This window comes from Chaetodon trifascialis, chromosome 12 (assembly GCF_039877785.1).
Source record: "Chaetodon trifascialis isolate fChaTrf1 chromosome 12, fChaTrf1.hap1, whole genome shotgun sequence".
Taxonomy (NCBI): Eukaryota; Metazoa; Chordata; class Actinopteri; order Chaetodontiformes; family Chaetodontidae; genus Chaetodon; species Chaetodon trifascialis.
Window position 1 is genome coordinate 15,048,577 of NC_092067.1, and position 268,265 is coordinate 15,316,841.

At 40.9% G+C, this 268,265-nt stretch overlaps 9 protein-coding genes across 17 annotated transcripts; 4 read left to right on the forward strand and 5 right to left on the reverse strand.

The window, feature by feature from the left end:
• Nucleotides 1-552: 552 nt before the first annotated feature.
• b3galt1b (UDP-Gal:betaGlcNAc beta 1,3-galactosyltransferase, polypeptide 1b) lies at nucleotides 553-48,868 on the reverse strand. Of its 2 annotated transcripts, XM_070975952.1 has the most exons (4): nucleotides 48,788-48,868; nucleotides 37,289-37,786; nucleotides 36,682-36,894; nucleotides 553-3,168 (listed from the first exon to the last, which is right to left on the reverse strand). In XM_070975952.1, exon 4 carries the CDS (start codon nucleotides 2,931-2,933, stop codon nucleotides 1,947-1,949), a length of 987 nt encoding a protein of 328 aa, XP_070832053.1. In that variant the 5' UTR covers nucleotides 2,934-3,168; nucleotides 36,682-36,894; nucleotides 37,289-37,786; nucleotides 48,788-48,868; the 3' UTR covers nucleotides 553-1,946. The 2 variants fall into 2 exon arrangements, with proteins under 2 accessions (XP_070832053.1, XP_070832051.1); XM_070975950.1 differs by lacking the exons at nucleotides 36,682-36,894; nucleotides 37,289-37,786.
• A 2,028-nt stretch (nucleotides 48,869-50,896) lies between these two features.
• Nucleotides 50,897-65,634, reverse strand: xirp2b (xin actin binding repeat containing 2b). The gene is made up of 11 exons (XM_070976163.1): nucleotides 65,539-65,634; nucleotides 64,757-64,885; nucleotides 63,999-64,088; nucleotides 63,643-63,700; nucleotides 63,438-63,526; nucleotides 56,191-62,631; nucleotides 55,940-56,151; nucleotides 53,100-55,822; nucleotides 52,855-52,857; nucleotides 51,874-52,004; nucleotides 50,897-51,720 (listed from the first exon to the last, which is right to left on the reverse strand). Exons 1-10 carry the CDS (start codon nucleotides 65,587-65,589, stop codon nucleotides 51,913-51,915), a joined length of 9,888 nt encoding a protein of 3,295 aa, XP_070832264.1. The 5' UTR covers nucleotides 65,590-65,634; the 3' UTR covers nucleotides 50,897-51,720; nucleotides 51,874-51,912.
• Nucleotides 65,635-88,698: 23,064 nt separating this feature from the next.
• Nucleotides 88,699-113,493, forward strand: csrnp3 (cysteine-serine-rich nuclear protein 3). Of its 2 annotated transcripts, XM_070975975.1 has the most exons (6): nucleotides 88,699-89,037; nucleotides 89,947-89,987; nucleotides 104,452-104,620; nucleotides 107,520-107,779; nucleotides 107,972-108,268; nucleotides 108,459-113,493. In XM_070975975.1, exons 3-6 carry the CDS (start codon nucleotides 104,458-104,460, stop codon nucleotides 109,608-109,610), a joined length of 1,872 nt encoding a protein of 623 aa, XP_070832076.1. In that variant the 5' UTR covers nucleotides 88,699-89,037; nucleotides 89,947-89,987; nucleotides 104,452-104,457; the 3' UTR covers nucleotides 109,611-113,493. The 2 variants fall into 2 exon arrangements, with proteins under 2 accessions (XP_070832076.1, XP_070832077.1); XM_070975976.1 differs by lacking the exons at nucleotides 88,699-89,037; nucleotides 89,947-89,987 and adding an exon at nucleotides 101,212-101,629.
• On the reverse strand, nucleotides 113,191-120,308 carry galnt3 (UDP-N-acetyl-alpha-D-galactosamine:polypeptide N-acetylgalactosaminyltransferase 3 (GalNAc-T3)). 2 transcript variants are annotated; one of them, XM_070975973.1, is made up of 12 exons: nucleotides 120,017-120,308; nucleotides 119,246-119,516; nucleotides 118,422-118,948; nucleotides 117,474-117,646; nucleotides 116,768-116,917; nucleotides 116,334-116,568; nucleotides 116,138-116,255; nucleotides 115,784-115,984; nucleotides 114,386-114,517; nucleotides 114,056-114,157; nucleotides 113,801-113,953; nucleotides 113,191-113,700 (listed from the first exon to the last, which is right to left on the reverse strand). In XM_070975973.1, the coding sequence occupies exons 3-12, from the start codon at nucleotides 118,916-118,918 to the stop codon at nucleotides 113,587-113,589; spliced, it is 1,875 nt and encodes a 624-aa protein (XP_070832074.1). In that variant the 5' UTR covers nucleotides 118,919-118,948; nucleotides 119,246-119,516; nucleotides 120,017-120,308; the 3' UTR covers nucleotides 113,191-113,586. The 2 variants fall into 2 exon arrangements, with proteins under 2 accessions (XP_070832074.1, XP_070832075.1); XM_070975974.1 differs by lacking the exon at nucleotides 120,017-120,308 and adding an exon at nucleotides 119,668-119,883.
• Nucleotides 120,309-120,428: 120 nt separating this feature from the next.
• Nucleotides 120,429-132,186, reverse strand: ttc21b (tetratricopeptide repeat domain 21B). The gene is made up of 29 exons (XM_070975972.1): nucleotides 132,010-132,186; nucleotides 131,458-131,587; nucleotides 131,240-131,350; nucleotides 130,981-131,147; nucleotides 130,699-130,821; nucleotides 130,197-130,354; nucleotides 129,204-129,288; nucleotides 128,947-129,045; nucleotides 128,624-128,816; nucleotides 128,419-128,516; nucleotides 127,898-128,098; nucleotides 127,545-127,674; nucleotides 127,308-127,465; nucleotides 126,887-127,111; nucleotides 126,196-126,434; nucleotides 125,644-125,716; nucleotides 124,490-124,600; nucleotides 124,266-124,404; nucleotides 123,527-123,633; nucleotides 123,214-123,402; nucleotides 122,887-122,997; nucleotides 122,715-122,796; nucleotides 122,444-122,594; nucleotides 122,202-122,363; nucleotides 121,898-122,093; nucleotides 121,563-121,787; nucleotides 121,275-121,395; nucleotides 121,117-121,184; nucleotides 120,429-121,032 (listed from the first exon to the last, which is right to left on the reverse strand). The coding sequence occupies exons 1-29, from the start codon at nucleotides 132,031-132,033 to the stop codon at nucleotides 120,955-120,957; spliced, it is 3,954 nt and encodes a 1,317-aa protein (XP_070832073.1). The 5' UTR covers nucleotides 132,034-132,186; the 3' UTR covers nucleotides 120,429-120,954.
• Nucleotides 132,187-136,438: 4,252 nt separating this feature from the next.
• scn1laa (sodium channel, voltage-gated, type I-like, alpha) lies at nucleotides 136,439-158,213 on the reverse strand. The gene is made up of 26 exons (XM_070975977.1): nucleotides 157,909-158,213; nucleotides 157,368-157,486; nucleotides 157,083-157,172; nucleotides 156,862-156,990; nucleotides 155,403-155,494; nucleotides 154,026-154,265; nucleotides 153,172-153,253; nucleotides 152,885-153,026; nucleotides 151,200-151,406; nucleotides 150,500-150,769; nucleotides 148,304-148,642; nucleotides 147,859-147,991; nucleotides 147,500-147,738; nucleotides 147,232-147,405; nucleotides 146,787-147,143; nucleotides 146,162-146,635; nucleotides 144,084-144,216; nucleotides 143,844-143,998; nucleotides 143,021-143,194; nucleotides 142,722-142,844; nucleotides 141,068-141,343; nucleotides 140,837-140,893; nucleotides 140,527-140,668; nucleotides 140,269-140,369; nucleotides 139,892-140,162; nucleotides 136,439-139,786 (listed from the first exon to the last, which is right to left on the reverse strand). Exons 1-26 carry the CDS (start codon nucleotides 158,170-158,172, stop codon nucleotides 138,612-138,614), a joined length of 5,958 nt encoding a protein of 1,985 aa, XP_070832078.1. The 5' UTR covers nucleotides 158,173-158,213; the 3' UTR covers nucleotides 136,439-138,611.
• A 6,759-nt stretch (nucleotides 158,214-164,972) lies between these two features.
• slc38a11 (solute carrier family 38 member 11) lies at nucleotides 164,973-169,358 on the forward strand. The gene is made up of 12 exons (XM_070976193.1): nucleotides 164,973-165,072; nucleotides 165,164-165,284; nucleotides 165,964-166,038; nucleotides 166,122-166,256; nucleotides 166,453-166,518; nucleotides 166,609-166,715; nucleotides 166,796-166,875; nucleotides 167,040-167,110; nucleotides 167,882-168,043; nucleotides 168,136-168,248; nucleotides 168,565-168,696; nucleotides 168,809-169,358. Exons 1-12 carry the CDS (start codon nucleotides 165,052-165,054, stop codon nucleotides 169,046-169,048), a joined length of 1,323 nt encoding a protein of 440 aa, XP_070832294.1. The 5' UTR covers nucleotides 164,973-165,051; the 3' UTR covers nucleotides 169,049-169,358.
• A 176-nt stretch (nucleotides 169,359-169,534) lies between these two features.
• cobll1b (cordon-bleu WH2 repeat protein-like 1b) lies at nucleotides 169,535-194,125 on the forward strand. Of its 6 annotated transcripts, none has more exons than XM_070976444.1 (14): nucleotides 169,535-169,900; nucleotides 170,146-170,229; nucleotides 185,619-185,807; nucleotides 187,282-187,486; nucleotides 187,593-187,818; nucleotides 187,941-187,985; nucleotides 188,061-188,155; nucleotides 188,326-188,562; nucleotides 188,699-188,828; nucleotides 190,124-190,346; nucleotides 190,442-190,530; nucleotides 190,740-192,154; nucleotides 193,361-193,515; nucleotides 193,601-194,125. In XM_070976444.1, the coding sequence occupies exons 1-13, from the start codon at nucleotides 169,860-169,862 to the stop codon at nucleotides 193,472-193,474; spliced, it is 3,093 nt and encodes a 1,030-aa protein (XP_070832545.1). In that variant the 5' UTR covers nucleotides 169,535-169,859; the 3' UTR covers nucleotides 193,475-193,515; nucleotides 193,601-194,125. The 6 variants fall into 6 exon arrangements, with proteins under 6 accessions (XP_070832545.1, XP_070832547.1, XP_070832548.1 ...); XM_070976450.1 differs by lacking the exon at nucleotides 169,535-169,900 and adding an exon at nucleotides 170,514-170,602 and having other exon boundaries at nucleotides 170,145-170,229; XM_070976446.1 differs by lacking the exon at nucleotides 187,941-187,985.
• A 212-nt stretch (nucleotides 194,126-194,337) lies between these two features.
• grb14 (growth factor receptor-bound protein 14) lies at nucleotides 194,338-225,543 on the forward strand. Its single transcript, XM_070975797.1, has 15 exons — nucleotides 194,338-194,398; nucleotides 199,001-199,215; nucleotides 201,410-201,539; nucleotides 216,902-217,058; nucleotides 218,811-218,932; nucleotides 219,096-219,170; nucleotides 219,290-219,427; nucleotides 220,643-220,753; nucleotides 220,859-220,954; nucleotides 221,309-221,371; nucleotides 222,877-222,993; nucleotides 223,339-223,408; nucleotides 223,501-223,588; nucleotides 223,993-224,086; nucleotides 224,234-225,543. Exons 2-15 carry the CDS (start codon nucleotides 199,028-199,030, stop codon nucleotides 224,378-224,380), a joined length of 1,596 nt encoding a protein of 531 aa, XP_070831898.1. The 5' UTR covers nucleotides 194,338-194,398; nucleotides 199,001-199,027; the 3' UTR covers nucleotides 224,381-225,543.
• Nucleotides 225,544-268,265: the final 42,722 nt, after the last annotated feature.

Here is a 268,265-nt window from a genome sequence, read left to right on the forward strand (position 1 = left end):
TGCAACATGTTTTACTCTGCTGTAAAAAAATAAAAAACGAGCCATAAAGGGAGAGCAGCTTTTGGGTAAGTCTGGTGACATTGTCAAAAGGAAACTTGGACTGTGTTTATTGTTACTGAAATGACTGTATAAGCTTTGAAAGAGGGAATGTCACATTTTTCCTCCCACAAATGGAAAGTTGAATCCATGAGAAGTAAAATACACAGTTGCTCAAATCAATACACTCAATACGCTTTTGTTGCTGCGACCTTAGTCTGATGTGACCAGCAGCTTAGAGTAGCAACTATTATCCAATGTTAGCAAACTTCAGATCATTAAAGCTGTGTCATTTACAGCAGGGTCGCTCACTCTGTGACTCTACACTTGTACCACTGTCAAACTATGTTTCAGCTTTTATACTTGTCCTGTAATATGACAATTGTGGCCAAATCTCTTGGTGTACACAAAGTAAAACAACCTGCTCTTTGATCACAGATATGACACCATTAAAAAAAAGCTTCAGTAAGTGAAAAGCAACCCTCTGCAAACGGGAACTCAAAACAAGCAATAAGGAAAAGCAGTAATATTACTTTAATTATTCAAGTGTTTGTTTTTTAATATAAAAAACAGACAATATATGACAACAACCCCTTGCGGGATAGATGCTTTCACAGTAAATGTCACATTAGCTTATAATACTACAAAAACTTTGAAAAAGAAAAAAGGAAATTTGACAATGAAAGCCACGTTTTATGAAAAACCAAAACTTTCCATGATGTCAGTAGCAGTGCGTCAGTAATCACTGATATGCCAGATACACATGATAATACAACCAGTCTATAATGGTCTTAGGTACAGCTGAACTCATACTTGCACAACATGATACTGTTTTTCTGTTGATGTGCGGAGGAGTTGATGAACTGCTGACATACAGCATACATAACCAAGAGCAGCAGCGGGAGTAGTGAGGAGCTGGTAGCTGAAAAACACAATTATATAAAAAAAATGAAGAGGGGGAAAAATGCATCTAAAAAAATAAAATATGCACTGCGTCTGACTTATTCAGAGAGAAGAGGCAGTGAAATTGTGACAATATGTAAACAAAAACATCAGATTCCTCAAAAAAAGAAAAAGCATCAAGTGAATTCAGCTAAAAGGTTTCATTAATACCAATGTGAAAGAAAAAAATGCCAATCTTTGTCTGCCTGGAGACTGATTGGATACTTAAGCTTTATATCCGATGGTGTTCATGACGAAGATGAAAAAAGGGGACAGCAGCATGAGTCTAGATGCAGTTTCACCTCAAAAGACGACCTGGTTTGTTGTCAGATGAGACTAATACTTGCATTGTCATTGTTCTGGAACTCTTTCAGGTGTAAATAATACCTTTAAAATGCATAATATTCTAGAAGTAAAATAGTAATTGAATCCTTTATAGATTCCTGCACAGAAATTCTTTTGGCTTGCACTCCTGCAGGACGATCAGGGTGCTGAGTCAGCAGCCATGCAGCTGGTAGAGATTCAGTGTCTTGCTCAAGGACACTTTAACAGGGCAGAAAGTTGTCAGTGTGAGGGCTTGAACTAACATCATCTGGTTGAAAGACAGCCTCTACCCATTAGGCCACACTATTTAATGCTTAATGCTGATTGATTTAATGCTTATAAAAAATAGTCTGCTTTAATTGGACCAGGAATACATGAACTAAATTACTTTGAGTAACAACACCACATTTTAATTATGCATGAGAATACGCGCTTTACAAGCCTCATGCATTCATTAACAATCGTGAGGTGTAATCAGCAGAAATAGACATAGAAGGGTATTAATGAAAACATCTGTCATGAAATGTATACTTGCAGCAGCCCTCCATGTTTTTACATTACTTGGTGTGATGAATTTTGAAAAGGAGGAAAAAGGCAAAAAAGAGAAAAACACTTAAGTTGATGTTCAGTGCTCCTCATGTCCCCTAACATCTCAGGTGCTTCTTGCTTGACATGTCGTTCCAAATGCGGTGCATCTCCTCCGGGGAGATCTGGTGCACAGTGATAACCCGTCTGTACCTGCACAGACTGTAGGCCATTTTCCAGTGATTAAAACCACTGTTCTGATATGGGTGTATACCCAGCTTACGCAAACACAGTCCCACATACACATCCTCCAGGTGCAGCAGTCTTGTATGTAATGAAGTCTTGTAGATGAGCTCAGCCACGTCTGCTGAGAACACGTAGCCGGTGCCCGAGCAGAAAGGTGGGTATTTACTGTCAGGATACAAGTCCCGGGACATGTACCACTTACTGCGCATATCCCTTATGGGACCACCGTTTATAACATAGCCAGTGAAGTATCTCCTCCTTGGCTTGGTGGTGGGCTTCAGGAGCTTGTAGATCAGATTGTCCATGTTGACAAAGATGTCGCTGTCTGTCTTCATGACATACTGTGCTTTGGGGCAGAAGGTAGCCACCCAGCGCATGCCCATCAAGGTCTTGAGGGTGAGGTTGTGGTAGGAATCAATAAAGTTCTCCACTACGATGTCGTGGAAGATCTGGCTCTCCTGCTCCACCATCTGGTTCAGGACGGCGTCCGTGTTCCTGCCCAGCAGAAAGATGGTGAGGATGCGGATGTCGCTGAAGGTGCTCTCATCCCCCCAGGTTTCCCGGATGGCCTGCCGCGCGTCAAACTCCTTGTGTGTGGTGCTAATGAGGATGACCAGGAAGGGAGTGACGCTTTCGCACTTCTTGGGCTCATTAATGACGAATTCAAAGGCATGTGGGTTAAGGGGGCGGGTGCGGATGTTGGTGAAGGTGATGTTTTTGGGGGATTTCACAGTCTTACGTATAGGCACAGACATGTGGCCGACATAAGAGGATGTTGGGCGAGATATACTCAAGTACCACAGAGCGCTCGCCCAGCAGACCACTGTCAACAGGTATAAACATGACACTTTTGAAGGCATTATGCTGCATTTAGGTGTATTCTGATGAGCTGGATCTTATAAGGCTTTCTTTCCATTAGCAATGCTTCACCCAGCGAGGCAGCATGAAGCTGCTCCAGCGTGCAGTTTGACATTAATTGTCAGTAATGGATTACTTTAGAGGGAAGTGATGCTGTTTGCGTTTTAATGCGGAGCACTTTAAAATCATATGGACGTCCAATTTCTCTTGGTGACACTTCTGCTTCTCCATTTACATCTGAAAGAGACAGAGAGAAATGGTACATTAATGTAAAAAAATACATGTATCAGACAGGCCCTAAAAATAAGTTTTTGAATAAATCATGAGAGAGACCACAGCAGTTTTCTTTTTTAAATCCAATAAGCTCAGCAGTGGCCACTCAAATATGAATAACAGACACTCCGTATCACTTTGAGATCAGCAAATGCTGCAAGTCAAACAAATAAGGAAATGCTGTTGAGCCTCATGCTATATTTATACATTAAATAGCCTCATTTATTTGTAGAAAGGCTGCAGAGAAACTTGATATACCAATCTCTTCATTTGGGTGCTGGAGTTAGAAATCACCACAACAAAATTCTGAAAATTAATTAGCTACCTTGGAGTCAATCTTATTAGAAGAACAAAGAGAAGGAAAGCAATATTTAATCAATTACAGAAGCGGTTGTAACACACGTGGGAAAGATTGCGCTGTCGTCGATCAAAAGTGAAGCATCATCAGACACATTAATATTATTCATTGTTGAAGTTCAGTCAGTATTCAGTGACAGCACAGTTTGTGATGTGTGGATTTTCTGCATACTGTGTCACAGCTGGGCCAAATTCACCCTGTGATAATATGACTACGATGCTGATTTTCAATTTCATTTTGTTCTCACATTCCATTACAAACAACACAGAGTACTTGATGGTTATGAACACGTAATAATGAAGCAGATTTTGGTAAAGGGCAAGGGAAGCACAGTCACACACAATGACATTTTGCCGACATTAGAGTGTTAGAAAGTGCTCAAACTGCAACGTATTTTCATGGCAATTTCATTTTGTTCATTGGTCGAGTAAGTTCTGCGTTCAATGTTGCAAAAGGTACAGAAGTGTTGCCAAACTGGACCCTGTGAGTTTATCATTAGATTATTATAACTCATACATTCAGGTGTAAATAGTATTTCACTGTTGTAGTAGGTAGAGATAGAGTTCATTTAATAATAACAGTGGTTCATGTTTTCATCATATGTTCTGCATGAAAAATCTCAATTAAGTAAGCACTAATTACATCTGTCAAATAAGTGTTTATGAAGAAAAGAAAACCACACTATTTCCCTTTGATTTGAAGTAGAACACAAGTATAAACAGGAATGAAAAGGAAAGAGTCAAATACCTAAAAGTATGTACTGTATTTGTAATAACTGATGGACATGTCTTCTCAGTCGCTTATTTACATATCCAGTAGATACAGACTACAACTATTGTTCATTTGGAGTCGTATTTGTGGTAAAATCCAATATTTGCTGTCTTTTAGCTCTGTTTTTGGTCTCTACTCCTGAGGGAAATATCTGTCTTTTTAGCTGATAAATGCTCCACTATGTTCACCAGCTAGTCTCCAGCTCTACCTGTCTTCCATTGGGTGCTGAGCAGGTAGCGTACAGTAGGTTTATGGAGCTTTTTTGGTTTTCTTTTACATTAACATCAGGTGAAACCACCAATAACATCACTTTTCAAATACTTAATCATTATCAACTGAATTCCACACTCATACTTGTATGAAAATGAGTTATAGATCTAACTTGCATCAGAACTTAACATAAGATGTGACGACATTTTCAACATTCAATACGTGAGCCTGGTGCACAGGTTGACATTTCACAAGAGAAGACAAACGCCCTTTTAAACTCCAACCAAAAGAAAAAAAAAAAAAGCCTTACAAGCTGTGTTGTTCGGTGGCTCAAAAGAGCTGTGGGGTTGGCAGCATTCTGCATGACAGTGTGATATGGTGGCACAAAGGGAACACCGTGCCATGATAAGCCTTTCCCCTGGGGTGACTTTTTTCTCCCAGTTTGTTCAATGCTGCACTGCTATACTGTCTGCCTGCTACTGAGCTGACAGGATTTTGGCATGCCTATTTTTTCAGTAGTCATTATGCAGCGTGGACACCGAAATGGCTTGTTTGTGCCCTTGCGCAGGTGGCTGAGGAGCTACAGTATATGGTAGCATGTTGATCATGCATTCTGGCCTTTGAAGCCAGCTGTGACTTTTCTTTTCATTCGGCGAAGGCCGATCAGACGATGTGCTTCACAGGAGGAAAGGCCATCATGCAGCACAATTCCATCTCTATTTCCATCTGCAAAGCTGGAGGGCAGCAGAACCTGGTCTGAGCATACAAATGTAACCATGATGACATGGTTTGAAGGACCGCAATTACCTGCAGTCTATACTGATATTGTACACACAGGTAACAAAGGACACTACATGCTTTGAAAACAATGCCTTCCTCTTTGTAGAAGGTAACCACTCACATTGATTAGTGCTGCACTTTTATGCCCATGTACTATGAGAAATATACCTTCTTTTCTTGCACTGTCTACATCTATACTGTTATTTGGTGTTGGTTTGAGAATACATGTTAGAGCAGTAGATTATCAGTCTTACAAATTCTGTTACTTCTCAGTTTATTTTGTACTGAACCCTCTTCTCTAGAGTCTTTCAGCAAAACTCAGATGTTGAGAGTATTTGCTCACAATATCACTTCTCCTCCTCTTGTGAAATTACTGTCAGATCTCAGAGGATTTAGAGAAGCAAACAATTGTTCCCTTTAACAGCAGTTTACTCAGACGCGAGAAAACAGAGACGCCAATATTTTCTAATACCAGAGGAGGGGAGAGGGTCAGGTAGAGTGAAGACAGAATAACGGGGGTGGATGAAGCAGTGAGTGTTTGCTCTGAGGTTAATAACGCAGCGAAAACAGAAATCTACAAAAAACAACACAAGGCACATACTGGATGTACATTTAAACATTCAAAATACACAATAAACAAGGCCAGCTGCTAGCAAGCAGTCACTGTGTCCCTCATTGTCACTTTGAAATCCCACTTTCAAAACTGAAGCAAAACATTTATGAGACAGAGCTGTGGCAGTGTTTATGTGACAGCTCATTCAGCTGCCAGTCTGTAAAACACAACCTCCAGCGGCTTTTCAGAACAAACATGTCTAAGATGGTCTTGGGCTCTTGTGTGCATACACACCGCCAGATTAAATGGACCCCTCAATCTGTGCATGATTCAGAGTGATGCAGGAGAAAATACGTTTTACTGCCTGTGAATGTCTGTCATTAATTAGTCCAGAATGATTTGAAGATGCTCTATGACTGAAGTGAGACGAATGACAGAACGTGTGTGCCAACAACCGGTGGCTAAAACAAATGGCTGAGTGGCAGCTCGGCACAGTCACGTATTCTTACTGTCACCCAATCAAACCAGATGATGAGCCACTAGTCTGCGTGATTATAACGATCATGATGATTGTGTATCATTCAGTGCATCACTTTAGACTCAATGTCAGACTTTTGTGTGTGGTTTATGGTGCGGGTGAGACAGAGGGATATAAATGGGTTTATTTGCTGTGGAATTGGGTGGCAGCATACAGCCCATCAGTCTTAAGACAGTGAAATATGAGTGAGATGTACGTGGGAGATGGGCTATAGGAGGGAGAGAGATCCTGGTTATGGATGTATCATCCATGTAGCAATCACCTAAGAGACCCAGCATCATTATGCCTTCTGCTCTGCTGCCACTTTACTGAACAACCATTTCTAAAGAAACAGGTTACATGGCAACATTAAGGTTTTCTATGAAAATTCAATTCAATGCTTATTTAACAGAAAAAGAGAGTAATGGATTTATCGATGCTAAGTGCACCAGTGGTATTTGCTATCAGCATTGTGGCAGAGAACTACTTCACGTTGGTGCTGTTTATCATATTCACAAATCACCCTATGGCTAAGAGTAGATCCTATCTGACCGAGTGAAGAGATGCTTCCAAAAATAAGGGGCTTGTCAGTGCTAAATTGATGCCTGCTGAACAGTGTTGCCAGATTGGGCGGTTCTGGGATGCACTGTGTGGGGTAAAATGGGTTTGGTAGGTGGACAAGCTTTGGGCTGGTTTGCCATGAGTTAGGCTAAATACATTAAAATGACTAAAACAATATTCAGATATTGTATTCCTTAGTTATGGAAACACATCCATTCACTTCACGCAACTTTGAAATGACATAATTTTTATTCATGCTGAGAGGAGAGATAAGTTATCATCACTGCCACCTACATGCAGCTTCTCCTACAAACCCACAGGAGCTGCAGTGTTTCTGCCAATCTGGATTTCCATTATAACACAAACCTCTGTGCTTGAAACATTACATCATTATTTGTTTGGCTTTTTGATAGCATGGGATTGCGTGTACTTCTCTTTCTTCCTTCTTCTCTCTCCTTGTCTCTTTCCCTCTTTGTGTGTGTGTGTGTGTGTGTGTGTGTGTGTGTGGGAGGGGAGTGTTGGGGTGTGTGTGTGTGTGTGTGTGGGGGTGTACACTTTAAGCTGGCAGACTGTCAACTCCTGTTGCAGTTCACAATCATTTTCTTTTGTTTGAGCTTTCTCTTTAGTTTTTCTTCATTTTTAAGGCAGCAGGCAGAAATGGTAAGTTGTTTTATACTTGCATTGTACAACGTAGACTCCTAGCACACTTGTGAACATTTTAATTATTCTTTTGTGATCATGTCATTGAAAAATTGTGACGAACCACAATACTGTTTCCATTTGTATTGTTCATTACAGATCACATATGGGTGTTTTTTTTTTAATCATTTTGGGTGGATTCTGGGCAATTATTGGGTTGAAAAACATCAAACCAATCTGGCAACACTGCTGCTGAGTTTTTAGTTCTATAGATGGCAGGGCCACTTGCTTTGTCCACCACTTTGGTTCAGGCTGACATGTTTTTACAACAATTATGATGGATTACCGTAAAATCTCATGCAGTCATTCATGGCGGCGAGGCAATGAATCCCACTGACTTTGGTGGTCCTATCTGTCCTTCTAGCACCACCGTAAAGTTCACATTTCAGTGATTTCAGTCGGATCAATTGACATTAAATGTGGTAAAAAGATTCATGCATCCCAGGTGTTTTAACTTTGGTGATCTAAGGCTCAAAGGTCAAATTTTCACTTTTTCCAATACTTTGATTTATGACTAAAAACCTGCCAAACTAATCACATTCCCATCAGTCTAAGCTATTTTTTTTATTGCTAATTAGCATAATAACTTGCTAAACTAAGGCGGTGAACACAGTCTACAATAAATCTGCTTTATCAGCACGTAGCATTGCCACTGTGAGCATGTTAGCATACTAACGTTAGCATGTAGCGTTGCGCCTACGTACAGTCTTGCACAGCTGGCGTGTTGGTCTAATTGTACATCACAAAACATTTTAGTGTTAAAACTTTTTTATTAGTCTGTGAGAAGTTAGAGAATTAACCTGCTCACAGTCAGTCAGCTGCTGCATGTAATGGACCTTGCTGCTTCAGTCTTATGCAGCTATAAAATGATAATGAACTTTTAAAAGCATATTTTGGATGCAGGTAAGCTGCCTCTTAGCTGAGGAGTCCCTCAGTCCCTCAGCAAAAGCTGGTTTCAGCAGCTCTTAAGAGGAAACTCTGAGATAGGAACTTTTAGAGGCATTTAACGCCACTCTTGGTGGTAAGATAAGAAACTAAGTGATTTGTTACAGAGGCCTTTCAGGTTCAGTCTCTCCTTGTCTGCACGTGTGGATGTGGCTTGTGTTTAGATTTCTGGAGCATGGAGAAGAGCCCACAGGCAGGCTGCCAGAGCTTCGCAGAGCTATTATTCCAATCAGTCTCCATAATACTAGATGTCACACAGAGAGTCAGTCATCCTCTCTGCCACTCTGTGTGACCAGATTGGGCCGGTGACTGGCAGAAAGGTTAGGAAAACATAAAACCATCTACACAGGGAAGAACGTGGTCGCAGTAAACACTGGACCTTCAGGACATGAAATGTCCTCAAGAACACAACAGAGAGGGGAATGAAACAAGGAAATGATTAGCCCATGCTACCAAACAGAGATCTAATTTATCATGATTTATTATGTAGCAAGAGGTAAACTTGTATGGGGAGCACAGTGCAAAGACAGCCATTCATCAAGGCATGACGCTTCTTTCTCCAAGCCTCTGGGTCGACTGTTTGGTGGACTGGTTTCTGAGAAGGGCTATTACACTCTCCTCTGCACACGACAAAAACGCTTTGATTCATGGCCCCCTGACCGTCTATAGACAGGTCTCTAAAGTGTTTTTCCAATAACAACATCTCTGAGCTAATAGATTGCCAGATTGAATTAACTGGTTCATACGAAACTGGAGTATTGAGGAGGGCCTGTGCCCAAAATTTAAATTGATTACCATGGCTTTCATTTGACACTCTTTGAATATTGCTGGTTATACTTTTAATCACACAGCTCACTATTCGCAGAACTTTGGCGATAATAAGATTAATTTTAATAACACATGCTTTGCATTTTAATATCTTACTCACAGTGTATCTGCGTCGCGCTGTTTTAATACAAGCACCCCTGCTGTTTTATATTTAGTGTTCAGTATTATCTGAATGACATTATGAAGGTTGGATTCCTCCTTTTGTTCACTCTGCCCAGACTTTTAATTCTAAAGGTGGACTACAACCCTAGCATGGATTAAGCCTCTGTATAACTTCTACAGTTTCTACAGTACACAATTTCACAGTAACAAATAATTGAATGATATATGAAATACTGATGACAGGACCGCCTGATGGAGCAGAGATGTGTGAAAAATGATATGAAAATTGTGGCACAGCAAGCGGTGGAGTCTCAAACCTCGCTGGCAGCATTATGTTCCTGAAAGCCCACAGTTGTAAGCTTATAGCCGAGATTTCATCGACCTTGGAAAAGAAAGGAGAGTGACAGTGCGCACATTTTCAATGCCATTAAAGGGTGGTTTTCACAACATTTACTTGAACCTCTCTTCATTTTATGAGGCATTTCTTTCTGGCACTCTATTATGAAACACAAATCAAACAAAAACGCTAAGTTGAAGGGACAATTTTTCAACTATAGCACCACTCCCTTAAACAAGAATGAGCCTGTAAAACTTTTTCATCACCCTGTCTCTATAAAACAATATTCCAGAAAGACTGTTACTGTGTACTCCAGGATCTGAAACACAGATGGCTTCACTATATCAACTTAGAAAACACACTTCTAGATACCACGGCCCTGCTAGATAATCCATGTATGTAGTGACATAAATATCATTATTTATTTTTTCTGTCCTTTGCTCCTCTAAGTCTGTTTCTTCAAGTTGCTATGGTGACCCAAAGTGTTCAACATTGAATAAATTATTTGAATGAATCTCAGCTAATAAGCACAAACATGCTTTTTTTTTCCAAGTCTGTCTTTATTTCTTAATGGCATTCCTTAAATGTCTACTGAAGCAACAGCTATTCACGTAACTGGCCCTCAGCCTGCTGGACATGACTAGTAGACAAAGATTTTGTAATGAAAAGCACTCTTATAAATTAATAGTCTGACCTGTAACATTTCTGCCCAATGGATTTGCACTGAATTGATTCTCAATAATACAGAACATTGCATGTGCTGTATGAGTTCAACATGGCATATGTCTTTCAGTTTCCAATTAGGGGACGATTCCATATTTTATGGGACAGTTGACAACCCTGCAGTGGGAGATGAGATGTGATTTGAAACCGGCCAAACAAAAGAATTAGATTCTCTATTTTCCACAGACTCCTTTCTTTCTTATTGCTCCCTGGCTGAAACATTAGGGGAATATTGTCATTTACATATTTTATGCTTAGGGCTTTATGTAAATGTGTTCTGCTATAATAGCAAGCTAAACACTGGAGGAAAATCTATACTGGCAATTAAATGAGTGAAGCTACATTAAGTTGAATGAAACTGTTGATAGATTGAAAAACATAAAACTGGCATCACAGTTATTCCATTGGGGGAGCTGAAATCCCTCCAGTACTGTCACATCTTGAGGAAAATTAAAAAATTCAGTTCATGTTGATACTCTAACTGAATGTATCTCTAAAACACATATATGCATGGATGGATCAGAGACTGCTTTCTTCTGTACACATAAATCCATTAAAATGCTGGGTTGGCTTTATCAGCTCATTGCGGCAAGAACAACTGTTTTTTTCATGTGAATGCTCTGAATTCTGAATTCAAAACAGATCTACTCAGGCATTGTTGTTGATTGGTTGTTCAGGTTTCATGACACACAAAAACACGTTATGCTTTAAATCAAAAGGAAATAACAGTTTCTATTCATATACAGTAGTGCAGTAGGGCAGTACATGGTTAATTTAACTTAATGATTTGATTTTCTCATGCCTGAGGTTGCGGTAAAGTGTAGCTAGAATACATTGAGCATCTATTGTCCATAGCTTAGCAACCGGCACAGCAGGCCTGTCAAGCTTTAGATTTTTTTGAAATTTAAAGATTTGAAGGGTGATATCTTTCCAAAACCAAAAACACAAGTGCAAGAATGTAAGAAATAGATTAACAGTATTTGTTTGCTCTAATGTAGGATGCAATTGTTAGCATGTCCGGCTAACTTGCTTAGACTACTATCTACTGTAGCAACCTAGCCAAGGAACAAATCATGTAGAATAAAATCTAAGTCTAATCTTACATTTCTTCTTAACATGATTGTATTACTAGGACTGACTGACTCCACACTGTAAAACAATAATAATGCTCCTCTTTATTAACATTTATGTGTCTTCTACATGAATCATCAGCTTTTAAGGACAAAGACTTATAGAATGGGACCTGTAGTTGTAGCTGTCGTATCAGTGTTTTAGCACAATATCTAAAAGTAGTCATCAAGTGGATATTTTAGACTTTAAGGTTATGTTTAAGATTTAAAGTTTAAAATGAGCTAGCTGGAAACATTAAAAAGTTGACAAGACACCATATTTCCAGGTACTCATTGAGCTAATGTTAGCTTAATTGGCTAGCTAGCTACTGCTGGAATTTACCAGCCATTTCATATGGCAAAATCAATGGCTGCTGATTTGTAATGAGAAATCTGCTTTTGTTTTCCTCTGTGAAATCAAGTACCCATTACTGTATTTCAAAAATATCTTTTGATGGTAATCACTGTAGGCCGAATATGTGACAGGTGCAGCAACGGCAACCAGAGTCAGGCTTAGCCACTGCTCAGTTAACAATTCAAGAAGCAACCAAATCTCCTAGATCACATCAACAAACGAGTAATTTGCAACAGCGAATATGCTTTGAAAGAAATGTGTCATTTTATCATCATAATGGCAAAGATTTGAATTAATGTAACTGCCAAGGCACAAGATTCATATATATATCCAAAATGTTCAGTGACAACATATTTCCTTTGTTTTTCTGACAATATCTCATCTTCCAATACAATATCTGCACATAGATACTAAAGTTTGATTAAAGGTTTGTATGGTTATGTTTAGGAAATCACAGCCTTTAATGTTAGGGAAAGACAGTGGTCTTGAAGCTTGAGACAGGATGTGTCTGACAAATCCACAGATGCCTGACTCTGACCACAGATGCAAAAATCTCTACTGTCTAAGTTCTGTGTTTTGGATGTCATTCATCCTGACTACTCCACTATGAATTGTGTGCAGAAGGCTGCATAAAGAGGAGGCAGATAACAGAATCTCATAGGGAAAAACCACATTTATCAAGAAGAACAATGTGCCTGCTTTTAGCTGCTCCTCTGGAAGACATTTTGAAAAAAAAGTTGATGTTTACTAAATTCATTATTTGGTTATTATAATTTATGAATACATTTTTTTAAAAATGTCCCTGACTTATGAATTAATTCTGGAGCTGTTGTGCATGTGCAGCAAAACAAATTAAAAGTATATAAATGTAATTTGGTTGCAATATTCGTCCACAATTGTCACTGTGCTGGACAGTTTGTTGTGTTACAATCTGAAAGAGTTTATTTCCTGTTCCAGCGTATTTAATTGTTCATTATCATGATATAGCCTCATACTGTCCTCAGGAAACCTCACCTCCTGTACTTATTAACAAGCGAGAACACAGAGATTTTGAAGGGATACCACCTTCAGAGACTTGCTGGTTAAACGGTTGTTGCTAATTTTAAGCCTGTGCACAGCAGAGGCTGGTAAATAAATCATTAGCTGTGTCTGAAACAATAAGATTCATTTCCAGGTTTCAGATGACAGGCAGACAGGCAGTCGATGCCAGAGGAGTAATAACGGTGACAGTGGAACTAGAGGAGGGATAAAGAGCGGAGTCAAAGATCCTGACTCAGTGGTTGCCGCAGGGACTGCTTGCAACCTTTCTGCCATCAGGTATTGCTGAAAAATATTAGCAATGAGGCAGCCTGAGCTGAAGGTTTTCAAAGCAGAACTGCAGACAAGCTGAGAGCTGGCGTCCTGCTGGGATGATGCCAGCATTCTTTCTCCCTGAGCAGATGCTGCCAGTGTCCACCATCCTTTGATCCTTCTCCACACACAGGATGCACACAGAATAAAAATGCTCACCTTGATGCCAGAAAAGGACATGAAGTAGTGAAAAAAAAAAAAAGTTTTAAACCATCAACCACCAACTCAATTTCTAATGAGCTACTTTGGACACTTAGTGTAAACAATGGTGACTTGCAGAGAGCTACTCGGTTTGAAGCCTGTAAAACATCCCGAGGATGTGTCTTTTTTAAGCATAGCTGCCTCAATGGATATTTAATGCCACAGATGCACTGGATACTGTTGCTGAGGAAAATAAAACACTACCTTCCTTTTCATTACCAGCATCACACAGCAATAGTCTGACAGTGGTGGAATGTACAGCAACTAAATTCAATCACTGGAGTATTTCCATGTTATGCTACTTTATAACTCTACTACGTACTACTACTAATGTACTCATTAACAACATTAGTAACTTTCAGATTCTTAGTGCAACATATAAATCAATTAATAGATTTTGATAAATTATAATGGATTAAACTATTAAACTATCTGGCAGTATGTAAAGTTAATTAAATTAGCTCTACCTTTACCAGCTGCAACATTAGTGATGCTTACACTTTAATGTATCAATAATTTCAATCCATTCTCCAATCAATCCATTCTCTGTGTGATGAGTAGTTCTTCTTTTGGTACCTTAAGTATATTTTGATGCTAAGACTTCAGTACTTTTACTTCAGTAAGATTTTGAATGCAGGACCTTTACTCTTGAGTATTTGTACACTTGTATTCCATGACACTTTACTGATTCAGTAGCAGTACCTTATATATTATACTGCTACATTTAATTAACATGCTTCCATTTATTTTAATAGAAAGCCTCCTGAAATTGAACATCAATGGGGTCCACGGCTCTTCATCAATCAGATCAACTGCTCTGTGAACTAATGAACTAATGTTTTTCATTGTGTACAACTGAAAACAGCAAGTGGATGAATGTCTGTTCACAGGCTACTAATTTAACATTGTGATGGCCAATAACGTGAAATGAATCTGTAGCCAGATAGTACAGACACAATAATGAGCAATAAATAAATGAAATAAAGACAATAATAGTAAATAATGTGACTGTGGATTTGATTGTACTAATAGTTTCTGATTTGTTTACCGGTAGAAAAATGACATATGAGTAATGTAGTTGAAAGTCTGAATAAGTCAATAATTTATAAGCCTCTAGCAGTTCTTTCATTTGTAACTAAACTGCAGATAAAAAGACTGACCTCTCATTTTATTACTATTTATATATTTCTATGTCTATAATGAATTGATATCTTGTATTTCAGTGGCTTTGCAGCAAGCAACAGGGAAACAAGGTTAGGTTACTGATAAATAACAGTGGAAGGAAGAAGACTGTTGGTTCCTGGTGGACCAGATGTCAATCAGTGAGACACCTGCTATTTCATTTGTCACAGCCTGCTCCATACAAATGAAATTTGCACAAATTTGGTTTCTGAGTTTTGCTTTCGCACGTCTCTTTCACCGTTTTGCCTGAAACTTGTCATAATTGTCCATGAACTCTTGAGGCTTTCCTCCCAGAAATGAGTGACAGGCCTGATTTTCCACTTGAAGTTCCCCGTGGAGCTGATTTTCTGTTTGGACCAGAGGTATGGGTCTACATGCTGTCCGACAAATGATTCCCAGCAGCAAAAAACACTCCAGGGAGACACTTTGCGCTAAACTTAAATGTCTCCAGCAGAAAAAAATCAACAAACAGGCAAAACCCTGCTTGAACAACGTGATTTCTGAGCACAAATGTTAGATAGTGCTGATTCTGCTGTGTCTTGTTTTCTCCTGTGTTCTCTGGGTCGTGTCCTGACCTGTCCATTTCTGTATCTTGTCCAAAGTAATTCGATGTGAAGGACCCTCATTATTGAGGCCAGGACACTAAATGAAACAGGAGGCGACATTGCACTGAACAGCAGTCAAACTGCAACCCTCTGATGCCTCTTAAAACCAATGACTGACTTTCAAACAGAAGAAGTAAGTAATACGGATTCCATATCCTCTTTTAATGCATGATCTTTAAACTACAAACCTTTTCTTTACATGTTGTCAAAAATAGATGTTGATATGTGCAGAGAAATCCATGTTCTTTATTTAAACCCACCAGATACCATTATGATCAAGGTTTTGCTGACTCAAATTTTTTTAATTTTGAAAATTCACTCCATGAAATAACTGGTCATAAGTGTTTCAGGTGCTGCTAGAGGGAATGCTATGATGAGATTCATGAGATTCATCAGATTTATGGCTTTGAGCTCCATCTTTCTCCAACTTTCAGCTATGCGAGAACACCACAGGAATTAATATGTGAGTCTATAAGCTCTGGCTCTTTTCAGTAAAAACACTAGACGGCTTTAAGATGATCTGAGAATTTCTTTTACATCCTAAACACTGATTGCTTTGTTACCAAGGGACAGTGTTACCATAGTGAATCTGAAAGTACTTGTATTATATTAGAGAAGGAAGCCTTAAGGCAATTTGAATGTCACTGCAAGCCATTCAGCCATCTATTGTCTTTACTGTCGACTGCATAAATGCTGCATATTTAGGATTTGACAAACAATAAGGCAGCAGTATTCTTTCTTCTATACCCACCTCACATACAACACTTAATTCCTAACGATGTTTTGTCCTCTGTGCAGCTAAAGGCTGATTTAACTTATTCCTCTGTGCCATTGAGCTCCATTTTCATCCAAAAACTATTAAAAACACATCAGTAAGCCACACTGCTACACTGGGTGACATGTTCCATTGTTACTATGAACATGGACATAGTCGTTTATTTCATTATTGATTCAATCCCACCTATACCATCCTGCTGGCTTAAATACTCACTAGAGCACAAAATGTGTATTAATCTGCAACTGAAAACAGTCCCCAAGACACGCACAAGTACACAATAAGAAAAATCTAGCATAATGCCAATCTGCGACATACAGCAGAGTAGAGAGCAGGGCTCAAATGAAGATGTTTTGTAAGCCTACGTTATATATCCTAAACATGACTGACACCCTTTGATTAAGATTAGGTATTTACTCCATGTCGAAGGTAATGAAAATAATGACACAGACGAGGATTTTCACAGCTTCCAGCTAGACGTTATTATGCAGAAGATTATCTTACCCAAAATGCCAACTGCATATAAGAATCGGTTCTCAAATGTCAAGCAAGCACAGCTTTGAGTGATGTGTTCAATGTTACAGAGAGCGCTCTGGATTTCTGGCATTAACGCACAGCCAGGGGATAAATTGGGTGGGGGCTAGCCGGGCATCGGCCCTGGCACACAGGCTCTCTTCAGGTTCAGCTAAGCCCTGGCATATCCTCCATCAACAGCACACTTATTCACTCTTACTTTTCTGCTGTGGAAACAAAAGAAGCACCATTTACAAGCTCATCATTAAAATGACTAAAATTAGCGTGAAAAGACTGAGAGTCACCGCTAACCACCCACTGTCTGCCGTGTCAGCACTGACATGATTAATGTGTGCGGAAGCCAGTCAGTCACACGCTGTCAGTCATGCAGCTGAGGTAAACAACACAGGGGCAAGTCTAAATGATGTCTGATATTCTGATTTAACAATACATAACTCAGACTGTAGACTACACAGTTAACTGCTTCTCATTTAAACAATCAAACTTTACATTTAATTCTTTATGTCACCCGCAGCGACTCTGTAACCAGCATAGTTATCTTCCTGCTAGTGCTGGTCTGGTGGCTGCTGACAGTCCTGAGAATGTGTTTGTGTCCTCTATCGCAAGGCGTGGTAGTGGTACAGTACCAGACAGTTTGACAGGGATCTGCTTCCCGTCTGCATCTCTGGAGCTGACTGGATATATGAAATTAAGATATCAAAAGGGTGACTGAAAGCAGCAGCCTTAGAACCCAAAAGACATTCTCCATGGAGAATACTTTATTTTTTACTTTGAAAGTTATCTACATAAGCTCTTTGTGCTGCCTGCAAACTTAGTGTAAGAGAGTTATGCTTATTTCAACTTAACTATAAAGATTAGTTTAAGGGAATCTTATTTCTACCCAGTTTATATGCTTATATTGTGAGTCGGTCACAGGATTTTAAAAATCCTGGCGTAGATCATGACTCAGCTCCTCCAAATTTAGATGAGGGTTGTGGGACTACAGCATAGGGAGGTATTCCGGTTTTAACAAGCACATTGAGAACAAAGGAAGACGCTCTTCACTTTTTACAGTGTACATACTGAAATAAAATCATCACCTCCTTATATTTTTGCGTGTTTGGACAAGACACCAGCCTGATCGTGTGTCATCAGTTGTGCAGAGTTGGGTAGAAATGCAGAGACATAATGAGGGGATGTTTGCTATGGAGCCTCTCCAGCCAACCGTGTCACATCACAGAGCAACCAGGTAGTCATTAGAGGGACAGATGGTGCTGCGGCTGATTGGTCTCTCTGCTGACCTATTTGAAGGTGTTTTTCCTCCTCGCCGTGCCTCTTCTCAGAAGCAGTGAGGAATGTAGGAAATAGCAAGGTTCCAATGAAGACGGAAATGCAAAGTACACTTCAGTAACCTGCAGGAGGCCTATTGCAGCTTTGATGTGTGTTAGACTATAAGGGGCTAAATGAGCTTGTGAATTACTCATGAATAAAAGTGCAAAACATGTCTTCTTATTACAAGAAGCCATACTGTTAGATTAAAACATCGTAATGTTTCTGACAGAATTGAGCTTCTTCTAATATTCCTTGCATGGGTTTTGCATATAACCAAGAAGGGGAAACAAGGTGCAACGCATCAGTATGAGGATTGTGTCTTTGTGAGATTGACCATCAAAACACCTGTAAAGGCTGATGAGACTGTCGCAGGTAGGGCTACAAAAGACCCTGTTGTGCCTCATTTCCCTCCCTCAGAGAAGATTGGTTATTTGCATAGCTCACAGTTATATGGCTTCATGTTATAAGACGACATGTTCTGCACTTGTATTTATGTGTAACTCACAAACTCATGTAGCCTCTTATAGTTGGTCGTGCACCCAGTGCAACACATCAGTATGGGGAGACTACATCAAGCCCCCAAGAAGATCTTAAACGTTTACAGTGAAAAATGAAATACATTTTCCCATTAATTCTTGAAGAAATGTCAAAATATCCACCACAGAGCTCCTCTGATCGTGTTTGGATTTGGTGAAAAGGCGAGAAGCGTTTTTTTTTTCCCTATTGGACAATTCTACTTTGCGAATTAGCGTGCTAAACAAGCGAGCTGTTAGCAAGCTAATGCTAAAGAGGTGCAGTTGAAAATTAGTTTCGTGAGGATGCAATACCCAAACTGCAGACCTGTCAACCCTCCTGTTTTTCCTATTTTACCCTTCTCTCCCGCTGTCCTTCTGCTTATCTCCCGTCCATTTTCAGAACCATCCTCTCAGACCAATTGTCTCTCTTGCCAGTAGCCTCTCTCACCATCCATCCATCCATCCATCCATCCATCCATCCATCCATCCATCCATCCATCCATCCATCCATCCATCCATCCATCCATTGTCTATACCTGACTATCCCTTTTCGGGGTTGCGGGGGGGCTGGAGCCTATCCCAGCTGTCAATAGGCGAGAGGGTACACCCTGAACCGGTTGCCAGCTGATTGCAGGCCTCTCTCACCATCACAACTGAAGCATAATGTGTACGTGATGTGTACATATCCTTCAAATAATACATGTTTGAATTTATCTGCCTTTTGTGTTTTCCTTTATATAAAACAGGATGTTCACAGCATTTCAATTTTCACTTCATCTGATTCTGACCACCTAACTGTCGTCACTTTACCATCTTAAAATGTTCCTTTTGCACAAAAACCACCTGCAGCCAGGAACGTGAAATAGATAACATACAGAGTGAAAATGTCAAAGCTGGACTGCAGGAGAGACTAAAGATGATTTTATGCAGGTCTGTGCTGAATGAAGTTTCATGTAGGAAAAATATCAAACCACGCAAAGCCAGAAATCTCTCTTAAAGACACCTCTTATGCTCCGAATTCACATTTGAGGCCATGCATTTTTACTTGCACTAGAAATAACACAGCATCCAGCAGAGGAACAGACAGGACTTTCATGTTGCAGAATGCATATTGAGTTTCATTTTGCAACATTTCAGAGCAGGATGAAACAGGACGCAGCACCAATGCCAGGAATAATCAAGGCTATGATGGAGCAGACATGAATTATGGGTCACTTCTATGATGGCTGTCACTGCACGTCTGGCGTTGAAGGACAGAGCAAAGGGTGTGGAGGCACCATTCTCTGAAAGCCATGATCTTCTCAAATGGTGAATAAACTGAATGAAGGAATCTATAATTTTCACTGTCAGCTACAACAACACATAATAAACAACATCTTGTGAAGAAGGAAAACAAGGTCTTGCAGTGCTTGACAAGCAGCCAAATTAGTCATGGATGTTGCTTTCTACAGGATGCGTCTTGTCTGCAAGGTATCATATCTGGGGATTTCTAGAAATATATTTCAATGTTGTTGAATTTCTATAAAAGCCAACAAGACGAGTTATCCAGCAAGGTCTGAGTCTGCCAAGGTAACACACAGTGCAACTTTAAGAAGGCTGTGCTACTGTAACGTTTTTAATCAATGTGTCAGACTGCTACTGTAAGAAGAATTTGTGGTATAATGTTACCTTGAGGCAGTTCACTGTTCATATTGGAAATCAGCAAATTTAAAGCAGTTCTCTGCAGTGGGTGAAACAGAGGTTTGACTACAACATGCAGGGCGCATAATGCAGGATAAAAAATGTTTGTCTCTCTCTGGGAATTTCTTTCACTGCTCCTTAAGGATGGATCGAGGTGCTAAAAGTACTTATTTCTACTACACATGTATCAGTTCAAAAAGGTGCTGTTGATTCAAACAAAAAGACAAATTATACCATAAACAAACAACTAACACAAAGCACAACATGGATCAAAATGTCAACAGGTTGCATGCTGTACTTTCGCTTTCTTGCTGTTTTGCAGTAACAACAATGACTAACAACTGTGTGAGAGATCAAAACAAAGCAAAATCAATGTGTAATCTTTCAAAGGAACCTTTTCTGTATAAATGGAGTGAAGCCGTGGAGCTATTTGAGGCAAGCAGCTCCAGTGAGCTGTGATACTCACAGATGAACTACTTGCAATATGCCAATGTATTTAAGCTGTCAACACTTTTGTTGCCAGTGCTGCATGGATTTGGGTTCACTATGCCGTTACATTTCTGAGCAGCAAGCTATTTTTTCCATTAAGCAGTGGGGTAGTATAAAATAATGTGTGCATGTGTGAACTCGTTTTTCTGCTTTTTATTGGCATGTGTGTTGTGATGCCTTCATACTTCTTAATTTTGCTGCATTTCTCACAAGGTTGTTCTTGGAGGTTTGTCGAGTTGGTTCACTGCAGACCGGGTCTCTAGTAGGCAGTTGTATTATCTGCTGGTTTTAGGACTGTGTTTCTGCAGAGCTGGGTGGATGTCAGATCCTAGAAACCGAATGTACATACTCTGTATTCACGTATTAAAATCTGTTCCATGTGAGTTGACTGACTGAGGCTCTCTAACTCAGTGTCCTTTCAGATTAGTTTACGCTTGATAAATTCAGCTAGACACGGTGAAAGAAAAATACTTTTCTGAAGTATTACAGCATATATCTTTTAATGACTACATCCTCCAAAGAATCTTAACAATGTAATAAAATATATTATCACCATAGACAAGAAATTATGTTGCACAACAGTACTGCACCACTGCCTCTAATGGATGCCATCATTTCATTTCAATCAGTACTCTGACAACAAGGTTTTAACCATTTCTTGGAAGTTAGTGGCGTGGCTCTGCTCATGCGATGTTAAACGTGACATAGACTTTCTCTGACTTCCTAACTCAAACAAAGCCAGAGATAGACACCACTAAATGATCATGGACACATACTATAGAAATAAAACCTGAATGCTTCTGATGCAATGGGCTGGGGAGGTGGAGTTAACCTGCAAAGTAGCAGGTAGCGCAGGAGTGTCCAGGTGCAGTGTGAGCACTAGAGTATGCAGAATGAATAAATATGGACTGTCTTGTTGTTTATATTATTGCATGATACATGGAACAAGTCACTATAAATAGTGCCTTCCAGCACTTGCAGAAAGGCTCCATTGCGTCACCACACATCATGATAGCACTGTATGTGACCAAATGAAAGGCAAAAGTAGACATGAAAGTGGATTTGTGTGCATTATGATACATCTAGCTCTCTAATTTTATCTCAGCCACCATGACAATATCTAAATTATGAACAAAAAAAAATCTTATCTCAGCATTGAACATTACAAGATGAAATTTAGCCAGAAACACTGATGTCAATGTATTGATTGTGGATTGCATATCTTAGACAGTTGAATTGAGTGGAAAAGGCTCAGTTGTGTGAGGGAGCTTTCCAAAAATCCAAGTGGCAGTGCACATTCTGCTGAAAGAGCTAATCTGTCTGCAGTAAACACACACAAATGATAGATCTTAGTTAAATCAACAAAACCAAATGCTAAGTACATACACTATGGAGGAGTTTGGGGTAGTGGAGTGATCTGAGGCAAGTGTGGCAGGTTGCATGAGGCTTACATGAATCTGATTGGATGCTACTTGCCAGCTGGTAGCCAAGCAGCCAGTGATTGTGAAGCATGAATGAAGCAGCTGATGCCAATCAGCTAATGCAATCATAACATCAGGGTTCTGCCTGAGCTAATGCTGTCCTCCGCTGCTCTCTGCTCTTCGATGTGTTTAAATTGTTTGGCTTGAAAGCAGAACTGCTTCATCCCAACAGATGATACAAAACATTCTGCATTATCTTCTCTTCCCTACAGCAGTGCCAGGGTCAAACTACTCCAGTCGCATTCTGAAGCTGGAGGCTAAATGTACAACATGGCAAGAACTCCACCCTTCAGCTGCTCTCAGAGTCGTTGGGTCATCTGTCCAGATGGCCACTGAAACGCTGACCGACCTGCATCATCTCAGCTCAGGTGTGTATGAAATGGATGTGGGAGAATCAGCAACAAAACTCTGGAGGTGCCTGTGATTTCTGCAATCACACCTCCGCAGGGCAGATGCTCCCCGACATGGAGCGTGAACCCAGGCTGTCCAGCTGTTGCTTGTTTGGTAGTCAAATATATTGAAAGATTCGGTAACTTTAATGGAACGGAAATGGAAAATAAATGATAACAGTGAGCATTTATAGCACAAATGTTGCGTCATAGACTGTGAAGCAACAGTAAAGCATTACTTTTAGTGTGGAGCAACAGAATTGATAATGATAAGGTTAACCAGCACTACAGATGCTGTGCCTTGCCTGGCTGATTGTAAATCGTTTTATATGCTTATCACTGTAAAAGCAAAAGGTAATTTATTTAGTTGTGCAAATTGGTATACCAAACATGCTCCTAATGAGGTTCTCATCTGTAGGTTAATAGGGGTCTTTAAATGTGTGGTTTATGAAGCCAGGCATTGATGTATCGATAGAGTAAAAGCAACTGTGGGACCTGCACACGTGACAGGAAGTAATTAAGGTTCCATTACATGGAGTTGCTCATCTCTGCACACCATTAATGCTATTCAAAGATTTTCCTCTTGTGCACTCCAAATGCACCGTCACGGCTAATGTAAATAGCCGAGCGTGACCCTCCTGTCACCACAGCCTTTGCCTTCTATGGTAAGATCAGAATTAATGATGAATCATTATGCAGGGGAATCTGGCATTTTGGTGTCATTATCTGACAGGCTGCAGCTCCCCCGCCAACCCCAAACACACCTCTGTCTGAATCCCATTATCTCTCCACTCCCTCAGCATGGAGAGGACCACCAAACCTTCTAATAAAGCCCTTCATCATGACACATGTTGTTGACCACAGCTACACCTGTGATGTGCCGCGCTTGAGTCAGACAACTGAGATAAGAAATGCATTGTGAATACAGAATTTGATGTCATACTGTACACCCACGCAGGCACACACAGGCCACACTTAAGTGTTTGCATTATCATACGCACCCACACACAGACAGAATCACACAAGCACGCAAAATGCAAGACCGTTTTCTTTTGTGACAGCGCTGCTCTGTCTCTGTGTGTTACCTCTCAAAAAGCACAGGTTCTCTTCGATTCACCGCCCTTCCCTCTCCCTCACTCCCAAAGCTCTGTCATGAAATATGCATTCACATTCAATATGTTGGGATCCAGAGTCAACACAGAGAACCGAAGGAGGAACTATCACAGTAGCAAGACCTGCTCCCTTTAGCTTCCCGCCCCTTTTTCGCCAGTACAGTGCTGCGGATAATTAATGATACAAGTTAAAGCTGTGAGGCAAACACAATTACAGCTGGCCACCATGAGCCACTCTGTTACAGACTCAGACCTTTTATCTCTATTGATCATAAGATGAAGAAAAAGCACCCAGCCATTCTTGTTATTAAATTCAATCTCACACCGAAACAGGATTTCGTCAGCACTGAATGAATATTTGTCCTATATCATAACACAGTGACTGTTATACACGCATGTTACATATCTTCAAACTGCTGCAACATGGCTGGGCTGTGTGCTTGTGCAGGCATGAAGCAGAGAGACTCAGCAGGATGGAAAACAGGGCATGTGGTAGGAGGATGGGGAAACAAACGGCTCTAGGGCTCCTCTTACAGGTACAGGAAATAGAAAGATGACAGAAGACAAGTGTCTCTGGAGAAACTGTGTCCAAAAAACTTCAGCCTGCTCTGAAATAACACTGCAGTGAAACAGAGGTGAAAGAGAGACGATTATAAAGAAAGTACACGGACCTCTTTTAACTTTCCATAACGATGGAAGATTTGTCAAAAAACAACAAAACAGCTATTAGCCACGAAACAAAATCCACTCTTTATAAATGCAATTCATTGCAGAAACCTTATTAATAATGCTGCTCAGGAATACATCTCTTTACAAGCTGTAGCCACCGAGACAGATATGCTAATTCCAGCGCCGTCTCAGAAATACAAGAACTTTAAGCAGCTGGCTGTGTTTTCACACAGCACCCCTGCAGAGGCAAGAAAATAATGGACATCCAACAGGACATACTGACAAATGAATAATTACTGACATAAAACAGATATGATTTTGGATTTCTAGGTATGAGTGAAATGCAATATGTCTCCTCCATCATGAAAAGAAACAGCAAGATACACAATTTAAAAGAAAATCAATACTATTCTCATTCTCTTTGAAGCAACGACAAAGTGATTCATGTCCACATCATCAGAGCAAAAGCTTGCACCATCTGAAGTGTTGTTCAAGGCGATGTATCCAGTTCAATGGGCTCAGCAGCCTAAGATGATGAATGAAAAGAAAAGTGGAGGAAGGCATGGTAAATGTTGCACCGAATCAATGTGTTCTATTCTATTTTCCTTCACCTAAAATATCAAAGCACGACTGAGCGCAGAGCCTTCAACTCAGATTGAAAGTGACACAACCCATGAACAGATCTCAGTGATTTTTGTGCTTTTTGTTTGGATTTTCAGCCGAGTCGATATATATATAAACCCGCTGCCGCGACTCTTTGCCACTTTCGGTTATTATGGATTGCAGTTATTGTGCTTTAAGTCAAAAGTGAATAGACAGTAGAAGTATACACGTCCACTAAGCCATTTTAGCTGGGAGCCTCAGTCTGCTGAGTGGTGTGCAAATAGAGAAAGTAAATTACCATAATACCACATTTCTGGCAGTGGTAAAAGGCATCAAGGACATGGAAACGCCGCACAAAAATAAAAATACTCATGTGCTGAACCACCAGCTCTTCTCAAGTGTTGTTTACATTAAAATTATAAAAGGCCTGCAAGGACGTGACCTCTGGATGCTCATTTTGATAAACGCATCCTTTGACCCACCACCACCACCACACTAAGAGCCAAAAGGCAGCTAGTGTGTGGTTTTAACTGTTGAACTGTGATTGTGATGAATCCTCAGTATACGCCTCACAAATACCTAAGAGGAAGTAGGTGTAAATATTATTAAACATGCAATCAGAGACTTTTGGGGCCAAGCAGAAATCAAGCTGTGAACACAACACTGAGCTATCACCTTTTGAAATGCAGCCTAATGAATGTAAGCCCAACACTCATTTTTCTTTTTGCTCCGTTTTCAGTCACCGGCTAACCACCAGCTTGGAGATAGATGAGAAGATCAATACCACTCTCATGTCTAAAGGTAAGCTTAGCTCAGAAGCTTAGCTCAGAGCCCTGGCTCTCTTCCTCTTCAGCCTCTCCACTGCAGACTTTCACACATAATTCAGCTAACTGCCACCTGCAAAAGTTCTCTGACGACTGCTCGGCCTCACAGCAGCCGGAGAGGACAGGGAGTACAGAGAAGTCACCCAGGGATTTGTAAATTGGTGCCAGCAGAACTACCCTCAGATCAATGCAGGGAAAACCAGAGAGCTGGTGGTGGATTTCTGCAGATGCAAACACTCTCCTCTTACACTAGTGAACATCCAGGGAGCGAACACTGAAATGGTGGAATCTTACAAGCACCTGGATGTTCACCTGAATAATAAATCGGACTGGACTGACAATACAAATGCACTATATAAAAGAGGCCAGAGCAGACTGTATCTGCTGAGGAGTACAAGAGGTAGTCCTGAAGACCTTTTTTGACTCTGTGGTGGCACGAGTGGAGCGACATCTATACTGCTGACAGGAAGAGACTTACAGTAACAGACTGGTTAGGAAGGTCAGCTCTGTCCGGGGACGCCCCCCTCCCCCCATTGGAGCTGATGGAAGAAAGCAGGATGATAGCTAAGCAATCATCACTGATGGACAACATGTCCCACCCCATGCAGGGCACTTTGACAACGCTGGGCAGCTCCTTCAGCTGCAGGCTGCTTCACCTGCTGCGTGTGAAGGAGAGCTACCGCAGGTCCTTCCTTCCTGCTGCTGTCAGCCTCTAAAATCAACACTGCTCCCAGTACACCACACACACCCAAACTGACATATTCACTCATGCGCAATGCCAGTGCATGCTAAACTGGGCAATATCAATATTTTCCTGTATGAGTTTTCTGAATCATATCTTGCTTTTTTAAACAGATGCTTCTTACTATTATATGATCCCATTTGCTGCTGTAATACTGCAAATTTCCCTGCTATGGGATTGATATCTTATCGTATCTTATCTTATCTTAACACTGGAGACAGCTAGCCTAGCTCTGTGCAAATGTAAAAAAAGAAAAAGAATATCATGTTATGCCTTTTTTCTCTCCTGTTTGTTTTTGGACAGAGCAATGCGAGCTGTTTTCCCTGCTTCAGGTCTTTGTGTCAAGCTAAATTAACTCCTGGCTGCAGCTTCATACTTAACAGATGGACATTTGACCGGTAGCGATCTCATCTAGCTCTCTGGAAGAAAGTGAGTCCAGTTGCATTTCCCCAAATGTCAACTATTCCTTTAATGTGCACACCTATAAACAAATCTTTGAGATTTCTATATGCGAAAGGTTCAGAAATGTGGGTGTGATGGGTATCTGACTTGACAGAGAAAATCTATATCCATCACAGCAGGGCAAAACAAGTCTCATACTTTTCAAAATGGAGAGGCTACAGAACTACTGCCAAGAAGAACAACATGCAGAGCATAACAACAGCCTGCCATTCATCCAGCACCAAAGCTTCAGGTACAGAGAAATATGGTTTTATGTCAGCAATGAAAGACAATGCTGCAGGTTTGTGTGGCTTAAAGAAAGAGTCAATAACAGGTGCGCCAGTGTGCCCTCATTCGTTGTACAGAATCCAGACCCAGAATCTTAACCATGTGAGAGGTATTCCAACTGAAATTATTCACCTTAAGACACTTTCTAATCCTTTTCAACAGCCTGTGTGGACACCTTTCTGCTTCTCTGCATGGCTTTGTGCTGTTTGACCAATGCAACTGAAAGATCCTTTGTGCTTGAAAATCCACGCTGGCATTTGTTTTCATTTGGCAGCCTGGCTGCACATCTGAGCTTACCCACAGGAACAGCTAAAATGTACTTCTACTGAGCACAGAGAATTTAAGATCCTCCAGAGACACTGTGCCTCTGAGACTCGGCATATGGCGCATTATTTAGGGTATATTCAACTGATAATTATGAAACGCTGCTGTGTGTAGTTTTTCCCAACTTTAAATTGTAGCTTCAAAATTGGTGACTCCGCAATGATTAATTTCAGACAGATGCGACCAAATTACTCAGCGTCTTAATTTAGAGAATTAAACGGCACTAGTGAATCTAAAAGCTTAAAACACCGTAATATTTGTTGCCAAAGCAAATCATGCATGTGAAATCACCCAAAATGAAAACCACTATTTCATAGTAAGTATAAATTTGAGAATCTGCCTCCTAACTCCCATTATTACAAAGATTGTGTCAGACTAGTATGTTCTATCCTGTCATGATCACAGAAGGAACATCTAATGATCCTCCGAGAACAGAGGAAACAGCAGGTTTCCATAGCTGTTAGAATCACTGCTTCTGTTTATTCGGATTGTGTGCAGCAAAGAAGGAAGTGCTGCTGTGTTTCTACCTCTCCTTCACTCAAGATAGTCTGTGCTCCTGAGCAGCCAGCTCTGCCTGACTCCACATCCAGGCTGTGCTCACCGAGTGTGGACTGTTCTCCATTCAGGGTCAGTAACAATGACCATGCAATCTGCTGTCACGTGCTCTCTATTTCTGGCTAATTCTGTTTCTCACGTGCTTTGGATTTTTATGTAGATTTTCAGTGGTTGCAGTTGTTCTTACTGAGTGCAGACTGTGATGGACGTTCACTAATGCTTCATACAAATGGGCACAGACCCTTTTTTTAGTCCTGCATGGAATGGAAGCTTTGTTTTAGAACAAGAACTGATTTACACAATTGAGAAATTATGCATTTTCTATTAAAAATCTTTTATACATGAACCTCAAACTTTGCTACTATAAAAAGCAATTAGTTTCATAAAAAATGAAAAGCCATTAGAGTCTAGTACGAGTAGACTGTTAAAAGTTAATTGCTTGCTTCTCTGTCACTTCACACTCTTTTACTCTTATTTACCTTTTCCTGATGATCCTTCCCTTCAAGCAGTCTCACTTTCAATCTACTTTATTGGCTTTTTGTCTCGAGCTTAGTCACAGCCAGGTAGTTATCACCTATAGAAAAGAGCGTCTTCATCAGGGACAACACTATTTGTAATTTGTTTAAACGCTTAAAAAAAACGATGCTTACATTTTTCTCACAAGCAAAACAAACAATGCATAGTGTGCTGCTCTGTCCTGCTGCATGAAAACAACGGATAAAACAACTGGGCATTCAAAGAATGTGGATTTCAGCCTGGAGACCAATTTGTTTTAACATCTCTGTCCAGACAACGTTGGTCTCTATGAACCAGGCTAACATGCAACCTTAAGGCTGCTAGTTTTACAAGAACAATGTATCAAATGACAATCTGTCAGAGGGGTCCCTCATAGTAATGAACCTACAGAGAATCAGCCCAGTCCACAGGTCCACTCAGCTTCATGGAGCTTTACACAGAGTTTAACTTTACTGTTCTGCAACCGCTTTCAGTAAAAAGAGCTCTAAAATAGTGGAGCACTTAGCAATTAAAAAGTCAGATATTTCCCTCAGGAATTGGTAGAGACCGAAAACAGAGCAAAAAGAGTTGGATCAAGGTATACCATGTGTCCGTTTGCAGCAGCTGCTCTATGAAAAATCCTTCAGAGAAGAACGGTGGTTCATTGCTTTATGACAGGTTTATACATGAAACACCAATGTCCTCGAAATTAACAGGCCCCCAGCCATTGTGAGGGCCTGCTTATGTTTGATCATTACTGCAAATTGGACTGTGAGCACCCTGCTTATCTACGTGGACCTCCTGAACCAAGGAGAGCTCAGTAACTGTTGTGACCCTCATCTACTGGCCATTATCCACAGCTGCTGCTCATAACTGAAAATATATGGTCCATCTATTCCACTAGATGGTAACACTCAGAGGAGACAAATACAACCTGGGAAGGGAAGCTTTAAACCCTTTCAAGATCTGTTGTGGTAATATGTGGTGGTTGGATTGGCATCTCCCAAATTGGTGGTCATCTGCTATAAACAGTTGCATCAGATGGCTGTTTTTCAGATTGTCTATGTATCTGTCCATCAAATAAACCATAAATGAGTCTGCCAAGATTGCATATTGTCACACGTTTGTAGATGTAGTGTTGTTGCTTTCATTGAATTTGTTCTCTGTAAATGGGGAGGTTTACTGTGTTCGAAGTTTTATCAAACAAGGCAGAAACCATCAGGAAAAGGCAGATGGAGCTGTCAAAGGCAACGTCTTTACAAATGAATGTAGCAGCATTTTGTTTTAGTCAGAGAGATGGCTTAAAATTTCACTAACATATTAATATTCTCAGCGTAGGACGGCAGAGAAATGTATTATACACTTTGACCAGCACTAAGTCTCTGACCTGATCTCTAACCTTTTGTTTAGATTGCTATGAAAGTCTGAAGAGACATGACTTGACAAATGATGAAGTTACGATTCTGCATAATTTCTCTCAAGCGCAGCTATACATTGTCCAAGAACGTGTCTCATTATGCAGATAATAACTGGTGCTGACATTCTGTGATGAGTGAAATAGAACTGCTGAGTAATTACAGAAGTATATTCATCATAGTTACTGTCTGTAATTACATCTGGGCAGTTTTACTGTAATTCGGTGATGAGACAGATTGCAGAGTAGTGAATGTGAAAGGAGCTGCAGAAAGTGTCCAAAAAAGCACACTGTAAAATCTGAACACATACTGAGCTTGTGCAGCGTCATCATCCGAGGAGACTTCTATATGTAGCGTGAAAAATAGAAAATATAGGCATAGGCCCCTCTGTGTGTGCTGCAAGGTGTGAAATGGAGATTTATAGCAACAACCTTTTCTGGCACTTTTCAACATCAAAATCAGACTGATGACCGGCACATTCGCTTAAAGTCAGTTCTCTCAGTTTAGGATGCTTTTGCTGTATCTGCCTTTATCTCATTATGTTTTATTCCAAACTGTGTCCAGACAGTAAAAAAGAAGGGTGGGATAGCAGAATATAATGGCCAAATGCAATAGAGCAGCTTATGTTTTGCATGACTGTTTCTTCACGTTTCTTCGAGGCCAAACCGCTATTAAGACAAAAGCAGACTAAAAACAAACCCGCAAGCAAGAATAGCAGAGCCTTAAATCCCAGAAACACACAAACACACCGTGTACTACACAGTTCAGCTTTGTTTACCTCGGTTCTCTTGGTGTTGCAGGAAGTCACGTTGAGTCAGTTTTATTTATATATCCTCAAATCACAGTTTTGTCCCAGAGGACTTTTACTGCACATCTAACAGTAGGCTAGGAAGATAAGCAAAAACTCAGTGCAAAGTAATAAGAAAATAACCCTGCAGAGGTAAAGACATAACCAGTCTGGGGCCAGCTCAAATCCAGCCACCTTAGTTTATTAAAGTGTCTGCAAAGCCAGTGGTGGCGCAGCCTTGGGTGGTTCATCTCAGCTGCACAGTGTGGATGGGAGGCCTGATGCCGGCAGTGCTATTACACTTTCTACAATAAGGTTTTGAGATACAGGCTCGTGGCAAACTGAGCCAAACCACAAAAAAGTAAAAGAACATGCACATCTCAAAGACACTTTCTAAGCCACTGCTGAACTGGTGCTTTGAAGTGGACTCTTTATACTAACATTTAAGGAAAAACTTAAAACTTTAAACTTCAGTATAGAGGTGTTGAGTCAATGCATGACCAAATCTTTATCAACTAATCTTCAGTGTGGACTGACGATATTGAATCACCACCGTCACTGACCCGATCAGCAGCTTTTAGCAGCAGAGCTCCTCATTGGTGACCGAGGGTGCCTTTGACAGCACAGCCGTGACTCGCAGCACGCCACTTCCACGTTAAAAAGCATGTCCAGCCATGACAGCCACAGAAACAATCATGATTTGATATTGATATTGATTGATCGTAGTTGTATCTCAGCTGCTGAGCTATTAACCATAGTGGTGCTTGTTTTAGCTAAGTTTGTATTGAACTGAACGTGGGTGGTTGGACTCGCAACAGACTGAATGTACTATGATGTCAGAATCAGAGTTCAAGCTTATTTGAAGTGACGCGACTGCTTACCTTTGGAATAAAAGTAAACCAACCACAGCCCGTGACTGAACTGAACTTTGAACTGAACTGAACAAAATGATTTGGGATTCCCACATCTAATTCAGTACGTGCTCATTGTTTCCAGCTCAACTAAAACTAAGGATCTCATGAGAGGCATAGCATGATAGTAATAATTCAAAGAAAGGCATTATTGGTTGTATCGCCCTGCACATAATGCAAGAGGTAGAAACACATCTCATAAATGTCTGGAGCTCTGTGCGAGGCTATGATGGATTGTGCTGAGACACAATGAATGTCTCCCCAACAACAGGGATATTCTGTTATTGGACCGACAATCTAATTTTAACTTCTCACTGATAGTTGAGCTTGTCTCTGCATGTAACAAACTTAGTCCAGAGAGATGTATGTAGTGTTTGCTTTAGTAGATTTCAGCCTACGCTATTGCTCTATACAACCTTTCCCTTTGACAAAGTATGAATGCTCACGGAAAGCTTTTCAGTACCTTTACAATATTAATAGCACTGAATAGTTACTATACTTATTCAATCTCAGTCCTTTGCAAAATTATTGCACTCGAGAAAGTGAACATAAGCTTTGTGAACTGTTGTGCAACACTATTACACTGCCTCGTTGGTCTTACACGCTGCAGGTTTGGCAGAACTGTTTACAGCTGTATTGACTGATGAAATCATTAGTTGATTATTAATGGAATAGTCAGTCAACCGATGTTGTTTTTCTGACATTTTGTATCATTTCAAATTGAACACCTTTCCTTTTTTTAACTTTTCTCACACAACCAAGTTGATGCCATCACTTGTTATCTTGTAATGGGCAGTATTTGGGACATTTTGTATCCTACTTATTAATTGGTCAAACAAAAAAAAAAAAACTGCGGACAGCATCCAATCCTTAATAATAAGCTAGTAGTTGCAGCCCTAATTAGGACAGCTACTGAATGAGCATGAAATATTATGTGAAATCCTTGAGAGGAAATGGCTTTAATGCTGAGGCCATTACAAACACAACAAAATATCCTTTATCTATACTTTGTCCTGAAACATTGCCCTTCTACAAAGCAATTACAGAGGGGAAACGAGGAGCTGCAGGTACTCTTGTGGAATACAAAGGACGGCACAGCAGAAAGGATTTGGGTCTTTGAGCACTTGGACACAGAGTGATTAACCTTTATCTTTCAACCTGTCCCTGTCAGACATCATTAGTGAGAGGACACTCACAAGAAAAGATGGCATGAAACAACGAGGAACATTATGTATGTACACCCCGTTCCTTTTGTCACAGAGTTTTATTTTAAACAAAGTGACAGAATGTGCTTTGGCATGCTGCTATGTCAAGTAGCACTGCAGCATGCTGCTAAAAATACATGATAAACAAATGCACTCTAATTAAGTTGCATTCATTGCCACATTTTGTCGCCGTACATTTCTGGGCTGCTCATGACGCCACTTAAAAGTATATTTGCAGTGTTTTATTTGAGGTGTTTTATCAGTGCACTTATTGTTTTTCATTATTTTATCATTTCAACTGTCACTCCAACGAAAGCACAAAGCAGTTTAGGAACGCCTCAGCTTTCTCCCCACTTTTCCTTCTCTGGACCTTCACTGTATAGAAGCTCAGTTCAAAGTGACCACATGGGGATCATGGCATGACTTGCAGCACACTGTGACTCCATAACCTCATGGGCAGACAGAGTTGTGCTAATAAGGACGCTGGAGAAGGTGCATGCAGTTTTCTTTCCACCACATTATCCCCAGTGCTGTGCTCATTATAGCCAAGCTGAGCAAACGCCTACTAAAAGTATTCTACTCTTCCATGCAGGGGCATCATGCAAGCCAAACTTCCATTCCATTAGAGCGGAATTCAAAGACTTTGGGGGACTTTGTAGCTCAGTAATCTCCCACTTTATATTAGGCTGAATACTGTATATTTATTTAGAGACTTATGTGCCAATTATTGATGCTGTTATGGTTATTGACACTTATTCACTCACTTCTACACTAGCTTCTACATTCCCATAAAAAGAGCCACAAAGGAAATTAACTTAGAGAACATATATAATAAAGCCACGGATGAAAGGAAGCTGCCAACATGGTAATAGCTGCATTTTCAAACACAATGCAGGAAGCAGCATTAATACAGATGAGGCTGCGCTGACATTGTCTCATACCTGTGTCTGCTCCACTGCCAATAAAAGCTCAGACTGAGCAGTGACAGCCCTCTTTCCCACCTGCTCAACCTCCTTGAAAGATCCATCATCACCATTAGCTCAGGTACATGTAGCCTGTACCCACATCTACACACACCCTGATATAACATTAACTAGTGAGAGGCGAAGCAATAATAACCAAGTGTAGAGTTTTCATACCTACTGTAATGAGCAGCTGCAAGACTCTAAAAGAAATCCCTACCTCCAATAACACCAGGAAAGTGGGGTGTGTGACTTTTTGAGGCATGATCTATGACATAATTAGTTTGACTCATGATGCAAAATGACAACCAGGGCATATTCTAAACAATATAGAGATAAAATGTAAAATAAACTAAAAATATATGAAATCTGGATATGAAAAATCTGGTGGGGCACGTGCCTCCCCCAGCTTGAATGGGCATGACAGGTCTGATTCTATAACTCTTGTTACCTCTTATGTATACAACAGTGTCGTCAGTGCAGTCACAGTGCAGGGATATGCCTGGTTGATGCATAGTGCTGTTATTTAAGTGTCCTGCATCTCCTATAGATCTCATTTCTCCAGTGACAGAAACAGACTATTACACTAAGATCAAGCTGCATGTACATCAGCATGGTAACTGCACACCACATGACATTTCCCATTTATTGAAAATCAATGTTCAATAAAACCTCTCACTGCAGCCGTCCTTCTCCAAAGCACACACGAAGCAAAAGCAACTCCGGCAGACAGAAAACACTCCACACCAGAATATTCTGAAAGAAAAAAAAAAATCTATTTGAGTTAATTGAGATAATAGATGCTGAAATGGTGGAGCGAGTATTTGCAGCCTCGAAAAGGGAACTTCCACATTAAATCAGGCATTTAGTGTTTCTGCTTGTCTGAGGTACCATCATAACACATCACACAGATCAGCTCATCATGAGAATGAGGCTCCTCGCCAAAACCTGTAATCTGCAACTAAGGGAATAATCTAAACTCAACAAATGTAACATTGTGCAAAGATAGGTCATTTGTATTCTGCTGTGGATTTCATGTGCAACCAAAAGTGCTCTCCTCCGGGGGCTTGCACTCAGAGTTCAAATAAATTCAGCTGCTGACCTCTGGAGCTGTGACCAGAGGGAGAGCTGGTGATTTAGTGTGCGACGCTGATCAAAACATAAACAAAGGAATGGAGAGAAAACTCGCACTGTGTCTCTTAAAACGCAGACTTTAAGATCACACAGGAACCCATTCAGATGAATACAATAGACCTGTCACAGAGGCATAAAGATTACTGGATCCCCTTAAAGAACACTGTTGCTATGAATCTCTTTTTCAAGCACTTAAACTGCCTCACTGGAGTATTTCTTCTTGAACTGACTTGAGACAACTCTGGCCTGGTATTACATTTCTAAACAAATAGAAATTCAAAGTGACTAAGCACACATTTAATAGCAGAGCAGTAGGTTGCACTCTGCTGTATCTTGTCTGATCTTCTGCTTTACAGGAACACTGCTCTTGTTAAAAACACTCTCTTAATGTACGTTAGATGAGATTTCACATCTGTGTGCTCAATGAAGAAAGAGCTAGCCTAGCGATGTCAAAACCTGACATATTTGCGTTATATCTTCTGTATGTTACACACACACACACACACACACACACACACACACACACACACACACACACAATGAGGAAATGAGACACTGGCTTTCATGGAAGAACCACTCGGAAGAACAGATTTGTTCATAAGTGACACATACATGTGATTTAAGAGAAGATGTGGCAGAGATTTTGTTGCGTGTAATTTGAATTCATGAGTGGTCCAGACATGTTGTAAAAGTCATGCACAAGGGTAAGACACACTAATTTGATCTGAAATGTCTTAATAATGTTAGTTAACTAAAAGAAATAAAATTTTTCCAATGAAACTTTCCCACCTTACATGGCCTTACGTGGCAATTTTATGAGCATTGATGATGCTAACGATGAGATCTCACAAACGTGCACCCACTACCTCATGGACAAATAAAATTCATTGGGCTGAAATGAGTAATTTCCCACTTAAGAGAGTTTGATGAATCTGCATCCAATCCCGTCTCAATCTGAGAATACCCTTGCCTGAGGGCCGATGTGTTTTAGCAAGAAATTAGCTTACATTTTCTTCTTTTAGCTGCTCCACATTGGGGGTCGCCACTGTGGTTCTTTCTGTTCTCTGGCAGAGCAGGCCCACCCACCACATTTTTGATTTGGCATATACTTTTTATGCTGGATGCACTCCCTGATGCAACCCTCGTCAAGTAGGAATGCACTGGCTTGCACATCCCTGGTGGATGGGGAGCAGCATGCTGGAGCTATTTAGTGGTTCAGCAGCATGCAGCACATCATAAGTGATGAGCTTTGCTCACTCTCCTGACTATATCCCAGGTAATTCTTGGGTGTTTTGGTTGCTAGCTTACGAGCTCACAAGATAAATGTCACTCTTGCACAATTTTCTCTGGAGCTGTTGGAAAAGTGTATTTTTCCTCTGACAGTTTCCTCTTTTCCAAGAGTGCTAAGCTTGGCTAAATACATCCTGGAACAACCTCTCTACTGAACACACAGCAACGAACACCTGGTAAGACTGCTGACAAGCAGTTTTGTCTTTGAGACTTTGAATGTTGTTGAATGTCACAAAAAAGAGACTGAAAGATTCAGATCTTAAGGTTTGACCTGATGATGATCTGGTATAAACACTATTAATAACACTAAAGATTTGAAAAGAAAGTGTTTAAATGTTAAAAATAATTGTCAGAACTGACCTGAAAGACTCGCATACAGAGTCGCAATTTCCAGTCATTATTGTTATTTGGCACTGTTATCAGTTGTGACAGAAGCAGGATGTTACGAATGGAAAGGGCTGTATAATGTGACTGGTTTATGACCGTTGTGGCTCCCAGGGGGCACTGGTTCGAATGCATCCAGATGTTCCTTTAGTTGTTTATTGAAACTAGAATATCAGCAGGTTTGTGGCTCTTGAAAACAGAGAAATAATGAAATAATTAGCAACAACGTAATCTATGGACAACAATCTATAACACTTTCAGAGGTTAAACCAATTTTCTATTAGTCATGACCTAAACATAGTGTTAGAATAGATGCCCGATACAAAGCAAATGCAAGAACCAGGAATAAAATAATAACTTAGAAGCCAAACTTCTGTGATCTCTGTTTAAAGAAGAAATTAAATGCAACTATAAGGCATCATGCAAAATCAGCTGAATATCTTCTACATATAAATTATGGAGCACAACTCGTCTATGCAGCCAGACAAATATTACAATCAAATGTAGCATCGGAAGAAATGTTGCCTACACTGTGCAAAGAATAAAAAACTAATAATAAAACAAACAAATGAGAGGCACTTACGGCTTACAGAACAAGCAAAGCACCTCCATCAATATATATGCTGTAACAAATGCTTTTGGAGGCTACGATGCGCCGCCATTATCCAAACAACAACCAACAGGCAATAGATGATATTTTCTGGGCAAACAGACACAAAGCAAACATTATTATAAGATGAAACTAATTTCTGTGCTTAATACAAATTTTTGAGGAAACCCTCGCACAGACCAAAACTCTAACTTTAAATATATGATCTATTCACAAACACTAGCGCTCTCCTCCAAACACCTTAACAAGCAGGAGAGCGTCGAGCGGCACCTGATTGGCTACCTCTCGTTCAACCTGTCTGCTGAGGCTGTCCTCACTACCGCTGCATCTTCTGTGTGTGAATGACATTTTAGAGATAACATTAATACATTTAAAACGTGTGTTTTTATCTGTCCACTTATCTGAATGGTCCTGTCATTTTTGAGGGCATCCTGACATGAATTCTCCTGAGCTCCTGAGTGTAGAAAATACCTGAGAAGGAAACATAATGTGAAATGTTTCCATGACAATTTTTGGCTCTGGCGACTTTTTTGTTTTCCCAGTCAAACAGCTTTTAACATCATCTCCCCCAGTGGCCTTAGCTTTATGCATGCTTTTCCACATTTTAATGTGCCGAATATATTAATGAATAATTCTTTGATGTGTCAAAGTTATTTTTCTGCTGCCTACAGTAAATGACTGGCCTGTAGCAGTGTCTTTTTATACAACACTCCAGGCCGACCGGGCAATCATGCCCCGCAAAAGCTGCAAAGCTCGATTTGACTTAAAAAATATCCTGTTTACAAAAGATATTTTCATTTGGCTAAAACTCCCCTAAGATCGAAAAGAGCCACACTCTCCCTCTCTGTCTCAGATTCTTCCATCCAGCTCTGGCAAATATTACCCCAATTCAGCCTTCAGATGCCTTAAAGACAGGGTCTTTAATCTTGTGCTGATGTGTCTGCAAATGGACCAACGGAAACCACGTGCATTTATCTTCCTCTGTCAAATGCCAGCATCATCTCTTGTTAAAATCTTGTTCAGCGCCTATGTGTTTCTTTATCGCAATTAATTCATATAATTACTGGCTGACTGATTAAATACTCTGCAAAAAGATAGATACTACTTTGCATCAAATGGTCTAATTTAGTTCAACCCGCTGTTGCTTTCACACTGGAGCTCCAGCAAACAGTCGAGAGGACATGTCATTTTTCTCACACGCACGACGCTACAATTCTGTATTCCCCAAACAAATCACTTTTTCTCATCAAGCGTGTCTGACTGGAGAGCTCTTCCCTGAGAGACAAAACCGGTAGAGAACTGTCTGTGATCTCCCTCCTTTCATATCGCCCAACAGATGTTGCCTACCAAGTTGCAGAGGAGTTGACCTTTTCTCTCCTCCGACGCAGAATGCCTCCTGAATAACAAGTTGTGCTGCTGAAGAAAAAAAAATGCATAACCTAAAATTACTAATTTGATGAATTGGATATGAAGCAAAAGCAAAAGAAGAACAATATTACCTTCCCTCGAGCTCTCCACTGGCACGGGAGAATAACAAGTGAAGAAGAGCTCAAGGAAGCCTTCAGGGGATGATCGAATGGTTGGGTCTGCACGACTCCTTTGGCTGAAATGTTTCTATTTAACTCATGTTTCAATTAAAAGCTCTTTTCGAGCAGTCATTGCAGTGGGCAGCTCCAGTGCTTTAGGACACACTGCACAGATTCAGGACATTTATCCACTTGTACAAGAAAACACAAGTCAGAATTGATGTTGCGCTGAAAGCAGATCAAAATGTATGGTGTAGGACTGAAACACTTGTCACCCTGAGGTTTGCCTCATACGTTTTCTGCAGTCACCACCGAGGCTCCACTTCAGTAATTGGCTGGGGATTTTGAGGAATATCAATTCCAGGCAGGCTGTGCATTGCTTTGTGCAAGGTGCTGCTACAGTGTCACCTTCACAGGCTGTCCCGTTGCTCGGCCCCCCCTTTGAGAGAGGGGAATAGCACTTAGATCACAGGCATCTTCTCATATTTTTCTGAGGCAACTGCCCTGGATCAAGAGAAAGGGATTCATAAGACGTCTTTGACCTAGTCTGGCGATAGTGCAGGACACTGCAGTGAGGATTGGCTTAATAATGTTGACACGAGCATCATTATAAAGCCTGAAACATAGAGCAGACTGCCTCACACGCACGCAAAGAAAATGAATCTACTTTTTATTACCAGCAGAAAGCACTAATTCTCTCCCTGACAGGCTATACTCTATGTTCTTGTGGGCAGCTTTGTTTTGCCTACTTGCTATTTCGGTCTTTGATCACACAGCTATAAATATGGATAAAGCAAGGCACCTGCTCTCTCTTTCAATGCATGTTTTTTAAGCACAAACACTCTTGACCCAATAGATCTTTGTCACTTTGAACTACCAGTGCATGATGGATGTCTGGAACTGCATCAGTATGTTTTATCCTTCTCATGTGTTGTCCCTCAAATGAACTATCAAACGTTAACCAGCATATAGAGCATTAGAACATTTGCTCGGCTGCAAAGTCATCTACCATTTTGCCGTTGTTCATATTAGTGTGTCTGCATTATGCATGAGACGCCGTTACATTTTGTCGTGTCCCGCATGCGTCACTCCAGCATTGCTCACTGCCGATCAACTGATTTAGAGTCGTTTTGCACCTGTTTCATAATTGCCACATGCACAGTATAAGCACCTGTGATTTTCACACTTTTCAATGTTAGCACGTTTTGTCTTCACAGATGGCCACTCTCGCATTTGTCTAAATGTTGGAGGATTAAATAAAGGTAAAACATTATATCATCATCATGCATAGCATCTACAGCACATGGAAGAGATGCTCAAATACTTGTAGGTGATAACTGTGACCGTCAGTGACCCAAACAGGTTAGCACATAAAAGACTGCTTTCTATACAAGGTGGCTGGATGTGAAGGCTGGATTTCTGTTTTGATTTATTTTTCCTGAAATCATCTTTTTTTTGTGCACTCAAGGCCCATTCTGTTATGCAACATGCTGTTATACAAGCATCTCAAATACTGTTTGACTTAATATAACAATTTGTGTGCAATCTGCTTTTTTGTTTTTGCCTGTTAGCAAAAGCACAAAGCTGTGACAGTGGGAAGAGCTGATGTAGAATATTTTTGCTGAATTTTTGGAATGAATGAAACATTCAGTTTTCACCTCATACTATTAAAATACTTTTTGGTTAATTGGGGGACCGAATAACAGTGTTACTGTGTGGGAGCAAAGCTGATAAAACATGCTACAATGTGGAAACTGTCTTGGTTGTGTGATTGAAGTATTTTGTTATCCCCTCACACTTGAGAATCTGGTGCTACCCAATATTTGGAGCTTTGGCTTAATTAATGAAAGTGTTGTTAATAATTTCCTGTTGAATTGAGTGGCAGGCTGAACAGGCTTGTTATCTTTCATGTGGACACAAACGTGGCATCATTCTGCTCTGTAAAATGAACCAAACCCAGTGAGATCAGGATGAGCTTTAGACAGCAGGATGATCAGGGGACGATGCAATGAGTGAAAATGTTTAACTGGCTGATTTGGACACTAGTGTACCATATTGCATATTCAGCTGAGTACTGCGCGAGCCCTGAGAGTGTCCACAGCACTGGGACTTCAGTGGGAGTTTAAATGAGGGGACCCAGCTCCAGAGGGACTCTTTCCTGCTGGCAAACAGTGAGCTAATTTACTCCATGACTTAACAAATCACATACTGCATTAGATGAAAGTTTGCCTTTATGGCGCTCTAAACTAATAGAGGTCTTCTGTAATTATATCATTTCTAAACATTCAGTGTTCAATATGAGACAACAGGATCCACAACATCTACCTTTTACAATGGAGTGAGGAAGAGGAGGAGCTGAAATGTCCTGAGTCTCTGTGAGAACATGTGCAGCACGTGAGAATATACTTTAACTTACACCTGAATATGCTGCTGTCAAAATGCTAACTGAACCGTGCAGAAAATCTCTCATTGTCATATGTACAATAAGATATATGGTAGAAATATATATATATACTTGATATACATAGGATAGAACAACCCCATGGCAGACAAGGATGGTGTTATTGGGCAATTCTGTAAAACCCTGGATTACATTCAATTTCAGCTTTCTACCTCCAACTGCAATGTTTTTAAAATTCTTACTTTCTTCAATATCTAGCCATGGCAACTATGGTTAAACATCCCCTCCAGACATGTTTAAAAATACTCCTGTTGAATAATCATTTGGATCTGGCATGTTTTTTTCCCCCACAAAAGATCACCTTCTTAACAGTTCTTAAAATTAAGCTTACTTCTTCTCCCTCACTGAAAAAATCAGTCTATTATTACGCAAATATCGTTGATTTCAAAAGTTCAACTGCTGAAAACAAACTTCAGCGACTATTTCCCACAAAAAGTCACATTCTGGAACACAATTCGGTTCCAAATTAGTTGTGATGTTTCCCCCTTCAGCAGATGAATGTGGAAACAACCTTCCAGCATCAAACTCTGCATGTGCATCAGTCTGCACAGCGAGGGTCAAACATCCAAGCATTTATGAGTGGAAGAGGACTTTAAGGTTAGGAAAAAAATTGTGGCTACAGCAAATAAACTATGGTTAAGGTTTGAGAGAGATGGTGGTTTTGGTTCGTGAAAAGGTGAATTGTAGGTATTTAAAGGTTACTGACAGAAACTCGAACTGTTTCCTTCTTTAAGACATTGGACAGAAATTGTCCAATATGAACTTTCCCATGGAAAGTTTGACAGCATCGCAACACCTCTGTAAGAACGGCTGTGTGTCACATTTAATTCACTCAGGGGTCTCAGACGGCTCCAGACGGCAGCTTTCATACCTTCAAAGGTCATTTTGGATTGTTTGTGTGGAGATGGAGAAAATATTGTGCATAGATTTTTGTATTGGCCCATTTTTTCCCCCCAGGAGAGCAATTCGTTATCCCTGAATGTACAAGTCGGTCTTTGAGGCATTCAGAATAGTAGAAGCGTGAGTAAAATAAATCAGATTTGGGCTGAGCTCAAGGACTGTTTAAGACTATGAAGTTGCTCAGCTGACTGAGACAAGCTGCCAGTCAGAGAGCGTGTATGTTAAAGGATTACGACAGAGTGTCTCACTGTGTCTCCTGGAAAAATACGTACAGTAAGCAAGTCCTTCGAGCCAAAAATAGCTGCAGATGCAGAGTGAAAAGTCATTCACATTGATTAGATGATTTCTCGCGCTGTATCATTTTTACAGTAGCGATGGTCTTAGAATTAGTATTAGCATTACCCTGTATCATTATATTATTCTATTTTTAAAGCATTCATTAAAAATGTATTTTCTTAATTCAACAGAAATCTAATTGAAGTCTTTTTTAAAAAAAGAAAAGATAATATAATATGTCTTCTGTAACATCTTGAGGTCTTCTAACAAATGGATTTACTTGATTTAGTCTCTATTTCAAAGACAACCACCACACAAAATAACACATTACTCCACAAAGGATTCACACACATCATCTGTTATCTTGAAACCCAAAACAACAGACCTATAAACATAGCTCTGCTCTTCTCTTAGAACAAATGATGCTTGCTGCACACTTTATTTATTTAAATTACATGAGTTGAGATGCTGGCCCACGTCAGGAGCGGCACCATTGTCAAAGCTGCTTTGCCATGTGAGGGTCATGGCTCCTGCAGAACTTTTCCAGGGTCCTTTTTGCAACAGCAATAAAAATGCTTTGCTCTGCTGCTCACTGGGGAAATCAAGCCAAACTTCAACAGGCCCCAGTCCAGATTCATTCCTCTAATAAGGTAGCTAGAAACCAGTCATGGGCTCGAACCGTTCCTCAATGTCTCCCAGCAAAATGCATTTCTTCAGTCTACTATTTGTAGCCATGAAACAGATGGAATAGAGCTGAATGCTGCCGACCACTCGCTGTGCAATCACAATGTTTTTTCACATTAATTCTTGAACAAATCTGTCAATAGCTGCGGTATGCTTAACAACACACTGTATGTATAAACATGTACAGAACAACATTGCCAATACTGTCAGTAGACAAGCCAAACTCTGCTTATTTGAAACTGCAACTGAAGAGCAGGAGAGAATAATTTATTGTCTATCTATATCTAATATAAACCTTTGTTTGTTGACTACATAATTGCATTTAAAATTGTTTTATTTCTAACCTCAATTCTCAAACCTCAATTTCTAATCTATGTAACATCACAGACAGTTCTCACAGGTAAGTGAGAAGAATCTTATAAATGAAAAAAGGAAGAAAAGCTGGGAGGCAGCTCCAGAGTCTCGTTAAAATTTCAATACAAAAAGCAATTACAGTATGTGTGTGGGAGGATCATAATGATTAAAGCTGAGGACATATTTGGATGCTCACACAAACTAACAAGGCACTGAAAGCAGGTAAATGCTCTATGCAATAATAGAAATAAAACTGCAGTCCAGTCCAGAGGACCACGAAAACCTTTAATATTCAGATTTGACGAAGGCTTTTAATGATCTGCAGATGATCCTCAAAATGAAGGTAACTACTAAGGACTCATATTGCTACCCATGAAAATTACATGGGTATGTTGTACAACTACTGCACTCATCTTATAAACAAGACACAAGCCATAATTTCACATGAAGGGAATTACCTAAGCACAGTTTAGTTTTACTGGGCAGATCAGTAGTTTGAGGATACAAAATAAAAATGTTTTATTGCTGGAAAGCATGTTTAATTAGGTCCTGTGAATAGAAAGTGGAATGGAGGCTGTAATCGCCTGGGGTTCTTCAAAACACAGAAAAAGCACGATTTCATGCCAATTTTGAGGCGAAAGGGGGCTAATCATCACTTCTGGACAATTTTGGTGATTTTCCCAGGAGGAAAAGCTCTTAAGATGTTCCTCAATGTGTGAGCAATGAGCATGTAGTAAACAGCATTCAAAGATTTAATTCTACACGTAGACAGTCTTAAAAGCTGCATGTATATCTATTTATCTTTGACCGGCCTCGCCTCGCTTCTTATCGCCTGTCAAACCTACTGAAACCGAACCCATCCTCAACACACACTAGTCCCGCCTCCCTCCCTTCCCTTTCCTTTGTCCTCGCCCTTTTCCCCTTCATCCACCCCTCCTCTCATCCAGTCATCCTCTCATCTCTCCTTCCATCCACTCATCCTCCCTCAATCCTGTGCATCTCCCTTATACCACCACACAATCTCTCCTTCTTCCTGGCCTCATGTTTTTTTTTACATCTGTTCATCCAATACTATCTTTAAGGCATAATATGTAACATTTCCACATTAAAATGCCTCAACTAGACTTATGTTATTGAGCTGTGTACTTACATTATCCCAAATGTTTCCAACAATGTTCAGACCCTGAGAAATCTATATTTTTTTTCTGTAATTGGGTCACTTGTTAATGGCAACATATCCCCTTAACCCCCTCTGGTTTCTCTAGCAGGGAAACACCAGATGACACGTCAGAGAGCGATGAAGCAGTCAGCCATAGTGACTGAATGTAGCGCAAATAAAACTTTAATACATTACCTCATCCATAATTCCTGAGTCATGTCAGAGAGATTTCCATCGCAATGGTGGTTGTTTAACAAGGAAGACTACAACTCCCACGATCCCACGCGTCTTCACAACATCATCAAACTACATCTTTTGTTATTGTTTTGATTGAGAGACCCCTGGTGGCAGAAATCACATACTGTGCGTTTAAACCTCGTCGTCACACGAGGCCGCGGGGTCAGCAGGAGCGAAATTCGGTTTTGAATTTGTCCGTCAGCCACATTTCAAGATAAAAGGAAACAAACTTTGCAGAGTCTGCATGGGTCTCTCACCACACATTGTCTCATTCTCACTATCTGATAATCAATATAACAAGTACTCCACATGTCTCTGATAGCTGATAATGTTGCCCCTACACTCTGCTGATTGCACTTTTATTCAATACATGTAGAACAATCTAACAGTAGAGCATGAGCTATCTTTGAATGCAGACTTAAGCTGAAAGGATTGGTCAATCAATGTTTGATTTTGATCATCTTTTTTTTATATTACATAGCTCCTGCCTCTCACCTGTGTGGATTGTCTCCTTTTCATGGTGTTATCTGGTAGAAAACTGAATATTTTCAAGGTTTTGGACTGTTGGTCTAGAAAACAATGATGTGTTTTTACACAATTTCCTGACATAAAATAGACAGTATCAATGGAGAAATTAACCTGAAGATTAATTGATGGTGAAATAATTGTTGCAGTAGTTGCAATTAGAACATCCTGATGGAAAAAGTCACAATTATCCTTGAGTCATATGTTCCAGTGCCACTCATTGCACTCGAGATCAGGGAATTAGAGGATATAAGACCATTCAAACACAGGCAATGCTGCAATACGAAAATCACTAAATACATCGTGATACCAGTGTAAATGAAGAGGAAAATGTCTCACTATCAAGGCAAAGGTGGAGGACTGTAGTTACCCACTGTAATATGAAGAGCTTTTAGTTTTATATATTTTTATGTAGAGAGCTGAGGTGAAAGTGTGTACAAAGGAAATGAAGCACTTCTCCCTCAGAAACGCAACAGATAAAATTACAATAATGCTATAATAATATTGTATCACAAGAGATCAGCCCATAATCATTATTTAACTGAATAACCATCATTGTATGCACAAATGACCACCATTTCCCAAACAAACATCTTGTGGTTGCTGCCTGCCCTTCATTAAAAACGCCAGTTTATTTATAGTGAATAATCTATGCTCCCCGCCCAGTCAAATTTCAACAAGGCTAATAATTAAACTCAGACCAGTTTCACAGGAAATACACACAGGAAAAATGTACTGTACACACACACACACACACACACACACACACACACACACACACACACACACACACACACACACACACACACACACAAAATGCATAAAATTTGCATAAAATTTCAACATGCACAAAATTGTTCACTTTCTGAGGAACACACTACACAGCAGCGAGGCAGGAGCTGCACGCAACCCATCAACTCGCCTACAAGAGCATCTCATGTGCGAAGGTTAACACGAGGACCTACAGCTACTGTACTGTCACATGTGTTTTCAGTTATTTTTGGACAATCAGGCCGTTTATCAGGCTTCAATGACATCTCCTTCACTGTCTTATGTAAGTTTTGTTGCACTAAGAGTTGCATGAATAACACTTATTGATTCTTTCAAGCATGTAGAGTTGATTTATTTAGCTGTTTTGCAGCTTTGCTTCGTTTATCTTCAACCTGAAACCACATCTAATTAGCCTTAACAAGCATTGCACATATTATAGTTTGAGCTCAGTATATAGACTGTTTGAAGCTCATGTGGACTTTGAATAGTCTGACATGGTTTTCCATCATTGTCATAGTTTAGAAAAGGTACCCCGACTGGGTTGTTATTAAAATTATGGAGCAGTTTTGATATTTCCATCCAAGTCGTGTCCGTGCTAAAATTATCCATTGAATTTGCATATTAACAACAAGTTTTGTAAATAGGTGTATGAGGAATTAGGTCACATGGTGAGACTCAGCATATTTGGGCTAGTTGCTGCCTAGTAGCCACTGTGCTCTTTGCAGCCCACACAACAGAAGTGCTTTAAACCTGTTTGGTTTCAAGGAAAAGGCAAACCAGGATTCAGTGTTATGCATTGTAACATATAATTTCAGCTGTTTCTAATAGAATTCTGCTATAATTATTTATTGTGAAGCTGCCAAGGAAGGGCTGCATTATGTGTGTGTGCATGTGTGTGTGTGTGAGGGAGGGAGGAGAGGTTAAGTTTAATCTAAGTCGTTACTATTCGCACTGGCCCTCTGCACATTCTCCAACAGGTCAGAGATGTTACACATTAACAAAGAATGTGTCAAGCTGTGCTTTTAGGGAAGAGAACTAGCCAGCAAGAAGAGACGCCGCACACGTGTCGACCTGTTATTACAGCAGCAGGCCTATGTACGGGGAAATACTGCACCATTGTCTCCACTTCAGTAACCATCACAGACCTAAGGATGCATTAACATTATGCAAATATTTTAAAACCAACAATCTTCACTACCTCCACACAGACCTTAAACAAGTCATTTATTTCAAAGCTAAAAGCACTGCCAACGTCTACATCAATGCTGCTTATAAGCCCAGTGTAACAAGAGAAGCAACACTGACTAAGCAAAGTTACAGTACACTTAAACCAGGGATTAAGGCTTTAGACTAACTAGACTAATTACACCTTAAAGAAATGTGATTAGTGAGAGCGGTCACAGACACGTCGTTACAGCATGAAGACGAGCTCAGCAGCCAGCACAACAAGCAAAAAGATGCTTCTAGACGCACGGGTGGCCGGTCCGGCTCTGACCACTACTTACTGTACCAGCAGATGGACATGTAACGGAAACCATCATGTGGTTGAGTGAGAGAGAGAGCATTAGCATTTAATCCAGATAATGATCTAAAATGTCCCAGTAATGGCAGCGAGAGGAAACACAGCTCCTCCAGAGAGCTCGCTCGCTCTTCACTTTGAACTTCTAAAGCTATTCTGATTATTGTCATCACACTGTCTGGTGCAGAAGTGGCAAAGTGACATCTTGAAGAATGGTTGGAGTCAGAAATGGATAATAAGTGACATGAAGTTTCTCCAACTAAAATGAATAACATGATAAACAGCTGTTAGAATTACTTGACTAGAGGACTCTTCCTTGTGAGCTGAGGGCTATCATAATAAATATAAAGGTTAAATAAAAATAAATAATAATAATCATTTTCTCATTTTTAATCTTCCAGTGAGCCAATGTAACATCAAAGTGTGACTGAAGCAGCAGCATTCAATACTGACCAAAATAAATAATAATTACATTAAATGAATAATTATGTCAGCTGACTGCAGAACCTGAAGGACTTTAATTTCTCCACGACTCAATGATTCTCTCTCAAGTCGAATACGAGGCTGCATTTAAAATTGAAGCATTTCCTAAGATGTACAAGCACCGCGAGGGGAAAAATATCCCCATTAACATGCATAAATACATCTGTTTAAACTTTGATAAGATACTATATGTAACTTGGCCACCTGAATCTCCCATCGTCCTGGGCATCCTACGCATTTCGAAGTGCAGAGGTGACGGCCCTTGTGAAACAGGACTGGGATCAGTGTGTGCTCAGACGGGGACTGAGCCAAAGTAGCTGCATCACTGGAGACCCAACCGGGTTCAGCTGCAACGGACTGAGGCGCAGATCAAAGCCCTACAACACCCGAAAAGCTGCGGATGAGCGCATGGAAATGAGGGAGGACGGATTTTTATCTGCGATTACGCAAATCTACAAACAAAAATTATCAGAAAAGTAGAAGCATCACATCGTACTGCATCCCGCAACATAAAGAGACGCTCACCCCGCATTGCACGCACCATGTCGGGCAGAACAGACAGCCTTGTTGTGCCTACCTCACTCAGTCAGTCTCCATCCCACTCAGACTTGTGGTCCTGATGATACGCTACCGCTTTGCTCCAGCATCCTAAAGCACTGTTATTTCGACTGGGGGAAATGATGGTAGTGCAACTGGGATGACGTACCCGCCTGACGAGCCGGAGCTGACCAATCAGAGTGTAATCCGATAGACTCCTTACCAATCGGCTCAGAGGGGGAACCTGAGGACCGCACCTAGGCTGTAGTAGCAAGGTAGATTGACGCTGTGAGAGAATTTCCAGTCAGCTGCAAAGTGTTTTCACAGCAGACAGACACGTTTAGCTCCTGTCCGGACGGAATACGCGCGCGCGCGCACACGCACACACACACACACACACACACACACACACACACACACACACACACACACACACACACACACACACACACACACACACACAGAAGCGCACGCACGCACGCACACACGTACTATAGTGTGTGTGTAATGGGCCAAACAAGTCTGTGTTTTGTTGTTTGATTTATATTATAATTTATTCCAAAGAAAGCAGGTCCTCCTACAGCTTGTCGGCATTATCTCCACTTTTATTCAAAAGTTGATACTGTGCTAAAAATCTGATAACCCAAAATGAACAGTGAAAAAATAAGAGTAAAAATAAGGATTAGAGAAAGAAACATGACAAATCTAGAAATAAAAGTATGCAAATGCTAAATGATGCAGTGTACTGGAGTATGTATGGGGCAGAATGTACAGAATTTAATATGTGCATATGTTGCAGCTGCATTAGGAAAACTGCACACCACACAATGACCTGTTTATGTGTCCCTGCTTTAGATATTATCATATTCAGAGCCTTAATTTACATGTTATATACTTCTTTCCATGTTAAGCAACCAAGCCTTTAATATAAGTTAAAATATATCAGTGGTCTTACCATTTTATAGGTGGTCAAAGGCTGCAAACGGTATGCTGAGCACGTGGACGTCTACACTGAGCAGCAGTAAGAGGATGAGTAACCACATTTGGTCATAAGCTTATTTTAGCCCGGCTGTAAAATTCATCTAAGACATGTGCTGTATCCCCTGCTGCATGTGTTCAAGCTGTTCATCATCTGCCTTTTTTAAATATTCAACTTCCAATTTTTCCCTTCATGGATATAGTTTCCTAGTCGACACCTGCGGTTTGAGCTCCAAAATCCCCTCCAGGGTGGGGAAAGCTTCTGAAGGAGATTATACTGATGATGTGAAAGGGATCTGCTGACCTGCCCCTGTCTCCTGCAGGCTGCCTCAGCCAGACACACACCTGACAGGCTGTGTGACAGCGCCTCCTCATTGTGTCTGAGATGGTGAAACAAGTTTAACATATTTTCAAAGAGACAAATGAAACAATTCAACTCAGTATTTTATTGCTCTTAGATCAGCAATAAAGAAAGTGAACCAGCCTGACAGCATGACAGAATGAGGAATTCTCTTGTACAAAGCAAGGTATAACTGTCTAATCTAAAAAATAAAATTCTTCATCCAAAAATATTTCTTGTTCAAAATAGGTTACAAATGTCCAAAACAAACATGATTATCACCAGTTCACCTGTTTATATTATATACTTTCAATGTTATAAATAAAATCATTCCAAGATGCTTTTATGTAGAAGACGGCACACCAGGTGCTAAAAAAAGGCAAATGCAAAATTTTTTGTTATGTTGAAAGATAAACGCCCTGACAAAATAATACAACAGCAGAGTCCACAGACTTAAACTAGTTCCATGAACTGGCATACAGTAGCAAAAAATGGAGCGAATACAATAAACCGAGTAATTTTAGAATAAAACAAAAGGTGTGAAAATGGGGACAAATGACTATTTAAAATGACACTCATAGATTTTTATGGTATTATTTCCAAGAGCAGTGGGAATTGTGAGGCTTAGTCTAAACCTGACTAAACCCTACAAATTAATTACACCCAGAAATGTAAATCAAAACCAACATTGGGATCAATCTGCAGTCCCTATTTTATTTGATCTTAAATCTGTTGCGATGCTTTTCCGAGCTATCGTGTGTTTAATGTGTTGGCAAGACAAGGCAAACAACAGTTGTTAGAGCAATTAAAGCTGATCCCATTTTTGTAAAATCTAATTTAATCTTGATGTCAAGTGTTAAATGGTACATCAGTGTGAGTGCTGAACGTCAGGAAAAAACAAAACAAAAACAAAAACGAAATGCAGCAACTGCTTCATGTCCACGTCCTCTTTCCACTCTCTGTCTTCATCTCTCTACTGCCTACCTGCCTACTTACAGTTAATTACACTTACAACCTGCTTTCCCACTTGCACACCATTTACAAGTATATACACAACAAGTTTCCTCTCGTATTCCGACTTCTCATCTTCCCTTTTAAATCACTTAACTAAATGACCTTCAACCAAACACTTGCTTAAGTGCCAACAGGGCACTTCTTTCCTAGTATCTTCTAGTACCATCCCGCCTTTTGTGCTTCTTCTTTGTTTTTATGTGACTAAGCTGTGTAGTTGGGGGACTTCATTTCAAAGGACACTTCTGGGAACAGCCTTTCTGTGCTGGTGATTCTGTGACTTGGGGGAGTTGTCTGGAGGGGGCCACTGTGGTTTAGTAAGCTGAATGTCTTCCTCGATTTTAAAAGCTTTCTTTGGGGGATCGGCGTGTGGGGGCCAAACTACAGATATTTTATTGCAGTGTGGTTTGCTTTCATCACATGTTTTTGTCATTTCGTTCTCATCACTGTGTGTTTTTTCTACTGAACTTAGGCTGCTCATGGAATATCTATATTCAAGTTTCTCATCTGAGGGGATAGGTCCACCACTTCCTGTGGGAGGTTTCTGCCCAAGTCCATTATCGTAGCTCCCTTTGGACTTGAGGAGTTGTTTGTAATGGTGAAGACAGTAGAAATGTCCATGGAGAGAGACGTAATTTCCTAGGCTGCAAGAGGGAAGAAAATTCTTTCTTTTAGAGGCCAACCACATTAAAATCATAAAATAGTTTCTTCTATTTTTTGAATATGCTCTCATTAAAACAATGCATTGTTCAGTGGTGTCCATGGTGACCATTTATTTGAATAAATACTATATTTACCTTAATTTATTTCTGCAGTGCTCACAGCAGAAACAGGATTTATGGTACTTTTTTTTGTCCACTATCAGAGCATCCATCGGATAAGCTCTCCTCCGACATACCGTGCAGAGCTCCGACTTCGGAACTCGCGCCTGTTTGAAAGAGATAAAATGCAAATTATCTGACTCTGTTTTTTCCTCCTTTTTCCCAGGTGAAAAGCATTTCATTTGGGCTGCCTCACAATGCAACAACTGACACTTTTCTTTCATTCTTGGTAAGAATTTAATCTACAATGCAGTACATTAGGTTTGTATCCAGTAATGTATGTTTCATGCTCATTCATGCATTTAAATAAAACATTTACAGTGGTTATGAGAGCGAATGATTCAGCATATATTTCTTCAGGATTTTGTTTTACTCTCTCATCCACCTACACACATGCATGCACAGATATCCATGCATCTCTCAAGCACAATTTTGTGGTGTTTGTGAGCACTACAAATAAGCTGTCATTTGGTTCATTGGGAACCCTCAGCCAGCATATAGTGCAATTTTCCTGTTGGAAAGGTACATTAATGCTGGCTTTGTTCTGGTCAGCCAATGGACAGCCTCTTGAAAATATAGCATAGCTGCAGTGCTTATCATGACCAATTATGTTTAGAATGACATCATCCAAATCACATGCAATGTACAAAAAGTTCAACAAATTAATTTCATTCAAGGTCCACTTTTTTCCCCCAGAGCTTTCAAGTGAATGTCATGGCCTTCATTAGTGAATGAGTTGTTTGAGTTGCCATCACATGACATTTGGCTGTCATAAAAAGGAGGAAGTTCATTTTCTCTGTTGAAGGTTGGCATTGGATGTAAATGGTTTCTATTCAGCTTATTTGTCCAGTACTTTGGTTTATGACCAAACAACTGCAAACTAATTTCCATCAGCCTCAGCTGTACTTTGTGTTTAATGTTGATTAGTAAGTGTTACACTAAACCAAGAGGATTTACCTGCTAAACATCAGCATGTAGTTTAATCATTGTGAGCGTGTTAGCATGCTAACATCCACATTCAGCACAAAGCACTACTGTCCATACTGTAGCTAAGTAAAGTGTTGCAGAGCTGCTGGCATGGCTGCAGTCTTGTTGGTTATAGCCAACACTTTTTGCAAACACAACGCAGTAATTATAAATGCTGCATTCATTGATAGTCCACGCCATTAGTTTGTGCGGCTTCATGCTGTTTAGGTCTTTACCAGATAAGACAATCTTCGTTTGATGTGACACAACTTGTGATGTTGTCTCCTCAGAAACCGTGTAGCCAAGGCTCTTGAAAACTGTCTCGCTTTCTGTCCACGTTTTGTGGAAATTCCTCAGCAAACTCTCTGTCGCATCTTCATCGTAGGTCTGTGTCCGCCTCGCTGCCGCAGCTTTTCTTTTAACTGCATCAGCATAAGAAAAAGGAGCCTGCTGGGTTGACACACTCTCAGAGTGCTCAGTGACAGCTGTCCTTGTTCCAGTGACCTTGTTACCAAACTCATCAACATTTGAGAAATGTTCTGTGATTGAGTTGGTTTCAGAGAAGGCTGCCGGTTGTTCTGCTGCCACAGTTTCTACCTCGTTTTTCTGAGGAGGGAGGGGAGTGCTCTTCCGTGAGCCTCCCTTTGTCTCTTGAGGACTTTCCTGCTTTGAAGTGTCTGCTGTTGTTTCAGTCAGGCTTGACACAGGCTCCTCCTGATCCTTTTTCTCCTCTCTGAATGAGGAACTTTGCTCACCCAGTTCAAAAACATTTTTAATAGCCTGAATGTCAAAAGTTGGCATTTCCTGTTCCAGGATGTCTGCTTTCTCTTTGTCACAATCTGTGCTTTCAGAGTCATTGCGAAGCCTCTCTGTGAGTGGGATAAGCTCTTTTCTGAAATTTAATGTCTCTTCTGGTGATTCAAATTTGTTTACAAGACTCGACAAGTCCGCCTTGGGAAGCTCATCCTTTTCTTTGTTCTTATTTTCCTCCTCACACTCCTCCATGTCTGGGCCCAGTCGTTCGGGGATTGCAATGGGCTCCTTTCGCATATAGGTCTTATTAATTTCAGCCCTTTGAGCCTCTTCAAAAAATTCTCTTTTTTCTTTGACAGATGCAGATGATGGCTCTGAAATATCTGCTGCCTCAACAAGATCTGGGTCATTTTGACACAAAGGCATGTGGGTCTCTGACTTACTTTGTATTTCATTTGCATTCAAACCCTCTGAAATATTAACTTGATCTTCTTCTACATGTGGAGAATTTACATCAGCCTGCTGAGCATCCCCACATAAAGTCTTTTTGGGCTTTTCTGTAGCAGTCGATGTCACTGAGGCCTCCACAAGCTGGGACTCGATTTTAATCTGCCGATGGAATGACGCGGGCGATTCCACAATCTCCGATTTCTTCTCTGAGATTTGTTGGGACAATAGCGGTGGTGGAGTAACGCCGCGTGAGAGCTTGGCTGTTGTGTCTTTGAGTCTCGCCAGATTTTCTGCTCTGTCAAAAGTCGGGGAAGGTGTGATTCTCGTAAGGCGTGATGTTGGGGTGTCACACCTGCGTGGTGGCGGCGTGGGAGGTGTGGGTGGCCTGTGCAGCAGGGTGGGTGATGGAGTAACTCTCTGTGGGGAGTCAGTTCTTCGTGTGGATTCGATGGTGATAAACGTCGGCGAGGGAGAACGCATCCTTAGTGAGGGCGAGGGAGACCGAAGGTCGACAGACTTGCACTGACCCGCTTCTTCTTTCCTTCGTTCATGGGAGGTTTTTTTCTTTGTTTGGCTCTCAATTTTGGCAGAACCAATGCTGATCTTGGATATTCTCGGTGTTGCCCCACCGGAAGCAGACTTCTCACACACTGGCTCACATTCATGCTTCTCCAGCGTCTCATAATCCTCCATATCCACCAGTTTAGGCTCTGCCAGTTTCCTCATATGTGAAAGAATCTCAGAATTTGTCTGAGCGTCACTGTCCGCTGCAGATCCCTCCAGTTCACACTTTCTTTCTGGACTCATGAGCCAGTCTGGATCTGCACTGCACAGAATCTTCTCAGACGTAGTCTTTTCTGAAACACTTTGCTTCTCTGTGATGTGAGAGATTAATACTTGGACCTCTTGCCTCTGAGATTCCTCTGTTCTGCCTGTTGTGGACTTTACTAGTTCCTTTTGTTCTGACTCGCCTGTCACTGTAATTGGGACATCCCTACTTTCTTCTGGTGGTTCCTCTGCGCTCTGCTGAATAACTGTCACTCCTTTCTTCTTTTGAGCTCCCTTCACATGCTTTTGAACAGCTTCGTGTGGCTGGGAATTCTGATCATCTTTGCTTTCTGTGGTAATCACTTCTCTCTTCACTTGAATTTGCTCTTCTTTTACACTTTTGTGGATTTGGGCAACAGTTTCCTGAGTCTGGGGGGATTTTTCAGATGTTGCCGTCTTGGCTTCTATAACATCTGTGTTTGATTCGACAGAAATCTCTTTACCTTTACTGGGTTGTGCAACCCCTTTAGACTTTTTGGACCTCTTTTTCTTCTTTGCTGGAGATTCCGGTTGGCTGTCAGTTACGCTAACAGTAACAGCAGAGGCAGCAGCAGGAGAGGGAGTAACACTCTTACTCTTAATCCCCTGCTTTAACTCTGTCTTTACGTCTGTAGATTCACTGATCACTTTAACCTCAGCAGCTTCCTTCACTTCCACCTTGAAATCCTGTGAAACACTGTCTATCTCACTCTCATTGGAGGTTTTCGTCACTAATTGCTTTTCTTGCTTATTGTTCTTTTTCACCTTTTGGTTTGCTTTGCCCGTTTTTCCATTTGTATTGGCAGCTGCCTTTTCTGCTTGCATTGGCTGATCCAAAACTTTCTCTTGGCTCTTGGTAGGAGAACGATCAGTTTTCTTCTTGTTCCCACACTGTGGTGATTTGGACTTATTTTGGTCTGAGGTGACATTTTCTTTTTGGAAGGGCTGATTGCAAAGGTCAGCAGGTGCTTTCGGTGCTGTATTATCTTTTGTCTTCTTATTCTCAGAGGCAGGTTCAGGTTTTACTATTTTTACAGGGATTTTATCAAAATGCATTTCATCTTCCCTCTGATCTTCGGATTTGTAGGAGGCCGTTGTTTTCTGATTTTTGGAATCATTTTTCCTATCAGCCGCCATGTTTTCTGTTTTTGCGGCATCAGTGATTGACGTCTGGACTTTGTCAGCCATAATGGACTGAGCCGACTGCTTGGAGGAAACAGAAACAGTTTTCTGTGTACTCGTATGCATCTGCTGTCTAACAGCTGACACAGACGAGGTCTTTTGAACAGAGACAACCTTAGAAGTCTCATTAGAGACAATTTGCTGTTTAGCAGAGGATGTAATCATTGAATCTGTGAGGGCTTTCTCCTGACTACTGCTGACAGTGCTCTGGGTGGCATTTGAGACTACAACATGCTTGGAAAAATTACATGATCGGGAGTCTGAATGAACACTCATTGCCATCTTTTCAGCTGTCACCATTTCTGATGTGCTGTTATTTGACTGCTCTGTGTCAAAGGTGGAAAGCATTTGAAGAGCGGCAGTGACTGAGTCATGTATGTAAGTAGGTGTTGGAGTGGTTGGGGGGGTGTTTTCCTCCTTCAGCTTCCGATACTTTTCTTCTGCTTTTATCAATGGAGTATTAAATTTACTCACTGGCCCTCTCATTGAGGGTGGAGGAGAGGGTGGAGGGGTGAATTTCATGTAAGGCTTCTTTAACCGTTGTGGTGACTCAGGGGGTGGTGGGATTTCACATGGACCAGTTTTTGATGTAGTTTTCGACTGGTTCTGGCTCATTTCGACCACTTTCTCTGATGTAACCTCCACATGTTGTGTTTTTCCGATTTCCACTTTAGACTCCAGCTTCGGGACCGGGTGTAAAGCAGGACCTTTCACTTTTTTAACCGTCATCTTTTTTGCTTTTGCTGGTGAAGGATGAATTGCCTGTGCTGGCATGCTCTCCAGCTCCTGTTGAGATGGAGGAGGTGGGAGGAAGTCCTGCTCGCTGGTGAGAGGTGGTGGAGGAGGAGGAAGGTGATCAATGTCAGAATCAACAGAGGGAAGAGGGGGAGGAGGAAGGTCAATGTCTACTACTGGTGGAGGTGGAGGTGGAAGAGGCAGATCAGACTCTGGTACTTTTAGGATGTAAGTATCAGTTGCAACTTTGGTTTTATCTACTTTTATCATTCCCTTTGTGCTCGACTTTAGATTCCGAAACTCTGTCTTTAACGTTTTGATTCCGTGGTTTTGGGTAATCGTTTTATGCTTCACCACATTTGTTGATTGCTGAGCAGACTGCTCCACAGAGCTTGACCTTGTCTGAACTATTTCAGTTTCGTTAGAGACAGAATGATTTTCTTTTGATGTTTTAACTAAATTAGCAGTTTTTATCTTCTGTATGTTCCTCTGTGCATCAGCCGTTAGGTTTTTAACTGGAGGGCTCTGCTTGACTCTGACTCTTCTGTATGCTCCGAGTTTGACTTTGGGAGTTGCACGCTGTGCTGTTTGCAGCAAAGATTTAATAGTGCCTTTAACATCACCCTTTATCACTTCTTCTTTCTCCAGCTGGGTTTGCTCCTGCGTCTCATATAATGACTTAATTGACATCTTGACGTCACCCTTTACGTCCTCCTCGAGGCTTGGGCTCCTCTGCATCCTCGGTGAAGGTGGAGGCTCCATTAAGAGCTGAATTGTTCCTTTGACATCTCCCTGGACATCTGTCCCCTGCTGACACTTTCTCCTCTCGATGGAGGCATCATGTAGACTTTGCATTGCTATGCGAATATCACCCCTGACAATTTCTTCCTTTTCCACCTCCCTCATGGTTTGTTTTGCCAGCTCCAGAGATTTGAGTGTGGCCTTCACATCTCCAGAAACTAAATCCTCCACAACAGCTTCAGCTCTGGATGTTGCAGACTTCTCGAGAGATCTCAGAGCCCCTTTGATATTTCCTGGGATAATATCTGGCTTCTCCACCTCCTTATGCCGCTTTTGAGCCCTTTCCAGGCAACGCAGGGCTTTCGGTATGTTGCCTTTCACCACCTCCTCTTTCTCCACAACAACTGTCTGATTCGCTGATTCAGACAATGAATTCAAAGCAGCTCTCAAATCACCTTTGACTATGTCCTCCTTCTGGAGTCTTTCCAGTGAAACTGTTGGCTCTGACATGAAAACTTTCACTGTGTTGTGAACATCACCGGGTATAACGTCCTCCACCGTGCGCTCAATTTGCATTTGGTTACGACCAAGGATGAGTTTTGTGCCCTTGATGTCGCCTCCGACGATTTTCTCTTTTTCTGCTGTGTTTGGAGTCTCATCAGGTTCTAAATGGAGCTGTTTAAGATAGTCGAGAGATCCAGATTCAATGCATGTGGAGTAAAAGTTGACATTTCCTTTTTCAGTGGCATCTACCTTTATCTTCACTGCGTGATCTGCCTTGTCTGAGCTGGACAGTTTTTGAAGAGTACTCTTTATATCCCCTCGTACAATGTCCTCTTTTTCAACATTAACATTCTCTTGTTTATTGAGAAGGGCGTATAATGTCATCTGCACGTCTCCTTTCTCGTCCTCCTGGATGAGTATTCCGTGTTTTGCTGACTTGTCCTCATTGAAAAGATTGTTTATTGCTTCCCGGATGTCACCTGTTAATATTTCCTCCCTTTCAATACTGCTGTCTCTCTCCTGGTTGAATAGTTGCTGCACTGTTGAACTGATATTACCCTTCTCTTCTGAATCTATGACTATCTGATTCTCCTTTATTTCCTGTCTGTTCAGTAGGTTCATCATAATAGTCTGCAGATCCCCCCTAATGACTTCCTCTCGTTGTATCTCTGGAGCCTGCTTATTCATTAGCTGGTATTTTGCCATCCTAACATCACCAATTTCATCAGCTTCAATGAGTACTCCCTTTGACTTCACCATTTCCTGACTATAGAGTTCCTCCAGAGTTCCCTTGATGCTCTTGCCCAGGATTTCAGTCCTCTCTATTTTTGTCTCATTAAAGTTGTCAAATGGTGTCGTCTCAAAGAGCCACGTTGTAGTCTTTACATCCGCTCTGGAAATCTCCTCTTGAGTCACGGTCACATGATCTTGGTCCTCATTTATCTCTTTAATATGGTCAAGAGGATTTTTCTCAAAGAGCCAGACTGACTGTTTAACATCTCCCTTTGCGACTTCCTCCTTCTTAACTGTTTCAATGAGATTTTCTGAGCTCATGCTTCTTATTTTGTCAATGGACTGTGTTTCAAATCTCCATTTCGCAGACCTTACATCACCTTTCTGTATTTCACTCACACTGACCGTTCTAACAGATTCCTGTGACAGAGTGTCAGACTCGAAACGATCTTTGTTCATCCTCACGTTGCCTCCTTGAATATCATCCACAGTTTTTATTAAAGCTTTCTTTTCTTGAGCAATCCTGTCCAGAGGTTGTGTCTCAAATTTCCACTTGGCAGAGGTGACATCTCCTTTTTGCACGTCCTGCTGTGTGACAGATTTAATTACATAAACCTCATCTGTGTCCTTGATAGCGTCGAGGGGCTTAGTTTCAAACAGCCACCGGGCTCCAACGACATCTCCTCGTGTTACTTCTTCACTCGTGACAGTGGTGACCTCGTGGTAAAGGCCCTCTTTGTCCTGAATGGCATACAGGGGCTGACTTTCAAACATCATGGTGTAATTTCTCACATCGCCCTTCTCAACTTCATCCTGGACAATTTTTCGTGTTTTCATCAGTGTGTCTGCCTCAGAGGATGTCTCCTGAATTTTATCTAAGGAGTAGGTCTCAAAAATGAAACGGCCCTTATCTACATCTCCTCCTTGTACATCCTTCACTGTGCGGCTGCTCATAGATTCCTCATGGCTATCATGTATTGCGTCTATGGACTGGTTTTCAAAGAGCCATTTGCAGTTTACCACGTTTCCTTTTTGTATGTCCTCAGTCTGAACTCTCTTGAGGTTTTGCATAACTTCCTCAGACGTTGAAGTCATGATGTCGCATGTTTGGTTTTCAAAAATGTATTTCATTCGTGACACATCTCCAGATGCGATATCTATCTCAGTGACACGCTTAAAAGAGCCCGTCTCCTCCCCGGTGAGGTTCTCCAGTTTCTCTGTCTCGAAGAGAAAACAAGCCATTCTTACATCTTTTCCTCTGATGTCCTCTTGATTCACACTGCATGTTTTCAGAATGGTCTCTGTCTCGTCATGGATAGTATCAATTGCTTGTGTCTCAAAAAGCCACGTGCAGGTTTTGACGTCTCCCTTTTGCATTTCTTCAGATTCATTTTCACCCTTTAACTCCACTCTGTCATACAAGATATCCATTGGTTTTGTCTCAAAAAGCCACTTGCAGGTTTTCACGTCACCCTTCACAATTTCAAGATTTTTGCTTGACCCCACAACTTCTTCATCGTCAATATTGCTGAAGTACTTAATACCATCAAGGGGCTGTGTTTCAAACAACCACTTTGCAGTTTTAACATCACCAGACTCTATTTCTTGCTTGGATAAGCCTTTGATGATTTGGTATTTATCAATGCTTTCATCAAACTGGTCAATGGGTCTCGTTTCAAACATCCACTTGCATGTTGTTACATCTCCACTTACAACCTCTTCACGACGCACTGTTTTCACCTCGTGGAAGTGCCCTGAGCTGTCCTGCATGGCATACAGTGGAGTAGACTCAAAGAGGTTTTTATTTGATTTCACAGCACCGGATGTTACACCCTCTATGAGAATCTTTTGAGATTCATCCCTCCTGTTTAAATCTGTGCTCTCAAAGATTTGCTTGTAGTTTGAGACGTCCACTTTATCAATTTCTTCAAGGTCTATTGTTCTGACGATGTCCTTCTTTTCCTCTCTAATCTGCTCCAAGGGCTGGCTTTCAAATCGCCATTTCTGATGTCGAACATCACCCCTCTCCTCATTAAGTGCTCCTGTTTTTTTCAGTTTGCCAACCTCTGGAAGCTCTTTCAGCTCCTCAGTTGGAATCGTTTCAAAATAATGTCTGGCTGATCTCACGTTACCTGCAATAATTTCCTCCTTTGTCATGGGCAGACTATTTGAATCATCTTTTAAAGTATCCATTGGCTGGGTCTCAAACACCCAGCAGTTCTTGCGAACATCTGCCCTGCAGCTTGTGCCATCCTCCTGTGTGAGGTCGTCCTCAACATTCACAGTGCGAGTAACCTCTTTCTTCCCCTCTCTTATGTGCTCCAGAGGATGACTCTCAAAGCGCCACTTCTGGTGTCTCACATCCCCTTTCATTTCTCCATTCGCTGTTGCCTTTTGAAGTTTTCCGACCTCAGGGCCAGTCTTCCTCTCTGCTTGAGGACTGCTTTCAAAAAAGTGTCTTGCAGATCTAACATTACCCCCGATAATTTCTTCAATAGACTGGGATCTCGCATTGGAGTCATCCTTCAGAGAATCCATTGGCTGGGTTTCGAACACCAAGCAGTGCTTGCGCACATCAGCTCCAATGATCTCTTGATTCTCCATATTTGAGCTTTCCCACTCAGTTAGAGAATTTAATGTCTTTATCTCAAACAACCACCTGCCCCAGTCTCCCTTATTGCTGTCCTCCATGGAAAGACTACACACAAGTTTCAAAGATGTAGGTTCTGTGTTTGTCCTGTCCAGGGGTTGGGTATCAAAAAGCCAACGTGAAGCAATGGAGTTTTCTAATTCAGTCTCAATTTTACGCACAGACTTAATCTCCAGCATTTGGCTTGACTGTCCCATAATGATGCATTTAAACTGAGTATCAAAAGTGGTTGTAACAGTTTTCCTTTCACCATTAATTTCCTCTAACACTGACCTTAGGCTCAACAGGTGGCTCTCATCAATGGTCTCGGTGTGTCCGAGGCTTTCCATGTACTTATTGTCGATCATGTAAATGGTAGCATTCCCATCCTCCTCTGTGAACACAATCTCTTTTGTTAAATCCTCCTCCTTGTGCATTTTATTTAGAGTGTCCATTGCCTGGGTTTCAAAAAGCCAGGCTGCAGCACGGACATCCCCTTTATCAAACTTGTTGAATTTGTTTTTATAGTCTGTCGAGCTGATATTGTGTGAACTCAGCTCGTCCATTGGCTTGGTCTCAAACATCCAAGCTGTGCGTCTCACGTCTTTTCCAAGAATGATTTCCTTTTGAGTTATTTTGTTGTTGTCGTCCTCATCATTAGGAGCTTCATCTTTAATGGTGTCCAGTGGCTTATTTTCAAACATCCATCGCATTGTCTGCACCTCCCCGGGAAGAATCTCTTCCCATTCCCCGTATTCTTCGTCATTGATCTCATCGGGGCTACTGTCATCTTCCTCATACATGTACACTTGGCTCTCCAACTGGTTGTTCTCAGTTTCATTGTAATCACTGTAGTACTCCTTCTCGATATTCTTACGAACCTCAGGATGAATGTGCTTGTAAAGACGTTTCAGCTCGTACATGCTCCTCTGCTTGAAGTAAGCCTCTCTGTTGAGTGGGTATTTTGGGGGGTTTGCTGGTTCTCGGGGCTCAGGTGAGTATTGGCATGCTGGAATATTTTGACTGTCTGATGGCATTTGTAGTAAGTCTGGAGGTGGGGGTGGAAGATAGTCAGAATCCTCAGCTGGTGGGGGCGGAAAATCCTCATAATCCATCACTGCAGCCAGTGTGTCTTCTGTTGTCTCAGTCGCAGATGCTTCATACGCTTCACTAGTCACTGTGTTGTTTTGAGTCACATTTGAGGACCACTTAGATCGATTGATGTCACGTTCAATCTTTTTATGGAACAAAAATGATATTTGCGGGTAAATAACTATAAATCTGTCACATTATCCATACTTATATATACATTACATATGACCTCGTCGTAACACTTGCAGATAAAGTCGTAAAAATGAGACCATAAAACTCTTACATAGCAGTCAGTCCCAGGTTTATGGTACTGTGTGAATAAATTTCTTATTTTGCTATTTGCAGCCACAAATCAATAAATCACTCCAATGTGTTATATAAAGTTAGAATCCTTAAGATTTCCATGACATCAAGCCCTGTAGTTAATACTATTTATGGCTTGCACTTTTTAAGCAGTAGCAATTCAAAGTATTTACACCCTGATATTACCTCTCTAAATAGAAATGTCATTGTTAGTAGTGGAGTCAGCACAATGTTAAGTTACCACTAATGCAAACCAAAGAGTCCCATGGGAGGGCTTTTATTTTGAACTAGCCCTAAGAAACAGTGTATTTGTCACTCAAGTTAGCGCTGACAACGCAATTTTCTGTATTTTATTTTTTGTCACTTAGTTAAATGCTTTTTTTTAGTGACATCTTTATTAAAACCGTTTTTTTTAACTGCACTGTAACCAGAAATCCTGCACCAGTTGGTCTTTAGCTGTAGAGGAAGGTGCTCAAATAATGTTTGCTGAAGTAGTTAACTGCACTTGCTGTTATCACCATTAACCACAGATGTCGCCAAATCAACCAGGACTAAAATCTTATGGATTACAACTTGATATATATATATTTTATCTTTTCCTTCATATTTTCAATAATTTGGTCTGTCAGTGAAAGGAGATGCTTACCTTAATTGGTTTGTGTGGAGCAGCTTCTTCTATTGTTCTTTCAAAGTGATCCCTCAGTTCTTTTGTAGTGTACCTGGGAAAGTCCTCTTCTGAAAGCCAGCACAGATATAAGTATTATGTTATAAGTATTATGTTCAGGCCTTAAATTTGTCAGGCAGTGACAGTGTAAAATACAGAGAATAAAAATATCTAAATGACATCTTACCCGTTTCATTTTGATGGTTTTCATAACTTGATTCCAAGTTATTGTTGCTGTATGACACCTGTGTATTTAAAATGAAAAATGGCAAAAAGATGTTACTGATGAGAAAAACTGCTCAGAGAAGTACAGAAATTCAACCACTTTCCTATGAATGCTACACATTTTTCAATTGATTATAACATTTAAATCTCAGCCCAATCTGTCTACTACTAAGACTATTCAGCAAACCTTAATTACACAAATCAGATTGGAGTTAAAGTTTTATCTCAACAAGGGAATCAAAGAGTTTAGCTCATTAGAAAAGTTTCATCCAACTGTGTTGGACCTCAGCGACCTCAGTGACAGAGAGTGTTCAGTACCATTGTTTCTTGGTTGAAAAGTAGCTGCTGACTGCCTGGGACGACCTGCCTGCTGCTGCTTGACACTGTCACCTCTGAGTCTGACGTTTCCTGTGAAGATGGAGATAGTGGTTACCAAATGCAGGGAAATATGTGAGCATGCCACACAAACACGCATTCACACTGATGCTTTCTCTGTCTCATTTCACAGCATTGCTCGCCTTATCATATCTGCAGATGTGAACTTACTCCACTGCAATTTACTCCACCAGCCGAAGCTTAATAGCACACAACTGAATACCATGCAGAGAAGATGCTAGACCAGATTGCTGAGTGCAGTTTGAAATGACTAATCACAGATGGAGGCAAGATGACAAAGAATCTGTCAAGCTGTTCACTCACACTGTACCACTGCAAAATAAAGAATAGGACGAGTCTCTTCCATTGCTTTGCTAAGTTTCTATCAATCAAATAGAGCTGCAATTTAAGTGTTGCGAAAGCGCCCTGGAGGTTTTCATGAAAACTGTTAGAAATGTCAAGTTATGTCTGTAACTTTAAACCCGCACACTCTCCTCTGGTACTGGTGCAATAAGATGCAATAAGACCCTAAGTGTTAATATTCAGCTTAAATGTGCATACTCTCACTTGCAAAGTTCGCCATGCAGTGACGTGGATGGAAAGCTAAATGTAAGGATGCAAATATAAACATGCTCAGCTCGGAAGACCGCAGTCATCTCTCTCGTGCTCTCAGCCTGATGAACGTATACACTGTGTTCTACCTGCACAGCTCTGTGATGAAAATGGAACTGGGTTACATTGTGTGAGGTTGCAGTTTCCTGGGTCTCAAATTGTTTCCTCACACTGGCAAGTCCCCCAGGCAGGGAACAGACCTCCGACTCCTCCATGACCTAATGAAGCAGGAAATATCATTAGCTGCCTCCACTTCCTCACGACCTGAAGTCAAGCTGATGCTTAATAGGGATACTCTCTCCGCTATGCATGCAGTGCAGGCCGCTGTCAAAAGTGATGCAGATAATGCTTCGTGCTGTTTGTTTCCTCTCTCTACAGACACACACAAACTCTCACTGCATTTTGTTTTTGTTAATGGCTTAAAATTTACATGAGGAACTGTGAGAGCTCTTTCAAAGTGAAGCCAACAGTACTTTATGTTTTCTGCAACCTTCCTCTATATTCTGCTCTGTGCGGGGGGTCTCATGTTTCCCTTCTATTTATATATGCACTACATAAGCAAGACTGCTGACCCCCTTCCCCAGCTGCAGAACTGCCAACACCTCCAGTAACACTGCGTGACAACACCATCAATAATGGTGACAATACCAGCAGAGTACAGCTCAGCTACTGTGCAACCCTGGATGCTCCGAAGCAGCTAAAGATTTAACTATATAACACACAACAGGAAAGCAAGCAAACCAAAATAACTGATCACAGAAAGTTGGCTCCTAATTACATAAATGTTCCTCTCAATGCAGGCAGCTCTGCCAGATAGTGTAGCTACATGTTGTAGCTGACACAATACATGTCCGTGCACGAGCTAAAGTACCCCGCTGGGGATGGTGGTGTCTGCTCGCTTGGAGACAGCTGCCTGGTACATGGCCTCACAGTTGGTCAGTGGGATGACCTCTGAGTCCACAGAGTGAATCCGGTTCCTCTGGTTAAAACCTCTTTCAGGAAATCCTGCCCTGGTTCCAACCTGCACTGCCAGCAGCTACAGCACAAACAGCCAATTAACACAACTGTTCCAATGCTTCTTACCGTACATGTGTTATTTGGTGTCATCTAATTATTAAGAGGTAAAATGCAATACTTAACAGTGCAAACAGATGCAACTAAAGCACTGGCAAGGGTGTCAGAAGCTTTAATGTTTGTGTCGTAGTTTTGTTTTTAAAAACAGTACGGAGAAGGGACTTTAACAATATAAGCTTGATCTAACATGTTTCACTAAATTCCAAATAACATGGTTCATACGGTGATTATTCTACATTTGTATATGAATCATAAATTATTCAATGTAAATGCACATTAAAGCACCAGTCTGATAATGAAATGTTTAGATTTTTTTTAATCAAATTTGTCATATTTGAATTTCATGCATATATTGATTAAGACAATAAAATGTGAGCCATACCAATTTGAGATAATGCTTTAAAGGTGCTGTAAGTGTTAAATGATGCCTTGTAAGTGATATAAATGCAGCGATATTCCTTAAACCTGTTTTTTGTCTAATCTTTCGCGGTTTCAGCGATCTCCTTGGATTAACAGTGCACCCCAGGGGTTAGATGGGTCCATGAGATGGTCATTCACATCACATTGTGTTTTAAGGAGGGCCGTGACTTACATAAAAAGTCATTGTGCTACCACTTATATTTTATTAATAAAGGCTCTGGTGGTAGCCTATACTCCCAATCAACATAGAAATGTATCATGGGTTTTAAAGCTGCTCATCCAGGAAGTAGTTTTAGTCCTCATTAAGAATCTCCCTTTTCATTTTAGGCATAATTGGACTTTATTAGAGTTTATGTCTGAAATTGCATCAACCAGCAGTCCAGAGGCGAAGGAACATTACCGTTAACCTGCAGGGTATTGCAATGTGCTTAAAAGACAGTTAATAAGATAATTAACTCTTCCAACTGTAAACATCCACAGACTCCATATCCAGCCAGTTGCTGACACACCATTTTTGTCTGTTTGTGAAGTATTCACACCTCAGTTCTTGTGGATAGAAATGTGCTGATGCAAATAAGAGGAATGAAATATGAATACAGACTGTTTCAAAGTTTGTTCAGAGCAGCATCATAAGACTATGCATTACTCTGAAGACTAAATCTTCATCTCTGCTCTGCTCTGCTCTGCTCTGTGGTGAATTGGCACTACACTTGGAGCCATGTGTGTATGCGACTCATTGTAACATCAAGAATAATGTCAACAAAAGCTGCCAGACTGCCGATGTGAGATTATATTTCACATCTGTAATATTTTTTTCTGGCTGCACAGGACAGACTTAATCACAGTGCATCATGTTGAAAATATTGAAAACTCAGTGAAGTACAGAGTCAATGAAACACCAAATCAGATCCAAACACACCGGTTTTTACACCGTTGAGTTACAGATAGCTAAAGGTGATTAACTATTTAGAAATAAGCAGAATTGTGGGCTCTGGAACCTGAAACTTGTAACCCATTAATGACGCTCTCTAAATTTCATTGCAAAAAGACATTTTAGAACAACTACTGGTGCATTGCAGTGTTGTTACTGCTTTCCATTGGCATGTTTACTTACCATTTTTGACTTGTAGCCTACCAGTGTGGGATGATCTATTTTAGCCCTGGAGGGATGGTGGTTATGTTTGTGCAAACCAATCAGTCCATGAAGATAGATCATGGACATAATACACAAATCTTAAGAGTTTTAGTTTCTTACAGTACATACATCATTTAGCGCAAATCTTTATCAGTGGAAAATTCCAGGTAGTCACTGACTCATAGACTGTAAATTATTGTGGTAGGAAATAAAATTTGCAGCCAAAAAAAATCTGTCAACAGTCTGAGGCTATCTCATGACATGTTAGGCTGGGCTGAGAGCTCAAATAACAAGAAAGTGAAGTAATCTAGGCGCCATGTACTTGCAAAAATAAATCAAGCCTATTTTAAACTTAACCATGAAGGGTCGTGTTTCTCAGTGAGATGTAGAGGAAAGCTGTAGGTCAAGGTTTTCCTTTACCAAAGCTTTTAGATAGCCTGCATTGATAACCTTATGTTTGCGCCTTTATTTGTAATTACTCTTCAGTATTTCTCATTTCAGGGCTTGCCCAGCGATGAGGAAGTAGGGCGACAGAACACCTGGAGGTATGATCCTTGGTACAAATAACTCAGAACCATATATTTGGAATTAGTTAAAGAAAACCTAATCTCTCCTGAAGCTAAAAATCCAGAGTTGATTTAACGTTTTAGTCACAGTTTATTTTCCCACAGGTCTGACATAAGATTTAGATTTTGCCTCTGTATCCTGTATCATGAGTGGAAGTGCACTCAGCATGAGGACAATGTTGATGAATTTGAGAGTACAATCAAGAATTCAGTGACAGCCTTTCATGTGTTTCTCTGCTGACATCAAAAAGAGATTTTGGAATGTATTACATTTTATGCATGCAAAATTATTCACACAAAAAATCTGATTTAAAAAGCCAAAATCCTTCACATATTTCTACAAAATTCAGCTCAACACAAACACCGCTCTCAGAGTGCGCATCACCTACCAGGAAGGGAGGATGATGCGTTTGAAAAATATGAGCTCAACAGGTAGAAATCCCACACAAAGGCCTCTGCACCCCCGGCCTGCAGGGTCTCTCCAAGCCAATAGCAAATCCCAGTCCGTGTTGGAGACCAGCTCCAGTGCTATGTGTTCACCTCTGTCCAACGAGCAGACAGTGACAGCTGATTTTATTTTGGACCCTCCGCCCACTTGCAAAAGATGGGCCTTGGGTGTTTTTTTTTAGAGGGCGAGGCCCCGCATGTCAGGTCCCCAGAAAATCCATATGGAAGTACTTCCTGTGACTCCTCTGCAGACGTTTGTGTACTAATAAATCAGGTCACCCTGGTTTCATCATCACAGCTTCCATCAGAGTGCACCACATATTCCAGCAGCTGTTACCGCCTGTCATGATACGCCAAACTATGCACATACAAGGCACAACAAATATTCTGAGTATTTCTCTTGATTTGCTGCTTCTGTTTATGCCCAAGCATTGCAAAGTGGATGCTGGGCAGTTGCAAATTCAAGTGACAATAAATGGTGGTGAAATGTGTTGGCCATGAGCTGTGCTTTGCAGTCGGTCTGAAATGGGGTCAGTGATGTAATGCTATTTGTTGAAGAGAGGAGGGTTAAGGGGGCCGTAAATACGACAAGAGACACCTCTGAGTGTGGAGGAGCTAGCCAGCTCATCTTGTTTGGCTCAGCTGGAGACGGTGGCGCCAGCCTGACTCTGGTATCTCATGGAAGCAGGGCCAGTGTTTGGAGACCAGACATGTCTGCCAGGCATCTGCATGACCCCTTCATCCACAGTATGTGTAACTCATACCTGCGCTTCCACAGACCACCTGTTATAAAGAGACACTCTGGGTTTCCTAGTCCCGCCAAACCACACCAGACTGCAAAGCAAAAGATCCTGGGAGCCTGTTTTCCTGATCAATTAAAATGTAGGTTAATGTGATTCTGGCATTACTCTGGAGAGCAAAATGTTTGTTGTGAATACACTGAAGGAAAGTCACAATCACTTCTCTGACGAACCCGAACATGAACGAGAAAAAGAAGAAAATCTGAATATTTGTGTTTCGAGGTCTCATGTTCTTTTCATGTTGACCCTGCATTATTCAGCTCGAAGCCAGTCCTCTGTGATCCATAGCAGAGTTAAGCCAAGCAGGCAGGGTGAAAGGAAAGAAAAGCTGTTTAATTCACTTTCTCTCTTTCTCTCGCACACAGATACATGCACACACTGACAAGGAGCACTGCCAGCTCAGAACATAAGAAGAGATTTCCATCTGATACTATAGTCTTACATATTAGCAGCCACTTACACAAGAAGAAAAGTCCAGTCTGAGGAACATTAAGCTAAATATTTTAGTGACAGCATCTTTTGCCACATCTTCAGCCGAACTGGAGTTCAAATCTATTCAGGACGTGCTGAATGACAATCAGCATTTGTACAGTTCTGTGTTATAATAAGCCTTTTGGTCTATAAAGTCTAAAACGGAGGCAACATGATGTACAAAGAGAAAATTCAAGATAAAGCTTGTATGTGGAATGGCACATCACAGGATGCTGTTGTTCTGTATATTTGTATTCTGTGTTTTTCTTATTTTCAACAAATCTAACTATGAATTTATCTGACTGAGTAGTTTTTCCATATAAACTCAGTCTGGTTCATCAGTGTATTTGGACAGTTATATTTTGAGTCAATTTTGGCTACTTATTCCAGCACAGTGGATTCAAAATGAAACATCAGTTTAATGTGCTGTCTCGCAGTTGTGTTTGACAAAGGCTAATGCAGTAATTGTACACCAGCGGGGGAATCTTAGCCATTATTAGTACACGTGTTTTTGAAAAGTGATGCAGGAAAATGATGAGGCTACAAACACTGTTCCCCCCAGTAAGTCGGCACTGTAGCCTCTTCAAAGTAGGTATGTAATTTATAACATCAATACAAAGACGTGTCAGGAATGTGACAAAAGAATTACAATGAATAACAAGAAAAGAAGTTACAATGAATAATTTACAATGCATACAAAAAAAGAATAATCTGCAGAAAATAAAGAGAAGCTGGGAAATGCTCTTTGCTTTCTCAATAACTTTCCTCCACATGCCCTTGAGCAAGGCACTAATCCCCTGGCTGCTCCCTCCAGAGAAATGGCTCACTGCCAACCAACACGAGTGTTTGGTGGAGAGTCTTACACTGTGAATTTTAAACCTCGCTCCTCTTGCAACTACTCACCCTGCTGTAAATATCCTTGGGCTCTTTGTCACAGTGCCTGATTAAATAAGAGTGAAGCCCAGAGAAGAACCCTCTGAGCTATTTACATTACAACGTTTAATTAGATTTCTGCAGAAACTAAGGAAATATCACTTTCACAAAGGCTGACGGACATTTTTGCCTGACGCACCCAGTGAAAACAAACAAGGTATTGATGTCAGAAAAAAATCAAAAGATTAAAATGAAATAATATCACACCGTAAAGATAGCTCTCTACCTTTCTGAAAGATTTCAGTGCATCAAAGCCAGAATTATCCAATCAGAGTTTTTACCAGTAACAAAAGGTTCCACAAGGACCAGTTCTGGGCCCCGTCTTGTTTACAAGTTATAAGTCTCTCCTCTAACAGACTGTAATGTCCAACTTGCGGTTGAGAACCTTTCTTTAAATCTCGAACTAATGCAAGCAAAATAAAGTTAATGCTTTTTTCTAGAGCAAGATATATTAAAACATATTAATTTGAACAGTTTACATCTATCCACACTGAATATTAGCAATATTGAGTCACAGAGTACAGATATCCAGATAATTGGTTTTACATTTACATTTAAACATCATATTGAAAATCTGTCAGATTTTTGTACAGAAACAGATTCAGCTTCCCTTTCAGTTGTAGGAAACGTATAACTGAGGCTGTCTTTCTATCATATTGGCTCAGATATGTGTCTTTAAATGGCATTTTTATCCTGTGTTAGTACAAGCAATGAAATAAAACGTGATATTACTGAGTGTCTGAATAAGCAAACAATCATCAACTCAATGCAAACAGCAGCACACTGCTCCCTTTTCTTCATTCAAGAGACAATATTGTTTACAATACTGTAAATATGTTAACCTTAATTAACCATGTCACCATTTTTCCACACACAATTCTTTGTTTAATGAGTGTGCATGAATGCTGTTTCAGATTTAATGCTAATGCAATTAACTGCAATATAAACATTAGCCTCTACAGGTCTACAAAGTCCACCAGTCATCTTGGAAACGCTAATTTCTAAGATGCTAATTAAGAGCTCTGTTATCTGTATCACACATTCATGACAACAACGACTCTTATGAAATCTGCAATAACAGTGAATTATGAGTCGCAGGACGTCTCTTCCTGTTTTATCACCTCTCTTCTAAATAACTGCTGCTACATAAAGGGATTTTATGTGCTTTTCATCTGAACTGTAGGGTTTCATCCATAAACTGAGTAGCTTAGATAGCAAATATTTCACTATTTTTGTGAATTCTGTTGAAATATTGCCAACAGTGTTTTCATTTTGATCCTCTCCCCAGTAGAGGCTTGGTGTAGCTCACATAAGTGAGCACTGCATGCGGACCACAGGCAGATAGCACCATGGGGTGCATGACAATGAGCCACATCTCTGCCAGATGCCATTAGAAGTGAGGCTATGAATCACAAGGATTCTTGGACTCACACACTTGCACAGACAGGCTTTTCATTTTGGTTTTGTTCTTTCTTTCTCTTTGACTGGTTTCAGAGTGATGAATCGGAATATCTCAGAAAACACAGGAATTATGAACTGTTTTTACTGCAGCTATCCAGCTAAAAGTACACAAGCACACCTCTTTTCTTGTGATTTATTTCTCTCTGACATTTCTAAATAAATTTCTTATTGCTTTGGCTTTTGATCATCTCAAGTGTAGGAGTGTGATGTGTTATGTATGAAGTGAACGGAAGAGCGTAGATCTGCCATAAAGCCCAACAAGCCTAACAGATGATGTCAGGTGTGAGAGGCCAGTGATATGCTGTATTTTAAGAAGTGGCATGAAGCAGCTCCAAAGTGTCTGTACACTGTGGCGTCACACAGAGTAGCAGCAGCTTCTTTAAGCTCCACATAGTCGCTGCTCTGTATGTGGCAGTCACTGCTACACACAGCAAGTGTCACTTTGTGCTTTTGACCACAGGCCACCTGGTAGAACTGAAGGGAGCTGCACACACACACACACACACACACACACACACACACACACACACGCACACACACACACACACACACACACACAGCCATCAGAGGCATGCATGTGTACTCGCTAACAAATCTGAAATGTTTAGTTTGTATATGTTTATGACATGAAGTGAAGGAAGGAACCTGTGCTTTCAATCAGCAAATTTCAGTGTTGAACAAACCGAATGAAAACAGCTTAAGAGTGCGCAAAGGGGAAATAATGTGATGGTGTATGACGCTGATTGGTACCAACTCCATTACTGCAAAGAGAGAAAGCCAAACATGAGAGGAAGCTATTTGTATATTATCAGGAAGGCTATTATCTTTGACATGCTGGGTCTCCTGTGGTTCACAGAAATCACTGCGAGAACTAATTTATCGCAGGCACGCGGTACACCCACAAACCTCCCAGCCTGATAGTCACAGTTCCTTCTGTTTGTCCTCAGAGAAATGATGAAACACACAAACAGACAACTGAAACAACTGGAATTTAAGTTTCTAAGACCTGTTATATTATTTGTCACCTTTCACTGATGCAAGCTAACAGTCTACAGCCTTGCCGGCAGCCCTGCGAGGCTGTACCGAGCACTGCTTTGAGCTCAGTGTCACCATGCTAACCTGCCGGTCAAATGTTCACTATCGTAGTTTAGCGTGTTATGTGGACTGAGTTGACTTAATTAGGCCAACATCAGATCAGTTTATGTGAATATAAACTCGTGCATGTGGGCCAAATATAAAATTATATCCCCAGTGTACTACGACAGCACCTGTTACCTTACCACTGCCACTACAATGATCAACATGTGATATGAATCTGTGATATTTTCCATTGCTTTGGCTGCCAAAGAATCCTTCAGTAAACTACAAATGGTTTTCAAGTAACACACAAATTGAAAATGTCTACTCAAAGCTTCCATTTAGTGATATTGAATTTACAATGAAGATGCTAATTAATGAGCAGCAATGCATGAAATGCTCATGAGAAACAGTGAGTCAGAGTTTCAAATGATTTTTCTATAAAGAAAAATAGTATTTTCAATGCACAAAGTGCTGTGGAAGCTGCATCTCTCACCTGAGAGATTTGTAACTTTCATACCTGCAGGTTTATCTTGATCAGAGTTGCATATGTTACATAAAAGATGTGATGTGTTTTATCTCCTGCATTTTCATAATAAAGCTCTTCCAGAACATGAAAACATCCCTGGCAAGAGCAGAGCTTCCTAAGTGGCATGCACACATGAATGATACAGTACGATAGATAAGAATATGCATAGTTCTTTATCTTTATATATGCTCTCGGGGGCAGCAGAAAGACAGTGATGAGGATATACCACTTTGATCCTTATCAGCACCACAGGGCTCATAAACAAGCCCTCGAAGGTGCTTCTCCTGCTGCTTCTTTGGAAAGCTGGAAGCTGCAGAGGGGAACCCTCTCACAAAAACCTCAGCCCTCACATCAAAACACTTTACGGTCTGAAATCAAATTCTCGTACGAGAGAAAAATGCTAAAAAGGCATCTGAGAGACAAGAAACAAGAGATCCTCTGGAGGCTTCGTCTACCGGATCAAAATATGTCTTTCCTAAGTGTCTTCAAAATATCTACGCTCACTTTCAAACTGACACTGTGATCTCGTATCTCTCCCACTACCACACACAAAATAACACAGGTGTTGTTGCTCAGGGCGTGAGTATAGAAAATCTTTGCAAACTGTCATGCTAACGTGCTTATTTATTTATTTATTTTTGACATTTTAGTGCTGCGGTGCACAGATTAGATGTTCATTTTAGACCTGCGGTAGTTTACGGTATTTAGAAGGCAGTTAAAGCTTCCCAGACTCTATGTTTGTCCCTGATATATTTAGTGTGGTGTTGGGTCACTGGCTGCTGTAGAAAGGTGATTTCCAACATGATCACTGAATATTAACAGCACATGCTCGCACACACACAACTGAATGTAAAGCATGACAAAAACTGAAAGCATATGTGCAGTACATGTATATTCTTAACATCCACTGTAAGTACAGCAACACAATCACAGAATTTAAATAAAGTCGGTTAAATCATCTTAGTAATATCATTTATGTGTTGCAGTGACTGCCATGGAGGACATAAGGGTTAAAGCTATGAAATATTTCACAAGAAAAGCGGGAAAAACTGAGGATGAATCTGAAAAAACTATACAAAATGATACATTTGTATGGACAGATAAATTACAGCGAGAAGCAATAATCTAGTAAATTAGCTTCTCTCTGAGAGTGAGATGAGAGTTGATGAACTCTCATCTCGGCGTAGTATGTTGTCAAGGGGCTGATTAGCTTAGCTTTGCATAAAGACTGGAAGCAGGGGGAAACAGTTAGCCTGGCTCTGTCCAAAGCTAACAAAACCTACAACAGGGGTGGGCAACTTTTTTTCTTCTCAAGGGCCATTTCAATTTTTATAACATCCTGTAATATCTGCACCAAGCCCTACAGGCGTGTTGCATTCAGGGACCACCCTGAAGGACATGTTAGCTTACTATTAGGCCAGATATCCCACAACCTCAGGGTACCAGCACCTGTATAGCTTGCTAATGGACACAGAACTTTTCAGTCTGTAAAAAAACAAGCATTTGTAGTTTTAACAGGAGTCAGATAGTACAGATAATGCTGGACACAGGCTGTCGTGATTTTCTCAATATAACTCCTTGAAAGAAATCCAAAAGCATATTTGCACAAAAAAAAAATCCAACTAATCCTTTAAATATTCAGATCGTGTATCAGACAAAATTTCACCAGATGTCATCATTGTCGGCTTGCACGTGTTGTGTTATCAAAAAGAACTTAAGGCACCAAGAGTTTGCAGATTTGTCCCTACAGACTTGCAGTTATAACTTACTGTACATTCCAGAGCCAGACTGAGCCGTGAGTGATTGCGCCTCATAAGAGTCTGAAGACACAGGGATTTCTGTGAAAACTCCAATCTCTCGCTCCCAGCTGTCCAAAGCCGAGCTTTCAGAAAAGCCTCATTGGAGAATGCTGATGGACAGCATGGAAGCAGCTCATGTGTATCTGATTTATGTTGCATCTCTCTCCCCTCTGTCATGTACTCATCATTTCATGCTTAATTGGCTCTTCATGTATTCTTTGTGCATTTAGCTGTCTGTTTTCCTTTTGGTGTCCACCTCACTGCTTGAAATATCTGAAATTACAGAAAATTTTAATATTTCTCTGGCTACTGATTATAATGATGTTCAAACACACCAAATACAGTTAGTTACTGTCAGGTTAATGAGGTTTTTCTGCTGTACCATGAGGTAGATACAAGTCAACTCAACACTTAAACCACTCAATCTTATGCTATTTAAGAGTGTAATCCAAAAGCATAGCTGCATTGTACCTGAGGTGGCTGCTAAGGAGAAAAATCCACATTTACGTAACTCGCTCATCAAACTGCATAATGCTGCTGTTAGTCAGTCTGTCCAAACATTTCACATTGTCCAAACACAGTGAGAAATTCACAAATTCATTAAAAACACTGAAAAAAGCAGAATGTCTTTAAAATAATAAACAGACACTTTATTAGACTGAGGTCTTTGATGCACACAGGCAAATGTCCTCTGGAGCAAATTATCAATTCTTCCTGGCAATGGCACTGCCTACACACACACACACACACACACACACACACACACACACACACACACACACACACACACACACACACACACACACACACACACACACACACACACAGGTACATTGTTTCTTCAAGGTTTCAGCCAGCCGTCAGCGCTCCCACTACTGAGAACAAAAAGCACTTTGTTTCAGATGCTCAGTGGGGATGGACCAGCTCCTCCTCATCACACACTGTATGTTTGTGTGTGTATCAGTGTGTGTTGTTGTGTTGTTGCTTCCATAAGTGTTTGAGTGGCTGATCTTTCCTCATGATGTGTGTGTGTGTGTGTGTGTGTGTGTGTGTGTGTGTGTGCTTGTGTTTGTTGCAGTATAATCAACCCCCTTAAATCTTTCTCTGTGCTTCCTGTACCTCACTTTGACTGAAGTGAGGTACACACACACACACACACACACACACACACACACACACACACACACACACACACACACACACACACACACACACACACACACACACACACACCACCTCACTTAATGTAGTTTTGCAATTGTTCAAGATTTACTTTGGGGACTCCAGGCGGGTGCTGTAGGTTCTGTATTAGGCCTTTTGGTAACTGCCAAACAATATGACACTAGCTTTGGAAAAAATATCCATTAAGTGAGTAGCAGACCACTGAATACAGTCAAAAATAATCACTCAGTTGCATAGCAAAAGCAACACCTACACTAGCATCAATAGGTCTTCAGTGCTGCACAAAGATTTTTTCAGGTCTGTAGTAATGAGATTAAAAGGGCATTTTGCCCATGAGCAGTCAGCATGAAATGAATACAAATGATATCTTTCACTCAATTCTTACTTATTCATTCACAGAGAACGGCTGTAATTATTTCACATTCGCGTTATGCTGAAAAACATGAGCTGAATTCACAGCTCAGATGAAGGCAACAGACACATTTGAGTGAATTAGACATTCCTTGAATTTCCACTAAAGTGAATAATTAACAGTCATTATGAACATAATGGAGTCAGTCATGATATTTCACTTTGTTGAACATTTGCTTTGGTGTCAGGTTGCTTCACATACTCATTTCTCACAGATAAACTCTTAATACCGGTGCTTTGCCATGGTAACCAAATATCACTGAACAGAACACTTCTTTGAAGCTTAGAAAGCCTTGATCATGTGTCAACTTCCAATTAACATGTAAGATTTTAAAAAAACAGAGAAACACACACACTCACACAGCCAATCCATCAGCCTTGTGGTGAAAGGCTGACCCTCCCTCCCTGCTGAAGGTTATCATGTGACTGGAATGCATCGAGGCATTTTAAATATTTCAATATGGTGGCTGAATTGGGGCAATCAGATTGCAAAGCGATGACCTCTATCCATACACCAAAGAAAGCTCTCAATAACCTTTTCCTATTGGAAATAGAGTTATTTGCAATAAAGTCAGTCAAAATCTCAACCTGTCTATCTGTTCATGAGTGACACCAGATCACAACAAGCAAAAGAGGGAAATAAGTACAAACCAGTCCTCACCTTAATTAGATATGTGATATCCAGATGAGGAATATAGAGCATTAACTATTAAGAGTCCTGATTTCTTTGGAGGATTGCTCTTTAGAATTACTGGATGAATATAAAGAGGGATTTCTCTCACGTGCTGTTCTGCTCCACACACCCGGCCACAATTTGACACAACTTCACATAAAAATGTGCAGAAACAAATTCCTTCAACCCGGGTCATTCTTGCAGAGGAGGAACATCATTAAAATGAAATGGCAGGTATGTGTTTCCTATGATCATCATGTGCCTGTGTTGCAGATACTGTACACGGCTCCTAGCTGTCTCCACCCACCGCTGTCCGTCAATTAAGGTGTCAGGTTTCCGTGAAATAATCACACAACACTTTCACTCTGATCTGTAGAGCCAGCAAGCTGAAGAAAAGAAGGTACCCCGAAGATCTTGACATGTATTCGTGACAGACGCTGCCTGAGGGAGAAAACCATCAAGGCGTATAAATGTTGACACAGAGCGGTGACAGAGCTGAAAAGCGGTCACATAAATATCCCATTCCAGTCAGTTCACCTGTATGTGTTCGAATGCTTGTCATGAACAATATGTGGGAAGAAGGCTGCTGAGACAATGACACAATCAATATGCAAAAAACACACATCAGCAACATTCATAGCAACAGGGCATATATTTAGCCCCTGCTTGTCCTATGACATAGTCGTGCCTGACACCCAATCTCGGCACCAAAAGACACGACGGAAATTCAAAAAGAACCTAAAAATAACTGTCTCAAGTGACAAAAGACTAAGCACCATGACTCAAAGAAGGGTGACCTACATTACTGTCAATAAAACGTTCAGTATCATCAAGCACATATAGTGACAAATTTGACCTGATGAGTCTGAATAAGGACCAAGCAGATCCATTTATAAGTAATGTAAAACCCCATTGATTAAAACATGCATTGAAAATCCTACTTTAGTAAAAGGGTGTAGGTGTAATCAGGAAAATGTACTTAAAGTATAAAAATAAAAGCACTCAGTGCAGAAAAATGTCCCCCTGGCTGCAATACTACTACATTACATCCTTATATTATCACCGCTCATTCATGTAAAAACAGGATTTTGCTGTTGTCGCTGGCGGAGGTGGAGCTCATTTTAACCTATTTTGTGCAGGACCTTAATTACTCTTTTCATAATGGATTATTGTAATTATTTTTGCCATTAATCCACTGATGCTTTGCTTTGTGAAAAATCTGGAAATAGTGAGCAATGCTGTCAAAATGCTTGTTTTGTCTGACCAATAATACAAAATGCTAAATTCTTCAAAGTAAATTTAAGCGATTAAAATAATTTAAAGGAAAAGCAATTAGATACCAATTAATTTTGACGGATTAATCGACTAACCGTTTCAGCTGTACTTATATTTGCTTAGTCTTTATATGTTTTGTAAAGATATTATTAATTATTATTAATTTGTAAAGTAACTAAAGCTGTCAAATATTGGTGTATAATAAAAAGTACAAAATTAAAAGTATTTCCCTTCAAAATGTGGTGGAGTAGAAGTAAAAAAGTGGCATCAAGTACAACGTACGTAAGTACAGTTATTGAGTAAATCTACTTTACCTTTCTAAATTAAAGCTTTTATTATGCTTTTGAAATAATAAAAGTGTCATAAACACTTCTCATTAAATCTACAACAACCCGTCCCTCTTCTCACATCATGTGGACGGGAGGTGACAAGACTGGCTCTCTTTGTCAGTGATGAGCTCTATTCATCTTTCCTGCGTCCCACCTTTTCACACTCATCCGTCAAAAATCTATTTACACACCACTGTTTCATTCATTCTGGTCATTTCTCTGACGCGTGCCGAGCGAGGACGAGCAGCTCGACCTTCAGTTTGGTTAGTGTGTATGTTCAGCTGCACTTCAGTATTAGGGTGAAGCCTTCTCTGTTAGTCATGTTCTGGCTTAGTATGCTGATCCACGCTTACATTAAAGAACAGCAGCACGGACACTCTGACACTGTGTGTCTCCAAAACTTGTTGGCTAAAGCTGGAAGTGGCTTTATGTGGGGCAGTAAAACAGCCACAGAGGGCAGTGATGCTGTTATCTGAATATCTATCTTTGAGATGACATTTCCACAAGTACTCCCAAAGGCTTTCTGATGTCTCCTTAACAGTAGTTGTGTGATTAAAATGTTACTGTCAGGTTCATACAATAGGGCAGCTTTCTCACTTGAAACTGTACACATGGAAAGGAGTGTCTCTTTGCTTTTTCTTTCAGTGTCTCCCAATTTGTTACCGATGTAAATATTTTTTAAGATCTGTATCAAAGACCATTAAGTTGCAACCATGCTTGTAATTGACAGGTGCATATAGAGATTTTTCATAGAGGAAATCATAAAAAATATGATATTTTTTTTATTTATTAGAAATGATATAATCTCCAGATATAGGGTGCATTTCTTTAGCAGCTAAATGTGTACTAGTGCTGCAGTGATTCACAAAATTCATGGCTTAAGGTGGTACATGCCCGATAGGTATGAGCCCGGAAATTAAATTTGACTGAGTTTAAAGTACACAAAATATTATCTAAACTTTCTATGAAGGTTTATTTGGGAATGTGCTGTAATTCATGCTGGTCAGGAAAAGTCCTGATTGGGTCATTAAGGAGCTAAGATAAAGTAAAATAACTTTATTGACCCCACACTGGGGAAATTTTAAAAAAAACTATAGCTGCCTATTTGAACTGGGGATGAGCGACTCATCAGGGCTGTAAAGTGGTGACAAAAACAGCAATCTGTGATATTTATCCAGAAGTGTGGTGAATATTGAACACTAAAGACTGAATCAAGTGCCTTGTAATGAATGATACAGTAGAAAATGATACAGTATGATTGCAGACATTATGTTGTTAAGTCCATACTGTTGATAATGAAGTGTGTGTAGTCTCAGATGATGGCCTGTATGATTTAACACTGTGCTCCTCTGCTTGGTGCACAGTGTTAAATCATACAGGCCATCATCTGAGACTACACACACTTCATTAAACTGCGGTAAACTTGAGGTTCAGACGTATAAGGTTCAATTCAATAAATGCATTACAACTGATATACAACACTTTGGCTTGCATTAATTAAAAGGGCAGTCATGAGCAGGGGCGGACTGGGACAAAAAATCGGCCCTGGCATTTTGGACCATACCAGCCCACCACATTCGATAACGTACACCTTTTCAGTCTTTTCGGTCTCTTGAATGTGTCTACCAACTGTGCAACTCTTTAAAGCCACGTACCTTAAGCCATGCAATGAGTTAGCAGGAATCAGTGACAGTGGACACATTAAATACTTCCAAAAAGTGTAATTTATTAACACTACAAAAAAAAGTACACTCCATCACAGGAATGGATCTTTAAGCAGAATTCATCGTATTGGGTGTACCTATGTGTTTCAGGGAGGAACAAAAGAGAAAGAGAAAGAATAGAGATGAGAAATGATGGATCAGATGCTAACTCTTCCAAGAGTAGTACTCAATAAATTGTGAACTAACCCAGTCCAAAAGGTTGAATGTAGCTGAACTTTGAACTCTGTGTATGTATGTTTGAGAGAGAAAGAGAGAGAGATTTAATTATTGGTCAGTCTTCAAGGTAAAAACAGCAGTGTAGAAACTATTAGAGAGACAGACACACAGAGAGAGTGTGTTTCATGATATGATTGGGCGAGATGAGCCCTGTCAAGTGTCAGTGAATTTAATAACCTATGGGCCGCAGACCAGCGTGTGCCTAGGGCTGGTCGGTGGTGATGAACAAACTCTTGCGCTGACTTTTTATTAATTTATTTTTATTTTTTTTGCATTATGCCGGCTAGACCAAAGCGAAAGGGTTTGGTGTTTAACGATGTGACGGGGCCGCTGATCGACTGTCTGGTATTATGGGCTGCTCAGACAAATATTAAAAATAAATAAAAAGTGTCCGACTATCGGCCCAGATAGCACGTCGGCCCACCGGGAAATTGCCCGCTATGCCAGATGGTCATCCGCACAGAGAGACACACGCTAATGACGATAATATAATAATGATAACAACAGCAACCCGGGCCGGGATCCGACCAGAGATCTGACCCGGGACACAGACACACTAACATTAATTATATCAACAACCCGGCCGGGATCCGACCCGGGATCTGACCCGGGACACAGACACACTAACATTAATAACATCAACAACCCGGACTGGATCCGACCCGGGACACACACTGATGATAACAATAATGATGATAACAGCTGGGCCGAGTCAGCTTGAATTAAAGGCATGATCTGGGATCGGCGTCTGACCCGACACACACACACACACACACACACACACACACACACACACACACACACACACACACACACACACACACACACACACACACACACACACTAATGATAATAATAATAATAATAATAATAATAATAATAATAATAATAATAATAATAATAATAATGCTGGGATCCGACACGGTACCTACCCGGGTCCGGCCCGGAGCTTCCCCGGATCGGTCTAGAACTTACCCGGGTCGGTCCCGGCAATGTCCCGGGAAATTTCCGGGTCGGTCCCGGTAAAGTCCCGGGAAATTTCCGGGTCGGTCCCGGGTAAATTCCGGGTCGGTCCGGGTAAATTCCGGGTCGATCCCGGGTAAGTTATCCGGGTCCGACCCGAGACCAGACCCGGATCCGACCGGGACAAGCACATACTACTACTACTACTACTACTACTACTAATACTACTACTATCCGACCCGACACACACACACACACACACACACACACACACACACACACACACACAACAATAATATTAATGATAACAGAGAGAGAGAGAGAGAGAGAGAGAGAGAGAGAGAGAGAGAGAGAGAGAGAGAGTCAGCGTCGGAGTGTTGGAATGGTCATGGTCATGATCACTGGTCATGAGACACTCTAATTTAAAGTAGCATTAAACTGTGTTGACAGAGACATAATGGCACAGAGGTGGAGTAGTTGCACCCAGCAGACTGTGGAAAAGCTTTGGTCCTGCTCTGCCAAAATCAAAGATACCCACAAGACAGATTTTTCTCCCTACATCAATTAGCAGACTGCCCATATTTGGATGATTTATGTTAACTGAAACTGTTTACTCAACACAAGTGCACAAATGTATCATGCTTAATGAATCTTTGCTGCAGTGAGAGTGTCTTGCGGTGTAAGCGTATTCAATCATAAGTCGCATCAGTTTGAACTGAAGCTGAAACGTATCGTCACTGCAACCGTTTTGACTCACGACAGATTGATAATGCAGTCAGAATCCATGATGTTTTAGAAGAAGAGAACATGTTTATTTGATTCTGATACTTTTTAGTCAGCTGGTAGTAAGACCAATAAGTTGGAGAGGAGAATTTCGAGCATAAACAAGCAGTTTTTATGTTCCAGGATTTGAGGCATAATTCATTCTGTCCTTTGTATGAGAACTTGTTTGAGAGCCAGTCAATAAAACAGCCTTGAGAAACAATAGCGCGGTCTCTTCATGATTTCTGTGTGTACCTTTCAGCCATCTTGTGGTAAGATGGAGGTACTACAGCATTAGTTTGGTGCACATGATGGTTAGTAATGAAGTATAAGGAATTTATTAATTTCCTCTGCCAGTTTAATGCTTTTCAGGGTCTTGGGTATATGCCAATATACTGAATATACATTCAGTGTATATTTTGCACTGAATGCAAAGAGACAACTTGTAAGTGTATAAGAAGAATAACAGAGAGACAGGAAGTCTCTTTTCTTTCCTTTATTAATCACTGAGTCAGTTATTCTATTAACACTAAAGCCTAAACATAAACATCCTCTGGCTAATGTTCATCACGCAGCATCAGCCAAACATCAAGCTGCAGGTTTTGGGCTAAGTGGAAAAAGGTTTTCTGCTGCTGTGCTGGAAAGTCTGCGCATATATCAAGTGTAATATCTCATGCTTGTTGCTCCTACAATAGAGACTGAATGCAAATGAACCACATGCATAAAGCCTGCCAGCTTGCTGAAACAATAATTCACTGCTTCTAAGCCCCACACAGTGTAATGTTCATGCAGTGCCTCCGGTTTCATGATTTATGTAAAAGAAATACCGGCTGCGTACTGCGAGAAAGACTGAGAGATCTGAACAGTGTCAGTCCAGGAGGCTAACATGCTACATAGCCCATCTGACTTATATGCTGGTTTCTTTCAACCTAAATGAGGATTTACTATCCTGCACACACACCCATTTGTTACAGTTGTCATGGATACCCCGTCATTCAAATTCATCAGCGGTTCACAGTGCTGGAAAATGACATGATTGGCTACCACACACTGCTAATCATGCGTTTCTGCATGCTGCCAGATTGCCTTCTTCTATTAAAATCATTCATGTTGGACTGGTTATGCTCATTGTTCCTCTCCCTGTGTAAGATGTGAGAGAACAATAGCATCCACTGAGAAGTTCCAGCTTCTCACACTTTACAAAAATAATGCTAACGGTAGCATATTCATCAAACTCATCAGAGTGGATTCTGCATCAGTGCTGACTTACTGTAACAGACTCAAACTACCCCTACATTAATCATCAAACTCTGGTGAATAAAGACTATCACAAAGTTACAATGATTAACTCTGCCAGATGTCATTTTGGTCATGCACATGCGTAAGCTATGCGCTCCATTTTTCTTACTTTTTTACCAAGTGGATTTTGACAAAATCAAAGCAGTTAAAGCAGCATTAATTGTTTTTTACTCTGACATATTATTACCATTGTCTATTGACATTCAGCAGACACGGAAGAAACATCAGCCTTCATTTGCAGTCATATTCCTGCCCAATAGCCACTCTTCTTTTAGCTCTGTTTTGGTCTCCATTAACACCTGAGACCATCATTTGGCTCTATAGCTGCTAAATGCTCCACAGTGTTCATAAGGTAGATGCTAACTTTGCCTGTCTGCAGTCTGATGCTTGGCAGGCAGCATCCAGCAGCTTTTTCAATGTTTTTTTTTTTTAAATGAAAACTGCTGCCAGATGGAGTCAGGGTTGGTGAAAGTTGTGAGTGCAAACTGTGGGCCTTAAAACAAGGGGCTGAAAGATGCTCGTTCTCTGTGGCTATACCATCACAAGTGACCCCTTTTTAGTCATTTGACTAAATATATTGATTAGTGCAGCTTTGAAAGGAAAATGCACCATTTATTTTACAGCACATGCTTGTGCTGCTCGTGCATGTCTGTTTGGAGCAGAGTCACAGACAAACTGCACATATTATAGCTCAATGCCTGATTGAGCAAGGCATCAATCAGCAGATGGATGTTTCCTACTAATGGTTGAGCGTGGCAAATGAGTCCCACATTATATCTGTTTATCTATACTCTGCTACTAGTGTGGAGTGCCGTCACAGCTGTGAGCAGACTTCATACAGAGTGACTCTCTGCAGTGACGTGCTGGTGAGGATTGATCCCTTTGGAAAAGTGCAAGAAAATGGGAGGTAGTTTCTCATGAGGAAATGACAATATGTCTTTCAGTAACATACCAAACAGTTTAAAGACTAACATGGTGCTCTGTGTCACCTTTTAGCGCATTTCTTTAAGCTGCCTAAGAATATTGTTGCCTTTTTGCTTCCCACGTCAGCCAGTTTGTCAGTAAAACACCATTTAGACAGCATATTTCATAATGGGTACATGTCAGATTTTTCTGATATTGTCACAGTGTGGGACTGTATAGAGTAACAAAGCAATAGCATGTTGAGGTTAGCATTTCTCTGGCCAGCATACTTTACTTTGAGGGGATGGTGACGTTAATCACTGATGAAGTGCATGGTATTGGTTATGTTTCACTATATAAAGCTTTGACTGCAGGTGATAATTATTACATGTCTCCCATAAAGAGACCTGACTATTATCAGCTTCACTGCATTCACAAACATACACACACACACACACACACACACACACACACACACACACACACACACACACACACACACACACACACACACACACACACACACACACACACACAACCCTAAAGAGAAAAACAATCACACTTACATTTGGTGACAGTCAAGTTGATAATCTTCCCTCCAAGCCACCTTCCTGAACAGTGAAGTATCTTTAATCCAGATGTGTTTAAAGTTTCTCTTTAGATGAATTCATCAATAAGCGGGCCAGCAGGAGAGGGACAGGAGAGTGGTTGCTACTCGCCCCGGTCCATCTCTTGATTGAATTTCCATTGTGGTGCAATTGTATCACCGGGTACTCTGACTACAGGAGGGAGAGGATACAGGTCACTGCACTCGACAGGGTTCCACTTTCTTTGCAGCCACAGGGGCTCATGTAGAGGGAGAGAATTGACAGGTTGTGCACAAAAGGTCTCTAGAGCTTCCTAAAGAGAGACACACTTTAGTGATTCTGGTACTATGTATGGCAGAGGCCTTTCACACACATGCGAGCACCCCAACGAACACACACGTATTCACACATTGTAATAACACGGACGATATGTGAATAAGACAATATCAAGAGAATTTCTCTGAACTGACACATAGAAGCCTTTTCTTAACCAAAATGGGGGGAAAAAATCTATATATTCATGCTAGATCTGTCGACGGTGAAGTGTTAAATGAAGGACACCGGATATCCACTGTTCACCTGAGAGGAATGCATAATTCAGAAAGGGCAGAAAGGGGTATCACGTGGAGCCTGGTCCTTCATGCATTCACAGCCATCAGGTTACACTGATACAACAGACCACTTTCCTTCAACTTTTCAACAACATAGAGAGAGAGGAACAGTGAATGACACAATTTTGATTGAGACTGACCTCATGTGAAATGCATAAACACATCCCTCGTTATCTGTCATCTTCCATGTGCTAGGTGCTAATATAACAGGCCACATGGGAACACCAAAGCACTAATGAGGATACCAAAACAGAGTCACGCTGAAATTAAAGAGCATTTGGGAATAGAGAAGCATTAAAATACATCCGGATATTGAAGTGAAGGCACTTAATGTCACAACGGTTGGTGCACTGTCAAATCTCAGAATCCAATTTACTGTTTTTTTTCCTCCTGTAATGTAATAAAGGCTAACGCTTCAGAAATAATTGTGCTCTTTCTGGTGCAGCTCTGTAACAGCTTTCTGACTGTCTTGGCCCCTGAGCTCGGTTTATTTTCTAGGCCCTGTTAAATTATTTAGGATAATTAGAACTTTTTTTTTTTATAATTTGACATGAGAAATTAGCAGACTTTAGACAAAAAGAAAGAAAGAAGAAGCAGGCAATCATATGCGCTGATTCAACATTCAGTTCACAGTGCAGCAATGCACTGTGTGACTTTTAGCATAACCCAGTATTTGACTGGTCTAAAACCTGAGTTTCTACTGATGCCATATGTGTAAATACCTCTCTAAGTCCTCTGTTGCACTGGTTCATTTCCTCATACTTATTTTCTATTTAAATACTGTGTGCTTTGTGTCCTATCCCAATGAATGCCAAAGGTTGCACACGCTGCCTTCCATAATGTCTGTTAACTCCAGACAACAAGTGCTGCCTTCTTCACCCTCAGGATGCTTCTGTTTTTCATGCTCCTTAAACAAAGGTCAGGTTGAGCTATTGTTAAACACTTAACATACTCCTCGAAATTAGCATTGTCAACAGTGTGTCTCTGTTTCAACATCATGTGATCCCCCTGCTTCACACTGCAGCTGTATCTTTGCATGGCTGACACAGTGCCCTTCTGTTTACCTCCACCCTGTGTGTTCCCATGTAAAGACCTGTGGCTGGACTGCAAGGGTGTAGGATATTGCTGCATAAATGTTTTTTTTTAGAATGAGCTCTTTAGCATCACCTACTGCTCCTTGTGAGAAGCACAGGCAGCCTTCCTGTTAAACCACATCAGTGTCAAATTATTGGGAGGTTTGTGGCAATGTGACACCTAAGTGGATGTAATAAAGAGGCACGAAACTGCACATGTGAAAGTATCAGCAGGTGACTGCGTTTGCTGTGGGCAGCTTCGTGTATGAGTGCAGGCCTTTTTTACAGAAAACATTTTGACATGCCGCAGAGGGGAAATCACAGGTGTAAATAATAAATCAGTGATGGCTGAATTCCATTTAGCTGCTCCAGTTTCAGGGTATGTGCATGCTGGCTCACTGTCATGGCTTACTGGGACTCTAATTAGAAGAGAGATGTTGATAGTAAGACCTGTGTTATTCCTCATATCACAAGTCCAAATGCCTACTGTTAAAAAGGACTATGAAGGATTTAAGGGAAATAATAATGATTTTCTCTGGCTAAATAATGACTTGAAACAGGAACTATAATTCTGTTTGTTTGTTTTTTTCCCCCAAATGCTACACTTTCTCCTTCATGCGCAGTAATTAACGAGCACACTACAGTAAATCATATTAAATATGAGGAGAGTACATAACTTCCTCTCCTCTTAATCTTGGCAGACTCAGTACCAGCCGTACCCACCCACCCACACCTCTGGCTCTGCTTGGAAATGATCATGACAAGAGCGAGGGCCTGCAGAACACCTGCAGTTTGACACGGTGCCACAAGATGGTGCTGTGCTTCACTGATTTATTTTACCCCGAGAAGTGCTGGATGGAGACTTGGTGCTGAGACTTTTATTTCTACTAAAGGGACATAAAAGCTTCCCTGCTCTGACCTTTCACCTGCTCTGACACATAACCCTGTGGGTGTTTGCAAAAGCAGCTGTTTTCTTAATATAAACCTTGATCACACATTACCACGTGGGGCTTGCTTGAAAGCCATTAACTATTAAAGAGACCGTTAATGGAGCACATTGGAGAAGGATGTTATACATATGTTGCAGCAGTGGTACAAAGTTTCTAAAATAAGTTGTAGCCCAGCTGAGAGGAACATGCTCATGCAGAAGTCGAAATGACTTTATTTAATGATTAAGTCTTGTTTTATGCAATCTGTGACTCCACATTTTAAATGATTGCTGCTTGTCAAACACTCTAAAATCCCCATAAATACGTGTTGAAGTCCTGATGAAGCCCACCTTGTTTGGCAGCAGCCGGCGCACATGATGACACAGTGGGATTTGGAGCCGAAGCTGGGCAGGCGGCAGCGCGCTGCGGCTCATTCCTGCTTTATAAAACCACGATTGGACAGAGTGAGTCACGTTGTCCGTGGAGCTGTCAGTCTGATGCTGCACCATTGTTCCCCGAGCAGCCGGAAGGAGAGTCTGTTAAAGCGCTGTTATATGCGACAAATTGTGCCGGTTCGCCCTGCTCTGTTCCCGGCTCGGCTTTTTCTAATGATCCCGCAGCGGTGGCGGTGAACCGGGACATGGTTTAGGGAGGAATTTGAGAGAGGTCCATTGAAAGAGGGGCGTCATTGACTGGCTGGATGATAATAACGAAATGAATGGTGAGTATGACCAATCTTACATGTGATAGGCCAGTATTTTAACACATGGAAAAATACAGGCCTGTAATCTGTATTTCTAACGTATTGTCTCTGTTGCATGAATTCACTGGACGTTTGCCTGCTGTTTGGTTCCCTCGATCAGTTGGGACCCATCCCTGCATGGGTCCATTTGTCAAACTCTTTCTGGGCATCACACCTCAGTAGTCACTCTGCTCAAGACATCTGCTGCAACTAGATGGTCACTCAAATGTGAGAATTAACACTAATAGCCTGCCTCTAGACCACGTTTTCTTTGTTCCTCCTTATAGACCTTTTTATTGCACATGTCTGAAATAGACCCAGAGCCTGAGGGATGCTGTGTGTTAGAGCCCCAGTGCACTTTATTTTTGAGGTCGCACATGTGTCATACGGGGCCACAGCACTAGGAGCCAGCAGACTGGTGTATGGCCAACTGGCTGAGAGGCTCTCATGCAGACCGTAGGGACAAGAGAGTCTGGTTCCCTGCAGAGCCTCCTGCAGAACAGGCAGAGGAGGCAGAGAATCTGTTCGCCTCATGCCTCCCTGGGGAGACCCCCATCTCCCCTCCACAGCCTCACCCCCTCCTACCCTCAGCCATGAAAGGAAAGAATGGCTCACAAAGAGACTGAGATAAAGCTCTGTCAATCATCCAGACATCAGTGCTGAAATTGCAAAGTTTCCCTGACAAAACCTGCATGCCGCTGCTGTGATAACATGTGCATCACAAAATAAAGGCTTTGTGTTCATCTTGTTGTGGCACCTCGTGTTATAGCTGGCACAACATGAAACATCATTTAAAGTCACCTTTTACACGCAGCTCCTTAAAGTGATTACTATCCCTGTGGCTGCAGACTACATATCACTTACATTTCTCTCCTCTTTTCTTCGCAGAGCTGAGGCAGGTCGCTGCAGTGTAATACATTTTGCTAAAGGTAAGACCACGTCTCCCCCTCGCTGTCTGAAATATCATGCTGCCAGTCTTCACCACACATTAACATATTGAATTCATGCCTGCGAGATAGATGGTTCAAAGCTCGCACAACTGTTGCTACGCTGCCACAAAAGACCCTCTGATAACAAGATATGATGTGATGTTGATGCAAACAACAGTGTTTAGTCAATACAGACAGCTGCACAATTCTCACTGGATTATACCAGAGAGATGCCTCTGATATCAAAATGATGAAAAGAGGACATATTCTTTCTAGAGTATGCTGTCGTATGTGCTTGATTTTTTTATTTCTTTTTTTGTCTCAAACACGGGGAAATCACAGGCCTTAACATATTTCCAAGGCAGCAACAACTAATGGAGTTTATTTTTACCATTGCTTATGAAGCCACATCATTAGTCACATTAGTGGAATCAAAAGACGCAGTAACATCCTTGTGTGAACTGCATTTTTGCATATTAGGATTGAATATGGCAGCGGCAGTATCCTCCCCTGCCTCCTTCACTGCTCCTCCGCCAGCCTCCTTTGTCAGAAAGAAAAGGAAGCACCAAACAGTCCATCGTTATGTGCGAAAGCATGCGCTCCAACATGCGACCATGCACACACAATCACACAACCATTTCCATCTTTGTGATTGGGATCTGAAAGGTGAGGATGGGGAGGGGTGGACTGTGTGTGTGTGTGTGTGTGTGTGTGTGTGTGTGTGTGTGTGTGTGTGTGTCTTTGGGGAGTGGGGCCTCTCTTCTTGTGACTGTGCATCCCCCCACACCCCTCAATCCATCTGTTTCCTCAATCTATCAGCAGCCAGTCCTCAGAGGAGCAGAATTTAATTAGTACATGTGGCACTGAGTTAAAGGACACTGAAACATTAAGTAGATGTATTTACTTGTGAAAAGCAGTATCATTAAGCTGGCTTATTTGAATAAGTGATTCAGCCATGCTGCTATTACATACTGTAGCACAGATGGCTAACGCTTGATAACAGTCAATGTGGTCCATTAAAGATTCACAGGAAAGGTGTTATGGCTTAACAGCACTAAGGAGAGTCGCTCTGCAGGAGGCTGCTGTGGGTGAATTGTCGGCACACAAAGGTTCACATGCAAGGCCAAATCAATGTTGTTTCCTTTTATGTGGGAACAACAAGAATTCCCGGCTTTAAGCCTGACCTGGAGGTTCGGAGTCAGGTTTAAGGTCATATATTTCATCGAATATAAAGCGAGTGATTAAAGAAAGATTCCCTTGATTTGTCATTGTTGTTGTTCTCTGACAAATCCAGTGCGTTGTTGGCACCTCGCTTGACATTTGGATAAGGTAAATTTCCAAGTTCTACATGAAAAAGCATCCCAGTATATATGGAATAAAGCTGCATAGATTATTTTTGCCTTTTGAGAAAGACAGCCCTCCTTCGCTCTACAAGCTACAAACAGAGTACAAACAGAAGATAATTAGTCATATAATTAGAAATAACATGTTGATACAGCTCATTAAGAATATGACCATGAAGAATATGATATAAAAGGTGTCCATATTTACCAGATTTGACCCTTATTGTAGCTTTTGTTTTCAATAAAACATCACATCTTTGAAGTATTTTTCTGGTTAGTTCAGTTAAAGCGACGAGCTAACGGGCGGGTATCATTGTATGGTTGCAGAGCAGGCAGCATTGTCTGATTTCAGATGGTCAGTGGTTTTGATCAGTTGAAATGTTCACAATTCATGTTCTTACAAAACAGCCACTGTCTCTCTCTATGCACTCCTGTTTTTCAGTAATTGTCACTGATTTATTTGTCGGCTCTCTTCCCAAACGCAGAATTAAAATCCCAAGCATCGCTGACATCTGCAGTAGGTGTGCGGCGTGAACTAATATCAACCTTTTAGATTACAGAGCAGCTTTGTGTGCCTCAGCAGGGTTCAGGAGCTTTTGATGTGACTCTTTTTGTGTCCTTGGCTCCTTCCTGGCTGAGCTCTGGGCTTTCACCGTTCAGGATTGTGCTCTCTTGAGATGTTGCCATGACACCTATTTGGAATCTTTTGTCTGTTGCCAGCTAATTAAGCATTAAAAAAAGCCATTTTTTCCCTCTCATAATGAGTTTTATTTGTCATTGCATGGTTTGCCACTGCATAAGTGCTTAATACAGCCAATATTTATTTGCAAATATTCAGTAAAGATTATACATTTGCATTGATATTGCAAACAAGGAATTACTGGTTCAAGCTACTGTAAGGAAAGCTCTAATTAAGTAAAACAAGGTATTTAGGTGAAATCATTTGAGATAAAATGAGGTCATGTCCATTTATTTCTAGTGTTTAACAAATCAGAGATATGCATTCTGGGATTGTAATTGCTGCTTGTTGTTTGGATGAGAAATGTAATTTAAACTAACGTCTCACGCTCTGTTTTGTGGTGCTTTATGTAAATGTGAAATGGTCTTATGTGAGTGTGTGCTAACTAGTCTATGCTGCCATTGTGACCAGGTTTCATTTGTAAAAGAGATAATGTAGCTCAAGAGACTTCCTGCTTAAATAAGTAAAATAAATGAAGTGCATGCAGTGACGCTCTTATTTAATCTGTTAAAATCCAGAATAGAAGCCTTTTCTTTTTTCTCAATTAGCTCCCCTTCAATGAGTGAAAGAGTTTGAAAGGTTTAGGTTATTGCACTGGAGAGATTTCAGCATCTGTTTTTCTCCCCGTTCGTCTTCCTGGTTTGACGTGGACTCAGGACTCATTTGGAAAAACTTGATGCCACACTTAACAGCACTTGAATCAGATTCTGAGGACCGTTGGTGCGTTGTTTTTTCTTTTTAGCTGTTAAATTCTTAATTCATGATATCTACGATGTTTCGTCTTACTTTAAAAGTGATTGTTGCATATTTAATGATAAGTATTTAATGTTATAGAGAATTTAGGACAAAATTTTCAGTTCATTTTTCCTGTGTTTTACAACCAGGAAAAAAATGAATTAAAAAAGTAATTAGAGAGAGAAAAAAATCTATTAAATTCAACCTCATTTATGTTATTAAAGGATATCAACATAATATTTTAACATCATGAAAGAATTCTAAATTACAAATTTTTTCATCCTGAAGTGAGACTGCAGGTGAATCGCCGTGAAATTTCCCCAGCTGATAACTTGCATTAACACAAGAACTTTTTGTATTACAAGTTCTCTGAAATGTGAAGTTTAAATATGCAAATTATGCATTGTCTTGCTAAATATGCACACATTTGCATACTTTTCCAGAAGTGAAATCTGAACATCGAATAAAGCCACAGTCAGGTTTCGTTTTGTTGACATACAGTATTCAAGTCAAAGGTTTTTACAGAGGGAAGTTTGAATATCTCTCTTTATCATCACTCCATAAATCAGAAAATACTGTCAACAGCCATAAAATGTCCATTTTCAGCTATAAGTCATGATATATAAATTGAGTATGAGGAAAAAACTCCTTTTGAGAAAACAGCCTTTAAAGACATGTACAGTTAAGTTCCACACAACAGAACACACAGTACAGGAGAATAGAGTAAAAATAGAAAACACTGTGAAACTTCCAGCTGATTATGTTTTCGAAAATCTCAACTAAAATACACACCTAAATGTGTGTTTTGGACGTTTTCTTTCCAGTAGTCTGCAAGAAGATGCGTTATGGGAGCAAAATCGCCCCAAATCTCAAAATTGATCGGCGCATGAAATAGTAGTGTTTTCACCTGCAGTCTCTGTTTTTTTAGTGTATGTTTGAATTATGGTTGCTTAGAGTAATGAAGAAGCATAGCAACCCATCAGGAATGTGTCCATGCTCTACTGTATAGCTGAAAATTAACATAATATAATTATCATCATCATCTCAGAGTCTATCATGTATTTTTGCTTTAGAGTCCTGATCGTCACATAGTCAGAGTGTCAATTAAATCACTGAAACGCTGAACAATACCCATTAAATCAGGTGTGTATCCTGGATAACAATTCCTATCAATTTCTCTCAGGACGCATTTTGTGTCACTTTGTTTTTTTATATATATATCACTCTAATTCACCATATACTTTAATCACATGCAGAGCTGGCCTACTTCCCAAATTTTCTGAGATAACAGTGTGAATGTTTTGCATATAAAAAACTGATTCAAGATCTCAACATGATACTGGCTATATATAAATGATAAGGCTTGTCTGCAGAATATGAACCCCACATCCCACAGCTTTCCCAGCCTGTGTGAGAGATGAAAGCAGCCCTGTCTCTATGAAATGCTTTGGCAGCTCTGTTTCTGCCAGCGAACCGGCTTTTGCGAACTTTCAGGTGGCATGGGAAAATATAGTCATAAATAAAATATAGAGGCATGAATAATTTAGGGGAGCATTGTGATTGACATGAGGGTGAGAGCACCTGATTATGCCTCCGCACTGTGTGACTTGAATTACAGCAAATCAAAACATTAGCCTGAATGTGGAGCTCGCTCGTTCGCACTTGTCTGCTGCGACATATTTTGATCGCTGCTTGTAACAACAAAGACGAGAGAGATGCTGGATGAAATGTCTTCTCAGAGATTACACTTCAGTTTAAGCACGAGGCTCTGTTTAATTAAAACACTACAGACGCTGTTGGATGTGAAAAAAACAAACAAAACAAAACAAAACAGCATCACGTCAGGAGTCAAATGAGTTCACAAGCTTTCAACAAGAATATTCTCATTCAAGTCTTACAGTAGAGCACTGGCCCCTAATACAGGAAGTGACCTCCAACTCTTTATGCTTTAATATGTTAAAATCAAATGTGCAGCTAGATATGTATGGGAGCAGCGGCCACCTTTTGCTGTGGACCCACGTGGTTAATAAGGAGCCATGCTTCCTCTATTGTTCCATGAGGAGGAGGAAGAACAGATCAATGATTCCCAGCACTCGGCTGTACTGTAGCTGCAGGAGGGAGGCTGCAGCAGGCATCACCAGGCTGCAGCTCCTCCGTGTGCTGAGTGCTGAGCAGTGCCCCCCCCACCCCCACCCCCCCTTTTTCTCTATCCTGCCCCCTCCCCTCTTTCATGTGTGGAGCAGATCTGTCTGCAGCCTCAGGCAAGTGCAAGTTAACAAATGTACAGAGCGCATGTGAAGGCTCATTTGCATAAATCTGTAGATGTCGCTACATTTCCTTAAACGGATTCCTTTGTGTTTAATTGTTGAATGCTTTCTTTTTTTGCCTTTGTGCATGTGGAATTCTCTCCAAGCTCACTGAGTATGAAGATGGCTGTATTTATCAATTAATGTTATTTATTTGCATTATTTGACCATCTGAGCTATACTGCAGAACATGTGAGTCTTTTAGGTGCTTTTCTCACTGCTCTGTGTGACAAACGACAGGCCAGCTGCAAATTTGGCAAGATTTTTAGAATCTGTAGCTTACAGTAATTACAACGGCACAATTTTCATCTGTCAGGTTTTTAAACGCATGATTTTAACCATCCATTGCATGAATTTCTTTTTGGTGTGTGATCCCACGTGTTCTCTAGGGACAGGATGCAAATGACTGTTTATTGTGTTCTTCCTGAGCATGATGGCAGCACGTACAGATTGAAGTGCCCTTGCAAATGCGTTCTACTGTGGCCTTGTGTGTTTGTGCTCTCTCGGTGGCAGGGATCCTCCACTGACATCATCTGTAGCTGTATAATCATCCAGGCCACAGCCTCTCCTCAGGGGAGTCCAGATGAGACCAAGCCTCTCTCTCTCCATATCTACCTATTTATCTCCCTCTCTATCGGCCTAGCTTTTCCTCTCTCTGCCTCTCTCTCTCTCTCTCTCTCTCTCTCTCTCTCTCTCTCTCTTTCTCTCTCAAGGTTGCCATGTATGGCTGAGTGTGACAACAGTGATGGATGAGTTTGAGCACAACCTCAGACTGGCTGCATGGCCGAGGATCTTTTGTGGTTTCGGGGCTTGTCTTTGCTCTGCGATCCCATCAGTTGGTTCCACTGGAATACACCCTCAGTCACTCGAACAGGGTCAATGAAAAAATGTTTCTCACATTTAAAAAAAAAAAAAGAGAAAGAATTAATAAAAAGATCTGCCAAGCCATCTGGGCTGTATAAATGTGCGCTTCATCACTGTGGAAACACTAGTAGTCTGTGAGGCGACCAGCCATATTGAATGGCATAGGCATTTGGCAGACGCAGATACAGACGAAGGAAGCAAATTTGCAATCTATATGAATCTATACCCACCCAACCGCACCCCTGCCCCCCCCCCCCCCCCACACACACACATTTGGCAGTCGTTCCAAGAGTCTAATGATCCTCCTGGAGGAACTGCATCGCCTAAAAATTATATTTATATGCAAATAAGTAGTGTATACATATGTACATATGTAACAAACTAATTAGTGATTTATGTATATTCACCTGCAACATGTCATATCAATGCAGATGGAAGGTGAGAGTATGCAGGGTGTTTTACTTTCACACTGACTTTGATCATGATGGATATCAGTGTTGCTATTTGAAACATTTAAAGCTGCTGTGAGCAATTTTTGACCACTAGGGGGCAGGATTAAATGCAGCTGAAGCACGGCTGCCAGTACTATCGGCTAGCTTATTTGATATAGCTAATGTGTCAGCAAACACTTATCCTGATTTAAGTCCTATGTTCACCCACTCTTGAGTAAACATCTGGGTCTCTAGCTTGCTAAATGCTGAGTGCTTGACTTTCTCCACTATTACCGTAACTTACTATTGCTAACTGACTCTCTGCTGTTTCCTGCTTTTCACTGTATGTCCCCATTGACCAACATTAATGGGCATAAATTTTAATCACAATCTTAACTTTAACACATACATGATCTGAGTATGTTTTCAGGATTTAGCTGTCTCTGGGTTTATAGGAGTGAGAACTGTAAAATTCAACCATATAATATAGTCCAACCGCTGAGCCAAAATAATGATCTTAAAGAATCTCCAAGATGCATTCAAAATATCACTTAACCGAACCTTAATCAAGCAGTTCTTGTATAAACACATATTACCAAATGTACCTTTCTATTTCTGGAAACAGGTTTTACTGCAGTGATGGTACAGTAACTCGAATATGCATCTGCCGTCTTTGTTGTAAGCCTCTCCTTTGTCTTTGTGTGACCTTCTGGAAATATTTTGAATGTTGCTCCTTCATAAACTCCATTACCGAGCAGATGTCTGTCTATGTAATGTCCTTCCGTTTAATGAAGTTTATGTGGAACAATCTGTGGTCGATCCTGACGCTCTCTTTAATATCTAGGTGCCTGCTAGCCGGTATGTAGACAAGTTTAGTCAGACATTAAAACTACATGGTCAATCATTCCCAGCTGGTGTTTATTGATTGTAGTCAAGCTCCAGTAAATATTTGTTGCTTCTTACATGCTAACATGTGGATCACTTTCCTAACGGATGGCCATGATTGTCAGGGGGCTGCTCTGGTATGAATTTTGCATGGCTCTCAGGTGTCTGTACTGCCAAAGAAGGCAAAGCGATCTATTTTACATGTGTGGGATGTGGCACAGTCTGGAAGAACTTCTGTCTACTTAATGTTCATGGAGAGTCCAAGTATTTTTTTATGCCTTAAATGCACAATGGGTGAACTGCAGATCTTGCTCTCAGCGATGGCAGATTGCAATCTGCATGCTACAGCTTCAGAGTTGAGCTGTCATAGAGGGCTGATGGAGACCTGATGGAGACCCTGGCCTTTGGACAGGGTCTGTATGGTATTCGATATGTTCAAATACCATCGCAGTGACATAGCAGTGTTGGGTGTAGATGGATAATGTAATGGGTGTGATGAAGGTGATAAGCAGGGCGGGTGCAGTGATTCATCCTTGGTTCACTCATGTTTTCATTCATGACTGCTGCTGCAAAACAGCTGCTGATAGGTTGTTGATAGGTTGACATAACAATGCTTCTGCACTTTTTAATGATGACAGGTCCAACATACGTCAGAGTTTACACAAAAGTCAAGCGCTGTTAAATGATTTTTCTCCCGCTTCCACTTTGGTCCTGCTGTGCAGATCAGAAAACAAACATGGTAAATCAACCCATATTTTGTATTCTTTTCTAACACATATACCGTATTTGCTGGGAGAAATAACAAGCACTTCTGTATTTGCTTTTCTATTCTTAACAACATGACTGTTTGGAGATGTCATTAAAAACATATTTTAGAAATTACCTTTCATCTGTTACAGTGGGAGTTGGGCAGGTCTTTTGCATATGACCTCAATTACAGTATGGGTACGCAAATAAATAATTCTAAACCTTGTCTTTGTTTATTTTGCCAGCTGTCTTCAATTTCCTCCATTGAAATAGGAAAGCCTCTTGAAAGTCAGAGCAAATATAGGTCACCATCACTGGTGCAATGGTGGAACAAATGCCATCTCTCCAGCTTATGTTTTGCATTTTTATGTAATAAAGCAGCATATACTGTATGTGTGATGCTCATGGATGAATCATTAAAGGAATGCAGATGAGGTCATCTAAGAACAACTTTCATCAAAGGTTGCAGAAGGAGGGATCAGAAGAACAAACAGGTTGAAAAAAATGAATATATTGTTTATGCATTATCACATTATGCTCTCCTTATAACTATTTTTACAGTAAAGCTTCAACCTTTAATTGAATTTTAATGAGCAAAGTCATTTATATTGAAAACACAAAGAGTAAAGGGCACTAGGAAAGAGTTTGATCAGGATGCTGCTCATATTTTCCACTAAACAAGTATGTAACTGATACAAGATGTGAAATGCACTTTAATCACACATCCATGTCGTCAAGATTGGTGCCATTCTTTTTTTTGTGTTCACTGAATAGATGTTTTTTGATTATTGTAAGCAGAAAACCTTGCAACAGCAGTATTCAATCATTCTTTCAATGCTAATATTTAATAGCCTATTCATGGGTTATAATATTGTTTTGTCATTAAACCTGCTTGTTTGGAAGAATTTAGCATTGGTTAGACTGGCAGTGATGATTAGTTGGGACACTACAATAAGCCTAGGGAAAATTTGGATATGTTAAAATAGACTGATTCATTTAAACTTGTATGAAAATGGCAACAGCAAGCAGTTTAACAGACAGATTGGTTAATGCCTACCTGTGAATCCAGATGTTGTTCGAGGCAGCCTAGAACTCAACGCCACCGATACAGCAGACCTTTTAGTATGACTGAGTCATTTTGATTGCAGGGTCTTTTAATGGAGAGAGAGAGAGAGAGAGAGAGAGAGAGAGAGAGAGAGAGAGAGAGAGAGAGAGAGAGATTAACTGTGCCATGAACAAACAGACCTGTCATTTAGATTAAAAGTATGAGGATGAGGACATCAGACTTTCATTAGTCTGATCATTTACATCAGAGTAGCATTTATCTAAAGTGGCCGGAGAGAACGTGGACAATGGTACAGCAATCCAGTCCAACTGTGTGTATATGGAGTCAGAAATACTCAGATAATGTGGACAAAATAAATTAGAAGTATTTTTCCTCCCAACTTTCTGGGCTGTATTAGACTGAACAGGTGTTCCTGTTGTTGTGTCTCCCCCCTGTGGGTATGGGATGTGTATCTTGTTGCTGCTGCCATTGTGTTAGCATTGCTTCTGATTCAGCCATAATTGCCGAGCGTAATCTCTGAATGCTCAGCAGAGTCTGTCAGAGGACGGTCAGTTCACTTCCACCGGCTTCCTGTGTGCAGACCGCATTTTGTAAAGGAGCCATTTCAGAAACCAAAGTCACTCTTAGAAGGGATATAAACCCTTAAATGATACAGTATTCCCACTGCTACCACCACCACTACTACTCCTACTGAATTTACACAGCACAGGGTACCCTCTTACTGTTGATAAAGCTGTGATTCACATCTATGAAGATCTTCAAAGGTACAAGACCAAATTAACTCATTGCTGCTTGTTAATGTGTCTCACGCTGTGGCTGGGCGATGTTACATAGTACACAAGAGAGAGACATTATGTGCAGTGTTTCAGCAAGAGGGATGGAGGAGGAGTGCAGTGCTGCCAAGGCGAGGTTCAGTGAGGACACTGGTGAGGATGCAGAACATTGCAGGGTTGAGTGACATTTGTTTTTCTGAAAGTTGCAAAGAAACAACACAAATGCTTTCACGTAAGAGAGTTAATAAATGTTGACTTTTACGGACATTGCACATATGACCTACAGCAAATCTGCAATGGATCTGAATCCTGTCCACTAAAGGGTCATTAAAAATTCAAATGTAAGGCTTTAAGTGAATGCTGAGTAGCATTGTTGCTAACTATACTGCACTGTACTATTCTTACCTACTGTGTTGCATGCAGTGTTTGCGCTCAGAAGCTGTCATTTGTCAGTAAAGACAGTAACGCTGTGCCGGCTGTAAAAATCCTCTAGGCTTGATGCTATTCCTGCACAAGGAAGTGCAGTACCTTTTTATGTTGACATACAGTCCGACTGAATGAAAGAATGATATAATGGCTCCCTATCTGCACAAGCTGAGGCCCCACCAACTCTTCTGCAGAACTTCCTGGCGTAGGAAGTGTTGGGAGCACATTCACTACAGTGCTGACAAATCTTATTTCCTGTGGATGAAGTAGTACATGTTGATATTCTCCTGTCAAACTCTTGCAGGTATATGACTCTCAAGCTAATTTTCTGCGCACAGCTATTTTGCAGCTGGATGATTGCCAGTATTTTAATAAACAGTGTGTGGTGTTCTGTCTTTAAATTCAGTTTATCCTGGATCGCTTGTCTTCATAAGTCTTGAAAGCTTTTGTTTTGTAGTGTAATGGTCTCTTGATGGTAGTATTATGTTTTTCTTGGCATTAGATGTTTCCCATTTTCCTTTTCTTTGCCCCTCTCTATCCTTTCCACCTCCCTAGTCTCTCTCACTCCACCTCTTCCTCATTCTCCCCCTCCCCTTTACTATTCCCCTCTGAATCCCCTCCTCTCTGCATCTCTGTTCTACCCCCCACCCCCCGTTCCCACTGCCCTGCATCTCCCAAATGCTCCCCCCATCCATTTCTCCAACATTCTGTCTTTCTCCCTCTTTCTGACCCCCCCCCATACCTCTGCCTCCTCCTCCTCCCCCCTCCTCATCCTCCTCCCCTTCCCCAGCTCATGTTGGTAAAAATATCTGCAGACAGCAGGAGCAGAGGCACGCCTGACTCTCTCTCTCTCAGACATCCCACCCATGTGATCTCACAGGCTGCCTCTGCTCTGCTCCACTCTGCTCCAGTCAGGCTCCTGCCTTTCAGCCGGCTGCAGCTAATGAGCCTTTGTGTGGTCAAAGAGAGAGAGAGAGAGAGAGAGAGAGAGAGAGAGAGAGAGAGAGAGAGAGAGAGAGAGAAAGAGAGGAACACAGTGACAGACAGGGAGTTAAAGTGAGAAAGACTGTCGTCTTGCAACAATAAAAGCATATGGTACCAACAGTGCAGTCAGAGCTGGAAAATTACAAGTCTCTCTCACACTCCTGCACCCTTTTTTCTCATGCCTGTGGAGCTCAGGGGTCGCTGCAAGTCAGTGGACTGAAACAAAATGGGAACCTCTTCATTCATCATGTTTCAGCTTTTTTGAATAGCCACATTCATGATTGTGTGGCTGTGCTGCTGTGAGAAGAGGTGAAAGGAGTCACAGTCTTGCCAGTGGATACAGGTCAGTTGTTCCTGTGAGGGCCGGCACACAGAAAACTGTGGTCTGGTCATCATAGGACTGATGTGTCATGACTTGCTCCAGATGCCATAGGGTTGTTGGCATCACTCGGGATGAGTGTTTTGAGCCTTGTGTTGTCACATCTATTCACTGTGATTGTGGGAACCTTGTGAATGACGAGGGGAAAAATAATTGTATTCACAATGTAAGTGTGCTTCAGTGCCGTGAGCGCTGTTGATTAAGGACAAGAGTTGGTTTCCACAGTTGATGTGTGTGCACAGGGAGGCAAACACAGGGAGGGGCTTTCCAAGCTGGATTTTGCTGCATTATTTTCTCTGGGATTTTCTCCCTTGTACCATAGTGTATGCTACCCGGCCATGATTAGTAGTAAGGCAACAGTGAAGACAAAGAAAGAGCTGTTGGAGAGGAGCAACAATCTCTGGTTTTCATTTAGCCTCGATGAAAGATATTCACTCTCGATCACCCACAGCTCTGTGGCTTATGATGTCATGCCCATCCAGTGTCGAGATTTGAACTTTTCATGCTGTCATGACAAAAAGCAAACAGAGCAGTAATGCATTCATCTGAGAGAAGAATTATGCTGAATGCATAAACGTCATTTGCTTAGATACTAACTTAATTTGCTCAAACACTGCTGTTTCAGTGTGAAGAACCATTATATACAGTATGTAACGCTGGAGACACTGCCACATGAGAAAGCACTAGTTGAGAGAGTACATTAGAATCTCCATGGAAACCATTTTTGGCATCAAAGCCTGGTGCAGCATCAGCTGAGGGCTAAGCATACAAATAGGTTTCCAACAATGGTATCTAATTAGGACCCTCTCTAGGAAATGGTCTAAAATTGCACAGGTCATTTCTGGTGGAAATTTCCACTCCTGTTTGCCAACAAGTGAAGTGGATTGTGAAATAAATGTGTTTCCTTGCTGTTTTGATGTGAAATTAGCAGCTTCTGACCATCAACATTTTGAATCTCACCAGACTAATTTGATATATTTCAGGATTAGTTCATTAGTTAATCTCATTATGTTGTGTCAATCACTCAGAGGAGGGGGTAGATTGATGGTTTCCTTTCAGCCTGCTCAGCTATTGGCTTTACACAATCAAAAACAGCTCCTGCTCAGGATACAGCCTCTTGCAGATTTCACTTCCAAATTAACATCAATTCTTTCTGAAGAGAAATCTCTTCTGTGCGGTTGCCCTGACAGACTCCTCTCTCCTCCACTCTCTCTCCCAGGATGCCTCACATTCCTTAGTTGTAGGTAGAGTTGTTGACTCTGGAGGTTCTCCAAATGCTGGCGGTGCCATGTCACCGTGCTGAACAAGCACAGCCTCCTGGGAACAATGACCCTCTTGCTGGCAGCGCTAGTCCTCTCTGGGTTGCACCTCTTTCTCTCAGGCGGCACGTCTCTCAGGCAGCATTTGCATCTGTAATGACTCGATAGCAGAGACCAGATGAAACACTGTGGCTGTCTGTGAATGGAACTCCCCCACAAGCTGCTCTGGCAGATAGACAGAGTGGGACTGGGTGAAGATGCATGCTGTCTTTACTGATTCCAGTTTCCAAGAAAGAAAGCAGTGAGGGGAAAAGCTGCCAGTCACAGCAAACCTTGCTGTGCTACAGCAGCACTGCTGTGTTATTGGGCTTATTTTGAAATGTGACATGACGTTCCAGCTGCTGCTATTAAAACAGGGAACACACGGCGATTCGGCTTAATGCATTAACAGAATACATTTTCAGCAGTGTCTGATATTGCGAACAGTGATTGACATTAAATAAATCCTGCAGTATTACAATCCATTACCCTTTGAAGAAGAATGGCTTGATGTGATTCAAAGAGAAAAGGCTGGAATCAAAATAACAAATTGTTTGACAGTTACAATGCAGTCGTTATTAGAGCCAGTTTCAGTGTAGTTGACTGAGCTTGTTCTTGTTTGTTTGTCTAATTGCATCATCAGTCAGAGGGAGTTAATGGCCCCTCTCAATTGACATTGAAGTGGTCGGTAGCACTTCTGTTACAACAGCCCCTGTATGAAGAGCAGCAACCACAAACATTTAGCTGCACCTGCACAGTTATCACTGCTAGGTCTGTAGCTGCGATATAATCTCTTGGTCCATTTTTAGCTATTATATGTGCTGTGTGTTATGATACATCATTATTGACTGTAGCATATTATAACCCATCACAGTATGAATTTTTTCCTTTGCTCTGCGGTGACTGTAGCTACATCCACTTGAAGCCTTTCCTTGTTTTTTCTTTAGGAAGTGTCTGACCTAACAGAAGCTCATTACAGATTACAGGATGTCACTCATTATGCTGTCAACAGCTTCACCTATTCCTCCTCTAGCTACACACGATGTGTGAGATATGTACAAATCAGCGAACAAGCCAGTGGATGTTTTTTTCTTTAAATCAGCAATTGAGTGCAATAACAGAACTGTACGTTATAAATGCAATATTCTTTGTACAGATTTCACCCTGACCGGTAGCAGTGCAAGACAAGTTGCTCCAGTCTCTTTTTTTCTCTAGCCTCTCAATCAAAGACAGTGGAATGAACTTCCTGTTCGGCAGACATAGTATGTAATTAGCAGCTTTCTCCTTCCATCTCAGCTCCTTTGTGCCAAGGTGATCAATCGCCCAGGGAACGCCTGGGAGCTGGGATAGCAGCAGGAGAGATTGTATGTGTATGTGAAGGGAGGAGGGGGAGAGTCTCGTTGCTAATTGAGTGTATTGAGGATTATGAAGGCCCTAAACTGGATATTAAATAATGTGTGGCCCCTCTGCTGTCTTTTTCGGTTTCAGGTGCAGATGCGGCGGGCCATGAGTGGAATACTGAAGAGGAAATTTGAGGAGGTGGAAGCCTCCTCCTCCCCGTGCTCTTCCTTGCGGGAGTCTGATGATGAGGTCTCCTGCAGTGAGAGTGGGGATAGCAGTGACAGTGTCAACCCCTCCGCCTCAGGCCCTTTCACCCGTGAGTGCCTGCGCCTTTTAAATTCATCCATTGTACTCAGTGTGGCTAACGTGCGCTATTGACAGTAAGATTAATGTCATCATTTCATCTCAAGGAAAACAAATCTAAAGCAAATCTGAAAGGGGATTTTTTTTAATCAAGATGGGAATAACAGTCAGAGAGAAGCTGATTTTGTAGCTTACAGTCAATGCAGGATGCAGGTCCAAGAAAACAGATCTGCATGTCTGTTGCAGGGAGTGTAATAGGAATTTACAGTCAAAGCTGTGCAGAGGAGACGAGACGAGACGAGAGGAGGCTGAGTGATGCTAAGAGTCTCGTGCTGTAATATAGGGGAAGGATGCACAGGCTGCGTCCCTCATTAAGAACAGCATTAGTGTAAAGGCTCAGACAGATGAATGAGCTGATGCAGTCTCAAGCTGTGTGTGTGCTATGCTGTTGGCACTGTATATGTAAATGTACTGCTCTCTAAGAACACGTCATTATTATTGTAGTTATCAGCTTCTTCTTCTTCCTCTTCTTCTTCTTCTTATTATTATTCTTGCAGGAGGGGGCGGTGTGTTTTAATGTTTGCATCAACCAAAACACTTCCAAATGCACAGCAGAAATTAGACAATGAGATGATGCATGGTGAATATTTTGACGGATATTAAATTAGATTATTTTCTTGATTAATCGTTTGATCTATGAAATGTCCATTTGTGAAAAATGCCATGTCACCAGTCCAAACCCAAATAATATCCAGTTTACTAAAATTCATAACAGAGAAAGGCTGCAAATCTTCACATTAAAGAAGCGAAAGCCATCAAATGGACTTACGATTAAACAGTTATCAGCATAGTTGGAGATTGATTTTCTCTCAATTAGCTGTTTCAGCTGTAGCTAAGATTAAATACAAGATCTAGATGTAAATTGACTAAAATGGGGCAACAGCTGCACATGTGCAAAGCTTGTTTTGGTTTACCAATATATAGTCACAGCTGAGATTCTGTGCTTCCGTGCTTTGCTTTTTAATATATAAATGCTTCAAAAGAGGTCTGCCACGGAGAGACTCCACTGTTTTGGACAACAGCTCGGCTTGAACCGACTTTGTATGAAAGAATGCAGTCTGAATTGAAGATAAACCAACCACAGAAGACACGTCTGCTCTGCGGGTTCATAAACACACTGAAGTCATCACTAATAAATAAGACGCGCACGTGTGAATCCTAATGCCTGGAGCTGAGATAGAATGTGAGTGAAATAGATAATGCAGTTGTAGTTTATTAATCCTTCTGGGGGATTATGAAAGCAGCCAGATACCTGGTGACAAATAAATCTTAATAATGCAGCAGAAAGGAATCACGTTCAGACAGCGTGTGTGTGTGTGTGTGTGTGTGCACGATTTAGCGACTTCAGTTTTGATTGAAGTTAACACTAAATGTGTGTTTTGATGATTGTTTTTTAATCTGTGTGAATGACATGCAGATGGGTTACATGGCCCCCTCCCTGTAGCGAGACTTAAGTAGGGTGCTGCGTCTCTAGCGGCTGAGCGTGGCCTCTGTGTCAGCGGCAGCTGCTGGTAGCTAACAGCAACAAGGGAGCTGTGCAATATGAAGACTTCTCCCCTGTGAAGTGACATGTGAATGTACTGAGAGAGAGATGAAATGAGAGCCGCAACAATCAGTCAATTAAGGGATTAGTCGATTGAAGGAAATCTAATAGGCAACAATTTTGATAATAGATTAGTCATGTTACAAGCAAGAATGTCAAACATTTGCTGGCTCCAGCTTCTTAAACGCAAAGGTTTTCTGCTGTTCTTTGTCATGTATGTCTGTAAATGAAGAGTCTTTGGTTTTTAGGCTCTTGGAAATTGTGACAAGCATTTTTTAGAACTGTTTGACTAAATGATTAATTGCTTAATTGTGAAAATTATCAATAATGAAAATAATCATTAGTTGCAGCCTTAGATGGAACAATTAAGTCCTGAGTGTTTTTGCATGCCATGCTGTTCTGTTATGGAGAGGAGGGAAAACGTGTGTAATGTGTTTGTTTTTGGGAGTGACTGAGAAACAGTCAAATCTGAATCTGGGAGTCTTTCAAGGCTAGAGGAACACTTGATGATGATAGCGCGCAAAACTGTGAAAAATACCTGTGAGATGTTTATTTTTTTTCTTATAGGCTTTAATATAGTCACCCTCAAAAAAAGCTGATTACATGGACCTCAACATCTGTTCGCTGCTTTGACACCTACAACAAGATGATAGCTGTTTGCATTTCATGGGAAGCTCAGGTCTGTCTGACAGATCTCCATCTGTAATGAAATGCATTGTCCCTCTTGCGTGGGGTGGAGAGCAGTTGGAACCAGATGGTTTCTATTTGTCCTGTCTGTCTGATATGGGGTGAACGCTGGGAACACTGCTTCTGTGAACCAGCGCTCTTCATCTCTGGGCCAGGCAGGGGATTATTTATGCTCCACCGTTGCCCTCCTCTCCCCCCTCCCTCTCGGGGAGCTCTCCTTAAAAAGACACACTGAGGACTCGCATGCCGAGCGGAAGCACGGAGCTGTGATGAAATCCTTCCCAACAAAGCTGTGCTAAGATATGTAGAAGCTTGCTGGCAAGAAAGAATTCCTCATATTTCATGCATTTAAGGACAATACTCTCTGCAAGTCTCTGTCCCACATTTTACCATAAAAATGTCACTTATCATAACAGGCTTTACATGGCTATAAAACAGTAATGCTCCAACATGAAGGAACGTAGAAATGATAAAAAGAAAAATCAATTGTGCTGAAAGTGTTCTTCATGCAGTGCGAACCTTAAATTCTTTCCACATTGGAGTGAATGAATTGTCAAAAACACTCCAAGATGACATGTTGAAAAAAAATGCTACATGCAACGTTTCCCATTTTCCCTTGCAGCTGACTCAATATTGAAAAGAGAGAAGCGCCTGCGGACGAGGAGGGTGCATTTTGAGAATGTGACGGTGTACTACTTCAGCCGGCGGCAGGGCTTCACCAGCGTGCCCAGCCAGGGAGGCAGCACGCTGGGCATGTCCAACAGGCACAGCTGGATCAGGCAGTACTCCCTGGGTGAATTTGCCCTGGAGCAGGAGAGGATCCACAGAGACATGCTCAGAGATCACCTGAAGGAGGAGAAACTCAACTCAATCAAACTCAAGGTAAATGATTTGTAATCTGATAAACGTTTCCCTCCGAAGGAATATGTGGGCATTATTCAGCAGGTCTCAGTATCAGACATGTAAAGAATTTGAAAGGACTGTGGTTTGAAAGATTCTTTGTCAGTGCGCTTTGTCTCTTTGTTCCCTCGCCTTTATAAAAATGGCTTGGATGCGATTCCCTCTTGTTTTCAGCTGACTAAGAACGGCACAGTGGAGTCTGAGGAGGCCAACACGCTCACGGCAGAGGACATCTCTGACGATGACATCGATCTGGACAACACAGAGGTAGACGAGTATTTCTTCCTGCAGCCTCTCACCACTAAAAAGCGCCGGGCACTGCTGCGCTCCTCTGGGGTGAAGAAGATTGACGTGGAAGAAAAACATGAACTGCGAGCTATCCGGATGTCCAGAGAGGACTGCGGCTGTGATTGCAGAGTCTTCTGTGACCCGGAGACCTGTGCCTGCAGCATCGCAGGGATCAAGTGCCAGGTAAATCCCATGACGCGCCTGTCTTTCAGGTTTCGTAAACAGAAAACAATTCTGCACAGTTAAAGGGAAGGTAGAGGGATCAGTGACTGAGACTGTGTATTAAAGACAGCACTTCATGTCCTGATCACATCACACAGGTCATCTGCTTGAAATCACATGAATGGCTCAGTAAATGCTATGTCTTCCTCAGGTGGACCGTATGTCATTTCCATGTGGCTGCACTAAAGAGGGCTGCAGCAATTCAACTGGGAGAGTGGAGTTTAATCCCATCCGTGTTCGGACCCATTTCTTGCACACCATAATGAAGCTGGAGCTGGAGAAGAGTCGCGAGCAGCAGCAGGCGTCCCCGACCAACGGCTACCATAGCGAAACCAACGACCTGGCAAGCGGAAACCCTCTCGTTCAGTCCCAGCACCGGTTGGAGTACTCTCTGTCTGACGCCGTTCCACAGACGCCCAGCATGCACCTGCAGGCTGCAGACGAGATGGAGGAGCCGCTGGACGATGATGACGAGGAAGAAGACGAAGAAGATGAGGAGGAGGAAGAGGAGGAGGAGGAGAATGAAGATGATGAGGAGGATGAGGAGGATAGTAGCAGCGTTTGCAGCGGGCTGTCTGACTCCAGCACCCAGAGTTTAGCTAACAGCGACTCTGAGGATGAGGAGGAGGACGATGAGGATGAGGAGAAGTCTGAGAACTTTCAGGACGACATGACAACCCCAGCAGTGTCTCATACTGAAGTGGTCCCCTTGTCCTCTGTGCTGTGCTACAGCGATGGCTCTGTGGCGCATGATAACCACATGAACGGAAACACTTACTTAATGAACTCTTCTTCAGCTGAGTACTATCAGCTGGGGAGCTCCAGTGCCGTCTCAAACGGCCAATCAAGCCAACCCAGTAAACCCTACGGGGAAGCCTTAGCATTCCAAGATCCAGTCAGCACGAGCAACGGCAGCGTGGCCGAAGGACCGTTCAACATGTCTGCTGAGCAGTACACAGACTACTCGAATCAGGCTGAGGAACAGTACACAGCGAGTCACCATTTCGCTCTGACTAACGGTGCTCCCGCCGCCCCCCTGACCTGCTACACACCCGATCAGGAGAAGAAGGCGCTGCCCAAAGCGGCATTTGCGGAGCAGCCTGACAACCAGAACCAGGCGCAGTTTCAAAACTACCTGAACAATAACACCCAGGGTCCCTTCAGCAGCCACAGCACGTGTATGACAGCCGAGCAGCCCCAGCAAGAGTCCAGCGTCAACGGACATTCTGAGCTGACCTTACTAGCAAACAATACGAAGACCCTCCCTTTACCAGACCATTGCCCCGAGGTCACAGCCATTTAGTGGGCCTCACCTTTCAAGTGTTCTTTCATTATTATGTCTTAATTTGAGCCTGACCAAGTGGCATTTTAAGGGAACATAATGATGGCCTTTTTGCATTATCTGACCTTAAATTTCAAAGCAATTTACAGCACCGTAGTACATTTTCATCTGTAATCATAAAGCCATACGTTCATGACGGAAATGTTTTCCAGGAATGATTCACTCCCGGGGGTTTCCTGAAGGTTTACAGCGTGTGCTTCACCGCACGACAGAACACATCCAAAACACTTCAAACATCAGTTATGTCATGCTGTGCAATGTATCTTGTAATTTCAGATGTAAAGTTCTAGTTTTAAGCAGATATTGTACTGTAGATGGAACTTTTCTATGTCCACTGTATGTGTCAAATGTGCAAAAAAAGGTTTATTGTATTTATTGTTTCTGAATTACGTGTATACGTATATATTGTAAATGTTTTGATAACAATACGCATGCTGTTTTTGGGAATCTCAGTAACATTTAGAGAAAAAAACGCCATTGTTTTATAAAAAAGATGTGTTGTATACATAATGTACATTTCTCTTCTTTTTGTCACTATTATATGTTTTTTCTATGGTTTTGAAAAGCATGAAAAAGCCTGAATTCTTATTTGTATGTTTGGAATACAATATCAATAGCATAGAAATCAGCCTTTTGCACTTATGTGTGGGGGTCCAGTGGCATGCAGTTGGTTTTAACTCATAAACACTTGAAAGATTTTTTTTTTTTTTCCTCACCATTAACTCTAAGAACAACATGATTTGCAGATACCACCAGAAATTTAGATGTATTCTTTGAAGCATTTCATTGATACAGGGATATTAATAAAGTAGCACTTTGTCATTTCTCCAAAAGGATGAGAGGATCAGATCACTATCTTTATCATTAAATCAGCGATCGTTTGAAAACCATCAGTAAGCAGTCTCCATCGAAGTCCTGGAGACAAAATATTGACCCAAACTAATGTGTCAGTATTTGAGGAATTAACTGGTTATAGGACTTCTGTTTTGAATGCTGTATGAGATACATTCCACTGTCCAATAACCTGAGATGATTATTTATGTGGATCCAAGAATGATGTCAATTTGTTCTATTGAAGTGTTTCGTGCAATAGTTTGAGGGTTTTTAATAACAGGCATTCCCTTTTAGAAAGAATCCTCACTAAAGTGGACTGAGATTACTTTTAATTGACTGACACGGTACTTAATATTGTAATTAAAGCACCATTAGTTTCATAAATAAGAATATGCCACAGTTTTAATCTCTGTATATGGAGGAAACAAATGTTCAAGGTTGACAATCAAAGCTTATTATCAAACTTGAGTCATATCAGTAATTAACAGCTGACTCCTGAGTCCCATGAGCCATTGAAAATGACTTACCAGGATGATTTTTTTAAAACCAAAAATCTGTAAATAACCTTTTAACACATATTTATAAAATCACTGGCAAAAAGGAAATTGGAGTGACCGCTAAACAACTGGGGGACTGCAATAATTTAGTGAGTAGTACTACTGTAACACGTTGCTGAAATTCTTTGCTCCTGCATGAGTACAGATATTTGTCCCTCTTCCAAGCTTGCAAACATCTGCCCGTATTTTCTAATCAGAAGGGTCAGTACTGGAGTCTTGGTGGTTCTGTGTGACTGTCGAGTAGCTGGGACCTCTCATGCCACCTCAGTGGTACAAAGGAAGTGTACAGACTGCTTTCAGGCAATCAGTGGCATCAACATGGCCTATAGTACATATTAATTGTGCCAAAGCATACAGTGAGAGAAGGCTAGATACAAGGACGCTGCATCCACTTAAGAAATCTTGTGTTTGATTTTTATTTTCCAGTATTTATTATGAATGATATATTGAAATGTGTATTTATTGTGGTTTACTAAAAGTCTGTATTGAGTAAATTGATTCACTATCTTAAAACTGACTTTTGTTTCATGCTGGTTGTGAGTTGTAAAGCTTCATGTGCCTGATTTATTCTATATTCTTTCTTATTCTGTGAAATGCATACGTTTTGCACAAAATGATTTTTTTTTTTTCAGTGTGTTTCATTTTCCAGCTGTAGATAGATCCAACTTCATTCTCAGTTGTTTCATTTTTAACATGGTTTTGAAATAAATTGAATTAAAATTGCTAAAAATGTTAGTCAACGTTGTACAGGTCAGTGATTTCTTGGTGCAAAGCGCCCTCTGCAGATCACAGGGAGAAATGAAATTGCTTCTCTGTTCTATCCAACTAAATTTATTGACCTAAAAATAAGACCTCTTAATACCAAAGCAGTCTGACAACAAAAGACAGTTTCCATTTTAGACAAACACACACATTCGATCTGTTCCTCAGCCTCTTACAATATTCCACATCCATCTAAACACTAGTGCCTGCACCAGAAATTCTTTAGTGGACTCCTGCTTAGATGTAGAAGGAGAGTTTTGGGCATTTGACCAACAAATAGAGTTCCTTCGGTGCACTGTTCTGTTTTGACAAACACCAAAGCATGACAGAAATAATACAGATAAACACTGCCCGAATTAAAAAAAAAAAAAAAAAGATTCATCTTAGAAAAAGTTTTGGCTGCATGTGTATTGTCAATAACACATTGACTGTAGCTCAGATTTACTGTAACAGATTTTAGACAATAATCCCAATTTCACTTTAGTCACAAGCCCTTGAAATGAACCTAGAGACCAAACAAACTCTCTGTAATTTAAAGGACAACTCACCAGCAAGTCCAAACTGGTTTTCAACTGGTTGTTCTTCATGTCTCTACACTCAGTTGCTAGTTTAGGCATAACTGATGCAATCTAATACAACAGTCCTGCAGTAAAACCTCCCGTCATGAGGGTTATAATGTTGTGAAGAGGTGTTGAGTGAGAGCGGTCTCTATTACTCTACCCACATTGATATTAATGCATTCAGCATTTACCAGTACCTCAAACTACAGCCTGCAAAATACCCATAAAGTAGGTAGGATTTGTTGCAGGGCTGCTGTATTAGAATGCATTACTCTTATCCAGGTGTACTGAATAAACTGAGCTGAGTGTATAGAAATTATAGAATATTTGTCCTTGCAAAAGTTTTCTGGTCTTTGAGCTTGAAGACTAAAAAAAAATAAATAAATAAAATAAAAGACAGACAAACAAACAACAACAAAAAAAAAACCCTGAATGAAATGATTGAATTTAAGTGCATCAGCTCCAGCCCTGATCTGATCTGATCTTTCTCTGGAAGCCATCACTCATGCATGGACAGAAAACTGCAACAACCCCATCACACCATCACCCAACCCTCCACCACTCCATCCACCCAGTAGAAAATTACATAAAGGCACTGGATGGTAGCAAACAAGAGGTTTTGCGTCATTAAAAAAAAATAAAAAATAAAAAATTAAAAATTAAAAAGGGGCCATGCACTTTATACTTGTGTGTTGTGTGTTTCCACTTTCACTCTCTTTGGTGTACAACATTTGGGGTTTATGTGTGTCCAACTGGAGCCCCTTGTATAGAACATACTTTATCTACTGGATTTTTTTTTTTGCATGATTTCTTTTTTTTTTTTTTTTTAGGTTTACATCTCACTGGAAAAATGTTCAGTGTTGGCTTTAAATACCTAATACTGCATGTGTTGGTTGTGAAGTCTTGGAGTAGTGAAAACATCTCAAACACAAAGGGGGCACCTGGCAACACAGTGCAACTCGTTGCAAGAAGCTCAGTTCACAGTCTGATTGGGAGCATTGTTTCAATGCTTCCTTCCAGCAGCGGCACACTGTGGTTTCTTCCAAAGTCCAAACTTCCCAGCAGCACCAGTTCAGTTCTTCTACATATAAAAATAAATTAAAACTCAATGTCCATCATCTAAATAAAAACTGCATGTTAACTGCATACAGTATAGTATACTCATGTCTTAGTATGCCTTTGCATACAGAGTGGCTATTTTTGTAAAGTGGTAGTTTGCACAACTCAGACAAAGAACCAGAGCTGGTATCTGTCCAAGGGGTTGCAGGGGCCCAGAGAAGGATGCTCATGACGGGCAGTCAGACACATGTTCCATCCTGGGATGTAGAGTAACTGGTTCTATATGAAGGCAAGACAAAACTATTACTTTCCTAAAAAGACAACCAGAGAATCTGAAATCACAAATCAGTGCACAGAAAATCCAAGAGACCAAACTCACATCCTTCAGTTCCCATTTTTGCTCGGCTCCTACAAATGTGTTCCTGCCTTTATACTGGCAGTCCTCCAGCTTCACAGCCCCCCCTGCCCCGTGCAAACATAGCTCCTTCTGAATGTTGTGTCTAATCTCGTGACGTGTGGAGTGCTCAAAATACTACAGCAAAGGAGACAGATTAAAAAAATGGCATCAACCACCCTGTTTAAAATGAATCTTATTTTTGGAAATCAGACATAGAATGCACATTTTCTAACTGACCTGGTTTCCTCCTAGTCCATGACATGGATACATGATCAGCTGTTTCCCACCCTCATTGTTCTCTCCAGCATCCAGACATGAGTCCTTGCCGACATTTTTCACCTACAGAGAAAGAGGAGGGAAGGGGAAAGCAGTGAAAGGAAACAAAATGAAAAACTAACATCCAGTGCAAGCTGTTCAAACAACTTAAGTCTCTGGAGTGCTTTCAGTGGTGTCAAATTGGAACTGCTCAGTACCCTCTGGAGATCCCAAGTGGAAACCCACAGTGGCTAGACAGAACTCGGAGGTTTGGAAAGAAGAGAGCGGGTGGTGGGGTGTGTGTGATCTTACTGAGCCAAACTTGAGTGGGCTGAGATCAGGCATGAAGACTTCTGGATAAACGTTCTTCAAATACCACGTGAAGCTTTTGCACTGCAGCCGTGCACGGAGGTCCACGCGTTTGGAGATATCTCCAAACGCCTTCTGTTAAAACAGGCAGGCAGAAGAGCAAAGCAGCTGCTTTAACATGGTTTGTCAACACACTGACGGCATGCTGGAAACCAACGGGGCTAATTTTGTGAGGGTGAACTTCAAAGCAATGATGCTATGTCCAATCTGACATGCAAGAATTAAGAAGAGCTCAAAGCGTGTAAGATATAAAATAACAAATAAAAAAACAAGACTTTCAGCACTAAATTACTGTTAGACCAAGGAGACTAAAAACCAAAAATGTCAACCCCATAGTGCCATTAGAGGAAAGAATGGGGATCTCCAAAATCATTTGAGTTCATCCTACCCCCTTGATCACCATGAACGTCTGCACTAAAAATCCAGCCAGTAGTAGTAATCAGTGGAGCGACTGACCGACCAACTCTGCCATCAACAGAACTCCACTCTAATCTGTCATCCAATTACAGGCGTCAAATATACGATTTCATTGCATAACCTCAAAGAAAATGAGAATATTCCACTTTCAATTGTACTTTGAACATCATCATCACTTTACTTTTCTGAAGTCAATGACTGCATTCCAGTGCCCTAATGACTCCTTTATTTAACCAATTAACTACAGACAAGTATTCGATCACTGTTCCTTTTCAACTGAAGCGTAATGGCACATTTAAAAGGCTCTGCAGGCACCTCATGCTCTTGAATAATGAGAGCACTTACTATAATGACGAGGATGCTGCTAACACTAGTGCACACTGATAGCTACTACAGTGGATTCCTTGAAGCTGTTGGCGATGGCGTGTCTGTTTGAAGCCAGCGGGAAAGGGCTGGCCCGCTCTGTGAGGTATAGCCCTGAGGGAACTGTTTATGGCACCTACGGGACCACATGTTGGGAAACGCTGAGAGCCTGTCATTTACCAGAGCTGACTTCCTTCAGGCCCCTTTTTCTTTGTCGGTTAACAGCTTTCAACCCCTGACAGCTAGTCTATTTCTCTCTATTTCAAAGGTTTCATTTTTACAGATTTTGTGCACCGAGAATTACAACAGTGAAATGCTACGGTTCTCCCAGCTTCCCCCTGCGGACTATGTTAAGTAAGTCATGATCAGACTTAATGCTGGTTGTATACGAGTTGGATTTGCACAAACCTGTCTTAAGGGTGGGGGATAATGAGTGGTCTTAAAAACCCCTTACATATGACCATGAGAAGTAGGAGTGAAAGCTGCAGAACAATTTGTTGCATTTGAAAGGATCACAGGACAGACACACAGGATTTCAGAAGAGTCAGAAGCAGCACATACATCTTTCGCCAACTGCGCAGCTTGCTGGTTACGACGGTAAAAGATCTCCTTGTAGTCGTCCATCCAGACCTCTGCCAGTCGTACCTGGTTACGAGCAATCACTTGCGTGCCCTTGGGAAAGGTGTGGGGGCTCTTGGTGCGGAAAACATGGCCAACAATGGAGCAGGGGATGATCTCCAGCTGTCCGCCGCACTGCCACACCTGCAGGTTAATGGGAGACAGCAGAAACAGATGCATAATGACATGCAGTTAGACGTGCCTCTGGATACTGGAATGATTCAACAGGTTAAAAGGATAACTGACATAACAACAAAACTGTTGCACAACCAAAAAGGCTGCGTGGTTACAGCTTACCCTGAATGACATTTCGATGTTCTCACCGCCCCAGATTTCCATTTCTTCGTCGTAGCTTCCAATATGGTAGAAATATTCTTTTGAGATGGAGAAAAGCCCACCAGCAAATGTGGGAGTCCTATGGAGAAACTTTGTTAATGATTTCCAACAAGACACAAGAGTTTATATGACAGTTAGATATCCCATAATCAATTACTTGATAGGATATGTTTCGTCCTTCCTCCTGTGTTTCTCATGATCTGGTAGACTCTCCCAGCCGAAGGCCAGGCTCCAGTCAAAGTTGCCCCGGTTGTGGTTCTGGCCATACGGCGACGGTTTCATGAACTCAAAAGTATTGAGATCAATAGTGGTTATATCAGGGCTCACCACTGCAGTGTAGTTCTCTGCTATCCTGGCCAGCAGCGGCTCCAGCCATCCATTAAAGCATTCACCTGTTAACACATGCAAGTCAGACATTGTTTCACAACATATTTCTTAACAAAAACCACCAGCTGTCTGATTTTGGAATGTAAAACCACGACGAGCAAGAAGAGCAAACACTGGATTGTTGTGTGATGGGTGTGCAAGCAAGGGTGTGTCAAGCATGCAACCGGTTTTGATGTGTGAGTAATGTCAGCGGTGGTGACTAACAGTGTGCGTCCAGAAAGGTGAGCGTGTCACCAGTGGCAACGGAGGCACCCAGCAGCCGAGCGGTGATAAGTCCTTTCCTTTTTCGCTGGCGGACGACGCGGACAATGCTCAGCTGCTTCAAATAGTCATCCAGCTCGTCCTTCAACACATCTGACAGGATCCATTAGACATAGGATAAAATTAGAGGTGGAGATGCACAAATCTGATGAAATAACATGAGTGACTCTACTACACAGTCTTTTACACAGTCTCTTGAAGAGCAAAAGTTATAAATAGATAATCACAGTCCTCATCCTGGAAGGTAATACTCAAACAGATGAACAAGAACAAAGCCGTCTTCCTTTCATCTTCAATGTGGACGGCTGTCAGGAGAGCTGTTGTACAGCAGGCCCAACAAATAAGAGTTTACACTGTCAGATGGACTGAAACCTCTCTCCTCTCCAGCATTTTGTTTCCCTCCTACATCAGAACTATTTACAAGAGCTAACGGATTCATTTCTAAGCACAACCACTGCTAATTCCTCCTCGGAAAGTATTCACTAGCAGCCTCGCTTCCTGTTGTAACCCACTTCACGGGCCACAGAAGACGCAGGAGCAGCTCCTCTCTGCACGTTCCGCAGCTCACCAAAGAGCTGCCCACCCAACATGCTGCATGAAATCGAGCCCAGAGGAGAGCAGGGCGGTCCTGAAGGGCCCTGAATTTTACCATCCATGCTGGCGTCGTCCACCAGGATGATCTCCTTAAGGAGAATGGCAGGGGAGGTGTGGAGGACACTGTAAACTGTCCTCAGCAGAGTGCTCCAAGCCTCATTGTGAAACACAATTATCACGCTGGTGGTCGGCAAGGGGGGGCATCGCTTGAAGGTTTGCTCAATACATCTGCAGCGAGAAGGAAAAGGAGCACAAAGATCTGACTGTCCGTTACAGTTCCTGAGTGGCACAATAGTCTAGTTATTACATCTGCAGACGCTCCCCTGTGGGGTGTCCAGTTCTGCTGTGACACCGCATGCGTGGCAGCCTTTGAAATACCTGCCATATCAGAGTGGGAGAGACTTTGCCATTCATCCCAATAAAGATAGCCAGTACACGGACGGGCTTTATGTCTGTGTCACGTACTCACTTTGTACTGACATGTACTTGGACTTACATATACTTGGATGTACTGCAATTAGCCAAACATAACTGTGCTTCTCTCTGAACTGGCCACAGTAACTGGGCAGACATGCTGAAACAAAGTCCCAGTCAGAACAATCATCTCTGTGGTTTCTGCCTGAGATCAGTTGCAAAAAGCAAATATGATGAATGTATATGGTTTAGAGAGTCAGTTTTGCTTCATCCCCATCTGTATTACAGCAATCTGTGTGGGTGTTTTTCAGTGTGTGACTTCAAGCTAGATTATGAGCCAGTACATCTGCCCAGAGTACTTCTTGTACAGCAACAAAGCTGCATGTACACCCACTAGGTGGTGCAATTACATGTTGTTTCTAATTCAAAGTCATTTGGAAAATGAATTAAACATTATTTGGGCTATTATGTCCACTAACAGCAAATTATTCTTGAGCTCTCTTGTACATTTTCAGTGAAAAATTAGGCAAACATGAGGGATTTTGCACAGTTTAAACATAAATCATGAAGATAGCACAAACTGGCATACTCTGGTGGTCTCGTGTCAGCGCCCAGGTCTCTGCTCAGGGAGATGCGATCGCTGGCGTACAGGTTAAAACAGTGTTTCTCTTCACCCCTCTCCTTCTCCTTCTGCTCTTCAGGGCTCAGGGAGTCCGTGTGGAAAGGTTTCCCAGCTGCTCCAGGAGCAAGCGGGTTCTGAGGTGGCCGCTCCAGAGCTGGCCTGAGCTCAGCAGCAGTGTAGTGTCCTGGCAGACAGGACACGCTCTCTGCACTGTCCTGCTGACGTACAGGGGCTTTGATCTGCATCTTTGGCATCGCATCCCTGAAGTTATTGACAGCTCCCATCACCATGCCCAGCATGGAGTCCCGTTTCACCACCATCTCCTTCAGCCACGGGTCCTCCTTTTGGCTTTGGCTCCCCACTTCCCATTGTATGAAGAACACAAATGTGACAAAGACAAGGGCCACTATCACCAGTTTAAGAGGGTGCATTCGCCTTCGGAGCACTCTGCGGAGAGATGTCATTCTTCAGGCTGCCTTTGCACTGGGATTCAGCTGCAACATAATATTCACATGTTTAATGATGGCTGACCAGCATTCATGTAATTAAATTTAAGAATGGTTTCAGCAAAAAAATACAGGCAACAGTGACAGATTTCATTCCATGTCATTACAGTCACATGTTTTGAAGCAATTGTTCTTTACTTTTCATCTTCCTGGTGAAGCTAAAAGCAGGCAAGTCTGCTGCTCTCTATAGCCACATATTCAAAAATCAGCTCATGAAATCAGCAAACAAACACTGATCTGGATTCCTTCAGAGAGAGAGAGAGAGAGAGAGAAAAGACCACGTACCATGAGTCGCTTAACTACAGGTTTAGATTAGAAAAGCCTTTCAAATTGTGCTGGTAAAATTCAACGGATGACATCCTGCGTTGACTGGAGATCCTCAATCTGTTCGCTTAAACTCCGAAGAAACTTTCCGAGGAGACAAAAAGATTTCCTCTGCCCTCTGCCTCGGCTCAACTTCCGTCTCGTTGGATCCAGGTGCGCTCCTCTCAGGTAGAGGGAGGGGACGTGCCGGCGCGCTTGCGCACAAAGGACTTCTGCGTGTCAAAATCCATACCTGGAATACATGATGAGAAATTAACTAGAGAAGATCCGGCAGGTAAAAAAAAGGTTTAAGGATGACACTGTTTGCTCATGTCCGGTCATACCCTTTCTTTAAACAGAATTTACCAAAATCACCGCTGAAGCAAACATCAATGGACACAAACCTCTCGATAAGTCCCCTAAACTGGCCTGCTGTAACCTTGTGTTCACGGATACTGCGGACTGTTCTCCCCGGAGTTCCTCAAATTCAATAATGGTGTCATTAATAGGATTTGTTCAACTGGTCATTCACTGGGACAGTTGCTGGGTTACAAATAACGGAGGAACGCGCTATACCGCACACACAGCCCACCGCATCCAATCAGCGTCTCTGGGAAAACACCGCAGAGCGTAAAACTTAGAGCTAAAAACGCACATGGTCCGGCATGCATTTGGAAAAGTTACGCGTCCTTTTTTGCGTGGGATCCCTTATTGATCACGTCTGAGCTTTCGTTGACAGAGGCTGACACTCACCAGCGGATTCTGTAGTTTTATTTAATGCTTCTTCCCCAGGTTTGTCCACGGCGGATGGTTTTCATAAAGAGCTGGAAGAAAGAGTAAAGACGCGGATTCCAGCCGCGGGGAGCCTGCTCTGCTGCCCAGTTTGAAGCCCCTCTGCCTTTGACTCGCACAGTGACTCCATCTGTAGTGACTGTGTTCCCCGGCACTTCCTATCCACGGCAGGCATCCAGTTTATTATGTCCATTAAAATGTTCAGAGTGTCCCGCAGTTTTTTTTTTCCAGTCACACTTGTAAATGTTGGTCTATGTGGCAACCGTCTGTGGGGACACTGATGGTGCAAACTGTCTGTTCAGAGCGTGTCTTAATCAGGAGGGTGCAATAACATCTTTAGGAGAGAAAAGAAATCAGGCATAAAAAAAAGAAAGCCATCATCATGTATCCACATTTTATTATTTAAATATAAGCTTTACAGTAACAAACATTTAGCTACATCCTAGTAATCACAAGATAAAACATTTCATTGATCTTCATAGAAATGAACTGTGGGGAAGCATTTCAAAGACAATATAAATATGCCATGCTTCAAATTAAAGATGTAATACACATTTCACATGTTCCTTACACAGTGCTGTTCTAAAGGACCCCATTGTTTGTTTGTTTTTGTGAGTAAAGAGAGAAGAATAATGCTTCCAGCTGAGTGTGAGCCTGAGCCCCTCTGCACTGTGTTTACCTTCAGGAATGCCAGCACCCAACTATTCATATACTCAAAAAAAAAGAAAAAAAAAGACATAGCAATGTGTGTATTTGGTTTTCCAGAAGAAATAATACAAATAACTGCACCTCTTTTAAGTTGACAGTAAAAACCAAACCATAAGAGTGGATTCAATCAAAGTAACAAACACTGGCTTCCTATCTGTCTCTCTCTCTCTCACGCACACACAGTTCCAGCACTAAGACCTCAGCGCAGCACGAGCTTTGTCCAGGATGTCCTTTCTGATTCTTGGGTAATTTGGATGAGCAGCCAGAACCTGCGGACAGAAGCAAAGATGATTCACAGGATAAAAAAAAACAGATCTGATCTTCTAAACTGTAAACACCCACAGGTGGCTCACCTTATGACACACATCTATGGCATCAACATGCCTTTTTGCTTTTAAGTAGTTGAAAGCAAGCTTGTATCCTAAAATAAAAAAAGACATTACATGTTAGAAATATAATTCTCTTAATCCCATTATAAAAAGAACTGGACATTTGATTTTGGATGACATACCAATCGTAGGATTAGTCCGATTTCCATATTTCCAAGCCAGTTCATAGTTGAGTGCTGCATCGTGGAACGCCTGCTCTTTTTCCATTATGTAGCCCAGATATTCATAGGCTTTACAGCATGACTGCGGAAAAAAGGGCAATTATTATCACAAAGACATTTACATAAAAGACGGCCAATGCATTATAAAGCAACACAAATGTCCAAGTGAACTGGACAAGGGGCCTGTGTGAACTGGACTGCCTTGCAAACCACATAACATTCAAGCAGCGACAATATTTTCAGGCTGACCTTGTTGTGATTGAGGCATCTCTTTAAGAGGTCCCCGGCCATGTCATACTTCCCCGAATGGATGTAGATGTCTGCCAAGAGCAACCAGCTCTTCTCGAACTCATCGGCGTCAACGATGCTCCAGTTCATCTTAGCTATGCGTTTGAGCTGGTTCCTGGCTCGGGGGGTTTGTTTTAGCATCATATAAGCCGTTGCCATGGCCAACAGGGCCGGCACGTGGTCCTTCTGAATCCAAACAGAGAATCCTGGTTGGACCGGATGAATGTGACAACACTACCACTATCATCTCCCATTATGAAGGTGTAACTCATGCACACAGTCTGAACTTTACTTACCTCATTGTTTGCAATCTCTGTGAAAACACCCAGTGCTTTCTCTATACTGGTCTTCTGCTTTGTTGCCAGATAGCAGTAGTTCTCCAGGATACGGAGCTGAGTGTGTCCGCCTGAGGTCTGAGGCTTTAACTCTTTCAGCAGGGTCTCGGCTGTTCTCAGAGCCAGCTGCTGTGACTCCTGCTTCTCTGTGGAGTTCCTGATCAAAGACAAGGGTGAGCATTAGAGGTAAGTCTGTTGGTTTTCCAGTGAAAGAATATATACTGTATATAGTCTAAGAGTCTCAGTATGCTCCTTTGTAACTCACCCAATTTCACCATCTAAACTCTCGAACACTTCTCCCCCGATGGTGTCATTGTCAGGGTTCAGGTAGATTTCAATCATGTTATAAACTGCATTTTGACCCCAGTCATTGTCCTTCCGCGCTTTGTTGAAGTGTCCCAGAGCATCGATTGATTCTCCCGTGAACCTGAGCAACAAGCACAAGTTCAGTCACTGATGTTAAAATGTTTGTCACATATTCCAGAGGAAACACTGTTACAGACTTACCAAAGATAAAGTCCTTTGCAATAGTTGAACCCAGGGTCAAACTTAGTCCTGGAAGATTGTTTTTCTGCCATATCAATAAATCTGGGGACTTCTTCCAACTTCCCGGCCCTCCGCAACAAGTCAATAAGACGTGACAGTGTTGGGTAGTTGTCTGAAAGCAACAGGTGGAACTCACTGTACTTCTCATTTAGAGAAGGTCAAATCATCAATTCACATTCACCACAAATACACATTTTTTGAGTGGAATAAGACAAATGAGACTCTACGGCACCTGGTTTGCGCTCCAGGAGTTGCTGAAAGTGGAAAACTGCCTGTTCATAGTCCTGCTTCCTAAACATAATGTCAGCCATCATCTAAGGAAACATATGTCAGAAATAGCATCTATAAATCAGTTCAAAAAAGCATTATGATCAAAAGTGGCAGAAGAATAAGCCAGAACAAACCAGAGTTGCATCTTCATTGATCTGGTCATTCTTCAAAATGATACTGCACTGCTCCTGGCACGCATCAACCTCATCTAGAGTAAGGTACAACCGTGCCAACTCCAGCATCACCTAGGAACAGGGAGAGCATTCATTTGAATTCATGTGACAACACTGCTTGTAGAATAATGCAGGGTAGATAAATCAAACTGTTCAATTAAATCAAACTATCAACAACTAAGACCTCAAAATTTCAAAAACACAGACACCAGACTCTAAAAGATGCCAGTGCTTGTTAACCACAGCTGCAGTGAGGACACAGGACGTTTTTGATTCAGCTGCACTGACCTTGCGATCAGTCTCACAATACACAAGAGCTTCTTTGTAGAATTTGACTGCTCTCTCATAGCCCCTCTGACTTGTGTAGTGTTTAGCGATCTCGGCGCAGATCTCTGCAGCAAGCTGCTTCTGCACGGGGACAGCGTCAGGCTGCTCCAACTGCACCCGCTTCAGCACCTTGGCCTGCACATCTCGGGCCTATACGCAGCAAAAACACAACCACATTGTGAATGCAACAACAACAGGCGTCATCCTTAACACTGCTGGAGGAACAAGTTTGAGAATATTGAAAGTCACCTTTGACACAAAAAGAAACACTCACTCTCTGTAGGGAAAGCAAAGCTTCCTCATTTTTGTCAACCTTATTTTGGATCTTTGCCAACAGGACCAGATAACGGCAGTCATCAGAGAGCACCAGCAGTTCATTCACTGGGTGGGTTTGAAGAGAAAAGTGAAAACAGAAATGCAACAAAACGATAAATAACTAAAAATCGATCAGTAAATATTTGATCTGAAACATAGCAGAGAGATGTTTTGATTAGCTTTGCATATTCATTCACTCATTCATTCATTCATTCATTCATTCATTCATTCATTCATTCATTCATTCATTCATTCATTCATTCATTCATATTGTATTGCTATAAACAAGTGGTTCTCAATGTTTCCTGGCATGACTCCCTTCAGATGAAAAAAGTTCCCACAATTCATATCAATCATTAACAATGAAAGGGGAAGCGACTAGTCAAAAATGATCCAGATTGAATTTAAATGAAACTACACTTATTTTCACAACATAAATCATATTCATTCAACTTAGTTTCACTCCACATTTTTCCCCTGGTTGCCCACAGCCCCCGGCAGTGGCTCTAAGCCCCTGACCTGAGGTGGCCCACCCCCAGTTTGAGAACCACAGCCATGAACAATATACTTCCATCTTTGCATCAAGGTGTTTATACTTGCATCATGTCTGCACACAAACTATTATGACTATATTCTCTACTCCTCCGGTGTTTGACGTCAGGAGATGACTGTGTGAAGTGCTGTGACGTCTTGCGTACCTGGTTCATGAGCCAGAGCTTCATGCAGGACTCTCTCACAGCGCTCATATTGCTTCATCTTCATCAGCAGCTCAGCTAGGTCATAGCGCAGGAAGTTCTGTTGCTCAGTCTTCAGGGCTGCTTCGTAGTAATTTATTGCCTGTATAACAGCAGCCTTGTGTCAACATTGTTTTTTTTTCTGTGAGTGAATCATGTTTACCTTTACACGAGTGTACAACACAAACCTTGAGGTAGTTATGAGTCTTGACCAGGGCCTTTCCAATCTTGCTGGCTAAAGCACCATCTTTGGGGTTTTTCTTCAGAGCATGCTCATAAACTTCAATGGCTTTCTCTGGCTGAGGATAAACATGGGAAGTAGTGTCACAATTTAGTGTTGGTTTGAAGTTTTTGTAAATATTATTTGGGAAATCCAGTGCATTGCATTATTTATAAATTGTTGTGAATGTGCGGTAAACACCCGAGTGCTAAAGCATGCGGCACACTAGCCTGGTACATGCTTCAAATGACGATGTGTGGTAACTCTTGATCCTGTTTCCAACTTTATATAGCCTATACACATACTGTGTCACCGTCTCATACTGTAGTTCCCTCTGACCTAGTTAGAAGTTGTTAACTATATTTGTTAAGCTTTCCCTTCCCTTAAATATTCCCTGTGAACTGACATGCAGCGGGTGATTTTAAAACATATACACAAACACAGCTGTTTAAGCTGTTGCAAGTGTTTTAACAGTTTGCTACAATTGCTTGTCTACAATTTTCCAGGTTTTTACAGGACATGTGGATAAGTGACAGTATATACTGAGGTGGATTTGCTTACTTAATGTTAAATGAGGGTGCTGATGACGGGGACACAGTGTGTGTAAACCATGTTTTCCACAATGATGTAACATCTCAGTATGATAGCTCACTCTGCAGTCTTTTCCTGGGCCATCATAAATGGCCTCCTCATTCAGAAAGATGTGCAGTAGCATCATGGAGCATTCCTTGTATGTTTTTTATATTTTACAGAAAAGCATTCCCTAAACTATTTCTTCATACTGCTCTCAACTGCAGAAGGAGACCATGTGTTCCTTTTAGACACTAATCCATCAGGTAAAACCTTACAGCTCCAACACAGCACAGTGGAAGAGAAAATATCTTCTTACCATTCCTTCTTATGAATGGTAAGAACAGGAATGTATAATGAAACTGAGAACAGCAGTTACATTACAAAGAGGCTTGTAATCTGTTCATTTATTATTTACTCATCTATTTATAATTGTTCCATCAAGGACAGCTTTTCTTTTCACCTTTGCATTAGTCAATGTCAACACAAATCAGCGGCTATGGGATAAAAAAATATCTTGTTAGACGCAGATGAATCACTTCTCCTACTTACTTCTTGAATGTTAATGTAGGCATCACCTAGCAAGAGGTATGTGTGAGGGCTGGGCAGCTTCTCCACCATCTCTCTGGACAAGAGACAGAGATATGGAATCACATATGGTGTACTTCATTTTGTAGACATATAGTATGTCTCTGCTGGTCTGAGGTTCAGTCATGCTTTACTACATTTCAGCTGTTGATACAAGTAGCATCAGAGAGCAGCACAGGACTGGAATACATCTGTGCACATGTCTTCTTTATTGCATGAATGGCTTTGGTTAAAACTTTATTTGATTTAGGTTATGTTTTGTGGTCTTCTAAATGCTACTAGGGACTCGGCTTGGTGAAATGTTATTATGGATGAAAGGTGCATTACGGCTGAATATCCTAAAGTCATGTATTTAATTAAGTTTCAGCCATTACTGTTCAGACAAACATTTACAATGCATTAGGTTTTAGATGGGGTTGCTCATATGTTCAGCTACAATGTTACGGCAAGTTGACTTTAAGATTTCGGCATGCTTTTTTTTTTTTTTGTTCGTTCGCATCCAGATTTACGGCTCACCTGTAGCAGCTTGCGTACAGACGTTTCTCTTTTCTGTGGTTCAGATATATGTCTCCCATTTTCTCCTTGGCTTGGATGTAATAGGGCTGCTCAGGGGTAATGTTCCTGAGCATACTCAGCGCCAACTCGGTGTCACCTCGCAACAGGGCCAGGTCTGCATTGGCAATGGTGACACGTAGCTCCTCGGGGCTTCCTGAGAACTCATTGATGGCGTCCTGCATCACCTTTGCTGCTTCATGCTGGGATATTAAAACCATTAGTAAGTGTATATTGCATTTTTACCTTCAAGGCCAGGCCATATGTGGTAACCTCACAGCAGCGTACAAGAGCGTATAAGAAAACATGAAGAACAATTCTAGAATTCTAAAGGTCCTGTGTGTAGGATTTAGTGTGCCAGCATCTGGTGGGGAGGTTGCAGATTGCAACAAACTGAACACGTCTCACCTCACCATCTCCTACGATGGCTGCTAAAAAAGGGAAACGCTTTCTCTGGAGCCAGTGTTTGGACTCCGTGAAAGAAGACCTCCTCCCGCTCTGAGGTAACAAAAACACAACGATTCTAAACTAATTAAAACAAAATAACAAATATTGTACTCCATTTTGACAAAAGATCACCCCAAATCTACACACTGGACCTTTTCACTAAACAGGATAGTACCATGTACTATTACAAAAACAGTCAGTATCGTACCTGTTCTCCATTGAGCCACAGGGCCTCGGCTAACTCCAAGAAGACAGAGACACAGTCAGCCGGACTCAACTCAATCTTCTTGTTCTTTGATTTGGATGAGGATCCAGCTCTGCGGACACCTGGAAGACTCATGGCCATCTGCAGTGTCTGAATGGCCTCCGTCAGCTCACCCATTTTCTTCTTAGCCTGAGCCTTGATCAGGTGGTACAGTGGATGTTCTCGGATCTGGAATGGACAAGACGTCCAATGAAGACAAAACCTCACTCCAAAATTTGTCAGCTGTAGGCATTTTACAATACAATACACACTGATATCCTGTCAGTGCCGATAATATATCCAAAGTATATTTACTTATTTGCACATTTGCTGTGGGTCAGATAAGAGCCTGTACGCATACTGTCCATGTTGATGGTGATCTTACCTCAAAGTTATGGCTGAGACAGAGTTCAAGAGACTGGGAACACAACGTGAAGTTACCCTGCAGCAGATGGATCTGCGCCATTAGCAGATGAGCATCTGGATGAGAAGGACACTGGTCCAGACAATGTTGTAGACTGCTTTGAGCAGCGTCAATGTCACCTGAATGAACACAGAAGCAATGCATTTTAAAGTAGCATTTGCAGAAAAGGAAGAAAAACATTTCAAATGTAGCACTCACCAGACTGATATCTGACTTTGGCGAGCAGGAAGACCCCTTGAGGGAGACCCGGCACAATCTTGACCACAGTATCCAACAGTGTGGCACAGTGCTGGAGCTGAGGAGCAGGAGGCTGGCCCTGGGCTGGAGGCTAAAATAAGCATAGTAAGTTTTATTGACCGCAAACTGTTTAATGATGAGTGTCATTTGAAGATCATTAAGTATGCATACAGTATCCCTATCACACTGTTCCCAAATGTATGAAACAAACAAATATATATTATTAGCAAGATAAAGACACAACTGACAACTGAATTAAAATTTTAAGGACCATTGGACACACTGCTCTCTCTTGACAAGCTTCCCAGTCTCACCTTAGTGGGGCACAGCGCAAGATACGCTTTCACAATCTCCAACAGGAAGTCAGGGTTCAGCTTCTCAAAGTACTCCACTCCCAGAGGCAGACCCTGCAGGTTGGAGAAGTGTGTGTCCACTGCATCATTCAACAGATTGGTAACCTCTTCCTGGGACCTGCGCTTTTTCACTGCCAGAATGGCACGTAGGTAAAGCAGCTCCTAATTGGGTGGAGGGAAAAAAAAAAAAGAAATTAATCAATAGTAGCAGGAAGCAAAAATAACAGAAGTGCAAGAGGAAAAGAAGCAAGGAGGAAAACAAGGGCATTCTGTACAAGATGGATCAAAGAGACCACCATTAAAGAAATAAGACTGCCAGGAAGAATGACTGAAGGGAAGATACTGAAGACAGGAGCAGCTGCTGCCTGTCCTGCCAGGTACAGATTTTAAAGCATATTAAAGATTCAAAACTGCAATAAGCCTTTAATTTACTTAAAGACAATTCACTTTGCCATCTGTCAGCATTTATGAAGAGACAATACCCCTGATTTTCCAATAGACTGTTGAATCTCTGTGAGAAATTCCAACTGTTGTTCTGCATCTTCAAGGTGGCCCTCTATCAGCTGGCAACGAATTATACCTGCAAAACAAAAATTTGGAAAAATGTTAGATCTTCAGAAATGAAAAAAAGAATGTATTGACCCTGTATGTCTTGTAGACAACAGTTTAAGAACTGTAACACGATACCAGTCAGAGCAGAAACACTTGTCTCATCCAAAGTCATGGCGGTCTTGTACCACTTCATAGCCTCCTTGATTCTGCCCTGAAGAACCATCTGGTAGCCCAACTCTGTGGCTAAATCTGAGTCCCCCGATGCCACAGAGAAAGCTCTTTCCACCATTCTAAATGTCTGCTCAATCAATTTCTCATTTCGTCCACACTATAACAAAACACAAACAGGAAACACTGTGCATGCTGACATTCAACGCAAGCCAAACAACTGTTCAGAATTAAGAGGACCAAAAAGTGTAGAATTAAGAATTTACAAAGAATACTGAGAATTGTCTTACAACACGCGTGAAGGCTAGAGACATCCTGTAGAAAAGCTCTGGGTTGTGTGGTTCCAGGATCTCCAGGCTGCTGATGAGGTTTGAAAGCTGCTTTACTGACTGCCAAGGGAGATATAAAGAGTTTCTGTAAACTGATCAGCACTTTGCCACAGCTTCATCATAAATGCCAGTATTTATAATTTCATTTGGATTCCTGCTGATTTGCATGCCTGTTATGCAGGAGATCAAAGTATGAACATACAAAATGTGAACTTTACCTCAGTAATATCTCCATCTCTACATAAAGAATGTAGAGCTAGCATCCGTAGTGCCTCCAGGTTATTTTTATCCTTTTGTAAAAGCCTGAAATATGACACAAGGCGCTGTGAGTGAAGTCCATCTACTACACTTAATAAGCTTGGATTTCTTTGATTGAATAGGAACGGACTATCTGATACTGGTGGTACTGCATTGAGCTCACAGAAAGATAACACCCCTTATGACTAATGACTATATTCAGTATGTTAAGGAAAAGCCCCACAGATTCTTTTCTGTTGGAAGTTTAAACAAAAAAATGCTGTTGAAACTGTCAAGACGTGGGTACACATAGCAAAATCTAAATATTTAATTCCACAGATTTAGCATGCCTTAATTGGTAGACAAAGTTGATTATCTTTTAAAAATGCAAAAAAACAACAACAACCCCAAAACCAAAAAAGAACAATAAAATTCCAATATGGGCATAAATGGGTTAAAACTAAAATTGTGAGGGCTGCCAAAAGATGTAATGTATACTATATGCTGCTTGCACCCATCCTACTACATAGCATCACAGCGGCTCTGAACTTGGTGCAACTTGAGCAATCACTCTTTCTCCTGCTCAGAAAAGCTGAGGCAGCAAATCCCTGGAATTGTGTTAGACTTCTGCACTTTGGCTCAAAGGCCTTTTTATGCTGTCTGACACTGGCCACAGTCCAGAGGGGAGAGCACAAACAATGGCTTAATCAGTATGCGCTGGTCCGAGGCATCACGCTTGTGTTTCATTTGCACTTGAATGCTGAGTTATAAGTAAAGGCAGAATACACTTTTTCTGCCATCCCTGGTGGTGATTACAAATGTTTTTTTGCACTTCATGAACTCACCAGAGACACAATAGCCTTCCTTAAGATTCCTTATAGAGTCTGGGGAAGAGAGCTCAGACGAGCTTGCACTCAGAGAGCTGTGACCTGTGCATGATTTGGGAGAGACTTTATAACCGCCTCATCAGTTACCTGTGAGCTGCATCTATGGTTTGCTCCCAGTCTTGAAGGCTGAGCAACAGTTTCATCTTTTTGACGAGGGCAGGCAAAAACCCGGGAAAGCTAACAATGACCTGGTTAACCATCTCCAATGCTCCGGAGTAGTTCTGACGATATTCGTAGTATTGTGCCTAGGACAGGCCAAACGTCAATCAATATCAGTACAAGCTGGTATAAAACATGACTATTACTTTACTTTTTAATATGAATGAAACATTTAAAGGCAATTAACCTATCAGGAACAACAATGGAAGCAATGATTTCAAAGTTACAAAGGAATAATTCAAATAATGTACTGTCCCAAGGAACTCCAACATACAGTGAATCACATGGTACATGGAAAAGCTGACCTAAACACTAAAATATACTGAGCACAGTGAGAGCAACACAAACAATTAATAAAATTCCAAACACAATAAGTAAGTCAAATTATAGGAAATATGAGAAATGACAGCATTTGCAATTCCCATCTCACCTTTCCCATCAGGGCAAAAACATCTGCATTTTCTTTCAGTCCCTCATCAAAGTATTTTCCAGCCTTTCTGGCATAGGCGTCTTTACCAGATGTCACATCTATCCAAGCTTTGAGGATTTTCCCCTGAGCAACAAATATCAGTCCACATTTTACAAAAGTGCAAATACATGAGAAGCCAGAGTGTCCTGCTTATCATTACATGCACGTAAAGACTTTGCATGAAAATGGCTCAAAGCAGTACTGACGCATTTCTCAAACATATGACAAAAATACAAATCTCACCTCTCTAGAGCCATTGGAGAGTTTGATCATCCTCTCTGTGTACTCCCTTGCCTTATCATTTCGTCCTAATAACCAGAGAAACATCCCAGCATAGTACAGACTCTTTGGAGATGCACTTTTACGATCCTCTTTGACCTTAGCATCAAGCTCTTGGATGACTTCTCTATCTGTGAATACAAAGAAACAGAATATTAACAGCAAGTGTGCCTGGTCTTTCAAAAGCAACTGTGACTACAATAAAAGGATTATGATGGCTTACCTGGGTTTGTCTTTTTTTTCTCAGCATAGACAAGGGCCATTAATGTGCACAGTGCCACATCTGGACTATCTCTTATTGTGTCAAACTCGACTGAGGCTTCCTGAATTTGTCCTGTAGTAAAATAATGACATAAATACATGTGTGACAGATGGCAAAGAGACACTGATCTACCTAGAAAGTGCCCATGCTAGTATTTTATTTGGTTCTTTCAAGCTTACCTTGCATAAGGGTACCATATGCATGGAAAAAACTGTAGATAGGAACATTACTGAATTTCCTCTGAGCCGCTTCTGCTGCATTTACAGCGTGATTGAAATACTTTTCATAGCAGTAGCACCTGATCAACGCCTGCGGAGAAACAGACAGAGGCACTGCGTTTGAACGAGATTAAAGACAGTGATGTTAGCTAGTAACGTGAGCAAATAACAGGTTGTTAAATACGCAAGCTGCAACCAAAGTTCTTTTCATAACAGAACAAAATAGCATGCAAACCAAAGTTAAACGGGAGAGCCAGTGTTTGGCTTCATTTACGATATGTTAGCTAACTTCGTTAACATTAAACAACGTCATTGACGTTAGCCGACGTCATTTTCGCAAAAGCTAACATGAAACGTTTTCAAAGGGCTCTCCTTAGTTGGTTCTCTGCATCATTTTATCACAATCCCGACAGGCTAAATTACACTAACTTGAACTAATTCAGACTGGGCGAGTCTCCGCGACGCTTTTACCTGGAGCCTCTGGTGCTGTATCATTAAAACATGCTCACTTACCAACGCTGTCTCTTCATCCTCCATCTTGACTCTGAAGCTTTGTGCTTAAACAACAGGAGATGTGAATATAACAGGCAGTTTACCCCGTTTTCATTCTACTGTAGCATAAGAACGATGTTATTGTAGTTTCCGTTGTGTTTTCGCCATCTTGCACCAACTCCTGTAGCGTTGCTCGGTAACTAAGTAACGTCTATCAAAACTTATATTCCTCCCTTTACTTTTTCTTTCAGGCTCCTCTTCCAGTACGCCTGTCGCACGGTCCAGCTCCTTTGGTGAGGTTAGCAGATCAAAATCCCAATGAAAATGTATGCTATCTCTCCTTCCTGTATCAAACATTTTATTGGTACATTTTCTTGGGCGATATTGGTAAGCATCGTTGAGCTTCTCAGCCAAGGCAAGCCTGACAGTCAAAATTGAGGACAGTAATTCCAAAGAGTGTACGCCATCTTTACGTGAGTCGAGCAAGTTTCGCCTTTATATCTCCAGGTGTCGCTGTCACACTTTTATGAAACGTTATAGCCCACTGCTACTGCTATGATTACTACCGCCACTACAATTACTACTGTTGGTACACATAATAGTGCTTGCTCAATAATAAAATCGTATCCTGCAGGTTAACAGGGTATAGGGGAAGGATGCGCGCATGTGTTTTACACATTATAACATGATAAGATGTCATGTGTTGAGTACTAGCACACATTGCATGTCAAAGGTATCTACTTTGATTTTATGGAAATGATCTGAGGATTCCACTCGCAGTGGTTGGATTAATGTGGTCAGTAGGCTTGTTGCTGGGCTGACATTCTGTTTGCCAGACCTACACAGTTTCATCCTCAGTTTAGGAAAGACACTTAAGTATAGGTGACATCTCATTTTTGTTGTCAGCTCATCCAAACAATGACACAAGAAAGTTTGCGCAAATTTGCACCTATTAACACATCTCTACATAGTCTACCATGCGCAGTGGTAACATGTTTCCATCCAGCCAGTGATCATTTGCGGCCCAGTGTTATGCAACACCACGCATTGACTGATTAGTATGAACTCCAATGTCTGCAGTGTTGAGTCCGTAGCAGGAGCAGCCAGTGTGCAGCATAGGGTGCAACTGTTCCGAGAGATCTTTCCATGCCTTGTCAAATACTATTTAGCGCTAACTCTGGCACATAATCATTACTCTCTGCAGTACACATCAGTGGAAGAGTAAATCAGGTTGGTATTGAGCTCTGAGCATGTGCAGCAATGGTAAATGCCTATGTGCTGTATCACACAATTGAGCTCACAGCTTTGAACCCAAGAAATGATTTGACCGGAAATACACATGACAAATAATGTTATCTATTTAATATGAACTATTTTGTATCTATCAATTCATTCATCTAAACAAAATAAATGAGATTTTCAATAATGCTTGTACAGAGTAGTTACATGGTAGATAATGAAGGTGTTGTACTTTGCAAAGAGCAATAAATACTGCATGTGTTGTTGCACTTACACAGAATGCATTTGAAAACCTATTAGAGGAGAGACTGTGGAATATGTACCCCGTGGGATATGCTGCTGTAGCATTCTAATGGCTATATCCATTGTGGTTTGTACAGACCATTATTGATCAAAGAGCCATGTCCAATAATACAAGCAGCTCACTTGCTAATGAACTCTTTTATTTCTTTTTCCATATGTAACGCAATAAAAAAAAATGCTATAAATTTGATAGCTCGCATGCTAATTTACACTTGTAAACATACAGCAGACTGATGGCCAGCGAGGTCTGTTTTCTTACGTTTGCAGGAACTATATTCTTGTAATATGTGATGAACACAAAGAAGAACTTGAACAATCATCTGCTGTATTCTGACTTGTCTGTAAACTGCAGTGTTCGTGTGTGCTGAGTTACTGAGGGAGTGGTTCACTTGAACAAGAGTGTGTGTGTGTGTGTGTGTGTGTGTGTGTGTGTGTGCGTGTGTGCAATTTAGTGGTTGAGATAAAAGTGAGTGTGTGTGTGTGTGTGTCTGTCTGTCTATTAGCACACTGGCAAGGTAGGCGGGTACTCACCGCTACCTAATCTAATGGGATTTTCTTCCCATCTATCTACAGCAAATAAAATTACAGAGCTGTTATGGGTCGCATTCTCAGATTTCTCTCTGAATTGTTTTCCACCCTGCCCCACTATGCATGCCAGTGGCGAGATCCCAAGCCGAATTGACATCCTTTCACATATAACATGTCCACATATTATTGCCCAGCTTGCGAGACTCCCGGGGTGGGGAAGGGAGACCAACTTCCGACCTCCACCCCTAATGCAGTCTGACCAAGGAGCTTGATGTCATGTTGCTGGGCAACCGGCAAGGAGAATCTGCAGAATCACTCTTGAATTACTGGTCATTAAAAAAGGCAATCTGTAACCCCACCTGTTGCCATCAGTGGTGCTGTGTGCTGGTTTCAGTCATGAGCCACACTCAGAGTATATCAGCTCTCTTACATCATTTACTGGAGGACATTATGGCACATCCTTTTGACAGAATAAGGATCTTTTGTTCACCATCTCATCATTTGACCTGCTTGTTTCTGTTATAATGCTGAGTTCTGAGAGCACGCTGGCTAACATTTGATCAGAGACTACTCAATTGTTCTGCTGACTGGCTTGTCAGGAAAACAAGATGTGAGCCATAAAGTACTTTGAGTGGGTGTGGTGCAAAACTGATTATCACATCTGCGTTGTGAGACAGAATGGCAGGAATAATCAGCACTTTGCCATCAGCCTCTTGTTTACTGCCCTCAAGGCTTCAGCTTCCACAGTAGGTAAAAGAGATGTTGAACTGTAATGAATATTTGGACTGTTATTAATAATTAATAAAATGTTCCACCCACTTAAGATGCTAATAGTTTCCGGCAGGAGCCACAAAGCACACTCAGAAAACCAGATTCCAACTTCTTGTTCAGACGGTTGCTAAAACACACTGATATGAAAATATCTTAAATCTGGACACATTATCAGTTCTGAAGCTCTATTCTTGGCCAGGAGTGACTACTATAATTTGAAGAAATGTGCACACAGAGTATTGTCATGTCACTCAAGATAATTTGAAGCCCTACATTCATAAGTGCTTTCAACACGTCAAGAGATTCAAGAGATCAATATAAGTTGAACCATTTACTGTTTGAGTGCTCATTACATTTTGCATGTGAAATGGACAGTGATAACTTTGACATTTTATAGGTTCTGAAATGACACTAATGCTGATTGCAGTTTGGTAGCTATCAGCATTGTAACAGTCATAAAGCTTCTAATTGTTAAAGTTGATGCTTAATGCCTGTAAATGCGGTTAGCACTTTAGCCCATTTTTCAAAATTAAATCCTCTCACTCAGCTGAAAGCTATCACGACAGTCTAATGATTAGTCAGCAGTTTCATTCAACTGTAGTCATGAGTCCTTGCCTGCATGATATCTGACTTAGGACACAGTGTCACTTCTAACACATTTTCATTTATGCATATGATGGAGGATACAAGCACACAAGGATGGGCCATTTCTGACAGCTACATTTAATGAGTGTAGATTAATGTGCTTCAGCTGTTCATTAAAACATGTTAATCACTGCATATTCAAAACTGTCAGACTAAGCTCAGCAAAGGTAGACAGGCTTAAAATAAGAAGCATGTGGAAAAGAATGTCAATTCATCATGGTATTAATGACATTTTGTCTTGGATGCATAAGTTTTACTGATCATGTTCCTTTTTACTGATACCCTCTATTTTTTGCTATCCACTTTGCTGCTGTAATTCCAGAAATTTCCCCACTGTGGGACTAGTAAAGGAATATCTTATCTTATCTTATCTTATCTTATCTTATCTTATCTTATCTTATCTTATCTTATCTGTGTTCTTTTCAATTTGTGACCTCCAACTATAAGCATCAGCCTCTTCTTTCCTTGTGGTGCCCATTGAACTGCAGACGTATGAGACTGGCCCTCTGACCCAGCTGTGCTCATTGCTCCTCTGACTAGATATTATAGAACTACTGTGGATTTACTACAACTTATTTGAAATAATGCAGGCTAAATATCATTCTGTATTAATTCTAGGATCTCTGCATTGGTCGTGTGTGAAAGAAGCTGTGCACATCACAGTACAGTATATTCGGACTAGCAGCTCTGACAAAGCTACCAACATTTTTATTTTCATCTTGACCGAATTTTCACTTCCTGATTGGACTGTATGACGAACGATATGGATCTTAAACTGAGAAGAATTGCTCCGATCACACATCTACTGCAAATTAAAGTAAAAGATAAAAGCTGCTGCTGAATGTTGCAAGATAAAACACAACAGTTAGTACTCTAACAGAGGATTTGAAGAGACAGCGAGACACACGCAAAGTACTTCACAGTTTCACCTGAACATAGATGATAACAGGGTGATTCTTACTGGAAAAACTAATGACAGAAAAAAGTAATCAAAGTAAAGAAAGCATAATGAGCCAATCACTGGGCAGTTAGTCTCACTCTGAGAGAACATTTTTCCTATAATCCACCTCTATCCCTGGTTGCAGTTAACTCAAAAAGAAAGAAATTAAGTCAAACTGGACCTAACCTAAAACAATATATGAATGTCTTTTACAGCATGATAAAATAAACAAATATATTACGCATACTTGAGGTACATGTAATCTTTATTCTTTTGGCGTTTCAGTGAAATGGGTTATAAGAGTGTCTTGCATGCAGTTTATTTATACACTACAAGCATTATGCATATGAATGATGGGAGATGTGAAATTCTGTGTAATCAAAACATTCTTTCATTATGCATAAAGTATAGTGTAACTATTGAACGTTTTAATTACATGCAAAATACACTTGGATGAGTAGAATAATGCTTTCATAACATGGAACACCACATGTAGTTGTGACAGGGTTTAGGGTGGATGTCAAAGCTATTGGAAGAACTGACATGTAGCATAACTGCCACTATAAAATGTAAACAGAAGTAGGAAACAGCCAAGGGCACATGAGATGTGTGATGTCATGTCCTTGAGACTAGCATTCAGAAGATTCTGAGTCATCTTTCATCCAACTTAGATATTTATCATGATAAAGATTGAGAGGTAAACTGTAAAAAAACACAGCACACAAAATAATAAAACTACCTTTTTTTTTTCCCAATCACCATTTCCAAATAAAAATATGCAGTTAAAGGTTGAAAAAAGTCAGCAAAGTCATATACTGTCACATCACCAGTAATCAAACACAGGGCTTTGTCTTATGGAGAAAGATTACTGTCCATATAACTTGTCATGGGCATTTACATTTTTCTCTCCTGCTCAATGTATAATCCCTGTCTGTCTGAATACAGCAGAACATGGAGAATATATCTGCTTTCATATCACAGGTAATAAATAGTAACTGTTCCATAAACTCCGTCATTAATCATACACACTGAGGTCCATCATCAAACACACATAAAAAACACAAAATGAGGAAAAGGTGGACACAGGGAGGAGACCTGTACTTTTGAAGTCACACTGCTGTCCCACAAATAGAAAATATTATAGATAACCTGCTGCTAGACCAAACTGTCAGAGATCTGTGGCTAAGAGAGGTAACTTATGACACAGTCAGTGACAATGTGCAAACGTCAGCTTTTGGATTTCCAGCCTTGAAAGACAAACCTTCAGATGAAGACTCTGTTTTTTTCATGATAAAATTTGTACATAATTAGCAATATTGTAAATGGTACATAGGTAGCCCACAGCAGGCTGAGGTGAAGTACGTGAATGATTTTGATGATTGAATAAAACTGAATAATGTGCAAAGTGTTTCTGCCAAGTGCTACTGCTCTGACACTGATAATCAAACATAATCGATGCACTTGGCTGGATTTGTTTGGACTGTAGGCTAAGGTTTTTGTGTAATGTATAAAACAGCCAGGTCCTGAATGTATGCTTTGCATCATGAAGCGTGATGGACAGGGAGAAAGCTGCACTCTAACATGCATAATCATGGAGAAACATTCATGCAGGTCTACATTTCCAGTAACTGCAGCAACTCCAACACGCCTCTTGGATTTGTCAAGTATACTAAGTGCTATCAGTTAGCAAGTTAGCCTTAAAACAATGCTGCTTGTTGTAAAGACTACCCCTGAAGGAACAACCCTTTTGAAGAGTAAAAAAAGTGTATAAAAAGTCACTCAACCAAGCTATGAATTCTTAAAATAACAACATCAGAACTGTTTTGTCTGCTTGAAAAACAAGCCGGTAAATTAATACAATGGTCAGTGATATAACAATAATTCAAGACACTGGATAGCAGAACTAGCTGCAATAGAAGTTAAAGCATCAACTAATGTGTCTTTCAGAAATCATGCCCATCCACACAAACAGCCAAAAGGCATCTTTGCTCCTGAACACAGCCAAAGTGGTCCAACTACAGCCTGAAGAAGCTACTTTTCCATTATAGGCACCCACTTTAGACTCAAGTAAGCATGATCAGTTTGGCATAGATATTCACACTAAAGAAGGGAGTCCAATGGATGTCTTAGTCACTTTTAAAGGTTGTAAACATTTTGGCATTAATTAAAATGTCCTTGTTGCATCTCCAGCATTCTTTTAATTGTCTTGCTCTCTGACATCTTTGCCCACAACCTCCCTTTCATTTTTGTCTTTTTCATATTTGTTTCTTCCATTTATTGTCACACTGTCAGATGAAGGTTGAGGGGCTGTTGAAGGTGTCAGTTCACTAGAAATGTCTTTGTCTGTGACTAGATCCTCTTTATCAATGAGTGTTTCATCCTTTTGAATGTTATCACTGGATGTAATAGAGGGCTTAATGGCAGGATGTTTCCTTGCATACTGTCTGTATGCTCTCTGGATGACAAGCGCTGATGTGTCCTCCTGTTTGCGGCGGAGGGTGGTAGTGATGGGCTCGTAGGACACTTTAGAGGGATTGGAGGCCATGAAGCGCTCCTCCATCTGCCCCCTTAGGATGTCCATCTCCCCACCCTCACCCAGAACACGTTTTGTGAATGCAAACAGGATGTCCAGGCAGTGAATGCGTTCACCACTCACCATAGGTAGATCCATAGAGATCAGTTCGATCTTGTTAGGCTTGGCTATGCGCAATGGTGGGTCCAGAGCATCTGCAAATTCTGACAGCTTATTGTACTCCATAAACTGTGATGCACGAGGATCAAATTTTTCCCAGACCTCATAAAACATTTCGAAATCATCCTCACTTAGTGGGTCCGTGCTCTCCTCAGTGGCCACACTGAAGTTTTCCAGGATGACTGCAATGTACATATTCACCACAATCAGGAAACATACGATGATGTAGCTGACAAAGAAGGCAATTCCTACAGGAGGGTTCCCACAGTTGCCTTTAACAGAACTTCCAGGATTCTCCATGGTAGAGTTGCAATCATCTTCATGTTTGTTGAGAATGGGAGCTAGAAGGCCATCCCACCCTGCTGAGGTGGTGATCTGGAACAAACAGATCATGCTGTTGCCAAACGTCTCAAAATTGAAAAGGTCATCAATGCCTGATTCCTTCTTGACGTAAGCAAAGTTTGACATGCCAAAGATGGCATAGATAAACATCACCAAGAACAGCAAGAGGCCAATGTTGAACAAGGCAGGAAGTGACATCATCAAGGCAAACAAGAGTGTGCGGATTCCCTTTGCACTTTTAATCAGGCGGAGGATACGGCCAATCCGAGCCAAACGGATGACTCTGAACAAGGTTGGCGAAACAAAGTACTTCTCTATAATTTTTGCGAGGAACACACCTGAGGAAAGACAGCAAAACATATTTAACAAACTGTAAACAATACATGTATACAGATGAAACTGAAATTTGTTTGAGCACCACAGTGAACAGAGGCTAGTCTTACCAATGATTGACAGGATGACTACGATGAAATCGAATACATTCCAGCCATTTGTGAAATAGTAATGGCGAAGCGAGATCATCTTCAACAAACACTCTCCACTGAAGATAACAATGAATACCACATTGATCTGCTTGAGAATTTCATTCTTGCTTGGTGACTGGTCAGCAGTTTCCACCATCATGGCTACCATATTGAGTGTTATTAAAACCATTATTACAATGTCGAATGCTTGCTTTGTTGTGAAGTCAAAGATGTATCCTTGAATTTTGTTCTGAAAAAGACACAAGGTAGGGAAACAAAAATACATTTTCATTGGTATGAAACAAAGATCAGATTTGTAATGTAGGTTAGATGTTGTCATCATTAAAGTTGCGTACTGATGGTCTAGGAATAGGTTTTTGCGGTTTCTTCGACCCCAGCTTTTTCATGGCATTGTAGTATTTTTTCTGTTCTTCCGTCATGAAGATGTCTTGACCTCCTAGGTAAAGAGGTGATGTGAGGCATGTTAAATCACAGCGAAGATGATGAGGCGATACTGAAGACAAGAGAGGGTTATTATTCGAAATATAAATTAATACTTCTGTTAGAATATCAAATAAAAATATCCAATTATGTTTAAAAAGCAGATTTTAAACTTATCTTTTTCTTTTGCTGATTGAAATTGTCTATTATGACGCCAATAAAGAGGTTGAGAGTGAAGAAGGCTCCAAATATGATGAAAACAACAAAATAGAGGTACATCTTCAGGTTGATCTCATACTCTGGTTGTTCATCTGGCTACAACAGTGGCAGAAAACGAAAATATTAGTACATTAATATTACAAATCTTAAGATTTCAGTCCTGGATGGTTATTCAACTATTGCTGAAAAAATGGCAACCATAAGTAGAATCAAAAACATGCATGAAAAGATTCTAAAATTTAAAAAGAATGAATATTTGATTACCTTGCTTTGAGAGTCCACAGCAGCATACATGATATCCATCCAGCCCTTAAATGTAGCCTGTATAGAAATGAACAATATCCACGAAAAATACTGTAGTAGCCAAACCAACAGCAAATAACATACAAACTTAACATTTAGAATCAGAATCATATATACTTTATTGATCCCCAGGGGAAATTGTTTAACACCTTGTGCAATTATCTAACACTTACAAATGATTCAGTTACTTACCACTTGTAGCAGTGCAAGGTAACCCAAGCCAACATTGTCAAAGTTGATTTTGAGGTTTTTCCAGCGAGCAACATCGTTGCCTAAACTCCTACAGTCACTCCCGTTTTTCACCTCTGTTGTAGGGAAAGGCTTATCCGTGGTTCTGTTGAGACAAACGTGGAACTTCCCTGCAAATAAATTTACTCCCATGATGCTGAAGATGAGCCAGAAAATAAGGCAGACCAGCAGCACGTTGAAGATGGAAGGAATGGCTCCGAGCAAGGCATTGACAACCACCTGCACACCAACACACAAACATAACCCATCTGTGCAGTAGGTAGAGATCAAATCATGTAGAATAGATGTACAACACTGTATACTAATGGTAATGGTAAGAATAGGAAAAAACACGAGTGAATGTTTCAGAGCCAACTTACACATCAACATGAACTCACCACAGCAAATACACGACTAACACCAAAGCTGAAATGCATTGATAACTGCACGGTAAAGGTGGGAAAAGAATTAGGAGAGGATGCTGGACATTGATGCTATGTATCTAAAAGTGGTTTTAGTGGGTTACAACTAAATTTTAAAGAAACATTGAAACAGAACACCTTGTAGAGGCAGGATGATGCCACAAAATTTGCTTACTGTAAACAGAAACATAAATAATGCATGAAGAAATCATGTTAAAGAACCCAGCAAACAATATTCAAAGCAGTGAAATTATAATGGAAACTAATGTAGCCCTACTGACGCACATGAAATGCTGCTCATGCAAAGGAGGGATTCACTGGCTACCACGTGAAGAGAAGACCATCATCTTAACAGTGCTGTAAATCTGGACCACCACAATATGAAAGCAACTAATCAATACATGCTACATTGATTTCAGCAACTGGCAAACCCTCCCCCTTTAGTTACATAAGTTAGCCAACCCTGTTTAGACCATGGTTGCATTGCACAGCAAAATATTGTAATGGTTGGCGATACAATACTTAAAACAAAAAGATTATTTAAGTTTTGCTGCAACAGACACAGTGCCACTTAATAGTTTGAGTACGAGAGAAAAAAAAAAAAACACTCTTACAACTGCTTGCAGTCAGACTCACTGGATGTAGACTGTACCAACAACCTCTGAGCTAGCAATCTAATCATGATATATGCTGAAAACGGCAAGTTACCCTAACCTGGTCACTAATGGTATGAACATAAACGAGCTAGCAGCTGTTAACTTTTCCTTTGTTGGGAATTAGCCATTTCGTTTGCCATGAAGCTGGTTTGCTAAACTTAGCTACCATCTACTGGCTCTAGTCTTACTTAATTAACACATATGAGAGTAGCATCAATAGTCTCATCTAACTCTCAGTAAGAAAGCGAACGAGCACACTCCCCGAAATGCCAAACTATTCCTTTAATCTAAATTCCTCATCACTGGTGTATAATTGGATGGTAATATAAAGAAATCAACCCTGAGGACAAGTGACAGCTGGAAAAAGAGGATTGGGGAAGAACAGGAATGCTTCATTTACATGCATCGCGTCTTTGGGGTATTTTTTCTTGCTTTATGCTGCTCTTCACCAGACTGCCTGTGCTCTGTACCAGTTCAGTGAGCTGGTGGTAGACAGTGCATCGTGACTCTAAGTGGGAGGGGAAATCCAGTGACTCTTACCCTCATGCCTTCAAATCGCGACAGGGCTCTCAGGGGCCTCAGAGCTCGCAGGGTTCTCAGAGACTTGATGGCACCGAGATCAGAATATCCCATGGCATTGGCTACCATACTGACCAGTGAGACCTGCAACACATGCACACACAGATATGATGCCATAAGCTGAGGAGCCACATTACTCCTAGTTTACAGGAAGCATTGTCAGATACAACCATATGCCTCTTATAAAAAACAAAAAATAACCTAAGAATTGTCTAAAAAAGTATGTGTGTTTCTGTGTAAGCAGAGGTGTTTCAACCTACATCAACAATGAGGAAGTCCAGCCAGCACCAGGCATTTGTGAAATACTTAGCAAATCCATATGCCACCCACTTCAGCAACATCTCCAGGATGAAGATGTAGGTGAAGATTTTGTCTGCAAATTCCAACATCGTTTTAATGGTCTTCCTCTTCTCAATGTAGACGTCTTCAAATGCCTAAATGTGAAGAAAATGACATTGAGTAATTAATTGTAAATATAAATACATGAATAAATCATGTAAATATTATTCCAAATATTATTTTGCCACTGAGAATCTACTGCTTGACAAGAGGTGCCAGACACATTAAGTAAATACATAGACCATATTCACATGGCAGCCATTTTCCTTGATGTCATACTCAGGTTGGGAAGCTCATGCTGTTTTCAGAAGGATAATGTTGTACCACTGTGTTCCAGGTTACAAGTCATTTTGGAATAAATTTACGCTTTTCCTATGTTAGCTAGGATGTGAATGAATGCTAATGTTAGCTGTTGTGTAATGGGAGCTAATGTGTTACCAAATACTATGTTTTACCTTGAACTATAGAACGATGTCTCTCCAGATATTCATTATCCATTGTCTTTTCATTTGCTGATGAATGCGTACACGGTGAAATGATTTGTCAGCTTTTCGTACATTTATATAACTTGTAAAATGGACCACAGCAGTATAAGATCATCCTTTTGTTAAGCACATTTGAGCTTCCCAACCTGAGTGTCCTGACAGAGGAAAATGGTCGTCGTGTAGATATGATCTACCAGTGCAGCAAAATCAGGTGTTTAAAAACGACTTAATTCACATTTTTCTCCTTTTACAGACTTACCAGTGCTCCACTGCTAAGCAGGATCATGAAGATGATGAAGCTCTCAAACCAGTTGTGCTCCACGATCCGAAAACAGGTCTTTCTTAGCGTCCACCACATTTTCCACCAGCCCACATCCACATTTACCTGACAACACGGGAACTTCTGCACACATCCTGAGCAGAGACAAAGGGGCAGTGGTGATTTATCAGTGTAACTTACAGTGTCAGAAGTGGTGGCAGTGGCTGTAGTAGTACTCACCATCAGGAAAGCAGGCATCAGGTTCCATAGATTCTTCCAGTTCAAAGTCTAAAGACTCTCCTCCCTCCCCGCCTGGCAGACCATCCACTGTGCTGCCCTCAGAGGAGCTGAGCTGTCCATCATTATCTATAACCTGCAGATAAAGAGTAAAACCAGCGTTAAGTCAACATATATAACAGAGCCATAGCAAATGTAAGAAGCTGACATGCTGAACACCTGTGTGTCCACACACTTCATGCACTCGACATTTCTTCAAAATTAAGATCTTTTCATAAAGAAATACTCAGAAATTACCAAGAGACTTTCACAAGACCTGTAAAAGGTATGTTTTGACTGCCACTGAAGCAGTCTGCTGTGTGTCTTGTTTAAGGCTGCTGGTAAGCAGGACTTCAGAGACATGCATTGAGTTCAAGTTGTATGTATGATGGCCAAAATGAAGAACATGCATGAATCAGTATTCAGTATATTAATCACTAGTATGACAAATCTTATGTTTAAATGTTGACATGAAAACCATCTGCATGTTGTCATTATCTCATCATCAAACAGACATTAGAGAGCCATTATTACTGTAGCTTAAAAGCAAAAGAACAGTCAAATGCTTGTCAACAGTTGCTACTGTTGTCAGAAATAACCAAAAAATCATTGGCTATTTGACGCCTGGTGATATTGTACAGTAGCCACATGGTCTCTTTTTCAGCTTGTTGTTGTATGACTTTCTACAGGGTGTGTCTCCTAATAGCTGGTAGATGAGAGTAGCTTGAATGCCTTCCTGGAGAATGCACGAGCACTTGGCTGTCCTGGGACCAGCTAATGCAGTGCAGGGAATGATGTAAGCATGTTACTGTGATATACTGTGAGCACTAAAGTCAGTGTATTGATGGTTTGTACTTCAATCCATCCTTTCATTTCTGTTTCAGTAAACTGTGGAACATTAAATATTATATCAAGTGTCATTTTGAATATATCTAAAGCACGGCCAGCAGAAAGCCTTTGTATGTATGGGCTGAAATCATAAAATCACTACTAAGCACCAGTGTGTTGTCATCATCCCATCATGAATGTTTTTTCACAATGACATACAGTATATCCTGGTTATGCAATGCGTCATTGTAGTTCAATGGATTTGATGTCACGATGCAAAGTCCATTCCCAATCATGTCAAAACCCCAGAAAACAAACCAAAACAAAACAAAAACTTAATTCAAATCAACACAACTAACTAAAGAGTAAAGTCAAAGAGAAAAATCAAATGTGATTTGGCAGTCAAGGCTTTCACTCAAAATACGAATTGAGGGCGAGAGTGAATGAAGAACGGCCAAAAAAGAATGAGTGATCTGCTAAAAAAGGCTATTGGATGTTATTTTAAACGAGCCAGGCAATCTCCATGATGAGTATAATGTATAGTTCAATAAAAGTGTTCTTACGAGTCTCCTAACACTGTGAGAGCATCTGTAAAGCAGCAGCAAGCAAGCAGTAACCATGACTTTGCTTACAAATCTTCACATAAACTATTACTGGCTGGCAAAATGATTTAAAGGTGAGACAAAATTTTAAAAAAGCAAATTTCACAAAGTAAATAGGTAAATTGGCATCAATAATTTTGTGACAATCACATAAATGGACAGTTTTTCTTTTCCACTGTGAGCTTTTCTCCAACACAAAACAAACAACCCCCTTCAGAGGAGAATTCTGCTACCAAGCACTCAGACTTAAATGACACATAATGAAATCTGCACACTAGTATTTTCCTGTCTATATGGCCTCTCCTCGTTAAAGGGTCGTGGTATATGGGCTCTTCAAGGGAAGCATCTCATCACATGGTCATACCTCAGTGCCATGGAGTGCGGGCAAAGTGCTTCAACGTGACTACTGCAACACACCATACCACTTAGCTACAAGAGATATGTTCGCAAAGAGCCACAACCAACTCCGAAATCTTTTGTCATTCCTCAAACATCATATACACTTCTCTGATTGTGATATAGCTGCTAAGACATGATTTTAAAGGAGAACTATTCAACTTATGTCTTCTACCTGGACAGGCATATTAGAACAATCGACATAAGCATCCTTACCACATGGCATGCTGCATCAGACGAAGCACTGCTGAAGTCCTCTGTATTGAGGTTTTCAAAGTCAGACTCTCCCACCGCGATAGGAACAGTGACAGTCAGACTAGGATTGTTGATGAAAGACATTATAGAATCATCACTCTTGCTGCTGACTATGTACTTGTCTCCATTTTTGTCCACTCCGGTCACATCCCCATTGCCATTCTTAGGAAAGTCTTTGATGGTATGGTTGGGGATACCATTTGGCCCTAAAGGTTTGTGGAGCTCATCCAGAGATTTGTCCTCACCCTTCCCTTTCTTCTTTTTGCGGCGACAGGCACTGCTACAACTGCTTCGAAGCAGGGACCTGACGAAGGCAATGCCATTGTGAATCCGTGCAATGGCAATCTGCATATTGTTTATGTCTTCCTCTTCCGTCGCTGCCAGGTTGTCAGCGCTAAATGAACTCAACAGCAGGGCCAGGAACAGGTTCAGCACCTGTCAGATAATGACATGACTCCATGTAAGATTGAGTTATCTTTTAGCTATTGTACTTTATGAAAACAACAAAGCATGTGTAGCTATAAAACTGCATCAGAGAGTTTGGCAAGTTGGACTCATGAATTGCCCATAAGAGATGATAATGTACCACAAGGTTTCCAATAACCATGACCATCATGTAGAGAATGATGCACATGGTCATCCCAGCCACCTCCATACAGTCCCACATGGTCTCTATCCACTCTCCACAAAGCACTCGGAACACAATGAGGAATGAATGGAAGAAGTCATTCATGTGCCAGCGGGGCAGCGTGCAGTCATCAGAGATTTTACACACACAGTCCTTGTAGCTTTTTCCAAACAGTTGCATGCCCACCACAGCGAAGATGAACACGATGATGGCCAACACTAGCGTCAGGTTGCCCAACGCCCCCACTGAATTACCAATTATTTTTATCAGTGTGTTAAGCGTGGGCCATGATTTAGCCAACTTGAACACTCTCAGCTGTAAAAGGAAAAGAAAAATAAGTCATGTCACGTGTTTCTGCACTCTAAATGCATCTGAACAAATTGACTATGACGCATAGACTTACCAATCTAAATGATCTCAGAACAGACATGCCAACCAGATTCGCCAAACAAAGCTCCACCAAGCTCAAACTGACAATGATTGCATCAAAAATATTCCATCCTGTCTGGAAGTAATAGTATGGGTCCAAAGCAATGATCTTGAGGACCATCTCAGCCGTGAAGATGCAGGTGAATACCTTTATAAAAAAAAAGAAAAACTGATCATTTGCAAACATAATACCTATTTTGCAAGAAACATTTTCAATAGTCTATACTCTATGGTCAACTCACCACATTGCCCTCAGCCAGCATTTTGGTGAAACCGTCGGATGCTGGATGATGTTCCATGGCCATAAACAATGTGTTGAGCACAATGCAGATGGTGATGGTTAGGTCCGCAAATGGATCCATCACAATTATTTTGACCACCTTCTTGATCTTCAGCCATGCTGGACAACATTCCCAGATGAGGAAGGTTTGGGCAAAATCATACCAGCAAGGAGGACACTTCTGTCTCGATTCTTCAAGCTCTGATGCACACAAGTAATGACAACAGAAAAAAATAGTTTTATCTGAAAGTGCAATTTGTCTTCTCAACACCCAAGAAATAATCAAGATAGGATACCCATGCCATGGTGGACAATACCTACCTTCCATTGTGCTGGTTATGACACTAGCTATACTTTGAGCCCTCTGCCTGACCTCTGGGCCCTCGAGGAAGTCCATAAACTCCTGGTGTGTTCCTCCAGTGGCAGATTTATACTCTGTGTCAGTGGTGTCAGCCTGGAGATAGAAATGATTGTTACAGATACAATTGTGCTACAGAAAAAAAGTTTTTTCATGGCAATTTGTCAGGAATGGCCAAATTTGTCCCAATATTGACCAAATATCTGCAAAACTAATGTGCTAATTAGCGTGCTAAACTGCTAAACTAAGATGGTGAACATGGTAAACATTACACGAGAGACAAAAAAAAAAAAAAAAAGAAAATTGAAATGGAACTACGTGCTGAAGGCTACAGTAATGAAATACATCCATCTGGTCTAGACAACTCTTTCTTACATTATCTCCAGTGGAGGCCATGTCTACTGTCACTGTAGGCAGAAGGAGCCCCACAGGTGACAACGGGAGTGAACTCCCACCAACCAGAGACACAACCCCATTGCAGTCTACTGAGCTGTGCTTGATCCCATTGGGTGGAAGAAAACGATGTGACAAGAAGCTGCACTGGCTCATGCTGCTGCCACGTCGATCACAACTCCTGGGGAGAAACAAAGAGCCCCTCCGACTCAGGTTGTCCTCAAATATGCTGTTCTCATCATCGGCAAACTCGTTCTCAGAGCCAACGTCCTGTGCTGGGAGTTGGAAGCTGAAAAGGCTGGTCCTGCTGTTCCGTCTGGATGAGAACAGGGGTCCACGAAAACTCAGAAAGGACTGAGAGAGAAAGATACTCTTCAGTGGATACATGATACATGACGATCGTAAAGAGGAAAGAGCGATGATAATGATCGTCATCAGTACAAATGAAATAAAAGTGATTTCTGAGCTGAAGTGAAGAAAAAAAATGCATGATGATGATGATGATGATGATGATGATAAGCATTTTAAAGAAGCTGAAAAATTAAAAATACTGATGACTGAGAATGGTAAGGATGATGATCATGGTGATGATGAAGAAGGAAAAAGATGATGATGATGATGATGATGATGATGATGATGATGATGATGATGATGATGATGATGGTGAGCATTGTAAAGCATTGTAAAGAAGCTGAAAAATTAAAAATGCATATTGTGATAACTGAGAATGGTAAGGATGATGATCATGGTGATGAAGAAGAAAAAAGATAAAGATGATGATGATGATGATGATGATGATGATGATGATGATGATGATGATGATGGTCATGTCGATGTTGGTGAGCATGGTAAGGAAACGGCAAATTAAGATAAAAAAAAAGTGCATGTTGGCGATGACTGAGAATGGTAAGGGTGATGATCATAGTGATGATAAAGAAGGAAAAAGATGATGATGGTGAGAATGATGATGATGATGATGATGATGATGATGATGATGATGATGATGATGATGAGCATTGTAAGGAAGCTGAAAAATTAAAAATGCATATTGTGATAACTGAGAATGGTAAGGATGATGATCATGGTGATGAAGAAGAAAAAAGATAAAGATGATGATGATGATGATGATGATGATGATGATGATGATGATGGTCATGTCGATGTTGGTGAGCATGGTAAGGAAACGGCAAATTAAAATAAAAAAAAGTGCATGTTGGCGATGACTGAGAATGGTAAGGGTGATGATCATAGTGATGATAAAGAAGGAAAAAGATGATGATGGTGAGAATGATGATGATGATGATGATGATCATGGTGATGATGAAAAAATGGTCGCGGTGATGATGATGATGATGCTCATAATGGTGATAAGCAATCTAAGAACGAAAGTGTTAAAAAAAATGTCAAAATGCATCTTGATGACTGACAATGACAAGAACATGAGAAGATGATCAAGATAAAGAAGAACATGATGATGATGATTATGATGACGAAATGAAAAAAAGTCATGATGATAGAAAGAAATGCTGCATTTGGCTTCACTGCATCGCATGAAAGTAATCACAATATTTGTTAGAAAACTCACGAGGGATCAGGAAAGTTAGCAAATATATATGTTGAATACCAAACCGCAGTGAATATTCTAAAATCAAACACTTCATCACTGAAATGTTTTACATCTATCTGCCAGTCAAATGGCTGTAATATAGGCTTGACAGTCACTTCATTAAACCATTTGTTTCTTCTGCCTGTCACTCATTTTGAACTCTGTCTTCTTATTGACGAAAGTTCAACAGAGCTTCATAATGCTTATCTGCCAATCAATTGAGAACACTTATCACAGACTGGAGTTTTCATTTCTCCAGATAAAATCTTTTCGACGTACCGTGGCCATTGGATCAGGCATGAATAACAAGCACTACTGCGGTCCGAGAGGTTCGGTACATGAGTCAGTATTCTTACAATCCTTTGTGGTAAAAAGGGTGTAAGTCATATGGAAAAATGGGACTGTAAACTGAAAAAGTTTAGATTTTCAATCTTTCAATTTTATCCCTTTTGACTGATTCACAATAGCTGTAATGAAGTCACATGATTAAAAACAATGGAAAACTGAGAAGGCACATAATAAGCTGAGAGCCGGGCAACAATTCCGGATACATACAGAGTATCACTGTTTTCATAGACAAATCATACTGACAGATCGTACTGAACCTGATGTGTGGATGAGCATTTCATGTCATAGTTGAGCAGGTTTGCATCCACAGAGAAGCGGCAGCGACCTTTCTTCATACTGTCCTGTGACTCGGATTTAGGAAACTTCTCATCGGCCCCTTTGCCCTCGTCCTCCTTTCTTTTTCTTCGCCTGTTGCGTCTCTCTTTGGCACTTTTGGAGCTGAGTTTGGAGGCGTCAGAAGAGCTCTCGGTGCCGCTGGCTTTTTCACCAACCTCGCCTCTCTCTGCAGCAGCTGCACATGCCACTGCCTAGAAGAGGACAGAAGACAACGCTGCTGCATTCATAACAGAGCTTTGTGAAAGATATTCATCCTCATGCACCCAACATGGAATACACTAAGGAAGTTTACATTCTTTATACCTTATTTACAAGTGTACTTTGGAATATCTCAAAGGAGCGGAATACTACCACTATTTGAAAAATCATATTTATTATGTATATATGTTGACATCATACGGAAGATTCATAATGACAACACCAATGTGCTTGCAAACACTTACCTCATAGGTGAAAGTTATCTACTGGAGATACATTTGCTAGGAAGCAACATTGACCCCTTCAGCCCTTTTTTGTAATCACATTTTTCCCAACTTTATGTTGTTCAGCTGGAATCAGTCCTGGTTAGGAATCAGTGGGCTGAGTGATGGTAGCACTTTGAGTTGTATGGGTGCCCTTTACCTGAGCCTCCTCTTGCTGCCGTCTCAGCTGCTCAAGCATGGCCTGGAACTCTTCCTCCTTCTCCTGAGCCTCCTTTATGGTGGCCTGGCTCTGCTCCTCGTAGGCCATAGCTACTACAGCCAAGATCAGGTTGATCAGGTAGAAGGAACCGAGGAATATCACCAGCACAAAAAAGATCATGTAGGGCTTCCCCGAAGCCCGCAAGGTCTGGGAAAAAAACAAAACAAAACAAAGACAAAAACAATGTACTGGTATACTTATTTTATATACTTACATTTAATACTTAATTCCACATTACTTTCCCTATTTTCTTGCCGTTCTGTACATCTTGGTAAAATGTGCTTTATGTTAGGTGATTGATTTATTTGATAATCATTACGATGTTGTGGCTGGAGCCATGCTAGTGCCTCATATCAGTGTACTGTCTCATTTACTAAGTACAGTGTAGACTGTGACAGTAACCAACTAGGGAGATTACTGAATCAGAATGGAGGTTTTAGTACATACAGTTCACTGTATACCTGCTCCTATACAGCCATTGTTGAGAAATCTCAGTTTTCAGTGGTGTTTTTTTTTATTTACTCAAGGATTGACAGTCTTGGGTTTGTATATGGTCATCTATGAAATTAAAAAAAGAAAAAGATTTTAAAAAAGATAAAAAAGAATCACTGTTTAATATCAAGACCATTAGACACTGACATAAAAGAGCTTGTTGTACCAAACAGATAATGCTACTCAATTACAAACAGAGCTGAAAAGATTTGCTCATGGGAGCTTTCTTGTTCTCCTGTTTGCTTTACAACGTGCACTGTCCTATTCAGGAGACACCTATTTGTATTTGCGGCCATTCAAGTTGTGTTTGCCTGAGTCACAGTGGGACTCATCTTTGTTCCTTTTGACCAAGATGCACCTGCACATTAGTCAGAGGTTTGTTTGAACACTTTCAATACCATTATTGTAATGTGAGAGTGCTTTGTCTCTGACAGTGCCCCTCCTTAACATGGCAAGCACTGCCTTTTTATGACATGAGGTCAAACATTTCATCAACCTGTGCCAAAAACGTTCTTCTTGGCTACAGCTGCACAGGAACATTTGGACTAAATTAACAGTTCAATACATCATACCACTGTTCAATTGTGCATATGACGGCTCTTTGGATTGAATTACAGTAAATTGACTTACAAAATACATAACTCTAGAAAATAAATTACTCAAACTGCTCAATGTGTACTTTTGTTCACTAACATTCACGTATTGGTACTTTTCAACATTGGGTAATCTCTCGATTAGATGTAAATTGGCCAGTTCCCAAGTGGGGACACTTGACAGTGTGGCTAGCTTAGCAGAATTGAAATATGTATTGCTTGCCACCTCGCAATTAGTGATTTAGTCTACTAGCTGGCTGCCAGCTGATTAACATTAGTTGCAGAGTAGCTGCCTTGCCAGTCAGGTGTGGCTCACCATCAAGTGAATGAGTGGGGACTGACAAAACAACAATGAAATATGATCCATTTATTCAACACGTGATCCACTTCATATTCTTTGGGCATGTGTAGCGTAAATGAGCTGCTCTACTGTTTATGGCCTATCTAACATTAATGCTCAATGTGACCTAGAGAGGACATTTGCGTTTACATTATACGCATACAACAATTCTTCCCGGTCTTTTTAATTCGACTGCCTACCTGCTGGTAAAGGTTTTCCCAGTAGTCCTGTGTCATCAGTCTAAACAGAGAGAGGAAGGCCCAACCAAATGAGTCAAAGCTGGTGTAGTCATAGTCTGGGTTCCTCCCCACTCTGATGCAAACGAACCCCTCTGGACACTGCCTGCAACAAACAGAGAGTCCGTGAAGCTCAGAAGGAGTCGTCCTGCTGCTCAGTCACAGTAATGTTACATTCATATACAGATTGTATTAATTCTATATTGCCCATTTTATATTCCAGTCTTCTAGTAGTTGGGGACTAAGCTTACCCAGCTTCACTACCATTTCCACAAAGCAATGGATCTCGTTTGCCTGGAAGGTAATAATGATTACCTGGGGAAAGAAGGAAAATCACATTTTTGCAGTCATCAGCAGCGGTTGCAAACAAGCCCAAGAAAAACACTGACTTCTAATGCAATATACTTTATATCTCTCCAGTCTGATGCAATACAGGACGAGAGTGCTGCAATAAATCATGTCTCTGTGAATCTTGTAGTAATAGGTTTTTGGGTCAGAGAGGTCTCAATTGAACTGTATGTCCATTTTTGAGGCTGTAGTTAGAGGTGTGCTGTCGCAGTTGACATTTTACTGAATAGTTGGACTGTCTATCGAGAGCAATGGGAGAGAAATGGGGCTGTGGTGGTGGAGTATCTGTGGGCTGGTTCTGGTGGGCTCGCCTGGGTAAAAAAGTCCACAGGCACTTTACTGAATGGCGAATGGTGTCCACCCCAATGATGAAGACAAAATAATACATCTCTCAATATAATGCAGTTCAATACTGTACAGCAACATCACTAAATACGGTCTCATAAATTACTATCTCTGACATAAGGCCTACAGAAACTAAACATTAGGAACCTCACATAGATGGACCGTGTTGCAGAGTTGTTGTATTTGATTATATTAGAATGCAGAGATGTACCTAATAAAGTGCTAATGTAGTGTACATTGAAAGAAAAAACAGAAGCAATAATGATGTGGTGGGTAACACCACACCTCATTACAACATGTCCCATTGTTCCTTCATATAAGCAATATCTCTGATGAGTTGTAGGGATTTTTTAGTGTTTTTGTGACCAACACTAAGTAAAACAGAGGAAAATTACATACTCACTCTCATTGAGCGCGTACTCATTCCAGATGAAAGGTTCGCCCGTTCCATTTGTGTGTGTCCCATTATGTGATGTACCATTGGAGGTGGAGTTGTCATGTACCGGCATCCAAACACACTTTTGCCTTAAATGGCCCATGAACAGCTGTAATCCTATGAGGGCGAAGACGCTCAAGCAGAAGACAGTGAGGATCATCACATCGGCAAGTTTCTTCACTGACTGGAACAACGCGCCAACGATGGTTTTCAGGCCTGCCGGACACAGTTTCACTTGTCACTCTAAGTGGTCCATGTCAACATTAACAGCAGACGTGCAAACGATACAAAGTGATGCCAATGAGCTCTGTCTTTACTCCACTGGTTTGACACTGCACTCCTATAAAACTTCTGGATTCACAATGGACATTTTAAATAAAAATTATTAATGCAGCAGAACCAGAGTTTTCTATTCCACAGATTCTTCTGTCTTGTCAAAACCTACCTACATTACCCACAATGCAACTCAATTACTGGATAGTTCTGTTGGAGATCAGAGTAGGTTATGCTTGTAGCAGCTAATGTAGCCTCGACCACATGTTTTCTATTGGTGATGGAAAGTCACATTTGCTCATCCAATCGTAGCGAGCAAATGTTCTTGACGTCAAGCCCAGGAAGGTTAGAGTTAAGGTACAGGGCTGGGGTGGGTTTTAAAGGGTTCACTATGATTGGATTTCATTGCCATCATAGGAAAAAAAATAGCGAGGTGATATGATGATGATAAAATGAAGATTAACACTTTTCTTCTTCTAGGAATACTAGAGGAAATTACACTTTGAGCCACCCCCTTTTGATAACACTTTGTCATTAATTTGACACCATGAACATTGTTATTTAGTCAAAACTCAATGTGGTAATCAGACAGAGGAAAGTAACCCAGGAAATAAGGATCATGCATGTCAGTGATGATGAACATGCAACAATCATGGGACACACCCTCACCACACATTATGTGACATTATGCCTTCATGACCACAAACAACGATGAGCGGATGGAAAAGCACACTCAGAACCATCAGTGCAAGAAACACAAAAAGAAGATTGTTCAGAGGAAATGGCACAGATCTCACAGAGTAACTATAATCTATTTAACAGCTGGACCTGCAAACTGGTTCAAACATAACCTGTTTGAACTAACACTGAGTTGGGATACCCAGGGTTGTTTTTAGGATTGTGGATATTCAGACTGCTGAAACAACTCTGTGACATATCTCTGACAAGCAGGTGGACAGGTGGGCTCAGGGAGCATTCCACATAGCACATTTCATGACAGATGCAGGAGCAGAGGTTGAGGTGCAGCGGGAGAAAATCAGATAAGAAGCTAACTAACATGCACTTGCTCCTACTGCTTACCTGGGATAACTGAAATAGCTTTAAAAGCTCTCAGCACTCTGAATGTGCGAAGAGCTGAAAAATTGCCTAGGTTTACAAACTCTGTTACATACCTGCAGGGAAACTTAGAGTTACTATGGAATATTGACTGAGACAACAATACATGTAACACAGATTGAAGCCAAACAATCTTAAATTGATAAACCACATGATTACATTTGAGTACATAGAGCATCAGGTGAAGCAGTCAACTAGTATAAACTGAAGCATGCACATCATCGAAGGAAAAAAGATGACAAGATGATTGTGATCATCATGAGTAATAAGATATGCACCAGGTGACACAAACTTAAAGGATAAAACTGGTGGTATTCTAGATTGTTCTTATTGTCAACAAATCCCATAAAAAAACAAGCATTGTCTGTTCAGTCAAAGCCTGATATAGTTTATACCTCTGTGCCATAGACTTAGCGTTGTTCTCACCATTCTGTGTCCTTAAAAACACATAAATGAGACACCTTGTTGCACTGGGTGCCATGTCATGGTCATGTCATGACCATGAACATGTAGATTATTTTGAGTCAGTCTCACAAACACTGCCTTGCTGCTGTAAACGTGTTAATCCACAGATGAGAATAAGGCGTGTCAAATGCAGAATTCACACCTGTTTAAGAAATGTTTGATAAAAACCAGCGTCCAGCTGTTGTAGAAAATGACTGAACCTCATTTTTTTAATGGCTATATATTAACCATGAGCAGTTTTAAAGTTCCTCTTCTAGCACTGATTAAAGCCCAAAAAAACTCTGTTCATCTTTTTTTTTTATGACAAATGACTTTGACTTGACTTTCCTGACTGTCTTGATTGTAATTCTACACTGTTGCTTTCATTTAGTATGATGGATCGATGAATATGCAAATAGTCCCCACCTCTACCTCCACCCATACCTACTCACCATCAACTCTGCTCATCAAAACTCTGCTTGTTTTCTGTTTTGCTAAATAGGTGGTAATATAGGAGCACAGACATGTTTGAACTGGAATTGTACAGGGCTGCCTACAAGACTCAGTTCAAAAGTAAAATGCTCAGCCATGGTGCTGACCACATGTTTTGCTCCTGATACATCTCATAACACATGAAAAACATCCCACTGACATGTTAATGAGGTTAAAAACTGTGTGCCACAGAGAGATGTGCTCATGCATTGTTGGTTTGAAATTTGTTGACAGACAGAATCACACCAGCCTTATTCTTTAAGACCTAAAACATGGCTTTTGAAATAAATGATAACTGGTAATATCGATGCATGCAATCATCATACTTTAGATCCTTTGATACAACCAACAGTGAAACCAGTAAAACATAAAACTTGTTTGCTTCAGCATCTTCCACACAGGCGCTCTACAAAGGAAGCTCTGGGGAAGTGATGTAACACTTCATCAAACATTCGTCAAATTGACTGAATTCGTGGCAGATACTTACGCCATGACAATGACACTGAAGTCCAGCCAGTTCCAGGGGTCTCTTAGAAATGTGAACTTCCCTATGCAGAACCCTCGAGCTAAAATCTTAACGAGGGATTCAAACGTATAGATTGCAGTGAATATGTACCTGTTAAGAAAAAAATATAGTTGTTAAACCAAACTGCATTTTCACCGTGTGAGCGAGTGTGTGATTCAATGTGTAAATGACGGGAAACTTACTCTACAATCTTTGCCCAGTCGGGTGGTTGACTCAGCGTCATAAACACACAGTTGACAATGATAGTGCACATGATCACCACACTGAACAATTTGCAGGCAGTTGTCAAGGAAGCCACTTATTTCACCAGCGAATTGACTTTTTACTTTGTTTGTTTTTAATTCATTATATCTCACACAAGCTAGCAATGTAAACAATTCACCCCTGGTGGACATAGGACAGTGACCATAGACTTAGCGTGGGCTCAACATAAACATGCGCATCAGATTAATATCTTGAAAGGATATGAGTGCACCAAAATCTTAACTGATATTCTTCTGAGAGGGTTGAAGGGGCTCAGGAGGTACAAGGCAGGAGTGGCGTTGAAGCGGAAGATGAAGTTTCCTTTGTTTAATACTATGAAAGTCTGAGAGAAAAGGAGAGATGTATATGAAATACTCTTATTTCTCTTTGGCTGATCTCATTATGGTTTAAAGATAATGAGTGATGGTATCATGGGGATACTTACAACTGCTAATTGGAGTACTTCAGCGGTGTGATTTACAGTCTACAAATCACTAATTACATTATATACACATTGCCGATAAACCTCATATAAATTGCTTTCGCTGGGCTTGTCTTCCCGTCATCAGATTCAAAGCTTCTGGCTAGATGGCAGCACTGCCTGATAACAGCTGCATGAAGTGCTAGATGAGAAAAACCTCATCGGGGTGCGACTCTCCTCCTAAATCTTTATCCCTGCCTAGCATGGATCTTTATTCTTGACCTTTTAAATAGCAGTTTCATGCTTTAGACTTCATGCTGAAGTTTGAAATCAAGCACACCTACTTTCTGATTACAGTAATAGGGATCCAGGTCCTCCAGCGGTGTCGACACCATGCCTTTAGGAACGTCCCCATACAGAAGAGGGAGTGATTTGCCTGCCTCCAGGTCACGGCTGGGCTTGAGCTCATTCTCATCACTGCGTTTTCTCTTCACATCCTTCGACTTCTTCTTGTTCTCCTCTGCGATCCGGGCCTCGATGGCTTTGAGGGACTCACGGCTAAAGGGGCGGAAGCTGTCTGGACCTGGTGGTACAAGCAGCTGTGCCATCTTTTCATCCTGCACCTTCAGAATGAACAGCTAGCCTCCAACATGAGAAAGGCCTGAGGGGTGAGAACAGATAAGACAACTTCTTAAGAAGCTTCTTCTGTGATTTAATGTAGTTTTAACATAGTTTTATTGGAAACAAATAAAAAAAAATATTTCTCACAGCAGATTAGAACTGCTTTAAATGGAGAGGAGACAAGGGTGGGTGTGGCTCTGTTCTTTAGTCAGAGATCATCATCTCAGGAAGCGGCAGGCTATAATGAGCCTTGAGATGGCTGTCATACACATAAATTCCTGCCAGCTATGGTAAAATTAGATCTAATTATCCGCTCTTCTGTAGATAAAATTAAGATTTGACATGACAATGATCAATTCCAGGTGAGAATCTTGCCCCTCTCAGCCATCCCTCAAAATGAAAAGAGCCCACTTTTTCCTCAGAGCCTGAGACAGAGCGGTGGGAGGGAAAGATTCATCCTACTAATAGGCCTGACTGGTATGATGTGTTAGGCAGACCTATGCAGCATTAAATATGAATGCGCTACAGGCTGCACTGCATCACGCCGGGTGCTCTGGTGCTGAGAGCTTTTGCCTGATCTGAATGTAATAGTGTAATAGAATACTTCCACACGCTGTGATGCAAGAAATCAATCACAAACACACTGGTCAATCAACTGCCCACAGCGCTGGGTTGTACATGTGTGATGTAATTGCAACAACTGTGCAATATCCAACTACTAAAAAAGAGCTTTGACTTTTAACGTGTCTGTGCACGTGGTTTTCACATCTATGTAAATGTTGGGTTCACACTGAGAGAAGTCAGTCACACACAGAGACACAGAGGATAGTTACTGATTTAAATGGGTTTTCGGTATTGTACAATATCAGTTTCTTGTGTACAAAGTATTGCAAATCCAGAGCAATAACATTGCCTCTGGTTGTTGAATGATTCCCCTGCACAGAGATGATCATCTGCAAATGTGCATCAGCTGACAGCTCTGGACAGCAAGAACCGCTTACTGCTGAGCTCGTCAAATCGAGCCTTTGTAAGTGCAAAGTGTTGATATTACATGTTTCCCCCTCTGTATGATTTATCAATATGTCAGTGTCACAAAAAAAAAAAGAAAAATCAAACCTGTGGAATAATCTCCACAGGGTCAGGAACTAAGTTATGTATGCAGTAGCTTTCCACTGTTATATATATGAATGAATATGATACGGGTCACATCAACAGCATGTGAATTAGGCCTTATTTAGAATTAAGCATTTTCTGATGAATACGCTGATATTAGTCAGGATTCAGGAGCCTTCTTTGGAAATGTACACAGTGCTTTCAGAATATGCATATTAGATACCCCACAGGTATTAATCTAAATATATATTATATTCAGAATAATAGAAGATTAGTGTGCCTGTAAACATAATTATTGCCATTATGAACAAGTGCCTATAGAGCTGGTATCAGCCTCTGTTTCAGGGCAGAGGGGCTGGCCTCTCCTTTATACACACTTTAAATGACATGTCTATAGGCCAAACTCACACACACACACACACACACACACACACACACACACACACACACACACACACACACACACACACACACACACACACACACACACACACACTTCAGCAATGGGAAATGTGCTTTCCTAACATTTCACAAAATAAAAGGGAAGCATTTAGGACCAGAGTTCCACGTAATTTAAAGTCACATTTCGCACAAAATACTGGCTGAAGTCTTTTATAACTGTATCTTATACTGAGTGCAAATTGTGGTATGGTGCAGTGTGTATCATGTACGCACACTTAATGGATGCTGTTGTTTATGGTGCAACTACTCTGCTCTGCTGTGCTGTGGCCTTATGAGTGAATAAATGTGAAAGTGTACATGCCATCATAGTTTACAGTAAAACATGTAGCCCTTTGTTTCAGAACACCACATATTGTTTACATTATTTATGGTACAGTAAGTACTGAGGCAATAGCTTTCCTCCACACCAAGTGCATTGCTAAAGTCCCTTTGATGTACAGTGATCTGAAAAGTCACTGCATTTAGCTATAACTACAGCATACAACTATTTAAATGGTACAATGTAGCACGACAGTGAGACAGGCTTCTTAACTGTCTGATAACTATCTGAAAACAGAAAATAAAGTGAACTTTGATTTGATGTTCGCCCAACAAGGTCAACCTGCAGTGACTAACCTCTACAGAGGTATGCATCATTCTGTCAATCTGTTCCCAACTCATTACACATAACTTGAGATATGAGCTGCCACTTTGAAGCTTCAAATAGGCCCACTTCATTTTATCTGCAACCTGTCTGCATCATGACCTTGCGCTGACTAACCTAAAATGGATACCTTTATTTTCTCTCAACTCTTGCTGGAACAGAATGTCAACACTTTCATTTGCTATTTGCTATTCACCATACATTTGACTGTGTCCTGATGATGAGCTTAAAGTGGTGACTGCCCTTCGCCCCTGGGCCTCCTGGTTCAACTACAAATATATGAAAGACTCGTGCAGTGTCAAACAGGAGCTAAACATTTAATGCACAAAACTCATTTCAAAACTTAATTTCATTGAGGTAAGAGAGGGGTCCACAATGCTTTTTCATAACACAAAACAATGCGGCTGGATGCTTTAGGATGGGGGTTAAAGGATAGGCCCACACATTAAGAGCTCTGTCTCAATGCAGTCTTGAAAATCACTGGTTATGATCTGACCACGGTTTAGCCTCTAGGGGGCGATGGCCGACATCCTTTCCACAATATCATTTCTATAATTTTATACTAAAAACACTCTAACTTTGTAAAGAATGAATTTTTACAGAGTGTGAGGGAATTGATTTTTTTCCCCCCATTGCTTACACTAGACTCACATAGGCAAGCCATGTCTGCCCCACATGGACACAAGCTGTGATAAACAACTCTTGTGGGTATATTAGCTACACTAACTAGGGCAGAGTTAGTGATTACCACGCTGAGCTAGTTACTCAAAATTGGCAATTAGTTACAGTTAGAAGTTACGTCTCTCAAAAGCCATTGAATTGCTTTAGCAATGACTGCATAAAAAAGTAATCAGTTCCTAGGGAAAGTAACTTTCGCGTTACTTTTAAATGTCTACTTCAATTCTCTTAGCAATGCGCACATACAGTAGCTGTATTATTTTAGTGTTGCTGTGGGACAATGTACTGACTATCGCTGCAGTGATCGGAATTATTTACACACCCGACCACTAGAGGGCAGCACTGACAAATGCTCCTACATCAAAGACATCTTGTATTAACTTGGTTAGTCAGTTGGATTTAGGAGAAAAGACCCACAAGATGCTGGATGTACATGTTAAGCGAGCTTAGCTACAGTAGTTACTAAATAATCTTATTTGATAGACCAAAGTTTCTTCAGTTTGGTCTTAAAAACACTACAGTCAGTATGAAGAAACGCAAGCTAATGTGTCCTGAACTATCTCGCGACACCATCAAGTCAGGTGACGTCACAGTGTAAACGGGAAACAAGTTGAGTTTGTCTGAGCAGTTCCTCACTATTTTCGCGTAACATAAAAGTAACGAGTAACGAGCCTAAGCAAATTTAAGTAACTGTAATCACGTTATGTAATTGGAAAAACATCTAGTCACCTTACTATTTACGTTTAAGTAGAGTAATGCGTTACTTTTCTGACGCAGCTTTCTAGCGCGTTACTCAGCGCTGGCACTGACTTGTTCATAAATGAGTCGACTGTGTTTCAGCTAAACATACTTGTGTAAGGAGTGGTCACAGTTTAGTATCTGTGGGCTCCTGAAAGACACACTCAGCTCCTAAGTGCTCACAGCTAATGCTGCTGCTGCTGCTGCTGCCTCTTACAGACTACAGGATCCGGATTAGTTCAGGGCGTTGGCGAAATAAGTGGTGATGAGAAGCTGTGAACATAGTTCCGTCTCTAGTAAATTCGTCTTTTTTTAAGCCGCTAGGCATCACTGTGCAAGTGCAGCCTGGACAGACAGCAAACAGGACAGTCTAATCTCTAATTGACAGCAATCTAATAAAGATGTTGACAGTCATGCAAGCAGGAAGTCGTCTAAGATGGAGTGTGGGCTAATAATTGCTGCCATGCCCATTAACTTCTGTAATATATTGCAGCACATCATTTGCACTCTAGTCTTTGCCCGGATGAACTACAAACGATCAATCACTTTTTTCCATACAGGTCTTCTGGCACAGTTACCAGCATAAAAGATGACATCTAACATTAGGACAGAATGTGAAATACAGACACAGTTCGTTAAATATTAACGACAGTAAATATTTGGATGAAAAGAAAACCAACATCTGAACGGACGCATTTGAATACATATGTGGGCCTCAATTTACGCACGATAGACAGATAGATAGACTTGGCAGATCTTGAAGCAGATCTACACACTTACATAAACCATTCACAGAAATAAACGGATTTTTCAATTAATGAAAGCCCAGTTTCTCTCCGGAAAAAACACTCGAATACAACTTTAACAGATTCTATGAACTCACCATCAGTTTTCCATCATCGACAGGGAAAAATAAAATAATAATAATAAAAAAAAAAAACCCGACGTGAAGCGCTTCAGGTTGTACAAAAGGTTCTTTTAAGTAAACCTGTCCGTCAATTTAGGTTGTTTGATGCGTTTCCAGAGCGCAGAAGTCCTTATTTCCACGGTTTGGACAGGAGAGCCCTGACAGAGAGCGTGTGTTTCATCTGCCCCTGCGTGCGCCAGAGTCAGACCACTGTACTGCTGCGCTTCCGGATGTTCCTGGGTACCAAGTGAGGACAGAGATGTCTGAATGGTTGTTGCGATAATAATGTGGTGGACATTATCATGCGTAATTGTCGGGAATACAGATGTCCGCAATCTGGCATGTATTAGAAACTAAAAGCTAAAGCCACAACTATGAATCAGATTGCGCTCTAAAACTCTCTCTATATTTGCGCGCGCGTCTCTATGTGTGTGTGTGTGTGTGTGTGTGTGTGTGTGTGTGTGTGTGTGTGTGTGTGTGAGAGAGAGAGAGAGAGAGAGAGAGAGAGAGAGAGAGAGAGAGAGAGAGGTGGGGGTCAGTGGCCTGTTGTTATCCAAACGTCCGGTCAAGTGTTGAGTCATTACAACAACTGCCTGAAAGTAACTGAGAAAACAGCAGATGAAACTGCAGCAGAGGCCGGTGAAAGGTTCATCTGGACCTGCCTTTCATTTGTTGCATTTGAGTAAATTGTTGGGTGGGTGACCTGACTGTGAGTCAGGACATGCACTGTGCGCCTGACGCCACCTGCTGGATACACACAGCATCGTCAGACAAAGTTAGAAAGAGTATAAAGAAGCTTTGGACTGCAGCGCCAAGTATCACCAAGTTTCTATCCAGAGAGCGAGAGAGCGCGTGTGTATATGTAATGTGTGTGTGTGTGTGTGTGTGTGTGTGTGTGTGTGTGTGTGTGTGTGTGTGTGTGTGTGTGTGTGTGTGTGTGTATAAATAGTGAATATGACTGAACGTTTCAATGCCTATGAAGCAGCATTGGAAAACATAAAAATACTTTTAAAAAGCAAGCAGCAAGCAGCCTAAGTAGGCCATGAAAATTAATTTCACAGTAATCTTGGTCAAATAAATATATAAATAATAAAAAAAAAGTCACAAATTACACTGAATTACACATGTAGAATAAGAAGTAGCTTTTGACCAAAACTGATTAAATCACACAAAACGAGTGTGATTACAGTTCTCCACATGAGAAACGGTTCTCTTGTTTCTTACTGTACAGTATATTTCTCAATCTTTCTGCCAGTCCCTGAACAAAGACGTCTATTTAACAGTCAGCTTTAAGTCCTTTGGCCTAATTCCTAATTTCCTTTCAAGTATTATTCTGTATTTTGGTATCAAGTGTCAAAGTGCAACCTGTTCCTCAGAAGTCCATTAGCTTTCGCTGTCCAGTGAGGCTGTGGGGCTGTTTCTTCAGTAAAAAGGAGTAAAAACTGTTGACATTGTGTTCTGTGGATGAGGATTGTCCAGACAACGGCACTGCTGCTGGAAAGAGATGTTGAATTTTCTGAATGTCATTCATTTGAATGCTGTTCCATACACTAAACTGAATTGTACTGGTGACATTTCAGAGACGTAAATGTCAAACTGACTCTAACTGAACTAACTAAATGACCAGATGCCACTACAGGGAGAAGCCATTTTATCTGATCATTTTATTTGATTTCATTTATTTATTGATCATTTAGGGAAACAACCCTTTATGTATGTCTTTCCCCAAACTGAACAATCAAGTTCCTGTCATAAGTAAAAATATACATGTGTTAGCAACTACTACTACTACTACTACTACTACTACTACTACTACTACTACTACTAATAATAATAATAATAATAATAAGAAGAAGAAGAAGAAGAAGAAGAATGGACGACTGGAGGACTTTTCCCAAACGTCACTGTAACCCCACACAATGATGATGAAGAGGATGGTTTTTGTTTGTTTGCTGGTTTTGTTTGAGAATAAAAATGTGCCGACAGCTTTCGCCGTGTTGGACTCATCCTGACCATGGCCGCTTTGTTCCCAGTTATTTTAAGTTTAAGGCTGCCGGAGGATCATAAAACCACATCAGAAGATGTACACAATGACACCATGTGCGTAAATTGCGCACGGCACTTCTTTCAATTTGGAAACACTGGCTGTTCTACACTGTCTCCTGATCAAAGGCCGATGGCCGCACAGGGGCGCTATTGAGACGTTTTAAAGCTTTTAGTTGAGTAAAATTGACAAACTTCGCCTAATTCAATCACACCACAGATATGTGAGAGTAAAGCTCTGAAGAGACGCGAACAAAGCGGAAGCAAATCAGTGATCAGCAGATGCTCGACATGGATCAGCAGGTGGGTGTGCAGTGATGCTGTTGTTGTGGGACATTAAAAGAACAGACAGACTTCTTTGATTTTTGTATCACTGCTTTTTGTTCTTTTCCAGCTGAGCAGCGAAGAAGGGACCACTTTAATTCCTCCACAAAAAGCTGCCGGAGGGCCAAGAAGTTCAATGACATCTGCGTCTTTTAATTTCATCAACTCCATCATAGGGTCTGGAATAATCGGTAAGTACTCAGTCGATCGTTCACATTGCCTAAACCGTACAATGACATTACATGTAACCGATGGTAAATAATAGTATAGCAAACTCTGAATCCTGAGATATTCAATTTCAATAATTTGTTAATTTTGGCCCCATTCAAGCCCTGCGGCGATAAACCCTCGGCATCATATGACTAGCGCCTGTTGCCCCCATTCTCCCTTTTAACCCTTTCATCCTCATAAATTGACTTGTTATGCAGAATCACAAACACGCACAGAATCAGCAGGGCATTTTAAAGCTTTTTGTGCAAGTTTTGCTTTACAGAGGAAAAAACATTTGAGATCATCTTTGGATTTTTCAACAAAATTAATTTAGTATATTATACATTTAATCTGAAAATTCATTAAAAACAGGAAGTTAGTACAGTGCCAAGTAAATATACAGACTGCTTGTGTTCCATGCAGTTCTAATGTTTCTCACAGTAATAAATAACTTATGTAGTGTTTAAAAAATCCTGCAGTGTAATTTTCCTGAATCTGTGAACATGTTCAGAAAGAATTCTTTTGTTGTCAGTCTGCCTTTGTTTTAATGTTGTTTTACTGCTATGCTTTCTTCACTGTGATCTGTGATTTTCCCTTCAGGAATTCTTTAGCTGCAGTTCTGTATGTGCACCATGTTTTCCTGTGTTCTGTCCTGAGCAGGTTTACCATATGCACTGAACCAGGCCGGGCTCCCCTTAGGCCTTCTGCTTCTGATAACTGTTGCGTTCATCACAGGTGAGTATTTTGAAGGTGCCATTATGAAAATGAAGGCATGATTTTATGAGAGGAACAAACTAAAATATTATGTTCCGTGGCAGACTACTCCATAATCTTACTAATCAAAGGAGCCAACCTGTCTGGGACAAGCAGCTATCAGGCACTGGTGCAAAGCACATTTGGTTTCCCTGGATTTCTGATTTTATCTGGACTGCAGTTCCTTTATCCTTTCATTGGTGAGTTACTTCAAAGATACACAAAATATTATACCACGGCATATTGCATTTCATGTGTAAATTTCCAGTGTGGCCAGACAAATAATTTCATTCTATAGTCCTATTTTTGCTACATTCTTTTAGACTTTTGGTCCAGTCTAAATAGCCCTGCACATTAATCTAATAATAGAATGATGCTTCGGCTCTTCTTCCTCAGCTATGATTAGCTACAACATCACAACTGGTGACACACTGACCAAAGTATTTCAGAGAATACCAGGAGGTATGCTGCATTATTCCGCCTCAATCAAAGCCAAACAACAACAACATATGCGATTAAAGCAAGAACTGATTAGTTGTTTTGTGCTTGCAGTTGGTCCAGATCATATACTTGCAGAGCGTCACTTTGTGATCTTGGTATCAACCGTTGCATTCACGCTGCCGCTCTCACTTTATCGCAACATAGAGAGACTTGGGAAGGTAAGTGTGATTGCTGCACAGCTGTCAGTGTCATTGAGTGATTTGAAAGCTGCCTGTAAAACGTCCGTGTGTGTTACCAGGTGTCCTTCCTGTCAATGGTGCTGACACTTATCATCCTCATCATTGTAATCATCAGAGCAGCTACCATTGGACCTCAAATGTATGAATGAATACTCCACAATCTGCTAATCTATAGTGATTTTAATGTAAATGTTCCTGTTTGTGAACCATGGGGTTCTTTTTTTAATGAATAGTCACTAAAATGCTATTATGCAAACACAATTGTGTGTTTCTTGATGACTGAATATGAATATCATTCTCCAGCCTCCCGACAGAGAATGCATGGGCATTTGCGAAGTGGAATGCAATTCAGGCAGCTGGTATAATGTCTTTTGGTGAGTTTGTCTGCACGATGCTGATCTGATGGAATATTTTTAGCAGTATGTTGTTGTACTGCAGACAGAAATACAATGACCACCAAACACATGCTAATGATAGAGAATAAATTGTGTAACTGAAGGCAGATTATGCACAAAACCTACAAAACGGGATAAAAGAGGTTAAAAGTCGCTGCTGTCTGCTACAAGAGGCTGACAAAGTACGTGGTGAACAAAGTTAAACTTAATTCTGGAGACCAAAACAGAGCTAAAGCGGAGCAGTTTTCTGCCCCCTAGTGGCCAGAAATTGATGAAGGTATAATTTAATATCCTAAAAAGAGCAAAGCTCTTCATTTATTTACAACACTGTCTAAATCTCACTCTGCCTTTGGTAAATCACGGCACAGCGTCTCTAAGAAAGTCAGGGTCATCACCCTCTGAGTGAGACCCAGCCCAGCGGTGCACCCTGTGAGTGGAGCTCCGGCTCCTCTGCTGTCTACCTTTACACACATTGTGGTGAAAATGATGATGGCCTTGAATCAAGTGCTTTGATGATAATAACTGCTAATGCTACAAGGGAGGCCATTTAGATAAGGGGATGTGCAAGCACTTAGGAAAATTCAGTGATGTGTAGCCTGAGCTAAGACGGGTCTCAGTCTTTAACATATTCAGTTTACCATCAAATCATACAAGACAGCAAGAAAACTACAAATGAGACACACATCTAAGAGTGTGCAAAGGTCCAGTCTACTGATGCCTCATTTATTCTGCCTCTGTTTGTCTCCTCAGCCTTCATTTGCCACCACAACAGCTTCCTTATCTATGGGTCTCTGGAGCAGCCCACACTGGCTAACTGGTCACGGGTCACCCACGTGTCTGTGGGCTCTGCACTGATATTCAGCGCTACATTTGCTGTTGCTGGCTACACCACCTTCACTGGCTACACACAAGGTATTAATACGATAGATAATGAACTACACGCCTCTAATTTCTTTTTAATATCACAATTGTGTTTGTATGATCTCATATTCCCACTTTTTTAGGAGACATATTTGAGAACTACTGCAGAAATGACAACCTGGCAACATTTGGTCGCTTCTGTTTTGGCCTCAGCATAATAACCACATTTCCACTGGAGTGTTTTGTTACACGAGAGGTAAGTGATACTTTCTTATACGGCGGCCTAAGAATTTAACAGTTAAACGTTTACATATGTAAGGGGAAGTGGTATTTGAAGGGGTTTGAGCGTCTGAGGCTTTGTAACAAAATGAACCAAAAGAAATGTGGACGCCCAGCTGCTGCTGCAGAGCTGCTCAGTGGGTAACGGAGCAACAGTGTCAGCCGCAGAAGCTTGTCACTGGGTCCTCTCTCAACTTGCGAATGCAATGCTAATTGGAATTCTATTTAGTAGGAAATGCTTTAATTAAAATATGTATGCAGATTCATTTTCATATTCGTGTTCGTCCCCTCAGGTGGTATCCAATGTCATTTGCAGTAGGGACCTTTCAAAGGCTGAACATGTGGCCATAACATTGCTCATAGTTGCTGTTTGTACATCATTGTCTTTGGCCTTCGACTGCTTGGGAATTGTTTTGGAACTGAATGTAAGTCAACTCAGCACCGTCTGCCCCTCTCTCCATTTAGTTTGGGATAATACATTGAAGTGTTTAATGAAGTGTTTGTTTCACCTTAATGGTGTTCTCGTACACCATCCAGGGCATTCTGAGCGCCACTCCTCTCATCTTCATCATTCCATCTGCGTGCTTCCTCAAACTCTCCACCGGCCGCTGGTTCCAGCCTGAAAACCTGATACCGATCATCTTGATATTAATTGGCCTGTTTGTCATGATCACTGGTTTGATCATGACTGGCCTCTACCCTCAAGACTGTTCGCACGGCGTGGAGATGTTCTACTGTGGAGACGCCAATGTCTCTGTTACCGTACCACCAGTATAAAATGAGCATCCACCAAATTTGGAATGGTCGGGGTTTTTTTTTTTTTTTTTTTTTTTTTTTAAAAGCACTGACGTTATATGGCGAAAATGTGTTTATGTGGACCCTCCTGTCCCCCACATACCTTTGCGCACAAGGACTCATTTTCATGTTTGGGCTATAATCTCAATAGTTCCAATCAAGGGAAATCTTAATGTTACACCATTCAATGATATGTTAGGAAATGGTGTGCTTCCAACTTTGTTTTTATATGTGTTGTTCTGTATCATTTGTATCACACAGACGGTGAGTTGGTCGCTTCCATATCCAGCCACACGGTGTCACTGTAGACAAATAAAGCATTCATTAAAAGGAAGTACAAAACAGCTACGCTGATGTTTTTTTTTTTTTTTTTATTATTCAGCTTACTTCTAAATAAATAAGTGGATTTACTTACTATGTTTTTCAATGCGTGGCCGTGTTGGGTTGTGTTGGCCATGATTTGAACTTGGATGCGATAGTTATGCCAAACGCCTCATCAGGATCCTGGAGGGAAGGTAAACTGGATCTGAGAGACGCCCCACTTCCACAGCTCCATGTTGCGATGCAGCGTCCTGGATGTACACAGAAAAGTTGGCAGAGTTGTCTACGGTGTCAGGGGCGAAATGATTTAGAAATCTCTCAGTAAAAAGAGAGGAAAAACATCATTACCACACTGGAATGGTTTGCGTAAAAGGCGCAAAACGCGGAACTTCACAGCCGGAATTATGGATCATTTATCCAAACAAAATCTGTTTGTAGCAGTCTACAATTAACTTTACCTTTTTGAAGACTGATGGAAGTTGACAAGAGCGTCGAAAACCAGCTACATTCATGGTAAGGCACGATCAGTAAATACTTTTAGTCGTTTAGCTTATTTCCAGTAAAAAAAGAAAAAAAAAGGGAAAAAAAGCCGCTTCATATGACTGAAAAACTGATGACCTCATGTGGGATTCGCCCATATTTCAGTATTTGGCCTCTTGCACCACTTCAAAGCAGCAGGTCAGAGCAGCCTTTTCAACATTTAGCATGTAAACCGTTACTAAAAAAATGAATTGTGCTTTTTGTTTGTGTTTGACCAGTCCGAGGGATTGTGTTAAACCGATGAGTTTAGTCATGGATGATCATGGATCCCATCAGCCCCATCCACGGAGCTCTGGTCTGAGGTATGTAGAACTGTCATTTGGATTAGCAGCTGGCACGTCTGTGTATTTTATCTGTCAGTGGCGGAGAAAATCCACAAGAAACAGGAGGGCCAAGTGTGTCCTGCAGCCTTTTCATTGCAGATTAAGAGTCCAAATGTATTTTTAACAGAGCCAAACCTCCGTGGTCTTAGCATTAATGTTTGGAAAATAAAACGATTAAACAGAGAAAGTGTGACAAATAGAAACAAAAGACCTGACAGCATGCTCTTTTCATTTTGCATAAACGTAATGGCACAAAAATCAAGTTCCTCCACCTTGGAGTGGCTGACTGTGTGGCGCTGACAGCAACAATTGGTAGCAGGGAACCAGCTGTTGTCTGATCCAGCTGTTTAAGGTACGAGTTCAATCTTTGCAAACGAAGACTTTCAAATGACATCCCTTTCACTCAGTGCATCCCAGCGAAGTCACAGTTGTTGCAGACGCTTCAACCTTTGAACTCTCCTCATTTCCTGCTCTCTCTGAGTTTCACTGAGAAATCGCCTTGACCATATGTAGAGGTCATGGGAAGTATTCTGCAGGCTAAACACTCTGCCTCCTCTGTCCCTGCTTTGAGCCTGACGCTCGTTTCTCTCGTGGAAAGCGTGCCTTCGCCGGGCTTACAAACTGATACTCTATATAATACTGATCCGTCATGTCCAACAGTCAAAGAAACCCACAGCAAAGCGCTGTGAGCATATGACATGATGGAATTTCCCATCAGTTTTGGCTGAGGGACTTGTAGGTGATGTCAGCTGCTTGTATTCCAGCGGTTGGAATCGTTAAAAAAGGGGAGTGAGTTTCCAGAGCTTTTTTTTTCAGTCACTGCTCACTCCTTTGGCATTCGGTGGAGATCTGCCGGGTTTTGAAGATTTAAATTAGAGGTGAGATGGAGAATTTGAACATATGGCACTTTCCAGTCCAGTATTCCATGATAGCTGTGCAAAGTTTCCAGTCCTGCCCTGTGTACTGTAAAAACAGCATTCAGGCACCTCATATACACTCCACTAAAAGAAAAAAAAAAACACTCTTGGTGTGATTTGTATTCATATTTCATGAGCAGTGTGTAATCTGGGAGCACAGCCACGCTCCCTGGCAATGGAAAGCAGCAGACTACCTAAATCTCTCTGTGGTTTGACTCTCGTTTGGAAAAGTAAACCGCACTCTCCCATAAGCTGCTGGGGTGTGGGGGAAGGCGTATGTTCTCCGTCTTATTTGCGGCTTCTTATATTTGTGGAGCCAATAAACGGCCGCTTCTCACTTTTTCAAATGCAGTCATATGTGAAGATTTCATGTGACCCCCGAAGCTACGCTACATTTGGTATCCAAAAACCGACCCTGCCAGACTCACTGGGCTGGCTGTTCTCGCACACAGACAGACGGTGCAGCAGTAACGTGAGGCAGCCTTCACAAAATCGCAGTTCTTTTCCTGTGGTCCTTAATTGTAAATCTTCAAGAGGTGCATTCGTTTATTCACACTCAGTCTAACAGTGCACGGCTTGGAGCTGACCTCGCTAATTGGACACACCTTAAACCATGATCTCACATGGCTGGCTTTCCTCAGGGCAGAATGTGGAATTAGTTAAGGTATTGTGAATCCCCACAGCTGTCTCCCCACATGCAGGCAGTCCAAGGGCACAGCTGCTCACACGAGTCTGCAGATGAAAACTGTGACAGGAGCGACTGGTGGAGCCTAGACACTTCAAGCAAATATTGACTTTTCACAACAACTACAAATGTGATCAACTTTGAGGCTTCTTCAGACCAGATAGATGCACATCGCAGGGCCTTTGAGTACAGTAATGCATAAGGCAGCGGTTTCTCCTCAGAATTATCCTCACAGACAATGAGGCTTTGTTCGCTCAGGAAAATATATCATTTGGTCTAAAGCACGCTGCCCTCAGAAAGCCCACTCTGATCTTCTGCGCTCAAAAAGCAAGATAAAGGGTGTCATTCAAAGATCTCCACCCACTGGATGTAATGAAGCAGGAGGAAAATCAGCATTAAGGCCCAGCAAGCTTGGCCTGGGAATGAGCTGGTGTGTCATCTGAATACTGGGATGTTTTATCTCATGGATGCTTTCTGCCTCACGGGGCTAAAACAGACAAAATGGCTAACGTCCAGGCAGCAGGGCATAATGGGTCGTCTTTGTTGCCACGCTGAAGCCAACGCATTGACCGTAAATACCAGTGAATACTTCTCAGCACACAGTTATGAACATCATGAAACGGAGTTTGTTGGTTATTATAGCTCATTTTTGTTTTCATCTTCAAAGTAGGAATTCTGATTATGCATTTTAGATAATATTGATGTGGTGCACAGCAGCTTATTTACACAGATTTGCTGCACAGATCCTGCCTGGAGGTCTCGGCCCCTCTTTGTGTCTGTTATGCACTCGTCCAGGGCATAACAGTTGGATGCCTCCCACTCTCAGCCTGTGCAACATTCAGAATGACCTAATATGAATTAGTCCTTTGTGTGCTCTCAATAGTAACTTCAACTTATCTCCAATAACATTCAAACATTTTATGCGACAAAGGAATAAATTGCCTTGATTTGCTTGACCTTCATTATCAGCGTTTGTTTTGTTTGGGTGAGATGTTTATCGAAAAGGCATCGGTTGAGTTCCCTACAGGTCTGTTTAACAAGACCTCGACAAGCTGTCTATTAATTATTCAGCCAGTGACAAATCATAGATCTAAGCGTAAACCAGCTTTAGGAGACTGAAGGGCAGGTATGAAATGAGAAATAAGAAATTGCACACCTTGAGATGGTTCTCTAGGTGGCACTATCACCGTGCATATGTGTCGCATCCACCCAGTTGTTTGTGCATGTTTGTACAGTGCCACTAGTTTCTGTGTTTTTCTTAATATCAAAATGGTAATGAAGTGACGTACTGAACCTTATCATGCACTGTAGCTGCGCAGTGCATGTTAGGAGATAAGGTGCTAATGAACCACAGCGTGATATAAACAAACAGCAGTTTCAGTGGAGGATGTTCACACTAACAGCGAGCAAGTAAAGCAAGCAGCGCTGCTTTGTATTAAATGTCCAGTCGCTTTGTTTCTGTTCCAGCTGTATTTCATCACCATGCCACGGAGGTGCTGCTTATTGTTAAAACTGCAATTACAGAAGAGCAGAAGTCGCTCAAACTTTTTTACAAGTGAATATAAGTTATGAATAAAAAGAAAGCTGAAGGAAAGGTGCAAAAGCTCCTCCTCTGACCTCTGAGTTTTCTCTTCGAGGTTGTGAAATACCGACTATTCCGTTTACACTCTCACCAATGAAAACAAGTAATGAATGTGCCCGTTTGAGTGCAGAGTCACTGTGTGTGTACTCTCTTCAGACAACCTCAGTTCATGTGATCGGCAAAGGGGAATGCATGCTGGTGTGCCTTTTAAAAGATGCCCCACCGCAGACAATGCTGCATTGTTTCAGATGAAAGGACACAGTGTCATAGTTATAATTATGACTCAAGGGGGAGCTTTCTTTCTCACCAAGTTATTTTATCTAAACATTGGTCTCTCTTGGAAAAAAGCAGTTTTGGCCAAACCACCAGAGGTTAGAGGGATAATTACCTTATCTTCTGTGTATATGTTATCTAGGCTGTGTAGGGCTGCAAACCCAAACACTGTATTGTAAGTTTGCCTTCTTGACAGCTTTATTAAATTCAAAGAAATGGATTTGTGTATGAACAGAGACAGAAACACACCGTGTGTTCTTTCCTTTATTGGTTTGTTTTGATGCAATGCTGGAAGTAAAATATTTGAGCTGCTCTGAGATAAGGTGAGGGTAATGTAGCATAGCAGACCCGGGTTCACAGGCTGCACTGGGGCCTAATCTCAAATCTCATTACCTACTGTAACTGGCTGGCAGACCTGCTAGCTTACTCTGGCTCCGCTGCAGCATTGGTGCAACATATAGCACAGGAGTGAGCCCCACGGGGAGCAGTAATACTGAGTGCAAATGTGGCAGATCATGACAAATGGATACTGCATTAAAAAGCTAATAATGTCACAAGATTTGGTCCTTATATATTTGTCAGAATTCATAATGATGTTACAGATGCTTTGAGACTTTGAGTGCGCCCAGGCCTGTGCTGGAGGATGCTGTGGGAAAAAAGTTTTTGTTTTTCCTGCAATAATAAACGCTACACATAGGAAGTGGGAAGTTCTCATAGGGTCCCTGTGCTCTTTTTCTCCCTAATCTCTTTCCATCCCACACTGCTTATGAAGTAATGGCCTTTCCAGACCCTCTTTAAAAAGCTTGTGTTTACTGTGAGTGACCTCTCACCAAATTACCAGCTGTGGCTCTGGTCCTGTGTTTTGTCTTTCCTCAGGGACTACCCCCCCCACCCCCCCCACCCCCCCTCTGTGTAACTCCTTAACTCCACCTCTCCAGCCTGCTCCTACACACCAACATCTCCTTTCACCACTTAACCTCCTCATTGTGCTGTGGTATTTGATGGTGGTGTTTGTAGAATGGGCCATACATTCTGAAGTGAGAGTGCAAGGATACTGATAAAGGAGCACTTTCATGATTTCATAATGCAGGGTCAGAGTTATTGCTTCCGTACAAGTCCGCATACGGTTTGCTAAACAAAGCCGCAGCTTTTACATTTCATCAAGCACTTGGATCAAATCTGGAGAAAACAGCGTTCACACTGTGGGTCATTGGGTTCAGGAGAATAAGTCAAACTCTATTCATTAAAACTAATGCTTATAATATGCAACCCTGCTTCCAGAAAGTTGGGATGCTGTGTAAAATGTAAATAAAAACAGAATGCAATCATCTGCAAACAAGCTGTGTTTACAGACACGAGTTTTATGAAGTGTTCCTGAGCCCAAGCAGAAATATCCTTTACACAATCATGTGTTCACAAAGTGGTGAACCTCGCTCCGTCCTTACTTGAACGACTGAGCCTTTCCAGGATGCCACTTTCATATCCAATCATGATACTATCACCTGTTATCAATGAACCTGTTTACCTGTGGAATGATCCAAACAGGTGTTTTTGGAGTATTCCACATCTTTCCCAGTCTTTAGTTGCTCCTGTCCAAACTTGTTTGAAATGTGCTGCTGTATCAAATTCAGAATAAGCAGATATTTACAAAAATCAATGAAGTTGATGATGTAAAACATTAAAAATATTGTCTTTGTGCTGTTTTCAATTGAATATAAGTCAAAAAGGATGAGCAGATGATCACCTTCTGTTTCATTTGTGTTTTACACAGTGTCTTCTTTGGAATCAGGGTTGTACATCAGCCACAGGAGTCTGCTGATGCTGCTGTTTCTAGAAGCCAAGTTTGTAGCTTCCTGTTTTTCTAAGCATGAGTAAATATAAACGCCTCTAATAATAAGTCTGCATTGTCGTTCAATGGGAAATGATGCCTTTTAATAGTAAGCTATTATGAAGTGTTGATTCAGTTCACAGTGACTGAGAACACAGAACAAAAGCAGTGCTTTCTCTGGCTGGATGTGTTAGACTAAATGCAAGGTGCCGACAGCTTCTTTTGACAGCTCTTACTAACAATTTTACCTGACTACTTTCATGAATGTTTATTTTCCTTTACCGTATTGTGTTATTCTCAGTTTTTCACATTTATCTCTTTTATTTAAACTGTGTTGTCTGAAATATGTATAATTAGTAGTGCTGTCAATCGATTAAAATGTTTAATCGCGATTAATCGCATAAATGTCATAGTTAACTCGCAATTAATCGCAAATTAATCGCACATTTTTATCTATTCTAAATGTCCCATTAATTATCATTTAATACTCTTATCAACATGGAAAAGTGGATAGGCTTGCTTTGTGCAAATGTTTTTTATTGAAAACAATTTGTAGTGTAGTTTTATTTCACACTAACATTCTCACTTTGAGCAGTCATTTACATTTGAATGAATCAAATCTCACACAATTTAACACTGTCAATAAACAGATGACAAAAAATAAATACTTGGTTACAAAAAAGCCCCTTCAACAACCCTTTCTAATGGATCAAAACAGGGTGATCCAAAATAAAGTTACAAAGTGCACATCATTGTAAACTAGGATTCAGCCTATAGTGCAGTTAAACCATGGCTTAAACTTTCCTTTCTTAAGTTTCCTCTGAACATACAAGCAGTCAGACTGTGATGCTCTTCTGTTTATTCACCAGAGGCTTATCAACGCAGCCTCTTATTTCTCTCCAGAAACAATGAACATTACTTGGCTATGGCTGCAGTAAGCTTGCTTTTAGTTGTGGTATCCATATGCTTCTGTCCAAACTTTGGTCTTGTCAGTCGACCCATCTGGCAACTTTTTGAATCTAAACTTTCTATTCAGAATCTTGTTCGCATCCATTTCGGCATTTCGCGCTTGACATCCGCCTCCACTTTCACAGCTAGCGAGCAGGCAAGACCAAAACATGCGTGGGGCGTGCCTATTGTTTTGTTTCCGGTTTACAATCGGATCCTGTAGTTTTTCTTACGTTACTAGCAGTGGCCACAGCTTATAAAAAACTACAAGTTCACTAGGTCACAAAGAACGTTAATCGCGCGTAAAAAAAAATGACGCCGTTAAAATTGATTTGCGTTAACGCCTTAATAACGCGATATTTTTGACAGCACTAATAATTAGTGAAGAATTTAGCATGGCACAAAGACAATATATTTAATGTTCACCTTCACTGATTTTTGTTAATATCTGCTTATTCTGAATTTGTTGCCAGCAGCACATTTCAAACAAGTTGGGACAGGAGCAACTAAAGACTGGGAAAGATGTGGACCAAAACACACAAAAACAAAAACACCTGTTTGGAACATTTCACAGGTAAACAGGTCCATTGGTAACAGGTGATAGTATCATGATTGGGTATGAAAGGGGCATCCTGGAAAGGCTCAGTCGTTCACAAGCAAGGATGGAGGGAGGTTCACCACTTTGTGAACACATGATTGTACAAAGGATGTTACTACATGGTCTCCGGAACACAGTTCATCTGCAAATGATTGTAGACTTTTTTTTAATTTACGTTTTACAGAGTTCTGGCTTTTCTAGAACCTGAGAGACTCAACCGTCAAGTCCTCTGACATGACTGTGGAGTGAGTCAGTTCCGACGAAATAAGGTGTGGTTTTAAAAAGTTGTTTTTGAACTGAAAAGCAAACACAGGAGAAGTACCTGATTGAGTTAGGGAGTGGGAGGATCCCTGTGAGAAACCAATCAATGGGAAAATAGTCCTTCCTGATCCTTTTCCTCTGATAATGACATCATCACCAGCAGCAAAAAAAGGCTCATTCCTGATTAAAATGCATAATGCATATGTCTGTTTCTGAGCTACCAATGTGAGCACATGCTGCAGTGTGTTTCGGTGCACTGTCGCTCCACTAGCCCCACCCACAGGTTCATGTCAGCACAGGGAGGAAAAGCTGCTTACCTTTCTGCTCATGTCCGCGGGGGGAGGCTACCCACACACTGCTCCGGAGCGCTCAGAGAGGCACTGAGGGGGCCGACAGGCATTAGGTAGAGGGTTGGAGGGGCAGATTTCTGATGTCACAGCTTGGGCGTGGCATTAAGGTGGGCCCTTTGTAGCTAAACTGATTAGAGTTCAGTCTGTCTGACAACTCATGGGAGATACACAGCAGAATGGAAATTATTTGAGCGGGGACAACCTTAGGCAAAGAGGTAAGAGAGTGGAATGAACTGCTGGCAAACTGAGAGGAAAAGCAGGTCTGTCACACCTGCTTTCCAAATTTCTGCTTCTTCTCGTACAGCTCATAGTGTGCTGTTGCTGACTTCCTCTAACGCCGTTGGAGAGGACCTTCAAAGATTTTTGTCCTAAATGTTTCCATTCACACTGTTAACTGTGTTTTGACTTGAAGTACAGGGTGTGTTGGACTTTCTGTGATGTGGCATGTTTGAGCTTGTAAGTGCTGCTACCTGATAAACTACTGCTTGTAGTGTTTTGGTCATTGGAGCATTAAATTGTTGTTCTTGTTGCTTAAAATAATCTGGGTGTTGTCTCAGTATGTGACTGAGCAGAAGGGCCTCTTTGAAAACTTGTTTGTTTCTTTGTACAGGAACCCACTATTACCCCAGGGGTCACTCTGCTACCCAGCAGCTGCTAACATACCACAGTGGGCATATTTTCTAATCCTGCACCTCCTCAGAACCTCTAAGCAACGTTAGATTTCTGCCAGGTCTTTGGTCTTGTTTCTTCTTGGGCTGGGCTGCTCCCACCTGTTCGCTGTTCCATTTGATTTAGGATTTTCCTGAGAGGATTTTAATTGACGGAGTGGAAAAAATACGTAGAAGTGACTGAAATGTTTCTGGTGAAATTCGTGCCAGCTGGAACAAAGAGTGATGGAATGTAGGGAATCTGGAGATTCTGTTGTTGGGCTGGTTGACTCATGCTGATATTACACTTATTTTTTCAGTTTGTCTAAAGTACAGATATGTAATTCCACCATTCTTCAAAACCCCACCTATTTTTCTGTCATTCTGTCTTTTTCACACATAACACAGAAGTATTTGAAGTATTTTTACATGACAGGCAGCATCTGGATATTATTCTAGCTCTGAAGCCTCACAAAACCATTATCTAGTTGCAGTTAAACAGGACTCAGCACAACATCATAGAATGCAATATTCATTTATCACACCGCATGTTTTTATTAGACTCCATTTATTTGCTCCACTGGAGTCCACAAGCTTGCTGTATGACGAAACTTACCAAATGGTACAATGACAACAGGCCTGTTATTTCCTGGTAGAGTCTGTGATCATGTCTGTCGAGCATGTCCTCTGCTATTGAATGAGCCTGTTTGTGAGTGTCAGACCTCCCAGGGAAACCCTGTGAATGAGGCATCAGCACAGTCAAGCTTCAACACGTCTCCTCTCATTCAGCAACACATCCTGGGCCTCTGACAAAACACAGGCTTGGATGGCAAAAACAAACCAGCCTGTGTGTCCGTGTCTGTCACCTGCTCGACGTGCCTTGATAAAATCACTGATGACACAGCTGTATAAACTAGGCTGACCCTGAACTTGAGGCATGGCTATTGTGCATTTTTTCCATACTAATTTATTCATTGTTTCTAGCTGGGGGCGTTCACAATCACGTGATGCAGTTTCTCCCCAACTGAAAATCACGTAAGAGCTGTATCGATTAAATAAATCTACTTACATGGCCCAGCTTTAGAGCGTTATTAAAAAAAGAGAAAGTTTAGACACAGTGCTAAAGGATTATAATCCATTGCCAAATAATCAGCCAGAGCCATGAATCAGGACTTTGAACCCAGCAGAGACCACAGTGTGAACGTCTGTTTCAGCTTGTGTTGGTTATATTTGTTGGTTGCACACCAACAGTGAATAATCTGTGTATTATTATTCATCTAACACTCCTTCCCTTACTCCTCTACGCCCTTCTAAACTGTCCAGTCAGCGGTTAGGATTACTTTTCAAGACATCAATATTATTAACAAAACTAAAACTATCTAATAGTTGGTCCTTAGAGGTGTTACAGTGTAACAGTTACATCCCCTAATACTGTATGATTGAACATACTGGCAATTTCAGGAAGCGAGAAATTGAACGTTTGGCTTCAGGGTGGAACTGCCACCCTGCACGGAGGAACATCTGCACACTTTGTCATGGAAATTAGTCTCTTAGATTATGCAATTGTTGTTGCAATGTTTTATCCTTTGGGGACAGTGAATATCAGCAGCAAATGTCACGGCAGTTCTCCCAGGAGTGAGTCTTCTAGTGGACAAAGTTGATCTCGCTCAAAGCGGCATTCAGGAAATAAAAATTAGAGATTGCATGCAAAGGAAAGACGCAAATGTGCGCACACACATGCAGATTTGCTCGAGGCAGTGCACTTTGAGCGTGTGTTACAGCTTAGGCAAGTTGTGACACACACACATGAACATGTTTGGAGGGATGGGCAGAGGCCAGTGTGTGTGTGTGTGTGTGTGTGTGTGTGTGTGTGTGTGTGTGTGTGTGTGTGTGTGTGTGTGTGTGTGTGTGTGTGTGTGTGTGTGTGTGTGTGTGTGTGTGTGAAAATAAACATGTTTCTTCACATGCACACAAACAAAAATTCAATATGCCTTATGGGTGGGGCTGAAGCAAAGTTTGTTGTTTAGTACGTTTTGTGGTTACGATGTGTGAAGCTTAAGAAGAAACAATTAGAGATCAAAATGGTTTGGAGACATTTTGATTTTTGATTTGCTCATTTATTATAACAGACTGAAATACAAGAGTCTTAAAATATAAGATGCCTTTGAGGTCATGTTGGATTATTGAACACATATCACATCTAACCTCCACTGCGATGGCTGGAACTGCTTCTCTTTAGTGAGGCCTGTCAGATGGTGGTGATGATGATGCTGCTGCTTGCAGCAGGTTTTACAGGTTGGGGCCAGTCAGTCTTAAGCAGAACCAAGTCTTTGCAGGTGTCACTTTTGAAAAGAGCTGCTCACAGTAATAGGCCATCCCAAAAAACTGAGATGCAAAAATGTCTCCTCAGAACAGGGAAATCCTCAGGATGTGCATACAGTTTCTAGAACTTGAGCAGAGGGAGGTTGTTATGTCTTGCTTTGTGCTCGTCGTTGCTTTACAGGTCAATGATTTCATGTTGCAGGTTGTCAGGCACATCAATGGTTCCACATTAAACAGCTTCGCAGATATGTTCACTTCTTTTTGTTTACTTTTCATGTCCTGAAACCTCTCACCAAATGCCCGAAGGAGTCCTCACTCTGCAGCATATTCAGATGTCAAAGCAGGTTTTTGTTCATGCAGAGTAGGAAAATGCACAGTCTTTCCTCTTCCTGGTTGCACTTGTCACAGCTTTGATTTAGCTTCAGATGATTTCACATTTGATAGCAGAGAGCTGAGCAGTTTGCTGGAACTTGAAGCTCAGCTCTGAGAGGTACTTAGTAGTGTCCACCATGAAGGCCAAATCACACAGACACTTGCTATCACTGAGTTTCCACCTCAGGTTTTCTCATCATCTGTGAATTATTCCAGACAAACTGACACTTTGGAACAATTTCACTTTGTCTGGTGCGAGAAGCTCCACAGCAGCATCAAGGCACTCCTTCACGAATTCTCCTTCTGAATTGGCTATTAGCTTGCTCACCCCAAAACTTGATTGTGTAATACTGTCAGTCAGAATGTGGTTTTCTGAAAGCTGCTTCTTCTTGTTTGCCCTCACAGCTCATCCAGTTTCGCGTGTTTGTAACTGTAATGATGCTCCAGGTTGGGCTTTTTCACCACTGCGAACACGTCAGCACGAACTGTATTAGGCACTCTATTTCACCTTTTAGATCAACAAAAAATATTTGTGTGTCTATTTCTCTTAGAAAGCGTGACATTCTGCATCTGCAGCATTCCCCACTCCTGACCCAAGGAGACTTGGGTAATCCCTTTGTTGCACATGTTAGCTACAGTATTACCTTCTCAAAATGGAGACCTACAGTTTGTAAAGGCATGTCCCTCTGATGCCTTCTGCTACATGTAGCCAATATGTCCATGGAACAGGTTTTGTTCGATTCATTTGATGGACGACAGGCAGATAGAAGAATTAACTCATCATGACTCATCATCAGATGAACCCCAAAACAAGCTGACAGACAGCCCTGAACGTGGATGCATCAAGAGAACCTGACCTTATAACACTGTTATAGCTAATGTGTCGACATGCAGTTGGCTTGTTAGAGTTTTTGTTATTAACGTCTCCTGCAACTCCAGAGGAAAATGTGATACAATTTCTTGCTCGATGCGTGTCTGCACTCATTAGCTGGTTGCTAGCTTTGTCTGCTGTCTGATCAGCAGAGGGTTTATTTTGTCTTGTTTGCTGAATTGGCTTCCTACTACAACTGGAAAAAAGGTTGGTGAGAGTGATAAGACCAAACCAAGCTTCCTTTTCAAATCAGTCATTTGATTCAGGGTCAGTGTAAAATTACTGATTAATTTAATTAACTTTATGAAAGTTTTTATTCAATGCAGACGAGGATATCTCAAATCCTGTAACTGAACATCTCAAACAAGGGTCTGGTGATGGTTAGATTAGCTAATGTTAACTCTCAGGGGTAGATTTCTCCAACAAATAAATCAAAAGAAGTAAAGCAAAGTTATACCTACATTTACAAAAGGGTTTTCAGTTTAGTTTCATGTAGAGTTTGGTCTCCTGAAACCTTCTTTGTTGTATGTTTCATCTCATGATGCTGCAGTGCCCTTTTCTCGTCATAGTTGATTGCTTTTGATTGGAACGTGCCGTAGACATTTCCTCACGGCTTACACATTATGTAATGTTTTCTAAGTTTCACTGGCACAATCCGATTTAGTAAATCACCAGTTTGAAACTAGCAAGCAATTAGTAAGAAGTTAGGAAAGGTTTTGCACTCAAATATTGGACTTAGAAATAGCTGATGAAACCCAGTCCAGGGGTCACTGGGAGAGAGGTCTGCAAGTGCCTTCTGTCTTGGATTCACTTGATGATCCTTTGTGTGTTTTTCTCAAGAACGTTTCGAGCTTGTTGCTGTCACAATCCCCAGGGCAGAATAAACAAAAATAAACAGTTCACAAGTCATCTTTTGACTTTGCTCGATATCGTCTGTGCTAGATTGTGTGGCTTTATCGTCATCCTGGCTACTGGTGGTATTGGCTCAAAGATGAACAGATAAAAGAGTGTGTTTCTGGTGTGCCCTGCTGCTTACTGCTTGTTTGTTTTCTATTGCTGCAATCTCTCAAATGATTGTGTATCCTCCTCTGTGCTGCCTACAGTCTGTTGTCGAGTGACTTAAGATCAGATACATAGCATCTAGTAGAAAATAATGTATGAAAAGTCTGTATGAAATTGTTAAACTAAACTACATTGTGTTGTAGTACTCTGTACGTCCTAAGTTTTGGAGGTCTTTTAGGTATGGAGAGCTGCTTTAGCATTAGCATGCTAAAATAGTAGCTACCGGAGTCTGTCAGTGCAGCTAGCTTGCTTATGACTCACTTCTTTCAACCGTCAAACAAACTTGTAGTCCTCATTGTTATCTGAGCACCATCATTCAAGTAATTGATTTCTGACAGCACGGAAGGGCCACAGAATTATTTATAAATGTTCTGAGTAGCTGCTCGTTCCACATGATAAGGAAATGGATAATGTCTAGTTTCCTGTTAGGATCAGAGACCTCCTTTAAATTTCTATCAGGGTGATGATGAATTTCCTATCATGGTAGTATATATTGTAACAGTTGTATAGTTGTCATGAAATCATTAGTATAATGTTTCAGTTTATGCTTTTGTATTGAAGTTAGACCATGTTTAGATGGACTGAGTCAGGCAGAATGCATAATCTTTGAAATACTTTTTCAAGAAACATAACTGAGACTATTGCTTGTGAGATTGTGCAGATGTAATTTGTACTTAATATGTATAACATACCAATATAACATCATGATTAACATATCAACAGACTGTTGTAATTACAAATCAAACGTAAGTATCTGTCTTTGTGTGTGTGTGTGTGTGTGTGTGTGTGTGTGTGTGTGTGTGTGTGTGTGTGTGTGTGTTTGTGTTTTCATATATGTCTAAGTCATAGTGTTTAAGGACAGCTTCCCCCATAGAAAGACTAATAATCCTTTGCTAGACGTGCCTCAGTGGAGCCTGTGACCTTGCATTGCTCAGATTCCTCTGTTTGAACAAGCAGTGCCCCCACGTGAGACTTCACAGGCTGTAATTCAAGGCACTGGGTCTGCAGAAACCTGTTTCGTTTGTATGCTGACTGACGGATGTGACACTTGAAAGTCTCTAAAGCTATGATTCCTCAGCCCGCTGAACATCCTGATGGAGCTGTGGTGGAGTATAGTGAGACCTTTGCTGACTTGATGTGATCTGGTGTTTACTTCAGCGTGCTGCCATAACATCTGCAGCTTTTCATTTCAGGTGAATGGTAACACAAAACAAAATGTGTTACAGCTAGTCCTAAAACCCTATAATCATGAATGTGCTCAATGCAAATCAGTTTTTTGTGTTTACACACAACAGGTTTGTTTCCCTGTCTCTCAGGAGCAGTGTGAGAATGGTGTAATTAAGGGAAATAGAATGCATCACAGATTTACTATGTGTGATTGTCCAACAGATGGATAATCTTGGGATTTCAGTACGATTTTTACTTTTTTTTTTCTATCTAAAAACAGCCATATATATATATATATATATATATATATATATATATATATATATATATATATATATATATATATATATATATATATATATATATATCTGTACCCATCTTGCAGAACAAGGACGCAGCATGTCATTGTTACATCTTATTCACTGAGGTTTTCTGTTCCCTGAGTTTAGCCTTTGAGGCAGCATCTCCTCCCAGGCAACAAGTAAATGCTAAAATAGCACCAAACCAGGGAAGAGGCAAAGTCATACGGATATACTGGGGTGGGGGAGTTGGGGGTGGGTATAAGATGATGATGATAATAGATATAGTGAACAATAGTAGCTTTCAGCCACACACGTAACAGCTTGACCAATTCCAAGTAAGTTTACATTTTTAGGTGTATTCACACAGTATTTAGCGCTGTCTGATTCTGATAAGACCAGAAAAGACTGAACACAGCCCATTTAACTGTGTGTGTGTGTGTGTGTGTGTGTGTGTGTGTGTGTGTGTGTGTGTGTCATACGGTACCTGTTTGGTCTGTAACTCTCGCGTGACTGCCGCTGCTCTCTCCCACACTGTATTGACACAGTTTTCAGGAATGTTCAGCTTAGACAAACACTCAAAAACACACTTCAGAAGTGAAATGTGTTTGTCACAGTAAGTCACACTGGAAAAAAAGGAATCCTAGCACGCCAAGTGATGTTTGCTAATGCATGGGGTGTTACCCCTACACTAAAAAGAACATACAGAACACCATAAAACCATTTTTACCACAACATGCAGGAGACAACCCTCTCTGCAGCCACCCAAACTGTGGTCTCTGTCTTGCATTTTATAAGCAGCCTCTCTCACATGTCTGTCCATTCGCAGCCATTTCTTCAGGCTCAATGGGTAAATCTGTCCACTTGGTTGTCTTGTGACTTGTTTGCAAAGTGGACTTGAGCTCTTTCATGTAATAGCCTTGCTGATTTCTAAAACCTGAGGAAGAAAGGATTCCTTTCATGCTGTCTGCTGCACTTTGGTGATTTTCAATCAGATTATTGTCTGAGATAGCAGAGACAATTTAATGATTTTTTTAATGCCCGCTCATGCATGTAAGTGTAAAACCATTCCCAGTCCATCTCTAAAAAGTGTTCATTTGTCTGGTTGTGCCAAAGCAATAGTCAGACTTTTTACTAGTGCTGAGGCAACTCGGAGAATAATTTACACGTTCTTGTCTGACTACAGGGTGTCGACCAAAAGCAAAGCACCATCCCCGCCAGGACTAAAGAAGCTGGATTCTCCAGGTTTCTCCCAGTGGTACCCAGGAAACCCTCATTTAAGCATGGACCAGAAGGAGAACCTTATTGATAAAGACCTCTCTCTGGTTGTGGTTCTGCCTGGTGGAGAGGAGAAGATGACCACAGTCCATGGAAGGTACAGTTCAGACCACTGCATCTAAATCAGTATCCCTTAATCACGATGTGTCAAATTTAAAGTCATACAGTTGGACAGGAACACCACTGTGCATTTGTTCACATTTCAATATTACATCTAAACACTTCATCATGAGACTGATGTCACATTTAGTCATCACATAAAGTTCAGATCCAGTTAAATTGAGTCAGATAGGCGGAGTAGCTGAATGTGTGGTTTCAGTTAGTTCATGTACGAGAAACAAATTTGATTTGCATTTCTTCATTTTCATTCTCCCATCAAAGTAAGGATGGATGAACTTTTGATTGTGACAGATTGTCACTTGATCGCATGCTACAATGCCACGAGGACACATACAGGACAACCCTTACTGTTCACCATTTCAGCTATGACTGCACCGCCTAATCAGATCAGCATGTGTCAACATACCTCGAAGTCAAAGTTTTTTAAAACAAGGTCTGTGTGTCCTTCTGCGAGTCTACTCACTCACACAGCTCAGACTTTCCATCAACAGAGTTTACTTAAGATAGTATTATCTTTCTCACAATGCACACAGTTTACAAACATTCTTCCTGGGCGTCTTTTGCACCTTGGCCTCTTGAGAAAGTACTGAGACCAATCCATTATGAAAGGATTAAGAACTGAATTCTTCACCTTCTTTTCTCCCTCTAAACCTGGTCTAGGTGCCTGCACAACAGACTTAATGCTCATGTTAATGTCTTGAGGATTAAGTGTAAGGCATTATGTTTAAACTGTAATATTGGTGTCAGGAAAGCTTCATGGGGCTACTGTAACTTACTGCAAATGTGATTTGTAGTTTCCACATGTTCTGCATAACTTCTTGAAACTTGAAATTTTTATTTGAAATCAGTGAAAGTATCAAACTGTGAAATCAGATGCCTTTTTTCCAAAATAAATAAGAGTTGCAATGATAAGTTGATTGAGAGAAAATTCATCAGAATTAATATTTTGTTGATAGATTAATCATTTAATTGATTTTTGAAGAAAAATTGCCAGACATTCTCTGGTCCCAGCCTCTCACATTATGATGAATTTCTTAATTTCTATAATAAGTAGAATATCTTTTGGTTTTGGGCCTAAAAAACAGACGTCACATTGGACTTTTGGGAAACTGAAATGGACATATAACACAGTTTTCTGACTGACTATTGATGAATATAATCATTTAGAAAACAATCAGCAAAGTAATCAATGATAAAAATTAGTCGCTGCGGCTCATCAAACTGTCCTCCAATCAATGCATTGAGTGAACTGATAAATGAGGCAGTTTTCATGCCCATTTTGATACATCAATGTGTATGTATGTATTCTTCTTTGATTTCAAAATTGCTTTGATCAGAATATTTTAGTTTGCATTGTGAAACCTGCACTGCCCTAGATTTCCCATCTTCCCTCTTATCTCAAACAAATAATGTTGTTTTTGTTTACTGATCGTGTCCTCCATGTCTTGCAGCAAACCCCTGATGGATCTATTAGTGATGCTTTGTGCAAAGTATCACCTGAACCCATCGAGCCACACCTTAGAGCTAGTCACCGCTAACAGGAAGACCACCAAACTCAAGCCCAATGCTCTCATAGGAACTTTGGATGCAGAGAAGATCATACTAAAATCAAAAAAGGAGGATAAAAATAAGAAGACAGGTCCCCAGATGCCTGAGGTACATTAAACATACGACACCATGCTGGCACATACAGTTGACACCAAAATTTGCTTTTCATGTTGAGTACAGATTTTATCAAAATGGCATATTTTGTCTCCTCCAGGCAACCGTTCGAATGGTTATAAACTACAAAAAGACCCAGAAAACTATACTGCGAGTCAATCCTCGAGTGCCTCTGGCTGAACACTTACCTGCCATCTGTGAGAAATGTGAATTTGACATAGAGACTACAGTTCTGTTGACAGATGTCCAATCACTGTCCCCTTTGGACTTGTCCAGCTCTCTTAATGATTATGCAATAAGGGAGGTTTATGCAAGAGACACTAAAGGTAAGTACTAGTGTATTAACAAAAAAAAAAAGCAAACCATGCTGCATGAGGCATGAGATTTTGCAGATTTTAGCGTCTTAGCCGTATTTCTGGCCTAAATCTCATGCTTGTTGGCTTTGCAGCACAACCTGCTTCTCCTGTGTGTCCAGCCTCACCAACTCATGCAGGTATTTCAGTGTGTAAACTGTATGATTGATATCAACAGAGCTGTCATATTTCTGACTCTTATCTTTTTTTTCCAGGAACAGTCCTGCCAGGAAAAGATAAAAATCAGAAAGAGGAAGAAAACAAAGGCCTCTTCAGCAAGTTTAGAAAAAGCAAGAAGAAATCTGACCAGGTAATGCAGCTTCATGAACCGATTATGCAAAGATACAGCTGTGTCAGAAAGTTAACTTTAAAGGTTCAGAGGGAGGTTTGTTTACTTTGGTTTGCCATTGGTTGACATGCACTATGTTGTTTGGGAACTGGCCTCTTATCACATTCTGATTGGATATTTGTTCTTTAAAGGCAATGACAGCCAGTGCACCAGCTTCTCCTGTGCTTGTGAGCAAGCCTCGACCACTCAGCATGGCCTTACCTAGCTCAAACTCGTCTCCGCTCAACTCCCCAACAATACCGACCGACGTGCCAAAGAAGAGACGCGCGCCCCAACCTCCAATCCTTGTCTCTCAGAACTGCCCCTCGGACCTCACCACCCGCCGGAGACTAAACTCTGAACCTTACGCCCAGCTGGACAGAGACCAGGTCAGTGGACTGAATATTAAGCCGTGTCACCTCAGCATAGCTCTGACCACCTGGTTATAACGGTAGCATGACAGTGTGTGATTCCTGCGTTTAGGTACATTGATTGCATGCCTTGATTAAATCTTATGTACCATAGGTGGCTGGTTTGAGTCGTGGGTCCTCAGCAGAGTCTTCACTGAAGAGAACCAAACGCAAAGCTCCTCCACCCCCCACCTCCCCTAGTGCTGCTGTCCAAGAAACAGTTCCTCTGGATGAAAATTTGCAAGGTTTCTTTATATTTGTGCATTTTCATGAACAGTCAGTGGGGTGCAAGGTCTGTTTTTATATACGTTTAGATTGTTTCACTGGTGTGTGATGTTTCATCATGTGCACTTTGGCCTCAAAGACAAAGACTGGTTAATTTCAGGCTGTGCAGCAGAAGCCCAGTTTTTAATTTATTTGACTCTTGTGCCTCCTAGTGGTCATTGTTGAACAGTGGCTCATTTAGAAACCCATGCATGTTGACAAAACATAGTTTCTGAGAAGTTCATTTTTGTTGCATTCCAATTATTGTAGGTTCTTGGTAGTTTCCTCGGCTGAATATAATTAACCTGCTTTGATATACTTTCCTGTGATTGTGCAGACGCTCACTGTATTGTCTGTGAAGGAAGCTCCACCCGTCCTGTATATAAAGCAATTTAAAGCAAGAATAGTTTTCCAAAAAAAGAATGGAGGCCTGATTTACTAATTTACAGATTTACTCCGGCCTGTCCACAGGCAGTTCCTTCAATAGCAGAAAGTAAAATAGAAAACTCTCCACAGCACTGTCTGGATTCTCCTGAGTAATGTGTCTGTGATAAGATGCTTTAAACACCACAAACAAAATTCATTCACTCCATCAAATGTATTCTTATTGGGCGTTGAAAAACAAGTTTCCTGTAAATCCCACAAACACATCATCAAGATAGTTTTCTTTCTTGTCTCCTTTAAATTACAGCAAGCCTCTCTGTCTTTGTTCTCTTTACATATTTATACTTTTACTGTGTTACTGCATCAGAACTCTCTTGTTGCACATAGTCTCCCTCAGACCTCATTTATAGAAAGTGTAATCACTGACTGTATGACCACTGCTGTCTACATGTCCACACCATCATTTCCGTCCCCCCTTTTCTCCTAAGGTCACAGAGAAAGATAACTTCCTCTGCTGTTTCCTCAACAGTCCAGTGCTGCGCAGTAGATATAGAGATCAGAGGCTGAGAACAGTGAAAAGCTGCAGTTTTGTTTAAGTAGCCTTGAAATTCCTTTGGCCTCCTGCTCCTCAGTGATGCATTTCCTTGGAGTGCTAAAATAAGAGCTAGACAAGGGACTGAGATGTAAAAGATTAAATGGAATTCATTCATCAGGACAGCCTCTTTTATTGGAAAGGGTGAGTGTGTGTACTTGTGAGGCAAAATATGGTTGGATGCTTGGTTTCTCACGCATATCATGGGAAAACATAATAACTAAAATAAGTAAAGAACTTAAAAGCAGTTAAAGATCATTTGATGTATTTCCATTACTTCGTTATGCTGTTGTGTTACAGGGGGTGCAGCTGCTAACACACTGGAGGAGATTGTGGAGCAAGAGGAGACCACTGTTTCTGTAAGGTCTGCAACTGCGAGTGATACCCAGGGAGAGGACAGCAGCCTCAACGTGTCTGCTGATGTTTCACTGCATTCCCCGTCCCTTGATACTGACATGCTGAGCACAGTGTCCGTGGAGGGCAATGGGGAAGATCAGTCTCGTGATCTGTCCTCAGATGGCAAGTACGAACTCCAGTATGACCTCTCAAGCCTCAGTTGTGTTTTTCCATTAGTATTAGCAACACTTGTAATTCCCGCTCTTTGCTTGATTTTTACAGTCAGCTGCAGAGTACAGTGAACGATTCTGCAGCACTGAGTGATGTCAGGAAAATGGATGGCACAGACTCATCTGAACAGGCAGATACAAGTGGGTTTACACTTGGATTATAGTGGTATTGTTGATGTCTGTGCTGTAGATATTCTGCAGGGATATAACCCAGATTCCTTCTTGGAATCTGGGTTGTACCCACTAATATATTTCTTTAATTTTGCATTAATATGGCAAGTTTTTGAGGTTTTGCTCTCAGAGAAAGTCAACACACCTGTCCCACATGACAGCATTTCTTTTCTGTGTAGATGGTGGTCCATGTCAACATGAAAATGTAAGCCAGCAGCCCATCTGCGAAGAGTCTACACCTGAAAGTGTCAAAGGTGGTTGCAGTACTGTAACCAGCAGCCTCCCTCCGCCTGTAATGCAGGATGCAGAAGTGCAGGCGAGTGTTCAGGCACACACTGAAACCCGCTGGGACCAGACTGACGGCTTGGATGCTCAAGTGAATACAGATTTCCCACCACCACCTGTGCCTCCACAACAACACATGGACAAAGTTCCCATCTCAGCTAATGTGCCTGCCTTTGAATCAGTGGAGAAGAAAGATATGGCCACTTTGACGGAGGACCAGGACCTGCCTGACCTCAAGCATGCCTTATCCCACACCTCAGAGACCTCAGAATGCCAAGACTCAACACCAAGTGCCCCCGCAACAGGAATGGCACCATCTATTTATGCCACAAACTCTGAGCCAAAGCCCAAGCCTTCCAATGAGCTGACAAGGGACTACATTCCCAAGGTGGGGATGACAACGTATACTATCATGCCTCAGAAATCCCTGGAGAAACTTAGATATTTTGAAGTTGCACTGACACTGGAGACGCCTCTTGCAGCTCCAGAAGAGGGACTAAATATTGGTTCTCTTCAGTTGGAGGAGAACACAGCAACAGGAGAACAGATCTCAAAGGAAAAACGTGAGCCGCACTCGACTATACCCAGGGAAGACTTGCTGACTACTACTACTGCTACTACTGCTACTACTACTACTACTACCCAAAACACTGTTAATGGAAGTATACCTGGATCCATTCATCCCTCATCACCAGTGAGTTTACCTAAAACAGATGACAAGATCTCATCCTCAACTGATGGGGCATCTCAAACAAGTTCACCATCAAAGGTCAAGGAGATGAAAATTCCACCCGCAACTAAACCTAAGCCTGGTTCTTTCCGCTTGGCACAGCACAAAAAAACACCTGGGTATTATGTAACTTCAGCAGCGGAAAAGAGTCACCATGCCAGTCCAGGCTCTGGCCAGAGGGAGGCTCAAGGAAGTGCAGAGAGAGAGCAGTTACCACTCCCTCCTCCTCCACCTCCCGTGTATTGGCAAGAGGAGACAACAGGGGCCGCTGATGTTAAGCTGAGCCCGAAAGCTGATGACAAGAATGTAGCCTTCAAGCGAATGACTCGGCAAAGTAGTTTGCCATGTAAAGAGCCAAACTTAGGGTTAAGCTTGGAAAAATTAAGGAGTTTTGCAGCCCCGAGGCCTTACTCTCCTGCAACCCCATCCCGCTTCGCCCAGGCAGTGTCTTCTGCTGTGAAAAGGAGCCAGTCTTTGTCCCACAGGCCAAAGACGCCTCACTCGCCTGTTTCAGCACCCCTCTCCCCAATTACAAGTCAGTCATCAGTCATAGAGTCAGATGGATTATCTAAGCTCAAGGTAAGTTCAGATAGCATAGCATGCTTTAAATTAAATATCTAAATGAAGATGAGAGCAGCAAAGGACTGTTTTTCCACTCATGAAACCACTGTTGCTCATAGCTTTTTTCATACTACAACTCATACATTGATAGAGTATATTAATGCTTGTGTAGAAGAGCACTTTACAGTGCTGATCAAAGCACTTTTTTGGTTTTCTCTTAAAAGAGTTTTATAGAAGTGGACAAGAGTGTGACTTATCCCACTACTGCTTTAGTTTGTTTGAAACTAAAACCACTTTTGTAACTGCTGTGGTGCTTCTTTCTGGTGCTGTATCAGCCATTTACACTGTGACCAGTGCTGAGTTATTGACTCCCATGAACATTAGAACATTTTATAAGTAGCAGAATACTTTGTAATTGTTCATGTGCCCCGTTGACTTGAATCAGCCAGTGTTTAACATAACCTACCTGCTGTGTTCCCTTTAAAGGCATTAGCACTGGCCGTTCAGTGTTTTTACCTACTTGAATTTTTGGCCCATTTAGTTCATTTGAAATTAAGTATCAAGAAGGTTTCTAGACTATTTAGAAAAATGATAATAAAAGGAGGATGTGAAGTGGGGATCATTTATTGTTTCTTTTTTTTAAATGCATTAGCATTTTGACTAAACTTTGACTAAAGATGTCAGAGCTAATTAAAAGAATTCAGGTCTATACAAGTCTTGTGCATGCTATGCAGATCAATGCAAAACCAAAGTAAACTCTGATTTTATGATTACCCTGTAACTGTTGTACTCCACTGAAAGGTAGAAAATATCTCTGAGATACAGTATTTGTGCTGTGACACATGTAAAACCACATTCTCATGTGCAAAGCTTACTGCATGGTTTGTCCAAGAATTTTTCATCAAGTGTGTGCAGGTCAGGAAATAGTCCACATAGTCCAAACAAATGAAGAGAAATGTTGAGTCAAGAAAATGCACAGGCACATGTTTCATTCCTGCACTAAAACGGTACTTCTCTTCATACTGGGGGGCATCGAGGGCCTTTGGGGCTTTTTGAAATGATATTGTGTAGGGATTGATAGATGTTGTGTGTTTTTATTTACCTACAAATTTAGGTTCAATTTATTTTTGTAGGATTCTATGCAGTTGTTTTATCTGCCTCTTTGTGTTTGTAAGTCTTCAGTGATTACAATAATATGTCTTCTTTTTTTTTTTAACATCACAGGACGGTGAAGACGGAGAAGTGGATAGTGAGGCAGGCTCCACTCTGCAGGGAGCAGGAGGCGAACCACCATCTTTTGGTGGGATTGTTCAGATGGAAGGAGAGAACTGTCCATAGCATAGCAGTGCCTCAATTCTTGTGTCAATATTTCATCTACTGTAAGAAAAAATTTAACGCTTTGTAATATAATATACAAATGTATCCACAACACATGCATGAACCATTGTATTTTTTTTTCCCCAGGAGGAGCTTATCCTGCATACTTTGAGTAGAACCTTCATCCCACGACAGAGGGAGAAACTGTCTTTTGTTTTACCTCTTTTGGTAGTCTCCAACAGTGTACATAAAAAGATGTATTTTGATTATTAATTCTTGCTGTGTTTTGGTTTATTTTCTCATATGTCATAAAGTAATCTCCCTGACTCACCTGCATATGTTAATGTTTCTCTTTTATTTTGTGTGATGACTATCTTGCATTTAATGCAATACTGTTGTGAGTGAACAAGGATGTCAAATTAGAACATTTTTATAAATTATTAGACTGATTACCACAGTTGTAATATTATCAGGTTTATAAATAATACTGGATATGTAGGACAGACCAGGTCTGACCTATGGTACTTAAATGCTCCTTAGATTATATATCAAATCTATATTTAAGTGTTACAAAGTTTTGATTAAACTATATGCAGAAATACACTGATGTGCACAGTACACCTGTTGTTCTTGTCGAGCAGTGTTGTTGTGAATAAAGCTTTTATCATTTCATTTGTCTTTATTAAAGTCATTGCCTACAGTGGGTGCATTAATGATGGGTTTTTTCACCATATATAAACTGCTGGACTCGGATCCAGTTCAATGCACCGTGTTTCTCTCAACAGGTAGAAACGTGATCACAGTTTGTGACGCAAAGCACGTAACAGTACAGTAAGAGCACCTGTGCCACACGTGCGAACAGCGAGCCTCATTTCGCACCGGATCAGCGATATGAGGACCAGATTTCAAGCTTTCAGCTGGGGACTCCACTCAAAGAAGCACAAGGTAAGAACAGCTTAAAAACAAAGTCCACATCAGCTCTGTCACTACGGACAGGTAACGTTATTACCGGGACGGTTCAAGCGGGTGTAGAGGGAGCAGGAAGAAGTGCGACGCATTCACTTCGCACCGTGCATTTCAGTGTTGGGCAGCGTCTAGCTTCGTATTTAGTTTATTAAACTATAAGTATTATTAATTTTACAATGAAAGCCAGTCACTTACTTCGCAAAAAATTAACGTCAGAGGCAGAAAGTCCTTCACGCCCGTGAAATAGTTGCCCATCTGTACAGTAATTGAGCTTTCCCTGACTTTGGTCCGTCTCCCCTGCAGCACTTCACGTTAGCTTAGCTGTGGTCGTTCACGTTAGCTAACAGCTCAAACATATCAAGGTCGTGTTTTTTCCACACTTGTCTAAATATAAGATAAGAGTGGGCAGACCTCCCTGACACATAAAGGCTATTATTAAAGCTTTCATCTTTCAAAATGTATTATTTTATTTCATGTTAAAGCCGCCCAACCCCCCCATTATACTTACCAAGTAGGGTAAGAGTTCTCTGCTAGCAGCAACAGCGTCCAGCCCAAGTTTAGTGTTTATAAGAGTCACGCCATCGTTTGCCATTCATGTGCATGAGCTGTGTTGTGTTTCAACTTCAGTTAAATGATTAACAAGATATGCACAGGATGTTTCATATTTCAAGTAAAATACAGACGACTATGAGTAAACATCACACATTAGACATGTTCTCTGATTGGCTCACAAAAACAATCCATTTTTCCCATTATGTCTAATTAAATGTCCTCATGTAGCTCTAAAAAAAAAAAAACACTGAAAAAGCATGAATATAATTTCCTCTGAGTCAAGTAAGACGGACCAACCAACCCCATTAAATCCAATAATTATCTCTTCAGCATCTTATTCTGTGTTTTAATTCAATAAGAGGACATAATGACAAACAGTATATCACTGCAAAGAAACTCATTTGATTTTCAGGTTTGATGCTGAGGTATGTCGCAAAGGGGCCTGCATCAAAACATACAGCCATGAGAAAAAAAAAAACAAAACACATTGATACTAGATACTGATAAAGAATGGGACAACTTCCCACAAAACATACAATTATAAAATTCATTGTAGATACAATACAATGCAACTGTTTTAACATTCCATACGTGATGCATTCAGTTCAGCTGAGAAATGGCAGAATGCACAAATTATTAGCTGTGGCATGATCACTCCTGTCTCACAGTATGAACGGGCTAGCGTGGAGATATCAACTGTAAAGACGCTGCTGCAGCACAAGTGTTAACCAGCCGCTCTCTCCCTGCAGTTTCCAACAGCTGCTATGTCTCACTCCAATGCATTCCACGTAAGCCAACCAACAGAGTGCACAAATGTTGTAACCTTTCTATTTCATTACATGGACAGAGTGCATCGAACTCAACCGGACAGCTGGAGCTTGACTTAAACTCATAATGTTCTTTAGCATGAAAGATGTTGCCAGACCAGTAGGTGGACCAGAACACAAAATTTTCAACAGTAAGAGGAGCCCGACACTAAGTGCTGTTGCAGAAGAGCTGTCTTCTTTAAAATGCTGGGGTCTGTGGGAGGTGGATGCTTCAAACAGATCTTAAAATAGCCATGGAGCACCCAGGAGGTCTCCATTGTCCTTGTGTTGGAGGGTGGTTATGAAATATGGGCCATAACGTAGCCTATAGGTGATAAGGTTGTTTCTCTTCACCAGATCTAACTTCTTAGCGTCGTACCTGTTGTTACAGCTGTGGCAGGGACACGCCCAGCAGCTGCAGGTTATTGGCCACCATTGCCAGCTTGATAGCAAGGTGGAATATCCTGTTTCCACCATGCTCTGCTGAGAGGTGGCCTGCAGGATGGCCTTTGAAAAAGTGACTGGAGGAGAGCGATAAAGTAAGTCTGAGGTGCTACCCCACTTTGCTTATCTGTTTTACTATTCTTTCAGAATAATAGTGGAAGTGCTTTCTTTACTGCGAACACCTTGCAAACCTGGCAGTTAGCGCTCTGGCAGGTCAGTAATGTAAGTGAAGGGACTCAGTGCTGTGGCTCAGAAATGGTCAAAAGCAACAACCAGTGCCATTGATGCCAAAAAATGATGTAATTTTTGGCACTTAGTAAAAGTACAATGGGAGTAAAAGTACCCTTCTCATTTAATACAGAACCGTTCCAACTGGGTGGAAGTCTTGAATTCCTAAAAACTATGTAATAGATTATGTTAAAACATAAATTTTGCATCATTTAAAGACAAAGTAATGCAAATTAAAGTCCCACTCCGGTCAAAAATGTGTTTTCTCCTTGTTCCTGCAGTTGAATGTTTGAGCTTCACTCTGCTGAATGATGTGTGTGCAGAGTTTGACACTGGAAGGCTGTTCTCACATTTATTGTGTACATTTTCTCTACGCTCATTGAAAATCTGATCTTAAGAGGCGGGCCTATGAGCATGACTTGCGACATCACAAATAGTTTGGTAGCCAATCCTGTTCCAATATTCAGCTTACACAATTTGGAATTGGAAACCTGAAGTCTCCAGCACAAACTGAGATCACACTTTACAGTGAGGTAGGAGACATCGTGTTAGTTAAACTTGTGAAATGAAAAATATTAGTTATATCGTCATAGTTATATATTACGGAAATTTTCATGAGAGAGAAGGACTAAGTGCCATTTTAAGAATTTTAATGTGGTACTTAAACTTTGTTTTTATAACCATGTCAGTCATATAATAGATATTTACATTATATAATTTTTATCCATGCATTAATAACTGTGTGGAAGGGATCTCTAACAACTGATTGACAGAGTGAATGATTTCATTACTATTTATTTATTTATTTGTTTATTTATTAGCGTACCAAAATAAAGTTATTTAATATTCTAATGCATGACATTCCAACATAATCAATTTTTTGCACTGCGTTACGCTACAGCATGTTTTCCTTCGCAATAATTCTCTGTGCAACCATTCATTTTTAAAAATGATATCTTGCTGTTATATGAGACACTGTTATTAAGTCCCTAAAATAGATTTGGCGTTCATCCTACACCAACGTAATTAGCATTTGCATTGACTGATACCAAAAGAATGTGTTCCAGGGTAAGGGTTATTTCTGGCCCTCTCATGCTGCCTGGGCTTTCTTGTCCTTGCATCAGTCCACCATAGGACCTCAGCTGAACCGTTGTCCATCCCCATCTCTCACTGCCCTCTGGTCTCCGAAATCAGCCTCAAGGAGCTAATACGGACACTGCTGGTTTCACCTCTCAAGCCATAGTAGCGCTGGCACATCGAGGTGCAGATTTCTCCCGTGTTCATGTTATGCTTTGTAAGTGCATATAATAGAGCTTGTGTCAAAAGGTAACCCAAGCCACGTAAAGCTGTGTTATTGTGACAGATGCTATGGTTGGTATGTGTGGTGGATTAATGGAGACAGAAAGACACAGGCCATACAGATCAGTCTGATTTCCGTCTCCTAGCAAGAGAATTCCTGTTTAGAAACTTCCTCCTTTAACAGGAAGGTACACCATACAAAAAATAGGCATGGTCTTGTATCATTTTCAGATGCAACATTATGCTGTTTCCTTACTCTCCATTTCTTCCCGTTGAAAGTAAAAACAACTGTGCTTTGACTGCTGCACCAGCTTGGCATATTTACCAAAGCAATCGAGTTAGCCTTGTCTTCTGTTAATGTAGTGAGGTATTGCTTTAACCCTATGCTGCCTGTTAGTCTGTATCTCCAGTAGCATGTCCTCCCCTGTCCAGACTCTGTTACACATTACCTTTCAGAAAGATGTTATCATCCCAACCATCCCCCACATGGAGCCTGTCACTGAATGACACAGCCCACAACACAACCAATCTGCTGGGCTGGCTCCTCTGCACAACCACAGGCCTTCTACAGTGTACTAAGTTTAAAGTGCAGTTTGGATCTCTGTGCGAAGTCCATGACAAAAGAACAGTTTGTTTTATAGTACTGGCAGCCCTCCCGGACTCATTACCGAGCTAAAGACACCCCCTTTGTGCAAGGGTGCTTTGTGTGCACTTTCCCTGGCTTCCAGGTTGCAGAGGGAACTATATCAAAAACCAAAAACAAAAGGAGGGAAATGAAAGCGGCAAAATTAACTAAAGATGAGGAGGCCGAGCAAATTAGTTGATTATTAGTATGCTACCGTGTCAGAGCAAGGATGGCTGTTTTGGGAGTCATTGTGTTAAAAATATCTTTATTGTGGTGTATCATGTTTGGGTAGGAGGGATCGTTTTGCCCCACTGGGCCAGCCTTGTGGGCAGCAGATGAGCCAGAGAGGGGGGTGTGTGTGTGTGTGTGTGTGTGTGTGTGTGTGTGTGTGTGTGTGTGTGTGTGTGTGTGTGTGTGTGTGTGTGTGTGTGTGTGTGTGTGTGTGTGTGTGTGTGTGTGTGTGTGTGTGTGTGTGTGTGTGTGTGTGTGTGTGTGTGTGTGTGTGTGCGTGCGCGTGTACTTGTGTGCGCTCTGCTGAGCTGTGAGCAGAGGAGCCCCGCCAGCCAGCTCGCTCTAACTGTGCTCTGCACACACTCCAGTCCAGCTTGTCTCTTCCCTCTGCTCCAGATGATGCCTTGGATTTAGCTGGCCCACATGAGTGATATGAATAACGCACTGGACGAAATACACACTTCTGGAAGCCTTGGAGAGAAAGCAGAGATTTTTCACAGTGGCAGGGGTAATGTGAGTGGCTTTCCCAGCCCAGCCCTCATCCCTTTGCGAGCTCCTTTACTAACACCAAATGCCCAGAAGATCAGGACTGCGCTCTGCAAGGGGAACAGGTATGACTAATTTTTCTTTATGCTTGCTATGAATGACACCGGTCAGTTTATGAAATTCACTCAAGATAAATTGAGTTGCCAAAAGTAAAGTAAACCAAAAGTATTGTTTCTGCTCTACACTTTACAACAGGAGCTGCCTTGCAGAAAAATAGTACACTCTTTGTATTTGCAGGAGTGAGACACAGAGGTCTCTCTGAAAGCTGTAGTAGTGTAGACTTAGTACCTGTAAACACAACTGGCTTGACCCAAATGCAGCTGTCAATGAAGTGTAATATATTATTTCAACAGTGCAGTTAAAGAGCTGGAATCAAATCAAGCACCTGTTAGTTTGTGGGAGATAATTAGTAACTCAGTAACTGCTGTGTTTACAGAGCAGTAAAGAAAGCGACAGTCAGAGAGCAGCACCTCTGAACAGAAACTGAGGCCTTATCCTCTGCGAGTGTGCTGAAATCAAACTCTTTCTTAGCATGTGGATAATTAATTATGGCATCATAGATTTATTTATTCATTTTTGGGGGTGATTGATTCAGATGTTAGTTCACTACAAGGGCATTTTAGAACAAAAGGATTCATCCTGGTTACTCCTTGCTGCCAAACATTCACAGATAAGAGTGACGCATCCCTTAGGGGCTGAGATGGGTGACCCCTGATTATGATATTATGAGATTAGGACTAAAAGTACCTCTACTCATTGATCATAATATCTTTTGATTGTGACAGAGCTTGATTTCCTCTAGCCAACAGTTCAAGCAGTGAGCTCACATGTGCATCATCTGCCACCTTATCAAACGTCTGATGGGGGAGTGGGGCGTGTCGTCTGGTAGTTGAGAACAGGAGGTCCATGTAGAGACAGCCCGGTGTTTCTGTTAGTTTGTTTATCACCTGCTCCTTTTATACTCCCCATGCCTGTACATGACACACACACACACACACACACACACACACACACACACACACACACACACACACACACACACACAACAGAGGAACAATGTGTTGTAACAGCTCTCTAAGCTGCAGGCTGTCAAATCAGTCCAGCATAAACGTAATACATAATTACAATGACTATGTTTACATGTACAAAATATAAATCTGCCCTTACTCAGAAAAAGACTATTGCTGCTAAGCTGTTTACATGGCTGGAATATTATTAATAATAATATGAATATTCCACTAATATTCTCATGTGCATGCAGCCGTACAGAATGACGTGTCCTGTTGTCCCTATGTTGCATCTGTGCATCAAAATAAGATTTTTTTCAAAGATTCAACCAGTGGCAGACTTGATTGACTGTGCAAACACAGCCTCCCTCTTTCATTCATTCAGCCGCATTCTTGAAAAGGTCGGCATTTCAATATTTGCACATATCAAAAAAAAAAAAAAACTTGTTGATTTCCAAGTCTTTCATAATGTGTAAAGTAGGTGTGTTTCTCCCTCTGACCAGAAATGTGAGCTTTTCTTTTGTGCATGCATTTCTGCCCCAGCCTTGCAAACTGTTGGGTAGTTGGTTTCTTTACGACACACAGAGCTCACTGTGAACAGGCAAGAGGCTGTCGGTTGCAAACTACAGTAAAAACCCCAATTGAGATGTATTGCAAAGAATGCTCCTAAAGCCTGAATAATTCTGGCATATTCCACATACTTAATCAGAAAATGCTCCATTCAGAATTAGTCCTAATTTGGAAAATCAGAATGGAATATGCTGTTTATATGACCCATACTGACAGAGGAATATTGTCAAAGTAGGCATAATGGTGGAAAATTAGTGTGCTTGTAAATGTATCCACTGTTACATCTGAACTGACTCTTAGGGGCAAAATAGGGGAGACAAGTGATCTCTTGTATCATTTTAAAAGCTTGATTTTCTGGGGAAATTAGTAATTGAATCATTTCTTACAGTATCACATGAACTGTAAATCTCTATCTGCTTGATACATTTTGTTGAAGCTTCTGTATGCCTGTGTGATAACTGTAAATGAGTGATATTCACTCACATTATTCACTGTTACATTAAATACAATATTGTCGTTGTGGGTATCATTTTCTACACATTGCCCAAGAATTCAGCCTGTCATACTTCCTCATGTAGACCTCATAGAGAATTTGAAACAAGATCTGGACAATGCTTACCACATTTTAAACAGCGTCTCTTTCTTTCTCTCCCTCTCTGTGTTTGTGTTTTTTGTCCTTCAGGAGCAATAAAGAGGGAGAGGAGTCATTCTCTTCTCCCGTTCCAAACCCTTTTCCTGAGCTTATCCCCTCAACTCTCTCCCCACTTGTCTCCGAATGTTTATTACCATGGACCAAAAGTAGTGCAACTCAGGTGAGTGCTCCATTTACAGTACTTGACACAAAGAGGCACGCTATTTGAACAAAGATGGGCTCTGTTGTAAACCTTTCCATGTGCTACCTCAGGCGGCATAGTCATGCTAACTTTAATTAGAAGTAGTGCCAGAAAAACAACTGCAGGACATATTCAAATAAATGCATATTTACACGATGCTTGGCTTGTGATTTGTCTGAAACTTCAGGGCTTATGGACGTTAAAACCAGTTATACGAGTATGTAAATTGGCTGCAATGAGGAGATAAAAACGCTGTCAGCACACCCAGACTATAATTGCACACAGTATTATTACTTTAGAGAGCCCAGCTTTGTCCCTGCATAAAGTGGTGAATAAACAATATAAAAATGGGCAATACTCGTGATGTCTGATACCACTTGTTGCCTTTACATTTGAAATTTGATTGTAAGTTTATGGTTTATGCTGCTGTTGGCCACTAACCAGCTGTCCAGCAGCCTCTCTTGTACTCTTGTATGTTTGTTTCAGCTTGCTGTGTGTGATTTGCCATGCGCTAAATGTGGGGAAGTACCTGTTGCTGTTGGCAAAGCTTTCATTCCAATCTCAATCACAAGCCCACTTTTGGCATTTTTGTTTTTCGTACATTGGTCGCCAACTGACCGTTTTCCAAGCCCCGCCTACGGCTGCCAAGTTTTCCAGTCTAGCACGACACATAGGCAGTTGACGGTTATAACGGTGCCAGTTTTACTGCTCAAAACTGATAGTAACTTTGGAAACAATGGTCCTTTGATTTCCCACCAAAGTAGTGAAGTCTTCTCATTGCTAGCCAATGACTGTCGAGAAATCACAACCGTGGCTAGCACACTATCAGCTGTAGCTTTGTAGCTAGTTTTCTAATTAACGCTACCTCTGTTAGTTAGCAGCATTAATATGTCTCCAGCCTACTTTTTACTGTCTCCAGGCAACTTGTTTGAAACAGGAAGCCTGTTAAAGGGTCTGTAGCAGGACAGACCTGTTAACATCACCCTAAACTCTCATATCCTCGCTCCTTTGCTCCCACACAGTGGATGTGTTGGTCCTGAGGTTTTTGTAATGTAACTTCTAACCCCAAATAATAATAATGTAGTTACTTAATGATATCTTGCTTGGCTTTGGAAGTTACCACTGTTGGTAGTAAGCTAGGTAGCTGGGCGACGCTACCATTTGCATCTTACATTAGGGCAGACCAACACATTATTTAACACAGTCCTTATACTTTTGCTCTTGTGCTTTAGGCTTTTGGCTTTAAAAGGGGATTAAAAAGGCACGACATGCTTACTAGAGCCACACCCACACTTCTTTAAAGTGAAGAAATCCTAAGATTAACAGGACTGTTGCCCATGATTACAGTTGCTAACCTATGATTGGTCAGTGGCTATTTAGGGGCAGGGGTTTAGAGAATGGTCAGTTGCCAGTGAAATTGATTAGTAGGCTTAATCATTTTGTATTTTTTCCTGATTAATTTTAGAAAAGATTAATTTACTAATTAAAGTATCGTCATAGTTATTGTTGCTTGTGCCTACAATCCAGTGATTCAGTGAATTTTGGCAGTAGATGACAAGTTTTCACCGCAGGTAATCCAAACCTCACGGTGAACAGTTGTTCACTTTATTTCCTTCTGCTCTTTTAACCAAAGAGGGCAAGTTAGGAGAAAATATAATATTATGCACAGCAGAGAATTATTTAATTGACCCTGTGATCTGTAGTTGATTAGTACGTTTATACAGAACTCACTGCCAAATTCTAAAAAGAGAGAACATTCATTATGTTGGAAAGCTAACAATTATGGGTCTGCTTCAAAAGTGCATGGGTTTCATAATGGAGTTTGTCTATGCGTTTTCCAGGGCTGTTAAATTAGTCTGGTTTGTCAACCACTAGATGTTTCCAGGATGTGGATCCCTATGGTGTATGCTGAGTTGTTGATTTCAGGTTTTTCAGTATCTTTGTGGTGTGTGTGTGTCTGTGTGTGTGCGTGCGTGCGTGCGTGCGTGTGTGTGTATGTGTAGCAGCAGGGGGCAGCTCAAAGCAGTGACTCACAGGAAAGCTTGAAATTACAGAGCTCAGCAGTTACCAAGGACTATCGGCAGTATCAGACCTCTCTGTGCTCACATATTGCTCTCATGCTGAGAATGACGAATGCATGCAGAAAGTCATGTTTTCTAGTTTACTCCTGAAGCTTCCCTTGTGTTCTGTCGTATATGTGTGATTGGTTTAAGAGTGTAATCAAAGTTGTATTTGTTCCTCTGCACGCATTGTGATAAGATTGCTTGATTATCTCACACTGGAGTGTCTGCACTTGATATACAAGGTCTCAAATGAGTCTTTTTACTCTTCCATCCACACAATTCAAGGTTTCACATGAGAAAATTACAGAGTGATTGCCAATTCTCCTGTGCTCTCAGCAGCCTATTGTGAAGACAGGTCAGGGATTTGCACGGATTTGGCATTTTCTTTGATAAGTGCGAGAATAATCTTCAAGTTTCTCAGTGAAGGAGCAAAATGACACCCAGTTGACCTTACTCTGAAACAACTCTGGCTTTCTTGTTAGCAAATCTTAAAGTGATCCTTATGTGTCTTGCTGATGAGGCCTGCGCCTGCACCTCACGGGCCTGACAGCCTCTCACTTAGTCTTTTCAACAGCGGCATTGTGAAGACAAAGGGAGTATGTCAGACTGACCAGCTGTTTGTGTGTCACAATCCTCATGTCACAGGGTTACGGCCTTCTTTCATTAGCACTCAAGAAACCAATGACATCATTGTTCCAACTGCAGCACTCATCCCCTCACCCACCCTTCTCACTGTTCTATAAAGGAAAATTGTCCATTGAGCTTCCCAGTGTGTCTTTTTCGGGTAGTAATTTTCCCATCAGTTACAATTATCTGAAAATAATAATCGTCTTTTTAGGACAGGCGTAGACTACAAAATGAGCAGGCTAGGAAAATGGCAGCGGCGTCTGTCGTTGCGGCATCTCAAACAACTCTGGGTTGAGCTGAGTTTTCATTTTCTGCTGTTGATTTAAATGGCTTTGCCGAATCGTGGCAAGATCACACGGGCGGCTTTAAAGCTATTTGACTTGTGAGAAACTGGTTTATCTGAGCCTCCTGTCAGCTCTGTGTTTGCAGTGTCATAGTTAACAAAACCGCAGCGTCAGTACTGCCACATTTTGTCAAGGAGAAAACAAGATTAGCTGTCAGTCCAATAGCCTCCCAAAAATACATTTCTAAATGCTTATGAAGTCGATGTGTTGTCAGATACATTAAAAAGCATTGCTTTATGTACTGAAGGTTAAGAGAATGGGAATTGTTAAAATTGTTTTGCATGGTGAATAAATCAGAACGCGTCCCTATAATACGACAGCCGTCTCAAACATACAGCCGTGACATTAGAGGTAACTGTTCGAGGGGAAAATCTGGCATTTGTGAGTTCAAGCTCAAGAAAAGCAGTACCAAGGGTTCAGCTTCAAAGGCTCAGGCACCGCACCACGCCGCCACAGACATAAACGCACAAAGTGTAACATGACGTGATGTTGCAGGATTGATAGACCTGTCGTGTGCTCATTGTGAAGAAAATTCCATGTTGATATTGTGGGTAAGGGCAGCGTAGGCTGGCTTTGAGCATAACCTCATGGAAGAACTGGCATATCTTCATGATACAATGGCAAAATAAACAGTTTTTTGAGGAAGTCCAAGGAGCTGGCACAGCCTCCACTCTCCAGGCATATAGTGGGCAGTCATGCTTGGACTCTTGCCAGAAAGCAGAAGAACACAGACAGACTGCGTCCAGACAGTGTCGAGTGTTCAGTTCAGCCATATGACTCAGAGGAAATGCCTGCCCCTTTAGAGATGTTATTTCAGATGCTACATGCACCACGTCCGCGTTCTTCACTCTGAGTTTCAGCCTCTCCTGTGCAGCAGATGTAATAAGGTCTTCAGGATCACACAGATAAAACATTTATTCATGTTCTTTCCATTCATAGCTACCTAGTAATTTGTCAAAAAGCTGCTTACTAAACCAAACGGTGTTACGTTGATGCCATACCTGCCAGTAGACATCCTTTTTGATGACATAATCATGAATTCTAATAAAATAGTTGAATGTGAGAGGAGTTAGAAAAAGGAGTTGTGCTCTGTAATCTCTGCTCATAGCTTTGTGCCTAACAGACAGTATGTGTTACGTATAGGGAGTCATCTGGTGTTCGATGCATGTGCACCTCCTGTGTTTGAACATGCATATGTTCCCTTTGTTTACGTGTTGGTCTGAATTTACGAGACCAAGTGAGGCTAGTAAATTCTGTGAAGTTAACCCACTTCTGCTACTTAGTTGTGTAAACGTTGACAATCATCAGAATCACGTTTATTACCCATTAGGTTTACACATGCAAGAACTCTTTCTTGGTGTATCTGTACATAACAATAAATATACTAAAAGAAAATATAGATAAAGATGAAAGCAGGTACTGCCATGTCATTGTGACTATTTGTTTTTTTTTAATGTTTACCAAATAAACAAGCTGCAGTGTTATTCTATGGTTTAACTGATGTGTGGACTGACAGCTGCAGACACGAGTCGAGTGTAAACAGCAACCTTCAGGGATTAAACTGTGAGACTCATTTCAGAGTGTGTGTGTTAGTGTCAACACAAGTAGCATCTCTCTGTAAAACACACACACACACACACACACACACACACACACACACACACACACACACACACACACACACACACACACACACACACACACACACAGTTAAATGGGCTGTGTTCAGTCTTTTCTGGTCTTATCAGAATCAGACAGCGCTAAATACTGTGTGAATACACCTAAAAATGTAAACTTACTTGGAATTGGTCAAGCTGTTACGTGTGTGGCTGAAAGCTACTATTGTTCACTATATCTATTATCATCATCATCTTATACCCACCCCCAACTCCCCCACCCCAGTATATCCGTAAGACTTTGCCTCTTCCCTGGTTTGGTGCTATTTTAGCATTTACTTGTTGCCTGGGAGGAGATGCTGCCTCAAAGGCTAAACTCAGGGAACAGAAAACCTCAGTGAATAAGATGTAACAATGACATGCTGCGTCCTTGTTCTGCAAGATGGGTACAGATATATATATATATATATATATATATATATATATATATATATATATATATATATATATATATGGCTGTTTTTAGATAGGTGTGCTGTGAATTTCCCTGCCTAGAGGTGGGTATACACTGCATACCTGCATTCATGCACCACTGCACCTCTCTTGTTACTCTGACAGCTTGCAATGGGTCTTGATTGAATCAACCCTGGTCAAGGACAATGTGTCTGGAGCTGGCTTTGTTATGGGAGTTGTGGAGACTCCGTTATCATCCTGGCTCCATTAATTCCAATTCATTTTAGCTGTGTGATAACTAGCAGCGTCTGCCTGTCTGTGCTCTCACAAGTCAGCGTGCTGTGTTTCCAGATAAACATGAAGCCTGTTGTGGGAGGTTCTTCTTTTCCTGTCTGTTCTCAGGAGTTGAAAGAGAGGACAGTGATTGGTGCCAACTGGGAAGTTCAATGCAATGACATACTGTATACTACATGTCTATGAGGAGAGGGAATAAAAAGAAATGAAGACACATGCACATTTTGAAATGCAGTGTCGAGTTTTGTAACATAGCCACTTTATCTCTGATGCCCCTCTAGCTTATTCAAAATACTCACATTCTGACAGCTTTCACACCCAAACTAATATACAAATTATACTAAAAAGGCAGAAATTAGAAGTCTGTATTACTGTAGCGGGGCTGATTGAGTTTGTATGTGTGTGGTCTTCATCATACAATGAAGTTCAGGCTCCATGTGGACTCTTGACTGTTTTCTCCTTAAAAATGCATTAATGGCTGGATTGGATTGCAGTAGACCGCACTGGATTGAAATGGCATCTGCTGTCTTTCTCATAAGCATTTGTTCGTACTTGTCTTAACTGTAATATTGTCGTAATATGTGAAACTATACTTGTCAGCCTTGTTCGAACTTTTTTATTCGTGATCCGTAATCTTTTACACTCTAATCGTACAGACTGAGGCTTGGAAATGGGCGTGTCCCATGAAGATGGACACAAGGCCTCTTTGTCTAGTCTTACAGTAAAACAGATGTGTGTTGTGAACTGTGACTGTGGGGTAAGAGCTATTTTGGACCTCTCTCCCTCCCTTAAAGGGCTTTAATGGCATGACCATATTAAGATACAGTATGACCAAAGCATTGTGTGAATATTGACAACAAACTTAGTGTATTCAGAATATTAAGGTTAAAATTTAGCGGATGATATTTCTATTATAATATTAGATTTTTTAGAGTGATGGTATTAAATCACCAGTTTTAATTTCCCCCAGTACACTCTTTAATTTAATACTGTGGATTGTTCATTGATCTCTTTTTGCCAATACTGTTGTCTAACATCAGCACACATAAAGACTACAACATTATTGGAAAAATGTTTTCACGCTCATGAATGTTTGTTTAGTGAAACATATTCCTTGCCTGAGACTAAAAATAGCCGTGTTGTGTTAGTGTTTGGCTACAAAGTAAGCAAAAACAATCTGATGCCTGTTCTTTCTGGGAAGTCTGCAGCTCCTTTGCTGTGCTTTTTACATTATCACCTGGCAGAATTTCCAAGAATTTCAGCTTTTTGAGACCTTGTGTATTGTAACTGTCCACCATGAGAAAATCTTTTTTCCCCCCACTTTTGTTTATTGGAAGTGCCTTTCTAAAAGGAGAGAAAAGGAAAAAGCTTTTACATTCCCAAGGATAAAGGAGGAGTTTGTGTTGTGTGGAAGCAACATGACTTCGTTTCTCACACTTTCATTGTGAAGGATGTCACTGGAACAGAGCCTCCAAACAGCTCACCATATATAAAACAACTCTTAATTTCTCTATTATTAATTATCATTCGAACTGCAACTTAACATTACCATTATTTTCAGTTGGGCTACATATGGATGTTTTTCTCGTAGTTAATTGTTCAGCTCAGGCAGAAGCATGAATTTCCATGCAAGAAGAGTCACCTTGCCTGCCATCACACCACTTTGTCTGCAGAAGCGGGTAGGAACGTTTCGCGGTTCTCCTCTCGACTATCTCTCAGCATTTTTCCTCTGTCTTAGTGAAGCGCTGCCTTCTGTCCTCGTTCTAAATTTAAGTCCTTTTAGATGGTGCTGGATGAGATCCAGGCTCATGTGAGGACTATGTAAGAGCTCTCTGCGTAAGACTTTCCATAGTTTTTGTCTTCATAAATATGTTCATATTCTGTTGACATTGCATTTTCAGTCTGTGCTGTTTTTTTGATTGTTTGAGCTGAATTTCCACTGGGCACATAAAAATATTACCTTCATGTGAAGTGCATTTTTGGAAGCAAAGCTTTGACACAGATGCAACATGTTGTTTGATGGCTTCAATCAGGAGTATAAATGCCCTCATGTTTAGGCATCAATAGATGTATTATGTGCTCTATTGTAACATATCTGTGGAGCAGTGCTTTATATTGAAAGGACATACCTGGTTGGATTTGAAGAGTCGTTCATGTTCAAACACACCAACAGTCCAACAGTAATATAATGTAAATTCTTAAACTCAGGCTTATTCTCCTTTTAAAAAAAAAAAAACTCAATTACTCCTTATGGATTTATAGATTCTTGCCTTCCAGCTTATGGTGGCTTGCTCTTACTGTTTGCTTTGACATGGAGTGTTAACCTGTATAACATACTAACAATGAAATCACTTGTTGCAGACAGGGGCCACCTGGAATGTCAACCATCTGGCATATGTACAATGAAGTGTGGACCTGTGTGACAAATATGGCGCCTTCTTGTGAACCACGCATAAGTAGTATGAGATGAATGTGGCGGTACAGAGGGGAAAAGCTAATACATTTTTCACAGAAGTATCTTCTATCTCTGAGTGGAACATATTGTGCAAACCCAATCAAAACAAACTCCGTAGAATATAAATGCTTTTCAGTCATTTTTATTTATTGTTACAATGGTAAGACTGCAGCAGTTCAGCAGTCATGACACATTTTTCTGTGTAAAGTAGCAACTAGTTTTCCAGCATGCTTATCTGTGAAGCTTGATAACATTTGTCTACTGTTGTAATTCATCTCTTTGTTGGTGCTCGCTGAATGCTCTGCATAGCAAATGGATTCTGGCTATTGCTTTGTATTTCCAAGTGATGCAATTCTGTTTCAAAGACTCAGAGCACCAGTGACTTAGTTAATGTTTGGGAGGCCTGAGGTGTAACCTGCCAATAATGCTGTTAAGGCGTAAATACCACCTGGTTCAGCCATTAGAGAGAAAGCTCTATATGAAGTGGAGACTGTCAGTTTTTTCAGTGTTGTTACAGTGAAGAGCCCGGGAGGACATTTCTCAATGGTTTCTGAGATAGACACGGCTGGAGGCCACCTCCTTACCAGCACACAGTGATAGAGCTGCAGCTGTGGAGTGCAGTTCAAGGTTAAACCAGGCGGTCTAATTGGCAAAATGGCTCACACCGTCCTGTCCTTGAGATAAGGAGGTCTAAAATAGAGGAGTTTATGTTCAAGAAGACTATATGTAGTGCTGCATACTCAGTGTCTGGATGTACTCCACCTTGTCCAAACTGTTTCTTTCTTTCTTTTTTTTTTTGATTCCATGGAAAGGCCTTTGTAACACAGGACATAACACAGCACATTATGTTTTGTTGTTCTGCTCCCCGCTTTGGTTTTGGTATTCAAGAACATTGAATGAGACGTGCATTTGCACACTGGAGCAGTAGAGCCTGGCTGATGAATTCGCCAGTATCAGTTTATCACATATATATTGTGTACCTAAGTAAAATTGTCAAAGGAAGTGTGTTGCATTAATTTGCTGAAGGAACTTGGGATAATAGAAAAGTGGGGGTCTGAAGATGTGCTGCTCCTTCTCATAGCAGTTACCACTCCCCTCAGTCAGTGAGAGTAAGTGCTGAGGGGAAACAAAAGCCCGTCAGACCTTTTATCTTGTGCCCAGAAGAGGTACAATGATTAGACGATTAATCGATTTAATGGATTGTGAGAAAATACAAAAATATAAAGCCCCTTTCAAGCAAAAATGCCACATATTTGATGAAGTTTTCAACTACTGGACAGATAAAACAATACATAATCGCAAAACGCCAAGGTCAAGGGGTTGCATTAATTTTGAAACATTTCATATTTTGTCCACTAGAGGGCACTATTATTTTTTCAGTTTTAATCTTTGTCACAATTCTGTATCTTGCACAATCGTTGTATCGTAATGCCATCGTTATCATGGGCAGCATACCCTGAAAATATCGGATTGTGAGTTACTGTGTGGTGAACTTTAAAGTACCTTTCAATGAAATTAAAGACCAGTATCAAGCACGGCCAGTGTAGCTAGTACCAAACTAAGCAGGGCGTTACATATAAATAAGTGCTACAAATATGGTGATGCTCCTATGACAGTAATTACTACTACTTCTACTATTAGTATCGTTCCTGGATTTGCAGGTTTGTTTAGATGACTCTCATACATTCATAGTACAAAATCAAAGGCACTTTTGAGAAAATTGTCCAAGATGTCGTCCAGAGGTTGACTTTTCAACCATCACTGTGTTGATCTCACGGTCACTTATTTTGTCATGACTGCAACCAGGACTAAAACAGCTCATATTTTCAGTTGAACTCTTGCCCTGTAAAGCGAGGAACAATAATCTAATAGAGAAGTAACTCTCCACGTTCTTTATTTTTGCATGTTGCAACATAAAAAGTGCATTTGATTGACATGACGTAGGTGGACATGAATGCTTTTCAGGTGAAAGCATGTGTACATTTGTATCAGGGTTACTTCCCGATGAATACACCTCTGTGCTCACTGATAAAGACATCAGCCATTTACGCAGCATGTTACCTTGCCTGGCCATTCATTAGAAACTCCTCACCAATGATTAACAGTACCTTTCGCTCCATGTTTTCAATTATCTGGAGTTAAAAATTATGCATAATGATACAATAATTTGTTTGTTAAAGTCAGAGTAATTACATTCCAAGCTCTCGAATTACAGGCATTCAACCTCTGTTGATATTATAACCAGTATATACTGTATATTATATATGTGTGTAGAATACATGCCTGCCTGAGGTGTAACATGACTAGAAGAGTAAATATCAGCAGTGTATACGGTTTGATTTGTTGCTGTGCTTCACATCGCTGAAGGATGATTCCACAATATCATCTTACTTTAGGTAAAAATTCAAACACAAGATGCCCTTTCATATGCTCTATTATGTCAAATTGAAAATTCTGCATGCTTGTGATAATATTTTATACATAGTATACATCTTTACATATATTTCATGTTTGGAAACAATATCTGGCACATTTCTACACGACTCAGGCATCAGTTCAGCTAATTAGTGACTCTAAAACAACCTCCCGAGCAGGATTCATTCCTCCTTAATGCTGTGCCGCTTTTTAATAGCATGTGGTCGCAAATTCACCATGTGAACATCATTTTGGTGCCTTAGGCCAAACACCCACTATTAAATATCAAATAATTGGTGATAATTATGCAAATGTTACAAAAAATTATACTATCACAGTAACCATGGAGACAGCTCTTAGATTCACAGGAATCTGCTCTGCTTGTGTGGCTTTAATGTCCACCTTCTCCAGCAGCAGTAACATGGTGATAAAGCACTTCCCAAAAAAGAAGTTTGCATCATAGATATTGTCACGTGGACCTAGTGTCACATCAGGACACTTGCCACGCCCTTCCACACTCCCATCATGCCCCCTTACTCTGTATATCCGTTTTGTTCATTTACAAGAACATAATTTAGCGTCTTAAAGCATGCTATTGAGGCACACGCCCCACAGCGTGATGCTGGGATGGTGTGTTTCTGCTGATGTGTTGCATTTAATATGATGTCAACAAAAGTTAAAAGTTTGCTCTCAGCAGGCTGTAGAATCTACAAGCTTTCATGGGATTTTTTTTTCTGACTTCTTCTGCAGCTGGTGAAGTACCTGGACAACAGCAACAGTGTGCATGCACAGATTCTTCATCTCAGCTGTGAATGTGTGTCATATGCCATATGCCTTTACAAACCTTCAACACGTAGTAAGGCAAGGCAAGGCAAATTTATTTGTATAGCACAATTCATACACTAGGCAATTCAAAGTGCTTTACAGAAGCATAAAAATACATTAAAATTATACATTTCAAAGAAAGAAAGAGATTAGAAGAGAATATAAAAATAAAAATAAAATACAATTAAAGGAAAATTAAAAACAGAATCCAGTAAAAGACAATAATTTAGCATTTAGAAATATTAAAGTCATTGAGCAGATATATTTACTTTAAGTAAAAGCTGTAGCAAATAATAATGTTTTCAACCCTGATTTAAATGAGCTGACACTTGGTGCAGACCTTAGGTGTGCAGGGAGAATGTTCCACAGGTGAAGAGCATAATAACTGAAAGCTGCTTCACTTTGTTTGGTTGTCATTCTGGGAACACACAACAGACCTGTCCCTGATGACCTGAGAGGTCTGGATACCTTATATGGAGTTAATAAATCTTGAATATATTTTGGTCCTAGACCATTTAATGCTTTGTAGACCAACAGTAAGATTTTAAAGTCTATTATTTGACTCACAGGAAGCCAATGTAGTGATCTGAGGATTGGTGTGATATGGTCCATTTTTCTAGTGTTTGTAAGGACTCGTGCAGCAGCATTTTGAATCAGCTGTAGTTGCCTAATTGATTTTTTGTTTAGGCCAGTAAAGACTCCACTGCAATAGTCCAACCTACTGAAAATGAATTCATGAACAGGTTTTTCCATGTCTTTTTTGGACAGACATCCCTTAATTCTGGTTATATTTTTCAGGTGGTAGTAGGCTGATTTGGTAATCAGCTTTAAATGGTTGTTAAAATTCAGGTCAGAATCAATAATTACACCAAGATTTCTGGCTTTATCTGTTGTTGTCAGTGACATGAAGTTAAGGTGAGCGCTGATCCTTGACCTTTCATTTTTGGGGCCAAATACAATCACTTCTGTCTTATCTGCATTAAGCTGAAGAAAATTCTGGCACATCCACTCATTGATTTGATGAATACACTCACTCAGTGAAAATAAGGGACTGTAGTCATGTGATGACACAGAAATATAAAGTTGTGTATCATCTGCGTAAGTATGATAAGAATTATGATGCTCCATAATCTGAGGTAGGGGCAATATGTAGATATTGAAAAGAAGTGGTCCGAGAATGGACCCTTGTGGCACCCCACACATCATCTTTTTTCGTTCAGACACATGCTCACCAATTGACACAAAGTAGTCTCTATCTTGTAAATAGGATTTGAACCACTGTAGTACGGTGCCAGTAAGTCCCACCCAGTTTTCCAGTCTGTCGAGAAGTATGTCATGATCAACTGTATCAAAGGCAGCACTGAGATCTAATAATACTAAGACTGAGGTTTTGGAAGCATCATTATTTAGATGTATGTCATTTAAAACTTTGATAAGTACAGTCTCAGTGCTGTGGTGTGGATGAAATCCAGACTGAAATGCATTGAAAAGATTGTTCTGCATCATGAAAGCATGCGTTTGTTGAAAAACAACCCTTTCAGTAATTTTTCCTAGAAAGGGAAGATTTGATATTGGCCTTTAGTTACTTATTACTGAAGCATCCAGATCAGTCTTTTTTAGTAGAGTAACACAGTTTAAAACATAGGATCCTGCTTCATAACGTTGTTCAGTGTCTGAGTCCCTTCACGTTGTAAAATAGTAATGTTAGTTTGTTGTGTGCAGTAGATTTTTCAGGCTGTGGTCTGAGTGATGAAATGGATTCATTTGCACAAAACTAACTCGTAACATTTTCAGTTGGTCTGTGCTAAGTAATGCAAACACAAAGTACATCTGTAATGCTAATGCACCAAAAAGGTTTCCTCACCCTCTGACAAACCCTACCCTGTTCCTGGTGAAATGCGATGCCTGAATGATTTGATTTGGCCAGCTCTCAGGAAGCCACTTCCTCACAGCAACTTAACCGAAGCCCAGGCTAGATGCAGTTATCAACAGTGCAGTGCAAGTGTAGCAAATACACTTTTTTTTTTTAAATCTGGCATTTGTTTATTTTAAATATGAATTTGCACTGTGGTGTCAAGTTCTCCACTGTTGCTGTCTTTGTCTCTGATTTGGTTCAGAAGTATTTTAGATACTTAACCTGCAGTGTTACGATGCAGCGTCATTGAAACACTGGCTGCTGGAGTAATCTGTTTAATGTAGGCCCTCGTCTTTGTTAGACATCCACAAACAAAGATATTTGTCTTGCAAGGCTCCTAGCAGGCTGATTAAACACTAAATGGTTTACACTGAGAGGTGATGTCATGGCTGGAGGCTCCCATTTGCTGATGGCTCCTTGAGGACTTAAACCTCAGCCCTGTCGGAGAGCTCTGACCTCCTTTCTCTCCACAAAAGGAATCAGCTTTAAAGTACTAATAGAACTCACTGAGAGAAAAGAGACAGTCATTTGGTCTTTACTTCCCCACCCCCCCAACCCCAGCTCCACCCCCCCAACCCCCACCGCTGCCCTGTACCTCCCTCTGTCAACTTTAGACCCAAGTTGACCCAACTAGCATTACATTTAACCAGCACCTTTGTAATTGCTCTGTGGGCTCTTGCAGGGTATTATGCTGGGAGCGCTGCTTGCCATGGGCGTGTGAATGTGAATAGAGAGGGGGGTTGGAGCCTTGTGACTCTCTCTCTCTCTCTCTCTCTCTCTCTCTCTCTCTCTCTCTCTCTCTCTCTCTCTCTCTCTCTCTCTCTCTCTCTCTCTCTCTCTCTCTCCAGCTCTCCCTCCCCTTAGCCCTTTTCAGACATGCAATACGTAACAATGCTGGCTTCATGTTTCATGTGTCTGTTAAAGTGATTGCATTTGTCATTCAGTCACAGGGAACTTTTATGTTTGTGTTCGTTTTGGCTTCACACAGATATGATGAGCACAGTGGCAGCAGGTGTGCAAGAGGCCATTGAAGCCTTTATTAATGACAGTCATGAGCATGAGGGATGCTCACCCCTGCTTCTCATAGACAAATACATTTTCACATCATTATTGTTATTGCATAAGAGCCACCAGTGCATAAGCACTGAGCAATGGGATGTTCGGTTGGGACTTTTATTCCTAATTCCTCACATTTCATGGATATTCATTTATTTATCCATGCAGTTGCCAAGAAGGACCACTGGAAATACATGGAGAGACTGTTGGTTAGGTTTTAGTTGTAAGAGAGTTGTGTTTTTTTAACCCTTTCCTCTGGTCACACCATGAGGGGAAAACAGTTTTATATCATTGATCTCATATGATAAGATTGATCTCCTCAACAACTTCAAATTGACTCTTTCGCAGTGTTTCCTAGTTTGTTAAATTGATTTTCTGTGTAAGAGATGAAGAATGAGATCATTTATGACAGTGATTTTAAAAGGCGATATAAGACATGCATATAATCCCCCTCTCTCTCTCTTTCACTCTCTTGTGGTCTCTCTCCCTCCCTCTCTCTCCCTCTGTCTCTCTCTGTCTCTCTCCCCCTCTCTCTCTCTCTCTGCTTAGTGATGGAGTAAGGTAGCTGGAGATTTGGTATCAAGTCCCAGCAATACAGATATGTGGAGTCAGGACAGCCCTGTGCTAAGAGGCAGTTTTGTCTAATTGCCTCCTTTCAGCTCGACTGCAGCACAGAGACAGAGAGGGAGGGAGAGAGAGAGAGAGAGAGAGAGAGAGAGAGAGAGAGAGAGAGAGAGAGAGAGAGAGAGAGAGAGAGAGAGAGAGAGAGAACGAAAGAAGAGAGAGAGGCTCGCTGCTTCCCAGCTGACACTCGCTGTGCTGTCTGATGTGTGTTTTTATGTTTCTTACAAAAAGCTCTTTTTTGCAATGCTGTGTACTCAGTCATGCATAGGCTACAGAGCTTGTCCAAACTCAGAACCCTGCTTGGCTCCAAACAGGGGGGTAAGTTCTACTTTCAGATGGATTCCTATGTCAAATGTTTGATGTCTCAATGTAGTTTTTGCACTATTACTAATGTCGTCCGTCCTCTTCACAAGCTTAATTCTGTGTATCCTGGAGCATGCTTTGAACATGTTCTCTACTTTTGAGTATTTTGTTGCTGTAATGGAGAGCGGGGGCTACCTGATAAATGTGTCCGATATTTTGCCTCACTTTTAATACAGTTCACTGCATTAGCTGGAGGCAAAAACAACACTCTGCTTGGACTCCTTGAAGGTCAAATGTATTCTATCTTGCTGAATAGTTGAAATGGCTGTTTATTCAGTGCTTCTGTTGCAGGTAATCAAAGTTTATAATGAAGATAACACTAGCAGAGCCGTAGAGGTTCCCAGTGACATCACTGCACGGGACATATGTCAGCTGTTTGTCTTGAAGAACCACTGCATTGATGACCATAGCTGGACTCTTTTTGAACACCTCTCCCACCTGGGAATAGGTAGGATTTTGTTTTCTTTATCTTTTTTAAATTTATGTCATTGTATTTTGTAGCATTCGTCTCAGTTTTTGCAATGAAACTTTAGCAAAATGAAGTTTTCTTTAAAGGGAAAATTTAAATCAATAAATCAAATAAATGATGAATTAAAAGATAATGTGCAGAGACAGTTCAGGTTAAGCACTGCTGGGCAAAATATGCATGTGGCACATTTGATTCTGACATATTTTGTGTATGTACTGATATCAATCATGTGACGGCAACATTGTTAGCCCTATGGGCGAGGTTTGCTTGGTTTTAATGGGAGGAGTGGTGGTAGGTTGATGTGCATGAGTGAAACAGAACACTGTCCTCTGTTAATAGCCAGTCACGTACAAGAAATGAGTGAAATATGAGGGGAGCTTGTGTTGATGGTGATTGTGTCTTAATCACTGTGAGGATCTTCCTTGTATAGATTATTATTTCTCATCCTGCTTTAGCAAAGAGGCATTGCAGCACATGTATGAAGACATTACACAATAGCTTCTATAGATTTTCCCTCACTTGTATGATTTTCACCCTTATTTCTATTGTCTGCGTGGCTTTTGTTGTGGAGAGGCAGCGGTGAGGTCTACATTTCAAAGCAGCATTACCTGCTGCTGATGATCTGATCCATTGTAATTGAAAGCACCAGCAGCTACTGATCTGACTGGTATTCTTTGAAAGCCATGCACCAATTTTATCTGAGGGCTTCCGTTTTATTATAGAACTGACTTGCTTTAGATGCTGTCAAAGAACATTTGAGTCGATGCACAGCATCAAATAATTTGCTGTTGGCTCTAACCGTTTTTGTAATACAAGCTGTGATATTAGTATTTGTGCATTAGAGGCACATTACCTCGATTTGCATCGAAGAATGGTGCATGAATGGCATAAAATACATTTCTTATTAAGCCAACAGTGAACACACATATTTGTCAATGATATATTAACACTGATCTGCAAGCAGAGAGTGTGACTGCATAAATGATTTCTCAGCTGCATCTTCACACTATTGCACACATTACATAATTCATCCATCTGTAGTGTTTCAGTCATCGATGTTATTTTTTTTAATGAAAACTACATATCATTGCTATCCAGTGAAAAGCATGCATTTAGATATTTGTTATTTTACTTTTTCAGATAATCTAATGGATAAAATGCTCATTTGTGGCGTGACAAAATACAGTATCTTGAGGCTCTGTTGGAGACACAGTGTTTTCACAGTATTTGGGCTGTAGTTTGCTTTTTTTGCACAATGCTCAGATTTCATATGGCTCTTTAAATGCTTGCTCAGTGAAATCATTTACAGAGCAGGGCATGTGTCGTTTTTCAGAATAGTTTTATCAGCCATGTAAACCACGTGTAGTTACTTACTGTCTGATGACTTCTTTGTTCTAATGTTGTTCGTAGATCGTCGTTCAGCGCTGCTTCACGTGGTTGTTTGAACACAAAAAAAGTTTCCTGTTAATTCAAAACTCATTTTAAGTTCTAGGAAATGATTAATGTTTATGTTGTACTGCTTGACTTGAGAGCCACGCTCTCATGCAGAGGTTACACATTGATGTAAGGTTAATAATCAAACTCGGAGTAAAGCAACTTAACATTTAAACTTGTGTCTTTGACTTTGGTTTGGCGTTGGAGCTGATTCTATTCAGTCTCCATCTTTCATCCAGAGAGCAGTACAAAACAGGTTAACCTGCCATTAATTTCCTGTCCTCCTGGTCTCACTAGAGAGAACCATTGAAGACCATGAGTCTGTTATGGAGGTGCTATCAGGCTGGGGAATGGACACAGACAGCCGGCTGTATTTTAGGAAGAATTATGCTAAATATGAATTCTTCAGGAAACCCCTGGTGAGTTTGTGATGATGGTGCTCTGTATATGGTGATGGGCTCATACACATCATTTTGCATTTGGTATATCGTCTCTTTAAACCAGTCCCATCTGTCTTCCCACCACTGTGTGGGATGAGGGGTTTACAGAGTATCGTAATAACTGATTTCGCTACATTTATAGGACTTTTTCCCGGATCACATGGTCTCCATATCCAGTGAAACCAATGGGATGGTGGATCACTCTCAGCTCATACAGGTATCAAGTTCTTTCTGTTTACAGGGCACTTCCTTTGTCCTTGAGTGCCAACTGTGAGGCTCTCAACTGCTGTCTAAACAACAACAATCGATGGACAAATATTTCTCTACCCAACACAGACCTTTCTCAACTCCAGCACCTGTCCAGAGATACATGGACACCTCCATGCCAAAGAGCAAAGCAGGAAGTCTTGGAAGAAGTTTTACTTTGTGTTGCGGAGGTCAGGGCTTTATTTCTCCAACAAGGGAACTTCCAAGGTCAGTAAAACAGAGTGACTCATCTACAGTGTGCTGTAAGCATTTTAGGAAATTCTAAAGCTATATAAAAAGCACATTACGCAACTAAACCTGTTGCATGCAATGCTATTTAATGGCTATTTAATGGCTAATTTAATGTGTAATTGCATTACATTGTTCTGTCATGCTCTTTCTTTGCTTGAATTAAATGCACCTCAGTTTACACAGTAAACATCCGGGATAGAAAAATTGCACGCCTCCAATTGGAAAATCCTATTCCTCTGTTTGTGTACTACAGGGTCACCGGTTCATCCTCTGTATATATCTCACTTAATGTTGTGAGAGGGCAGTGGAACAGGTTGAGCTTGATTTTCCTTAGGTCAGCTGGCATAGCAGCCAGGCAGTACTCTCAATGCTGCTGACAAGTGAAGCTTATACCTCGGCACCAGCCACGCCAACACAACCACTTCTCAACTGCTTTCATTTCCTACAACAGTAGACCTTTTGTTGTCGAGTGGAGGAAGGCTTTGGTCTGGCGCCCACTTTTACCCTTGCAGGTTTACCATTCATCTGTGGTCTTGGTCAAACACACTGCTAGTCAATCAGCACAGACGCTAACGGCTGCAGTATTACTTTATATAAGGAAGTGGGAATGGCACGTGATGTTAAAGCAGAACAATGGGCGTCTTTGTGTTTTTTTTCCTTGGAAATTTATCTTTGGCACAGTGTGGCTTTTGATAGTCTCAATGCAGCCACTATCAATATGTTTAAATTGATCCTTATCACGTCCATTACATGCATCCAGAATGACTGATAACCCTGCAGTTTGTCAATAAATATGCATTGTTTCATTTTAAGTGTGCTCCACCTTTGTCTTTCCGTCTCCCAAAAGATTTGACTGTAAGCATGATTTGACTCAAATATCTGATCTTTGAATGATCAAAGCATGTTCCATTCATTTCTTAAAGTAAATTACTTTCTTGTGCACAATTTTTTTTTGTTCCTCACCCCACATCATAAAATGCACCAGAGGCAAGACTCGCACGCACGCAGGCACGCACGCACGCACGCACGCACGCACGCACGCACGCACACACACACCTCAAATGCTGCTCCATCCCTCACATACAACAGATTTACAGACCTGTTGTGGAGACAAACATTGATCGAATGCTGCGTTAAAGTTCATATTTCTACTGCTCTTTTGTTTTATTGTGACTTTTCTTTGTTTCACAGGAACCAAGGCATCTCCAGTTCATTGCAGACTTCAGTGACAGTGATGTCTACACAGTGCTGTCAGCCAAAAAACTACATGGAGCACCTACAGATTATGGCCTCTGTGTCAAGGTACCATTGCTTTCTACAAATGCCAAAACCGTACACAAGGAAGACAAGGAGAGTATTGAGTATTGATTCCCAACACTTTTGTGTCCTTGTGACTTCCTTCTGCAGTCCACAAAGTGTAGTTCAGCCCGGGACTTGAAGCTGCTTTGTGCAGATGATGAGCAGACCAGGACCTGCTGGATCACAGCCATGCGCTTGTTAAAGGTTGGCCGATCACTAACGCCGGGTGATGTCTACGAGGAGGAATGCTGAGTCAGTGCTAGAATCAGATTTAGCTTTGGGAGCAGGTCAAGGAAAACTATTGAGTGATACTGGATTAGCACTCCTTCTCTATATAGAAGCAGCATGTGTTCATTGTCTGGATATCTGCTGGATACAGTTTAGAGCATTAGTCACTTTCCTTACAGGCTATAAATAATATACAGTAAAGCACAACAAACTGAATGATTTGTTCCTTTTCATCAGTACACCACCACAATACTGAAAGTATTTAAAAATGAACCTGTAATAAATATTTGGGAGGAGAATTTAAAATGCTGGCATGTGTTTGTATTTCAGTATGGGATGCAACTGTACCAAAACTTCATTCAGCCACACCAGAAGCAAAAAGCTTCACCAATGGTAAGCTGATGGTCTTATTTTTATGTCATGTAACTCACTCGCTCCTAGCCATAGTTGTCAGCTTTTCCTTGTAATTTCCGGCCCAAAAGCTCTGATAAACCCACTTTATATTATCTGCCAAGCAGCAAACAGCCGACTGATAGCGTTAGCAAATAGCTGAAGGACATGGTAGAGGATTTGGCAGCTAAAAAGCCAAATATTTTACTCGGGTTGGTTGAGACCAGAGCAAAGGTAAAAGGATAATGAATATTAGACTGACATTCATTACAAGGCCAGAAATGCAACTCCAAATTAATGCTCCTGTTGTTCCGTGTCTGCCGTGTGTGTTGTTAATGTTGGCTAACAAGTTTTCTATTATTTGCTATTAGAAAACTTGATAGCTATTAAAACTTTATAGGGTATTATGTCAATGTTGTGTTTCTCGCTTTTTCCACTGACCCTGGTGACCAAAAGGCAATTTTCACGTTGTAGATATGCTAGAGCTCACACAGACTAACAGCTATCAGTGTATTAATATAATTGCATAGGACAAATGAGGCACCTTCAGTGTGTTAATGTAGGTTTGGTGTCCCAGAATAGCCTCAGACTCTTCTGGGAGTATTTTCATGGCAGAGAACACAATCTATTTATGTCTTTTGGACATGTTCATGAACCCTCTGCTGTCTAAAAATACACAGTGATCAGCTGCTCTCAGATTTAACAACTCATCACCTCTCCTCTGCTGTCGGAGGGTCATATGTGACCAGCAGCCTCGCCAAGAGGATTATCTAGAAAGATAGGGGAGTACATGGATCTGCCAAATGCAGGGTCAGTTCAGGCTGCTGGATCCTCTGTGGTTTATTTCACAGATTTACCTAAACTTGCTGCCACAACATAGCTGCTTTATAGGAAAGTAAATAAAAGCTGTATTCGAATACAGTATTAAGTAACATATTTATAGCAATGATGGGTATGTTGACATCATTGGAATTTGAGCACAGTGGATAAGACGGACTTGAATGCCTCAGTCCTCCAAGTAAACACCGCTCACTTTGTTTTCACCATTCGTTTAAATTGTAAACTTAGTAGGTGGTATACTGTAGGAACGAATGTGGTAGTGTAAAAGCTTCTTCGTAATCCTGATAAAAAGAATTTTCTCAAGTGTGTGCAGTGAGCCACTCACTATATGGCAGCTTAGAGGACTAAAATGTGCCCATGTGTCACTCTTTTCAAAGCCACTCTAATCCCTTTTCAATGGAGTTTGGAATCATCTAGAAATGATGAAGATGGAGTCACGTTAGTCAGACACTAGATGGCAATACAATACCACAGGACAGCAAAAGTCAGTCCCTTCCACAGCATACGAAGGAAATCCAATGAAAAAAGAAAAACCTTTCGGTATTTACTAGAATACATGTTTTAAAGGATAGTTTTTAGAAAATAAAGCATAAAGTGTGATTTAAACAAAGAAAAAACTCATACAGTCAGTACAAAAATAACCTCTCGGTGTATGTGTGCAATTTCAGAGAAGCATCTCGGAGAACTCACTGGTGGCGATGGACTTTTCTGGCCAAAAGAGCCGTGTGATCGAGAACCCGTCTGAGGCGCTCTCTGTGGCTGTAGAGGAAGGCCTGTCATGGAGGGTGAGTCACGCTCAGAGGGTTTAGTTAGGTTAGGGAGCGAAAACAGCCACGTTTCTGTTGTCTCACCCAGGGAAAACAGGTACTCTTGACATTTTGATGAGCCTTTTCTAACTGAAATGGTGTTAAAAAGTGTGTGAGAGAGTCTCGGAACAAATTCTTGTAACCATGTCTTACAGTTTACAACCTCATTATATCTGTTATTAAGTGATGTAGTATTTCTGAAAAACATACAGTCTATATAAGCACCTCATACGTTATTACCTTGAGAAAGAGAGACTGGATGGATTAACGATGTGTTAGCATTACTCCAGCTATAATTGTGGCTGTGACTCATTTCTCCCGCAGAGGAAAAGCTGCCACCGCCTGAGCGGTCATGGAAGCCCCTCCACATCACAGAGCTCAGTGTCAAACATAGGTTTGTTGGACACGTGTGTATTATTTTGATTTGCTGCCTGCACGCAAGTGAAATAAATAATAAGTAATATATGGTCTGTATTTGTGCTCCAGCCCTCCATTTGACTCAGTCCTGGTTCCACGGCAAACTGTCTCGGGATGAGGCTCAGCGTCTCATCACTCAACATGGTCTAATCGATGGGTAAGCAGCCATAATACTTCTTTTTTTTTTTTTTTTTGATTCTTTGTTTTCATTTGGTGCATGATCCTAACAGTGAGGCGTTTTTTTCTGTATGTACTTTTATGAATGATAGTTATACTGTTAAAAAAGGGTAAATTCACTGTCATGTGTATTTAGGAAATATATGTCATATAGTAGTGCAACTGTGTGGTGGGTAGTTAATTGGAACTGCATTATGGCTGCATATTTTTTTCATCTGAAGGTATGTTTCTGTATTTATGTCAACATACTGGAAGTCTTTCCTGGTCCAAAACAGATCGGACAGGCGAGGCAGTCTCCGTTGAGTTCAGTCTAGATTGTAGGAAGTCTAATAACAAGCTAGAGGTGAGGACTTAGAGTTTAAAGGGCTTTCTTGTGGTTTTCAGAGTATTTCTTCTGAGGGACAGCCAAAGCAACCCGAAGACGTTTGTACTGTCACTGTGCCACATGCAGAAAATCAAACACTTTCAGATCTTACCTGTGAGTACAATCTTTTCTCTTTTTATTCATATTCCAAAAACTACTTCCACATTTGTTCAGTGAGTCACCTGCCTCTCCTGTGTGTCCCTCCTTTCTTGTGTATGAACGTGCATGTACACACCTGTATGTGGGCATCCTGCACTGCAGATGGATGATGAAGGCGAGGTCTTCTACAGCCTGGATGACGCTCACACGCGGTTCACTGACTTGATCCAGTTGGTGGAGTTTTACCAGCTAAACCGCGGGGTGCTGCCCTGCAAGCTCAAACACCACTGTGCCCGGATCACCCTGTGAACGAGGGACTCCAGAGACCCCAGAGGGCCCACATGCACCTTAACTCCGGGGCCTTTCTGGGCAAACACTCCCAGTGTTCTTGTGCCTTGAAGAAGAAAGATATACAGACTAACTGAACAGCCATGCTAACTGAAACCACTGTTATCTCCCTCTGTTGCCCACATTGTGGTACATGGTCCCCTGTTATTTTTCTTTTGGAGAAAAAGCTGAATTTGACTGTAGACTGTATAGTAACTGAGTACACGTGCTGAAGATGATGTGCAGTTTTGTCTGGTGAACATTATTCTTTGGCCCTATAATGTGCCCATATGTGATGGTAAATCCATTGTGCAAAGTCCATGAACCAAACAATGACTTCTTGTACTGTATATTGCAGAGCTGAATGTGTACTGCAAATATCTTGTGATTCTAACAACATGACACACATGACAGAAAGCTGCATACAGTAGCTGGAGTCTGAGCTTCACTGACACTGAAGTAAGTATACAGTCATTATATATAGCTGTCAGTGATGTTCTGGCAAAGCTAATGATGGTTGAATCCCAATAAGGGCATCAGTTTTTTTTTATTTGAAACCATCTTATGCTGGGAATTGTAGTACACAACACCTCTGTCCTGTTAGATTTGAGTAAAACTAAGCTATCTTACTTTTCATTGTGTCTCTAAGTATTCAGGTATTTTTTTAAGAAAATGATTGTTGTTTTGTATTTGAGAGATAAAATGACCTCTCAGGAAGTGTCACTGTGCATGACCTGTAAGCTAGACTGCTGTAGAAAGAAAAGAGAGGTGTTAACGTACAGGGGGAGAGATATGGCACACAACCTCACTAGCCTGCACTGTACATTCATTTTACATGTATGTGATTAAATGAAATGTTTCTATTACATGAAATTAGTTGTGAGCTCGCTCTAGAGCAGGAGCAGTGAAATGTATTTCGCTCAGTTTTAGATATAAGCCATGAAGATGGAAATCAGAAATACTGTGTGACTGATTTTGATCATATCTGAATTCATTGTATATTGAAATTTAGGTTTTTATATTCTCCAAAGATTCAGGTGTACAGCTTGCAAAACCTGGGTTGGTTGTATTTTGCTGTCATTGCCACTGCTATGGATATACAGTGTCATACTGTCTGTTTTCAAAAGGCCAATAATGCATCAGCTTTTAAAAAACAAGGTGTTTTAAATCAGAGACGTGGTCGAAATGACCATCTTCTGTTTAGTAGTTTCATTTTTCCCAGCTGGACAACAGTGCATTGAACAATGAATGTCATGGACTGCATAGTTTTATATGTATAAACAACGTCTGTTTGTAACGTGACTTTGTTTGAGTTATTGTCACATTTAACATTAAGCTGCAAGATAAACACATGTTACAGTTATATGTAAAAACTGCCAGCATTATGTTATTCATTCACGCTGTGGCTCAGCACGCAGTGCGGTAAGCTCTTAACTTAGACGCCCAGATGAGATCTGGGACAGTGTGAAGCAATCGCTCACGAGGCTGATGAACTCAGCCTTTGTTTAAGATATAATACAGTGTACATTATAGTCTTTGTATAGTAAATAGGGCACATTGGGTTATGATACGAATGCAATGACAGACACTAAATCTCATCAGCACACAGTGGGGTGTTTCTCCACTCACACTTTTATAGTGAACACATAAGTCATGATTTTCTAATGAGATCCAGCACATAGTTAAATTTAGTCACACTATATAACTTGTGTATGGGACACATTAGCCTCGCATTGTCAGGTATGATTTACTGAATTCTGTGGGTAGCATGTATACACATACTCTGGGTTCTCCATGCGTAGTGCTATCACATAAATAATCCTTGTAACCACTAGATGGTACTAGAAGCATTTTGCTTTTGCTCATCCAGGTTTTTGTTTCAAATTATAATGTGTCCACTGCAATTTAAATTACATAATACATATAAAATGTGTCAAAGATGGAAAGTTGGGTTTTAAAAAAGTTAAGTTACTTCAAAGTTGTGCAACTAAGGCTTGAATCTGGCTTTTTATGTGCAATGAATACACCAAGAAACGTGTATTTATATACACTGCAGTGAGTAAGTGTATTTTGCAATGACACCAACAACAATCCCTGTGTGCCTCCTCTTATTCTGATGATAAATATTTAATATTTCAGGTGAAACTAATGAATTTGAGGTAAGTGTATTTTTATATACAGCTGACTTTCGAGTATCCGTAGCAATAGAAAACGAGTAATGGCCGTGATTGTGGTTCCCTCCTCAACAGTAAACGGCAGTGTCTTGTCTCGAAGCATCCGTGTTAAACAATCTTCTCTGTTGTGATACAAACACATTGCCTCCCCTGCTCTACTTCAATAGCACATTTTGAAACAGTGCTCACATCCAGGGGAGATGTGCGCACACAGAGAAGTCTTAAATGCACCCCTGCTTCCGAGGTCTTGTGCTAAATGTTGTTTTGGATGTATTCCTGCCATTGATCGGAGTCTGGCTGCAGGGGGAGAGATGGCAGCTGGGAGAGACTGCGCTTCCTTTAATGAATTCATCCAGCTCCATCCTGCCCAAACGGCCTGTGGATACAGCATTTCTCCCAGTAAATAAAGTCTCTCTCTGCTCTGGCTCGGGCCCTCATGGACAACCACCACTGTTTGTAGCGCTTCTCACCACTACACTGGATTTACTCCTGCCTGCACTCTCACTCGTATGACTTCAGGTTTTGCACTTGAGAGTTTCAGCTTCACTCTGTTCTTAAATGCCCCTCTTGTTGTATTCCCCTAGTCTGTATTCAATTATCTGGCTTCGCTGTCTTCGGCCAATTACTGATTATCTCCAATGAAGTGAAGACCTTGCTGTTTGCTCTGCTCTTGATCCACAAAAGGTCATTATCTGGGCTTGGGTATGAGTCTAGGCAGAGCGTATGAGGAAATGAGGCAGGGTTTGTTTAGGGGATGCACTATGGTGATTGTTAGAGGCATTAACTGTTCCTTTGCAAAGGGCTCTCCCATCAGGACCATCTAAAGCCAGGAGCAAATCCAGCATCTCTGTACAGTAGCTTCACCAGCCACAGCGGACTGGAGCAAAGGTAATCACAGGATGATAAGAACTCAATATTAAATAAGTGAAAGATTTTCATCTCTTTTCAGTTCTTCACACATAATACATGAATAATGCATGATGAAACAATTCATCAAACAGTGATGGACTAATTATTTTGACTTTGTTTAATCCTACACAACCTGCAGACTGATTCATGTTGAGCCGCGTTGCACAGTCTTTACTTTATTCTCCTTTTGCAGTAATAAACATCCAGTTTTTTCTGACATCGGTCAAACATACTGTAACAAGCATCTTCTCTTAATAGACTGTAGATCAGAAGCTGCACACTTGCTTTTGCATACCTGCAGAGTATGGTACAGTAAATATGTGAATCTGTGTTAAATATCTGATCATTGCGATCTGTTTGAGGCTTCCAATAAATGTTTTTTTTGCACATTTCTGCTACTTTCCATTAGTTACATGAATACATTATGGCAGCTATTTTAGCTATATTCTGTTTAGTTTTTAAAAGAAAAAAATCAATCAAAAAATCAAAGCTTTTATAAGGACTAAAAAGGTCTGAACAATAGCACAGTGCATGACATTCAAGATATTTTGTCAAAGGTTTTTATATGCTGAAATCTCTCAGCCATGCAGTTAAAATATCTGAAATTAAATACACCAACAACAATAATGAACCAAATCTAAAGCCTCGCATGTTTTTCAAGACTGTGGTCATGCTGTTGTTCTAAAAGGGAATTTTCTTGATGTTTGAGCATCTTCGGTAATGTATCATGTCTCAGATAATTGCCCAGACAGTGCTTGCTCCATAAATCGCCTTTCTAACCTCTGATATAGTTTTCTGGGGGTCTTGGATCTGGCAAACGGTAAGTGCCAAGCTTTGTTAATTACAAGGATAACACATGCACTCGTCAAATAATGGATGTGGTTTGCAATTTCAAGTTTTAATAATCAATTACTGGCAGTAATTCTCTGTGGAGTCACAGGATAGTCATTAAATCTCAAAAGGCGAGACACACACAATGTAGCTTTTTCCAAAGCCCTATTTTTAAATACATAAGGGAACAGGGTCTGCTTTAATCCGGTGCATTTTGTTGCCTTATTACAATGTAAAGTAGCTCAATTAGACCTAGACCGTGCAGCTTGTAAAATAACTGTTCAAGACAGTGAGTGATGAGTGGTCATATTAGTGCTTATTCCTACAAAAACTGAGCCAACGAGGACAAGACACTACAGTAATACTGCAGATCAGCTTGTCTTTTCTTTAACACGAGTTACTTCTTTTACTCAGCTGAAGCCAGAAGTTTCATTTAGTCCTACATGAATGCACATTAAGCAGACATGTCTGTCTTTTGTTGCTCGGCCTGAAACACCGCTGTAACGGCCTCTTTGATCTCAGCAAACAGGTAGATGTAGTGGTATTGAATCTGTGTGTTCTTTTTTTGCGCCCCCCGTGCAGCAGGGTTCCTGTTATTGTATTTTCAGTCCACCTTCAAAGCTGAAACATTGCAGAGGTTCTTCTTGACCTTGAGAAATTAACATGGGAGGACTGGCTTTGCTCTGAGGGAGCCCTACAGAGGCCACGTCCCCTCCTAATCCCCAATTGAAAGGCATACCTCTACTTCTCAGAAGAAATGGTAACATCCCAGCGAGCAGAGCGTTTACGCGACGATACCCTGACATATATCAACGCATAAAACATATAATTTCATTCTGATCATTTAATTTGGAAATGTTCTCTTTGTGGCACACACTGGTTGTGATAGTGTGTGTGTCGTGTGTGTATGGAAGGTAGTGAGCCAGAGAGAAGGGAGAGAGGAGTGAGTTTGGCCCTGCACAGATGAACAAACAGTGAATCTGAAGTGCAGCGCCCTGTGTGGTTGCCCACCAACTGAACAACATTAAGGCAGTCCTCCATGTAAAACCTGCTCACTTCTCCCACAAACACTCAACTTTGGCAAACGGGCAGCGGCTCAGCGGGGAGGAGCTCTCCCTGGAAGGCAGACAGTGGACAGCAGGGAGACATAAACCACAGCTTCTGGTGGTGATGGACTGATGTTTTAGGTGATCAAAAGGATGGATAAGAAAAGGGAAACGACAGGGGTAAAACCAGGAGGGGGTCTTGGAGAGGAAAACATTTTTGACTTTAAAGGTAGGAAGACATGAAAAGCAAAGTAAAGCTGAGGTGTTTGACAGTGGAGCACTTGGGGTGAATATTATTGTATGCCATAAAAGTAGACCCAAACTCTCAGATTCACTTCCCTTTGTTCGCTATCATTAATACCACAACATGGAGATGGGAAAAGTAACTTCAAAACAACATGATATATATCACAGGGCAATTTCCTTCAAGGTTACAGAGCAGAACTTAGGATGATATATTGTCCTTCCATTTTTCTGCAAAATAGGTCAAAATGTTCACAGTGGCACACACAGATGCACATTTGCGCATGTGCACAAGCACATTTTCACACGTTTTGGATCAATTTACATTCCTGCCTACTTTTTTCTCTCATTTACATCGTGTGCGAGTGACTCCTGAACAGAGTAGGAAGCCTTGTGGAAAAATTAGGAAATGGTCCATTTCTGAGAGCACAGTGGAATAGAAGCAGAGCAGCATATGTTGGGATTTGAATGGTCAATCGATGAATAACCCAGAGCGGTGTTTTTCTGTGCAGATTGGCAGGCATTGTGTTGTGGTATCTGTGTGTGTGTGTGTGTGTGTGTGTGTGTGTGTGTGTGTGTGTGTGTGTGTGTGTGTGTGTGTGTGTGTGTGTGTGTGTGTGTGTGTGTGTGAAGGATAGCGAGAGATGGGGGCATGGAGGAGTGGGGATTCATCCTTCCCCAAAGTATTACGCAGTGGTCAAAAATATTTGCAATGCCAGAAGGTATTTTGAAAAATATTTGAAAAAATTCAATACCGTGCTGACCTTTTGCTGGGCATTTGTGAACAGATTCACTCTCCGTCTAATCTGGCACAGAGTCAGGGAGGATCTGTGTTACTGTACCGCGCTGTCGATTCTAAATTATGTTAATCTATTCTGCTCGCACATTTACTTTGATGTCTTCATTAAATTCTTTTGTTTTAATTTTACGAGTCAAGGTAGCGTACCAGAAATTTAGCAAAACAAGAACCTAAAAATGTAACTGACATACAAGAATTTGCATATGATGGAACTGACAGTTACCTGTATAATTTAGAAAGGATGCCACCCAAAAGTATTTCTCTTTCATGCATTGTGCAAAAATACATTATCCATCAAAATCCCTTTTACTTTTAATTTTCTTATTTTTCTACATGCTGCATGTCTTTGTATTTATCTCAGTTACTGCAAATCATTTCATTCCTCATTTGGATCTTCTCACTGATGAGCTGCTGTGAAATGTGCCTCAATCTATGAAGAACCACCACAAGAGGGCAGAAAGTATCCAAACACACACAATCTGAAGAATTTACAATTCATTATATGCCTGCAGCATTTATACCAGAGATCTTTTCATTTTGAAGATACAGTCATGCTGTTGTTGGAGAAAAATTTCCAGGATTCTTCATCAGAGCTAACAGACAGCTGGCTGAGGCACTCTGTGTTTGCTATCAGTGTTTAATTGTTTTAATGGTGATGGAGAGGATGCAGTGACAGAGTTTGTGCTCAAATAACAGCTGTATGCACCTTAAATATTACAAATGATTAAAAAGGTAATGAAAGATTGAGAGAAACAAAAATAATTTCTATTACATAAGGACTGAAATCGAGCTGTGAATAAAATAAATCTGAAATGTCAGTTGTACAACACCATGAATAAAAAGAAATAGGAAATAAAGATGTTCAGCCCCAATCAACTGCTGCAAGTCTTCATGTTCAGTCATTTCCAAAAGCTTCATTCAGTGTGAAGTTTTTGGTCCGCTCGGATTGTCCCATATGCAACAAAATGCTTAGCTTTGTTGAATTTTCTTTTTACCAAACTAGCAACAAGACAACAGAAAAAGGTAGTTACATGTATATAAGAGGTCTAAAAATGAATTAGAAATCCAAATAAGTGTGAAACTCAATTGTAAGAGTCCTGCTCTCAGTTGTAGTAGACAGGATTGTGTCTTCTCTCTGCAGTGCTGAGACTTTGCTGACTAATCAGCCCTCTAATGCTGATCGATGCTTGTCGGGGTGGATGCTGTCCCACAATGTCTTCAGCAACATGGAGGAATGACGGTAGCACTGACATACATTACACATAGTGGTGCTGAGTAACTCTGAGTAAACTGATATAACTCTTGAGTAATGCATGGCACATTTACACATTACATTATTCTACAGTTTAGGGTCAGTGGCAGGATGGAATAGTTTTTAAATGGTGTTTTTTTAATTACGTTTGGTTCGAGAGGCTGGTATGTGGAGATATCCCCATCTTTGCAATGCCAAGCGCCCCGAGTGTGGAAAAGCAACAATGTGCATGTCTAAAGCCTTAAGCCACGAAAGCCGAGGGCACCAATTTGATGCCAAGTGGGGCTGATTCCCTGTTGCCCCACTGCTATTTGCCAAGAACTATTGTTGTCATTTTCTCGAGATGAGAGCTGCAGTCACCAAGAACAAAGTGGATTATCTTCTACTGATCACTGTAAACAGATATTGCTTATGAATACAGACTCTGTGGGCATGAGACAACATTTTGGTATGGGAAGTGTCCTGGTTTCCATTTATAATCCGTTTGTAGTGTGAGTGATATCGACCAATCACGTTTGAGTGGGCTTTGGTTGCATGCAGGTAAAGCTTTCATGTGGAGAGCAGAGGAGGCAGAATGGTTTCTCGAAATCCACTGGCTACTGATTGACGACGATTTCGCTTTTTGATTAATTATTTTTATTTTATCTGAATTCATATGCAGTTATCTGTTTAGATTAGCCAAAATGTTGTCAAGTTTGAAAGCCAAGTTGCTAATCAGACTGACTGACACACGGCAGAGGAAGTCTTGGCCTGGATATTTGTTATCCATTTTCTGGATATCCACTGGCAGCACCAGAAGGCCCAAAGCAGAAGCTGTTGTCCCCAGAGGCTAACTCACCATCAGACAGGCTGCTGGGCTCTGAAACTGATCTTCTGTAGCACAAATTTGAAAGTCTGCATTTTGAAGCAAAGCTGGAGTTTGATCGTCTTGTTGCCCACCAACAGCAGAATATTGTTAGAAACAAAACCGCTGGTAAAAATTATAGCGGGTTTAGCATGAAATGGTTCTCCAGGGAATAAATGGCTAATGGCTAGCTTGTCAAACATGGTGCTTTTTTTGCTTCTTTTTTTGTGTGTGATATTCAGAGGGGATGGTATCTGGTCAAGAACAGGCTATAAGCATCTCAAGCATCTTCCCAAGAAGATTACCAAACACGGAAGCAGCCGGAGTCATCTAAATGAAGCGGTAAAACTGGGCTTGCCCAGTAGGACAAAGGTAGCTACCCAAACTGACCGTGTGTACAAATGGCGAACTGAGCAGCACGACCAGCAAGTTGGAGGCAGGGACACTGGCAGGTGATTGGAGCAGGACCTATGGACCTGCAAAATGCTGTCCTTTTCTTCATCAGTCTGGATTCCTGGTAGCTATACTTTACATCATACAACAACTATTTTTGATGGACATACACAGAATGCTATATACAACAGTATAACGAAGGGCCAATTTTAACAAATATGCCTTTCATTAATTTGACTCAGTCAGACTGTGTTGAGTATTCTGTGTCACTGCTGAGAGCTTCGTGATGGGAAGACGGCCTGTAAATATCTTGGATGAGGCTTTAGGAGACTGCCAGGGTGCAGGATTTTAACACCAGAGTCATGCAAATGCAAATGTAGAGCAAAACCCAACCTAGTTTCTATATACTGTGTTGCAGTACACTGAAGTGAAGCGTGCTAACCAGCTAGCAGCCTGCTCTGTCTCAAAATACCACTTTGTATCTCACAAGGCGATAGCCCAACAGTATCGCCCAGGCCTTACCCCCACAGTTTCAGCCAGGAGATTTATGCGAGTGGTGAATTCGCTACGTTTCACAAGTTCTCAGCTTTTTTAGTCCAATAAATAAACAACATAAACTCACAAAATGTCAAGAGAGGAAATATTATCGCACATTTGTCCTTATTAAACAGAAAAATACAACCCTAAACCTTCTGAATTCAAGTTTCTCTTTTTTCTCTTACCTCATCGCTCACACACTTCATTCAAACATACAAACAAACTCATTCAACAGGTCTTCCATATTGCACCTTTAAAGCATCACAGAAGAAGAGGACGCGACAAGTTGACATTATTAAATGAGCACCAGTCAAACCTCAGAGGGCTGAAAACAGAAAACGTTATAGAAAAAAATCATTTGTGCTTCTTTCATGTATTATTTTGAGGAACGTTACAGGCTCCTCTTTGCTCCACACAAATATGATGTGTTTTTGCTGTTGCACTTCACTTTTATTGATACACCAACTTTTCCAGCTCAGTGAACTCTATATAATGTTTTCAGTATTTTGAGATTTTTTGGAATTCTTGTCTTTTCCACTCGGACTTTTTTTTTTTTTTTTTAATACTCGGATTGAAAATGCGCATACAAACAGGTGGATGGAAACCCACCAAATGAAAAGTTTGCTTTGCCTGGAGGAACAACGACTGTGCCTCAAGTGAGCTTTAACTTAATGAGTGAAAGATTTTGGGTTTATCTTGCTCTTACAGCAAGGTATGTATGTGTAATCTGACTACATCAGGTCACTCCTCTAACGGGCATGGCTGGATGTCATGGCGAATCGAAGGCTTGGGGCTGCCGAACTGTTTTCATCCTGTGAATAGTGACATACTTATTATTTAAATCTAAATCAAATGTGTTCAAACAGCTGGAACAACAACAGAAAAGTTTGCAGCATGCCATGTGAAAATCTCGCTCTGAACATGACATGCCCATAATACCTGCATACATAACAGTATTTGCCTCTTTAATTAGGCGTGTGTGTTTAGTTTACACTGCACCCCAAACATGTCCAAACACCAGATCAAGACTAATATATTCTGTGGCTGTTGTGGGGAAAGAGAAGGACTGTGAAATGTTCAGTGAAGTGAAACATGAAAGGTTCAACACAGGATCTGACACTGTCATTCATTCGGTACAAATAAAAATCCATTTGTCACGAGAACTCACGGTATTATCTGCAAATAACTATAGGAACACAAGTATGGTACAACGACGCTAAGCAAAGCTGCAATCAATCAGCATTGTTCGCCGTTTTTGATATAGATAATAAAACATTAAACAAAATAGATAAGAAGGACAATGTTAGTATTCTTAGAAAGAAAAATATTCAAAATAAAATCATGTTTAAATTACCATTTGTCCCTCCACTGTCCCCTCTACCTCTCTGTTATCCCCCAGAGGCTTTCTCTTCCCCCAGATAGAGGCCAGAATGAGATACCGCTCGTCCTTCAACTCTCAGATTTACAGCACAGCTCAAAGACTTATTCAATTCATCAACGAGCCACAATGTATACACATTCCAGCACTGATCTGGTAAACGGCAATGGTACCTCATAACCGCGTGCAAACACTATTTGATGTTACCAAAAAATATGAGGGTTTCAGGACAATTTAATACACAGAGAAGGTTTTGAGAGCATGCTATTTGTTTACTTAGCGCTTCCTTTCATGCTGAGGTTGAATGGAGGCTAACATCAATCATAGCTCTGGACCTTAGTTGTGTACTGCTAACTCCCAGTCTTTGCCCCTTATTATAACACAAGTTAATTGAATCTCAGTCCAGTACAGCTTTCCAGATGCTTCTGTGTGTATAAAGGTACAAAAGTGATGGAGCAGGTGCAGCAATATATGCACTTAGAGTATTTCCACTGAATATCAGTTTGCTCTGGTCAGACATTTAAGAGAATAGTTGTAGCTTTGTAAAACCCCTTTCATTTAGTGCTGGGCAGTATTCCTATCTTCCTGTTTTCAAAAGATTCCTCTTTGACCCACATAGTATACCAACAACAGAGGAAGACCTCAGTCTGAGCTACAGCACACGGCTTGCTTGGCTTGCTAAAGATACACCAAGAAATGGGATATGGACAAAATGGCCATGACCTCAGACATGACTGCACACTAAAAGGAGAGGAATGCATCTTTGTCCAGAACAGACTGTTGAACACAGGGATCAGAACATATTTATGTGTAATAGCTTGCAGAGGTGGTCAACGAACATGGTGGTGGAGTAATTGCTGTCATATTTCCTCAACGACTGAAACATGGCAATAAGAATTTACTAGCTACAGTCTGGGCGTGTACGTGTTTGTGTGTCCCGATGGTGGTGGATGGCAGTTTGCTCTTGGTGCTAAAAGCATCATCGGCACATGTGTTTGCACATACACGTGCAAACACATGCACTTTCACTGTTTCCCTTCAAGGCATTTTGCTCCAAATTGGCACTTATCACCACACAAAATATGATCATCAAAGTTAGTAAGGAGCAGGTGAGCATAGTGGAGCGTTTAGCAGCTAAAGGGCCCGATATTTCCCTCAGGCGCTGGCGGACCCCTAAACCAAAGAAGAGTGAATATTGGACACCTGGGGCTGGTTAAAGAAATGTACACCTTTTCCAATACAAAAACTGGTATTTATAAAAGTGCGGTGAGGATATGCACACCTCATGCATACTTCAGACGAGGAATGCTGCAAGTGATATAAAATATAAGATGAGAGATCATTTCCCTGTTAATGATCTTTCCAGTTTACCCTGAACAGTGAAGCATTTTGTGAGGTCTGTTTCATCATGAGTTAAGGATTAATCATTGACCATCTTCCTGAAGTTTAATGATGATGATTGAGATATCACCATGTTGATGGTAAACAGGCACGTGATGAATTAGTCTTATGGCTGCCATACAGCTGTGCGCAGTGGTCATGTGTAATAGCAGCTGTTCAGGTGCTGTTGGAGAACCTCTGGTGGAATGCACCAGACTTTGTCTGTTGAATTGGGATTTTTCGGGGTGTTTCTACATTTATTTCTTGCTAACTGTGCGAGTGGAAATGAGGTTTGTGCATGTGCATGCAAAAAGCTTTATATATCTGATGAAATTAATGTGTATTCATGTTTTTGTGATCTACACATAGTTTTGCCTCTGGCCCCAGGTTTTCCATGAAAGATGACTCCAAATGATGCTCTTTGTCTTCCCAATGCAACAGTTTACTAACACTTTAGGCACATCAACTTTATCATGTGATAATCTGCCAACGTGGCATTTACAACTTACTACGCTGCCCCCAAGCAGCCAAAAAAGTAATAATAATGCTGTAAACAAAGACAACCACGTCTTGAGGAAGACCAGTTGCAAATTTTTGCAAACTTTGACACATAAATCCTTGCCCATCCTGACAGTGCTGACCGATGAGGGAATGAAAAGCCAGAGTTCAGTATCGAGGAAGCTCTTGTAGTTTAGGAGTTGTGACAGTTTGGAAAATATGTTTATTTTTTTTGCTGAAAATTAGATGAAAACAATGATACCACTCATACTTGTCTATTAAATATGAAGCTACAGTCAGCAGCCAGTTAGCGCTTAGCTTAGCACAAAGACTGGAAATGCTAGCCTGTCTCTTCCGAAAGGTGACAGAATCTGCCTAAAAGCATCACAACAGCTCACTATTTAATCTTGTTTGTTTAAAAAATGCAGAAAGGTAAAGCATAGGGGTCTGGAGGGGGACCTCTACCATTTTTCTACCAAGCCAAATCCGCTAAAGACAGTAACGAGAGCCAAGACATGGCCTGTGGTTGTCGTGCAGCGGCCAAAACGTTTTAGCTGACCATGCATGCAGTTAGCTAATTTAATTATGTAATCTGATACATAACCTGCTTTGTCTGAATGTAGCCTCGGCTGTGCTGTCTGGTAAAACGTCCTACAGATTACTTGACATTTTACTCTGTGTATGGCTACTGTAAAAACTGTAGCATATTTCCAAGAGGGTCTTATGAGTCCAGTGAAACAACTTGATGAATCTTTATTTTTACTTAAAACCACAAACCTTTTTTTGTTTAAAACACATTGTTTGCTATGTTGGGTCTTCTCCCAGTTTGAGGGACGCTCTCATTGGTACATGTTGTATCAAATAGATACAATATGTACCAATAGATACAAATTTTTAAACTACTATGATGGTGATATGTTTATAAAGTGCCCATATACTTTTGGCCATACAAAATAGCAGGCACTCTATCAGTAGTGTACACTGTAAATGAAGCTGTGGACAAAGGTGCAGCCACAGTTTGTGGCTGAATAAATGAAAGAGTTGATTTATGCTGCAATACACCAATACTCATATGCTGCTGCACACTGTACATCTAAATCCAGGCTTGACTTCATCAACACGTGCTTTCATACGCGTCATGGTACAGACAGTTTCTCAGCTGGCGAATCTTTGCGTTGTGTATAGCTAATTTGTAGAAGATGAGGCATAGTGTGTAACCATGACACCCAGTTACATGTATATTTGGAGATGTTATCCATGTTATTTATTTTTGCGTCAGTTATTAATAAATCTTTTGCATCTACATTTTAGAAATTGTACCTCCTTCCTCCATCTGTCTGTTTAAAAACCAGTCCCCTTCTTTCCATGATTGGACAGCCATGTCACAGGAAATTGAAATTCCAAAGATTTGACATCATTATTTATTTATTTATATCTTTTTTTTTTTTTACAAAGCAGGCTGCCCCTCATATCTGTGAAGCAGTACTTGAGATAAGGATAGCACAATTTCAGCACAATCGGCAGAGGACTATTTCCCCAAAGCAAAGGCATGTATTTCACTTACAGTGCTGAGCCTAGATTTGCAGCAGTTGCGAGTATTTTGACCATTGTCAGGGTGTTTACACTGAATCTCACCACGCTCATGCAAAATGTAAATAGCTGTGTTCTGCTCACTGAAACCTTAGAGCACCAGGGACCACTGAAGGATAGCACATTAACACATTCAATCTGATATCTTCTTTTGCATTGATGGTTCTGGTAGAATCAGAAATGTTTCATTAAATGGGTACATTGTGCATTATGACTCATTTTACAGCTGTAGAATCCACAGCACAAAATTATTCAATTGATAAGGTACTAGTGAAATGAAAAGCATTATTTGAGCCCTTTCAAGGAAACAGGCTGTAGTAATCATTTTGATTCTGTGGCCGAGGACAAGCTGTTTATTATGTAAATCAGCAGAATTTCGAGCACAGAGAGAGCCTTTGTGGAATTACCATCTCAAACTTGATGCACTGAAGTATCACTGTGCTATAGGTCTAGAGGCTACAGAGGCTCAGTGTAAGTCAGTTGAGTAATGACAAATTGCATGGACTCACAAATGAAGACTTGTAATATTTCCATGTAATTCAGCGGTTTGTGAACAGGAATAAAGAGAAGATTCACAGGAGGTGAGTGTGAAGAGCTCGTGAAGTGGTGCATCTGAATGAGGCATCAGGTGGTTTCCTTCTTTGAGCAAAGCACAGCTACTGTGCATCGCTGTCTGTTTCAGATTTTTACAAGCACACAGCACACTGTCATGAGGTCAAAATATCGACAGAATAAAGAATAAGATACGTGCTTATTGTCCTTTATCTGATTTAGTTCATTTGGCTACTATCTGAGAGTGGAAGCTGTTGGAGAGGAGCTTTCTGCTGCTGCTCCTCCGATGACCCTATCTTCTCCCTTTTAATAATAAGACTTCTGTACATTCCTTCCATGATGAGATGCTCAATACAATATCTAATTTCACTCCTTTTTAATGTATGTCCTTCCAATTAAAATCTACTTGATGTAGCTACTGACCAAGTATGTCTAAAAGATTAATTAAAAGTAAAGCAAACAAACAAACAAAAAAAGCATCTTGGCTGCCTGACAAATAAATATCATGTGTAACTTATGCATTATAAAGTAGATGTTTTAGTTACAGCAGGCCTAGCATTTTCCGTTAGTGTATACAGACCCAGCTGAGCAAATGATAGGTTGTGTTGTTCAGCTGTAGTTGCAGGTTGCTGCTAATGGTTTGAGCTGTTTGGCTCTTATGTTATAAACTGCCCGACTCACTGAGAAAAGAGTGACAGACTTATGTGACGTGCTGCCTTCTGTTTCTGTTCTCTCAACAACTATTCAAAGGGACTCACACTAACCTGTTAACCATGGCTAATTCAGCATGATTTGATTATTGTACATGCTGAGTCTTTTGAGTTTAATGCTGCTGTAAAGGCTGTCGAGATTATTTTGTATTTAACACACAGCTCATCAGGTCAGGTGTTGAGTATTTGTTGTCTTTCTGCGAAGGTAAAAAGAGGAAGCAGCGGTAAAGGAGGATACAAAACTGAGGGCCAGTGGGCTTTCTGAGCTGCTTGTCTTACCTGGATGTATTTGTCCATGATCATACTGGGGGAAACATCAGGGACGTGTTTGTGTAAAGAACACCATTGATCTGATACTTGAGAATCCAAGGCAGATTTTACACAATGCTGCTGTGCGATATATTCAAATTTCTGACCTTTTCCTTCTATTTGTTCCCAAATCACAAAGTCTGTCCACACAGATTCCCATATAATCATCTCATCAAATGGATTTACCTATTGAGCTCACCTGTGCTAACTGCGCACTCATGGTACTAATGCATTTGAATGAAATACCAAATGTCATTATGTCGAGCAACACTGCACCAGTCTGCTTCTTTTCAGCTGTCATGTGACCACAAAAGTGTTTATTTTCCCTAAAATCATTTCCCTGCTTTAACACATTTTAATCTTGAATGTGACACCAGGGGAAGGGAATGCAAGTCTATTTCTCCGAAGATATGTGCTTTAAAAGCTGCTTTAAGCAGCATTTAAATATATAAGTTGCATCAAGAAACTCAAAATCCATCAAAGGCATGTGAAGAAAAAGATTTTACGATTCCTCCTGAGCAAACACATATTTACTAATGAGGTAATGTGGCAAGTAGCTAATGTCCCGCATTGCTACAGTACCGCACTGAAAATATATTCACCACTCAGATGCACTAATGTCGCTCATGCCTTTCTCATACAGAGCATCCCGGGTGCCCCTCTCTCAGCTCTCGGGGTCCCCTGATGTTGAAGAAATGGAAATGCCTGCAATCAGGATTCAACACATGAGGTCTCTATGATATAAATTCAGGACCATAGAGGTGACTGAATAATAACACTAATGAAATTTTTACATTGACTAAAAGTCAGAGTTCCCCTTCATTAATTTTGCACTCACTCTTTAGCACAAAATTCCTGCTCCACAGCCTGTACTGGCAACAAAGCTGGCTCTGTCCAAATGGGTTATTTTCAATAAATCACGTAAACTTTAACTATTAGTCCAGGATAATGTTAACATTGTGAGAAAGAATGCACATCATCAGGTAGATAAGAGCTCATGAGTGCAATCAATGCCTTTGAAATAAAGATGACAAAGCCGCAGGAAAACCTGGAACACTGATTATGTCCTAAAATTGCCGCTGGCTGTCCAGCCACCTGTCGTGCCGCTAATCTTTTTACATCTGATGGCTTTGTATTTCAGTAAAACACACAGTCATATAAATAATATCCTTATCTTCTGTTCCCTCTTTGTGGCTAAATGGAAGATGTAGGTTTTCATTACGATGCTGTTCTGCTGTGATTAGGTTTTTGGATAAAGATGGACTTGATCTGCCCGTAAGAGAAAAGGAGAAAATAACTCACCGGATTTCCTTCTTGTCTGTAAGAGTACATGGGGTACATGTAATTGGAAATGTATGATACTGTACACACAGTAGATCCACATCATCTAACTGTATTACACGATTTAAACCTGGAATTGAAGTATGTGATGCATTGATTCGATAATTCAGATATCCCTTTCTCTTCCTGTAAGAAGCAAAAGTCTCTATTTCTATAAGGGACACATGGTTTTCATCCAAATCTGGGATCGTCTTATTTGACCATGAATAGTGCTTTCCTCTGGAGCCTCACATTGTTATTGTACAGGATGGCCTTATTCCTGTTAAAGGCCTGAGCCCAAGCTGGGACATCTCTCCTTTAAATCAGCTTTGGGATCTCATAGACTGCACTGATTTCCTTGTAGGCCTTTGTGCTCTTAAGAAGTGATCACCCTCCTTCAATGCCCCGTGGATTAAACAGGGCAGGCTGGTTCACTCCTCTCTCACTCGGCTTCACAACGACTCTACCTTTGTAGCCAATAAAAGACTAACTAGAAAAGAATGAAGCGATGGGAGAATCAATCTACTGGAAGCCTCCCCACAGTTTTCTCATCATTTCTCGTGTCGTATGTCATCTTGGATTGTAACACAAAAAGCAAAACCCAGTATGAGGGATGGTTTCTCGGCTATTCAATGTTCAGAGAAGCCAGAGCGTGAAAAGGTTTCAGAAGAAGTGTGAGATAAGTTGTGTTTAGGAGTTAAGTGGAGTGTGTAGTTGTTTGTGGATCAGAAATGACAGCCATATCTCTCTATTCAAGCTGCACAGCGACAGTAAACCGCATGTTTTACTGTTTAGCTGAATGTTTGTTTCAGCTTTTATCCACAGTAATTTTCTATTTGTACTATAAATATGACTTTTTAATCCATATTCTTTATTGAGGAGGCACCAGAGCCCAGTCAGTGTCATTGTTGTCTACCAATTAGGCTAATTATGACAAAAACATTACAAAATGTTTAGTGACACAGCAGCCAATTTGCAAGCAAGTTTTGCTGTGACCCTTATACTGCTCATAAGAGAGTCTGAGATTCCTCACCAGCTATAATATGCATTTCAATTACTTATTCCACATTCACACAAAAACAGGTCAAAACGCTTTCCGAAATATTTGTAATTAGTGCTCAACTTTCACTCTGTGTTTCAGACAAAACAGTGTCGATGACGGTGTAACCATGGCAGGTTGATATATGTGCATTTACATGCATGCCGAGACAGTTATCAATTAACAATGCTTAGAAATAAAAAGGTGGATTTGAAGACTGTGGTTTTGTTTACATCCATTACTCCTCCATATTTATGCACATGTGCTATGAGCATGTAAACATGCAATCCTCTGTTCATATATTTCAGCATATTTCCATATATGAAGATTATGGTATGACAAGACTTGCTTTTAAACTTGAAAGAATTTAATGTACAGAAACCTCATTAACACAAGATCTCCTAAAAGCATATTTTGAAGAAAAAACATTGAATTTATCATTGTGACATTGATTTACCATTCGATTTAATCTCCACTGCTGCAATGTAAACATGAGCAAATGTGTTTTTTCAAAGCTATCAATAACAATCCATGTGTAATTAAAGAGCTTTCTCCATTATTTTCCATATGACTGCTACGGTAAAGCACTATTGTATTTCCTTTGGTCTGCTCGGTTCTGCTGTGTGACTACTCCATATCAGGGGATGAAGCTGTCTGTTCAGGTGATTGACACAAGCCTACATTAAGAGGTGGTTTTGGAAATTAGTCCGTGGAGACCCTTTGGAGCCGAGCTGGAGAAGGAGGGCCGTCTGTGAGAGGAGCCGTGCCTTTTTAACCCCACTCATTGGTATGCCGATGCGCGAGTGGCAAGCTGCTCTCTAAATGGCTGAGGCATCCTGGCTGGTACCCCCTCGACACGTTCCTGCACAGACAGACCCCGTGGAGAGCTGCCAACAATATGCAGCCCAGAATCCTCAAATTACAATGGGCCCAATTAATAATCACATAGTTAGTTCATATTTTATATCTTATAGAGAGCTCAGCGGAACAAAGCTTCAATCAGAGATTTATAGCCTGTTTTTTTCCTAACCATGACCAAGCTTTACCTTAACACTGTGAACTTTGTGTTTTCTGTTCCTCTGAATGCTGGATTTGGCATTTTTTTAATGATGCGGTAACTTGACCATTCTTTCACCCTCCTTTTAATTCACTATTATGGGCAGATGTGTACAAAATACATAATAATGGGACCACTAAGGGATGGTCATGAAATTTGAATGAGTGTGTCTTGAAAGAAGAAGCAATGAAGACGTATGCTTAAATCAGTGAGACATTGCTTTAGAGACAATTTCTGACCAGCTAAGTGTTTTACAAACAGAGAATAGTTTAGTTAACGGTTTAAATTTGTGGTTTACAAAATGTAGCCAGAGGAAGAAATATATTATTCTTCCCTTCTATTCTTCTCATTTGCCCTTGTGTGAGGCACAAATCCTTCACCTCCCAACATGATACTGTGTGTATTCCACAGTTTCTGAAATATGAATTTTCCCTGGAAAAACACACAATTAACAAGCTGTTTTAATTCTATTTTAATAGCTCTGTGAAGTATGTGCATATGTTAGCCAGTGTCATGCTATTCTAATGACAGTCTGTGTTCATCACTTTGTTTTATGCGCACAGATCTATTCTGCCGTTCGGGTCTGTGGACGTGTTGATTTTATGGTACAGAATGAGCGTGGCCCTCTCTCTGTCAGAGAACAAGTTTCAGATTTTGACATGTTCATTTAAAGTTGTTAATCAGATGTAAATATGCAAAGTGGCTTCCCAGGGGCTGCCTTTGAAATGCAAATGCAGGGTGCAAACAAAGGTGGGGTGGATATAGGTTCTGATGCAGCAAAATCATGGAGGTGTAATACCGTTCATAACTCATTACAATATGAAAGACATCAGCTAAGACATCAACCTTTTATTAATGGACTTGCTGCGATTTTGGGGGAATTTGTGAAGAGATTTGACTGATTTTGACTTATCTATCTATCTATCTATCTATCTATCTATCTATCTATCTATCTATCTATCTATCTATCTATCTATCTATCTATCTATCTATCTATCTATCTATCTATCTATCTATCTATCCTAGGAAGATAAAATAACATACAGAATGTTGAGGTAACCACTACCTTGTATTTGAAATAACAGATCTTATAAATGTGCCACAGAGAAGCGTTTGAAATCAGGTGGGAGGTTGGTGGGAGGCATTAAGTGATTGTATGAAGGCAATTTATGAAAAGTGCCCCATTATGTGTTATGCATTATATTAACCTGTTATTACTTGCATTATTTCTATTTCTATGTGTTCGTAGGTTGCATTGCTGTAAATAAATTCCCTCTTTGCAATGTTTTCATCTTTAAAGCCCATGTATCTCACTTTAGTCGGGATTCTCCTCTGCAGGACGGATGAATGTTTGGTTTGCTGTTTGGTTTTGATGACACAGGTCCTCTTTTTTTTTTTTTTTTTTTTGCTCACATGCACTTGCCAGAACTCATGTAGGATCAGTTAAGGCAACTGTAAGTTTGACAACTTAAAAAAAAATCTTGAGGGTGCAGATTTATAAAGCAGTGAGCTTACTAAACCTTTGGCGGCAGTCGAGTTGCAAGGAAGAAGAATATGTGGAACTAAAATAGGATGATATCTCTTATTCTGATGTATCGATTTATCGACCGTGACTCCGACCGTGTTAAAGGAGTTCAATGCTACATCAGTGGAGCACTCTTTTAAACAACCAAAGCTAGACTCAGAGTATAGAAAATGTGGCATAATTTGCAGCATTGTGTTGGCAGAGGGAGTGATGTGGACGGTTGGATCCAGAGCTGCAGCCTGCCACTGGTCAGCCAAAACTTTGTTGATGATTTGCACCTCACTCTCATGTCTACACATTTCCAATTTCAGGAGGAAAAATTGGGATTCCTGAGTGTCTGAAGTACCATTTTCTGACTCTGTGGAGTGGAAAATAGGATTCAATTCCTGTTCAACACCTCTTCATTAACTAACCACCAAATGCCGGCCACAAAAAGTGCTTGTATCAAAGAACTTTGATAACTGCGTTTCCATGCTTCTTAAAAACATTTGGTTGGGTATTTCACAGATGTCCTAATGCTTTGTAGAAAAAAAGTGCACTGAAACACTAGAAAAGTCAAGTTTTGTGTAATTATTCATTGTGCCTTTGCTGAGACTGGTGAATGCAATTTTGTTAAAACAGAGTAACCCTGACCAATCCCTCTAGAGAGGTGTTCCAGCTCCCGGTGTGTACAGCCACTTAACCAGTCTCACAGACATTAGCCACCCATGACTTTGCTGCCAATCCAGATTCGACACCCACTGTACTCCCCATTAAAATTTTACAGGTCAAAAATTTAAAAAGCAGTTAAAGAAATGTTCTTTTTCATTACATGTGACAAAAAATGAGTAGGTCAGCCTGTGGCATAATGGCACGGTAATTAGAGCCTCACGCTTTGATAAAGTGTGACTGTAAATCAATGTAAGACTAATTAATCAATATTTTAATTATTAGACCTTTTAATGAGCATTTTGTTGAATTCCCCTGGATCTTGCTGCCATATTGGCCTCCTCTGTCATCATTAGCAGGAACACTGAGGTTTTACTGTGCTGAATGTGCCATCATCTTGCAATGAACAGCGACATCAAAGAGCTTTAATTCTTGGCTTTCTTACTCTTGATGCTGAACCAAGCCAAGAATTAAAGCTCTGCCCAGATGTCTTGGTCCTTTGGATTCTGACTCGCTTTTCTGTGTCTGATTGTGATTTTTTTTTTTCCCAACGTCTCTTTTTCAAATCAGCATCTACTAATTACATTCTTTTGTGCCGTCACGTCATTTAACTGTGCATTTCAAAGAAGAAAACCTTGTGTAATGAGACAATAACACTGGTCATGCATTTGAAGCCTGTCTTAAGGGTGCCTTTAGATAAACTCGCCCGTTGCAGAGTAGCTGCCAGGAAGTTTCCTGCCCAGTATGCCAGACCTTATATAGAAACACTATGACTTCATATAGCAAACTTTGAAAGAAAATGACAGCATTCAGTGAGTTCATCTTCATCTCTTCCCATCATAAAGTAAGATGAAATTGTTCAGTTTCAGAGCTGAACCAAAATCCTCAGTTCTCATTTTATGCAATATTTCATTGTTTCCCTGGAGTTAAGATGAAGCATCAGCGGTCAAATAAAATGTAGCCTAACCTCAGCAGTTTTAAACTTAGGGTCTGGGGACTCAAAGGGGTCTTTGAGGGGGTTTCAGGGGGTCCCAAGAAAAATGGGAAATATTTTAATTTCACAGTTTTTCCATTGACTAGAAGTTAGCCCAATGAGAGAATGTATAAGAATGATTATTCTGATCATAAGTTTCACATTCTTCACTTTTAATCTGCCAATCTACAGAAGAGACAGTCATGGAATAGTTCAATCTTATGAGTCTGGGATGCCGGAGAAAACATCTTATCGAATACAGCTCTGCAACCTGATGTATACCAAGGCTGAGAACCAGTCATAGAAGTTCCCTCGATTGAAAGGCACAATTCTTCATCCGATATTCATTACTTAAGCCATAAATTATGCTTTGAGTCTTGAAAACAGTGAAACCTAAATAGCATTTAGATGTTTGAATGCTTTAGATGCATCCTTCACAAATCATAAGTGCCAGGATAGCATAAATGCAAATATACAATACAACAAAGAGGTGATAGTGGAAGAAGAACAAGTCTCATAAAATACATAAACTAAAATTTACAGGCTTGGATCACTGAGAGAAAAGAAGGAAAGAGGAAGCAGCTTTGCACTTGAATAGCAAAGATGTGATGTGAAAAGTAATAATGTTTTGAAAACCTCTTTTTCACCGGAGCTCTGTGTCAATACTGGACTGTACAAAAAAAGTGTTACCATTATTTAATTTAATTTGGGTCTCAGTAAAAGTCAATGATGTTTCAATAGTTTCTGTCATTTTGTTTTATCTATTTTTGCAGTAAAAAAAAAAAAAAATCCACTCATTATCAGTTTTAACTGACGCCAGACTGACTGAGAATGACACAGAGGTGATAACACTCAGGTGTGAGGTTTGGAGTCTGCTCCAGCACTGGCTCCCGGGCTGTAAGGTGTCATGGAATTAATTTTAATAACACTAATTATACCTAATTTACAGACCAGCATCTTTGTTGCATTTCACTGTAAAACCAAACCTGTGCAACACATTTTTGTCATTTTACTTTCACTCGCACAAAACAAATGCTCATCATTTTCAGCTGCTGTATCTAAACAGTTCGTCGTGTCAAGAGTTGCTTCAAATGTACAGTTTCAACTGTCTGATCCCTCAACAGCAGCAGCACGTCTGCTACACCCAAGACAGAAATATAAGACAAATGATGAATTCAAATTGGCACTGGGTGACGGTTTGTATCTGATTACACAACCAGAAATAGTTTAAATGTAAAAAGATAAAAGGGGTTAATTGTAATGACAGCACCCAGGTCTAGCTTGTGCAGTTGCTATGGTAACCAGCATGCAGGCAGTGGTGTTTTTGCACCTTCACAGGGATCACTTGAAAAATCAGTTGGTTTTTTCAGCACTGCGAGCTCCTTGGCTCCCTGTAGGTGTCGCTGTGTTCTTTGCGTGTTCATCCACACAGAGTATTGTAGCGCACGATAACAATTATCTATTATTATTTATCTTATTTTTTAAGTAGAGGATGCAGGTCACTCAGGAAGTGCACAGCTGTATAGCTGTTGCATATGTTTTTCCATTAAACTTCAGACACATTCATTTTAGCTGATTTGTGTCTGATTTTCATAAAACACCTCTCACCTGAAATTCTCAGTCTTCTTCCTAATGAAGAGAATCTGTCTCTGCTGTGTCTGCTCGTTCTCTGTAGCCGTGTTTTCATCTCATTTTCAAGGAATTTTGGAGCGAATTAGCTGCTTTTTCCATCAACTACACTATGCAAAGCACAGTTTCATCAGAGGGTGGCAATGCAGGCCACGTTAGGCATGGAAGAAGTCACAAATGGATTTTGAGTTTTCAAAAGAAAATGTATTTTCACGAAATAGTGCAGTGAACATATTGTAAACTGCAAGCACTGCAAGTAATCCAGTTTTGAATGTCTGCAGTATTCAGCACTTGCAGAAAAATACAGCACTGCTGAAGAATGCCACCACAGGCCGAGACTTTTACCTTTTGGTTGCAGACCTTGTACTGCTATGCAGAGAGAAACCTTTACTTTGTTGAGGAAAGGGGAGCACGGTGGAACATTTCTGAATGGCTGGTTGATGCTGACCCACTCCCACATCTGGACACCATGGTGAAGACTGATGTTGTCCCAAACCATAGACGGGTACCCCGCCTCAAACCAAAGTTGTTTTTTTTTTGTTTGTTTTTTTTTACAGTCGTCTGCTTCCCTGACACTATTGATCTGTTTCTCAAACCTCTATTTACACAAAACTGCAGAGTTTTGTCAAAACTCCACAAACCTCTAGCAAAATAAACACTACGCTCAGATCCATCTTCTCACTACTCAAAACTGATGATTTCCACCAAAACAGTACCACTAAAATACTGTTTATATGTGTTTGGTGGTCTAGATATAATTTCAAGACAGTATTTGAAGTTGCGATCCAACATTAGGATCCTCAGTTGAGTTTTGAACCAAAATATCCAAATGAACATATTTAAAAAAAAAAAAAAGAAGTTTCAAGTTTTCAAGTCAAGGATAACAAAATAGTGACATTTCACTTGTTTGTTTGTTTGGTCCACATCTGAATAGAGACACGGTTTGAGCACAGAGCCTTCAGCAGAGCTTTTGAAGTGTACAGGTTCAGTTTGGTAACAGCAGTTATTACACAGCTGGGAGTTGGACTCAGTTATTTAGGAACCACAAAACAGACCTTATTTACGGGCAGTACATTATAGTGCAGTTTGAGTAGTAGCATAGTACTGTACTGTAAGCATCAGCGCTGAAAGTGTCTGTTTGAGTATGCGCTTACTTGCACTCACTGAAGTCACTGATCTTTGACCGTGTCTGAGTAGCATTCAAAGGGTCCTTTGTGGACTTGCTTCATGCTTACCTGTTGCGTTGGATCAATTGTAGAAAGGCTGACAATGGTGATCCTTTCAAAACTTCTATTGTCTTCAACAGCTGTGTGCTGTACTTCACATAGCTGAATGACACTGTTTTGAAGGACCATATCAACAATGAGAGCCTGTTGGGAGAACACAGAAGTGCTCCCACCCTCAGATGGCAGTCTTGTAATTCTACAAAAATGGTATGGTAAGAATTTTTTGCCCTCTTTCTACTGCCAAAGTGATGCACTGACACATCTCAATACAGTAAACTTTCAACGACGAAAAGAAAAGAAGAAAAAAAAACTCTTCTGTGGAGCACTGCTCACACTGGGTTGCACTCTTTGTCCCGCTTCCCTCATTATCATTCCATGCACCAGAACATGGTCCATCACAGCTGCTCAAATTTCATCTGAAATTACTGTTCTTATTCTAGCTCGTCCTCTTCTTCCTCCTCATCCTTTTACTCATACTCTTCCTCCTCTGTCTCTCAGATTGTTTTCATCCATCGTTAGTCTTAACATTCAGCTCACCTGTGCCTCCTGTGCCCTCTGAACTGGCTTATGTTCTATTCCACTGCTTTAATCACATCATTACAAACAAGTGTGAAGCAATTTTGAGTCATGTGCAAACGATGGCGACTGTCTTCTAGTTGTGTTGTGATTAAATGAATGAATGAACTTCACCTTCCCTCTCCATCCCGACACCAACCCCTGCTGTAGTTACTTGTTTGTGCAAAGCAATACTCAAACTATGTTATTACTCCATGCAAGACTATGACAGTTTCACTCTACCTGTCCAGTGAACGTGCTTCTCTCTTCTCTCTCATATCCAAAGTGCCGTTGATCGTTTGTTCACAGAAATCTGGAAATAAATGTACAGAAAGTGAGCCATGATACTACTTGGAAATGCTAACGGGGTTGAAAAGTTCTGTTTCCACCTTAAGGTTTGCCAAAAGAGAGAGGGTTAATGCCATTGAGCATTTGGTTCAGATTATGTGTTTTAGTGTTTTAGCAACTGTGAACAAAAAGTGTGATTTTGCATCCTAAATGCACAAAAGCAACCAAAACACTTCATACACATCTCAAGATCAACTGTTATACCAGAACACTGACAAAACTTGTTTCTCAACAGTAACACTTATTACCTAAAAAACAAACAACAACAGGGAGTAACACAATACATATCCCTTTTGCCCTTGATGTAAGGGCACTTCTTCATTGCATGCTACCCTACAGTAAAGCTTGAGTGATTATAGCTGCACCAAATGAAACTAAAGTAATTCAAGTAATGCAATAGAAAAATATACATCTTCACTATACAGTACAAACTTGTACAGGATAGCTACAGATGCAGAAAAGCCTGGATTCAGCCTCATCTACTCCCTTTCCTCCCCTGGCACAGCAATTTCATAGAAGTCATCAAGGACTGGAAATAGATGCTCAGTGTTGTAGGTCTCTTTTAGGAATTTATGCATTTTTATGTCTTCATTTGGGGCAGCACGGTGGCGCAGCAGGTAGTGCGCGCCAGTTCGATCCCGACGGGGCCTTTCTGTGTGAAGTCTGCATGTTCTTCCCGTGCATGCGTGGGTTCTCTCCAGGTACTCTGGCTTCCTCCCACAGACCAAAAACATGCTCATTAGGTTAATTGGTGACTCTAAAATTGCCCCTAGGTGTGAGTGTGAATGGTTGTTTGTCTTGCCTGTTGCCCTGCGATCAACTGGCGACCGGTCCAGGGTGTACCCCCGCCTCTCGCTGGGATAGGCTCCAGCCCCCCAACCCCGAAAGGGATAGGCGGTATAGAAAATGGATGGATGGATGTCTTCATTTGTGTTTAGATGCAGCAGCATGTTGTAAGTTCCAGTCTAAGTTTGAGGAATATTGAGCTTTGCTTGTAAATGTAACTGTTTCAACGATAGTGTGGAAATGTGCAAAGGGGAGTGTAAATACTCTGAGTTTTGGTGGTGGTTGAGTTTGGGTGAGAAAGATGTGCCCATTGAAAGCATTTTGTGTCAAAAGAAATGAAGAGTGATCCACAGTTTAGTCCACGATGACTTCTGTTGTGCAGACTGTGCGGGGAGTTTTGAAAAGGTGAACTCAGTCTTGAGAAATGTGTGGTAGCAACTGTAAAAAGCTAAGTTGTGTAAAGGCACACACCGGGTTACTTACTTAAAGGAATACAGAGAGTAGCAAAAGCAGCTGTGAGATATATGAATGTGTGAATATTAGTTGGGAAACTCTACGGATGTTGTAGGTTGTTTAAGTGTCATATGGGGCAAAGTGAAGTTTGTTCAGATGGAGAAAGGCTTCAAGCCGTCCAAGAATATAAAAGGTCCACCAAACTCATCGCTCCAAAATAGAAGTGAAGAATAAACATGCATCATGTCCAGGTCGCACTCACTGAGGTCACAACATCACTACAGAGGGATGCCAAGGCTGAATTTATAACACAAAGCTTGTTTATCAAAGTGCTGCATCAAAGAAAGAGTTAGAGTTAGTCCAACGTGGATGAAAATCTATATTGTAGATATGTGATGTAAATGATCCTGATGTGAACTTATGATTTGATGCACTGTGCTGAGAAAGAAGTTTGATTTTATTTTTGCTGTCTGAATGAGGAGTTTGCTGCCAAAAGATGCTTTTGGGAAACGATGAAGACAGTCGATGACAGTAACATTGTGCTACGTTAAGCTCTGAATGTAGATTTATACAGTAAATAACATTTATGGTTTTGCAAACTATTCTAAAAATGGGGGGAATTTGCTTTAAATAATGCGTCTGCATCAATGCATGATGATGATGATGATGATGATGATGATATGACAGTATGATACACGTTTATGATGACAGGCACGAGCTAAACAAATGAGCTATTTAACAAAAGCAAAACATAACAAAACACCTTTTATCTGACATTATGGCCTTTACTTAAATCAAATGTCATGGTTAGGGGGGTCAGGGTCAGGGTTTGGGCGTTAGGGGGTTAGTTTTCGTGTTAGGATTATCTTACGCAGTAAATTATGTTCTAAAGGCTTTATCTGTGAGCCAAATGTAAACCATACAGTCACACCACTGCTAGCACAAGCCTTTGTCAAGGACGACGTGTTGACATGTCACAGCGGGGAAATCACAGGTATAAATTATACAATGGCTGAATTCCATTTTACCGCTTCAGTTTCAGGGTCCTCGTATTGGGCATGTTGGCTCACTCTGACGCTTTCATGGCTTACTGAGACCCTTGAACAGAGCAGAGTCATTGTTAATGTGATTTCTAACAACAGTGATTTTGATACTGTCCAAAAAAGGCTTCTCCTATTCAGAGCACAGGATCACAGTGCCTCACTAACACCGAACAGCAGCCAAATGTATGTCACTGCTGTTTTCTGAGAGCATTAAAGGCTCATTTAGATCTGTCTTATTTTAAAAAATAATCATTTTTCAATCAGGAACAAAAGAAATCATCCATAATTGAAACTCCACTATAATTCATCTGTCAACACATAGCAGTTGACACAGCCTTATGGTGACAGGTTACAGGCAATCAAAAGAACAAATAAATCTATTTCACATGCACAAATCCTCGCACATGCTTTTGGCTGAGCTTGTCCTCTTAAGTTAAATCTGACATTTCTGAAGTGATTTCTGCTGGAAACCAGTGACTGAGCAGTTACACTGCAATAAGCACCTCCTTCCCTTTGGTTATTCAAAGGGTTTTAGAGTCTTCTAAGAGGTGGGGGGGGGGGGCATATTAGCAGGGCTATGAAGTGGAAGAACAAGCAAGGTTAATGAGCAGGAGTAGACAGAGCAGTGCTGACACTGGTGAAAGAAGAAGGCAGGGAGAGGTGAAAGGCAATGCCTTGAAACAACTGTGTAAAAAAAAAAATCAGCAGTTTACCCACTTAATGTGTTAACATCTGACGTGCTCAAACGTGTTGACAAACACTAATATCAGTTTGGGAAATGATGATTTTGCGTGTGGGATGTGCTTGTCTAAATGGGATTATACAACTCATCTGAGTGTGGCCTGTGAGTGTCAAACTACATCTTAACCACGACTGGCAAAACTGTGTGGAGCTCATCTCCGCTGAGGCAGAACTAAAATCTGGAAATAATCAGCTAGTGGGGAACATGAGAAATTCTCCAGAAAACACTTTAACGCCACTGGAGCCCACTGCTCCTCAAGATTGGATTCAGGTACCTAATCCCAGGCGGCAGCTGCCCCCCTCCCCCTCACTTTTCTTTCATACAGTGGAGCGGAGCAGCCGTGGGGTGTCAAAGGGGGCAGAGAGACTGCTGTGGCTGACACCTGCTGGGCGCTATAAATATAAAAAACTGGAGCTGCCATTGTTAGTTTGTACTGTAGTTCTCTTTCTCGGGCCACTCTCTCTCGTTGGCTGATGTCTGCTTTAATGCAGGCTGAAGGCTTCTGCCATCACCAAACCATTAGATAAGCAAGGCATCCAAATGACTCAACTGACTCTACCCAACGGCAAAGATCTCGGCCTAGATCGCAGAGAAAAGCTGTCGCTGCGGCTGGTGTTTTACAAGACGAGTGAAATTCGACTGAGAAAACATTGCTCTGCCAGAAACTTAACATTTCAATTCAAATGTGGTTGATATATTGAAAAACTTAGGACAGAGATGGTCATTTCCAAACTCGTTTGGAATTGCACTGTTTTAGCAGCCACTATTCTAACATTCAGCTCATAGCTGTGATGTCATCAGGTGTGATGACCCACGAGTGAGCAGCACTTTTGATCCTTTTATCAACTCAACAAGCTGTGTTTCATGCAAGAGAATGAAGTAATGCCTCAGAAATCCCAAGACATAGAATGAAGTCATAACAAGGTTTTCCTGTCAAGACGCCAAAACACTACATCCACATAAAAGTATTGCTTTGATACATGTAGGGAATCTTTGCATCTGACCTGGTCAAATTCCTTCAGGTCATGCAATTTGCCCCACATGTTCTAATAAATACTCCAGGAACCTGGTAAAACTCAACATCCCAGCAGATGTCAGAGAGATGGAGAGTTTTTGTTTGAAGATCAGCGAGACGTGAACCACACATTCCTGACAAACAGCTGAATGGCCACACATGACACAATATATTACCTGTGCTGTGTTATAGCCTTAGCAGCATAGCAATGTCTAGTGGGAAAAAATCAGAATGTTTGGGCTGGAAATTTCCTGGTTGCGTTCTGCGAGAATGACTGGAATGCTTTTATTCGTTTTATACCGGGTTGTTTGCTTTCTGGCTTTTTCTTCTCTCCCCTCTCTGACTCGGTTGTATCCTACACCACCGGTAGACGTGTTCTTTACAGATGATCTCCTCTGGATTTCCAATTTGCAGTGCTCTGACTGTTACAGGCAGCAGCAGTGCTTTAGCGGGGCCGTCAAAGCCGAGCTGCCCCCTGCACTGCCTGAAAGTGTGACACCTCCATTCCATGCTCTTGTCAGTCTATAGAAGAAAAAGTGGATTAATGTCAGTTTCAGGGAGCCTCACAAAGCAAAGTGTAGCTTCGAACACGAGAGTGATTCTTGTTGAGACGGTCATCTGCAGCATCTGTCGGTGGAGAGGGAAAAACAGAGGCGGGGTGGAGAATGAAGGGGGGTGTAGCACTACAACGCATTGGATACACACACCAGCAGGGTCATCAGACGTAGCCTGTTTAGAGGCAGAGGCTTAATCACATGTAAGCAGCATCAGACAGCCGACACCTCGATGTGTTTTGGAGATGTGATGCCTGTGTGTGTGTTTTCTGCTAGACCCTCCCCCCATGGCCTTCCCCTCCCCTTGATTTTCCCAAGAGACACCCTGCTGAGAAAACGACAGGGCAGCAAAAATGTACAAAACCAGCTCTCTGCTGGCTTACACCACCTTTCTCTGCTCATAGAGAAAATGCCTGAACCGAGCCAAAGGCATAAAAAAACTGACAAGCAATTCTCTTCTCTGTCATGCAAATAGACGAGCTCCAAAAACATGACAATGCATGAGCTGACTGTTAAGTCTTTTTTTTTTTTTTCTGATAATGCTTTTAAATTGTTCTCTTGTAATATTTTGTCATTCTTTAAACAAGCCGTTCAGAACGATCATGCATTGGAGCAAGGTGTTTGCAGAAAATGCAGCAGATATTATTATTAGCAAGCATCCAGCAATCCAGAATTTGAACACGTAGATGTAATTTACACAAAAAGCATTCACAGAAAGCATTTCAAAATAAAATACAGCCAGGGCTTTAAAGGCACAGCAAGACCACCACTGGAACACACTGGATCAGGATCTGTTGATATGCCTGAGCAGATCTGCTCTGATGCAAACCATACACAGACTCTTTCACATCACCAGAGTACAACTGAATCTACATTATTAGTGCTGCTGTTAAAGGTTTGTTTGCATCAGCAATATGTGAAAACACAACAGGGTTAATGTTTAATTATGATCAACTGATAAGAAAATGCTAAAATGCTATTTTCCATGTGTAAGTCGAAGCATAACTTTCCCATTGTAATTTCAATTACCCAAAAAATATTAATTGTGTCTTTGAGTATTGGCAGACTTGAAAGGATTATAAGTAAGTCAGCCTCATATTCAGCACGAGTGGTGGTGAAATGTGCCAATAAATATGTATTAGACTTTGCTTCTCTCTAATAGGTCATATGTTATTTGTAACACATCCTCATTATTTGCTATTTATATCCTGACACTGATTGGATGACATCAGTGACGGCTGTGTTAAGATGACTATTAATGTGTTATTGTTAAAAAAAACCCAACACATTCATTCATGCTGCTGCATGGAGGGATCTGGATCCAGGCTGCTTGGCATAAATAGATGTTTAAGATGCTTTTCTTGTGTTTTTGTACTTCTTGTATTTTTCATAATTAGTGATTCAGTACCATGTGTGCCAGTTTGTTGTCTTTTTGGTACCTTATGTAGGGAATTCACTGAGGACATGGTCTATAAGATACATACTGTTCTCACAATCACACACACAATTCTTGTTGCAATTGCGAGTCAGAAATGAGTGCATCATCGGGCCACCCTTTTACAGGCTCAAGTGACCTGTTTTCACTGACACCAAGGTCCTCGAACACACCCACCATGGCATGCCTGACCATTAAGACAGATACTGTAGGCTAACTGCAATTATTCCTTTGCCTTGTCTCACCACAATAAATGAATAAACACCATAACAGGGATGTGCAGTATGATTTCTAGTAAGACATTATTGTTTCAAAGCTGGTCTAAGAGCAGGTGCCACATCCTGCATAATGATCACCACACAGTGTATGAAACCATTAGAAGTGGTCGATTTAAAGTTGTGACAGTTCAAGGGAACAGAGAGCCATAACATATTCAGAATGGTCCAGAGCAAGGTCAGTGTTTTAGTACCTCTCCATGTCTATGCACTGAAGCAGACAAGGATGCAGCACATTTCATTTGGGACCGCCGGGGAAGACAATGTAGAGCCATGACTTGTCTAGACGCTTGGTGCTCGTCCTTAGCACGACGGCTCAGTAACAGCCCTGTGTTGAAATAAATCTGTGAGCCGTTCCGCATCTGTATCAAAGAAGCAGCAGATTCTTTGCACCCCGACTAAGCAATGCTCCTCATCTTCTTTGTAACACATGCACTTTACATTGCGATGTATAGCATTGGCTCGGACTTGCCTGATTGACCTGCATTCCAGAGCCAGCCCGCTCTCCGCTCACCACACCTGGGGCCCGGGGCTGGCGTGTGGCTGTCACTGGCCATCGCCACACCATGCGATTGATGACAGCTATTCACTGATGAAGCTGTATTCATCATTCCTGTCCAGGGCTGCACTGACCAGATGGACCCTGACCATCCATCCACTGTCAGGGACACATCTGTTCCCGTTGTTGCTCAGAGTACTAACAAGTCACCTGCTCCCTGAAAGGCTGGTGTCAGCCACAGAGGGATGGATGCTGCTACAAGCTGCCTGTTAAAAGCAAGAGAGGAGAAAGATCCTCGGCACAAAACTACTGAATCTTTGTTCCATTCTTGCAGGGGTCTTTATTCAGCATGATGATCAAGGTGCAGGGGGCTCTACCTCTCAGTGTCTTCAGTGAAATTTTGCAACAGTGCATCTTGCTAAAGGGATCTTTATTTTGCCTGCTGTTGCTAAACCATTGCATTTACTCATTTTCTGCATGAGAAATTGAGGGTGTTTTTTTAAAATTAATTTATTAATAAAGTCCATATTTTCAGGTGAATTGCTGCGTCCTGTTCTCAGACAGCTGGACATCATTATAAAAGAAATATAATTTAAAAAGAAACTAGCTTTAATCTGCGACATGTCAATCTTGCATTATCATTTAATTCTTTTCCAGAAAGTAATAACTGTCTTAATTTTCTTCAGAGATCATGTTTAAAAAAAGGTTCAGCATTGCCTGGAAACATTCCATCCGCTGTCAAAAGACATTAAAACACAGCTGCCATCAGGTTGAAATAGTATGTATAAAACGCACTATTCTCGTCTGCTTATCCACTCGTCAAAAACCAGAAAAAACAAATGGTGTTTGCCTTGACTCCTCGATGAATATAGTGAAGGAAAAGCCATCATTCTGTCAGATTTTCCTGCTGTTTCTGACCATGTAACCTCCTGCCAGCACACCGCCTCCCACTCCAAACTCCACACACAAGAAAGAATGATTTGTATAAGGGCTCCGTGCGAGGTTTCAGTGGCCATCAGTGCAGTTTTCTCTGTCTTTTATTGTGAAAGGTTACAGTTTTACAGCTCCTGGCGAGTGTGTGTGTGTGTCTCTTTGTGTCTACACACGTGCACGCTGTACGCGCTCACAGGTTAGAGCTGGTGAGTTCGGCAGCAGTGCAGCGGGGCCAGTCTCGTAGGATCTGTGCTGAAGTGGTTTGGAGGCCTATTTAGCAGGTCTGAGTTCATTAGACTCCCTGCGAGGAGGCTGAGTGTGCCTGAGGAAGCCCCGCAAAGTTCTTCATTGTCTTAAGACTCAATTGTAATCACCTTACTCAGCGTGACTGACAGAAGAGCTCTCTGGCGTGATTGAAAGTATTGATCTTTTGGTAGCTCTCTCTAGACAAGTCAGAGATGCACAATCACAGCTCTCACTTTCAAAAAAAAAAAAACTCTTCATCTGCCTTAATCATCTGATCAATAATTAGCATCAGGACAGTGGGGGCTTTGGCCACGTGCTCGGCTAGGCTGCTTTCAGCCGCCTCTCCTCTCTTTCCCACCGGGGAGGAATCTGCTGAGTAAAGCTGATCTGGTGGACTGGGGCAGTGAGGGCAGGGTGGAAGCCCAAACAGCAATGACTTTCAGATTCATAAGCTCCACCCAGCCGGCTCTGTCCATCCCCCCTCACCGTCATGCAAGATCGGCAAGATTTCTGTCACCTTCAGCGATGGCAAACAGCCAAGTGCTCTTGGAACCAAAATTCATTCTCACAGCATCCTGTCGTAGCAGCATGAACTTGTTAATCTTCTGATAATTGCAGCTTTAAAGGAATATCACAACTCAGGTGGTCGGAGAGCGGCGGGTGTGCTTGATCACAGTGTGTCATGTTGATAAACGCCTTTCTGCATCTAATTACTAGTACAGTAGCCTCTACACGTGCACATAACGATGGCTACTGCTTTTTTATAGTGTGGATTGCAGTGATATTCTGTTTTCAAGGAATTCACTAAACAAGCTGTGGAGCAGTGCTGCAAGCTGGCCCAGTTACAGTAGCTCAGTCAGTAGTTTACCGAGCTGTACACCCTCGTTAAAACTGTGTTTGTGACACATCTTTTCCATGGTAACGCAATAATGACAGCCTCACTTGCTGACCAAGACCACAACAGTGTTCTTTGGTGCTGCCGCCCCCAATGGGGCTGCCCTCAAAGGAGGACTCAGCAAGTGCCTGGTGACAGTATGTGTCAGTGTCCAGAACCACAAAGAGGAAATCTGGAATCCATTATAACTAACATTCTACTGCCAAACCTTTGATTTGAATAAAGCCGGTCAACTCTATCGCTGTGCAAACACCTAATTGCTGGTTTAGACAATAATGACTCCAGCCTGCTGTCTGTTAGTCTGTTGTTCTCTGGACACCGTCTCTTTCCCTCTCTATTTCTGCCCAGTACGGTGGCCTTAGGGTGCAAAGCACACCAACACTGGACAAAGCAGACTAACAACAACAACAACAACAAAAACAACAACAACAAATCCATTTCACAGGAAACATGAACAAATCAGACAACATAATTATGAATGAGAAAACACAATCACACATTTCAGAAAATAAAAGGACTCGTCTCTTACAAAATGACCCTTTTTACGAATGTATCAGCAAAGTCAGAAAATGTTCACTGTTAATGGATTTGATTTGTTTTCTGCACAGTATCAACTCCTGGCCAGTAAAGCATGACCTGTGCTTTTACATGGCAACTCACAGCACTGCAGGTTAGGCCATGATGACTGTCTTGGTTAAGTATTGAAAATGGTGACACTGACGAGAAGCACGAGACGTTTTTAGCCACACTAGCAGCACAACTCAAGGGATGGTCATGTCAGCCTGTTGGGCGGCCCACTACTTTGGTGCAGACTGAAGGAGCGCCATGACATTTTGTACACACAGTCACATTTCCCAGATGACGTGTCCGAAAGACTGTTTATGACCAAACAAAACTAATAACGTTCCCATCTGCCTCAGCTGAAATTTGTGTTCAGTGCCAACATAACATAAAAATTATACTGGGTCTGCTAAACATCTGCATGTCTGAATTGGCATTTGTGGCCATGTTAGCGAGCTTAGCTCCAACACCGCTGTGCCTAAGTACAGCCTCACAGAGTTACTAGCATGGACGTAGACTTCAGAACCACAATCTTTCCCTAATCCTATCAAAAGTCTTATAGTAGCCTTATACTAACTGGGACTCACCCTGGTCTCATAGTGTCTGTTGTTTGTACACACTCATTTGCTGTTTGTTGTTGTAGTATTTGTACTTGTTTTAGGAGGTGGAAGAAGTACTCGGATCTTCCACTTGAGTAAAAGTAGCAATACAACAGTGTATAAATACTCTGTTACAAGAAAGTACAAGCCCTGCATTGATGCAAAAGTATTATCATCAAACTTTCCTTAAAGTAATAAAAATAAAAGTACTCATCATGGAGAAAGGCCTATTTCAGAATTACTGGCTAATAATAGCTGATGCATTAACGTGTACATCATGGCAGTGTTACAGCTGATAAAGGTGGGGCTGGGCGATTTAGACCATTTCAGATGCTGCTGGGTAGCGTGTACGATAACAACAACAGTAATTTAATAATAATAATAATAATAATAATAATAATAATAATAATAATAATAATAATAATAATAATAATAGAAGAAGAAGAAGAAGAAGAAGAAGAAGAAGAAGAAGAAGAAGAATAGTGGGGTAAAAAATTGCAATATTTGCAGTGAATTGTTGTGTAGTGAGTGGTACTACAAAGTAGCAGAAAATGGAAGTTCAAGTGCCTCCAAATTGTATATGTACTGTACATCAAACACATATGTATAGCAGGTTGTTTGGTTTTGTCGGGTGTCACGGCACTTTGCACCTTAGAGCCTCCGTAGGCATCTGGAAGTTTAATGCATGGTCTAATTCTTCAACAGGAAAGTCAAAGAGCCTCGTGGCTCCTGATGTGGACATTTTGGACACGTGGTGGCTGGACAGTTGTGTGTAGGGATATTCTGTTGTTGTCTGCTGAGGATAATATATATTCTCGATATCACTGACACATTTACAAACTCAGCAGCAAATAATTACAGGGATGAAAATCTTCTATCAGGGGTTCATTGTGATGATTCTGCTGCACTTCTTGTATACCACATCTAGGTTAACATTTGTCACGTGCCGCCCCTTCATCAAACACCATTTGATTATTGTTTTGTAATTAATAAAATGCTGTAAGGTAAGGGTCCTTGAATGCCACACTTGTCCCTCTTCTGAAAAGCCTCCTTGTGTTTGTGTTGATTACAACCCAATGATACTGACCCACAGTACAGACAAACTCATCAGCTAATTGCTAAGGGTGTATAGAAAGGTCAGTGAACAATTAAGAGAAATTGAACCTGCAGTGGACTGTGACTGCACACGGCTCGTTGAGAAAAATCACAAACATTAAACTGAAAAGTGCAGTATATCCAGCAAATTGGATGAAAAGAGGAGAAAAGATAGTAACAGGGATAAAAATCAGTAAAACTTCAATCTGATTTTTCTCTGTTTCTTTTGTTGATACAAAAATATCAGCGAACCCCATGTTTCCTGTGGGATTTCATTGGAGAGTTACAGGTTCTTTAAGCAGATTCCTGTCTAAAGAAAGGAAGGACAAGCACATAACATTATCATAAAATAGAGAGCTGGCCTCTCTGGAAGCTGCAGCCACACCTCTTTCTCTCTGCACAATGGATTTGTAAAGTGTTTCTGGTCTGGATTAAACTACTCTGAAGCTTTTATTTATCATTATCTGCTCTGCAGTACAAAAGCATGTAATTTTGTGGTGTGTATCCAGATCGTGAATCACCTTCCCACAGGGCCATTCAGCACCGTAGTGTCAGTGCAGTGATAAAGCTATTGATGATAAGAATGCAAAAGAAAATCAGCCCTCTTTTAAACCAACCTTGAGTATTTTTCACATCCAGGATTGCTCTCCTACGATCATGGCAATGACTTTGCAAACTGAAGGAAATTCAGTTCGCTGTTTGTCAGCGTGGATGGGATGTGTTCTGCTCACAGCACCTATAAAAGAAGGAAAGAAAGAAAAGTGTTTGTAATTTGTAAATTTAAGAAAAGATTTCTTTGCGCTTTTTCATTATTCTTTCACTAATTAAAAATAATCAAATATATTAGAGTCTGCTTTTTCAACATTTGATTGAGTTTTATTCACACTTTTTTTTGTTGTTGTTGTTCTAATCACTCCAATCATCTGCACACAGCGCTTTGCAGCAGGATGTACTCCAGTATTTCAATGCTCAGGCAGGCAGGTTGGCTTTTTCCTTGCTCTGGCAGAGAACATTGAGTAGTAAGACACATGCAATTCTACAGCACTGGTGATGACAAACAATAGACAGGGGAACCAATTAGTGTTTTTCACATCAAGGAATAATTGAAAAAATCCTATTCTGTGTCGTGATTTTCCACTAGGAAGCATTTAGCGAGGTATCTCTTTGTTTGCGTAATTGTAAAGCTACTGTAGCATTGCCTTCCTTGGGGCCATTTCTTGTTGGAAATATGCCAGTGGTGTTTCACTTGTTGAGTCCATTACTGTGCTAGCTCTAAAGCAAGCAAGCGCACACAGCCCTGTCTCAGAGGCCCACAGGGCTGCATTGTTATTATCATCCATTCAGGAAACCCAGATGTGTACCATAAAGATCTCAGGAAGGTACTTCTCAATATCCTTACGTTGTTGAAATCTCTCATCCTTCTGTTTGCTTACTGCAAGTCTTTGAGTGTTCAGCTGATGGCTTTGTATGCAATTCCGGATATCATGTAAAACAGGAAAAACAGCTGTATGTCCTTTGTGATGTGGGTTATTGCACGTTTGGATTTTTATTAATGATTTTCAAAACCTTCACAGTGTAATTTGTGTGTCCAGTGGTCAGTTTGTTTCTTGTGTAATCTGCGGGGGGAAAAAAGATTAATAGAGAAGCAGATATTATTATTGATTTCTTGCCCTCACAGCAAAAAAAAAAAAAAAAAAAAAAGTCCAGTCTGCTGCAATATACATTTCTATACTCTGAATTTGTTTTTGCAAATATGTTTTGGGAGAAACATAATTGCAGCCTCGAGTATGTTGTGTTGAGTTGTGAAACTTTTTTTTTTTCTTTTTTTTTTGCAGTAATGAGTGCCACCTTCAGAGCTGCATCAGAGTCCTTGAGAGGAGACTGACAAACAGCGCGTGGTGGTAGATTTAGGCAACTTTGGTTAAGGTTAAGAAAGGATGGTGGTTTCTGTTAAATGTTAATAAACCTCTCATAAATCCTGTCTCGTGCTTCTTTTGACTTTCTTTCTCGAAGTGCTTTGAGCCTAAACACATCCATGAAATCATGCTTTAGTTGCCATGAGCGGATTCTGTATTGCAGGAGCTAATATTGGAGAAAAGTAAATTAAGTATGTTGTCGTTGCAGATATGCTCAGTATGAAGATTGTATGACTTGACAGATTAGTTTATTAAAACATCCCCTAATTATGTTGAAAAAACATCTAATTCAATTGGCATTGCCTTTTCCTCAGATGCATTTACTGTTGCTGCGAAATAACCAGAGTTACTAGGAGACACAGTCAAGAAACAAGAGATTTTGTCAAATAAATAAGTGAATATACTAAAATACTGTAAATAACTTTTACACCATAAAGATGAATATTTGTGTGTGAATATGTGAGGATGTATTAGTGTGTTTTATGTGTATGTGTGATGCAGGAGTGCCTATCCTTGTATGTACATTGTTATAATTCTATTATATCATCAGGGAATCGTAAATGATGATTCTCTCTCATTTCAGCAACTGGTGAAAAAACTGGGATTGTGTGAATTGAGCTTTTATTCTAGAGTCTTTTTTTTTCTTTTTTCCTTTGAGGCCAAAAGGCAACTTGTTGCTGCCACCTTTATGTCTGTGCTGGCCTCCGCATGCATCTTTGCAATGCCTACACGCTCTATAGTAGACACTGTCTACTATAGAGCACTGAGGTTTAGTACAACATTTAAAGCCCTCACTCTTCATTGCTCATTGTATCATTAGGTTGGATGGTCTGCCTTTTCCACCCATACATGTAACTGATGGCATATTCTTATTTAAAAGGATATTCTAGGTTTGCTTACTGATCTATATCCTTCAAAAGGGTTAGGGTTAGGTATGGGAAATGATTGTCTTCACTCCCAGGAAGGATTTCTACTAACTGTCCCCAAGGTTTGCAGTGAACTGGAAAAAGGGCGTTTAAGTATGCTGCTCCCTCTGCTTGGAATCAGTTGCAAAATTACCTGAAGTCTCAGTGGACAAATTTGAAGTGATTCTAAATGACTGGGAAGCAAGGACGTCTGGCTGTAGAGGTTTTGTATGTTGATTTGTTTTATGTCTGCAACTGTGTAATTGCTGTGCTGCCTGTCTTTGCCAGGACACACTTGAAAAAGAGATTTTTTATCTGCTTGAATAAAGATAAATAAAATACATGTGTGTGTGAGCGCATGTACATGTGTGAATGGGTGATTCAGTGCATGAGCTTGAATATATGTGTGTGTGCGTGTGTGCGTGTGTGTGTGTGTGTGTGTGTGTGTGTGCGTGTGTGCGGATGTGTTAGTTGATGCCTATTCTGTGCTCTTCTGCTCATGCACAGGCACTCCAGAGATGTCTGCACTAATGGAGGCTGAAGCTGTCGTGGCTGTATTGATTGCTCAGACCTGCAGATTATTGCTCTGACGAGTGACCAACAGCAACCCACTAAGGTAAAAACTTCTCTGACCAACAGGAGTCCGGCTGCTCTACCCTGAGAAGCAACATGTTTAATTGTTTGTGGTGTACTCCGGCCCCCACTGCTGAGGGCCCTGGGGGAGAAAGGCAAGTCAGGGCCTGACCTTTCCCTTCCATAGCCAGCCTCACTCACACATAGACTGTGAAATGTATCAGTGCTCCTCACTTCAACATTGCTCCAATTACCAGACACAAACAAAATTGGAGCCCTTATCAGCTGGAATAGGAACAGTGTATTCTTTGGAGACTGTGCTGAAATTCTGCAAAAGTCAGAGTGAACGAGGCATTTTATAGGTCACGTTTCTGGATGTATATCTTACTATGACAAAAGTGATATATGTACGGTTAAAGCATGTTGTTGTACTGTTGTATGTTAATTTCCACTTCCCACAAGGGTGTCAGGAGATTACTGATTAAGTGGAAAAATTAGTGAAAGTCACATTCTGTTACAGACACCTTCCTAAACACCTACATCTATTGCTGTGCAGATGCAAGCAGAGATGCATGAGGAGCAAGCAGCCCTGTGCTGGCATCCCAACACACTCCATCAGCATTCAGCTCAGTAGTTTGCAATTATAATGAATATTAATGACTGTTTTCTCATACATAATATTCTCATAATGACGCTACAAAGTAAATGCAGCCCTCTTAAAACAACCATTTATCATAACTACGTACCAAAGCAGTAACACTGTCAACCACTGGAAAGATAAAGCCTTCAGCTAGGCTCTTTAAACTCTAACATGTAAGCGTATGACAGAGCAAACTATTTATCTATTCTTTTTCAGATTAAATTATACTTCATATTACCTTGCTTTATTTTACACTAAAACAATCGGCTGGAAATATGATAATCAGCTCTCTTCTGTTCCTTTCCAGGTTATTAACTGGATGAGTTGCATGAATTTTGGCACTGAATCTGTGTGAAACAGAGCAACAGCTATAATTTAAAATCATTCACACACTATTATAAACATCCTCCACTGTCCAGCAACTAAAACAAAATGAAATTCAGTGGCGTGTATGTGCTTAAGAGGACTTCTTTACTTCCGGCAAATACCTTTTCCCGTGGGCCATTAAAACAGCAGAGGAGCCCAGCTCAATCCTCACAGACATTACCTGTGAGCGACTGAACCCTGTTTGGGAATTGGTAAAACGTACAGAGAAATAGACTCGGGATAGAACACCCTGGCAAATTCCATTTCACATCTGAAGTGGTCTACTTGTGAAAGATCATTTGGTTTGGAGTGAGTAAACAGAGGGGACTCCATCGCTCTCAATGACTTATGTGTGAAAGCTGGGGATTACAGCCGATCAGGAAGTCTTGGAGCTGTTTGGAAAAGCATTGCCTTGCAAAATGAAACCAACTGCAGGCCCTGTGTTCCACAAGCCTCTGCCTCGCTCGCATTTGTCTGTGCATTACGAGGCTGCTGTGAATGAAGCCCAACACATATTATGATGATGTTTCCCCTGTATGTTAATGTTTAATTTGTGCAAGTGCTCTTGTTTTTTTTTTGTTGTTTTTTTTTTGGGGGGGGGGGGGGGGGGGGGGTACTCTGAAAGAGAACGATACAAGGAAAATTAAGATTTTAGATTCAGATCTTTGTGCAATCTGGGTTTTATGTTAATTCATTTGATTATGATGATATTTGACTTGCTAATTCCATGGTTGAGATAAGGGGATGTGACTTTATACCAGAGTACATTAGGACAAGAGAACATCAGACAGATTTTAACCACCTTCCTCGGGTCACATATTTAACACAGATTAAGCTATGAATTGAAATAATAATAAAAAATATTGCTTGTGAATTGTTAGAAAACAGACACAACTATTAACCCTCCAAAATGCATTTGTGCCATTTCTGTCTTTCTTTATTATTTGAATCAATTAAAGACAAATGCATTGATATCTTTCAACACAGCCTATTATATTTCACATTGAACATACATATCGCTCTGTGTTAACTACAGACTGCTCAAATCAGCACAGTGATCATAAACCACAGCTATTGTGTTAAAAGGAAAGTGAGTGTAAAATTTGTGCCGTGATCTCCTCCATGATCCTAGATCTCATGGCTTTTGAGCTCGCATTGCTATAATATAATCCTCATTTTTTGTCTCAGGTTTGTCTGAGTCTGTCCTCACCAGGATACCGGCCACACAGGCCTTCAGTGCGAGTAGATTAGTACGACAAATAAAACATTTATTACTTGGCTTCTTCTGTCCTGTGTGAAAAAGTCTCTGCTGACCTGATTTCAGTTACATAACATACCTATGTTCCACCATGTATGTGACAGTAAAGTACTTATTTTCACCCATGATCTCTTCCTAAACCTAACCAAGTAGTTTTGTTGTCAATTATGAAGCAAACTGTGACGTTTTCACAACGATAACGCTGTGAGGACGAAGGTGTGGTATGAAGGAGTCATTGGCAATAGGTCTATTTAGTATCAGGGATGTTAAATAAGTCCAAACAAGGAAACACAACATTACCTGCTATCACCTGCATGCCTTGAAAATAAAAAGATGCTCATTCCTTTGGGTCTCTATAGACTTTTCAGAGACATAAACAGATATTGTTTGACAACTAGACAGTATGTGAGGGCTTAATTGAATATGATGAATAAATAAGATGTGATGTGACATGCTATTATTATTATGGTATTATTTTAACCACTAAATGGATTTGAAAACAAAAGTAAATATACTGGAAACATTCATTTTATTGTAAACCTGTATGGACACACAGCTATGATAAGCACACTGGGTCACAGTTGGACCAGGAAGACGCTGGACAACAAGAATCGGTCTGAGTAATTATTTTCATATTTACTTTCGTTTTCATATTTTCAGAAATACAAAATAAACAGTATTGTAACACTTAATTTTGCTATAAAGCTGTCACTGCAGCCCATTATGTCTTTAGCTAACCAACGTTAGAACGATAGCATAATAATAGTACTCCATACAAAAGATTGAAAAAAATCAATTTTCTTTTAAATATCCTCATTATTTCTATTTTATCGGCCAGAATCTTAAAAATGACATCATGTGTTCATAGTGGGCTTCAGTCTTGAGTGTGATGGGCAAAGTGGAACTGTGGACCTACTGAAGCTGATAAAAGGGAGAGGCATTAATTGAACGACCTTGGGATCACTGGTTTGAATAAATACTTCTATATTAAAAGAACAAAATATATCTTAGTGATCAGAGGTATTGTCCTTCAGACACATCAGGAAAGGGAGGCGAAAGAGTAAATACACTCAGAGCCTAACCTGCGATAGTAACATGTTATTGGTGGTGAGTACCTGAACCCCAGCTGAGGGCAGACACCGGCTGCTATGACAGATCCATCAAAGCAGCAGAGGCTGTCTCTCCTGATGTGGACTCCGACATGGGCTCTGCCTGCTGCTGAGCGCTGAGGCCTGCTCTGCATTGTCCACTGGCACCCGGCCAAACCGGCCCTGCTACTATTGTCCTTCACCCTCCAAGCTCTGAAGCCTGCT

Coding starts and splice junctions, on each gene's coding strand:
- b3galt1b (XM_070975950.1), bottom strand. CDS start 2,933: ATGCCTTCAAAAGTGTCATGTTTATACCTGTTGACAGTGGTCTGCTGG.
- xirp2b (XM_070976163.1), bottom strand. CDS start 65,589: ATGTACCAGGCAGCTGTCTCCAAGCGAGCAGACACCACCATCCCCAGC. Junction 64,089..64,756: donor TTCATCACAGAGCTGTGCAG/GTAGAACACAGT, acceptor CCATCTTCACAG/GAAACGTCAGACTCAGAGGT. Junction 55,823..55,939: donor TACAAATCCGAAGATCAGAG/GGAAGATGAAAT, acceptor TGACCTTTGCAA/TCAGCCCTTCCAAAAAGAAA.
- csrnp3 (XM_070975975.1), top strand. CDS start 104,458: ATGCGGCGGGCCATGAGTGGAATACTGAAGAGGAAATTTGAGGAGGTG. Junction 104,621..107,519: donor CGCCTCAGGCCCTTTCACCC/GTGAGTGCCTGC, acceptor TTTCCCTTGCAG/CTGACTCAATATTGAAAAGA. Junction 108,269..108,458: donor TCGCAGGGATCAAGTGCCAG/GTAAATCCCATG, acceptor TGTCTTCCTCAG/GTGGACCGTATGTCATTTCC.
- galnt3 (XM_070975973.1), bottom strand. CDS start 118,918: ATGACATCTCTCCGCAGAGTGCTCCGAAGGCGAATGCACCCTCTTAAA. Junction 116,569..116,767: donor CACCTTTCTGGACGCACACT/GTTAGTCACCAC, acceptor ATGTGTTAACAG/GTGAATGCTTTAATGGATGG. Junction 116,256..116,333: donor GACGAAACATATCCTATCAA/GTAATTGATTAT, acceptor GTTTCTCCATAG/GACTCCCACATTTGCTGGTG.
- ttc21b (XM_070975972.1), bottom strand. CDS start 132,033: ATGGAGGATGAAGAGACAGCGTTG. Junction 123,403..123,526: donor CTTTGCTTTCCCTACAGAGA/GTGAGTGTTTCT, acceptor TGCTGCGTATAG/GCCCGAGATGTGCAGGCCAA. Junction 122,998..123,213: donor ATTGTGAGACTGATCGCAAG/GTCAGTGCAGCT, acceptor CCCTGTTCCTAG/GTGATGCTGGAGTTGGCACG.
- scn1laa (XM_070975977.1), bottom strand. CDS start 158,172: ATGGCACAGCTGCTTGTACCACCAGGTCCAGACAGCTTCCGCCCCTTT. Junction 147,992..148,303: donor TGGGGCTCCTTCTGCCTACA/GTGACAGTAGAC, acceptor TTCTATCTCCAG/GCTGACACCACTGACACAGA. Junction 147,739..147,858: donor CATAACCAGCACAATGGAAG/GTAGGTATTGTC, acceptor TGTGTGCATCAG/AGCTTGAAGAATCGAGACAG.
- slc38a11 (XM_070976193.1), top strand. CDS start 165,052: ATGCTCGACATGGATCAGCAG. Junction 165,285..165,963: donor CATAGGGTCTGGAATAATCG/GTAAGTACTCAG, acceptor TGTCCTGAGCAG/GTTTACCATATGCACTGAAC. Junction 166,257..166,452: donor GTTCCTTTATCCTTTCATTG/GTGAGTTACTTC, acceptor CTTCTTCCTCAG/CTATGATTAGCTACAACATC.
- cobll1b (XM_070976444.1), top strand. CDS start 169,860: ATGGAAGTTGACAAGAGCGTCGAAAACCAGCTACATTCATG. Junction 169,901..170,145: donor GAAAACCAGCTACATTCATG/GTAAGGCACGAT, acceptor GTGTTTGACCAG/TCCGAGGGATTGTGTTAAAC. Junction 188,156..188,325: donor GCAAGAAGAAATCTGACCAG/GTAATGCAGCTT, acceptor TGTTCTTTAAAG/GCAATGACAGCCAGTGCACC.
- grb14 (XM_070975797.1), top strand. CDS start 199,028: ATGAGTGATATGAATAACGCACTGGACGAAATACACACTTCTGGAAGC. Junction 201,540..216,901: donor CCAAAAGTAGTGCAACTCAG/GTGAGTGCTCCA, acceptor CTTCTGTTGCAG/GTAATCAAAGTTTATAATGA. Junction 221,372..222,876: donor AGCAAAAAGCTTCACCAATG/GTAAGCTGATGG, acceptor GTGCAATTTCAG/AGAAGCATCTCGGAGAACTC.